Here is a 288,358-nt window from a genome sequence, read left to right as displayed (position 1 = left end):
AGAAGTGAGGTGATGATTAGTGACCAGCAGTGTGGTTTCATGCCAAGAAAGAGCACCACAGATGTGATGTTTGCTCTGAGGGTGTTGATGGAGAAGTATAAAGAAGGCCAGAAGGAGTTGCATTGTGTCTTTGTGGATCTGGAGAAAGCATATGACAGGGTGACTGAGAGGAGTTGTGGTATTGTATGAGGAAGTCGGGAGTGGCAGAGAAGTACGTAAGAGTTGTACAGGATATGAACGAGGGAAGTGTGACAGTGGTGAGGTCTGCAGTAGAAGTGATGGATGCATTCAAGGTGGAGGTGGGATTACATCAGGGATCAGCTCTGAGCCCTTTCTTATTTGTAATAGTGATGGACAGGTTGACAGACGAGATTATAGGAGTCCCCATGGACTATGATGTTTGCTGATGACATTGTGATCTGTAGTGAGAGTAGGGAGCAGGTTGAGGAGACCCTGGGGAGATGGAGATCTGCTCTAGAGAGGAGAGGAAAGAAGGTCAGTAGGAACAGACAGAATACGTGTGTATTGGGATTGGGAGGTCAGTGGAATGATGAGGATGCAAGGAGTGGAATTGGCGAAGGTGGATGAGTTTAAAGACTTGGGATCAACAATACAGAGTAATGGGAAGTGTAAAAGAGAAGTGAAGAAGAGAGTGCAGGTAGGGTGGAATGGGTGGAGAACAGTGTCAGGAGTGATTTGTGACAGACGGGTATCAGCAAGAGTGAAAGGGAAGGTCTACAGGATGGTAGTGAGACAAGCTGTGTTATGTGGGTTGGAGACAGTGGCACTGACCAGAAAGCAGGAGTCAGAGCTGAAAATGGCAGACTTAAAGATGTTAAGATTTGCATTGGATGTGACGAAGATAAACAGGATTAGAGGGTCAGCTCAGGCCGGACAGTTGGGAGACAAAGTCAGAGAAGTGAGATTGTGTTGGTTTGGACATGTGTAGAGGAGAGATGCTGGGTATATTGGGAGAAGGATATTAAGGATAGAGCTGTCAGGTAAGAGGAAAAGAGGAAGGTCGGAGAGAAGGTTTATGGATGTGGTGAGAGAGGACATGCAGGTGATAGGTGTAACAGAACAAGATGCAGAGGACAGAAATATATGGAAAAAGATGTTCCACTGTGGCAACCCCTAACGGGAACAGCCGAAAGAAGATAGAAGCATAAACCTATGCTGGCTGTTATTTAGTATCTTATTTTTATGTAAGTGTTTATTTCTTATTATAGTTTGCACAGCTTTGTGTGGCACAGATGTAATTAACAGAATCCATTTTATCTATGTTCTTGAAGATTGGATGATTTGCAACTTTCCAGTCCTCAGGTACTTCTCCTTTCTAAAGTGTCTGCTCAAATAAAGAACCCTTTATTTAGATCTCCAACAATAAATAACTATGAGTAGATGACATCAGATTTGTTTGTTCATAACCTTATTTTTAAAAGTGTAGTGTGGTGGGGAGTAGGACTTTAGGGACTTTGGGACTTTAGGGAAGCTTTAAGTTGTCACGCATGTACGTCAGTAGGTCACTCTCTGGACTCATCTGAGGTAGGTACTATCACCCTAGGTTGAGAGGGGGTGCTAGCACTAACCATTTCTCACCATGATTATTATTTTGGATAATCCAGGTGAATAGGATGGATGAGCTTGTTGGTCCAAATGATTTGTTCTCATCACAGTTGTTCTAAGGCTCTCCATCTAAAATCTTCCATTAGTAGAAGGCTGAGACACTAGTGTGTCCCCTATTTGGAAAGCAAGAGACCCTGGACCATGTTCTCAGCTGCTACCCTATTGCACTTGGGGAAGGGGAGCTACCACTGGTGCCACAACCAAGCGTTGAAGAAAAAGAAAAGCCAGTACCATCTACCCTGCCATCTCCTAGCACAGAAACCACCATCCAGTGTAACCGTATACTGCATAAGCTTCATTAAGGCAGGGGAGAACCCAGAACCATGGTCAAAAGCATCACAAGGACTCCTTGGGAGAGCATCAGACTGGCAATTAAATTTAAGAGACAACTTAAGTTCCCAGAGTGTCAGCAGTACCATACTTAGGCTAGATATGGTGCTGCTGTCAGAAGCCACAGGGCCAGTGATTTTGGTAATGGTTCCTGTACCCTGGGAAGAACACGTAGAGGGGACCTTTGACAGGAAAGGAACAAAGTGTCATGGCTTAGTAGAAAAATACAGCAGGAAGAAATAACTTGAACAGTGCCAGGCAATTGAAATGGGATGTAGGGGGTTCCCTCATTAAGGAAATCACTCTGTGGGGTATCATGAGGCATTCAAGATAAAAGCCATTAGAATTACCACAGAGGGCCTCAAGGTGGCCATGGTTTAGGAGGACAATTGCTACTTAGACGCGTGTCAGGGCTTGATCAGCTCCATCTGGGTCACCTGTGGGCAAGGGTGTTTGTTCTGCCTACTGTTCAAGTTAAATGTGTTTTTGGTGACTACAGTGGACAGTCCTGTTATTGAACTTAAAACCAGCAAGTACAGTGCATTCAGAAAGACTTCAGACCCCTTCACTTTCTGCACACTTTAAGAGGTTGTAAATTTCATTGTAAATGAAGAAATTAGTTATTTTTGTCCATCAATCTACACTCAATAACCTATAAAGGCAAAGTGAAAGTCTGTTTTCAGAAAGATCTGCAAATCTCTCTATTTTAAAAGAAAATCTAGTCCCTCCCTCCTCTCAACCATTTCAGGCCCACGCCTGCAGTCCTCTCACCTCTCATTCGTGTGAATGCTTTTGTCAGACACAGTTCCTGCGCTCTTAGCTCTTATAAATTTTTACGTTTTCCTCACTTTAAGTTCCCAATTAAAGAAGACTTATTATGTCCAAATCTTATTAAAGACTTTCATCCTGAAGGGTTATCAACAGAAGAAATGAGTACACAGGCAATCCTAGCACCGAGAAACAATGAAGTCAAACGAATTAACGTGAAAATTGTCAATCAGTTACACATCAAAATGGTTAGATGCATATCAATAGGCTATGCTGAAAAAGTTGGTGGTGATGGTGCGGAAGATGAAAACATCAATTTACAATATCACAAGAATATCTACAACTGTTAACACCGTCGGGTCTTCAACCACACAAATTACTATTGAAAGAAGGACGTATCGTAATGTTATTGCGTAATTTATGTATGAGTGATGGATTATGCAATTGGACAAGATTAGTTGTATTCAAAATTGGTGAAATAATTTTGACATATAAAATTTTAACAGGTGACAAGAAAATTAATGTAGTATATTAGACAACAAAAGAGATCTTGATATGCCATTCATATTAAAACGCTTACAGTTCACACACAACCTGTTTACAGACCCATATTGTTTTGAACAACTCATTAGCAACTTCAAAAGACTTTGTTGGACAGTTATCTTATCCAAAGATCTTGACCATACATTGTTCTACTCTCTTGTTAAATGAACCCTAGCCTGAAGGAATCTATTAATTTTTTACATTTAAGATGTCTCACTTAAAGGTTTACCAATGTTGTTTTCTGTCCTAGTGTGTATATAAACACAGGGAACTCCAGTCTCTGTATGACATCTCGCCTGAAGAAGGGGCCTGAGTTGCCTCGAAAGTTTACATATTGTAATCTTTTTAGTTAGCCAATAAAAGCTCTCAATTTGCTTGACTTTTCTCTACATTCATAATGGCTAACATGATACAACACCCTAGTACTAAAGTTTTCCGTTTGAATAGCTTTTGCTATGACAATTAACAAATCACAGGGACAAGCACTGGAAAAAGTTGGGTTTTATTTTTTAGAGAGAAAGAAACGATATTCACTCACGGGCAGTTATACATTGTGTTTTCACAGTGAAAGTCCAAACACGGAATCAAAATTCAATGCGATATTGAAGAAAAGTTAAATTCCAAATATTGTTTTTACTGAAGTTTTATAGTAAAAGTATACGTTTAAAAAGTATCTGCATGTTAATTTCAAAGCCAAACAGAATGAAACCGTATAATGCAACAAATACCTCTAACGGAACATGAAACATAATTTTCTTTCAGTTTATTACATTTTACTATTTTTTAGTATGGTTAATTACTCACTGTAATGTAAAATAGTTTGTTCTATTATATTATATTGTATTATATGTAACAATTCCCATGAAAATATCAATCTGTTTAAATTGTACATCCGCATTCCCATACAAGTGGGCAAGTGGCAGAGCTGTGAAGTGGCTAGTGTGTAGCGCCTGCCTGGGGTTGGCGAGTGAAGTGATCAGGGGGCAGAGCCCCCTAGTTTATTACAAATCAAAAACTGAAATCTCTCCTTCAAAGAAGTATTCAGCACTTTGGCAGCAATTCCAGTTTTGAGTTGTCACGCATGCTTGTCAGTTGATCACTCCCTGGGCTCATCTGAGGTATAAACTACTACCCCTGGTGGAAGAGGGCACTAGCACTAACCATATCCTCTTCTACTCTCTCCACAGTACCAAAAAGGTGCCCAGTGAAGGAATTTGAATCCACCCCTTCCAGCCCCCCAGCTGTATATTCCAATATCACACTGTAAAAAGAGCACACCGCAGGACGGAGCTCCTATCACAGTAACTGAATGAGGCATCTCAAGCCTTACAGCAGATATTCTTGGTTTCTGTTAGCTTTTTCTGTTACTTTTCTCGCACTGCAGAGTGTGTGTGTGTGGTTTTTTTTTTTTGATTAATTGAGATGACTGGGTTTGTGCCCCAGCATTTCTTCTTGTTCTTCATTTGACCACTGAGTCTTTTTGGAAAGTCTCCACAAGCTTTCAACACCAGGATTTGGGCAGCTTATCCCATCCTTCCTGGCAGAGCCTCTCAAGCCCCATTAGATTCAATGGGAAGTGTCAGTAAACTGCCATCTTCAGATCTCTCTACTCATCCTCTATGGGATTTAAGTCTTGGTTTTGTATGGGAACTCAAGTACAATCAGAGACCTGTCCTGAGTCCACTTCAATGTTCTCTGGGCTGTATGCTTCAGGACATTGTCATACTGAAAGGTGAACTGTAACCTAAGTCTTTGGTGTTGTGCACTCTGGAAAAGTGTTCTTCATGGACCCTTCTATATTGGGTTGCATTCATCCTTCCCATGTCTCACAGTCCCTGCACCTCCATAACATGATGCTGCTACCATCATGCTTCACTGTAGTGATGATAAGGCTGGTGATGAGCTGTGCTTGGTCTTCATCATACACAGTGCTGCCCAATCGTATTATGTGATATCATCTACTGTTGAATTCTGCTCTGTACTTGTAATATTTTTATTGCACTATTATACTGCATTGAGGATCACTTGTGTTCTGTTCTGTGTATTGTATTTATTGACCCCCTTTAATTGACACCCACTGCACGCCCAATGTACCTGGAAAGGGGTCTCTCTTTGAACTGTCTTTCCCAAGGGTTCTTCCATTTTTTCCCTACAAGGGTTTTTTTTTGGGAGTTTTTTCTTGTCTTCTTAGAGAGTCAAGGCTGGGGAGCTGTCTAGCGGCAGGACCTGTTAAAGCCCATTGCTGCACTCCTTGTGTGATTTTGGGTTATATGAAAATAAATTGTATTGTATTGTAATTGTATAAAAGAGTTAAATTTTTGTTTCATCGAACCAGAGAATTTTTCTACTCATGCTCAAAAAATTCTTCAAATGCTGTCATATGTGTTTTACTCAAGAGTGACTTCATTTGGCAACTTTACTGTAAAAGCTAGATTGATGTTGTGCTTCTGAGATAATTGTCCTTCCAACAGGTTCTTCCATCTCAGCAGAGGACTTGTGAAGCTCTGTTAGAGTAACCATTGAGTCTTTGATCACCTCCCTTACCAAGGCCCTTCTTGCTCGGTTATTCAGTTTGGCCAACTCTAGGGAGAAACATCTTCCATTTCAAAAATATTGTGGCCTCTGTGCATGTGAGAACACTCCAAGCTTCTGAAACAGTTTTACAACCCTTGCTCTGATCTGTGCCTCACCCCAGTTTGATTGTGAAAGTCTACATGGAGTTCTTTGGACTTCATGGCTTGGTTATTGTTCTGATATGCAGTGTGAATTGTGGGGCCTTCTATACCCAGGTACACATGTGTCTTTCTAAATTGATGCACAGTCAATTCCATTGGCCAAAGCTGGACTCTCAAAGAGAGTTAAAGCATACAGGAGAAACCTGGAAAAAATGGGTAGTCCCACCCGTAAAAGGTCTGAAGTCTTCTCAGGAATGAGAGGTTTCCATTTTTTCCATCCATATATCCATCCATCCCCTTCCGCTTATCCAAGATCGGGTCGTGGGGGCAGCAGCTTGAGCAGAGATGCCCAGACTTCCCTCTCCCCGGTCACATGTTCTAGCTCTTCCAGGGGAATCCCAAGATATTCCCTGGCCAGCCGGGAGACATAGTCCCTCAAGCGTGTCCTGGGTATTCCCTGGGGCCTCCTCCCGGTTGGACATGCCCGGAACACCTCACCAGGGAGGCGTCCAGGAGGCAACCTGATCAGATGCCCAAGCCACCTCATCTGACTCCTCTCGATGCGGAGGAGCAGCGGCTCTACTCTGAGCCCCTCCCGGATGACTGAGCTTCTCCCCTTATCTTTAAGGGAAAGCCCAGACACCCTGCGGAGGAAACTCATTTTAGCCGCTTGTATTTGCGATCTAGTTCCTTTGGTCACTACCCATAGCTCATGACCATACGTGAGGGTAGGAACATAGATTGACCAGTAAATTGAGAACTTTGCCTTACGGCTCAGCTCCTTTTTCACCATAACAGACCAATGCAGAGCCTGCATCACTGCGGACGCCGCACCGATCCGCCTGTCGATCTCCTGCTCCATTCTTCCCTCACTCGTGAACAAGACCCCAAGATACTTGAACTCCTCCACTTGAGGCAGGATCTCGCTCCCAACCCTGAGGGGGCACTCCACCCTTTTCCGGCTGAGGACCATGGTCTCGGATTTGGAGGTGCTGATTCCCATCCCAGCCGCTTCACACTCAGCTGCGAACCGATCCATTTTTTGATTTTTAAAAAATTTGCAAACCTTTCTGCAAACGTGTTTCCACTTTGTCATTATGGGTTATTGAGTGTAAGGTGGTGGGCAAAAAATGGAAAACTTATCCACTTAAAATCAAATCTACAAGACAATAAAGTGTGCAGAATGTACAGGGTTAGAAGGCTTTCTCAATCCACTGTAGATCAGGCATTTTTCATGGTGAAATCGTGGTGTCAGAGCTCCGTAAAATCCACCGGAAGTCTTGATTATTGTATTTCAGAAAGTAAGTAATGGCCATACGTCCGATTAATTTTTTACATTTTTCTAGTTGTATTTAGAAGATTATTTTGCAGTTTACAACTTTTAAAGAATTTCTTATGGATAATTTTTAAAGGTCAGAATTGTAAAGTTTCTGTTGTGCTGTGAGATGTACACCAATTATTGTATAACCAGTAATGGCGTACTGCACAATAACGTGTAGTGACTACACTTGACTTGAGCATTCATAGTTTTCAGACTCTTTCTCTGTCTCTGTTTAGCATTTGTTTGCTCAGAGGTTGATGTGCTTGCCACTTCCTGAGCAGTTCTTCTTTTCTCCACCCTAATGGCCTGCTGCTTCTATTCTTTTGTTGGCATCTTTTCGCGTTAAAACTGATTAAGTCAGTGTTTGTGTTGCAATTACTTAGTACATTTTCTTTCATTTTTCACTTAAGCTGGCACTTAACTCTTCAATCTGCCTCAAGAATGATTAGCAAAGGTCGTAGGGAATGAGAATGGCGCCCATACGCATGCACCGCACGGCCACCCTACTGCGTGCTGCCGAGAGTTGATTCTACAATAAAATAAAATAAAAATAAAAAGACTAATAAAAATCATCACCCCGAAAGCGGATAGTAGAAGTTACGTAGTATATGTGTACCAAATTTCAAGTCAATAGGTGAAACGGTTTGCGAGCTTCAGGTGATTTAAAATCCTGGACAAACAAACGAACAGCCACAGTAGTGTATTATATAAGAAGATCTTTTCCTTTTGTTGTTTCACTATGATTCATAATTCTACCTGTGACGCTCTTACCTGACAGTCATTCAGTCAGGTCAGGTCAGGTTGGGGAGCATGCACTGGTACAGCATATTGTCACACCCACCATATGACGAAACACCTCAGGATCCCATTTGACAACCCCCCCCGGCAGACCCATGGTCCAGTCCTACCTTATCTAAATGAACATCTATCTGCTGCAGCCAGGTGTTATGTGGGTATCCTGGGTATCATGGTCTGGAACCCCTGCAGATTTTATTTTTTCTCTGCAGCTGTCTGAAGTTTTTTTTTGTTTTTTCTGTCTTCCCTGGCCACCGGACCTTACTCTTATTCTGTGTTAATTAGTGTTGTCTTATTTTAATTCTTACTTTGTCTTTCATTTCTCTTTTCTTCATCATCTAAAGCATTTTGAGCTACATTATTTGTATGAAAATATGCTATATAAATAAATGTTGTTGTTTGTTTTTGTTATCCCCTTGACCTGGTCCAGCTGCTCAGGTTATCAACAATGAGGATTATGAGAGCTAGATCACCCTCAGGGAAACACACCACATGGCCATAGTGCCATAACAGACACTCCCTCACAATGCAGGTAATGTCTCATTCAACACTCTGAAAGCAACACAAACCAGTGGTACCCAAGGATTTTCCGGAGAGACACACATGAAGGAGTTCAGTTTTCGTCTCAGGTCACTGGATAGCGTCCATGTCTCGCAACCATATAGCAAGACAGGAAGCACCAGGACTCTAAAGACTTGGACCTTGCCTTCTGCATATATATTGGGAGCGCCACACACCCCTTTCCAGTGACCTAATGGCCCCCCCATGCTCTCTCAATCCGTCTACTGACTTCATAGGAAGAGTCACCAGAGACATGAATGTCACTGCCGAGGTAAGTAAACCTCTTGACAAGGTCGACACTCTCACCACAGACAGACACACTGCCTCACAAGTCCAGACACTCAGACTCCTCACTCAGTCTCTCGAGCGCCCCGATCAGAGCCTCCATTGACTCCACAAAGATCACAACATCGTCAACAAAGTCAAGATCTGTGAATCTTTCTTCAGCAACAAATGCCCCACGACCTTGCCCAACACCCAGTCCATGACAGCATTGAACAGAGTAGGAGCAGAACACACCACCCTTGACAAATCCCAGAATCAACTGAGAAAAACACAGAGGTCTTACCTCCACTCTGCACAGCACTCACAGTACCAGTGTACAAGCCGGCCACTGATATCCAGAAACTTTGGGGGGATCCTGCAAAGTCTCAGGATGCCCCACAGGGCAGCTTGATGAACTTAGTTGAATGCATTATGAAAATCAAAAAAGGATGCAAAGAAACTCTGCCGATATTTGTGTTTGCACAATGAGAACCATCAGTGCCAGGATGCAGTCGATGGTAGACTTCCTAGGTGTAAAACCAGACTGTTTCAGTCACTGGTAGGTGAGCAAGTGATCACGGATCCTATTGAGGACGACCCTAGCAAGGACCTTTCCTGGCACGGAGAGCAGTGTTATCCCCCTGTGGTTGCTGCTATCCAGGGGCCTCATGCATAACGCCGTGCGTAGAATTTGCACTATAACATGATGCTACATAAATCCCGGTCAGCGTGAAAAGTAACGCTCGTGCACGCGCCTTATGTCCTGCCCAACTCCTCCCAGAATTGCGCCTCTTTGAATATTCAAATCAATATAAATCACTTTTAAGCTCAGCCTTCTGTGAAAAGACAATGGGGGAAAATATAAGAATTTCAGCGAATACCAAGTGGAGGAAAAGGAAAAACATACTATTTGTTTAATTAAACCGTGGTATAATCAACAAAAGGAAGTTGATCAAGTGACATAGCGTGTTGGAGAAACTTGAAAGCTCAGATATCAAAGTCGCGGTGAAAAGGCGAGTCGTAGCCCACCGTCTGAGTGTCATATGAAAGCTTATTAGGGTACAGAGAAAAAAAAGGCACACAATGGGGAAAAAAGCACGAAATGTCAACTTCAATCTCGAAATTTCCACTTTAATCATGTAGTTTATTTTGTCATTAAAGTAGAACATCAGAAACTTCATCTTTAAATCGTTTAATTTACTAGTTTCTCAAATATCATCGTAACTAAAGTAGTACGTTAACTGCTTTGTATTGTATGTGTTTTTCTATGTGGTCTATGTGTGTGAATCACTACGTGCTTCTTAAACCGGCTCTCTTCCTCCAACTGGACACAGAGTCCATTACATTCGTGATATTACAGCTCTCTGAATAACTAAAATACTGAGATGTATACGTGATATCATTTTCATGATGATAGGAATGAAAGCATGTTATTAAACATGGGTTTCACTGTGTAGTGATTGTGCACGACCTTCGATGAAATTATTTATTGCAGCAGTACTCATGGGTGGCTCTAGGCTTGTGGCGGCTCTGGGCAGAGGAAGAATCGGTGGCTCCTTTGCCCACCAATGTCAATATGGTATCTTATGCATGGTGGATGGCCATGTCCGTTGCGGACACTGCATAGCCGCCTTGTGCTCATGACACAAGTGTTTAACTTTTGTCGAAATTTGCCGCTCCGTTTTTAGCTGTGTCGTTATTTTCTCTTTCTGTTTTATATTTAGTATATATTGGCGTAGCCGCCCCTGCAGTCCTTGCTTTTCTTTCTATAAGTAACCGATCGCCACACAATCAGCTCTGTAATAGACGTTAAGCCATCTGTAAGCTTAGTGCGCCGATTCTTCAAAACGTTTAAGGAACATTGAACTATCTTCGTAGTACATGTTTAATTATTCTATCCTACACACCAGTCCCAGTGAAGAATATAGATTATTTAAATGAAGTTAAAGTTTTACCTGTATAATATAATAAACATATTTTGCTGCATTTCATCTTAAAAAGGATATTGTCATCATATGTAAATACGCGCTTTATAAATTGACTCAGGTTGTGTAATATTATAACAGTAGTGCAAGTTTACAGTGAGGTAACTGTACTTATAAGTACAGACAGTTCTACATGGAGCAATTGATTGAGTGCGTTTATAGTTCTTGGGATGAAACTGTTTCTGAACCGCGAGGTCCATACAGGAAAGGCTTTGAAACGTTTTGCTGTGGCTCAGGTTGCGTGAAAATAAGAAGTCAGGAAAATAAGGAGTAACCACACAGGAACAGTAGCACTGCTTTGACGCAGGGTGCCGCCAGTCTGCAAAACTGAGCGGAGAACTTGCGTACGACAAGGTATGAGGTACCGTGGAAAAGTGCATGGCTTTACGCCAAGTGTAGGTTTTATACATCGCGATTTGAACGTGGAAAAGTTCTTATGCAACATTTCTGTGCGTAAGCACCGTTTATACATGAGGCCCCAGGAGATCACCCTTCCCTTTCCAGATAGGGATGACAAGTCCCGTTTTCCAGTCAGTTTACAGCCATCTACCAAATGGAAGCAAAGATTGCTTGCAATTCCAGGAGGACAGCCTTACCACCAGCCTGGAGAAGTTCACTCTGGATACCACAGATCCCTGCAGCCTTCCCTACCCTCAGCTGGTTTACCACCTGTGCAATCTCAGTGAGACTGGGGGCTTCACAGCTAATTGGAGGATCAGCCTCAAGAACTGTAAATCCAGAGATATCCAACATCCTAGCTGGTGTACCACATCCAGTGGAATGCAAACGTTTGGGCACTCTTTCTTAAAATGTTTGTTTACTGTGAATAGTCAAATGAGCAGAAGATGAACTGGTCACTGAAAGGCATAAAGTTAAAGATGACACAGTTCTTTAAAATGTTTAGCAAGATTACATTTTTATTTCCTTCAAAGGTTCAAAAACAAAAAAAATTAAAAGGGCCTGAAGCAAAAATTTTGACAGTCAGTACTTAGTAAGACCCCCTTTTGCGAGTATCCCAGCTTTTAAACACCTTTCGTAGCCGTCTAAGAGTCTTTCATTTCTTATTTGGGGTATACTTCAGAGTGATGTTTTTAGATGGGTGCAGAATTGGCTCAAACACAGGAAGCAGAGGGTGATGGTACGAGGAACCTCATCAGAACTGGCCGATGTTAAGAGTGGTGACCAGCAGGGGTCAGTGCTAGGGCCGCTGCTATTTTAAATATATATAAATGATTTAGATAGGAATATAAGTAACAAGCTGGTTAAGTTTGCAGATGATACCAAGATAGGTGGATTAGCAGATAATTTGAAATCCGTTATATCATCACAGAAGGACTTGGACAGCAGACAGGCTTGGGCAGATTTGTGGACGATGAAATTTAATGTCAGTAAATGTAAAGAAATACACATAAGAAGCAAAAATGTTAGGTTTGAATACACAATGGGAGGTCTGAAAATCGAGAGTCCATCTCATGAGAAGGATTTAGGAGTCATAGTGGGCTCTAAGCTATTGACTTCCCGACAGTGTTCAGAAGCCATTAAGAAGACTAACAGGTGATGTCAGGTTATATAGCATGATCTCTGGAGTATAAGTCACAGGAGGTTCTGCTCAAGCTTTATAACACACTGGTGAGGCCTCATCTGGTGTCCTGTGTGCAGTTTGGGTCTCCAGGCTACAACAAGGACATAGCAGCACCAGAAAATGTCCAGAGAAGAGCTACAAGGCTGATTCAGGACTACAGGGGGTGAATTATGAGGAAAGATTAAAAGAGCTGAGCCTTTACAGTTTAAGCAAAAGAAGATTAAGAGGTGACATGATTGAAGTGTTTAAAATTATGAAGTGAATTAGTGCAGTGGCTGCGGTGGGTTGGCACCCTGCCCGGGATTGGTTCCTGCCTTGTGCCCTGTGTTGGCTGGGATTGGCTCCAGCAGACCCCCGTGACCCTGTATTCGGATTCAGCGGGTTAGAAAATGGATGGATGGATGGATTAGTGCAGTGGATCGAGACTGTTATTTTAAAATGAGTTCATCAAGAACACGGGGACACAGTTGGAAACTTGTGAAGGGGAAATTTCGCACAAACATTAGGAAGTTTTTCTTTACACAAAGAATGATAGACACTTGGAATAAGTGACCAAGTAGTGTGGTAGACAGTAGGACGTTAGGAACTTTCAGTACTCAACTTGATGTTTTTTGGAAGAAATAAGTGGACAGGAGTGGCGAGCTTTGTTGGGCTGAATGAGCTGTTCTTGTCTAGAGTGTCCTAATGTTTGTCCATTCTTCCTTTCAAAAGATTCTGCAAGATTCTTGGGCCATCTTGCCTGCACTGCTCCTTTGAGATCTCTCCACAGATTGTCAATGATGTTTAGGTGTGGTGTGAGGTGTGTTTCAGATCATTATCTTGTGGTAGGACTCATCCTGTTTTTAACTTTAACTTTTTTTACAGATGGTGTGATATTTGCTTCCAGAATTTGCTAGTATTTATTTGAATCCATTCTTCCCTCTACCAATGACATGTTCCCTGTGCTGATGGATACAACACAAGCCTAAAGCCTTTTCAATCCAACCCCATGCGTCATAGTCGTGTTCTCTTCCTGGAATTCAGCCCAGTTTTTTTTCCAAACATAGCTTTGCACATTTTGGCCCGAAAGTTCTATTTTGACTTCATTAGTCCACAGGACTTGTTTCCAAAATGTATCAGGCTTGTTCATTTGCAAACTTCAGGCACTGAATTTTGTGGTGAGGATGCAGGAAAGGTTTTTTTCTGCTGACTCTACCATGAGGGTCATATTTGTTGAGATGTTGCTGCACAGTAGAACAGTGGACCACCACTCCAGCGTCTGCTGAATCTTCTTGAAGGTCTTTTGCCGTCAAATGGAGGTTGTTAGTTTCTATTCTAGCAATTCAACAAGCAGTTCTTTCAGAAAGTTTTCTTGATATTCCGAGACCTCATCTTGACCTCCACTGTTCCTGTTAACTGCCATTACTTAATAACATTATGAACTCAGCAAACAGCGACCTGAAAACACTCTACTATCTTTTTGATGCCTTCTCCTGCTTTGTGAGAGTCGATGGTTTTATTTTTCAGAATTATAAGCAACTGATTAGAGGAGCACATGGCTTCTGATAGTTGAGATGAGGTTTGAGGAGTCTGAGAGCTTAGACAGCTTTGACATCTGCATCACCTGGGGTGAACTGTGAACAAGCCATAGTCAAGACAAACTAATGAAGGTCTGAGACCACCTTGGGAAATGTTACTGGGGTGCCCAAACATTTGCATGGTGCTCCTGTCCAGTTATATAAAACAAAAACAATACACTAATCTTGCATAAAATGCTGAAAAGAAATATGTCATCTTGAACACTTTTGGTGATCCGCTCATCTTATACAGTGATTTTCAGATTTATCTATACATCTATCTAGTATAATGCCTTTCTTAATGCTCACTTAATTATTCACAGTGACAGACATGTTAAGCAAGGGGGCCCAAACTTTGCCATTGTATGTAATTGTAAACAGACCCAGGTGTCTACACAGACACAGACAAACACACACAGAGTACAGAAAGCACCAAAGAGCTCTCTGACCCCCCAGACCATCACTAAGGTGTTAACATTTACTATCAAATGTGTTTAATCAAAAGCGTATTGTTTCACTTTCTGATATTATGTCATAATTGAACTCACTTAATCTAACTCAGGGTCACAGGGGCCAGAGCCATTTCTGATGAAACTGGGTACAAGGCAGGAAGCAGCCATGGATGAGGTGCCAGTCCCTCACCGGGTCAACTGGCAAAAAGAAAGCCAAAGTAGAACTGTTAATCAATCTAATGTACTTCTTATTTTTTTACTGGATTAAAGCTGTAATAATAGGAGAAAAGCCCACACAGTTAGACTGAGATTGCAAAACGCATGCAGAGTGCAGTCAGGTGTAAGATTTGAACCCAGTCACTGATTAAAAAAAAAAAAAAAAAATCAGGCAAAGAAATAAATAGAAGGAAATTAAATAATGGAAGCCAACACCGGAGGCCTGGAAAGGAGCGCCAGTCTGCCACCTCGTGGTCACTTTCATCATTTCCATTTGACTTGTTTGATTTCAGACGTGGTGCTTAAGTTCAGTCCTGGCGCCTCCTGTGGCTGCCGCTTTTCTGTTTCAAACAATTCAGCTTAAAACTGAACTCCTGTGTTAATTAAACAAACTGCTATGTCCCAGTGTGTGTATCTTACTTTCAAAACTGGGTTTGCTAAATTGTAATAGGTGTTCAGCAAACAATTATATATGTTACATTGGGTTACATTTTGACTTAGCTTAGATAAAAAGATTTTTACATTTTTCATCACCATCATCATCATCATTTAATTTTATGTATACAGATGTTTTTGATATTTAACCCTTTATTTCCCTATGACCTCACCAGTGGGCCTAATCCTTTAGTAACTGCAGTGATTTTACTCCACTTCTTGTTGATGTCAGTATATCAGGATGAAGTTAAGGAAGTAAAAATCCACATAAAAATGACAAATTAACTGGAAAACAACCAAAGAAAATGAAGCACTTCTAAATTTCTTATGAATGTTAACCTGACATACTGAGAAACGGATAGATATGAAAGGCATTATACTAGATAGATGTATAGATAAATGTGAAAATCACTATATAAGATACACAGAATGATATGTATGAAAGGCACTATATAATGCATAGATAGATAGGTAGGCACTATATAATGGACTAGCAAAATACCCGCGCCTCGCAGCGGAGAAGTAGTGTGTTAAAGAAGTACACACACATATACATACACATCTATCTATCTATCTATCTATCTATCTATCTATCTATCTATCTATCTATCTATCTATCTATCTATCTATCTATCTATCTACACACACATATACATACACATCTATCTATCTATCTATCTATCTATCTATCTATCTATCTATCTATCTATCTATCTATCTACACACACATATACATACACATCTATCTATCTATCTATCTATCTATCTATATACACACACATATGCATACACATCTATCTATCTATCTATCTATCTATCTATCTATCTATCTATCTATCTATCTATATATATCTACATATATACAAACACATATACATACACATCTATCTATCTATCTATCTATCTATCTATCTATCTATTATATATATATATATATATATATATATATATATATATATATATATATATATATATATATCTCCTTTGGGGTGTGAGCAGCTGTTGCTGCCAGAATCCATCGAGGAAGAAAAATTAAAAACATTATTTGTACAAAATCTTAATTTATCTATCCATTCCTAAATGATTAAATGGGCAGGCTATTTCGTATCAGTGCAATACGCTGCTTGTTAAAACGGATGACTCCTGCTGTTACATGTACTTAGTGCTGCGTGGATATTATGAACTATCGTATCTGTTCAAGTTCTATTTAAATTTTAAATATAAGTAATTTTTATTTGGTCGACAGAATTATGTTTAGTAGGAATGTAAGTTAAATTTAGTCATCATTGCATACATTTTTCTTCACCATAGAAATTTAAAGACTAAATTCAACTTTCATTCCTACCAAAGATATTTCTGGCGACTAAATAGAACCTACTTATATCCAAATTCGAGCTATTGAGCTATCGCCTGCCTGCCTGAATAAGTCACCCTCGCTTCTCTCTTACTTTTTTACCGTTCATTTAAACATGTCTAGTGGCGGAAAAATTATAAAATGGAAGGAGGATTGCACTGAGTATAGCTTTACCAAAACAATTATTGATGGCGAATAAAGTATCCATTATTCATAAAGTTTAAATTGGTGATCTGTATTTCTGCGTTAACCTCATATTTTTTCATACTTCTTCTCAAACCAAGGGGGTGCGAGGGTAAAATGAATCGGGAAGCGCTGATATATATATTGAATATACTGAAATAGTTTAATTGTCAAATAATGCAAACAGTACGCGGCACATGTTTCACCCTAATTCTGGGCTCATCAGGTAGTACACATTCACTGCACCTCCTCTTGGGAATCGAACCTCGGATGTCAGTGCCAGGGTGTGTGGTTCGTTTATTTGATAGATTTGATAGTATGTAGATCAGGGTGTGTATATATATATATATATATATATATATATATATATATATATATATTGTCACGCACGCTAATAGGAGACCGCGACGGACCTTAAAACGCTCGAAGACATTCGCGGCAGGGAGTGGCGGGGTACTAACCTTTCTCCTTTGCTTTCTTCCAGGAAAAAAGACGCTCCGCCATCATAAGCCTTCCTGCAGTACGCTTACTTCCGCCCTTCCTCCGCCATCTTTCCTGACGTCATCAGTCCCATCCTCCCTCACGGTTCCTTCCCAGCATTCCTCCACTACCGCTCCTCCGTTATAAAATGGCCGACGCCTAGAATGGCGTCGCGCATATGAACTGTTTTGTTTATATAATTTTGACCAGATTTGATTGTGGAGTTGTCTACAATATACGGGGCCGGAAACCCCAAACCTTTATGTTGTCTCTTAAGTCTTTTACAATATATATATATATATATATATTACTTTTGAGAATGCAACGTATAGTTTTGTCCAGGAGGAAAGCAATGTTGCCTCAAATCAATGGCAACCTTTTGTAGGGTGTGTCCGTGAGACTTATTAATTGTCATCGCGAAGCAGAGCCTTACTGGAAATCTGAGGCATTTCAATTGAAATGGGAGATCAGATGGTATAATGGTGATGCCAGCAATACATTCAGAGTGTGGCGCTCTGCTGTTTTTTTGTGTAGCTGCCTTCACACAGCCTCTCCACTGCTTTATAAACGAATGCCATATAAGGCCATCGTTTCTCCTTGCTTCGCGGTTCTGTACTGTTTTATTGTTCATTTATTACGATTCTTATAGTTATTGTGTAGCTATTCGAGACTTACTTTACTGTTCAGGTACCCATTTCCTTTATTTAATCCACGGCTTGTACGTTATTTTTTGCTTGTTTATTACAATTATATAGATATTTATTGATTCCCTTCTTTAGCTGACTGCCAGCTCATATAAGACGCTCTGCTGGTTTTTTGTGAAACAGCCTTTACACAGCTTCTCCGCTCTTTTATAAAGGAACGACATATAAAGCCATCACCTTGTCAATTGTGTAATGCGTTTTTTGAACAGGTTTGATGCATGGAAGTGATTACTCGTACTGCGTTCAGTAAGTTCACGTGAGCTGCTCTCTTGTGTGATGTTGCGATGTCCACGGCTTAATTTAATGTTAGCTAAGACCCGGCACTTAAAAGTTTCTGGCTGCACTCTGGTTGAAATATGACGAAGCTGCGCGAGCTCACTCTTGAGAATGCAGCGTATAGTTGTCCAGGAGAAAAGCAATCTTGCCTGAAATCAATGGCAGGGTCTGTCCCTGAGACTTATTACTTGTCATCGCGCAGCAGAGCCTTACTGGAAATTGGAGGCATCTGAATTGAAATGGGAGATCAGAGGGTATAAAGGGGATGCGAGGAATACATTGAGTGTGGAGAAACTCTAGAGACAGCGGGTATATTAACTTGTGAATTTTTCTGTGAGTATTTGGTGGCAGCGTGACGAAGTTGCTTCCGCAAGACCGCGTTAGCCGTGGAGCTCAGCTCAGAGTGAAATGAGGTGAATGGGAGGGGAGATGATGACGTGACTCCCCACCCGCCTTAACTGTCAATCCCCCCACAAACACAGTCTCTCAGAATTTGCGTAAGCACAGCCCCTCACCAGCAATGTGAACTTAGTTACAAAGTGATCAAAACTCTCGTTTATATCCTGCGTCCTGTCATTAAACTTGTACCCCGCATTAGCCGTGGGCATGACAAACACCAGCGGCAGCCTGTCTATGAACTTAATTTAAACTTTAGGTTTACACTGTGCTTTGTTTCCAAAGTAGCAGCTCTCATGAATATGGTTGTATGTGTCATTCGCTCGCTTCTTATTGTTTCGCTGCCTTCTCAATTATATAATGCATGTTTTCTTCAGCGCTTTTTGGAGCTCTTCCTTGTTTTCTACGTACTGCATTGACAGTCAGTTCACGTGATTACGTGGGAGGAGTGATGATGTCACACGAAACTCCGCCCCCCCATAGCCATCGAGCTCAACTCCATTACAGTATATGGAGAAAAATAGATTCCAGTTATGACCATTACACGTAGAATTTCAAAATGAAATCTGCTTAACTTTTGTAAGTAAGCTGTAAGGAATGAGCCTGCCAAATTTCAGCCTTCTACCTACACAGGAAGTTGGAGAATTAGTGATGAGTGAGTCAGTGAGTGAGTGAGTGAGTGAGGGCTTTGCCTCTAATTAGTATAGATAGATACAGTAGATATGAGAGACACTATATAACAATTAGATATGAAAGTCACTATGTAGCAGATGGCTAGGTAGGTACATGTGAACGCACTATATAATAGATAGACAGATGCCAGGAAGCACCTCTTCACACATAAGATAAGAGAGTCAAAGCTGAAACCTTGACAACTTTCTAAAGGAATCTGGATGAAATATTACGGCATTTTAGGTGTCAAGTAAAAGACATCTTGTTATCTCAGCCAGTCCGTCTTTTCAGCTCCCAGCCTCCATAAAGCTCAGCTCGCTCTCACTCACACCTTGGGGTGGTGATGGATGACCAGTTGTCCTTCACTGAGCAGACTGTAGCTCATGCAGATGTACGCTGTATCAGATCAGACCATATTTGATGCAGCCCAGCTCCTGGCCCAGGATTTGGTTCTGTCATGTCTGAACTACTGCAACCCTCTGCTGGCAGGAGTAATGGCATTTGTCACCAAGCTGTTGCAGATGTTTCAAAATTCAGCGGCATTTCTGATGTTCAACCAGCCGAGACGGGCACATGACACTCCTCTCTTTACTGTCACTCCACTGTCTCCCTTCAGCAGCACATATTAAATTCAAATCATTGATGCTCACCTACAGAGTAGTCAGGGGGTAAGCACACATGTATATGTAGACACATGTGAGGTCCTCTGCTCATTTTTGCTCATGCAGGTCTATTAATGAATGGTCCTCTACGTGGCATGAAATCTCAACCCAGTCTCTTTCCATGTGCAGGTCCACCTCCATCTGAACTCCTGACTCCTTCAATGTGTTTAAGAAGCTTTGAAAGACTCGCATCTTTTGTGAATGTCTGTCTATGTGAATTTCCCCTTGGGATTAATAAAGTATCTATCTAACTGATAATGGCTCTGATGTAAGCTATAAACGAGTAACTAGTCTTGTGTTGTTCTGTGTGCTTTAAAGCCTTTCACTTATGTTCAATCGCTTCAGATCAGTCCCCAACTGATGTTTACTCGATTATGCTGACCTCAATTTGAATAAAATACGTCTGCAAAGTGAGTAAATGTAAATGGCTTGACAGTTGGCAGGGCTGTCCAAGTGCAAAATGCAGCAAACTCATCAAGGAGCACCACACTGCCACCCTGAGGACACATTAAAACACTTGAGAAGCCAGTCAAGCTATGGCAATGAAGGAGTTGGAAGCAACACGTACCAAATTATTACTTTATTCTCTCCTTCACTGTTGTATTGGACTTTAATTGAACTTTCTGCAACAAAGTTCACTCATCTTTTGGAGTTAATTTGTGATTCCTTCCTTTGATGCAGAGTGTGTGTGTGTGCGGTCCTTACACATTTGCATACAACTGTACAGAAGCTGCTGGTACCTTCAGTTGTTTAAAAATTGCTCCTAACCAGACTTGTGGATGTCCACCATTTTTCTTGGCCGAGTAGTTTGGATTTTTCCCCAAAGGCAATAAGGCACTGGCCTAAAGGTAGACCCTTAAATACAACCACAGGTGCACTTCCAATTAACTCACGTAAAACAAATAAATGGTCCTTCAGAGGTCATGCCATCAGTTTCTTCTTAGACATTCAATTTGGTGAATGTCGACTTGTAACACTCAAAAAAAAATTCTGATCTAGTAAATGACTAAAATAAAATTGCTCTCTTAACCATTATTGGGACATTACACTTATGGAAATAAGGCAATAGCCTAACTGACTTAATACTGGGAATGTATGCTGAAGTGAAACATACGGGCAGATCAAGCCTCAAGATGCTTTTAAACCTTTTTTCTGATTGAGTCAAGCAAAACGACACTAATTTGTCTAATATGGAGGCTTTTTCAGCAACTCAGGCCCAGTCTTCAGGCCAGATGGAATACAGAAACTGGAGTTCCCTGTGTTTATATACATATTAGGACAAAAAACATTGGAAAACCTTTAAGCGAGACATCTTAAAATGTAAAAAATTAATAGAAGAATCATTTAGCAAGAGAGGAGAATGCATTGTCAGGAAAAAGTTCTCATGCTTGGAAAACAGCGACATCTAGTGGATTATAGAAATCATAGCAGCCATGAGCTGAACAGCACTCAGGTACTCTACTAACCACCTCACAGGTGCACAAAAACATGAAAAGCCCCAGAACACTGTGTGCTCATTTTGATCTTATGCTAATCATGTTATCATTTGTGCTAAATATGTAAATTTGCTACCATTGTGATTATATTTGTAGCACAAACCGTGTGTCAGTGGCTTCTCCATCTTCAAATGACTTTTAAGTTGCTTGCTAATCTTACTTAGGCCCACTTGCTGCTGCCACAGAAGTTGGAATTGTTTCAAGATGTTGGCAAACTTGTGGTTTTCAAAACAGCCCCTCTATAGCTGGCACCAAACTGTTCATTTGTATGATGGAATGCCATCTAATACTGCTGGCAGATCATGCCCAGACTGATGCAGCCAAACAGTGCTGTAAACGACAAATGCACCAGTGCTCACAACCATTGAGACGCTACCACATATAAGCCACCAAGGATCATAATTATATAAACAACTTCAATTTTGGCTGTGAGGAATATTAAAAATTAATATTTTCCATTATTACTTGAGGAATAATTGCCCTATGGGGCAAAGAGAATCATCAGTGTTAATGAAACGTGCTTGTGGATCTGAGCAAACATGAGAAAGTTTAGAGAGTGTGCCTGCAGTAGGATAGAGTGTTAAAGTCCCATGCTCTACTATTCAATACTGGTATTTCACATGTCATTATTTTCAGACTAAAGCAAGCCCCTCCGGCATCCAACCCCCAATTGCGCCTTAACTGGACCTTCAGCTAACTAAATCACCCAAATACAAAACATTGGTGTTATGAATAGATTAAAATAAATAAAATCTAGTTTGTTCCTGCGAGTTTACTCAAAAGTAAAAGCCATCACCTTCATTTTGCTTTATAACTTAAAAACGGAATAAGAATCTAAAAATCGAATATCACATTAAAAGTTAGATAAAATCTGAAAAAGGATACCAAACATATGTAGGTTTTAAAATAAGCCCGATTTAAAGCATAGCAAAAAGTCACAAAATCGTTGCACTTTTAGGCTTAGGATTGATTAGTAGATAACAGGTTCCATACTTCCGTTTTACAGGATTTTCTCAGCTACACAAACAAACAATGTGAAGAGATTTTTCTTAATGTTAAGTCAGTCGGGGAGAGATTTTAAAACAGCCAAAAGCCTCAAAATGGTGATGAGACCACTCAAGGCTCTAGACGGACAGGATGGTGAGCAGTAAACATCCTGTATGAGCTCCTTTGTCTCTTAGATGTTTAAGGACAGGTTTTCAGGTGGAAACAGGACATGTGCCTGCCACTCAGCATAGGAGACCAATAGGTGGAGCAGGTGACCAGCTTTAAGTTTCTAGGGACCCACATCAGGAGTAACCTAAAAATGGAGTACAAACACCACTGCTGCAGTGAAGGCGGCCCAGCGAAGATTGCACTTCCTCAGGATACGGAGGAAACACCATACCACTGCCACCTTGAAGACTTGTCGTTGCTCAATTGAGGGCTTACTGACGTACTCCCATCCTGGCATGGTCTGGAAACTGTTCAGAGGCAGACAGGGCAGCCCACCAGAGGGTGGTTGACACAGCACACAAAAAAAATCATAGGACTCTCCCTCCCATCTGTGAAAACAGCTACAGGTCACACTGTTACAGCAAGGCCAGTAGAATCACCTGCGACAATATTCACCCTTTCACATTGATACCCTCTAGAAGGCGCTACAGGGCCCTGAAGTGCTGTACCAAGAGATTTAGGAACAGCTTTTACCCCTCAGTTGTCCAAGTACTTCATTCTCTGCCCTCTTTCCCATTGTCCCTACTTTCAACCATGTCAATAGTCTTGGACTTGTTTTCATGTGTGCAATTAATGAAATGCACTTTTACTTTTTACAAACCCAGTTTATTTGTGTATGTGTGAGGAGTTGTGCGAGTGACGAAAGCATCTCTGGGAGAGACGTTTTAAATTTCATTGTTTTGTTCACAATGCAATGACAATAAGATATTCTATTCTAAATAGCATCTTTAAAACATTATGGAGCAGTTACAAGAAAATAAAGGAATTATGCTGCTATTATCTCGAGGGGCTAGTGCAGTTTTTTAAAAAAGCAAGGAATTTCACTAAAAAACCTATCACGGTCAAAAACAGAAATCACAACCAAGTCAAATTCTCCATACCATTTTTATTTTGTATGAAAAACTCTAAACATACATTCATAAAAATGTACTTAAGTGCATTATTGGAAACTGCCAAAATTTGGATCATGATTTTACTGCACACAAGACACAGTAGGTCGTCTAGAGGAAGTCATAAGGCAAGGTCCCCTGCACCTATTAGGTGCCCAAGATCCTAAATCTATTTAGCCTTCAACAGAAAATAGGATCAGAGCCGACTATACGCTAAACAATTTGTTCCTCTCAGAAGTATGATCTTCGGCTACAGTACTTGACAGAGACGGGTAGCTTTTTTACTGTTTGGAGAAGAATTCTTTACTTTTCTGGACATCGGGCTTGATCGTGTCACTTCCTGGTTTCCATCCTGCTGGGCACACTAAAACGATAAGAAAAATTTATTTAGTAACACCTTATCTGTCATACATTAGAAACACCACAGAGACAGTGACAACCATACAAATGAATGGTGTCACAGAGCAAGCGTGGGCAGCACAGTACCTCCCCCTAGATGCTAAATGGCAGCCCCCATGGGTTGCAGTGGTGCCTCAGACTCCCACAGGGCTTCATAGGAGCCGCCAGGGGGTTCTGCAGCTGTTCTGGAGCCTGTGTGGGCGGTTCTTCCGCCACACTCTGAAATGAGACAACGAGCACCTGGAGCATTTCTGGGTGAATTACATAAGGGGCCAGCAGAGACTACTCTGAGCCAGAGTCGGGTGGAAGGTGGATTAAGCTTGCCGAGGAGTGGAGGAGTTATTTATATGCCGTGCTATTGTGCCTGTGGGAAACGGGGAAGGGGTTTCTCCCACGTGATGAGGGGGAGGGGGAAAAAAAAAAAAAGTGTTTGTAAGTGTGCCTCCTCTGTCTGATTAGGTGTTGGTATAGCAGCATCTATTGGCACAATGGTCAATTACGGAAATTTAAAAAAATGGACCAGTATTTGTTAACAAGGTGAAGTACAAATTCAACATAACTGCTACGCCCCAAACAGCAGCTGTACTTTCCTGTTAAGACCGCTTCCTGTGTTTGGCCAAGTGGTGGAATGTAGTACCTTTTTAAATAAAATTTGTTAACATGCAGAAGATGAAATTTATGATTTGAAGCTGAACTGGTTTACATTTTTTCTGTGTCATTCGGATATTGAAGGTGCATTCAAATGAGGGAATACATCGGCTTTTTTGGTATGGAACGGAATTCTGAACTAACATTATGGAATAGCTTAATTTGGTCAAGGTTTAACAATTAGTCTTTGATCTATTTAAGGTTTGGCATGGTTTTGCTTTTCTACAAAAAGAATTGAATAATGAAGTAGTACATTTGTATATTAATTTACTGGTCGTTTAGAACAAGGAGCCTTGACTGAGCACTCACAAAGTGGGTGTGACTAGTAGATATGAAATATAATTTGGCAAATACTCTATCTAGGTTTTCATTATGACAATGACAAGCTGAGAGTCCCCACAACTTAGAAATGAGCGACCGAGAGGATAAAAAAATCACCTTAAAATCGCTGCCGTTACAAAAGTCCAGGATATCTGCTTATGGTATTACTTATCACTGCTATTCTGCCTGTGGTTTCTTGCCTGGACATTAAAAGTTCATTATTAGTTAAACATGAGTGGAGGTGTGGGGAGATGTCCTCAGTAAGGTCTGTGTGTAGTGCATTTTTGGGAAGATGACACTATACAAGCAAGAGTGTACTTAAGTGGCAGAAGTGCCAACTGTGTAGTGGCCATGGTATGGCTGGCAATTCTAGAGTTCTATAATTCAGAGAGTACAAGTTCACAAGTGGCAAAGAATCCAAGGGTTATGGTTAAGTGTGAAAAGCAAAGCATTTTCCATAACATTACACAGGATATTTAACTAAATTAAGGTGAACCAGAGTGAGAAAATGTGTGCTACATTTAACCAAAAAAGCACAAAAAAAAAAAAAGCTGGTAAGGTAATTGGAAGGGAATAATTCCTTTTTTTTTTTTTTTTTTAATTCCGCATACATGCAACTGTGTTAGCTTTACGAATATTTAAAAACAGGTTATAAAATTTAAATATTTTAACATGCCCCAGACCCCCCCCATAACTATTGTGTACACTAAACCTAGCCTTTAGGCAGAGGTTTCAATACTACCCAGAACACACTATTCTGGACAATTCTACAATAGATGAAAAGCTTATATGGTACTCACCCAGGTGAGACATTGATGTGTTAGAACAAAAATATGAAAAGGTACCCCAGAACTATAAAAATTACTGGCACCAAAAGATTTAAGAACAAAAACAAACACTATGTAAAAAAAAATTAGGGCTGGGCAATGAGCAATTTATTAAAAAAAAAAAAAAAAAAAGAGTCTGATTTGCTGAATCAAGTAGGCATGGTTGATCCCAAAGCATTTTTCATAATTTGTTAACACAACTAAAACCTCATTACGTAATCGTACAATTCTGGTGGAAAAAACCTGCAATATTCTTCTTGTTAAAACTGTTGAGTTAAACAAAAATGGCTTCACCTTTCATGCAGTGAATTCATTTTCAAACATTGCTACCGTAATCTCGTGTTTGAAATTGAATATGAATCATCTTTGAGTTAGAGCAGCAGATCACCACCAAGTATTCAAAGTTCATCTGAGGGCAGGCTTGAGACTGGACACTTTTGTTCACAAAATGGCCAAACCTTGGCCTGGTAGAATTAGTTTAAGTTTGCAGGTTTATAGAAATTTGGCCTCTACTTAATAAAATCTGTGTGGACAATCTGACTTGACTCTTCTGAAATTACCTACATATAAAATTTGCCAACACCTCATTGGGAGAGCTGTGGTGACGGTCTGCTGGAAAATTGTCATGAAGGTTTCATTCCCAACACTCACAAAATGGAAAATTAAGTCAGATTATAAAAAAAAAGCATACAGCAGGACTTAAGTGGGAAGCAAGAGATTTGGCTAAAACTTGTATTGGTTTGTGTGTTGGGGAAAAATGACAGCCATAACAAGCAAAATCTATGTGGAATAAGTGTCTTCCCTAATGCCTTTGTCACAATGAGATGTTCAACTAGAAGAGACAGACATTGTGATGAACAACAAAAAGGCAGTATCTTAATAGTCAAAGACCAATTACCAAGTAGACAGACATTCTTGTCCATTCCCAAATGTTGCAACTGACCTTTTTGGTCATGCAAAACATTACCGATTTAATGGAATCAGCCAAGAATTAAACATTTCCCCAAGAACTCACAATTATTGGCACCCTGATATCAGCATACTGTGTAGACTTCCATGGCAAGGATCACAATGAACCTTCTAAAACACACAAATGGAATCTTAAAGCTTTCTCTCTCCTCCCCCTACATAATTTCTCACAATCTTGCATATATTGCTCTGCAGATATTAAATTGACCTCTTTCTGCTCCAAGTGAAAATCTACTTTAAATCGAGGATGTGAGGGCCACTGCAAAATATGTACATGGTTTTGTAAATTCTGAATGATTGTCTCGCAGCCAAATTTCAGTTCTCCAAAAGAGAAAGATTGCTTATTAAAAGTGAAGGATTCTGTGGACTTACAAACCCAGGGCCTCAGACAGAAAATTTCCAAGATGAATCATCACTTTCTATATTAGATACAAGAAGCTAACACTCCTTTTTAAATCTAACTCTGTATTATGGATAGCCATAAAAAGTTGACCGATTGACTCACTTATGAACCAAAAAACAAAACACACCTTAAATTTGTCAGGATGGTGGATCTAAGGTAGGTCTCCACTAAACAACCATTGATAAAATCAATATTTAGGGGTTAACCCCCCCAATGGAAAAAAAAACAAAAAAAAAAAACAAAAACAAAACAAAAAGCAGAGAGCAAGCGCATCAGTATAAACAAGTCCACCACCAGCTACTCCACTGCAGTGTACATTTGCATCTATGGGCTTCAAAAGGGACCTCCATCCCCGATGCCACCCGACTAAAAATATGAATATAATGTACATTCTGCAGATGTGAATATGTGTAAATGGGGACCACTCGATGAAAAACCACAAGAAATGTTGTACTTGAGTTGACAAACAAATCAAAATCTTAATCTAATAGGTACTCATTTCACATTATTCCTACTAAATTACCGGTTTCCACTCAACAGTTCCCACTTTCCTGTAAAATTGTTTTGCAATAACCATCAACAAAAGCCATGTCACAAGGAAAAGCCGTAATTGATTTCATGTAGGAATTTTTTACTCATAGGTGCTTTTATAAAGCATGTTCAAGAATATGCAGCTCCAGTGACTTATTCGAGATACAATTGGTTACATTCGTTTTTTTACATGGGAACAGACATTGAAGCGATTTCCTTATTGTCAGTGTCAGTAGCAGGATTTGAATCAACAACCACAAGGTTTGAAATCAAGGTCCAAAACCTTAAACCACTATACCACACTGCTGGCCAATATTAGCTCTTGGTAAACAAAAATTGTACAGAATTGTACTCATTTACATAATACTTCTGATATGCAGTCATAAAAGTTTGGCAACCCCTCTCAGCCTGCATAATTTACTTTCAACAAAAAAAAAAAAAAAAAAAAAGGGGGATAACAGTGGTATGTCTTTCATTTCCTAGGAACATCTGAGAACTGGGGTGTTTTGCCCAGATTTTTAGTGAAGCAGTATTTAGCTGTATGAAATTAAATCAAATGTGAAAAACCAGCTGTGCAAAAATGTGGGTTCCCTTAATTTTGCAGATTTGAATGCCTGTCACTGCTCAATACTGATTACTTGGTTGGATTAGCTTGTTATGCCTTGAACTTCATAGACAGGTGTGTCCAATAATGAGAAAAGGTATTTATGGTAGTCAACTGCAAGTTGTGCCTCCCTTTGACTCTCCTCTGAAGAGAGACAGACAGCATGGGATACTCAAAGCAACTCTCAAAAGATCTGAAAACAAAGATTGTTCAGTCTCATGGTTTAGGGGAAGGCTACAAAAGGCTCAGAGAGGTTTAAACTGTCAGGAATGGAATCAGGAAATTGAAGGCCACAGGTACAGTTGCCGTTAAACCCAGCAGGTCTGGCAGGCCAAGAAAAATACAGGAGCGGCTTATGAGCAGGATTGTGAGAATGGTGACAATCCACAGATCACCTCCGAAGACCTGCAAGAACATCTTGCTGCAGATGGTGTATCTGTACATCGTTCTACAATTCAGCGCAATTTGCACAGAGAACATCTGTATGGCAGGGTGAGGAGAAAGAAGCCCTTTCTACACTCACACCACAAACAGTCACTTGTGGTATGCAAATACTCATTTAGATAAGCCAGATTCATTTTGGAACAAAGTGCTTGGGACTGATGGTACAAAAATGGAGTTATCTGGTCAGAACAAAAAGTGCCTTGCATGGCAGAAAAAAAACACAGCATTCCAAGAAAAACACCTGCTACCTACTGTCAAATTTGGTTCCATTATGCTGTGGGGCTGTGCAGCTAAGTTCAGGGACTGGGGCCCTTGTTAAAGTCAAGGGTCAGATGAATTCAACAAATTCTTCAGACTAATGTTCAAGCATCAGTCACAAAGTTGAAGATCCGCAGGGGTTGGATATTCCAACAACACAATGACCCAAAACACAGTTTGAAATCTACAAAAGGCATTCACGCAGAGGGAGAAGTACAATGTTCTGAAATGGCCGTCACTGTCCCCTGACTTGATCATCATCAAAAATCTATGGGATGATTTGAAGCAGGCTATCCATGCTCGGCAGCCATCACATTTGAACTGGAGAGATTTTGTATAGAAGAATGGTCAAATATACCTCCATCCAGAAATTCCAAGGCTATAGGAGGACTGCGTCTAGAGGCTGTTATATTTGCAAAAGGAGGCTCAACTAAGTATTGATGTAATCTCTGTTAGAGTGCCCACATTTATGCACCGGTCTAATTTTGTTATGATGCATATTGCATATTTTCTGTTAATCCAATAAACTTAATGTCACTGCTGAAATACTGTTTCCATAAGGCATGTCATATTAAAAGGAAGTTGCTACTTTAAAAGCTCAGCCAATTAAAAATCCAAAGCATTAAGAGGGGCTCCCAAACCTTTTAATATGACTGTACCTGATTAACTGACAAAACAGTGGGTCTCAATATATAAAATTTGAACATGTACTGTACATTCTCCAACCCAACTGCTTGCATTTCTTATATTTTGTATTAAGGCTTTTTGATAACCCTTCCAAACAACTTTCCCGCAGGTAAAAAGGGTAAAATGAACATGCATTGTTGATCAGGTATGTTTATTACTTAGCATGGGTTTACATGTATAAAAGCACCATTGCCACTTTTGTAGATGCAGGAACAGTTTTATAAAAAGGTAAATAGTAAATTTTTTCTGGGTATTAAATTTTGGACTGGATTCATTAAACAAATAAAAAAAAAAAAAAAGTGCCAATAACTGACTTTCACTTTTGAGAAAAGAAAAGTTGCAATACATTGATTTCAAAGTTAGGGAAAACAAAGTAATTTTCAGTAAGCAAATATGAACTTTTACTTTGAAGTCTGTGTTTCAAATGGTTGCTTTATTTTTATCAAGGGTGCCAATAATTTCAGAGGACTATTTCAGATAGTGATTGTGTTTTGTTTTCATCATTTCTTTTACTAGCACCAACCTTCTCTTGGTAGTTGCTTTGTATTGTAATCTGGTTTTGCTCAGTTAAGCTCCTTGTGATGGTCCTTTCTGTAAGGGGCTCTATATAAAATAAAGATTGTCTGACAGTATATTAAGTGTACCATGTCAATATGACAAATGACATTTTTTCCAGATCCCACTGGCAATTTTAACATTTTCTGCACAAAAGCACTAACAGGAGACTACTAGCCAGAAATCTAGTTGTAACAAGGCAGAGTTAAGATTTGCTAATGGACTTAGAAGAATAGGGATTTAAAGTCACTACGTAACATCAGAAAACCTACACTACTTTTTCCTTTAAGGATGATTATGGCTTATTTCTACAATGGATGAGTCTTTAAGGTACTCTGCTGCAATGAAACTCTTATCCCTCACTTGCTGGTCTTAGCCATCATCATAAATTGTGAAACAGTACAAAGTGCACACAAATTTATATATAAAAAAAACCCACAACCACCTTTAAAGCACTCTAGTGTTCAGATTCCATAAATCACTACATCAGTATTGGGTCATCTGAGGCCAGCTTACCTTCTCCATGCTTGTCGGTGAACTGAAATGCCTGAACTAGCCGCAGAGTCTCATCAACTGAACGCCCCACAGGTAGGTCATTGATTGTAATCTGACGCAGGATTCCCTTATCATCAATAATAAACAGCCCTCTACAATAAACCAAAAAAAAAATAAATACACTTTATGGTTCTAATTTTACTAATTCAGATTTAAACAATAAAAACCCACACCTCAAGGTGGCAAAACAGTCAAAACAGACCATGCTTCATGTAAAATTGCATTAGGCAATAAAAATTACAAGAATTGTTTTACACGAATCAAACATTATGTGGAATGATAGAATGAAAGCAGAAAGTGGCCACTGCAATCCAAAGTAGTGATTTTTCACTTTATGGGACCAATGACCTGAGGTGAAGTATTTTACCTTTAACTTTCATAGGTTAATAAAAATGTAACATTGGTAAAATAGAAGGCCATGCACGATAGGCGACAAGCCCTTAGTTACAGTGTTGCCTTACCACTACCCTTCAGCCCACTTGCATTTTGGTTAACACCATTGTTATGTAAAGTTATTTAAAAAGGTAAGCCTAAAACAATAAAAAGACTTAAGGAATGTACAATTTATGATTAATCCCATTACACAAACCTAAAAATCAATTAACTGTTTCAAAATAACACTCAGTGAGAGCTACAATATAGAATTACAGGCATGCCAAGATCACTTATGCAGAAGGAATATATATTCAAAGCATAAGTATTGAAGGTAGAGACTTTCCATGTTTGTATTTACAGTCAAATTTGAATTAAATATGTACACTAGTACGGTAAATTAATTTACAGCAAGTTTCTGCACAACTTACCACACTAGCCAGGATGCCAATAACATGCAATTTTATTTTTACATTTTTAAACTCGCTCATTACAACTTGATACTGAAGAGCAAAACAAGTTAAATATTTAGCACACAGAATTTTATAATTGCCAACAGATAATTAAAATCCTGTAATGTCTTATAGCCAAGACTCAGACCCAAGAACAATGCAGATATTCTAGTCACAAGGCAGTCAGTTACGTTTGCATACTTAATACTGCATGATTATTCATAAGAAACAAAATGCATGCAAGGGGCAAACTGCTATCTCAAACACCTTGTGGGGGTTTAGTTCATGACCCTGTCAATTTACTGATCAGCTCTACATTCCCATCCTTATGGCCAATGACTGAAAAAAAGAAAAAACTACTACAAGTACAAAACAAATGAAATGGAGTTCATTCACAGGACCACTTGTCTCACTCTCGAACAGTGGAAGAAGCAGCCCAACAAGGCAGGACGTCCGAGTAGAACCGCTGCCTCTCCAGACTGAGGAGGCAGTTAAGGTGGTTTGGGCTTCAAGTCAGGAAACTCTTATTGCACCTTCTATGGAAGGTGTACCGTCGCTATAGAAGGTCAAGTAGGATGGGGCAAGACCAGATCATGCTGGAGGTACTTTGACATCAACAAGAGAAAGCTACAGAAGGTTGGTTAAACCAAGACTCCTAGCTAGATAGGACCTAGTATGGGGGTAGGGAGGTGGGAACAGAGACCAATTAAGGTCTACAGAGGTCTAACCAATATCTTGTGGTAGAGTGTACCAGCTCAGTGCTAAGAGTAGGGGCATGCAGTGACTGAATGCACAAGTCTAAGCCTCCCCACCATTTACATTTGTTGCATAACTAAAAAGAGGTTAAACGAGTAACTCCATTTAAGGTACACCCTTCTGCTTTAGGCAATGAATGTCATAGAACTCAATTAAGACAGAGAAGCAAATGCTTCCGTCATGCAGAAAGGTGTGTCTAGAAAGGTGCAAAGTGTTGACTGGGGCTGCTAAAATAATGCCAAAAATTTCCAAAACAATTAAAGACAAGGGTGTGTTTGGGACTACATAAGCAGTCATTTCCATTTAAAAATTACAAAACAAGGATGTTTGGTTGTAGCAATGGGCATTAAGTTTACCAGAATACAAAAGCAGGAAGTCAGACACAGATTTAAAAAAAAAAAGTGGGTAGGAGAAGGATTAAAACCATACTTTTATTCAATACTTCTGTAAACTAGTGGTGCTGCCTCTCAGGAAGGTGGTTTCACATCTTGGGTCCTCCCTGCATGGAGAGTGCTTAGAAATAGTGAGACAAGTGCTATAAAAATGTAAGGAATAACTAAAACTGCTTAACATACCTCCGTGTAAAAGGAAAGGAGGTTTGTTAAAAAAAAAAAAACAAAACAAAAATCCCCACTCCAACTTTCATAATTTCTGGCACAACACAATCCCAAAATAAGGAGATAATCAAACCACCATTTACCCATTTGACTCATTAGGGCTTTAAATATTTAGCCCAATCAATTTTACGTGCAACTAATAAGAACTAATGACAGTCCATTTAAAAGGCTACCCATTGATAGAGGATTTCATTAGAAGTCAACTCTACTCCGAAATATCAAATGACTTTAGAGCCTGAGTCAGTAGCACATCTTACCGGAAAGCGATGCCTTCATCCTCCTTCAATACACCGTAGTCCTTTGAAATGGTGCGTAGGGTGTCTGCAACCAGGGGAATATTCATCTGGCCAAGCCCACCTTGTTTGCGTGGGGAGTTGATCCTTTTAATAAAAAAAAACACACACTAGTTTGAAATAGTGGTGCAGTGGTTAACTTATTGATTCAAATCTCACATGTGGTCTTCCACCACTGAGATTTTAAAAACAGACTGCAAAACAGCTGGAAGGGTCAAAAAGCTGGCAACTATAGAAACCGTTCAGAATTATATATTCCTAGGCAAAACCTTAACATAATCCGATTATGTGAATATTTCTCCATCGATCGCACACACACAAAAAAAATCCCCGCGTTGCGCAGCAACAAAGTACTGCTTTTAAAATTTTAAGAAAAGAAAACTTTTAAACCGAGGGAAAACATACCAATAACTATTTGTTAAGGATCTCTTTGTATACCACAGTGTTAGTTCAGCACTCCGGTTGTAATATGACCGAGCTGTGCGAGCTTACTCTTGAGAATGAAATGTATAGTTGTCTAGGAGAAAAGAAATCTTGCCTCAAATCAATGGCAACCTTTTGTAGTTCTGCGCTATTTTTTGTTCGCTTATTACGATTATAGTTATTTATTGATTTGCTTCTTTAGCCGACTGCCTGCTCATAAGGCGCTCCGCTGTTTTTTTGTGAAGCAGCCTTTACAAAGCTTCTCCGCGGTTTTATAAATGAATGACATATAAGGCCATCCTTTTTCCTTGCTTTGCCAAGGAAGCAGCCTTTTTATTTAATCCACGGGTTCTCCGCTGTTTTGTTCGTGTATTACAATTGTTATAGTTCTCTTTGTATAGCACGTTGTCAGTTCAGCACTCCGGTTGTAATATGACCAAGCTGTGCGAGCTTACTCTTGAGAATGCAACGTATAGTTGTCCAGGAGAAAAGCAGTCTTGCCTCAAATCAATGGCAACCTTTTGTAGGGTCTGTCCCTGAGACTTATCACCGGTCTTTGCTAAGCAGAACCTTACTGGAAATTGCAGGCATTTGAATTGAAATGGGAGATCAGAGGGTATAACGGGGATGCAAGGAATGCATTGAGTGTGGAGAAACTCTCCAGACAGCGTGTGTATTAACTTGTGGATTATTCCGTGAGTATCTGGTGGCAGCATGATGAAGTTGCTTCCGCAAGACCACGTTAGCTGTGGAGCTCAGCTCGGAGCATATTCTTTTCCTACCTTGTCAATTGTGTAATGCGTTTTATGAACAGGTTTGATTCATGGAAGTGATAACTCTTACTGCGTTTAGTCAGTTCACGCAAGCTGCTCTCGTGTGATGTTGCGATGTCCACGGCTTTAAATGTTAGCGAAGACCCAGCACTTAAGTTTCTCACTACAGCAATTTTAACTCCATTCGTCATAGGCAGGACAAACGGCAGCGGGAGTGTGTCTATAAACTAAATTTAAACTTACGGTTTACAGCGTGCTTTGTTTCCGCAGTAGCTGCACTTAATATGCTTGTATGCGGTTTTTCTTCAGCGCTCTTTGGGAGCTCTTCCTTGTTTTCTACGTACTGCGTTCACAGTCAGTTCACGTGATGACATGGGAGGCGTGATGATGGGACACGCAACACCACCTCCCACGGCCATCGAGCTGCAGTCTATTAAAGTATATGGATAAAAATAGGTTCCAGTTATGACCATTACGCGTAGAATTTCAAAATGAAACCTGCCCAGCTTTTGTAAGTTGTAAGGAATGAGGCTGCCAAATTGTTGGAGAATTAGTGATGAGTGAGTCAGTGAGGGCTTTGCCTTTTATTAGTATAGAAGATTAGGAAGCTAACAAGTAGTAATTCATCCTACAAGCTGTATAAAGTTAAGAAAGATAGAACCAAAGCATTATCACATGATCCAAGGTACACTATTTCTTAGACAAGGCTAATGGAAATCTTTTGTTCTATCATACCAATTTATATAAGTGAACACATACACTGCCTGGCCAAAAAAAGGTCGCCACCTGGATTTAACTAAGCAAATAGGTACAAGCCTCTTCTTAAAACCACCATGTCGAAAGACATCTCATGGTCGTGGAAAAGATGTTAGTCTATTTGAGAAGGGTCAAATCATTGGCATGCATCAAGCAGAGAACACGACTAAGGAGATTGCAGAAACTACTAAAATTGGGTTAAGAACTGTCCAACGCATTATTAAAAACTGGAAGGATAGTGGGGACACATTATCTTCGAGGAAGAAATGTGGCCGGAAAAAAATCCTAAAATGATCGTGATCTGCAATCACTTAAACGTTTGGTGAAATCAAATCGAAGAAACACAACAGTAGAACTCAGGTCTATGTTTAATAGTGAAAGAAAGAGCATTTCCACACGCACAATGCAAAGGGAACTCAAGGGATTAGGACTCAACAGCTGTGTAGCCATAAGAAAACCACTAATCAGTGAGGCAAACCGGAAAAAAGGCTTCAATTTGCTAGGGAGCATAAAGATTGGACTCTGGAGAAATGGAAGGTCATGTGGTCTGACAAATCCAGATTTACCCTGTTCCAGAGTGATGCACCCATCATGCCTACTGTACAAGCCTGTGGGGGCAGTGCTATGATCTTTGGTTGCTGCAGTTGGTCAGGTCTAGGCTCAGAAACAGTATGTGCTTTAAGAATGAGGTCAGCCGACTACCTAAATATACTGAATGACCAAGTTATTCCATCAATGGATTTTTTTTCTTCCCTGATGGCACAGGCATATTCCAAAATGACAATGCCAGGATTCATTGGGCTCAAATTGTAAAAGAGTGGTTCAGGGAGCATGAGACATTTTCACACATGGATTGGCCACCAGAGTCCAGACCTTAACGCTATTGAGAATCTTTGGGGGATGTGCTGGAGAAGGCTTTGCGCAGCAGTCAGACTCTACCATCATCAATGCAAGATCTTGGTGAAAAATTAATGCAACGCTGGATGGAACTAAATCTTGCGACATTGCAGAAGCTTACTGAAACAATGCCACAGCGAATACGTGCCGTAATCAAAGCTAAAGGCGGTCCAACGAAATAGTGACTTTATTTGGTGGCGACTTTTTTTGGCCAGGCAGTGTATATACCACTTGTACACATTTACTGGGTTGATAGACCGCTGCAATTGCTAAATACACTAATTTAAATCGCTGGTTTTGCATTACATTGCAGTGTTGCCACAAAATACATTACAAATTTATCCTACGTACAGTATATAGGTTTCCTTGATGCTTTTCCAAGGTCTATCAATTCAAGCAATTAATGTGTTGTACAATGGTTTACTTAGCAAAGGGCTACCCATATGCTTTCTAGAGTGAATTATACCCCGATCTTGTTTGCATTTTCTGTGAAATCCTTTTAAAGTCCTTGTTCAAGGAATGCTTACACAGTCTTGACAGTGCACAAATTAAAATTATAAAAGCACAAACCTGGATCAATAGTTAGTCAACATTTGACCGTAAAATATGGATATTATACATAAGGAAACAGCTGGTCCCCTAGCAAAAGTACCATGGGCAGGGAGAGAGCCTCACACATCATTTTGACTGAACAGCGTAAAAGTTGATCGAAGGTCAATACATTATTTTAGCAGCAGGACATTGGTGTAAAGTTTCATATGTCTTTCTTACCATGCCAAATGGCAGAAGTGAGAATCGACAGAAGCACCAATCACTTCACAGTTGATCTTCTTGAACTCATCTGCACGATCACTATATGCAATGATTTCAGTTGGGCAGACAAACGTGAAATCCAGAGGGTAAAAGAAGAACACAACATATTTTCCTGCAAGATGACAAAGTCAAAATATGAACAACAGTAACAATTTGACAATTCTGTAGTGAGAGCTAGTTCACTGTTAAACATTGAATATTTTAGACAAAATTAAAATATGAAAGGTGGCAGTAAATAAAACAAAGTATAAATAAATGCAATTAGGTTTGTTGCTTTTTTAAAGTAATCCTTAAACCATTTTATTTATTATTTCAGGGACACCACACATTCAAAATATGGCTTTGAAATGAAAAATGGTCTTTCACTCAGCTGTGATTTGGCTCGGACACATACTATTTAACTGCTGAGGACTCAGAGTGCACATAAAATCAATTACATTTATTGGCAGACACATTTAGATGCAGACTTCTGACAGGATGAAATTAATGAATTTTAGCAGATGTACATACCCACAACTATAAGCATGCACTTTGCACATGGCCTTTGAGACACAAGACTACTAAGACAAGCTAAGCTGTGACTGCACACCCTCTCTGCTGATAATCAAAACAGCACTTGCTAGAGCCTACCACATTGTGCTTTCAAAGGTAACAATTTCAAATTTTGATATCTCTTGCTGTATGTATACCTTTAGTGCCTTTTCATGGCATTCTGTTACATCTGGGACCTCTCCTGACCAGAACTCCCTCTAGTGAGCATGTTTTCAGACTCACTTCAAGGCATCTTGCTGGCCTCCTTATACTTTCAATCTCTGATGGCATCCCTCAGCATGCATCATACACCTTTATTTCAGTGTCTCACACTTAATTGCATCAAAGCCAAACTGACCAATTACACTAACCAAATTGACCAATCAGGTTGCTCAAAGGAAACAGACACACACCCACACCTCTTCAGGTTTTATTATATAGTCAATTTTTACAATATATTTAATTGCTAATTTAATTTTTGCCCGAGATATTTTTCCATAGCTAACCACCACATTAACTAATACATCCTAGTCATGTTTCTGCAAAAATCATACAAATGCAGAAAATGTACTTCATGTTACTGTTTAAGTGGAAGTTTAAGGACACTTTACTTATAACAGAACACTAATAAAAAAAATACATAACCTCTTTTTATATTATGTTGGTTCTTCAATTAAGCAATTCATGCCTTAGGTTTTGCACACATTTGATTTCCATTATAGCAAGAGCCACAAACCACTGGAGATGAGAGAGTGGAATGTAAATAACTGAGCAAATTTTTACCTGCTCAGTCTATTTGGTTTATGCATCCTACCTTTTTAGTTCAATCCAAAATAGGTAAGGCATAGATATTTCAAATAAAAGCAATGTTGCTAATTGTGACAAGGCATGTTTTTCTACATCAGAAGAATCAGTTATAACCCTACTTACTGGTTTTAATGCACAAAACAATGATTGATAAGTTGCATAACAGAAAAAGTTTAGGGAAATTCATTTTTGAATAAAAACCTCAGAATAGATATGCACAGCACTTTTTCTGCTAAGGCTATGCTCAGAAATACAGAAGGGTAATGCTAGTATTGGTAAGGGTGATTGGATTTGCCCCCTTCTTCCAGATTTAATCCTGCAGAAAGAATGGTCAAACACTTTTAAAAACACAGTAAAATGACAGGTCTGACACAGGAATCATGTACTTGTGAGAGATCTGGAAGAAGGTGGTTGTATAACTCTACGCTGTTGTGGATCCGATTGAGACTTTGGGGTAATTAATAGGATTAACCTCAAAGTACTGGAATTTTGCCTGCATATCGGAAATCTACTCCCAAACCAGAAAATTGCACTAATTACGACTTTTTTTCCTTTAATATTTTATGAGAGAGATACTGTTATAGATATATACACACACACATTTTAGCCAACATACAAGTACATGCATGTCATTCACTGTTTTGTACTTTTTAAAAAAAACCAACCCCACCACACGCATTACTATAATGTTTTACCGCACAAAAAAAAAAAAATCAAGATTAAAGTGACCACTTATGGGTGAAAGCTGTCATTACCGTAGTGGATTCAGCTTTTTGTTGCAGCTTATTAAATCATTGTAAACAGATTTTTTTACCAAAAACTGAAAAATGCCTTTGCCTTAAAACTTGTATTTGTTCCTTCTGGGTGGTCCAAGATTTTGCTTAGTGAGCATAAACAAAAAGAATAGAGTTTTTGAAGATCTTTGAGAATGCCTGTTAACCGTCTTGTTGCATCAATCAGCAGAAACAGAAATCAAATTTAAAAAAAAAAAAACTATTTTAATTTAAGCTGCACATAGACAAATGTTGAAAAGGGTCTTAATGGATGCAAGATTGAAAATGACCATATACAGTAACTGATTTTACTTTATATTCACTGAATAGACAAGAAAGCTGCCATTTAGTTGCAAGGGATATCGGTTTTATGTTTTAACATGCAACAGAAACAGCCTCACTCAAGCACCATTTTGAAAGAAAAAGTAAGCAGCCTTTAATAGTATGCGGAAAAGGGGACAAACAAAAGGAATGGTAACTGTTCATGAAAAAGCATTTTAATTATCTTACACAGCATTTAATTGATACCCGGAGACAATTATTGCAGCAGAAATCCTGAAAAGGACCCACTTTAATATTGTTTAAATGGAGACAGTTATCTTTAATGCTACGGGTTGGGAATTAAATTCTGGCCTGGCATTACAAAATAGTGTTTTGGGAGCTGGTCACTGTCTGCCACAACAGTTTTTCAACTTTGGAAAAGTACAACCATATATTTGATCGACCACTATCTATATTATACATCCTACATACAGTACATATTGTAGGTGTAATCTCCAATAGCTACCATGCTTCAAAATAAGTCTTCATGGTTTGTCCTTTAAAATCCCAAGTATTGCATTGCACTTCAATTTAGTATACCGACACAGGTCTCTCTGCCTACTAGCCATACATAAAAGGATAACTTATTCAGATTTACTGCTTACAGTGAGCAAATTTTTATATCTACAAAAACTGCACAATTCATCTCTAGTACAGATCCAAATAGCAGTACATATAAACTGTGGAAACTTATTTCAAAAGAGAGACACTACAAGAATTTCTAACCTGCCAATATGATGACATTATAGGGCAGGGTCCTGTCATGTGTCAGTCACTTAAGTTGTTTAAGACCGGTCTTAGCGATGCTAAAAGAACTACTGAAGAATCCACACAGCTCATATAAAAATACCCAGATCTGAAAGCGCCAGTTTTTGAATATCAAATTCATTGAAACAGGAGAGAAAGCCAGCATTACACGGGGCACCTTAAAGATTGAGGATTCTTGATCGGAAAAAAAGTCTGAAATTAGTTCAAGAATTTTACTTAAAAGCTACATTGATCTAGTAATAAGGACATGACAACCTTAATTTTTTACTTACTTAAATTTCCAGGTACAGATCAAATCATACATTTCATATCATATATAGCAAATACATTTTATTTTTTTGCTGGCCAGGAAAAACTTTCATGCAACATCTTGTTTAACAGATTTCATTAACTGTAATGTGAAGAAACTTTTTGACCAAAAATGGCAGCTGAAGATAACGTGATGCAAAAAACAAAAAACCCCACTTAATGCTGCACCGATATTTTCACCAAGTCTTGGGAACCTTGCAACAGGCTGTTCGTTTTGTTAGACTAAAAGAAAGTGACAGCCTATGACATTTCCAGTCTTGGACAGTCTCTGAAAGACATCATAGAGGTAAACCCGAGTCAGTGCTCCACATGGGTCATTGAGTCATATGCACATACTGTACTGTTACAGCAGGGGTGCCCAACTCCAGCCCTGGAGGGCCGCAGGTTTTCATTCTAACCCTTTCCTAATTAGTGACCCTTTTTGCTGCTAATGAACTTATTTTGAATTCATTTTATTTGACTTGCTCTTGAAGACTCAATTTTTTTTTCCTTATTTAGCAGTCAAACAATAATGAAATACAAAAATGAGCCAAATCAGGACCAGCAAACTGACCATCTTACAATATCTGAAAAGGAAAGGTGAAGGTCTCAGGAATGCTGATCTGCACTTAGAAAAAAGAAAATCCACAATTTCAGAAATGTCTGCTATTGCACAATGAACAGCAACAAGCCATGGAATTAAAGAATAGGTTTAATGACAAGACTCTGCGCCTCATTAGGCAACTGATTGGAGTGAAATTGGTTGAAGTTTGAGGCCCTGACTTAGTTGGTCTTCTGTTGGCTGACTCACTTCACATTTCACTTCTGTTTGGATGCCACTTAAGGAAAAAAAATGAAGCAATTCAGAGGAATGATGAACTAATTCTGGGAAACATTCCTTAAAAGCCAAAATTAAAATGAATTCAAAATAAGTTAATTAGCAGCAAAAACAGATCACTAATTAAGGGTTAGAATGAAAACCTGCAGCCACTGCAGCCCTACATGACTGGAGTTGGACACCCCTGTGTTAGAGTTTCATAGCGCTTCTGTTTGGTTTTGCAATGAACAAATAGTAGAGGGGGGCACTCCAATTAACATTTACTTAGTTATATCAGTGTAACTCAGGAGTGTCAAATTCAATTGCATGCTTTTAGCTATAAGCTGACATCATGGGCAGAAGCATCTACAAAAGCAAGGTTAAAAAAAAATTGAAGTTCAAGTTTAACAATTGTGCTACAAAGTTACAATGTATAAAATAACAGAATAAGCAGGCTCACGATGCAAAAAGAGATCTATAAGCTTATTGGTTCTAACAATACACATCTCTCCATTTACCTTTTAATCTGCTTATCCTGTTCAGAGGTTTATGAAAATTTCCCTTATTGTGGTTTCAATTTAGTAAACTAATTTAAACAGTATAGCAGACTTAATGAATCACAAGACCTTTTCTCTCAAGAATTTGATGACATTTTTTCAAAATTAGGACCTCAATCATGTAATATACTGGAGTAGGGTATTATGTTTTAGTTTTTTCATCTTTTATAACCAATTATGATTTCCAGGGCAAGAAAGCATTTTTATCCAGCTCGTAAGTGTGGATAGCCCTGGAAGAAACTGAACAGCTTGAGTTTACACAATAGTCTTTTTGTTGTGGTTTAATTACATATTAGCACAGTGCACCAATTATTTCGCTCTATTAACTTTAAGCCAAACTTTACCTCTGTAATCTGAGAGCTGAATGTCTTTGAATTGTTTATCGGGCATAACTGCTGTGGCCTTAAAGTCTGGGGCAGGTTTGCCAATGTGAGCGTTGCCAGCAGACATCTTGGAATATGCTGCAAAATTAAAAACAAAAATGTTAGTTCGTATGCATAGTAGAATACATTTCAACGTATCAAATTTGTGAAGGTATCTTCACGATGAGAAAACAAAAGGTGGTACCAAGCATCTTTACAAGTTGAAGAGTGTTAAAAGGATCATCTTTTCACAATGAAAGGTCAATTCCAATCCATGAATGTTTAAAACATACAAGTTTTTACTGTTGGGAGTCAGAGTGCCCACCATGTGTAAGGACATGAAAGATGTTACACATGTAAATCAAAGCAGTTCCTTTAAGGACTGCTGGTATGATATGTAGAAGCTTTTGTTTTGCTCAGCAATGCGATTCAATTGGAGACTACTCTGAAACAGATTCTTCATTTTGACAGTACAAAATATTTTACACAAAAGATCACTATCAATATTCCCCATCAATTAGACTGAGTGCCTCCTACAGTAATCACAAAGTGCCAGACAGAAAACCGAGCATGTATACTGCCACCACCAATGCCCAGGGGTATGCAGAGCTGAAATTAGTTATTTTGAGCAAGATTATACACGGATACACAAAATATATACAATTCTAAAACAGTAAGGTATGTCTACTTTTGTATATACCACCATAAAGGTTCTTCAGTGCTCACCTAATTCACAGACATGTGAAGTTTTTAGCATATAGAATATTAAGAATCTGCACAAGACCATATTAAAAGACATCTTTCTCTGCCTACAGGTATTCAGAAACTCACCTAAACACTGCTGTTCATTGGCCACTGTATTACCTCTTCCAAATAGAGCCACTTGATGCCCCTTAAGCTTTTACAGATGGGCATTAATCATTGGCACATTATATTCCTATTGTGGCAGACAGAAGGTGAGAAACTGAAGGACACTGCTAATCTCTCAAAGTACCTTCATGAGAGCCAGAGATTCAAGCAAAATTGAATTTGCAGTAAAACAGACTTGTGTTGTACAATAAAAAAGCAAAATACACACCATTGACACAGGAAAGGAGTTTAGTCCCCATCTACAAGTGCTTTTCTGCACTAACTTTGCATATATTCCTAGAATTGTGTTTAAATAAACTTCTATAATGAGAAAATAATTCCTATCATGTATTATGTTAGCAAGACCCTTGATTAGCAATATACGGCGATAATCATGAGGATTCTACTCCTAAAGTAGTGTCAGCGATGGAAACAATACCCTGTACTTTTCTCAACATTGCATAGCACATGAAGAAACAAAAGTACAATTATCAGGTAACAGCAAGGGCCAGATTTAATGCATTGTCCTGTGGAGAACATGAATGTGCACAATAGTATGCATTTTGTGCATCTTCATGCACAAAATATGCAACATGTCACATTTTTAACCAAACTATGGTACTATGTGGAGATGTGAACAGCAGCAATTAAAAATAACTTTGTACTGGTGTGCTGCAGAGAAGAGTGACAGTATGTCAGAGGCTTTATGGAGCAATACTTAATTGGTCCCCCCCCCATAAAAAGAGCCGTTAGAAACCATTGTTTGTGTGAAATCATATGCAAAACTAATGGACTTTAATTTTACAAAGCTGTACTAAAATAAAGGAAAACTCATTCATCACTAGCTCTTGCTGAAAGTATTTGCTCTTCCTTATTTGAACTTCAACAAATGGCATGGATAACAGTCAGCCACAGTCCTGTGCATAGATTATAAAAGGATACAAACTACCTGAGGTTTATAATGAAGTCCAAGACCTTTAACCCACTGGACCCTACGTAACCAATGGTTCCCCCAAACTAATACATAATTTAGGTCTGTCAAATACAGTGTTGAAATCTGTTGGGCCTAATCTTATTTACAAGCTGTGATATGCATTAATCCAGCATCAAAATTCTACAGTATTGCAACACTATTAGTTAAATAAATGGACATTTTCATGTAGTGTAACAGTACTACACCATAAAAGCAGGTTGCAGCGGAATATGAATTTTCCTTTGTTTGAAACAAGTACGCTCAATAAACTTACCATATTTAGTATTAGTTTTAATATATTTACACAATTACATGTAGTCATTTAATATTAAAAACAATTTTTTGTAATTCGGTGTCCTGTGATATAAAATAATGTCAACCTCATCAAGATATGAGTGAAATACTGGTGGATAAATTGTTACTGCATCCTTTGCAAATTATCCTAGACTAGTTATATATGAAGTTAAACATTTCTTGTTAATGCTCAATACATTTCCTTTGTTTCTTTTCAACTGAAATCAAAAGCTGTATGGAATAATAAACCACCAGCTAATTAAAAAGCACAAAATTAAGCACCTTTATTTTATACCAGATTTCCTCTGCTTTCCTGTTCAAGCGGATAGAAAAGGAAATACCTATTTAGATTAACAAAAAGGATGAGACAACCCCCTTCAATGTCTGAATGAGGAAACCATTGTCTAATTTTAGCTTAGTGGTTAATGTTAAACTACCAGACAAATTTAAATAAAACCTGGCAGGTTAAAGAACTCCTCGAAGTTAAACTGACTTACTTTCTAGAAAAAGAACAATTACCTACAGATGTCCCCTATACTGATAAAATGCTCTGCACAATTTCTTACCTTACTTACAGTGCAATTTTTTTTGTTTGGCCTTTGATATAGTAGAAACACCTGCACATTATATTGCCTGTACCTTGTACCGAGACCTGTTTTTTACTTTGCCTTCTTTACATTCTAACCACCATTTTAAGCATATTGCTATATATTGCAACTATTGTGGAACAGCCTGCGAAGTAAAAATTTAGGTGTAAGCAAGTGTAAAAGGTCACTGCAAGCAAAGTTTAGTTAATTAATGCTAGGTACAGTGCAAATGGTCATTAAAGATGAACTATGGACACAAAAGGTTCAAGGTCTAAACTTGCAGGTATTGCGCATAAGTTATCTTGAACAATCTCTTGCATCTTAAGGGGACCTATGAAGCAACAGGTTTCAATTAGATAAAGACCTTCATAAATTTCCACTGATAAAAAACTGAACATTTAAGTGCTGCTGCAAATTTGTTTTCTTGATCAATATTGCAGTAGACCCAAGCCTGCCTTTGTAGTATTAGACGCAAGGTAATGGGATATAGGGTCTAACAAGGAGTAGTCATTTTTGTGTGTGTATTTTATATATATATTATCACATACACATGCCATAACATTAAAACCACTGGCAGGTGGTGAAGTGAACAACATTAATCTCATTTCAATGGCACCTGTCAGACTGCAAATAAACAGTTAGTCCTTGAAGGTGATGTGTTGGAAACAGAGGAAAGGAAGAAAAAAAAAAAAAAAAGTCAGGATCTGAACGAGTTTGACATCTGCCACATTGTGACGACTGGGTCACAGCATCCAATACAGCAGGTCTTGGTGTGTTCAATTGGCAGTGAATTTCCCCTTGGGATTAACAAAGTATCTATCAGCACCTGCTAAAAGTGGTCCAACGATGGATGGCCACTGAACTGGTAAAAGCATAATGGACACTCATGGTTCACTGATGCGTGCGAGGAGCGAAGATTAGCATATTCTGACCAATCCTTAGATGATCTACTGTAGCACAAATTACTTAAACCTAATGGTGGCCATCAGAGGAACATGTTAGAACATACAGTGCATCGTACTTCTGCATATAGGGGGCTGTGTAGCCACAGACCAGTTACAGTGACCATGCGGACACCTGCCCACCACTGAAAGCACCTACAATAGAGAAGCAAGTGTCAGAACAAGACCATGGCGCAATGGAAGGTGGTTGATTGGGCTGATGATTCATAACCTTTTAGACGATGTGGATGGTCGGGTCCATGTGCAACATTTACTTGGAGGAAGAAATGGAAGTAGGATGCCCTATGAAAAGGTGGCAAGCTGGGCAATGTTTTGGTGGTAAATCTTGGGTGCTTGCAATTATGGGGATATTACTTTGACATGCTACACCTACCAAAAAAAAAATATTTAATGCAGACCAAAACAAGCCTGCTCCATGGTGGCCCAACCTTACAACTTAAAAGGACTTCAAATGATTTGCTGCTAACATCTTGGTGTCGGATACCACATGACCCCTTCAGAGGTCTTGTGGAGTCCATGCCTCAACAGGTCAGAGCGGTTTTGGCGGCATTAGGAGGACCTACACAATATTTAGGCGTTTTTAATTTGTGACTGATCAATGTGTAAATAAAACAAAAAACTACTACTTAAGACTAATCTGGAAATGTCAGGATCTTTCCACTATCAATTGCTATATCTCTCCTCTTGCTTTATAAATAATATCCCTGTACTTAAGACGACATTGGCAAGTCTGTGGTGGCAGAATTGATTTTAAAGAATTCGCTATTAACTTGTTTCATTAACATGGTCTACAGTATATTTAGACTAGATGCTAGTTCATTTGCAATCTCCTTCCAGACTTAACATTTTCCAGTGATTTTTCCACATAAACCAAAACACCATTATTGTTAATTTGTTTGCTTTGAGAAGGTCCATGATAGTTTATTCACTCTAAAAACTTCATGAATAGTTAAAGGATGACAAATATTTCAAGATAATGTAAACTTGACAATGACCCTACAGAACCTATGAAATATTTCTGACGTTTAAGTGTTATGGGCAGGAATCTAACTGAAGTTTAATGTGAACACCACAACTAAGCTCAAACTGATTAAGTTTTATAGATAATACCAAGATAAGTGGATTGGCAGACAATCTAGAATCCATTGAATCAGAGAGGGATTTGAACAGCATACATGCTTGGGCAGATTTGTGACAGATGAAGTTAAAGGTCAGTAAATGTAAAGTATTGCATGTAGGAAGTAAAAATGGGAGAGTTGAATACACAACGGGAAGTCAAAAAAAAAAAAAAAACAAACAAACAAAAGTGCACCTTATGAGAAGGATTTAGGAATCGTAGTGGACTCTATGCCATCAACTTCCCCGACAGTGTTCAGAAGCCATTAAGAAGGCTAGCAGAATGTCAGGTTATACAGCACAATGTGTGGAGTACAAGTCACAGGAGGTTCTTCTCAAGCTTTATAACACACTGGTGAGGCCTCATCTGGAGTTGTGTGTGCAGTTTTGGTCTCCAGGCTACAAAAAGGACATAGCCTAGTTGCTCTTCTCTGGACCTTTTCTTGTGCTACTGATTCAGGGGATAAGTTATGAAGAAAGATTAAAAGTGCTGAGCCTTTTCAGTGTAAGCAAAAGATTAAGAGGAGATATGATTGAAGTATTTAAAATTATGAAGGGAATTAGTCCAGTGGATTGAGGATTTTTTTTTTTTTTAATATATAAAAGAGTTCATTAACAATACAGGGACAGTTGGTTAACTTGTCATGGGTAAATATCACACAAACATTAGGAAGTTGTGTTTTTTTTTTTAAAAACGCAGAGAACCATAGACACTTTGAATAAGCTACCAAGAAGCGTGGTAAACAGTAGAACTTTAGGGACTTTCAAAAGTAAACAAAAAAAAAAAAAAAAAGTGTGTGGAAAGTACTGGTGGGCTGAATGGCCTGTTCTCATCTAGAATGTTCTAACCATAGTATTAGTACTGGGAGCCTTTCAAAGTAGCCATTGTACATATTTCATAATCTACAGTATCTAGTTCTTTAACACTGTTAGAAGTGCTTTCAGAATGTAAAGAGTTGCAAGGACTGACAGCCCAGTCCTTCACATGATATATTCAAAAAGGTATATTTAGCACTGCTTGCCCTCCTAACAGCCATGTCCAGAAGTCATATCCTTCCTGTGTCCAAAGGACACCAACATGAACACAGGAAAAATGAAATTTCCAGTTAATTTTGTGAAGAATAGTCAGACACCTTGAGGCAGCACTGCAAATCCACCCATGACATCTACAGTAAGACTCTGAACATTATATGTAATAAGGCATAACTTTAATGTATTAATATACACACACTCTAAAGTATTCTGTGCAACACTGTTCATAAAATAGAATGCCTAATAGAGGATTGATCCTTCAACTCTACACTTCCAGCATCACCACACCTTAAAGCTAGGAAAATAAATTTGACAAACTAGTAATCCATGTCTTATTGTATCAGAAAAATAGGTTGAGTCAAAAATGGGAAACACACCAGATTGGGACGACAACAACAATGGTCCATTAATCAGTATCTGAACAGTGTGTGTTATTAATGCAAAGTAGTAATTAGATATTACTTCTGTTGATCTTAACAAATCTGTTAAACATCCTAATCATAAAAGCTTCTTAAAGGAATTCTCAACCCAAAAATGTTATGTAACCCATGCAGTTTGTAGGGCTGGTTGAGAAAAACTAAGCTCGTTTTATTTCCTTTTTGCATAATAAAAAAAAAAAAAAATTGTCAATACAAGCTAATGGTGACTCATGCTGTACAACAGCATCCAAAGTGATAAACATCCCTGGGAGAGAAAAAAAAAAACCATTGTGTGTCATATAAACCACATCAGTTATCAAGTCATATGCTCAAAACATGCATCTTTTATTAAATTACTGTTAAAAGGTTCAAGAAAATTTAGATCATAAAAAGTGCAAGTCACATGGCAGTTTTTGGTCAGCCTCTCCCTCATTGGTCAAGAGTCTTCATTCAGTTCAAAAACTCAATCCCACGTGACTGTTTTTGATGTGCACAACTTTTCTGCAAAATTATTAAATGTCTGGAAAAACAGGCATTTCTCATTTTTTAGGTATACAACTGGATAACTGACATGTGAATTAAACATGATTTCACCCCCCATGGTTTTTTCTCATGTTAAACTGCTGTTGTACAGCATTGACTCATTAATATTGACTCATATTAATCTTATTGCCACCTTGCATGAAAATGAGATTTTTCTCAGGCGTCACTGCAAAGTACATAGGGTAACTTTTTTGGGGGCTTATTAAAATTTTATTGGTGAAAAACTTTGCACTTACTAGAAAGCTTTCATGTGATATCAAAGGAAAAGTGATCAAACAAGTATCTAGACTTGTGCATATACAGGTGACAAGATAATAACCCTACACACACTGGAAGCTGTTGTGGAAAAAGAGGGAAGCAAAATTGGATGCTATCATGAAAAATACCCTCCATCTCCTGCAGGATGCACTCTCTGAGCACTTTTAGCTACAAGTTAATTCCACCACAGTGTGCTAAAAAGTGCCTCTGGGGATCTTTTTTGCCCACTGCAATCAGGCAACTCAATTCTTGCTCCCAAAGCCTCAAGCTAAATTCTTAGAAATATGCTACGCTGAGGTTGCAAAAAAAAAAAAAACTTAATTACACATGCACCTATTGATTGCATTTGTCCTTCTGAATCCGTTTGATATGCATCTAAAATTTCCCCATTGGGATTACAGTTTAGTCCAATATACTGTTAAGACAAATGCAGAAAACAGACAAGTTTAACTTTCACAATTTTCTTTGTAAAACATTCAATGAAACAGTGCATTAATGCAGAAACACTCCCACCAATTTATGACTCAATATACACTAAATAACGAGACTGGAGTAACAGATGTGCCTCTTGCAACTGAAGCAAATTTATTTTACCAGTTTCTCATGACAGAAGAGTGCCCAGCAAAGGCAAACACTACAGTTTCCTAAAAAGCGTCTACTAATCTATAGTTGCTGATAAAGAGTTGGAACTTGAACTCTATTGACTTTTGATAATGCATTTCAAATGCAAGTAGTTTGGATTATAGCTTTTAGTCCTTTGAAAAAAGATCAGTAGGCCCTACGCTCTATATTATAAACTGAAAATATGCCCCAAAGATTCCCTAGGTCAAGTACAGTTCACATTGGAGTATTTTTTTCCATAAAGTGTCAGGAATGGGAACACAACTGAACAAGTGGAAAAAGGGTAGGGGTTACTCCTCCAGTCTTTGTCCTAATTCCATCTGGCAAAGTGTACCATAGAATCCAAACTAGTTCTACCAGTTTCTCAAAAGTTGATTCTACCTTAGGCTATCTGCACTTTGCATTACCCCTACAATCTGATCCTAATACTCTATATACAGTGCATCTGTTACTACCGCTACAGTATTTGCATGCATTTCAAGTTATTACTTTTGTATGTCTACTGTATTCGTATACTGCAGTATAGAGCATAGTATTTTCTTTTGTGTAAAAAGGTATAACATGGTCCTAGGAATATTTCCTGCAACTGCATGTTGCAATACTGTGTACAGCTGGTATGTCAAAAATAAATAAATCAATTATGGCAATTCAGAGTTCCAATTAAATACCATTAACTTATTTAATACATTTACTTATCAGGCCACCATAGAGTGGCAAAAAGATAAAGCAAGAATTTCACAGTACTATGTACATGTGACAAGGCTACCGTTAAACTCACTGTGCCATTTTGATTTAAGCATTAGAATAACTTGCTGGGAGAACAAAGCTGCTTTTGTCAAATAATACCTTCAGTTTTCTTAACCTCCACTAAGATTACCAAGTATCAAATTTCCATGGGCACACCACCTTCGATGTGTAGCAAGCTCAGTGAATCACCAAAACTTACAAACTTCACACTTTACTTTTAGCAGCGACTTTAAAGGTTACCCTCTGCACTCCCAAACGGAGTTAAGTTGCAATGGTTTTAGATTGAAGCCACCGCCTGCCGCCTTCATGCAAAAACCGAACAAATTTACGTTCTCACTACAAAAAACTGGATACATAAACGAACCCAACACCGAGCACGTTAACAGATCTCCGTGTAAAAACTACAACGATGCAAACTCTTTTCTGTGGATGCGCCCCAAAACAACAACAATCGGGAAACATAAGAACTACATTATGCGTATATGCAACAAACAACGGAGAGATTAAACTACCAAAGCTTTTTTTTTTTTAAGTGACCACCTCCTGAACCTCTCTACAACTGGTCCTGTCACAATATTTCGGCTTACGGCTATTTGGTATTTGTATGTTATAACACCGCCACAGGTAAGAGAAAAAACCTTAATCTTTTTTTACATTCGTTTATTTACAAAGCAAAAACGAGAAAAAGTTGACATTCACTTTTGAAACATTACTTCTGCCAAGATTTAATTTCTTGAAGTAGAACACCGAAAGGGTCATCGCCGTTGAGCAAGCGCTACCCGAGTTGAGTAGTGGGGTTATAACACGAGTATCTATTGTTTTACATAATCTTAACAGTAAAAACCTTAATCACTCCGAGCTTGGAGGAAAAAAAAAGTACTAAGTGAACATTGGTCAGTGTGGTGTTGGGGCTGATGCTGTTAACTTAAAACTCCCGAGGTGCGGGTTCAAATTCCACAACTAACGCTGTATGACCCTGAGTAAGACACTTCACCTGCCTGTGCTCCAATCCGAAAATCAAAAGAAATGCAACAGTGTTCCAAATAAAAATACAGTTTAGAAAACTTAATGCATTTACCTATACTATTTTAATCAGATCATACGTTTAGACTAAATCAACTGCTCTTTCCTCATCACTCCAGCTCACTACAGACACCGCAGGGTTCTGGGTTCAAAGTACGGCCGTCTATCTGTATACTACTGTGTTGCAAAACGTGCTTACGCGGGTTTTCTCCGGTTTCCTACCACACCAACATGGGCGGTTCAGTCCGGACTTGGGATCGTTCTCCGAATAGCCAGCTTAACTGCTCACTGCATCGAAATAAACGGCAATTAAGCAAACGAACATGAAATAGAGAAGAGAAACTACAGGGCGGGTTGGAAAAACACCACAGAAACAAACATCACGAAATTTGGAAATAAAAAGTAAAAACATGAAAGCCGCAACAGCCAGGGTATGAAGGAGTTCTTAAACAACCACAGGTGAAACTTGACTGGGAAAGAGGCAAACCACACAGACACATTTGAAACAAAATTAGTCCACCACTCGACAGCTTCCAATTTCAAATTCGCATCAAGTATGACAAACCCAAATATTGGCTCAAAGAAAAAAAGGGAAAAAACATATAGAAGATCGTTGCCTATAAGAGAATTTGCAAGCACCTTTTGGCAAACCCTCCAAACCAAATCAGTGAGTCGCCCCGCTTATTTCTGTTATCCACATCGGCTGCCGCAAGCTACACGAGACGTGCGCGTGAACGAGATGGAGCAGAAGCATAAGAACTCGCTCAGCCGATTGGTTTAACGTCTTTCTAGTTTGCATAAGCTAACCTTCCTAAAATAATTTTAGCGGTTATTTACATGAAATTACTTACTGCTTAAATCAGGCGAAGGACGGAGAGACGCTATAGCTATTCACACAACCCTCAGCTTTGAACTGGCGCTGATACAGAAAGTAGGTACACGCAGAAGCACCGTTTTATAATCCCTCAAAGTATCGCGATGACACGCCTTGCCTTAGTCAACGAAGAGGTTTTGTGCTGCGCGCTCCCTATTGCTTTGACAGCATGACATTGCAGAATTCCGCCTGCCTCATAGTGTGGGAAGCTTCTGCCTACAAGTAAAACCTAAAAATGTAAAATCTTCCAGCGTGATTAGTTTTACATGTCATAAGTGGCTAGGCTATTTAAATTCTGATGCCCCGTTGATATCGCGTTGCATGTTTGTCTTCTTCCACTTGTGTCTTAAATATGAACGTTGGCAGCATGACACCGCGACCATGGATCTAAAGTTGCCCCTTGCCCACAAAGTCTAAGCAAGTTTACATCAACTGCAATGTGTCAAAAACCATTGTGACAACAAACCTTATGCTTTCCAAGGCAAAGAAGTGAAATATTCTTCAATGGTCAAGTCAATTAGCTGACCTCAACCGAACTGGACATGCATTTCACTTAAATGAAGAAAGAACTAAAGGCAGAAACTGCAGCAGTAAAGGCCTGGCAAAGCATCACTAGGGTAGAAACCCAGCACTTGGAGAAGGCCATGGATTCCAGTCTTCAGGTAGTCATTGACTGCAAATGATTTTCAACCAAGTACTGAAAATCATTGTTATTTTCATGATTATGTTAAGTTTGTCCAAATACTTTGGAGCCCCTAAAAATGTGTGGGACAGTGTATAAAAATGGCTGTCTTTTCTAAACAGCTCATACAATGATTTTGTCAAATGTCTTAAATTAAAACTGTAGTCTACACTTGAATCAAATCTTGACTGCTTCATTTCAAATCCATTGTGGAGACACACAGAACCAAAATTATGAAAATTGTATTACTGTCCAAATTTCATACAGACATAACTGTATGAATTTATATTCAAAGAGTTTCTATAAAAAGCCAAATTTCATCCTGGGGCCAATTTAAGTGTGTTCTATCTATCTATCTATCTATCTATCTATCTATCTATCTATCTATCTATCTATCTATCTATCTATCTATCTATCTATCTGTTATGTAAGCTCATATTGATTTTTGTATTACTTAATCATTATTATTCTTTAATGTAATTTGTTTTTTCTTGTAACTATTTCTTTGACATCTTATAAAGCATTTTGAGCTACATTATGTATATAAAAATGTGCTATAGAAAAAATATTGTTGTCTCTTTTATCATTAGAATGTCTAAACAAAGAGCTCCTTGTTTTTAACATGCCAATGGTTAAATGGTATCCAGTGAAAGAGTCTAATTCACCATGACTGTGTTAAGTATCAGTTTTATTTGCTGTGTCTCACTCTCTCACTCCCTCTTGTGTTGTCTACATTATGTGCATGAACATGTGCTATATAAATATATCCCATGATCCAACACCTGTTACACAACCTTTTCCTCTACTAAAAGCTCAAATGTCTTCTGCTTTCTAAAATGAAACATTCTAATTTCCTTTTTTAGGTTCTTAGTCTGGGCGGCACGGTGGCGCAGTGGTAGCACTGCTGCCTCCCTGCGTGGAGTTTGAATGTTCTCCCCGTGTCTGCGTGGGTTTCCTCCCACATGCAGGTTAGGTGGATTGGCGATTCTAAATTGGCCCTAGTGTGTGCTTGGTGTGTGGGTGTGTTTGTGTGTGTCCTGTGGTGGGTTGGCACCCTGCCCAGGATTGGTTCATGCCCTGTGTTGGCTGGGATTGGCTCCAACAGACCCCTGTGTTCGGATTCAGCGGGTTGGAAAATGGATGGATGGGTTCTTAGTCTGCCATTTTAGACAGATGGGATTGTTAACATTTTTCTAAGAAATTTGTGAGCCAGAAAATTGTGGCTGCACACAATGCCTCAAGCTAAAATTACAGTTTTGCTATGATTCAAAACATCTGAGCAAGAGACACAATAAGACAAATTAAATTTACAGTGACTTATGTTTAATACATAGCACCTGGAAATAGTTAACCCCTTCCCCAAACACTTTGTCATGTTGTAAACAGTAGGGTGGCATCTTATACCCCCAAAACCCAGAGATAACTGATCAGGACATATACTGTATACTGGTCTAAAATATCCTTTTTTTATTTGGCACAGTACTTTTAACACAAGTCTAAAAGCACCCCAGATGGCGGCATCAATACAGAAATGCAAACTAGAAGAAGAATATAATAGCCCTTCCATCATTGTCTTTTCCCCTCCCAATTTCAACTTGCTCCAAAGGCTCCATTTTCAGACCGGACCAAAATTTTTAAAGTTGACCATTCTACCCTCTGTGGTATGCAGTGTTTCTGGGCTGAGCAATTGCTGTGCCAGGATGTGATTTAGCCAGTGGGAATGGACTTCCTTGTAAACTTGTAAAAAAAAAAAAAAAATCATGGAAGGACACAATACATGATTTTCTCGGAAGACAATTTAACATCCTGCGAGAGACACTCTAACGTCATGTAAGACAAGGCAGTGAGACAAAAGGCCAGCTGCTGTACAGGCTTTTAAATGATCAACACACAGCGCAACAAGCAGAACATGCAACTCGGCAGCAGCAGGAGAAAGTGATCAGACCGGCTAGCGGCAGAGACGCGAAGTGGCTGGAGAGTAGCGTGCCCAGGGGAAGGGGCAAGGCCCCCTAGGATATATAGATGTTGGAAAACACCCTTACTATTCAAAGGCTCAAAAAGGGTGTATGCTTCAAAACAATGCCCTAACTTACTCTTAAGCCCAGGTGTGGCCCAAAATAGCAGACCTCGCCACCATTGGCAGCCTGGCCCTAAACTCAAGAGGTGGGTTTACAGTTTGCACAGCAGTCCAAAAGGGGGCAAAGGCACTGAAGGAAGGGATAAGTCCCTATCTGCCTCAAGTAGATTGTTTAAAATTTTAAAATGTATTGAGAAATTTAAAAGAACTTAAAAGAAGCCAAGTGAGGTGCCAAAAAAATGAAACCGAACTAATTTAACAATAAAAAATAATACCTTAAATTAAGGACAGACGTTAAAACCAGGGGATCCACAGATCAAAACGAAAAGCATAAACTACATGATAGGGGTAAAACTCAATGCTGAATAGTGTAAATAGGGCACATAAACATGGCCAAAAGTGGTATGAGGCCTCCAAACGACCCATGAACCAGGCCAGGAAGTTCACTATCCTGTCCATAAAAGACTCGCATTAAGTCAGCCAATCCCCAACTACCAACTGCAGGCGTTAGACTAGACAGGACCCAAAAATGATAGACCCAAAAATATCAAAATGTCTCAAAAGGGGGAGAGAGACTGTTAACTCTGTCTTGTTGAGAGACATCTCAAAAATAATGTTTATAAATGAAGATATTTATTGAAAAAAAAAAAATGTAACAAAACGGCAAAAATAAGTCAAAAATGCATTTGAATAAGAAGGCAATCCAAGGTTAACTAGTCCACGAATCCACAATCCATTAGCAAAATCTAATGACAGAAGCAAAATAAATCCAATTAACCAAAAATCAAAAAACAACAATACTAACAATAAACTTATACACACTCTCAATGATCCAATGCAGAATCTCTCTTTATAACACAAATATAAAGCCAGAAGGAGGACCTAACAGCAGGGATGTCAAGGTGGCTCCACCTTCTGGGACTTCATTCACAAAGTATAAGGAATGGATGCTATTTTAAAAGGACAGTACATAATTAGCCAAAATTAAACAAAGCTAATAGGAATAACATAAAAAACATGAAAAATAAAAATTCAGATTTAGCACAAACAATAATAAAACAGAAAATAAATACAAGACAAACAAAAAACACTGGTTGTAATATGACACTGAAGCAGCAGTAATACCTGCACACACACGCACACACACACACACATATTTTTACGTTTTTATGTCACTTTTTTGTCGTGATTTAAATCAGGCTTATTTTAAATCCTATATATATATATATATATATATATATATATATATATATATATATATATATATATATATATATATATATATATATATATATATGTTTGATGTTGTTAAATTTTCAGATTTTTATTCCATTTTTAAATTATAAACTAAAAAATATCAAGAACTCATGTCCCGCAAGATGAGACTTTGTGCCAAGAGATTTAACCACGCCTGGGGCCAGAAATAAAAGACAAAGAGTAGATGACAGAGACAGCTGCTGTACAGGCTTTTAAATGTTCGAAGCGCAGTGCAAGATGTAGATCAAGCGAGGCGGCAGCAGCAGTAATCAAGCTGCTGATTGAGCAGAGGAGGAAAAAAGCTGTATTTGTTTCCCATTGTATCACCATTTATGAGGGGGTTTCGGAGGAGTGACCACGTCTCCTTGGGGTGTGTTCAGTCCCCCTCTTCACAACATGAGTGTCAGAGATGCAAAGGGTCTGGCGCATAGCGCAGAAAAGGGGTGTTGCCGAACGATACAAGCAGGGGGTAAGCCCCATAGTATATATATATATATATATATATATATATATATATATATATATATATATATAAATATATTGTGGACCACCAGGGCATACTGCTCCCTATACCCCAACACTGATAGGCTAAGACACAAGTTTAACACAGCAAACATTTCATTCTTCAGTGGGGAAGCATTTTCTTTTTGTCCTCACTTCACAGCACAGTACAGCATAGTACACAAGCACAAACAATATGATGCACAGTCCTTTCTCACTCTTCTCCTGATGCCTCCACCCCTTCACAAAACGTTTGTCCTTCACCTCCTGAACCTGGCTCATTGCTGTGAGGCTGGAAAGTCCTCTTATAGTGGATAACCTGGATGTGTTTCTGTTCTTCCATCCACGTGGTCTGTAGGCACTTCCGGGTTTGGCGGAATCCCCATGCCATATGGCTCTTCCATTTTTACAGCAGCCCCTGGCAGCACCCACGGTACCCAGCAGGGCTGAGATGAAGAACTCTAAGTCCCACAGTGCCCTGTGGGAATCCGGTGCACCGCTGCAATCAAGGGGAGCTTCCATCTAGCATTCTGAAGGAAGCAGTGCCCAGCAGAGGCTGCCTTCCCCCATCCTTCCACTTTTTGGGCGTACCGGCCGGGTATGTATATACAGTCATATGAAAAAGGTTGGGAACCCCTCTTAATTCTTTCGATTTTTGTTTGAGCTTTCAAAGTAGCAACTTCCTTTTAATATATGACATGCCTCATGGAAAGAGTAGTATTTCAGCAATGACATTAAGTTTATTGGATTAATAGAAAATATTCAATATGTATCATAACAAAATTAGACAGGTGCATAAATGTGGGCACCCCAACAGAGATATTACATCAATACTTAGTTGAGCCTCTTTTTGCAAATATAAAAGCCTCTAGACTCCTCCTATAGCGTTTGATGAGTGTCTGGATTGTGGATGGAGGTATTTTTAACCATTCTTTCATACAAGATCTCTCTAGTTCAGTCCAATTTGAGGGCTGCCAAGCAACGACAGTCTGCTTCAAATCATCCCATATATTTTCGATGATATTCAAGTCAGGGGACTGTGACGGGCATTCCAGAACATTGTACTTCTCCCTCTGAATGCCTTTGTAGATTTCAAACTGTGTTTAGGGTCATTGTGTTGTTGGAATATCCAACCCCTATGTAATTCAACTTTGTGCCTGATGCTTGAACATTATCATGAAGATTTTGTTGATATTGGGTTGAATTCATCCGACCCTCAACTTTAACAAGGGCCCCAGTCCGTGAACTAGCCACACAGTCCCACAGCATGATGGAACCTCCACCAAATTTGACAGTAGGTAGCAGGTGTTTTTCTTGGAATGCGGTGTTCTTTTTCCGCCATGCAAAGCGCTTTTTGTTCTGACCAAATAACTCCATTTTTGTCTCATCAGTGCAAAGAACTTTGTTCCACAATGAATCTGGCTTGTCTAAACGAGCATTTGCATATAACAAGCAATTCTGTTTGTGGCATGAGTGCAGAAAGGGCTTCTTTCTCATCACCCTGCCATACAGATGTTCTTTGTGCAATTTGCGCTGAATTGTAGAACGATGTACAGATACACCATCTGCAGCAAGATGTTCTTGCATGTCTTTGGAGGTGATCTGTGGGTTGTCTGTAACCATTCTCACAATCCTGCGCATATGCAGCTCCTGTATTTTTCTTGGCCTGCCAGACCTGGGTTTAACAGCAACTGTGCCTGTGGCCTTCCATTTCCTGATTACATTCCTTACAGTTGAAACTGACAGTTTAACCCTCAGAGATAGATTTTTGTAGCCTTCTCCTAAACTATGATATTGAGCAACCTTTGTTTTCGGATCTTTTGAGAGTTGCTTTGAGGATCCAATGCTGTCTGTCACTCTTCAGAGGAGAGTCAAAGGGAAGCACAACTTGCAATTGACCACCTTAAATACCTTTTCTCATGATTGGACACACCTGTCTATGAAGTTCAAGGCTTAACGACCTAATCCAACCAATTTGGTGTTTCAAGTAATCAGTATTGAGCAGTTACATGCATTCAAATCAGCAAAATTACAAGGGGACCCAAATTTTTGCACAGCCAGTTTTTCACATTTGATTTAATTTCATACAACTAAACACTGCTTCACTAAAAATCTTTGTTTGGATAACACCCCCAGTACTCAGATGTTTCTAAGAAATGAAACACATGCCACTGTTATCTTTTTTGTTGAAAGTAGAGTAAATTATTATGCAGGCTGAGAGGGGTTCCCAAACTTTTTCATATGACTGTATACATACACTGCTGGGTGTGATTCACAAGCAACATTAGGTGGCTCCACACTTTAAGGCACCACATAAAGAGACCAGGGCAGAAAATAAAGAAACCTATCACATTTATTAACATAATACAAATAATCACAGTCACTAATACACACAGCATAAAGTAAAACAAAGAAAGAACAAAATGATGACCATAATTAATAACATAACATACAAAAATATCTAAAACAAACAAAAAAAAAAAAAAAAAAAAAACAAATCAAAAAGACTCAACAAAAAGAAGACACCTGAGTTGGGGATAAAACCCTCACTAAATCATGACACCTTGTGATTTAGCCAATGGTAAAGACTATCTACTAGATCTTGGCAACATGTTTGTTTAAGATATCTAGAAATGTATTTAAAATATCTTGGAATGCTTCTGAACATATTTTAAGATATCTGGAAATGTATTTGAAATTCACTGAAACTTATTTCAAGATATATTGAATTGTATTTCAGATACTTGAAAGGTATTTAAGATTTTTCAACATTTAATGCATATTATTTCAGGATTTCAGGAGATGTATCTGATATATTTTAAAAAGCACTTCAGATGCCTTGAAATAGATGTATTTTCAGATAGCTGTAATACTTTTGGATTTATTTTAAATATATTTTCGGGCATATTAAAATGCATTTTCAGTTAAATGTTAATTCAGTATGCCATAACCCACCTTATACAGAACATTGAGTTTGTTATTAGTAATGGTGTTCGCTCAGTGTGAAGCTGGATGGATGGCTATCATCCAAGAAAAAAACAGGAAACTACATGAAAGAAGAATGACTCCTTAAAAAAATGACCTCTCCCATGATTCCTTAGGAAAGCAATTCAGCCATTTGCCAGTGCATCCTCTGACCCTATGTAAGAGGCAAAGAAGCTAGGCCTCTGGAGACTGTGAAAGCCAGCCCCGGACACAGACAGACAGACACCTCCATGTCTTCACAAGCACACATTTATTCACAAAGTTCTCACACACAGCATACAGCGCCCCTTCACCAATCACACTCTTGAGTCCTTCTACAGGTCCTTTACCGCCTCCACTCCTTTCCACCGAGCTCTGTCCTCTTCCTCCCAACTGCAGCCATCAAATGGAGGGAGGTGGACCCTGTAATATTCACCCGGACATGCTCCAGGTGCCTCCAAAGCATGCTGGGTGTCCCTGGTCTTCTTCCCCCAGCACTTTCGGGTGTGGCAGAAGTGCTGAGGACCAAGGGCTCCTAAGACACCTGGGCACCCCCTGGTGGTGACCACAGGCCCCCATAGATTTGAGCTTCCATGCTCCTTTCCCGTGGTCCCCAAAGCCACCAGGGTGGTCGCCCCATCGTGGTCTGGAGGAGGCGTAATCCCTCTTCCAGTCCTTCCAGATGTCCCGGCTGGGTACCACCCCCAGCCACTCGCCACAAGGCATTTTTTGCTTTAATTTGAAATGTACTTAATAAGAAAGTCATGATGCAGTTTCCTGCAAAAGTATTCAAATCCTGTAATAAAATATTCTTAAATTGAATAATTTTACTTAAAACATTGAAGGTCAAAATATTTTTAAATTGAACATTGCTTTATGTTACAAAAATGTCTTAAGAAAAAAAGAAAATATATTTTTGAACACCAATTTTCAAATAGTGCTAGGAAGTTGACTTTTTCATTGCATGACATATACCTTATCCTCCTTGAGTCACTCCCATGTTACTTTACCATTGTGTATAGGATCACTGTCACGCTGAAAGCTGAACGTTCGTACCGAGTTGGCACTATGAACTATAGACATAAAGTGGCACTGCTCATCACTTGTCCAATACAGTCATCACAGTGAAGCATGGCGGTGGCAGCATCATGCTGTGGGGATGTTTTTCAGCTGCAGGGACAGGAAGACTGGTTGCCATCCAGGGAAAGATGAATGCGGCCAAGTACAGAGATATCCTGGGCAAAAACCTTCTCCAGAGTGCTAAGGACCTCAGACTGGGCCGAAGGTTTACCTTCCAACAAGACAATGACCCTAAGCACACAGCTAAAATAACGAAGCAGTGGCTTCACAACAAGTCTGTGACTGTTCTTGAATGGCCCAGCCAGAGCCCTGACTTAAACCCAATTGAGCATCTCTGGAAAGACCTAAAAATGGCTGTCCACCAATGTTTACCATCCAACCTGACAGAATTGGAGAGGATCTGCAAGGAGGAATGGCAGAGGATCCCCAAATCCAGGTGTGAAAAACTTGTTGCATCTTTCCCAAGAAGACTCATGGCTGTATTAGCTCAAAAGGGTGCTTCTACTAAATACTGAGCAAAGGGTCTGAATACTTAGGACCATGTGACTTTTCAGTTTTTCTTTTTTTAATAAATCTGCAACAATTTCAATTTTTTTTTTTTTGTCTGTCAATATGGGGTGCTGTGTGTACATTAATGAGGAAAAAAATTAATTTAAATGATTTTAGCAAATGGCTGCAATATAACAAAGAGTGAAAAATTGAAGGGGGTCTGAATACTTTCCGTACCCACTGTATATAGGTAGACGCCGCATTCACTGTGTCGCCCAGTTGACACGTTACATCATCACATCCACCATATTGCGAGTGGCAAAAGTGCCATTTAAAACTAATACAGGTAGATGTAGAAATGGGGTTTTCTGATGAAAAAACAATATGGTTTAAAACAGTATCATTTACATACAACATAGTTTGGCGAATTGCTTAAATGAAATTATTTATATCCATTTATATAGGGTGGTTCAGGTCTAATTATGCAATTTTCATTACGCTATAACTTATTAAGTTTATTACATAGTGTAAAAGGCGCTATATAGCGCCCGACCCGGCACAGACCACGCAGAGGCAACGTGTACAAAAACACACAGGTTTTATTTTCTTCAGCCGTGGGCACACGCCTTCCCCGTGTCCCACAGGCCCAACACAGTCCCAAACACAGTCCCCAAAGCACAAACTCACAATTCTCCACCACTCCTCCCAGGCAAGCTTCGTCTCCTTCTTCCTCCCAACTCTGGCTCTCTGAGTGGTGGTGGCTGGGGCCTTTTATAGCCCACCCGGAAGCATTCCAGGTGATTAACCACCTGGTCCTAATTGAACTTCCGGGTGGGGCTGAAAACTCGTCCAGCCAGGCTGTGGGAAGCAGGCAGCTCCCCCTAGCGGCCATGCTGGGCCCCAACCAAGCTGTGGAGGACTCCATCTCCCATGGAGCCCTGCGGGCGGTTGGGGAATCATCGTCGGCCAGGGAGGCTGCCACCAAGCGTCCCGGGGGAGGTATTGGACTGCCCATGGCGACTCCCCCGGAACAGAAGCAGCAGGGGCGTCCCTGCCGGGCATGGGACCCGGCTGTCCGTCACACTTCCCCACCCTCAGATGAGGCTTGTGGGGCTCATCGGCCTGCCCCGCGAGGGCCGGTCCTCTCCAGGACAGGGAGTCGGCATCCTTGGCTTCATGGCTGCGCCCTGTAAAACATAATGAACAGGTCTGGGGTGCTGCCCGACGTCCCTGCCACTCGGACGTCCTCCTTGGACAACACCTCCAGACATGACCAGCGTGACCACAGGAATAACACAACCGACCCCCTCCAGCTCGACCCTTGCGGAACGGAAGCAGGCAGGAAACTCCTGCCCCTTTGCCCACTCCGGGAGGGCTTGTGAGGTGTTAAGCCCCTCCGCAGTGTAGCCCTCCCGTACTGTCGCACTGACGGGCTTACGCTGCACCTTGTCAGGAGTCCCCACCTCTTTGTCCGGGTCCTCCTCTTCCTCTGGGGTGCAGTGACGGTCTGGGTCCCCTTATGGGAAGAAGGGAGACCCTGTGCCGCCTGCACCCCTTTAGACGACCGAGACCGGTGCAGGCAGAGGGGACGGGTTGTTTGGCAGCCAACAACCACCAGCTGCCTCTCCACACGTTCCTCTGCCACCGTGATCGGTCCACACGGCGGCGTCTTGTGTAGTGGGCGGGCGACCTGGCAAGCAGCACTGATCATATCCGCAGCCGCTGCGCTCCGCCCCTTTCCTCTACGGCCCAGGCTGCACCTACCTGAACGCTGTGTCCTGCAGGCAGGAGGTTGACGCCCCCTCTCCAGCCATTTAACAACGGCCGCCATCGGGCGCCGATCTTCCAGTCCAAGTCCTCCTTCGCCTCCTGCAGGACCTGAAAAACCTTAACTAAGGACTGCAGAGGAAGGAGAACATGTTTCAACTCCTCTACAGCCCAAGAAAAGTTAATGCGTTCGGTCGGCGCTGGACTTGAAGTCCCCTTGTTTCCTCCCACCGACCGCGAGCCAACAAGACCCTGCGGACCCTCCGCAGGTCCGCTTGGGAGTCCGAGAGGCTCGGGGAGAAGGTCCGTCACCCCGCCTGCGAACTGTCCTCGGCGGGCGGCTGACACACTCCCCTTTACCTGTTTGGAGAGGAGCTCCTGCTCCTCTAGCTGAGTCACCGCGATCGGGAAACTCCTCCGGGTTCTCCTCCTCCGGCTGACTGGCCGGCCCGAAGGGAAGACACAGCCCAGCCTCGCTCTCCCCGTCGCTCTCTGCGCCGTCACGCCACGAACAGAGGCCATCTGCCCACCAACAGGTGGTTCGTCCCTCGGGGTCCAGGAGGTAGGCTGACGCAAACGCGGAAAACCCTTCCGTGGCCCTTCCCTCTTGAGCCCGTCACCTACCTCCGGTTGTGACCCGTGGAGCGGGCCGGCATGCCGGCGTCTGGAGGCTGGGTTCTGTGTCCGCCCGGCTTTCTTTTTCCCCATGGCGCGGTGCCTGTAGGTGTTTTTTTTTTTTTTTGCGGCCTCAGTTGCGCTGTGCTGTGCTGTGCTGCGCTGGCTGGCTTGCTTGCAGCTGCGAGCGCGTTCTCTCAGCGCTGTGCTGCGCGTGTTCGCCGTCAAGTCGCAGGCGCGTGCCTCGCGCTTCGGCCTCGGTGGCGCGTTCTCGTCGGGGGCGTGCCCTGCTGCAGTCCAAAGGCCGCCTCAGCGCTGTACTCACAATAGAGCACGCCTCTGCCTCGGGGCCTTCGCCGGCACTGCGGGTGCGGTGTGCGCTCCTGCGCTGAGCTACACGTGCCCCAGGTGTTGTGCCGGGCCGTTACACACAATTTTTATGCAGGTCCCGGTCCAAATGGACGGCCCGGAATCCTGCCGACTACGCCACTGTGAAAGCTGGCCCCGGCACAGACAGACGGACATCAATTTGTCACCCATCACACTGTTTATTTACACTATTTACAAATACAGAAGTCCAGTGCACACTCCACGAACCCCAGTGCCTCTTGCACTGATTCCCCCAAAGTCCAGGGCCCACAGTCTCTTTGCCTTCCTGGCCGCCTCCCGTCCTCTCTCTCCAGTTCAGTCTTTCTGCCTCCCGACTTCCACCACCGACTGGAGGGAGGCGGCCCTTTATGGGGAGCGGATGGGCTCCAGCTGCTTCCCGGCACTTAACAGCGCCACACCCCTGTGTGGCGGAAGTGCCGGCCGTGCACCCGAAGCCATCTGTGTCTCGGTCGTCTTCCCCGGCACTTCCTGGTGTGGCGGAAGTGCCGGGCTCCCGGAATAAACAGGCACTGGGGCGCCGCCTGGCGGTGGCCACGGGTCCCTACAAGGCTGGGCTTCCAAGCCCTGTACCCGAGGCCCCCTGTCTAACCAGGACGGACGCCCCCACTCGCTCTGGAGGAGGCACACGCCTCCTCCGGTCCTCCAAGGCGTCCCGGCCGGGCTCCATCCCCGGCCGAGGGCCACACGGGACGAACCGGCATCGGGGCGCCGCCTGGCGGTAACCACGGGCCCCTACAGGGTAGGGCTTCCATGCCCTCGACCCGTGGCTCCCAATAGAACCAGGACGGACGCCCCCTCGCGGTCTGGAGGAGGCACAAGCCCTCCTCACGTCCTCCTGGGCGTCCCGGCCGGGCTCCAGCCCCGGCCGGCGGCCACAATAGAAAATCACCCGAAAAATCCTGGACCATCGAGAAGTGTCCAAACTGACGACATGAAGAATCGTCTTCGCACCGAACGGGAATCGTCCCCGCATAAATCAAAGTCATCCAGACGATCTGTATATGCATAATTAGATCTGGACCACCCTGTACACTAATAATGAAATGAAAACTTGAGCAATGTCTGAAAGTCAAAATAGTAAGTCTGCAACTGGCAGTCTGGTCTTTCTTTTAACAGTGAAATGATATACTCAATGACAAAAATAAACAATTTTATTGTATGCAAATTGGCTTAATAATTTCTAAAAACATTTCACTCATTCCTCTCTCAATCTCTCTCTCTCACACACACACAATGTGGTTACTTAAATATATACATGATAGTATCTAAAACCCTTGAAACAGAACTGTCTTACATAGCTTTTTCCGTGTGTTGCCACTCTGTAATTTGACAGTCGACATTAGGGCAAGCTATCAGTGTATCTTTGATCAGTCAGTTTGTTCGGGCTGGGATTTTTTCAGATGATGTGTTTTTTCTCAAGGAGCACATTGAGGAAACACAGTCTGAAATTGACAACCATCATTTTATGCTCATGTCTTTAGTTGTGTCTGTTTTCCACCAACTAAGGCCGCACCATATTGCCAGACTGAATACTCTCAACTGTCATATAACACGCTCAGCTACTTTGACCACCTTGACTCTACTCTCAGAAGGAATCATCAAAAGTCCTTTGTTTTTTAATACGAGCAAGTGGTAGCTTTGATCATATGATGCCGCTACAGGATTTTTTGGACCAATTAATAATCACTGTGGCCGACAACCATAAGCAACAATTTGATCATGATGATGGGGAGTTACTTAAAAGGCCTCTATTTATTATGCATTGTTATTTATTTATGGTATTGATTAACTATAACACCTTTTACCTAGTTTATATCATGATTAAGGGATACAAATAAAAGCTTAGAAAGAACACTTCAAATGGATGAATACCTTTGCAATGTATGTGGATGTGGGAGATTAAGATGGAGAGACTCTCTCAGATAATTGTAGGCTTTGGGACCATGTAGGTGGAGGCTGAGGGCAAACTCTTTCTGGTCTTTTGTATACTCATGGCTATGTTTTGACAGGAGATGCATTGGAAGATCTAAAATTCAGTTAGCAAAGACAAATTAGAAAGTCCCCTTGAAATAATAATTAGGATGTTTTAAGGAATTTTACACTTAAGTACATACCATTTTCTCCATATTTTGTGTTTTATTTCTATTTTACCTGAATATAAATCTAGCCTCTTCTTCTGCTCTTCATTAATGAGGTTGTTCTCCCTCAAATTTTGCAGAAGACCAAGCACTGTGTTCTTTACTCTCCTTTCTCGATCCTTAGCATTTTTCTTCTCTCTCTCCATGCTCTCCACCCTAGACAAGGTTTCATTGAGTCTAGCCCTTAGATTTTCAAGAGATGTAGGCAGCGTGTAGGAGTGGTCCTAGTAGACACAAGGAGTCAAGTTTATATCACATCAGTCAATTCATAGTTAGTACAATGTCCTGTCTGCTGGTCTGCATTTGTAATCACATCACCCCTCATTTCCACTGTGAGTACTGCATGCGTGCGTGCGTGTATCTGATTCAACAGCAGCATGTTTCAACCTATATGCATGTGTATGCATTAGTTTATCAGAAAAGCACGATGGGGGTAGGGGGTTGTGTTAAAAGATGTTTGAAAAGGACCTTAATACTCACAACACTGGGATCAGGCAGAGCTTCAGTCTCTTGGACAGGCAAAGAACAGTCTACTGATAGTCTCTCCTGTACACTCACTGAAGTCAGTGTGGTCCTGGTTGCCACTGGCTAATGTGAAAGAAAATAAAATGCTTAAAAACATGAACAGAGTTAGGTATGTCACAGCATAATGCTATGGAATACATCAATGACTCCTTTAAAAAACGGACTTTTCACTGACACTCTAATCCTTATAACCTAACTACACACCTACCCTTTGGAGATGAGTTGGAAACCTGAACACAGAAGGAAGAGCTCCATTTCTGATTCTCATAGTCTGACCTGTGCAATCAAAATCCTCCTGTCTGAAGTCCTCACTGCTGAGCCTGGATGTGTCATTGGCGCTGAAACCTTCCCGTCTATGGGCTACCTCCAACTGATTCCTGAGGTGGATTTCTTTGGGAAACCTTCAAAGTTTGAGAAATGTTAACATCTAACAACAATCTACATAGTTAGTGACTAAATAAGTTTAGCCAAAACGTTATTTGGAGGCTCACTTGAGCAGATGAATGCATAGCATTGCTATCTTAGCCTGGCGTAGCTAAAGTTACAAATATAAAAAGAGATTTTACAATGGCCAAATATAACCAAAACAACTGTTCAGCCTTACCTATGAAATGTAATCCCCCCAGGATCTGGTTTGGAGCGTACAGCTGTTTGTACAATCCCAAACAGCACATGCGTGAGGCATCTTTATCCATTACTTCACTCCACAGCAGTGCCACTCGCAATATGGCGGCGACGTTGACGTACGATGCTGCTGGTCATGCGGCGTCTAGTAGTTCTATGTCTATTCTATGAACGCGTAATAACAATATCTACTCAACAGAGTCTCCAGAAAGGGATTGCGGGTGGGGTTTATGTCACGCGAAGCTTCCTGCGACCGCAATGCATGATGGTCATTGAAGTCCGTTTCTTTTGTACTGGGGAAGGAGTTAGCCGGCGAGTTTAAGGGTTACACTGGCAAAATTCACTGCCTGTTTCAATTGGCTTTACTGGCTCGAGTACTGTTCGCACCTATTCTAAATTCTACATCCATTCTTCTTTACTTTAACATATATCAAGAAAAAAATAGCGGAAACGGAAACATCATTCAAAAACTGGACTCGGGGGTTTTGTGTTATTACAAGTAACGAATTCAGACGACAGTAAAGGGGAACGGATCAGCAGAAAGGTAAAAGAGCAAAATTGCCCGAGCTCGGGGTGCTTTGTTTCTGAGGGTGGAATGGGTAACTGGGTGCTGCTGGCAACAGCGAATACGTCAGGGCTCATATACTGTACTCAGAGATTCACTATTGATTTAATTATTCAAAAAAATTTGGAAGACGATTCAGTTATGGATAGCCCAAGACTTTCCTTTCTCTTTTTGGTAAAGTACGCACTCGCATATAACCTCACTCAACATAAGGCGATTACACAGCATAAAAACAATAAAAAATAATAATAAAGTTTATTTATATAGCACCTTTCATACATTTACAATGCAACACAAAGTGCTTCACAAATAAAAAAAAAAATACAAGTAATGATAATAGAATAAGATAAAAATAGTAACGGCCAATGAAAATAAGAGTACAATTATTTAGAATTGAAATAAAAATATGTTTTAGTTTTATTTTAAAGCTCGTAACATAAGATATATTGAATGGTAATGTGTTCCAGAACTTTGGAACATAAAAATAAAATGGGTTGTTTCACCAAAATTTTTTTTTTTTTTTTCGTGTTTAGCTCTGGGAACAATAAACATCAGGGACATATTCATTTAAGGTTTTCAACAATTAAGATGGCGCAATACTATTAAATGCCTTAAAAATCAGTAATAAAATTTTACAATCAACTTTGTTAAACAGGCAACCAGTGCAGAGATGACAATGCAGGTGTAATGTGTTCCCTCTTTCTGGTATGTGTCAGTATTCTTGCTTGAAAAATAGGCATTGTGGATTAGCTGTAGCTGTTCTGTTACTTACTTAGTTACTACGTAAACAAGGCATTAGAAATTGCAAGGCAAGAAGGGTACTGAGTTGCCTCGAAAGCTTGTACAGTATATTGTAATCTTTTTAGTTAGGCAATAAAAGATGTAATTTTGCTTGACTTCTCACTACACTCATACTGGCTACACGGTACAACACCCAAGTATTAGGGTACATAGGACTAAATTGTTGATTTCCAACGTGGGGTGCAATTTGATTTTTTAGGGGGGCAATTCGAGAATTTAGGTACGTTAAACAATTTATAAAATGAAAAAACAGCAATTCACTGTTAAAAATGATAGAAAAAAACAAACAAATGATTTTTATTTTTTACAGAGACATTTATATATTTATATAAACACTAGCAGAATACCTGCGCTTCGCAGCGGAGAAGTAGTGTGCTAAAGAAGTTATGAAAAAGAAAAGGAAAAATTTTAAAAATAACGTAACATGATTGTTAATGTAATTGTTTTGTCATTGATATGAGTGTTGCTGTCATATATAAACTGCTCAAAAAAATTAAAGGAACACTTTGAAAACACATCAGATCTCAATGGGAAAAAGAAATCCTCCTGAATATCTATACTGATATAGACTTGGTAATGTGTTAGGAACGAAAGGATGCCACATCGTTTGATGGAAATGAAAATGATCAACCTACAGAGCCCTGAATTCAAAGACGCCCCAAAAATCAGAGTGAAAAAATGATGTGGCAGGCTAGTCCATTTTGCCAAAATTGAATTGCAGCAACTCCAAATTGTACGCAGCACTTTGTATGGCCCCTGTGTTCTTGTATACATGCCTGACAACATCGGTGCATGCTTCTAATGAGATGACAGATGGTGTTGTGGGGATCTCCTCCCAGATCTGGACCAGGGCATCACTGAGCTCCTGGACAGTCTGAGGTGCAACCTGGTGGCATTGGATGGACCAAAACATAATGTCCCAGAGGTGTTCTATTGGATTTAGGTCATGAAAGTGTGGTGGCCAGTCAATGGTATCAATTCCTTCATCCTCCAGGAACTGCCTGCATACTCTTACCACATGAGGCCAGGAATTGTCGTGCACCAGGAGCCACTGTACCAGCATAGGGTCTGACAATGGGTCCAAGGATTCCATCCTGATACCTAATGGCAGCCAAGGTGCCTTTGTCAAGCCTGTAGCGGTCTGTGTGACCCTCCATGGATATGCCTCCCCAGACAATCATTAACCCACCACCAAACTGCTCATGCTGAATGATGTTACAGGCAGCATAATGTTCTCCATGGCTTCTCCAGACCCTTTCACTTCTGTCACGTGCTCAGAGTGAACCTGCTCTCATCTGTAAAAAGCACAGGGCACCAGTGGTGCATCTGCCAATTCTGGTATTCTATGGCGAATGCCAATCGAGCTGCATGCTGCTGGGCAGTGAGCTCAGGGCCCATTAGAGGACATGGGGCCCTTGGGTCACCCTCATGAAGTCTTTCTGGTTGTTTGGTCAGAGACATTCACACCAGTGGGCTGCTGGAGGTCATTTTGTAGGGCTCTGGCAGTGCTCATCCTGTTCCTCCTTGCCCAAAGGAGCAGATACTGGTCCTGCTGATGGGTTATGGACCTTCTATGGCCCTCTCCAGCTCTCCTACAGTAACTGCTTGTCTCCTAGAATCTCCTCCATGCCCTTGAGACTGTGCAGGGAGACACAGCAAACCTTCTGGCAATGACACATATTGATGTGCCATCCTGGAGAAGTTGGACTACCTGTGCAACCTCTGGAGGGTCCAGGTATCGCCTCATGCTACCAGTAGTGACACTGACTGTAGCCAAATGCAAAACTAGTGAAGAAACAGTCAGAAAAGATGAGGAGGGAAAAATGTCAGTGGCCTCCACCTGTTAAACCATTCCTGTTTTGGGGGTCATCTCATTGTTGCCCCTCTAGTGCATCTGTTGTTAATTTCATTAACACCACAACAGCTGAAACTGATTAACAACCCCCTCTGCTACTTAACTGACCAGATTAATATCCCATAAGTTTCATTGACTTTATGCTATACTCTGATTAAAAAGTGTTCCTTTAATTCTTTTGAGCAGTATATTTATATATATATATATATATATATATATTTATATTTATATATAGCAAAATACCCGCTTGGTAGCGGATAAGTAAAAGAAAAGGAAACATTTTAATGATAACGTAACATGATTGACAATGTAATTGTTTTGTCATTGTCATGAGTGCTACTGGCATATATATATATATATATATATATATATATATATATACATGTGTACATATATACTCACACACATATACTATGGGGTGCCAAACAGGCAAATACATTGATTTTCTGAATATATAAAGTCGTCGTCAGAATATATAAAGTCAAAGCTTGAATATATAAGGTCATTCCCGAATATATAAAGTCAAAAGTTGAATATATAAAGTCATCGCTGGTATATATAAAGTCAAAACCTGAATATATAAAGTCAACGTGGGAATATATAAAGTCAGCGCTGGAATATATAAAGTCAAAACCTGAATATATAAAGTCAGCGTCGGAATTTATAATGTCATTCCTGATTATATAAAGTCAACATCGGAGTATATAAACTCATTCCTGAATATATAAAGTCAAAATATGTTGATTGAAACGACTGAACTAAGTTAACAAAAACGTATTCAGAAAAATAAATTTAAAAAACACTGTTCGGTTAATGTTTTGAAAATGATGCATGTGCCCTGCCCAGGATTGGTTCCTGCCTTGCGCCCAGTGTTGGCTGGGATTGGCTCCAGCAGACCCCCGTGACCCTGTGGTCAGATTCAACGGGTTGGGAAATGAATGGATATTCCAGCGCTGACTTTGTATATTTCGACGCTGACTTTATATATTTAAGTTTTGACCTTATATAATCCAGCGCTTACTTTATATATTCCGAAATATTCCAATGCCGTCTTTATATACTCAGGTTTTGACTTTATATATTTGGGAATGACTTTATATATTCAAGTTTTGACTTTATATACACCGACGCTGACTTTATATATTCAAGTTTTGACTTTATTTATTCCGACAGTGTCTTTATATGATCAAGTTTGACTTTATATATTCGGGAATGACTTTATATATACAAGTTTTGACTTTATATAGTTAAATTTAGTCATCATTGCATAACTTTTTCTTTACCATAGAAATTTAAAGACTAAATTCAACTTCCATTCCTACCAAAGATATTTCTGGCGACTAAATAGAACCTACTTATATCCAAATTCGAGCTATTGAGCTGTCGCCTGCCTGCCTGAATAAGTCACTCTCACTTCGCTCTTACTTTTTTACCGTTCATGTAATCATGGTTAGTGGCGGAAAAATTATAAAATGGAAGGAGGATTACACGGAGTATGGCTTTACCAAAACAATTATTGATGGTGAATCGATTATTCATAAAGCTTCAATTGGTGATCTGTTTTTCTGTGTTAACCTCATATTTTTTCATACTTCTTCTCAAACCAAGGGGGTGCGAGGGTAAAATGAATCAGGAAGCACTGATCAATGTAATCGGTGTACCAGGAAATCATGCATTGACAGAAGTTCCCCTTTGCTTGGAATGCAAAGTGTGATTAAATGCATTAATTTTTAATGCGTTATGGAGCACATGCATCGAAGCTTCTCAACTGCGCTTGTGCTAAGAAAAGGAAACATTTTAAAAATAACGTAACACTATTGTCAATGTAACCTTTTGTAAGTAGTGCCTGGAGGATTCAGTGTGGAGAAACTCTAGAGACAGCGTGTGTATTAACTTAGATTTAACTGTAGATTTTTCTGTGAGTATTTGGTGGCAGCGTCACAAAGTCGCTTCCATAACACTGCGTTAGCTGCGGAGCTCAGCTCAGAGCGAAATGAGGTGAATGGGAGGGGAGATGATGACGTGACTCCCCAACCCGCTTTAACTGTCAACCCCCCACAAACACAGTCTGTCAGAATTTGCATAAGCACAGCCCTTCACCTGCAATTTTAACTTAGTTACAAAGTGATCAAAACTCTCGTTTATATCCTGCATCCTCTCATTAAACTTGTATCCCGCATTACCCGTGGGCATGACAAACGCCAGCGGCAGCCTGTCTATGAACTTAATTTAAACTTTAGGTTTACACTGTTTTGTTTCCGAAGTAGCAGCACTCATGAATATGGTTGTATATGTCAATCACTCGCTTCTTATTGTTTCGCTGCCTTCTCAATTATATAATGCATGTTTTCGTGCATTATTGCGTTGACAGTCAGTTCACGTGATTACGTGGGAGACGTGATGATGTCACATGAAACTCCGCTTACCATGGCTTTCCAGCTCAACTCCATTACAGTATATGGAGAAAAATAGCGTCCAGTTATGACCATTACGCGTAGAATCTCGAAATGAAACCTGCCCAACTTTTGTAAGGAAGCTGTAAGGATTGAGCCTGCCAAATTTCAGCCTTCCACCCACACGGGAAGTTGGAGAATTAATGATGAGTCAGTGAGTGAGTGAGGGCTTTGCCTTCTATTAGTATAGATAGAAGGGATGGTGAAGAACCCTTTAATGATTTTACAACTGGCTTGGGTTTTTCTAGTTAGAAATTGTTTTTACCATTAAAATAATATGAATTGTAACAATGATTATAAAATTTTGCAATATAACAAAAATATAAAATGATCAAAATATTACAGAAAAATCTGTCATTAAAGTTACTTTATATTTATGAATATCACGTCTCTTAAGTTTTGAAAACTGTATTTTCATATTACTTCATATTATATATATATTTTTTTAACAATTTCTTAGTGGGTTTCCTCCCACAGTCCAAAGACATGCAGGTTTAGGTGCATTGGCAATCCTAAATTGTCCCTAGTGTGTTGGTGTGTGTGTGTGTGTGCCCTGAGGTGGGCTGGCGCCCTGCCCGTGATTTGTTCCTGCCTTGCGCCCTGTGTTGGCTGGGATTGGCTCCAGCAGACCCCTGTGACCCTGTAATAGGATATAGTGGGTTGGAAAATGACTGACTGATTGACAATTGGTCACTTTGTGTCTTCTTCCACCACTCCACCATGAGTGTCACTCACCTTCTCCTGATTCTGACTTCCCTGTGCAGCTAAGGTAGCATCTTTTTAGCTGGACTTGGGGAGAACTTCCTGGGTCAAAGCAGTGCACATCGGAAGCACTGCCAGGCCATGCAAAATTGTACCAAAGTAGGGACAGCATTCCCCTACAGCTCCTTCTGGTGGTGCTGAAGTACCCCAACAAGGCTGTCTGTCAGGACTAATATGTCCTATGGGATTACAAATGGGAGTTCAACCATAGGAATGTTGCCTCTATGTGTACAGGGGGAACACATGGCTCCAGGAAGCAGCCTCCCTCTGTCCTTGAATTATGGCCAGGATGCCTGTCCATCCACATCCTTCTGTTATGGGTTCCTGGTTCAGTGGGGAATTAACCGTGATCTCCATCAAGATGCCATGATATTCAAAATAATCATCCCTAAAGCATGTTATTATTTATTCCTTGTTATTATTGTAAAGAAGCACCAGGGTTCAGTATCATTTGCATCTTTCATTGGCTGAGGAGTTAATTTTGTTTTGTCATTTCAGTTTGGTTGGATGCTTACCAGTACCACGTTTGTGAAGTCGTCTGCTGAGTTAATATAAGAAATATAAAAATTTTGGTTTTACTCATATAAATGAATGAAGTGCCTAGTGCCATAATATAATGTTAGTGCTTGTGATAATGGAGAGCATTTGAAATCAAGAACTGATTCCTTTCCAAATGGAGAAATATAAAAGCATACTAATTCTACCTAGATGTGTATCTGCCTCAAAAGCATTCCCTAATGCAATGCATTAGTCACAGTGAACTGTCTCACAATTAATTCAGTCCTCTGTCTGGACACACATCTAATCATATTTAAAAATATCTAGCCTACCCTGTTGAAAGTCAGCAAACAGTAAATTTCATGGATGAATGTGAATGAAGAAGTGTTGGTATTATGGTGATAGGCACAGCATAGCAAGGAAAGAATACAAACTCTGAATCTATGCTTGTGTGTGCAGCAAAGAATGAAGAGAGGAGATCTTGAAGTTCAACTTGAAATATATTAGTAAATTATACCATCCATCTATCCTTATATACCACTTTATATTTAGACACATGTCAGATACATTTAAAAAAATACATTTTATTTGTATGAATCGGTTTCTGATATTACATATAGCTTTTTGTGTAAATTATACAGTCCTTGCAGGAAGCTAGACTTTTGAAAATGTGCTTTCCTCGGCACATTTACAGGAAATTAGCTGATATTCAGTTTTGTTTTTTTTATCTTTACTCCAAGTTTCCTGTTTTTTTGTGTGTGTAAAGTATTTCTAAGGAAATTGTGGAAGAAAAAATTCGCACACACTTCTACCCTCATCTCTGTTGACAAGAAAGCCATTATTGGTCTTTCTCTCACAGGCTGGAGATTGCATATTGTGCAATGACTTAGATATGTCTTGCTGCGGGTAGAATGTCTTTATTATTTTTTTAGTGGCATAAGCAATTCTGTCTTTTTAAAATTTTAACTGTTAAGAGGTTGAACAGGCTTATTTCATTCTGATTTGGCAGAGGAGTAACTTAAGTAGGTGAGTGAATATTTAAATGTGTTTTCACTTGTGTAGAATTGTGCTACTGAAAGTATGTACGTTTTTGTGATTTCTCATCCTTCTGCCACTTTTTGCTTCTCTTGTCACATTTGGTTCCATTTTTTATAACTTCGACAGCAAAATCCCTCCTGGGTATGATGTTAATCTGCATCCAGCCCTGCATGTAGGCCTTCCAACCTGCGGGGGAAAAACCTAGGGGTGGGTGGCAGAATTGGCACTCCAGCCACCATAGAAAACCTCCCGTTGTTCCATTTCATCTGAACTAGTGTGGTGTTGAGGTGTCACCCGCTGCATGGCTGCACTCGGGTAATCTGGGATCTGGAGTTGGTTTGTCATGTGGTGGGTCCGGCAATGCGGCAGTATCAGCGCCTGCTCCTAACCTGTCTGTCTCTTTATTCACTAGAGTTACATTGGGTTTCCATACACCAGTGAGTATTTGGTGCTCTCACCCTTTAAATGCAACACTTAAATCAAACACTCAGGGCCAACTTCACCAAGATTCTCACACAATGTGGCAGGACTTGTTTCCCTTTCCACCTGTATCAGTCCGTGCTCCTAACTCTCTCTCTCTCTCTCTCTCTCTCTCTCTATCTATCTATCTATCTATCTATCTATCTATCTATCTATCTATCTATCTATCTATCTATCTATCTATCACTCTCTCTCTGTCAACAGCAAAATGTGACATTGATGGATTATGATTTCTACCAGAATTTGCTGCCTTCATAGACAGCAATGAGAAAGCTGTAGGGGAAAAATCAAAATAAAAAAAATGTAAAAAACTATTTGAGGTTGCATCTTATGGAATTAATACTGACAAAAAGCATTTGGGAAATGTGGTTTAAAGGATACATTAGGTATTTTTTAACTTGAAAGTTATTTCTTTACAGTCATGATATATATTCATTTCTGTTCTAATGTAAAGCATTTTTAATGGATACATTTAAAATAAAGAAAAACACCTAACTTGCTATTACCAAATACATCAGCTTTTCTAGCCAGGAGTGTTATTGAATTTTGATCAACATCTTGAGATTGTGTGCATATTGCTATACAGTGTATCCAAAAACAACATTTAGATGATTTAGCCATTTTGAAAGCAGACTGGCTGTGTACTTCACTCTGCTGATCATCTACCTCCATAGCAGGGCTTTGTTTTCAATTAGTCTGCAAGCGCTCTTATTGATGTTATTGAATGTTGATGCCTAGATATGGACAGCTGTTCTTTTGACAATTAGACAGTAATTACTGAAGAAATGTAACACTTACAGACTTTCAGTATGTGTGATAAAAATGCTTAAAAGTTGGTTTACAATTGTTATGAATCACAACTCAGGGCTACATCATCATATTAGTGGCTGAACTAAAGGTCTACCAGGAATTTGAACAGTTTTTCTTACTAAGTACAATAGAAGTACTCGATTAAAAAGCTTTGTCCTTAGTTCTTTTATTACCATATCCTCAAACAATAATTGGTTTGTCATGCTTTGGACTATTGTATAATCTGGCATTTTCATTTCCTCATTATTTTAGCATGCATACACATGCCACACTACAGAAAATGCATAAGGCTGAGTGTTGGTTGGCGATTTGTTGGTTTAAAACATAACACAGGATGTAATACATGAAAAGTAGGAGCTGTTGAGGAAAATAAGTTTGATCTCAGTGTGGTTCTTTGTGCATTTATGTATTTAAAGATCTTCTGTAAAAAGCCAGATCTCACCCCAGGGACAAGTAAAGTATCATATCTTACCCTATCATATCTTATATCATATCATAATTGTCGATAAACTACTGTGTCTGTATGTGATTCAGCTTATGTGCCAGCATTTGCTTATAAAAATATGATTTGAGTACACAGTAGAAGAAAGTAATATGATTTGTGTAAGCATGTTCCATTAGTGCTGGTGGGTGTTATGAATCACAGCAGATGTGTACTCAAATCAGATGATTTCAGGATTTGCTGACAGATATGCTGATATACCAGACACTTTCCACACTTTTTTGCAGAGCATCATTTGCTACAAGCCATGGCAGAATGTAACCTATCCCCATTGTTCAATTTTAAATGCCAGAACAGGCTATTAATTTTTGTAATAAAAAAAAAAACAGTTCACTGACAGACTTGCCCATCTCATTTTTCTACCCAAGTTTTTAAGTCAGTTAATTGACCAATGTATACAACCAAGTCAAATGCAGAGTCATCTAAAAAAAAAATGTTTTTCACATTTTTTTAAATCTATATTTTCCTGAAATATTTTTTTGTCTTAGCTTTGATGTGTTTCTAATGCAGTAACAATTCTGTTAACTGCCAACAGTGACATCACTAGAATTTCATCCTAGGTTGGGGGAATTACAATATGTAGGGACAGGAACATGAATGTTTAATTAAGCTAAAACTTGAATTTTAATGATTTTTTCATTTGATAGGCAGATGGCCTTTTTGAATGGTCACTGCCCATCACTGGCAATCAATCAATCAATCAACTTTATTTAAAGTGCAGAATTGCCATGAGGCATGATCCCAATATACTGTACAAAGTAATAATAATAATTTAAGCATTCAATGAATTTTTCAAAGATGATAAGCCTGGCTGAATTCTAAGTCCCATTGTAATGAAGAGGAGTAAAGGTAGGTTTATTCTTGATGTAAAAATATTGACTGAATTTGCTTCTCTTACACATAATGGCAGGCTGTTCCACAGATAAGGTACACTGTAGACAAATGCTCTGTGGCCAACTGATTTTTTTCTTAACTGAAGGAATGGCCAGAAGACTCTCATTACACGAGCGAAGAGGATATACCAGAGTGTATATTGTAATTAGCTCAGCTAAGTAAGGTGGTGCATGTCCATGCAACACCTAGTATGTTAAATAAAAGAACTTTAAAATTAGTTCTTGCTTGTACTGGTAACCAGTGAAGTGAAACTAGAATTCATGTTATGTGCTCAATTTTTTTTTTTATTTTTGTCAAGATTCTAGCTGCAGCATTCTGAACAAATTGAAGACTTCTAGTAGCACAACTCGGAAGACCTGAGAAAAGGGCATTACAATAATTAAGTGTAGTAGAAACAATTGCATATATTAATGTTTCAGCCCATCATGAAAAGATAGAATAGAATGGATTCTTGTAATATTATTAAGGTGATAAAATGCTGTCTTGCCCAATCATAATTAAGTCCAAGACTGTTTCTGATAATCATCCATCCATCATCCAACCTGCGATATCCTAACAGAGGGTCACGGGGAGGGTGTCTGCTGGAGCCAATCCCAGCCAACACAGGGCGCAAGGCAGGAACAAATCCCGGGCAAGGCGCCAACCCACCGCAGGGCACACACACCCACACACCAGGAACAATTTAGGATCACCAATGCACCTAACCTGCATGTCTTTGGACTGTGGGGGGAAACCAGAGCACCCAGAGGAAACCCACGCAGACACGAGGAGAACATGCAAACTCCATGCAGGGTGGACCTGGGAAGCAAACCTAGGTCTTCCTGATAATCAACTGGCTGAAATTGAGAATCAGTTTAAATATATATATATATATATATTTTTTTTTTTTGTATTTTCTGGTGTTGTAAAAAACCAAATATTTTCATACCAATCACAGTTTTCTGACTTAGTTTGAAAGATTTAAGGTATCCTTACAATTTAAGGCAGGATGATCTGTTAAACAAGACTGCAAGCTTGTCAATATGTTTAATAAATGACAGATTCAGTGTTTACTTCCAAACCATGTCTTTTTCAAATATGAATTAAATATCTTGTTTAAAACAGTTTTTTTTTTTTTTTACCATTAATAAAAATAAATTGTAATGTTACAATACATGCATTTTGGCAGAGGTCACCATTTATGAAGCCTGAAAAATCCCACACAATTTAGCTTAATTAAGTGGCATAATACCACTACATTTCCAATGCAAAAACAAGCCTTTCATTATTGCCACTTGTATCCCATTATGGAATTAGTTTAAAATAAAAATGCACATTTTGTGCATGCTTTGAGAGTGCAGTGATGAGACATTCAACAGTCCGTTGCAAATATTTTGTCTTATAGAATCAAGCATTTGAGTGAGCTGAAATGATGATGAGATTATTAGCTATTTAATAAAGTGGTATACATAGCAGCGATAAAGAAAGAAAATCTTTGCATTCGCCCTCCTGTTAGTATGAATATTATGAACATAATTACAGTTGCCTCCATCCATTTTCTAACCTATGTACCCAATTCATAATCACTGGGAGCTTGTGCCTATCCCAACTACTCTGGAGACAGGATTGAGCCTGGGATGGGTTGCCAAACTTGGGGTGCAGAGCTGCACATCAATTTACAGTGATTACAAAATGAGCAGCTCCATATGTTCATTCCAAAATATTTTTTTAGTTAGTGTTTGCAAACTTTCAATGTCGGTTAGACATTTGTGTGGTCTTTTATACATTTTGTTTTGGTGAAACATGTCTCTGCAAGCCAGAGTGTATTGGTTTCCTTACTTTGTAAGGCATTCTTAATATATTTTGGGACTTTTATAATACTTTTGAAGCTTAAATACCTTTTAGGCCCATGTAGGCCGAAGACAATAAAGTATTGGCACCAGAATGCCTCAGGTAATGCCTTTTCTGCCAAACTTGTTAGTAGGGTACTTTTTGTTTTTAGAAACATCTCTTGAATAGTCTGATAATCTGTTTCTCATGCTGTTAGGGAGAGGAAATTAAAAGTTTAGTTTGATAACCTGAAATCTGCCCTATCTTTCCACTTAAACTATGGTTGCACAAAATATCGAAGTCAAAGAAATGTAGCAAATAAATCAATGAATTGTAAAGACTTAGAGAGAAACTCATACACCAACACAGAAATACAATTTTTGATATACATATCTCGCATGACCAGGAAGTTTGTGGCAGAAATGATGTCACACACCTTCAGTCAAGTACACTAGCAACAGTATGTTAACCAAGCCACAAAATGGCTGCACACATAAGAAACAACACAATGACAAAAAAATCGTGAAATATTTCTTACCTCTTGAAAGACAAGACAAATAAAAAATTCCAAGCACAAAAGTATTTTCTATATATATATCAAAATTATACACATGTGACAAAAAGGTATCAAAAAACAAGTGAAATACAATCAGAAATAAAAATAATAAAAAGTGCATATCATAAATGTTAAGCATGTGTTAATTATATGTACAAATGTTAAAGACTGCTTTGAGCTTGTTTTATTTAACATTGCCTCCAGTAACAAATTTGAACTTTCTCATTCAGCTCTATGTGTAATTCTTGGCTATAAATAAAGTTGACTGACTACATTATCTAAGTAAATTAATTGTGGGCATACCTGCTGTGACATCTTGTCATGCTATATATCCTGTTGTTCTTACCATGAAAGCTTTCAGAGCTATTTATGTCTAGGTGTGATTAACTAGTTCAGATAGACTCTTTTGGTTATCATCTATATGTCTGTGTACTGACAGTTAAATGGTGAAATATTAAAAAAAAATGAGAGTGTGATTCAGGAGAAACAGAGGGTGGAGTGGTGGCTCTGAGGCTAAGGATCTGTCCTAGTGTCCAGAAGGTTGCCCTGTCACTGCCAAAAGAGATCCTACTCTGCTGGGCCCTTGAGCAAGACCCTTAACCTGTAATTGCTCCAGGGGCGCTGTACAATGGCTGACCCTGTGCTCTGACCCCAAGGAGTATGCAAAAACTAACAAATTACTAATACAAGAAATTGTATACGGCTAAATAAAAGAACAAATAAAAAGTACAGAGTCAAAGGGGCAAACAAAAAAGTCAAGACCAGAAGAGAAAATGAGAGAGAGAAATCAAAGCCAAATCACACACCAAAAAACAGAACCTGTTTCTAGAACCAGTATTTAAAATGAAAAGAATTGAAAGTCTTCAAGTTTTATTTAATCTTGGATACAAAATGCGCATGGAGATAACCTCTTAGCTCTTTACCAATTGAAAAGTGGTGACGAACACCCCAAGCAACCATGACCAGCATCATGATGTCAGAATCCAAAAAATGGTGCTAACCATTATCAAAACAAAAATGTGTCCAAAAAGATGTTGAATAAAAGTCTGCAATCAAGAAAATGACCACAGAATTAAATTTCCTGAGTAGAAAATCCCCTGGAAATGACACCTAAATGTTTTGTATGGCTTAAGTAAAGCCCAGAAAAAAATTAAAACGAATCTCCATTCATAACAGTCAGCCTGTCTTCTGAAAGTGATATTTGAAGAGACTTTCTGTTTATGTCATGTAGACAGTAATCACGTTAGCTGATCCCTTTTAAATTATGTTTTTCTTAGGTAAACATGTCAGGAACATCTGATTGTGCAGTTCTCAACACTGGGCGGAAGATGCCTCTGATTGGTCTTGGTACTTGGAAGAGCGAGCCTGGCAAGGTATGAGGTTACAGTGCTGCTTCAGCATTTTTATTCATGGGCTTTTGTTTTATTTTTGCATTACCTTGTGATCTTCAACCTGAAGAAGGAAGGAAAAGCCGCACATTCTTGTGGTAGAATCCTCTTATGCAGGTGTTTCTTTGTAGAGAAATCTGAACCCTGAAATGTGGGGAAAAGTGTATATTTATGTTGGCTTCTGCTTTCTAGTTCTTACCATTGTTTTAAGTTCCTATTTTTTTAGTATTCACTGACTGTAGCATATAAATTAGAATTTTGCCCATCTTCTTATATAATGATATGATTGATATGGCAGAGTGGTGGCTCTGAGGCTAGGGATCTGCACTGGCAATTGGAAGGTTGCCGGTTCGAATCCTGTAAATGCCAATAGGGACTCTGCTCTGTTGGGCCCTTGAGCAAGGCCATTAACCTGCAATTGCTGAGTACTTTGAGTACTGAGAAAAGCGCTATATAAATGCAAAGAATTATTAATTATAATTATAATATACTACCATGGCTGTTCGTTTGTCTGTCCAGGATTTTAAATCACATGTAGCTCGCAAACCGTTTGACCTATTGACCTGAAATTTGGTGCACATATACTACGTGACCTCTACTATCTGCTTTCGGGGTGATGATTGACCTCCAAGGTTATTCCTCTTTTTATTTTTATTTTATTTTATTGTAGAATCAACTCTCAGCAGTAGGGCGGCCATGCAGTGCATGCGTACGGGCGCCGTTCTTATCCCTCCCACCTTCGCCATCACTTCCTCTACCTCTTCATATCTTAAATCATTCTTGAGACAGATTGAACACTTAAGTGCCCGCTTAAGTGGAAAATTAAGTAAAATGTAGTAAGTAATTGCAACACAAATGCTGACTTAATCAGTTTTAGTTAACGCGAGAAGATGCAGACGTAAGAAGAGAAGAAGCGGGCCGCTCAGGAAGCAGCAAGTGCATCAACGTCTGAGCAAACAAATGCTAAAAGTACAGAGAAAGAGGATGAAAACTAGGAATGCTCAAGTCAAGTGTAACGTGCAGTGCACTGTCACTGGTAGACTTTAATGGTGCTTCACAGAGAATAGTATACTATATTTACTACTTTTTGCTGTAATTGTGTTATTGTACAAGTGAAGAGTTGAGATCAAACAGTTGGTTTCAGACAAGAAAACATTATTTCTTATAGTCTGAGGGTCCTTTAGATGCCTTTTTGTAAACTCCAAGTGGGCTTTAATGTGTCTTTTCAAATATGTACCAGCCATTGTAGTATTTTTGGGATTGTTTATAGGTGTATTTTTATTTTAAACATTTTTCTTATGTCATTGGTTTTATTTTAGCAATTACAGTAGCTTTTCAGTTAGACTAGACTTGTGGAAGCTTTTTTTTTTTAAAATTATGTCTTATTTTGATTACTTACAGGATGCTCTGTGGAGGTATCATGTGATCAGTTTATTTGTGCTGATGACATCACACGACGTTATCTATGAAAATTCAGCATTTGCTTCACTCTTTATCCCTGGGTGGATAAAACAAAAATGAGTCTTGGGAAGAACTCTAGTATAGTTGCCTGTTTTTCAAAGAAAGCTCTTAGTGCCAGATTTTTTAATTTGTTTTGTTTAGCCCTTGACTTTGATTTTTGATTATCCTTTTGATTGTGGTGCATGGTTCTCCCATTTTCAATCTCTGCTCTGCATTTTTAACCAGGATTTTTGGTGAATTTTGCATCTCCTGGTCCTTTTTTGCTTCACAATAATTCAGAGACATTGTTCTCATTGCAACCATCACTGGTAAGGAACAGTGCTGCAGACTTAGTTACTGTTTTTAATCACATGTCACAGAATACAACTGGCAGGACATCTAGTAAGCGACTCGGTCATCAGGTGGCCATTTAGATGAGCGGTAGAAACTGCTCCTTGTAACTCAACCAACCCAACCTCAGGGAGTACAGCTGCTGTCAGAGGAATGGTATTTAACATTTTATTTTATTCTGGGCTACATTTTTCTAACTTAATTCTTTAGGGTGGATTTATGTTTTAAACATCAGGTTTTTCCAGGGGAAAGTTATTTTCTTAATTTAAAGTCACTTTTTGGTACTTGAAGTTTGGCACTGGTCTGTCCCAAAAGAAAGTCTTCATTTTCTGGACCTGTTCCGACATAAAAAATAAGTACTTTGGACTTGCCCTTCCATCTAGTCATAACAGATGATGCATAGGAGTTAGTTTAGCAAAGGCACAATTAGCAGGAGGAAGAAAGGACAATGGAATGGTGAAATAAATAGGGTGTGTAAGAAAGGGAGTTTGTTTTTGTTATTATAGTGGTGAAAAAAGGACTAAACAGACCCTTTAACCAACAAGAAGACAATACTGTCTAGATTTGTTATATATTTGTTTGGTGCTTTGTTGCACCCTCTGTTTGCTTTTATTACTTACCTGGCTCTGTTACCCAGCTTCAGGCAGTAAATTTCTTTAAGACAATGGGAATCGGTTATACTGCTGTTAATCTGATGTATCAAAAATACTATGTGTGTAGGCCAGCCCAGGACACAGACAGACAGACACCTAAATGTCCACAAAAAGCACACGTTTATTCTGTACAATGTCCACACAGCACACAGTGCCCCTGCGTCACACACCCTCTTCAAGGGCCTTCCAATGGTCCTGCACCGCCTCCACTCCTCTTCCCCGAGCTCTGTCCTCTTCCTCCCAAATCCAGCTGTCAACTAGAGGGAGGCGGCCCCTTTTATTCTCACCCGGATGTGCTCCAGGTGATCCCTGATTGACTTGAGCACCTGGAAACCCTCCGGGTGTCCCCAGTATTCCCTCCACCAGCACCTCCGAGTGTGGCGGAAGTGCTGATGTCCGAGGCCGCACAATTTTCCAGACGCCCCCTGGCAGTGGCCACGGGCCCTTATAGGGTTGAGCTTCTATGCTCAAACCCCGTGGCACCCTTACAATGCGGGGCGGTTGTCCTCTCATGGTCCTGGGAAGGTACAGTCCCTCTCCTGGTCTGTCCAGGCATGGTGACTGGGCACAACCCCCAGCTGACCACCACATATGTAACTATGTGAACTTTTTTGTACACAATATTTTTTATTTTTTGTCAGGGACTAATTTTACTAGTTCACTGGAGCACCTCTTCAACATGCTACATACTACCAATGAGTCAAACAATCGTGCTGTAAATTAAGTCTTGCTTTTCGAAAGTGACTATTCTTGGCTTTTGTTGATTGTCATTAGAAAACACTGTTTTTACAAGAAACTGTATTGTTTTGAATTCTAAAAAGGTAATTAGTAGGAACAATGGGAATTTGGGGTATAATTTTGCCCAGTTGAACATCCTATAAAAATGACACTTTCATTCTTCTTTAAATGTAATCCTGTTATCTGTAGTCTTGTACTGTTACAAAGTTTTGGAGGATTTGGATCAAAAGCAATATACACTGAATTGTGGTTTACTTTAACTTATGACTTATATAGCATTGACATTTACAAGCTGCTTATTTACTGGGGACATGCAATAAATTGAATGTTTTATGCAGAAAAGACCAGGTGAAAAGAAATATTATGGTGAAATCTGTACAATTTCCCAGTTGAACCAAATTACTGGCGTTGCTCAGTTTAGTCAGTGTCTTGCTCCTTCTGGCATTTTGTTAATACTCTTACACTATATATTAGCTGAGCAGGTTGTGGATCGGAGAGCTGTGCTACAATAACATCTTTGGGGTTAGCGGCCCATTAAAAAGCACTGTAGTATCCACTTCCTCTGTGTTCTGTTCATGGGTTACTCCTTTACTTAGCTGAGCAAGCATTAAAACTCACAAAGGAATGCTGTCGCTCCCGGCTTGTGTTGGACTTGGGGCTTGAAGTGTTTCTGCTTTGCAAACCTGAGTGTAGTGATGCATCACGGTACAGGGATACACACCAGTTCTCTGAAATATTGCATGTATTTCACCACCAAGAGCCTGTCATCCCTACCCTGTTGTACAAAGTATATGTACTGTATATCAGTGAGACAACCCCCTCCAAATTTGTATATATTTTTACTGCGCTATGCGGAGTAAGAAGAAACAGATAGATTAGGGAGTACTGCATGTACCCAAGAAGGCAACTTGGTAAACACATCTACTTTGAGCTTTGTGAAACATTAGTGCCACCCCTTCTCTTTTAGTCACAACCTTCATTTGCAGTCCTGCGTCTCCATGCAATTCCTTCACTTCCTCCAGTGCTAAGCAAAGGAAAGGATGTGGTGTATTTGTAAACTGTTATTACCGGCAAATAATCAGAATGTGATTCAGACCCATGAATGTAATACTCAGATATTAACACTATCAAGTAAGCGAACCAGTCATTGTGTCTTTGCCTCAGGCGCTGACATCCAAGGTTCTCCCCATAAGGGGAGAGCAAAGGTACGTACACATGGCGAACCCCAATTAGGGCAAAACGTGTAGCGTGCTCTTTGCATTATTTGGCATGTACTGTATCACATATCTATGAACTGAGGGGAGGAGGCAGATGTTTGCCGACCGGCTGACCAACCACAAGAGTTACTTGGTAGGTAATCATCCAGATAATCAGATTGTGATTCACACCTATGAATATAATACTCCACCTTGTCAAGTAAGCAAACCAACCGCTGTGGCCCAACGTCAGAGGCTTCACCTCAGGTGCTAATGTCCGAGGTTCGATCCCCGTAAAGGGAAGCAAAGGTAATCTGACAAGCCTCAATTAGGGCGAAACACATGTCGTGTACTCTTTATATTATGTATCATGTATATAGATAAAGATAACCTTGTTTTGTAACTTTTGCAACTTTGGCATATTCTGGGTTGGGTAATGCTGTAAAAGCACTGCATATAGTTCACACTCTACATTTGCAAAGAAAAGTTTCTAGCTTAATTTATTTTTGTTATTTATTTACAAGGAAAACTAACTATAGTACCTTTGACAACAAATGTAAAGACATTTTTGTGTAACCATTAACCTTTAGTCACTTCTAGTTACAGAGAATCAGAGTTTTTCAGTCCTGCTATGATTATATGGCTGACGTTTCTTGTAATAAATGTGTTTGTTATTAAGAGTAGTATAAATGAAAAACCAACATATTTGAATACATTGTCAAAAGCATTTAAATATAATTTAGTCTATGGGAATGTTTTTGGAAAAAAAAACTCGGTAACACAATCTAATATACCACTAAAATGTGTCCACTTAATTAATATAGAATGTGACCAATTAAATATTTAGCTTCAAACAAATACATGCTTGTAAAAATGAGAAGTGGTCAAACATGTTTTTTTCCTAACAGCCAGCTGCATTTCACACACTCCGTTTCCTGTCACCATTAGCTTAAACCCCTGTGGGAGGTGAAGTTTATCTGTAGCCATTCTCTGGATTTTGGAGCAATGCCCACTCACAAAATCTACCATTCATGGTTGCTAATGCTGTGCTTGTCGCACAAAAATGTAATTATAGAACAGTATTCTGAACAAGTGTTTACATCCATATTAAGTCTTAGCATAGTTTACATTTAAATTTTATTTTTTTATTTAACTTATCGGAACACTAGAGTTTATTGTAATTGAGTAAACATCACCCTGGGATACCATATAGCAACAAATGTTACAGGACAAGGTTACAAAATTGATCTCTGTATGTGAAGAGCTCAGTATAATACAATACATGCTAGTTAGACTTCCTTGGTTACAAAACCCTATCAGGTATCATCAGTTACAAAGAAATTAACCAATTGTGAGCCATCAGATGCTTCCTAAACACATAGAGGGAGTCAGAAGTTCAAATGGAGGTGGGCAGCTCATTGCATCAGCTTGTAACTACACATAGAAATAGCCTGAATTGAGATTTGAGGTGGCATCACCAGATGCCGTTAATCAACAGACCTGAGTGGATGAGAAGGACCCTAGGTCTTCACAAGTGCCTCTGTATATTTTTAGGTGCTGATCTGTTGACAACTCTGTAGGCAGGCATCATCAAGGATTTGAACTTAACAGTACTGCCACAAGGATCCATTGTAGTGATGTGAAAAGAGAAGTGACGTGCCTGCCTTGGCTAGTTGAACACCAGATGTTCTGCTGCATTTTGAACACCTGCCACATGCCGGAACTTCTACCAGTAAACTGTTACCATGGCCTAGATATGACAAGATCGAAGAATATATCTCCCAGATGGCCTGGGAATGCCTTGTGATCCTACAGTATGATTTGGCAAATGTGGCAGGATAAAGGGACGTATTGGCCAAACTGCTAAGACTGTTGCCCCCCTGCAACAGTCTCATATAAGTGGTGTAAAATAAAATTGGAATTTGAGGTTTTTGCCCATCAATCTAAACACAAGTACTTTGTAGAAACCCCTTTTAGCAAAAATTATAATTTCAGGTGTTACTGGGTATGTCTCTACAAGCTTTAATGACCTGGATTTGGACAGATTATTCTATTCTTCCTAGCAAATACTCTCCATCTTTATAGAATTGGACCTAAACTTCATGTTCTGTGTAGTTTAGGTTTGGCCTTTGGATTGGCCATTCAAAGACAGGCAGAGAGTTTTCCTGAAACTATTGTAGCATTGCCTTGGCTATACACTTCTGATCGCTGCCATACTGAAAGCCAAACTTCAACCCAGTCTGAAGTGGCATGGACTCGGGAGCAGATTTTCCTGTCTATATTTGGCTGCATTCATCCTACCCTCAATTCTGACAAGTCTCTCTGTCCTTAACCACTGATACACACACCCATACCATGATGCTGCCATCATCATGCTTCACTGTAGGAACTATATTAAGCAGATGATGAACAATGCCTAATCTTCTCTAGACAAAGTTATTATGTCCAAAGAGTTCAAATTATGTCTCATCAAACCAGTGAATGTTTTTCCTTATACTCTTAGAATCCTTTAAACTGTCATATGCCTTTTCCTGTAGAGTAGCTTCTGTCTAGCCACTCTACCTTAAATGCTTAATTGACTTAGTGCTGCTAAGATGGATATCTTTCCAACAGGTTCTCTTTTCTGAGCAAAGGACTTCTGAGGAACTGCTAGAGTGACCATTGTGTTCTTGGTCATAGTTCTACAATTAATCATTGGACAGATATTGTTGGTTTCCATTTGCAGTCAATAGTTTCTACTTTGTTTTATTATGTAATTTAACAAATCTATATCTTTATATATGCTAGTTCCCACTGTGTGGATTAACTCCTTCCTCAGTAGCTGTTAGTAGATGACTGGATGGCATGCTGTTGCACCAACATTATTTTTTGCGAAGGAACGCATTTTTTTTCCCCACATATCACTACTACTTACATGCTTATCAACACCCACGTGTAACTCGGAATTTTCTGAGATGCTGCCTGCTTCATAGAGAGTTCATAATTATCCTCTAGGCTCACTTTCATGCAGTACAGTGTGAACCCAATATGTTCACTCATGATGCTGACGACACTTGCTCTTCAGTACTGTGAAATGGCAGGATTAAAACAACTAAAGTCATAAAAGACACCCTGGAAACACAACAGTTCCCTTACAACACAATAACACCCGACAGCATACAAAATGGAAATAATGTCAATCATATTTTACCTGCAAAAAAAGCTTGAAAATCACAAAGCAATCTGTGAAAATTTACTATACAAGTGTGAATGGGCTCTTAGAGTTCAGCAGTCTGTACGACATTATAGTATGTTTGAAAGGATTGCAATCAGTGTTAGTTTATGGAGGCTTTGTTTAATAAGTCTTAGTTTATGGAAGCTTTGTTTTATAATAATAAAAAAAAAGATAATAGTTCAGGTGTCTTGATTGCTGTCTAATTAGTTTTAGTTTTATGACATGCTGTCTGAGCCACATAGTTCAGTTTTTAATTAATTTAAATATCTGTTTATTCATTAAAATAATCTTCATATGGTGTATTTCTATCACCATGCAGTTATCAGTATCAATTAGTCAGTTTTATTTAACACCTTCCATAGTAATTTAAACATTAAAATCCTATTCTGATGGGGTAAGCTTTTAGGACTTATGTATGTAAAGTCACTGTTATCACACATTGTTCTTAACCTTTACAGTGGATTCACAAGTTTTAAGATGTACTTGGAAAAATGACAGAGAAAGATCTGCCTTCTATGGTCACACAATGTTGTCACCTCAAAACAGTCGCATGTGTTGTAGCTACGTAATTACAGGTAGTCCCCAGGTTACGGACATCCGACCTACAACATATGAACGGGGTCGCAGCCGCTCCGTCATCTTCGGCCTGGGGACGCTGCAAGCGGTGGCTGGATGGAGGCTGGAGGGGGCGATTTTGCTGATCGCCCAGTGTAGTGTCCCTTGGGGTGCCCGCCCACCACACATGGCTACCCCGTTCATTCTCGGTGGACGGCTGGTAATGCTGCAAGCGGTGATCCGGTTGTGGCTGAACGGAGGCCATTGAGGTTGAACGGGGCAGCATTGTAGTGTGCCTCGGATGGCTGCGTGTTGAATGGGGGCGGTAGTGCTGTGGACACTGCAGGCAACATACTGTAGTGGAGGTGATTAACAACTCCTCGCTGCCCCGATTCATTCTCAATAGCAAGCCTGCTTGTACTGTTACTCACATAGCAGGAAGTTGTCTCTTGTTAGTACAGGGTGGTGCAGATCTAATTATGCAAATCCAGATCGTGTGGGTGACTTTGATTTATGCGGGGACGATTCCAGCTTGGTCTGAAGGCGATTCTTCATGTCGTCAGTTCACACACTTCTCAATGGTCCGGGATTTTACGGGTGATTTTCTATGTAATAAACTGAATAAGTTATAGCCTAATAAAAATTGCATAATTAGATTTGGACCACCTTATACATCAGACTTGCTGACGTCTGGTGCCTTCCTGCTGTGATAACATATACAGTGCCGTGCAGAAGACCTCATCTTAACCTTTTGTCTTCACCCTTTAAGAATGTCTCTGAAACACAAATCTGATGCAAGTGCTGGTGATACAGTAAAGAAGAGAAAAACCATCACCATGGAAAATAAAATAGAAATAATAAAAAGGTCAGAAAGCGATGAAACTCATTCATCATTCATTGGCAGAGCACTTGGTTATAGTCGGTCAACAATAGCATTTATTAAAATAATGTGTCTGTTCCGACTTACATACAAATTCAACTTAAGTACAAACCTACAGTCCCTATCTCGTATGTAACCCGGGGACTGCTTGTATTGTCTTATATTGGTTTGGGTTAACTAGCATTAAGTAGTGCATAACCCTTCAGTTTGGGAGAGCATATTTAAAGGAAGAAATGTCCTTCTGTCACAGAGTCTTTTAGTGACTGGACAAAATGTTGAATGTATCAAATATTAGAAATTAAAGTACTGTACATGGGCTCAATTAGGAACAACAAACAAAGTGGTTTGGACCATTTGTAGCTAGATACTGTATAGATGGTCTAATTGGGTTGTTTATCTAATGATGCCATAGGAACACGCTGACTTGACCTTAGCAGTATAAATCATTTTGAATTAGATTGATGTGGGTCAAAGATAAGTTCCTCCACTGCCTCCATTGTTTTTTCTAAAAAAACCTGTGAAGTTCTGGGAGAAATGCTGTTTTTACAGGAAATTAAAGAATTTTACTGAAATTGAACTAGATTAACCAGGGATTTTTTTTTTTTTTTACAGACTTTTTATAGAAGGTAAAAGTCTCTGTAATATTTACTGAGATGTGAACATGCAGTATGTAAAATGATTCGGATGGGACTAAATTTACAAGGATCCTCTTGTAATAATTACTTTACCCTACTTCCTGGTGTAACACTAATCCTTTCCGAGATTTAGTATGATTTTAAAAAAGTGATAATTTGGAGACAATATGACGTTTGTAGAATAAGAGTAGGTAAATATAAACTGAAAAGGGAAAACATAAGGTAATGAAAAAACAACAATATAAATACATTTATGGCTTTACTTATATTTATAATATTTTATTATTTATATTTACAAAGGTATAAATAATATAAATAATTCCCTCGCAGAGTTGGGAAAATAATTGGAATATATATAAATGGTTATGAAAGTGCACTAGTGATGTGATGTTTAATCTCCAGTCAGGCAATTTGAGCTGCACAGGTGCCTGGCTGTTTATGCAGGTCTTTTGTTTTATCTTCTTGATGTTTTTTTGCCTCTTTTTTTAATTTCCTGAATGCTTACCTTGCATTTGATAGACCAATCTCTCATCTCCAACAGATGAATGTAGTTTGTTTATACAAGTCTGAGGGCTCTTAAGGGCCACAGCCATGGAAACAAGATGAAAAGCTTGATAAGTGGATGAAGCTGCCGACATCAAGATTTCATTAAACTTGAGCCCCAGTTACAGATTTTTTTCACTGGTATTATTTTATTTGTTCCTTTAAATTTACATAGGAGTGATATAATCAAGCCTTCTTTTTTATTCCTTTTTTATGAAAATCTCCTTGGTGTGTGTGTATTCCTTTTTAGATTCAGTTCATTTTCACTCATTGTTCAATAATTGACACACTAGACTCAAACCACACCGTTATTGAAAATGCATATTCAGATCTACGGCACATCAAAAGCATGCACAAAATCCTTTTTCATTATCTAAAAGGCTTCAACACCTGGAAATTACTTTCTGCATCTGCTTATTTGACCTGAAGAGCCTGTCTACATTTTTTTTTCCTGTCAGTTCTGCAAATGCAGTATAAATTCTTCATTTAAACACAAGTAAAAGACTAATGAAATAGCAAAGAAGGTATAATTAAAGTTGGGAAAAATGATGATGATTGCCATCTCATTTTGAAGTAAGCATTTCAGATGGATAGGCAAAAGATCTTAAAATTAATTGTATTGATGTGTATGGTAAAATGATTATATAGTTGGGTCTCCAAGTGTATTTCTGTTTTGTATAATAAAAGATGGATTATCTCTGCAATGAGATAGATTTTATTTATATTGTGATAGATAGAAAGACACAGATAGATAGATAAGTCATGTGAAAAAGTACATACATCCCATGGATATTTTTGACTTTTTCAATATATTTGAACAGGCAAACAGTAGATCTTCATGTAAGCAGTGCCTACAGATAAAGGCAATATACTTCATTAAATGACACATACAATTGATGTGGTGTATTCTTTTTCAAAACCTAAATTAGCAAAAATGCAATTTTGTTACATGGAAAAATTAAGTCCACCCCTCCATTTATTACCACTTAAATCCATAAAATTAGAATCAGGTGTTCCAGATTAGGTGCCATAAATTATAGCCTCTTTAAATCAGACAAGGGTTCACCTGCTTACTTCCTAAATAATAGATATGGATTTTTCTTCCTTTTTTTTTTTTTTTTACTATTGATGTGTACAGTGTCATCATGCCAAGATCAAAAATGCTATCTAAGGCTCTCAGAAAGAAGACTGTAGATGCCTTGGAGCCTGGCAAAGGATTTAAAAAGATCATCAAATTGTTTGAACAATCATTTCACTGTAAGTAAAATCATCTACAAGAGGTGTTGATTTCAAACTACTGCTAATTTGTCTAGGACTGACTGGCCTAGCAAATTCAGCCCAAGAGATGACCATTTGATACAAAGAGAAACCTGCAAGAACCGCAGAATTTCATTGTAGGATCTGAAGGTAACTTAGAAAAGTTGGTGTCAATGTGCATAAATCTATAATTGGAAAGAGACTGCACAAATTTGACCACCATGTGACATGTGCCAGAAAAAGCCTTTCCTGTCCAAAAACAATATTAGAGCAGGACTACAGATTCCTATTGCGTAATGTACTCTGAATAACTGAATCAAATGTAGGATTGTTTGGACCCAGTATCAGTAGACATTTTGGTGCATACTGAAAGCAGCATTGTAGGAGAATAAGCTCCTGCCAACTGCATAGGGGGCAGATTGTAGTCATTGAGTCATTATATCAAAGTATGCTCAAGGAGAATGTGACACCATCTGCCTGAAATTTGAAGTTGAACCAGAAAAGGACTTTTCAACATTATCATAATCTGAAGCACACTAGCAGATCCACCAAGGAATGGCTCAAAAAAGAAGAAATGGAGTGTTATGGAGTGGCCTAGTCAAAGCCCTAATTTGAATCCCATTGAAATGTTGTGCAGGACATGTAAGAAAACCCACAACGTGGAATTGAAAGAATTTTGCATGGAGCAGTGGTCAGAGACTGCTAGGGCAGTTCTGCAAAACACTTACAAGAAGTTATATTTTTAAAGGGGGCAATACCAGCTTCAGAGTCCAAGGGTTGACTTACTTTTTCCCTAGTAGACTCTTGTATCTCTTAATATTTTTGTTGAATAAATGATTGCATAGGCAAATTGTGTTTTTGTTTTTTTTTTCCAGTACATCATCTTAATCTGTAGGCACTGTTTGCATGAGCATCTACTTTTTACCTGTTCAAATGCAGTATGTTGAAAAAGTCAAGTTTCCATGGAGCGTACTTAATTTGTCACATGACTGTATGTTATCATGACATACAGTATATGATGGCAAATGTTTCGTTATGGGAAAATGGTTCCAGGGATATGAACATAAGTAGGCAAAGAATCAGAGAGAAGAGGTCCAATACTTCTATTTTATTTACTTAATCAACTATAATAATCAAACACATATAATGCAGACATACAAAACAAAACAATACTTACAGACATACAAAAAGACATAGAGCCATCATCCCAGACCAGTAGACTGAGGGGGCCCGCTTGTCAGTCTTGTCAAAGGACCAACCCATTTTGCCTTTCATTTACGGGCGGTGCGCTGTCCCCACGGTTGAGCCTCCAAAGAAACTGAGGGCGGAACCTTCCCTTATATACTAATTGAGCGTCCTTGCCCAAAGCGGCTTACGTGTAAGCAGTGTATACAGAAGTGATTAGTTTCAGCACACACACCTTTCCACGGACGCGGTGTTGTTTTGCACTTGGTCCTGATGATGACGACACCTGGTACCAGGAGGCACACAAAAATAAGAATTGCGTGAGTGAAGCCCCTTGAAGTGAAAAACAAGTCAGCATGACCCTCTGGCCATATTCCCAGTACTTTTCCTTCTTGAAGCTGGTTTTTGCGCTGAGCGACCAACGCCCATCTGCTCTCTTGATCCCCCCCTCTCTTTAGAAAAATCCTTCCATTACATTCGGCCCCTCGCTCAGCACAAACCCAGCACTCTTGCCCTTCTTGTTCTGATTGCAATTTTTCGTAAAGCACAAAATACATAACAGTTAAATATAGTCATTAAAGCAATAATAATAACACAATTGTCCATAATAAATGCTTTTTCTTCGCTTGGAGAAATATTTTTCCAGTGAAATTACAATTTTTCTTCAACCCAGGTACTTTGCTCACGTAGAGGGTCACCTCCCTGGGGAGCGGTTACTAGCACTTCACCCAAGGAGTTTCTTCTGATTTGGTATTTCATCATCCACATTGTCATTAAGAAAAGAATAAGAATCTTTAACTGAAGGTGTCCATGGTTCAAGAAATTGGGTGCACACCTGTTTGACAGCAACTCTAGTAATAACTAATTAGGAAACTAGTAACAAGCAACAACGTACTATTAAGAGAGTAATTTCTGCTTCACTAACATGAACCCCCATAATACCCAGGTTCAAATAAAGTTAATACTAATTAATATTATTGGTGATGATACAGATGGCATAAATATTTATCTTAAATAACTCAAAAGTTCTCAGTTTTAGGTTGCCACCGCTGTGCACAATGATAATCGGAGATAAAGTCCTTACACACCTCACCATGCTCACATCTTAATACACTCATTCATAAAATTGCCCAAATATACACCCAGCTGTGGTCTCAACCTTGAGCCACCTTTATCACATTAATTCAGCCATCTTGTGGACAGTAGGTGTCAATCCTCCCTTCGGAAGATGTCAGCACTACTTCCAAAATGCAAATCACTGGGTCATTTTTGAGGTCACATTTATTTCAATTTCAATTTCAAGGGTTGTACCCAAGCTTATTCATATCTTCAGAGATCTTCAAACTTCATTTGGGCTTTTTAATTCACGGACCTCACACTCTGTATGTATAGGACACTCCATCTCCTATGGGCCAAATTATTACTTCATTTCACTGATTTCCATAACATATACTCATCAAGCCATGATGTTAATCATTTGACCTGTATCACCATCAACATGCTAGCCTAAACTGTTTTATCCTCTTCTAAAAGCTATAGATGTCCTGACCTATAGTATGTGTCCCTTATCCCCAAAGTACTAGTCATGTGTGTCATCCCATATGCTTACTATTATTCTTTTCAATTAATTAAATGTACCTAAATGTAAAGTTCTACATTATTTGCTATAACACTACAATCAATAACCTAGAATATCTAAACTGGACTGACCCTGACTAGTAATAGTGCATTGTCCCTTCAATGACAATCACTTAACAATCTCTAATAGATCCCTTATGTTAGATTAGATTCAATTCTGATTAACTTTACAAATAACCAAATCATTGGTCCTTAAAGGTGACTTATTATCTCATACAAAATATCAGAAGGCATATCAAAACATTTATCTAAAAATACAAATTATATAGTATTCCCATTAATACAAACATTCATTAAATACATATTATTTGGGAATCCCTATATTCTGCTTTGTCTACAAATAATTAGCTTTCCCTTCTATATCTTTCACAGTTCAAATACTTTTAACCCAAAAGATGTTGCCATTTGTCAAACAAGTGGACAGTCAAAGCAGGCTCCAGCAAGAACATTGAGCCCTGCAGAGTAAAAGTGTGACAGATTTTCTTCTCTAATAAGGACCAAAGCAGGTGTTGGGGTCCAACATCCCAAGCAAAAAGGACCCAAGTAGGCAGATGTCATCTATGATTCGAATCCACGATGATCTTTTGGGCTCAAACATCACCAGCATAGTTGAGCTCTTGGCAGCAGGTATCCATGATGTCTGGAACTGGAATCGAAGTGCGTTGTCCAGTAGTCAGCTGATCGATGGCCTGATTCATGACTTGATTCCCTCTTTGGTATGGCTGGGTTCTCCTTGGAGTCAGATAATTAGTTTATCTGCAGACCTTTATCACAGCCCAATCTCTGGTTCAACTTCAAATGCTGTCATCTACGATGCACTAGGAAAAACAGCTTTCACCTGCAGATGTAAAGACTTAAAACGCTCATTTAAATAGTCAGCATATTAATTCTTCATCGGTAGCTACTTATGGATCCAAAAAACAATATGTCATAAGATGTCAGATCTGTTTCGTTGGGGGTACCCCTATTAAAAATATTGCTAGCAGTGAAACAAATGGTCAGTTCAATCCAGTCTGTGCTTGTCTGAGTCAATTTGTCTTTAAACAGTCAGAGTAAAAATTTAGATTGATAAGCACAAAGTTCAAGTCCTCCTTTATAGCTGTTTCCAGTTTGGCTGTGGTTGCAATTTCCACTCAATTAAAAAAAAAACATGTCCCAAGTCATTATTAAAATAAAGTCAATCAATGTATTACAAATGGAAAAGTACTCAATAATAAATCATTACAAAAATTGGTCCCAATAATATTGACATAATATTCAAATTATCTGCATTTGTTCCAAGATTTAAACTGGTTTCAAAATGTAAAATTTAAACAAAATTAAACATAACATATCAAGCAGAGTCAAGAAAGAAATCCACAATCTAGACGGGTAAATTCTCAATCTTTTCCTTGGTGACATTGAATAACAAAAGGTTAGGCTCCACACTTCTTCCCCATGTATCTAATCACAAACCATTGTTCAGTTATGCAAAGTCCTAAAACATTTTTCTTTTTACACAAGGTGTTCATTTTAAAGTTTCTATACATGTATAAAAGTGAGCCTTCCATTAGTTTTGTTGTGATCCCAGTATTCCACTGTATTTCACACAAACATGTCAATATTACACACAAAGGAAATGAGGAAAGAAATCAATATATCAAAATGCCCTATAATGCAAAATGTGTCTTTATTTATTTACTCTAAGAAATTTGCACATTTCTACCCATATTTAGAATGAAGAACCCACTTGTTTATCAGGTAAACTAAGAAAATACTTCAAATCTACTTCAATTATATACACTGATTTTCTTTTCCCCATAACCTTCTGTCAAAGACAGTTGATCTTGCACATTCTTTCATTGTTATCTTCCAGATGTTTTATTACACGTTTTCAGAATGTTGACTCCAAAGAGTACAGTCTGTTTTCCTCTTAGTTAACCCTCCTTATTCCCTTTCTTTCACTTACAGTTTGGCATTGGCTGTTTTTATACTGCCACATGCCATTCTTCATACCATTGTCGCATTTGACCATCACCAAACAAATGCACACCATATTGTCACTTACACTTACCTTCATTACCACATACAAGTAACCCTCACATTATAGCAGCTTTCCTTGTGCTCTGCCTCTCAATATACAGTAAATTTTGTTTTCTAAGCAGCACTAATCAACATAGGCTTTGAAAGGAGTATTACCAATAACCTGCTTCATTTTGGTAAAAGAATGTCTCCTTCAATCGAAATTTACTCATTTTAATTAAAATCCTCCCTTTTATCAGAGTCTGGCCAGTACTCAAATAAAAGGGGTGCTCATATAATATGCTTAATCTGGAGACCTTTCTACACCACCTGTTCAAATCTTTTTTTAATTTAGAATTAAGAGCTCTTTTAATTTCAACATTTACATTCACAATAATACCAATTATTTAATTCTTGCAAACAACACATATTTTTACACATTCTTTTAAGCACACTGAAACCTATTTAACATACACACACATAGGGATCCCTCTAATACACTATATAACATACACAAAATCACCCAAAACCATTGTTTTAACACATTCAACTTTACCTCAGTTTTGTTACTTATTATCACTTATTACTAAAAGTGATTGCATTCTTCATTTTATCAAATGTTACTCATACTCACATTTATTTTAACCCATATTTACTCAGAGCTCTGGACGTTTATATGCACACGGCAGCTTCAGCAAATCATAGTTGAACTACATTACCCAGAAGTCTCCATGTTTTTGCTTTCTTACTCCCAAACACACGTACGCACCCACAGAACAAACAACAGGCACGCTCACACATTTTAGCACAAACATATTTACACACACACAGAGAACAATTAATGCTCAGGCATACACATAGTATACAGGCACACACATTGAATAAGTTCAGCACAGACATATTCATATACACAAACATTAGCGAGCGCCAGGTACCTTTGATGTTAAATACAGTGCACTTTTTCTTTTTCGCGCATTATATTCTTCTCAACGCTTGTTATTCTTTTTGGTGCTATCCTCCTACATTTTTCTGAAGGCTGCTTTACTTATCAGACTATAATATAAAACAGCCTCTCATGACGTTAACGGATGTTAACTCTAACACGATTCTACTCAGCTCGAAACGGCGCTGGTTTCTAGATCAAGGAGACTCCATTGGCGAAATGACTCGGCGACAACGAGGAATTGCTTCCGTGGCGATCCATTCCTGCGACAATTAGGGCAAATCCAACTATCAAGAAATCACGCGGTTCGATACTACAGCAAGACGGCACTCTCGTCAAAAAGACTAAACTGTCATTGAGAATATTAACTCAAAACAAACAACATGTAAGCTTCAACATAAATCACAAATAAACTCGAATCATGGCATAAGTGCTAACTACTGCGCCACCACACACTTTAACACTGAGCGATCGTTGCTTAATCTATATGGCATTCTCTTTATACATTGCTACGTGTACTGCTAGCTGCTCGCAAATTTTTAGCCAGGTATTTATCTTGGCTATGCATAAGGCTGCCTTTTCCGTCATCCTCGCCCGCTGTACCGCGCAATAATACAGCTACCTGGGATTCGGCCATCGAGGCCCGCCCTAACGCACCCACCAAGTCCATTTGCATTTTCTTAAGCGCGGCTAGTACATTCACTGGTGTTGGGGGGCCTAAACTTTGCCAATATTGTGCTAATCCCCCCCCACATCTCAATTCTCTGGCGCAGTCTTCCCACACCGTTTCCTCCCAACCGGGAAGAGGTAAAGGAGCTGCCTCAGGGTCTTTATTCTTCTTCTTAAACATCTCTGATTTCTTTTTGCCTCACTCAATAGTTCAATATTTTACCAGATTCCCCAAAATCCTGCAAGTGACGCCAAAATATTTTGTTATGGGAAAATGGTTCCAGGGATATGAACATAAGTAGGCAAAGAATCAGAGAGAAGAGGTCCAATACTTCTATTTTATTTACTTAATCAACTATAATAATCAAACACATATAATGCAGACATACAAAACAAAACAATACTTACAGACATACAAAAGACATAGAGCCATCATCCCAGACCAGTAGACTGAGGGGGCCCGCTTGTCAGTCTTGTCAAAGGACCAACCCATTTTGCCTTTCATTTACCGGGCGGTGCGCGCTGTCCCCACGGTTGAGCCTCCAAAGAAACTGAGGGCGGAACCTTCCCTTATATACTAATTGAGCGTCCTTGCCCAAAGCGGCTTACGTGTAAGCAGTGTATACAGAAGTGATTAGTTTCAGCACACACACCTTTCCACGGGACGCGGTGTTGTTTTGCACTTGGTCCTGATGATGACGACACCTGGTACCAGGAGGCACACAAAAATAAGAATTGCGTAGTGAAGCCCCTTGAAGTGAAAAACAAGTCAGCATGACCCTCTGGCCATATTCCCAGTACTTTTCCTTCTTGAAGCTGGTTTTTGCGCTGAGCGACCAACGCCCATCTGCTCTCTTGATCCCCCCCTCTCTTTAGAAAAATCCTTCCATTACAGCAAATATCACATTTTTCTGCTTGAGTATATGACTTAGCAATAAAAATACAGATTGTAACCTGTAAGCTTTTGAACACATTGAAATAGTTGAAATCTTTTGCTAGTAGTGATTTAGCACGGTTCAAGACACTGACTTTAATGTTAAGTAATCTTGCCTGTGTTCGAATGATTTAATTAACATTTATTTCAGTAGCAGTACCTCTTGGGGATGCATTAGTTGTTCGGCAGTGTTACAATTTTGGCCAGTTTGTTAATTTTTTGACAATAGCATCATGCTTACAAGATTTGATACGGGCAAGAAATTATTATTAATGAAGAAATAATTCTTGACTAATTATGATGTACTGGTGAGAAAAAGTGATATTCTCTTGAATTTGAATATAAAAATCTCCATGGATACAATAGATTGTTATCTGCAATGTATTGTTTTTGTTGTAGTTTTAGATATTACAGTTGCTGTATTTGAGGACCTATCCAAGTCTGGATTTAAAACACAATTAAAATCTGTAACCATTATTATTTTATGAATGCTCATATTAGGAAGTAGATGGGTTGGGAGAGCATGGGGATTCATGAGGTCACTGGAAAAGGGGTGTGTGGCACCCCCAATATATTTGCAGTAGGACAAAGTCTTTAGAGTGCTGGCACTTTCTGTTTTGCTATATGGTTGCAAGACATGGACGTTATCCAGTGACCTAAGACAAAGACTGGACTCCTTTGGTACTGTGCCTCTTCGGGGAAACCTTGGGTACTGCTGGTTTGACTTTGTGTTGAATGAGTGGTTGTTCATGGAGACCCAAATGAGGCACATTACCTGCATTGTGAAGGAGAGTCAGTTATGGCACTACGGCCATGTGGCACAGTTCTCTGAGGGTGATCCGGTTTGCAGAATCCACATTGTTGAGGACCCCAGTGAGTGGACCTGGCTAAAGGGGAATGCCCATGTAACACCTGGCTGCGGCAGATGGATGGTCATTTCTGGAGGGTGGCACTGAACCGCGTGTCTTCCTGGGGAATTGCCAACGAGCTGTTTCATCGTGTGGTGGGTGCAGCAACGTGCTGTACCAGTACATGTGCCCCAACCTAACCAGACCAGATAGTAGGATCCAGTGGAAATACATTTTGCATAAAATAGATGCATATATATTTACCAGAATTACTTTAGACTTGAATAAGTTCCCCACAATCATGACATAGCACCCTTCAGGATCGAATACTACATGTGCGACGTACAGTTATTCTTAAGATCACAAAATGTCCCCTAAGACTTACAAGCAATATATCTATGATCACTCATTGATCTTGGCAAGCTGCAGTGTCAAAGGCCTCAATCATGACCTGAAAAGAAAGAAAGAAATGTTTTTTCCTATCTCATAGGTAAAAAAGCAAAGAGCCAGTGTTTTTACAGGAGACTCGCCCAACAAGTAAGGACCAGTTTCAACTGATAATAGACTGAATTAGCCAAACCATTAATTTTAGCTATAATAAGAAAACCAGATTTGTTGACATTTTAATCCATAAAACAGTCATACTTGTAATTTGTTAATTATTTTGCTTTTCATAAATTTGTTTCTGCTATTTTTGTTGTGGGAAATTGGAGGGTTCATGTGGCACGGGATAATAAATAATACAGGGCCATTTTTTGTTAATAATTTAACCACAAGTTAATATATTTTTATTATTGTTTATTTTTGAAATTGCCACTTTATTGTTTTATAGCTTCAACAATGTGCAACTACTGTATATGCTAACTGACACTGTATTGTTGCTACACACTGAGTCACAGACAACACTATGCTCCACATTACAGATTCTTTGCTTTATTACCCCATGATATATCCGTACAGCTTCTGAGATTTTGGATCCAACAGTCAAACAACTGAACCCTCATGGGTGAATGCCTTTTGAGTTTTGATTCACTGCATTACTCATTTTGGCTTCAATAACAAGGTGTAACCCTACTGCTATGTGTTTGATCTTAAATCCTATAAGCCTTCGCCCACAGGAAGGAACGCCATAAACTGACTAAACAAAGCAACTGGAGGATGGGTTTACCTGAGCACTTTCATTAGACACTGGCCCAGGAAGGCACAGATAACCTAATTCTGTAAGTCTAAAGTATGGGTGTTTATGGTTGCTTTTGAATCGGTGGCCATACTGTATTATGATGCCCCATTTGTGTGTGTTTTGTGGTAAGAATGGTATAAAGTTGGTTATCTTGCCTTTACCTCTATTTCTCACCACCTGACCTTTAAGAGAACACCATGATGAAGGCAGCTCTACAGTATGTAGGCAGCCATATTGACACAGGCACATGGCCTGTTTCAATAGTCCATTCAAACGCCATGTAGTAGCAAAGACCAAGCTAGACTGAAGATTAGCTGAGAGTCGCTTATGGACTTAAGATGAACTGCTACTTAGGAAGTAAGGGTATAGTTTGCTAATATTCATGTAGTATTCTGGTTCTTCAATATTTTGAACATTTTTATCAACAATAAATAATTAAATAAATTAAATATGTAACTTAACTCCTGTTTATTTACTTGGTCTAATTGCCTTAGGTTACAGGTGTAGAAGGGAAGAGGGGAGGAAGTGGTAAAGTACCTGACCACAGAGTGACATGAAACACACACAGTCGGTTGTAAGTTTTACCACTAAACAAACTTTAATCCTGCCCTGTCCTTAGTATTTGTGGCAAAATTTTCATGCACCATAGAAATTGAGCATCTAAATGCGGCCCTTGTTGCAGGCCCAGCAACTCCAATCTTCTGCCTGCAGATCAACTACAGTCTCCTTTCTAAGCCAGCCCTATGTTTATATTAATTAGCGGAGCTGCATCTTTCCCGTATAATTAATTAGCTGCAGGTTGATAACATTGATTCTTTACGATAGTAATCTGCAGATAATATTAGTTCAGTCAGTTCAGATTTATATATGCTTACATAATTGCTTTCTTCTTCCATCCATTTCCAGAGATGTAATTTTTTTTTGTACTTTTATTGTTGATTTACTTAAAGCAGCAGGAGAAGGGTGCTACTGTATGAGTTGCCCGCACACATACGAATGCACCCTTTTCTTGTTATTATATTGATGGTAAAAGTGGCTGCAAACGAGTAAAAGAGAAATTTGTACAAAATTTACAAGTTGGTGTAACTGCTGTCAAGACAAAATTCAAACAGTAAGCTATTGTTTTTCATAGGTTAATTTGCACATAATGCTTCTCTATTTTAATAGAGACAAGTTTAAGGATTTGCCAGTACTTATCAAAGGGAGATTTTGAAATTTTTGAAGAGATAGCTGAACAAAAATTGAATTGTCTTAACAAATTTCTTTAAAGAATAAGTGTGCACAATTTTAACAAAATCAGACCACTGAAGGCCAAGCTGTTTTATGTTGATAGACAAAGAGAAGGACAGAAATTCTATCACAGTAGGTGCTTGTTGCATTATATGCACGTGCACCTAAAAGGAGACAAAGTAAACAGAATGTAAGGTAATTAGTAAGCAAAAGAAAAGCAGAATTATCGTAAACAGTAACCCTCAAAAAAAAAAACACAGAAAAGAACAGGATATAAACATCTTGCATTTCAACAAAAAGATCAGGAAAAAGCCATAACATGACAACATAAACCGCACAATCATGCTCACCAGGCATACACACGAGCCTCACAGCAGGTACAGTCCTACTAGCCAATGCAGTGACGCAAACAAATACAGGAAACAGCAGACAAGTGTCAGCAGCATGCAGTGATGTACAAAACTGAATAATTAAACCTCACAGCAACAACAGTAAACATAAGTCCTGCACATCAGAGAATAAAGCCATGACCTGTGGGATTACCACAGGTATGAAAAAATGAATAAAAGACACTCATAAGGATTAAATGACAAGTGGACCCTAAAGACATGTGCTGAATCCATGCCATACAATGTAATATTAAAAGCAAACTGCTAGACAAAAGAGTATCATTCACTGTCTGATTAATTCAGCATTCACATTTGATTGTAAACATATAGGTAGTGATAATAGTAAATCAATCCATCTGCTTTTGATCAATAATTATGTCTTATATGGAGATCAGTTCTTATTTTCTCTTCATTGGGTTTCTTTTTATTTTTCCTACTGCTAGGTAAAAGAGGCCGTCCGCTCTGCCCTGGAGGTTGGTTATCGTCACATCGACTGTGCCGCAGTATATGGAAACGAGACAGAAATTGGGGAGGCTTTTAAAGAGCTTTTGGGATGCGACAAGGTGAGCTGCATTTGTAAATCCACCATGAATGGGTTAAATGGAATAATCTGTCATCTGCTGGAACCTGTTTTTAAAAACATTTTCAAACTCTATGTGTCACTGTAGACCAGATCAAAGTGTTCCAAAATGCTATCAAAAATATAATTTTTTGATTCAAAAAGTGCAATGGAGACTTTACAAAAGAAGATAAAAGGGCCTAGGCCTAACTAAACAGGTTTGACTCTCATTCAGTCAGTTCATCCATTTGCTAACCAATCAAAACAATAGCGTCTCAAGCACCCAAAATTTCCTGTATTCATGCCCAAACTCTCTCTGACCTTCTCCACACTCTTGTAACAGAACTTCAGTTGAACCTTTGCCCATAATTTGCTTTCCAACTCCAAGCTGTGTAAGCCAATTTTTTCCTGAAAACATGTTTGGGATCTCAAGTGCCCTCTAGTGGTCCTGAAACCGTCTCCTCCAGAGAGCCCTCTGGTGGTCCAAAGTGTTCCTGCATCTGTTAAGGCCATGTCACATATGACAACTTTTTCAATGATTTTCATTCGTAGCCTTCATTAACATAAGCTTAGCACATTGGAGGCAGTTGGTGACATGCCGCCGTGAAGGACAGTCGCATAGTGTGACATACACAGAGTCACTTCAACTACTCCATGGCTCGCTCTGAAAAGATCAAACAGTTTTGAATATGTTTTTAATCTTAGGCTCTGAGTACATGAAATTTTCACCTGGAAGTGCAATGCATATCACAAGGTGAGTTTCCCTAACACTGAAATGCTTGGGACCAGAAGGATTCTGGATATTTTCAGATTTCTGGTATATTTACATATTTATAATGAGATATATTAGGGACAACTTGGTCAAGCTGCGAAATGTTGCCAAGCCAGCTAAATGATGACTCGTGGGTATAATAATTCATGTCACTGAGCAGTTTTTATATTGTGCATTGATCTGACAAATGTATTAAAGCTCAAAAGTAATGAATATGATGCACAGACTGTTTTTTAGTTCCCTTTTAAGGGGGCCAGTGCTGCATATTTGCACAGAATAACTTTTTTTTTGGTTTTTCGTCGCTTTATATTGACTAACTATTGTAATTTCTTAGGGAACTGGCAGACATGTGAAGAATATCTCATTCAGCCTTCACTCCATCATGCTCAATGTGGTAGAAGTCATTAATTGACTGATAAGGGACTACATTCAGTTTTTGCATGGTGTGGATATACATAAATAAAATATAACACGTTTTTGCCAATATAAAAATGCCATTTGCAGCAATATTTAGTTTTCCTATTGTTATCGGAGCAATTTACTGAACTCATATTGTCATAAGGGTTCCTTATAAGAATGAAACTGGTTTTGTTAACCATAAGCAATGACATTCCATTAACACACGTCATCTGCAATTTTAACTGTGCTGTGCAGCACTTTTGAACTGCCATGCAGGAGTGTGACGATGTGGGTTCTGGCTCCACGCTCCCTTTGACCGTCGATAATGTTACCGAGTGAGCTAGTCAATGGAGGCAAATTGAGCATCTGAGCAAGGGGATGGTTAAAAGTGAAAACAGTGCTTTTATTAAAAACAGTCAACAAAATAAACAGTGTTCATAAATAGTGCAGTCCATTCAATAAATAAATAATCCATTAAAAGAACACGTGGAGGTTAAAACAACTAGAAAAAAAACACAATCCTGTAAAACCAGAGGTTAAAATCTTCTCTAGGAAGCAGTCTTTAAAAACAACAACAAATCCGGTGCATCGTTTGTTAGCGTTTCTGTTAGCGTCTCACCTGCTTATCCCGTTTGGGCTTAGCAGCAGGCAAGACACTCTCTGCAGCTGCCCTCCTACAACACACGCGAGACTGGAGACCTCCCGATCCCTGGCTCCGGTATGGCACTCATCCCAGTCCCCGAGACTTGATTACCCCAATAGCCAGGACGCACACATTGGGGACTCCACCACCAAGCCTCCCGACTTCCGCTGCCTTTCCACGGCCTTCTGCGGCTCGTCGCTTTCCTCTAGGCACTCCCGCTACCTGCTCACTCAGCGGGAGCAACATCAACTCAAACGTCTGGGTGTTGGCCTAACACCCAGCTTCCTCGCAGCTGCCCACGAGCGCTCGATTGCGCGCTAACCACACTCACGCACCGCCTGCTTCCTCGCTCCCTGTAACCTCCGTCCTCATCTCCTTTTTCCTCTCTCCATTTTTTTTTTACACCGAACGTTTCTTTCTCCCCCCCAACCGACTTGCGCTTTTTTTTTTTATATCGTGAGGGGCCATCACAGCTGTAGCATTAGCCACGGGAGCAATCACGAATGTGGGCAGTTCCTCACCTGTGCACACGGTGAGAAACGCCCACATCGACGACTGCCCCGCGGCTCGCTACAACATCGCCTCACGAAGCCGCCTCGGGTGCGGTGATTATTTATTTAAAATGAATGGCCTTTTCTCAACGAGCTGTGGACCCATAACACCACAAGGAGTTAATGTGTTGCTTCACGTGGGGCAAAGCTTGTCGACTGTTTTTCGTTGGTGGTGCTTGATGCTTCACAGGGTACACCCAATCATCAATCCTGTGTTATTTCCTTGTGCCAATCAACGCTTCATGGTAACCAACCCCAACTCCACCCAGCCTGTTAGATCATAAATCGTGTGTCATTGCTTCTTTGCACTCTAAACTGATGTGGAATTGCTCACTTGTGGCATCATGTCGGTGCTGAAAAAGTTTTGGATTTTGGAATTTCAGATTAGGGATAATGAATCTGTAATGCAGTTAGCGGGAATAAGGAACACATGTGTTTTGGACCTCACAAACCAAAGAGAAGCTTGTCTCTTTGATGTCTTGTGTTTTATGTGCCACAACAGAATGGAAAGTAGAAGAAAAAATGGCAGAGATTACGGCTGAACTTGCCATACCTGTTAACCTTTTTATACAGCACCTGTTCTGTCAGGCAAGGTTTTATTGGCTGCCACAAAAGGGGTACAGCATGATTGTGCTGGAAAGATAGCACACAGTTGGAAAATTTGATGTGGTCAGTGATTTTCAGTCATGAAAATTCCAATGGACCAGTGACGAGATCAGCAATCTAACATACACAATAACTAGAAGTTGTGCTAAACAGCCAGGTATATTTGTTGATGCTAGTAGCACTGCCTGTCTTTCAAACATTCCCAACTTCTTTTACATGAACAACCCTATACTGTTACTTGGTCATACAGTCATGTGAAAACATTAGGACACCCTTTGAAAGCATGTGGTTTTTTGTAACATTTTTAATAAATGGTTATTTCATCTCCGTTTCAACAATACAGAGAGATTAAAGTAATCCAACTAAACAAAGAAAACTGAAGAAAAGTCTTTTCAAGATCTTCTGTAAATGTCATTCTACAAAAATGCCTATTCTAACTGAGGAAAAAGATAGGACACCCTTGCCCCTAATAGCGAGTGTTACCTCCTTTGGCTGAAATAACTGCAGTGAGACGGTTCTTGTAGCCATCTACCAGTCTTCGACATCGGTCTGAGGAAATTTTACCCCACTCCTCAATGCAGAACTTTTTCAGCTGTGAGATGTTTGAGGGGTTTCTTGCACGTACAGCCCTTTTCAAGTCACCCCACAGCATCTCAAAGGGATTCAAATCTGGACTTTGACTTGGCCATTCCAGGACTCTCCATTTCTTCTTTTTCAGCCAATCTTTGGTTGATTTACTAGTATGTTTTGGGTCATTGTCATGTTGCATGGTCCAGTTCCGCTTCAGCTTTAATTTTCTAACTGATGGTCTCACATGTTCTTCAAGCACCTTCTGATACACAGTAGAATTCATCGTGGATTCTATGATGGTGAGCTGACCAGGTCCTGCTGCAGCAAAGCAGCCCCAAACCATGACACTTCCACCTCCATGCTTCACAGTTGGTATGAGGTTCTTTTCTTGGAATGCTGTGTTTGGTTTACGCCAAACATGTCCTCTGCTGTTGTGTCCAAATAATTCAATTTTGGACTCATCTGTCCAAAGAACATTATTCCAGAAGTCCTGGTCTTTGTCAACTTTATCTCTGGCAAATGTCAGTCTGGCCTCGATGTTTCTCTTGGAAAGCAAAGGTTTCCTCCTTGCACACCTCCCATGCAAGTTAAACTTGTACAGTCTCTTTCTGATTGTAGAGGCATGTACTTCTACATCAACAGTAGCCAGAGCCTGCTGTAGTTCTCGAGATGACACTTTAGGGTTTTTGGAGACCTCTTTTAGCATCTTGCGGTCTGCTCTTGGGGTGAACTTGCTGGGGCGACCAGTCCTGGGCATGTTGGCAGTTGTTTTGAAAGCCCTCCACTTGTAGACTATCTTCCGGACAGTGGAATGGCTGATTTCAAAATCTTTTGAGATCTTTTTAAATCCCTTCCCAGACTCATAGGCTGCTACAATCTTTTTCTGAAGTCCTCTGACAGCTCTTTTGTTCTCACCATGGTGCTCACTCTCACTTCAACAGTCAGGAGCACACCAAACTAAATGTCTGAGGTTTAAATAGGGCAAGCCTCATTCAACATGCAGAGTAACGATCTACTAATTATGTGCACCTGGTGTGATATACCTGTGTGAGATCTGAGCCAATTTAAGAGGGAATACATGTGAGGGTGTCCTATCTTTTTCCTCAGTTAGAATAGGCATTTTTGTAGAATGACATTTACAGAAGATCTTGAAAAGACTTTTCTTCAGTTTTCTTTGTTTAGTTGGATTACTTTAATCTCTCTGTATTGTTGAAACGGAGATGAAATAACCATTTATTAAAAATGTTACAAAAAACCACATGCTTTCAAAGGGTGTCCTAATGTTTTCACATGACTGTAGTCTTGCAGTCTTATAAACACTTTTGTGCCCACAGAATAAATGTTTTCAAGGCACTCCCAACTTTTGAGAAATATAGTCAGCTAATAGCCACTGACTCACACGCCCAATCATTTGTGCTCTTCCTACTCTAAATCCAGAAGACAGCTATCCCCCTAACAGATGTCAGTTACTATTAACATAGTACTCTTTAAAATGCAGTACCATGGCAGGTTTTCATCCAGTTTATTCCACCTACTAATTATGGCATAATTTTGGCAGCCCAGCACATTGTCACACAGTCTAACCACTAAAGTGAAATTATGAAGCAAAAAGTCATACCATGTATTTCACATAAGATGTGTAATGAACCCTTAACAATAAAGGCATATCTTGTAATTGTTAGGGATGAATACTATTTTTTTTTCCTGAATACATTTTTTTCTGAGTTTTATTTATGGTTTACATTTTGTTTGGAATAATAAAATACACTTTGGGTTGGTTGAATGCTTTGTGTTTTTTTTAAGTTTATTTAACATCTTGTTTTACAAAACAGCAGTTGTTGTTGTTATGTATGCCACAATTTTGAACCGTGCTGCTGGTTTCTGGGGAAATATCATCAGGTATTTTACTTCCTGATGCCACACCCAAGACACGTTATTAGCCAGCGTATTGGACACGTCATCACCCAAGTTAGTGGATAAGAAAGAATTTCTGTGTGTATCTCTAGTTAACTCTTTGGTATTTAGACTCCTGTGCTTCTCCTATAGACTTTGATTTTGAATTACATTTTGGCTTTGATGCTTAGTTTGTTCTGGACCTTCATTTTCAATCATCATCTGTTATTGACTACAATTTTGACTCATCCATTTTCTGATCGTTTACACTGCTCTCAACCCCTCTTCGGTTGGGCATAACACATAACAACCATTAATATCAATCTGGCACCTTTCAATTCTATGGATGTGCATTAATGAGATTTCATTAACAATTAGCAAACCTCAAACAGCATTTTAACACTTTACAAGGCTATTTCCACACCACTATGTTTCCATTTAAAAACGCAGTCATGAGTCACCATTTTCACTTTTTTCTACACAAACCTGTTGTTTTTAACCCCAAAAACTAAGACATTTGAAAACATCTCTAAACCCATATGTGAATGAATGAAAATGTATACTCTAACCTTGCTGTGATTGGTTTGTTCCTATTTCATAGCTCTTCCTGACTGGATCCAACTCATTACAATGTCTCATTCCCTAATTGGTCACCGCTCATGAAGAAATCCATATTCCAACATTGCAGTCATAGAAAATTTTCTTTCAATGGCACTTGCTGTGTTGCTTACCTGTATGTATCTGAATTGTGTTTTGTACAGTGTGAATGCTGCATATATGTGCAAAAGGCAAATCATTTACTAGCACTGCTCTCATTAACAAATCCACCTCATCCTCTGTTGAAACAAAACAATTTTTTGTTATTTGTATTCACCATTGCACAATTCACAATTTAGTATGGGTGGTGATACTTTTGTGAACAATGTGAAAGCGCTAGTGTGTATAGAGATTGTTCTCATTTTTACAGTTTTTCTCAAACCCTTTGGTGCATTTATCAGATCAGAATTGAAATTCTCAAAACTACTTGTTCGAACTCCATATCTACTTATTAGCTGTGCACATCATAACAGCAAATTCCCATTGTTTTGAACAAATAGCAAATGCTTTGTACATCCATGCAATTGATTGTGTACAGTTGTCTGCTGTTTTTTATGTTCTCATTTGCTTTTGTCAACTCAGTCAAAATGCGTTATGGTTGTTCTCTGTTAATTAGTCCTTCCACTCAAAACATCTACTCATTAGTTCATTGCTTTAGTTATTCTGTGTAAAATGATGAACTAGTTGTCATAATCTGTCTAGCATATGTATTTATTTATTTGGCATATCTGAAATTTATAACAGTATTGAGTAATTGGTCTCAGGCATTAGCTGAAACAATGATCAACCAATTTTCTACAATTGTTCAGAGGTGAATTCCATGAACCTTCAATTTTACTGTAGCATATATATATATATATATATATATATATATATATATATATATATATATATATATATATATATACACACAGTGGAACCTCGGTTTGCGAGTAACTTGGTTTATGAGTGTTTTGCAAGACAAACTAAAATTTTTAATAAATTTTGACTTGATAAACGAGCGAGGTCTTGCAATACGAGTAGTATGGATACACTTTGTCTGCTGAGCGTCATGTGATCACAACTGAGCTGATGGTTCTTCTCTTTCTCTCGCGCATGCACGCGTTATGTGTCTGTCTCTCTCTCTCTCTCTCTCCTCTTGTGGGCAATCGTTTCCTATTCTTTATCTGAGTCTGCGTGCCTCATTTATAAAGTCAATATCCGTAAGAGGGTATACTGTTTACTACAGCATTGTGACTGTGTGTGTGTGTGCGTGCATGCTGTGAAGTGCGAGTCCCCATCTTGCGCCCCAAAACACGAAGCTGAATCTCAGTACTTTTACAACACCAGCTTTATTCAGTTTGAAACAGCAACAGCGCAGTTATTTATTGTAGCAGGATCTGCCACTCTCCTATGCACAGACACAGCAGTCAGACAGGGTCTTTGCCAAGCAGTAGTGTGCCCTGCATATTTATAATGTTCCTTGTATCACCCATTGACGGCAGGCGCATATAGCATGTCCATGATCTTTTTGGATACGCTTTTACGGCGAACTGCTACAGCGCTGGGAGACTGCGATTGCTTTGGGACACTCTTTTGCATGTCGTCCCGTTGGGTGGAATCCCACAAGAGTTTAGAAACTCACACCAGCCATGATTCTTTTCAAAGGTAAATTGCAGGTTAATTTGTTTTATGTATTTTTACTTTATAGTTTGTATTAATCATTATTATATGAATAGTTTTGGGTTGTGGAACGAATCATTTGAGTTTCCATTTTTTTTTTATGGGGAAATTCACTTTGATATACAAGTGCTTTGGACTGCGAGCATGTTTCCCGAACGAATTATGCTCGCAAACCGAGGTTCCACTGTGTGTGTGTGTGTGTGTGTGTGTGTGTGTGTGTGTGTGTGTGTGTGTGTGTATATATATCCTACATGATAATGGACCAACCACAAGCTATTGAACAGGCACAACAGCCTGGAAGAAGACAAGTTAGAATGCAGGGTGGAAGAGTAAGGAGACAAAATATAGGTAGAGGAAGGAAGAGGAGGCCGCGTACAGAGGGTTGTTCCTGATGAAATAAGGGCCACCATATTTTTTTGCTTACTGTAAGTTACAGTAAACAGTACAACTTTATTTATTTCTGCATAGTACACTAAACTAAGTAAAATCTGAACAGGTCTGCATGAATTTGATGAAATATGTTGTCCAAAATACTGTAAACAAAATAACATTTTACAGTACAGTATGTACTATAATTATGTTTTTTTTTCCTGTTGGTGTATAGCGTATAATGGATCTGGACTTGATGGAATCACTTCATAATTTCATATATGTTGATCAGGCCAGCTTCAATCTGGCTAAAGGCAGAAGGTGTGGAAGCAATCTCATTGGTCACAGAGCTACTGTTGATATTCCAGGCCAGCAGTGTGGAAATATCACCATATCTGCAGCCATCTCTGACAACGGTGTGCATACTCATATTCACCTTGTAGGCCAGTACAACACACAACATCTTTTTAGACATCCTGTACAAAGATCTTATACCTGAATACGAGAGGGGTCTAATCTAGAATGATCTCCCAAAATATGTGATCATTTGGGATAATGTGAGTTTCCATTGCTCACATACCATCAGAGAGTGGTTTACTAATCATGACAAGATGATCATGGAATTTCTCCCACCCTATTCTCCCCTTCCTTAATCCAATTGAATACCCAGTTGAGCTTGTTGGATGCTATGAATGCAACATGTGAACAGATAAATATGAACTTCTGCAGAGGATGGATCCGTCATCCAAGAAGGTATTTTCCACGCTGTATTGCTAGAGTGAATATCCACTGTGATGTGGATAAAAATCTGTGGCCTAACAGACAAGAGCGTCAGGATGTGTAAAAAACGTATGGCTATGCTCACATTACCGTGTTCTATGGAGTGTTTCCTCTGTTCATTTGCACTTTTTCCTTTATGCAATTTGCTGCTGTAAATGGCATTCTTTTCTTTATAACTATGTTACTGTGGCAAATATCTGTACAATACAGTAAAGAACAGTATAGAAAATACTGTATTTTATCCAGTCTCTGGCAATCAATCCCCTCAGTACTGTTTGTACTTTGTAACTTACCAAAACTACTTCTACTATGTTTTACTATAGCGTTGAAACTGAAGACATTGAAAAAATGTTAGTCACTTGTGCTTTTTCAAAGAATATCTCAAAAATCCTACTTACAGTATATCCAGTCTCTTGCAATCAATCCATGAACAGTAAACACAGTAATTTGAAACTTTGTAGTATAGAAATTGTTATACCACACAGAAAATATGTTGACTTATGGATTTTCAGACAGTATTACCAAAATCCTTGTCAACATTTTCAATACAGATCAAACAATTATATTGAAAACATGTTCACACATTTTGACCTTCTTGTTCATAGGGAGTGGTGCAAGGATTTGTAATTCTGATGGTACTGAGAGTTTCACTGGCACAAATATTTTCTTTGGGGGCATAGACTAAGTATTTTGAGAAAGTTACTTGCTTTTGCAGGTAATACACTGTGTTTTGATGTTTGCACATATTGTTCTGAGAAGTGCACATACTGTTGTGCAAACGTAAATTATGTGTCAAGAAATGCACCAAAGCAAATTGAGAAAAACTGTAAATAAAAAGGTAGCAGTGTGGACAGAAAGAAAGAAAGAAAGAAAGAAAGAGAAATTGTGTTTATTTTTGAGGTCTTAGTAGATTTTTTTTCTTGTTCCCCAGGCAATTAAGCGGGAAGATGTGTTTGTGACTTCCAAGTTATGGAACACCCATCACCATCCAGAAGATGTGGAACCTGCTCTTCTGAAGACTCTGAAAGACCTGCAGTTGGATTATTTAGACCTGTACCTCATTCACTGGCCATACGCCTTTCAGTATGTTATAACTAACATATAGTTGGAGTTATATAATTAAGTCACTTTTGAGCTGCCTACATGTTTTTCTGTTTCTCTGCTTGAATATATTTTCTCTAATCTGTATAGGAGTGGTCCCACACCACAGAATAAGTATAAGGGTTTTATTATTTATTATTTGAACGAGAAGGTGACCAGCAAGAAAGACAGCTAAATCATAAAATCTTCTTATATAATTCTTCTAAAAGTACATTTTTTAACAAATGATGATAAAATCACTAAGTAATTAATTGTGCTAAAAGATGCCTTTTCTCATTTTAAATCTAGCTTGTTCATAGTGGGTTGGACCCTTTAATAAAAAGAACAGAATACAGTCCCAATTTTTAATATATATGCCAGAAAAATACATACTGGATGCATTTGATGAGTAGACATTGTGACAGATAGGGGGCGCTCTCGCTCCCTTGAACCCCTGTCCACGACTCCAGACACCAGGTAAAAGTCCAAATGTTGACTTTATTAAATTGCCACAGTGCACAAAGCACCCTCTCCTCCACTATTCTCATACACAAATCACCAATAACAATAATACAATCCTCCACTCCCAGATGCGTTGCCACCCTTTCACCCAGCTCAGATCGCCGTCTGGGAGCTCCCACAGTCCTTTTATATATCCTGACCTGGAAGTGTTCTCAATCCCCAGTCCATGTGATCTTGTATCACTTCCAGGTCAGGTAAAAACTCCTTTTCTTCACCCCGGAAGCACATCATTCCCCTTGTCCATGTGTGCTTCTGGGGCATAAGGAAAATACCCGTTGTTCCTCCCTACAGCGTCTCCTAGTGGCCCCCACGGTATCCAGCAGGGTTGCGTATAAAAACTGCAATGTCCATGATGCCCTGCTGGTCTTCGGGGAACCTCCATACTGCAGGGAGGGCTCCACCTGGCGGCTTGAGGGTATTGGCCGGGATAAACAGCTGGCCATACACCACAACATACATTTTGAGTTTAAATATTCTGCCATTATTGTCAATTAATTTTTGTAAGATCTGTGTTCCATGTTCTTCCATTAGTTTTTGTTTGATTAAATTGAGATTGAATTGTGTATTCTATAATCAGCAGTTATTTTTAATTTATTGTAGGTTTACCTTGAATGAATAATTAACTTGTTGACTACTATGGTGAAAATAAGTAAATTTGTTCCAGATGCAAATGTAAAATGTGGGTGCTATTTTAACATATTAATTAAATGGATTTTGTTGTGGAGCAAAACTCACAATAAAAACATTTTTTCATCTTAAAAAAATCTATTTGAGTTACCTCTTAGATGGCACATCCAGAAAAATTCTTGGTGCATGCCAGTTGCGTGATAACTCAGCCAGGTCTATCAAGTCATATCTTGCATAATTTGTTGCAACTGAATGTTGCAGTTTTCATTTTTTTCTGTGATGAGACTGAAAGTGAACTTTGCTTTTTTTCTTCAAGACAGTTGACTTTGCCTTAAGTTTTGAATTTGATGAAAGACTGGTTAACATATTTTGGTAACGGCCTTGGCATAAACTCTTAATGGTATCTCATTTCCTGATCCCTGTCATAAAATATCTTTACTTTCTAGAGCTTCATCAGTAGAGTATGATAATTTTTCACGGAAGATCAGCTATTTACAGTGGTTATAAAAAAGAATCCCTCCTTCAAAATATTCACATTTTGTTGTCTTGCAGCCTAAAATGAAGACACACAAAAATACAGCTGTATTTACTCTGCAACTTATAACAGCCAAATGAAAGATGTAATAGCCACAATTCAGGAAAAAAAACAAAAAAAAAAACAGAATCACTGAGATAGTTAAAGGATCGCCCGCATGTGTCAGTACTTTGTGGAACCCCCTTTTGCTTTTATTACAGCCATGAGTCTCTTGAAATTCTCCTCTACTGTTCATATTTGCCCACTTTTCTTTACAGAACTGTTTAAGCTCATTCAAACTGGATGGTGACCTTTGGTGGACTGCAGTCTTCATGTCATTCCACAGATTTTTGATAGGGTTTAAATCTGGTCTCTGACTGGGCAACACAAGGACATTCACCTTTTTCTCTTTCAGCCACTGTGTGGTCAACTTTGCTGTGGGCTTGAGGTCATTGTCATATTGTAAGGTGAACCTTCTTCCTATTGACAACTTTCTGGCAGAGGGCAGAAGGTTTTTCTCAAGAGTTTGATGGTATTTTGTTCCATCCATTTTCCTTCTGTTTTAACAAGTGCCCCAAACCTGCTGCAAAGAAACACCTCCACAACAGGATGCTACCACCTGCAAGCTTTACTGTAGGTCTAGGGGAGATTTCCGCTTCTTGATTGTGGAATTCACTGTGCTCCTATGGATTGATGAAGCCTTTGTGATTTTTTTTTGTATGCATCTTCTGCCTGTGCACAACTGTATCCCTGAAATCTTTTGACACTGCCTTGCCACCCATAGTTAAGTGTTTGCATTCACTGGAATGCTCTAGGAATAGCTGAACAAATCAGAATGATTACAGTTGATTGCCAGTGGAAGCCAATTAGCTTGGTGTGCAATGGAGAACATGATTAGTTACACCTGACTGAGTTTACAAGTATTTTATGGGGGCAGTGATTCTTTAATCATCTCAGTGATTCTGTTTTTTATTTTTTTTTCTAAACTGTTGCTATTATATCTTTCACTTGGCTGTTATAAGTTGCATTGAGGAAGTACAGCTGGAGAATTTTTTTGTGTGTCTGCATTTTGGGCTGTAAAGCAACAAAATGTTAATAGTTTGATGTAGTGGTGGTGGTAGGGTGGTAATTCTTTTCTATACCCACTGTATGTAAGTGAAGCATTCATGCTGGTAGGGAATTTTGTCATCATTGGTTTTCACTTCCTTCATTAGCACTTACCCTTTCCTTTATATTATAATATTATTATAAGTTTTATCTGTTTTGTGACATTTCTAAGCAGAGCTTGCATCACACAGCATGACACAACAAGATTTCTAGTTAGGGTGTAAGTCCGATTTGACAACTGCAGTTGCTGAATTTCATTGCCTCAGAGGGCACCAAGCTACAAATAATAATCAGGTGAGGTGACTGATACACCCCTGATTACATTTTGCCTGAATAAGGGACCTTAGCTGCCTTGAAAGCTTGCATATTGTAATCTGTTAAGTTAGTCCATAAAAGGTGTCATTTTGCTTGACTTCTGATTATAAAAATACAATGCAAAAACGTACGATAGTGAATACTTTTTTATGCACTGTGTATCCCTGTAGGTCTCTAGTGTGCTATACTGTAATGGAAAAGAGCAATACCAGTCTGGTCTTAAATTGTGAGATTATATATATTATGTAATCTCCAGACCAAATCACACCATCACAGTGTGTCTGTCATCCCATATTGGGATGACTCCAACACAGACAGATCTTCTTTAAACTTGTGTTGGTGCATTTACAGTAGACAGATTAGCAGTCTGGTTGGGAAAAATGTACTTCAGTCCAGATTAGAGTGCAAGTGTAAAAGCGCCTTCAGTGAACTGTTCAAAAACATGGAAGCTGATGTTAATTACATTTTCCAAAATATTTGTAAACAGGAACCATGGTGTGCATATTACATACCTTGTTACTCATGGGTGGTAGTCTCTGCAGGTGTAGCAGAACCTGCTGAGCAAAATTATCCAGTATAATTAAATGACATGAAATGAACCACAGGACGTGCTGTAAATATCTGGCATGTTGCTGTGTTCTTTAAAAGCAAAATAAGAGAGAACAACTTCCTTGTAATATTCATTGCAGTGTATACATAAATGGCTAATACACATTTTTTGTTGATCAAGAATTGCCCAAGTACAACCCGTCTCAAACATGGGACTATGTATTGGATATAACACTTCGTAAAGTGAAGAGATACGTAATTGAATTATCCTATCTCCTGTATCTGTTTCTATTGGGATTGCCTCTTGCTGCCTCCAGACAAAAATTCAAATAACAAAATCTAGAAAATGGATCAATATGTTAGCATGGAGTGAACAAGTGAACCCTACAGAGTTTTTAGTATGCAGTGAGTTTGGCAACATTTCTGAAATGTTTGGGAACTCTGCAGAGCTCTGTGAAATGCATCAAGTTCAAAGGAATGGAGGGACTGAACTAGATTTGAGTGGATTAGAATGGTGCAATGGTGTTTTAATTGACCCCAGGGGCTAGGGAAGCATCAGCTAACTATGTGGACCGATTATTGTGAGCAAAAATGTGATATGAGCTGTGAGATAGCAGTGCTAACCAATACACCACCCTGCCTTAACCAACAATAAAAAAAGATTATCTATCTATCTATCTATCTATCTATCTATCTATCTATCTATCTATCTATCTATCTATCTATCTATCTATCTATCTATCTATCTATCTATCTATCTATCTATCTATCTATCTATCTATCTATCTATCTATCTATCTATCTATCTATCTATCTATCTATCTATCTATCTATCTATCTATCTATCTATCTATCTATCTAGTTACAGAGTTCCAATCTTGGGGCACATTATAGTTGCGAGAAGAGTCAGAGCCATGGAATTGGCTGATTCCATAGTTTAATGTTACAGGAATTTCTTGTTTCTTTCTAATCTCTTTGCAGGTGCTTTACTCTTTTTTTCTTCCATGAAGAAGATAGAAACATCTTGTAAACTGTAATAACTCTTTTGATATTATAATTATTTTCTTAGGCAGTTGGAGGGCTAACTCTAATTAGGCCTGTTTTGGATTATAGTTGGAGCACCTGCCTAATTATGTATGTATTTTATTTTTTATTAAATGTATGGGTAGATGACAGGAGTGCTGATCAGGTTGTGGCATCATGCATGCCCATTGCAGATTTCAGTGATCTTACAGTATTCATTTTAACTGATGAAATTGTTTTGGACAATATACTCCCTGGCCACCACTGTCTACAATTTAAAGCATCCATCCATTATCCAACCCGCTATATCCTAACTACAGGGTCCCAGCCAACACAGGGTGCAAGGCAGGAAACAAATCCCAGGCAGGGCACACACACACACACCAAGCACACACTAGGGACAATTTAGGATCGCCAATCCACCTAAACCTGCATGTTTTTGGACTGTTTGGAGGAAACCGGAGGAAGCGAACCTGGGTCTCCTAACTGCGAGGCAGCAGCGCTACCACTGCGCCACTGTGCCGCCCCAGTTTAAAGCAATAACAAGAAATGTACATATTTATGCTATGTTGAAATAATTTCCAAAATAAATGGCAGATGAAAATGTTAATATTGTTTATTATGTTCTCTGTAATTTGATAGTGAGATCACATCTGGAGTTTTGTCTATATTTCTAGACCATGACATACAAACACACGTTTGCACAAAATGCTAATTTATAAAATCTACAAATGTACGATGTTCTCCTCCTTTTTTGGAAGTTCTGCAGTGTTTTTCTTTTTTATTAATGAAATGAGACATGATTAAAATATTTCTATATTTTTATTGTGTTAAAGGCGAGGGGATGTCTTCTTCCCAAAGAGCGAGGATGGTTCAGTAATTTATGATTTTACTGATTATAAAGAGACCTGGAAGGCTATGGAGAAGCTTGTTGAAAAGGGACTTGTGAGAGATATTGGTCTGTCAAATTTCAACAGCCGCCAGATTGATGACATTATCAGCATTGCTAAGGTCAAGCCTGCCGTTTTACAGGTAAGGTGGTACTAGGTGGCAGGGCATTGAAAGTTGATTATTGTTTATTTGTTATTGAAGTTGTATTTATTTATTTATTTTACTATTTACAAAATATTAAATTTGACAAGGGGTATTCAAACTTGCGTTGGAATGTGCATATGCAGTAGATTCAGAAAGTATCTGCACACTTTATTTCATTGTAGATTTAATTTGAAATGGATAGATTGGGAATTTTTGCACATTCATCTAAACTATATCCATAATCTATATCAGTAACCTATAATGACAAAGTGACAGCATGTTTACAGAAAAGTTTTGAAAATTTATTAAAAATCAACCTTCAAAAGCTTCTGTTCCACGGCATAATTACAAAATCTCTGCAATATTTAATAATGTAGATTCATATTTAATATTTAAAAAATTGTAAATTGTCATTTGAGAATTAATTAGTGACTTAAAGAAAGTCATTGTAAACATCCCAACGTCTTAGGAGTATTATTACTGAACTTCTGGTTAAGTATTACATTTGTGAATGTAATTTGTGGTAGGGAGGCCGAAAGCATTTTTCAGTCTACTTATAATTAGTTTTACAAGGATGCTTTGTTTTAACTCAGTGCAGGACATTCTATGGGTCAACATTCCCAGGAAGGGACAAGTAAATCTGTAAAACTGGCCAGTTATTCTGAAATGAGAGAGTAATCTGGCTAGAGATGGAATGGGGCTGTGTTGAAAAAAGAAATGTAAATGTAGAGAGTCGGCTTATTCAACTGGTCGTTGGAGAATCGAGTTGTGGTTGAATAGGATTGGGATGAAGGTGTTCTGTTTGTCTAGGAGGTACATTAAGGAAGATAAAAATAGGAGTAACAAAGAAACCCTCCCTTTGCCATTTTCAGTCCTGAGAAGACCATCTTTTGGCGGCCATGCTACTTGGCCCTATGCTGACAATGAATTAGCTAAGAAGGGAATCGAGTGTAACCACAAATTTATACACCACCTGAAACTGCACATCTATCATTATTAGGTTGTATAGCTTGCAAAGCTGCATTCTGTTTGTTTTTGTGTGGCACTAATTATAATAAAACTTGTTATCTATAATCAAGTGTGTAACTTTTCTCCAGCCTCCACCATGTCTTGTTGCCTGGGTTTGTAGAATGTAATAGAAAGGAGGAAGTGCTGAACTGCAGTACCTGACAGTGTAGTAAGCGTATGGGATTTGAGGCATTCTTAAATGGTCTACATAATAAAGGGTATAAAATGGAGTAGAGGGTCACGATAGGACTCTATCACAACAAAACAGTGCAAATAATATGTTTTCTGTGTATAGTGCCCAGATTGTTCCTTGAAAGTCTTGTATAGTCTGATTATTTAGTTTAAATTCACATCTCGTCAGTCAGGCTTTGTGCCATTCATGTTATTACAATTAATTCTAACATTTAAACAATAGCTTACTATTTCCCTCTAGGATATTAAAGTCTACCTAACCTACTTTATTTGGATGTATTTTAACATGAGCACCAATTATTTTAAATGACTAAAATTCATGTGGTGGTGTACAGTGGTCATTGAACAGAGTGAACTTGTCTTAGACTTGTGAATCCAGAATAGAAAAATGTAACAAGCAAATCTTACACATTTAATCTGTTGCCAATGTCACACTTAAAGAGAAAAGGTTTAAATCTTAGTTTACAAATGCAGTTTTTGAAATTCCTTTTACCAATATTACAGTCATATGAAAAATTTTGGGAACCCCTCTCAGCCTGCATAATAATTTACTCTACTTTCAACAAAAAAGATAACAGTGGTATGTCTCATTTCCTAGGAACATCTGAGTATTGGGGTGTTTTCCGAACAAAGATTTTTAGTGAAGCAGTATTTGGTTGTATGAAATTACATCAAATGTGAAAAACTGACTGTGCAAAAATGTGGGTCCCCTTGTAATTTTGCTGATTTTAATGCATTTAACTGCTCGATACCGATTACTTGCAACACCAAATTGGTTGGATTAGCTTGTTAAGCCTTGAACTTCATAGAAATATGTGTCATGGAATCCTCAATGCAACTCTCAAAAGATCTGAAAACAAAGGTTGTTCAGTTTCATGGTTTAGGGTAAGGCTATAAAAAGCTGTCTCAGATGTTTAAACTGTCAGTTTCAACTGTAAGGAATGTAATCAGGAAATGGAAGTCCACAGGCACAGTTGCTGTTAAACCAACTCAGCAGGTCTGGCAGGCCAAGAAAAATACAGGAGTGGCATATGCGCAGGATTGTGAGAATGGTTACAGAGAACCCACAGATCACCTCCAAAGACCTGCAAGAACATCTTGCTGCAAATGGTGTATCTGTACATTGTTCTACAATTCGGCACAATTTGCACAAAGAACATCTGTATGGCAGGGTGATGAGAAAGAAGCCCTTTCTGTACTCACGCCACAAACAGAGTTGCTTGTTGTATGCAAATGCTCATTTAGACAAGCCAGATTCATTTTGGAACAAAGTGCTTTGGACTGATGAGACAAAAATTTAGTTATTTGGTCAGAACAAAAAGCGCTTTGCATGGCGGAAGAAGAACACCGCATTCTAAGTAAAACACCTGATACCTACTGTCAAATTTGGTGGAGGTTCCATCATGCTGTGGAGCTGTATGGCTAGTTCAGGGACTTATGTGGCCCTTGTTAAGGTCGAGGGTCAGATGAATTCAAACCAATATCAACAAATTCTTCAAGATAATGTTCAAGCATCAGTCACAAAGTTGAAGTTACACAGGGGTTGGATATTGCAACAAGACAATGACCCAAAACACTGTTCGAAATCTACAAAGGCATTCATGCAGAAAGAGAAGTACAATGTTCTGGAAAGGCCGTCACAGTCCCCTGACTTGAATATCATCGAAAATCTGTGGGATGATTTGAAGCAGGCTATCCATGCTCAGCAGCCATCAAATTGAACTGAACTGGAGAGATTTTTGTATAGAAGAATGGTCAAAAATACCTCCATCCAGAATCCAGACACTCATCAAAGACTATAGAAGGCATCTAGAGGCTGTTATATTTGCAAAGGGAGGCTCAACTTAGTATTGATGTAATATCTCTGTTGGAGTGCCCAAATTTATGCACCTGTCTAATTTTGTTATGATGCATATTGCATATTTTCTGTTAATCCAATAAACTTAATCGCACTGCTGAAATCCTACTGTGTCCATAAGGCATGTCATATACTGTATTAAAAGGAAGTTGCTACTTTGAAAGCTCAGCCAATGATAAACAAAAATCCAAAGAATTAAGAGGGGTTCCCAAACTTTTTCATATGACTGTATTTCCAAACATACATGTCCATCAGTTTCTTCCTTGTTTTTTTTTATTTTTTAATTCTGTCCCTTTGCATTTTTCCATTGTTGACCTTGAAGGCAGCAAAATCAAATAAGAAAAGGTGAGCTGTCAGCTCTGTCTGTCACATTTTGCTTCCCTTTCTTTTGACACTTGCAGCAGTAAAATGTGATTGAACAGCAAACAATGACAGAACACCAGCCTTTGATCACTGTATACAGGGTAAAAATGTTTAACCCTTCCAAAACTGTTTTTACTTGTTTTCGCCAGCAGTTGCCTCAGGATTTGCAACTCAATTTAATGGCTTTGTTTGTATGAACACTGTATCAGAAAGAGATACAGTCAGTCAAAAAGTTTTGGACTCAGTATAAGAAACCAGAATGGACATATTTGATAAATTACAAATATGCAATTGGCTTGCACTTAAGGATCACTGTCTGCTGTTAAATTAAAGTTCAAATCTTAGAGCCATTCAAATGTTGATACAGGGAAATAAATGTAAGTGTCCAGTAGTGCACAATCAGTGTAAAACTGTTACTGTTTAGCAGACTGTGATTTAACATCTTCTTCTACAGGTTGAATGCCATCCTTATCTTGCACAAAATGAGCTACTGGAACACTGCCGTGACAGACAGCTAATCATGACTGCTTACAGCCCGCTTGGTTCTCCAGACAGAGCATGGAAACATCCTGAGGAGCCTGTTTTGCTAGAGGAGGCATCTATCAAGATGCTGGCTGAAAAGTATGGCAAAACTCCAGCACAGATTATCCTTAGGTGAATATTTTAAATCTTTTGGTATGTCTTCTTTAACAGATAGATACTCCCCCAAGAGGAGATAATCTGTCCGTCCGTCTGACTGTCAATCTATCTGTCTGTCTGTCCTTCTGCACAGAATGAAAATATTGCTTTACCTCTGCAAGATCAGCCATCTTCCAGTTCTGCAACTCTAAACAAAACTCAGGCATAACAGACTTCTATGTATGATAAACCAGTGAGTTAGTCGTACTAAATAAGTGCATTGATCGATGTTTGCCATGGTAAACACATTAGCAGCACAGTGATCCAGTGGATAGTGCTGCTGTCCAGTGACTTAATTTTTCTCTATAACCCAGTGTCTATACTTATTCCAGCACTGCTCAGTGGAGCATGCCCAATGATGGGAGTTGTTCTTTTTAGACTTAGCATATACAGTAATCAACAGGGGGAGCTTCCGAGTTCCACTACTCGTTAAAAAGTTTTAGAACACCTCAGATTTTCCAGTTTTTCTTCAAATTTAATCAGTTGAAATGCAATGAATGACCAAAAACAGTGAAAAGGTAAGCAGTAAACTGGCAGAGGTTTAAATTTCCAGTTTAGGTTAGAAAAAACTGAAAAACAAAGGAAATTTCAGAATATTATAAATGGGCCTTCTTCAGGGAACAACTAACAGATTACAACCTACAGATGTTCTGCAGCAGTTAAAGTAAATTAAGCCTTGAAGTTTAAGCAAACAATTTTCACAGGTCTCTCAACTTCTGTTGATTACATAAAAACCCTCAGTCTGTTGTAAAGCGTAGTTGGAACAGACCACACCCTCTACCCTAGAAATTTGTAAATTCCAGTTATAATAGCAAGGAAAAAGCAATTAAGAAATGAAAAGAGACAGAGCATTATTGCCCTTAGAGTGTAGGCCATTCATTTAGAGAAATTGCAAAAAAAAAAATCCAAGTGTTGGTGAGTACAGTGTTCTACATAATCTAAAAGCAATTAGAGACTGGAAGAAACTCTGACAGGAAGAGATGTGGCTGAAGAAAAGTCACAACCCAACCAGAAGACAAGTTTCTGAGGGTCAGCAGCTTGCATGATCACGGTTGCCTCAAGGAACAAGAGCTTCATGCACAGCTTAACAGTGGTTGAAAAAAAAAACAAGTCTCGGTGCCCCTGTGAAGAGGAGACTTTGTGCTGCAGGTTTGAAAGGGTGAGAGGCAGTAAGAAAGCAATTCCTTAAAGGACAAAATATGGCCTTAAAATACTGTCTGTGGACTACTGCAGACTGGAAGAAAGTTGTATGTACTAAAGAATCAACATTTAAAATCTTCGGTTCATCACGCAGGGTGTTTGTACACCATCAAGTAGGTGAAAGGATGGCTCTTCAGTGTGTGACACTATCAAACAATGGAAGAAGTGTGATGGTCTAGGGTTCTTTTGCTGGAGGCAGAGTTGGAGACTTGCACAGAGTGACTGGCATTTGGATTGAAAAGGGTTACCACAATTTGGCTTTTATATCAGCAAAAATTGGTACTTTGATAAATCAAAAATTTTAATACAATTTTGTACACTAAAAAATTCCTTGACTCATTTTTTATTTGCCATTGTTTTTTTGTTCTTTGCCAGTATAATATTGTCAAAGTAGTACTTCAGATGGTGTAGTAACGCTGTCTATTTCAACTCTGCTTTAAGATAGACAGAAGGTTTTTAAATAATCAACAGAGGTTGTGGCCCACGTGCAAATTGTTTGCTTCAATTTGCAAGGCTTGATTTAGTTTTCTTGCTGCAGAACATCTGTAGGTTGTAACCTATTAGTTGTTCCCTGAACAGTTTTTGCTAACATAAACTTTAAATTTTTAACATAAACTTTAAATTTAAACCTCTGACAGTTTACTGATTACTTTTCACCATTTTAGATTATCCATTGTATTTCAACAGATTTTAAAAAATGAGGACAAAACTTGATAATTTTAAAAACTGAGGTGTTCTAGAACTTTTGACCGGTAATGTATGCTAAAGCTCAGAATAAACTGCAATTAAACCAAAAATATTAAAAATTAGTAACATATTGAGAAATCAACAAATACAATACTGAGGGAAAACAAATTAGCAGAAGAATAGACAAAAATAAACAGCTAACTGCCCCACTGGGCCTAACTAAACAATAACTTATCCCCTGCCTATCAGATGGAATTACTAAAGATCATAACCAACCAATCTTCATTATCACACTTCACTTTCTCCTACTAGTTGAACATTTGTCTACCTTCTACCCACCTGCAAGTTTATTGGACTGTTGAGATAGATGCATCTTTATACACTAAGGCTGAGATTTCTTCCAGATTAACCCCAGGAATTTCTTCAGTGCTCCTGTTTGCTGTATAATTGTTCTGAAGCCATCAACGTAGAGCTCCCTCTGGCAGCCCCAGAACTTCTCGGTTTCCAGGCTCTGCCCACTGCTTCAAGGGCCAGATAACTTATTTAGTCAACTGCCCATTATACTGAATAGGGGAAGGCCACATATAACATATTGAAAATTGCTGCTGCTGTTTTATTGAATTACAATTTTCCCATAACCTACTGTCCACTGCTATCTTTCTGTTATTTTAGCAACGTCAGGTAGTGACAGTACCACTTAAGATGCCATTTGTAATTTAATAATGCCAATGGACAGTATTGCATGATGGGCCAAGAATAGAACTTTACAAAAAAGTTTGAAAAAGTTGTTTAACTTGCCTCCATTTAAATTGTTAAAAAATAAAAAATAAGTAAAAAAACAACCGGCAGAAACTAACACTGAGCCCCATTTCTAAAGTGACATTAACACATGGAGATTGGGGGAAACCTTCTAACCTACTTGCACACAGAGCCTCTAATTTACATCACATAATCTGACTGTAGCCTGTTTTGTAGTAACATTTCTCTCAACCGTAACTGCGAAAACATGGTCATTCAGCCCAACATAGCTCACCAATACTATTTGCATAAGTTTTCTAAAATAACATCTAGTAGAGTTTTTAAAATTTTTGAATTACTACTAGTCACTTATTTCATGTGTCTGTGGTTCCCTTTCTAACAGGTACAAATCTACCCTTAACACGTTTCCAACTACAGTAAGTCCCCAAGTTCTTGGTGAAGAACTTAATTTAAAGTAATAACTGAGATTCACCCTACTAATTAATTTTCATAATTTATAAACGGTCTATAACCTGAGTTTAAATACAGTACTTGGGATCAACAGTACAGAGTAACAGGGATTGTGGAAGAGAGGTGAAAAAGAGAGTGCACAAAGGGTAGAATGGGTGGAGAAGAGTGTCAGGAGTGATTTGTGACAGACGGGTATCAGCAGAAGTGAAAGGGAAGGTCTATAGGACAGTAGTGAGACCAGCTATGTTATATGGGTTGGACTGGAGACGGTGGCACTGACAAAAAAACAGGAGACAGAGCTGGAGGTGGCAGAGTTAAAGATGCTAAGATTTGCATTATATACTGTGTGACAGATAGGGGGCCGTGTCGCTCCCTTGAACCCTTGTCCAATACGTCAGACACCAGATAAAAGTCCAAAAGTAGACTTTATTCAAATTGCACAGTGCACAAAGCATCCTCCTTTCCACAATACTCATTAAATTAATCACAAATACTACAGTAATACACTCCACCATTCCCAGACGCATTGCCACCCTTCCACCCAGCTCAGCTCGCCATCTGGGAGCTCCCACAATCCTTTTATATTCCCTGACCCAGAAGTGTTCCAATCCCCAGTCCATGTGATCTACTATCACTTCCGGGTCAGATAAAAAGTAATTTTCTTCACACCAGAAGCACATCATTCCCCTTGTCCATGTGACTCAGACATACTTCCGGAGCGTAGGGTAAATAACCGTCGTTCCTCCCTGCAGCGTCATCTAGTGGCCCCCACGGTATCTTCGGGGCACCTCCATAAACTTTGTTATCACTTTGTACGTGCCTCTGTGTCAGTCTGTGCTGGGTTGGGCGCTTGTATAGCGCCTTTCACAACTGGTAATGGATATTGTAGTCTGAGCATGTCCATTGCACTCTGTTAGCTTGTGCACTTAGCTGCTTCGCACACCGTTTAAATAGTCATGGGTAGAAGCGTACACAAAATAAATTTCTAGAGGCAAATGTTCAGGCGATCGCATTATTCCACTTCCTGGCTGAAATAATCTGTCTCAATATTTCAGAAATTGCTAACTGTTGATAAGCTAAACGTACAGTGCTATACTCAACAACACATTTTTGAGAGCAGTAGAGTAACTTGTTAAAAGTAACACGTTACACACTCCGGTTACTTTTTTAGAGTAACAAGTAACCTAATGCAATATGTATCTTACTGAAGTAAAAGTACCTGCCTTATTATTACTCCAGCAGCACTGGGTGTAAGCCAAGATGCACGCTAAGCAGAAAAGAGTGTGCTGCCTGCACTTCGGTAACAAATAGCTATTAATAAGAAAGTAAAGTAATAATAAAGTAAAATAAAAAATGGCCCTAGCATTGATCCCTGGTGGACACCACTTTTATCATCGCCTAATTCTGAAAAGTTCCTGCCATTTAAGACACTTTTACAGCCATCTACACAATGCACTTGAAATTCAAGCTTGTTTCAGTTTGATTACTTACCTCTCGTGGTATCTATCAAAAGAATTTTGTGTACAATCACATCATATACACCTTACTGGTTATATGCGATTCTTGGTTCCTCATAGAAAAGCAAAAAATGAAATTTGATCTCCCCTGTGTGAACCCCTGCTGACTGCTCACTGGCACTCTAGCCCTTGACATTTGATTTTTAATCTTTTTATTAATAATTACTTTGTAGAAGCAAAGCTCTCAATTTACCAGTTGATCTACGTCCCTACTCTCACCTATGGTCATGACCTTTGGGTAATGAACAAAAGAATGAGATTACAGATACAAGCAGTCTAACCGAGCTTTCTCAGCAGAGTGGTTGAGCTTTTCCTTAGAGACAGATTAAGAAGTGCAGAAATCCGGGAGGGCTCAGAGTAAAGACATCAATAGGAGCCAATTATGGTGGTTCGGATATCTGATATGAATGCCTTCTGGACACCTCCCTGTGGAGATTTTACAGGCACAACCAGCTGGGATGAGACCCTTCGGGAAAACTCAGGGCTTGCTGGGAGGATTATATCTCCCAGGTGGCCTAGGAACGCCTTGGGATCCCACAGTATGATTTGGCAGTTATAGCTGGGGAAAGGGACATATGGGCTTTACTGCTAAAACTGTTGCCTCCATGACCTGGCTTTGGATAAATGGTGGAAAAAGTAGGAAGGAATGAATGAATGATTGAATATTAATAATTGTTTCCACCAGTTTACCACTGGTGCACATTAAGATTACAGGACTGTAGCTTCTTACTTCAGTCCTATAACCTTTTTTGGTACATTCAAATGTAATGTGAAAAGCACCTACTATGGTGTTAATGTCCATCTATCTATACTGGATTCAGAAAGTTTTCAGACCCCTTCCCTTTCAGCATACTTTGTATTGTAGATTTAATTTTTCATAAATACATGCACTGTTTTTGCTCGTCAGTCTGGATTCAATAGTTCATAATGACAATGTGAAAACGTGTTTTCAAAAAGGTTGGCAAATTTTATTAAAAACCAATAACTGAAATCTTCCCATTCATGCAAGTATTCAGACCATTACTTCCATATTTTGTATAAGCCTGTTCGACAGCAATTCCACCGCTTATTCCACATGAAACAGCCTGGCTCCAAATGGACCAATTTTGTATCAAATATACAAACTGATCAGTGCAATACAGCAAATGAAATGCACCTCTAAAAGATACACAAAATAAGAAAATAAGCTAAATTTTGTTAAAAGCTTGCTGCCTCACTTTCCATTGTCTGTAGTTTCAGTGGGCAATCATAAAATCTTGATGCTTCCTGTTAAATTATTGGAGTTCCCTTCTGTTGACAGGTGGCAGACACAGCGCGGAGTAGTGACCATTCCCAAGAGTGTCACTCCATCACGGATACTACAGAACATCCAGGTGAGGCCTTGGAATTAAAGAAATAAAAAGGATTTTTTTTTTTCAATTTTTTTCTTGTATTAAGCCATGTAAAACCATAATAACAGTTAATAATAATTCTTCACATTTATATAATGTTTTTCTCACAACTCAAAGCGCTTTTCATAGTGAATGGAGCCAACACTAATTTGTAGCATCCACCTGGATGATGCAGCAGCAGCCATTATTGAGCCAGTACTCTGACTACACGAGTTATTAGGTGTTGAAGTGGTGACAGAGATAGCCAGCTAGAGACAGGGCATGATTAGGGGGCCAGAATGACTATGGAGGACAGTTTAGCCAGGACATTGGGATACAACCTGCTCTTAATGAAGGATACCCAGGGATCTTTTATGACCACAATGAGTCAGGACTTCATTTTTAGGTCTCATCCAAAGGACAGCGTCATTTTTAGAGCACAGTGTCCCCGTCACTGCACCGGGGCTTTGGGATCCACATTCAATCCACAGGGTAAGCGACACCAACACCTCTTCCAGCAGCAGTCCAGGCTTTTTCCTAGATGGTTTCCCTTCCAAGTACTGGCTGGGTGCAAATACGACAATCTTCTGAAGTGAATGTGTTATCAATGTGGTTTATGAAATCTCAGTTTCAAGGCTAACTGTGACTGTACTAAAAGGAAAGTTGATATTGTTTAATCATTCAGACATTAATAATACATGCTTTACAGTAAGGTCAGCATTGTTCAAGTTATTGCACTTAATGCCACGTGTTAACCAACTCAGGATCACAGATTAGGACCCAAGTGCAGCCATGCAACAGGTGACACCTCAGCACCACGCTAGTTCAGATGGAACGGAACCAATGTGAGGTTTTTTATGGAGGCTGGAGTGCCAATTCTGCCACCAACCCCCAGGTTTTTCCGCCAGGTTGGAGGGCCTACTACATGAAGGGCTGGATGCAGATTAACGTCATACCCAGGACGGAGCAATTGCAGGTCAAGGGTCCAATGAAATAGAGTCACTTTTGGCATTTACAGGATTACCTTCTGATTGCCACGTGTACAGAGAAAAAAAATTGTTACTTGTATAAATACAAAGTTGTATCCTTAACGGCTGAGACTGCCCTTTTATTAAACTTGTTAATTCGATGGGCTTCTCTTGAAGTGATGTTTCCAGCCCAGCACACCACATTGGCCATCAGAGAATTATAGAAGATGTGAAGGATGTCACTTTCCACATTAAAGACACGCATTAAAGACTCCTAAGGAAAAACACCCTGCTCTGCACTAATCAAACATGTCATTAATGTGTATCCACAAGTACTTGTACAAGTGGACCACCTCTACATCCTTTCCCTTAATAGTAACCAGACATAGAGGCTCTTTGGTGTAATGAAAGTCAATAACCACATCATTGGTTATGCTGAAATTAAGTTGCAGACAAGAAACAAGGTTCTCCACCTGACTCCTATGCTCTGTTTCATCCCTTTTATCAATACACCCCATAACTGTAAAAGCTTCTTTCATTTCTGGAATATTTGCACAGGTTGCGGCCTTAACACTATTGTAAATTTAATTTTATGGTTGCTGCTTGCTTATTTAGCCTTCTTACAGGTACTTTTAGTCACAATTGTCTATTTAACAAAAGTTTCCCTACTGACCTAAATGATTTCACGACTCTCTTAAGACAACTTAGCTTTTGGTTGACAAGTGTAAATTTTTTCTTTTCTTCTAAAATGCAGGTATTTGACTTTACTTTGTTAGACGATGAGATGAAAACAATGGCAAATATCAACAAAAACTGGCGGTATATAGTGCCCATGAAGACAGTAAGTAGTTTATCTCCTTGTATTATAAAGAATAAAGGAACCACTTGAGTGAAATCCACTATGTGCTTCTCTTTGATCTGTCTCCATCTAGTGCAGGGGTTCTCAACGTCGGTCCTGGGGACCCCCTGTCACTGCAGGTTTTTGTTCCAACCAGCTTCTGTTTTTAATTGAACTCCTGGGCTAATTAATTTAACTGATATTTCCCATGTTTTGTGTTTAAGGAACAATATATTAATTAGAAAACTAAGTTTGCTAAAATATATATATATTAAAATGTACCAAGCAGTTATATAGGAATAATGTATTTTTTTCTTTTTAACAGTATTTTCATCTTGATTTTCATTCTACGTTTCTAGGTGTTCTAATTGTTTAATTAATCCATTATTTACTAATTAGTGTTGTTTGCCTGGGTGTCTGCTCTGCTCGTTTTAAGTTTTCATTATTAAGATACAATGAAGGGGGAAAAACTGCACAGAGAAAGGGCAAAGTAAAATGAAATCAACAAAAGAGAGTTAAGCATTTAAATGTGTAGCAAAAGCAGAAATATTTATAAATGTCTTATAAATGTAAAAATTATGCTGATATGCTTTTTTTGAATGTCGAATAAAAGAAAAAAAAATACCAGCTAATTAAATGAGATCAGTGCTATCAGGTGTTGTCACTCATTAGGAATCTGGTTGGAACAAAAACCTGCATCCACAGGGGGTCCCCAGGACCGACGTTGAGCACCCCTGATAGTGGCTGTGTAGCATTATCAGCCAAACTGTATGAAGCAGCCACTGTCCTAATTCCTGCTGTTAATGGATCAGACTTCTTTCACCTTACTTTTAGTTGCTTTACCTTCATAACCCCTCCCTATTTTCTTTTTTCCTTAACTAGCTGGTAAATTATAAAGAAGATGCAAGGCTAGTGAACAGATTACCAGATAACTCCGTGGTCTCAGAGCAGTCCTGTGGGGGTCACCAGTTTTGTTCCAATTTAATTAGTTGCCAAATCTTGGTGTTAATGAAAACATGGTACTTAAATATATGGCTTGTTATCGCTCGCATTGTGCCACATCAGACATTTCCAAAACTGTTTATTGTCTTTTTTTTTTTATAAGATCGGTATCCAATATTATGCAGACTAGAGCAGATCAATATTTCTATTCAGATCTTTTGTGTTATGGACACATACAGTGGATTCAGAAAGTATTCACCCCCCTTCATTGTGTTTACATTTTCACAAAGACACAAGACCCTTTACCATGACACATGGAGTTTAGCTCAGATGAGTTTCACTCTATTGACCATCATTGAGATGTTTCTCCACCTTGCTTGCAGTACACCTGTGGTCAATTCAGTTGACTGCACCTGCTTAGGAAAGGTGCACAGCTGTCTATAGAACAGAGGTCTGCAGCCCATCGCTCACAAGCTACCGGTAGCTCGCCTCCCCTTTCCAAGTAGCTCGCTAAAGGGTTAATGAATCCTACATAAATTTGAAAACTTGATTGGTCAAATTAGGGGTGGGTGATCTTTCCAAAAAATCATATCACAATCCTTTTAACACAAAATCACGATCCACAATCTGAATTGCAATCTATCTTTTCTGTGTGGCATACACTTAAGAGAATATCCAGACTCAAACTCATCAAGACCTAAGTAACACTTTATTTTAAATTTCAAACAAAGTTGAGTTCAATTGTTCTCTCATTCGCTAGCTAAGCGGAGTTAAAGAACACGCCCCGAAGCTGGTGAGTGAGTGAGGAGGGTCCCGCCCCCTCCCCTCTGCCCGCTGCGTCTCACTTGGGTTCGCGCTAATAAATCGGTACCGCAAGTGAACTATGATAGATAGCGAAATGAGAGACGTCGCAAATTTAACCAGAATGTTCAAGCAAATTATAGAAAAAAACACGATCTAAATCTGTTAAGTAGTTCTCTCATGAAAAGCATACAGACAGACAGAGATTGGATTTTATATATTATATATTAGTAAATGGGCGGCACGGTGGTGCAGTGGGTAGCGCTGCTGCCTCGCAGTTAGGAGACCTGGTTTCGCTTCTCAGGTCCTCCCTGCGTGGAGTTTGCATGTTCTCCCCGTGTCTGTGTGGGTTTCCTCCGGGTGCTCAGGTTTCCTCCCACAGTCCAAAGACATGCAGGTTAGGTGCATTGACGATTCTAAATTGTCCCTAGTGTGTGTGTGTGTGTGTGTGTGTGTGTGTGCGCCCTGCGGTGGGCTGGCACCCTGCCTGGGGTTTGTTTCCTGCCTTGCGCCCTGTGTTGGCTGGAATTGGCTCCAGCAGACCCCCATGACACTGTAGTTTTGATATAGCGGGTTGGATAATGAATGGCTGGATATATTAGTAAACCTTCAAAATAATGTACAGTTAAAGTCTCAACAGCATTCTCAGCATTTCTGGAGCTTAGTAGAGCCAGATAACTATAAGAATCTTCCCCAAGCAGCTCTGACAATGTCTGTTTTGTTTGGGCCTCCATACCTCTGTGAGTCATGAAATCAAAGTTCAGAACAAGACTGACAGATGAACATTTAAATGACCTGAGAGAGACATGAGAGTGAACCTAAGTGGCTACCCTCCACCAGATAGATAGATAGATAGATGGATACTTTATTAATCCCAAGGGGAAATTCACATACTCCAGCAGCAGCATACTGATAAAAACAATATTAAATTAAAGAGTGATATAACAGACAATAACTTTGTATAATGTTAACGTTAACATCCCTGGGTGGAATTAAAGAGTTGCATAGTGAGGGGGAGGAACAATCTCCTCAGTCTGTCAGTGGAACAGGACAGTAACAGCAGTCTGTCGCTGAAGCTGCTCCTCTGTCTGGAGATGATACTGTTCATTGATTGCAATGGATTCAACATGATTGACAGGAGACTGCTCACTGCCCGTCACTCTGCCACAGATGTCAAACTGCCCAGCTCCATGCCTACAATAGAGCATGCCTTCCTCACCAGTTTGTCCAGGCATGAGGTATCCTTCTTCTTTATGCTGCCTCCCCAGCACACCACCGCGTAGAAGAGGGCACTCGCCACAACCGTCTGATAGAACATCTGCAGCATCTTATTGCAGATCTTGAAGGATGCCAGCCTTCTAAGGAAGTACAGTCGGCTCTGTCCTCTCTTGCACAGAGCATCAGTATTGGCAGTCCAGTCCAATTTATCATCCAGTTGCACTCCCAGGAATTTATAGGTCTGCACACAATCAACTCTGATGATCACAGGGTCCATGAGGGGCCTGGTCTTCCTAAAATCCACCACCAGCTCCTTGGTTTTGCTGGTGTTCAGTTATAGGTGGTACGTGGCAGGACTCAGAGTTGTATTGGAAGTCCGATGTATATAAGCCGAACAGGACTGGAGAAATTACAGTCCCCTGCGGCGTTCTTGTGTTGCTGACCACAATGTCAGACATATATACCTCTCTTGTTGACGCCAAGCAGTGCCAATCATCTGACTAACTAAAAAACACATCACACATACAACTGGATATGAGAATAAAGTGACAGAGTGACATGTGACAAAATGACAAATGAATAAGTAATATCTGTGTATTTGTAATTGAATTATTTTGTTTTGACAGCATTCATGTTATAATTTAATAGTGTGAGATACACTACAAAATGCACTTGCAGGTGAACTAAATATTTTTTGTGATGTTTTAATGCAAAATGTGAGTTGTGGACACCAACATTTTGTAAATGTTAAGGCTAAACAAGATTATTCAGTTTGTTTGGGTTGAAGTAAGCTATAAGAATAAATGTTAGAAAACATGAGTAGCTCTCAGCCATTTTTATTTTGTAAAAGTAGCTTTCAGGGGCAAAAAGGTTGGAGACCCCAGCTATAGAAGGTCCCACAGATGACAAAAACCAAACTGTTTGGTTGAAGGAATTGCTTGCAGAGTAGAGAAATGATTTTGTTGAGGCACTGATCTGAGGAAAGCTACAAAAAATGTTTCCCTAAAGCACAGTGTTCTTCATAACTATTAAATGGAAGAAGTTAGGATCACTCATGACTCTTCCTAGAGCCAGCCACCGGGCCAAACTGAACAGTCGTGGGAGAAAAGCCATGGTAAGAGAGGTGGCCATGAATCTGCTGGTCTCTCTGTCTGAACTTCAGAGAAGCTGTGTGGAGGTTCCTCTGGACATTTTTACTATCACTGAAGCACTCTGGGCTGTGAGAAAGAGTGGCCAGGCATCACAAGAAAGCCCTCTTGGAGTTTCCAAAAAAGTACCTAATGAGTTAAGATTATTGTCATGTTTGGATGAAACCAGGCACCATTCATCACATATGTAATACCATTCCAACGTTTAAACATTGTGGTGGCAGCTTCAGTTACTAGGATACTAGATTGGGTTGAGAGAAAGCTGAATGGTGCAAACTACAGAGAAATATTTAATGAAAATCTGCATCAGAGTGCTCTGGATATCAGACTGGGCTGAAGGTTCACCTTCCAACCGCACAGACACCCTAAGCACAAAGCAAATTCAACACAAGAGTGGCTTAGGGACAACTATAGGAATGTCCTCAATTTTCCCAGCCCAACCCCAGACTTGAACCCAGTCTCTAAAGAGAGCCTGAAAATAGCTATCCACTTATAGTGTCCATCCAACCTGATAGAGCTTGAGAGGATCTGTAGAGAATGATGGTAAAAAGATCTCCAAATGATTGTTGTGTCATATTGTAGACAACTACAGGCCATAAACACTGGCAAAGGTGCTTTAACTAGGTACTGAGTAAAGGGTCTGAATATTTGTGTCAAATCCATTGTGAAGTAATGTCGTAGAACAATAAAATATGAAAAACCTCCAAGGGGGTGAATAGTTTCATGGGTGCTGTATGTACTCATTTACTAGCGTATTTTTCTTTTCTTGTTCTGTACAGTTATGATGTTTCCCTTCTTTCTTCATTTTTGAAGGATTATAAAGGAAGGTAAAAATTACATGTAGAAAAATAGAAATAACTGATTTTAATTTCATTCTAGGTGGATGGAAAGTCAGTCCCAAGGGATGCAGGGCATCCCTACTATCCATTTAGTGATCCCTATTGAAGTCGCCTTGGTGGCCTTTGCTATGCCTTGAGTCCATCAAAAGCTGCACCGATTCCTTCTCATTGCCTTATTCTGCTCAGTGGCTGCATCAGTCATTAAAACAGTTTTTCTTTTTTTGTTTGTGTTTTTTTGTGGTATTACATTTTATATCTTTGCTTCATTCGTGTTTCTTTTATGTTTTCATTTTGTTTTTTTCTTTTAAAGTGTACAGAAGCTGAAGGCGATTATCAACCGAACATTCTTAAAATAATCTTATAAAGTCATGTTATGGTTGTGGTCCTGTGCTCTACTGTTTGTGCCCATATTTCTAAGTTCACTAAAGAAAAAATGGGTCTTAAACTATAATTGCAGTGTAAACGTTTAAACATTATTTTTTAATGTTTATAACCTATAAGGAACACTTAAGAAATTATATCACAGAGCTCACCTTTTTGATCATCTCCATTCTTTGGAACTTTTTTTTCCCTACATGTTAGGTTAATTGGAAATTGTACATTTCCTCTGTTCTGGGGTACCATCCCATCCAAGAATACCTACTGCCTTGCACCTGATGCTGCTAGCATACTGTTTGTTCCTCAACACCTCTGTATTGAGTAAAATGGATTTGAGAGAATTTTATGTGTTAACATTTTAGCCAAAACACATCTAGAGTAGTGATGAGCAAACCCTGCTGAATTTGCTTCACCTCGAGTTTGACAGAAATGTTGGTGAATGTTGGCAAACTCCCCAAAATGCATTGAAGTCAGTTGAGATGGAGAAAGTGAACTAGTTTTGAGTGTACTGTAATGGTGCAATGGTCGTTTAAGTGTCCTTGAGGGCTTGTGAAATGCCTGCCAACTGTTTTGGACTGATTATTGTGGTCATATATGTGATCTGATATGTGAGGCAGCAGTGCTAACCACTTCATCACCGTGTCTCCCTGGGATAAAATTATACTCCAAGTCCACAAAACTCAGATTTCTTTATCTGTCCCTGTGTCTCCTGTTCATCTATAACTATTACCCACAGAGCCAGTGATGCAAGAAATCACCATTGTATACTCACTGGGCTGTTCTTGTCATTACTCAATCTGCACTTACATAGCAGGGAGCATAACACAATTATTCCAGCAGTGAAGAAATGACCAACAATAAATCTCTTCAGAATAACAAAGTGTTTTTATTATTTCCTCATAATGGTCAGCTATTATACCCCCTTAACAGAAATTACTACATCTACAAATCCAGCTGGAGTAGTGATCAGGTACATGTGTATGCAGAGTAAATTATTATTCATGCGGCAACAAAACAGATTGGGCAGCGTCTTAAAGTAAGAGGTTAAGTACACTTGATGTAAACATACATTAACATTCTGACCATGCATAATGGAAATTGGGCAAGTAGTGCAGATTGGGTAGTAACATTGCAACCCAACATGGCTGCTACACCTCTGCAGTTTCATGCTGGCCTTGCAGAACATCAAGGGGCACTGGGAAAACAAATGTTCATTTTAGCTGGCCACATAATGAATTGTCAGGAAAAAATATGCCAAACAAGGTCACCAGAAGAACTAATCAATTCTCTATGAGCAACAGTTTGGTAAAATTCACAGATGAACACTAGTCTGAAATCACCTCTAGCTCTAACTCTACAGGATAGCCCAAGGCACTTTGTAATTCCTTTTTTAGTTTGTTCATCAAGTGGTCCAGGCTTGCCAGTTAACTGAGCTGCCAGCTATAAAAACATATCTTCCTTCAAAGTGCCAATCTATAAATTTCCTATACATTCCTTTTACTTTATCCAGGAATTTTGCAAAGATTTCAGCTTTATTCATAGGTGTCCATTTGTTTACTCCTCATGTGGTTTGTTTAGTTCAGCTCAATCTGTGCTGTCAAAGTAGTGCAGGTGTTTCTTTTCCTTCATGTTAATTGGACTAATCAATCATCATTTGCCATTTTCAGGCTGAAACTTAAATTTATTTTTTCTTTAAGAGATTTTTTCTCATATTACGCTAAGGCTTCCCTAGGATCTTCTCACCATAGAGACTTGCTGTATTATTTCATTGTGATTTCTTTATAAAATTGTAAACTTAATTAATATGAATTATTCGTGTATTACTTGCCATTTTGTCTCACCATTGTTGTAGTTGCATTGGTATGAAGTTTTCAAAATTCTGCTTTTTCGCCTTCCTTTATATACCAATTCAGGCAATAGTGTCAAATAACAGTTAAATAATTCCACAAGCCAAGTATCTTTGTTTTAGACGTTTTTGTAAAATCCAAATCAAAAACAGTTCACATCAAAATAAAGACAAAAAAATGATATTACAAAAAGGAAAAGTTCTTACATAAGGAAAGTTATGTTTAAGGTGTACAGGACATATCTTGTTTGTTTTTTCTGTCTTTCTCTATGGTCATAAAGTCATCCTTTCATATGTTTGTTTATAAAGTGGACAGAAAACTCTGTTGTTCTGTTTGTAAGCTAATCTAAGAGTTTATGCTTCTAGCAGAGACACTATTTCCTAACTGGATAAATTAGTCAGTCAGTCATTTTCTAACCCACTTAGTCCTGAACAGGATCACAGGGGTCTGCTAGAGCCAATCCCAGCTAGCATAAGGGTACAAGGCAGGAACAAACCTTGAACAATGTGCCAGCCCAACACAGGGCAAACATACACACCAACCACACACTAGGGCCAATATAGGATTGCAATACACTTAACCTGCATGTCTTTGGACTATTGTAGGAAACCGGAGCACCCAGAGAAAACCCATGTAGACGTGGGAAGAACATTTAAGCTCCATGCAGGGAGGACCCAGGACGCAAACCCTGGTCTCCTTACTGTGAAGCAGCAGTGCTATCACTGTGCCACCCTTTGGCTAAATTAACATCATATTGTTACAGAAAATAGCTGAGAAAATTCAATTACATGTTAGCTTACTGGGCTTAAAAGATTAGACCATTAACTAAGGTGACTAAGTGAAATGGATTTTCAGTTCAAATTAAGCAAAATCTGTTGTGAATTTTAACATTAACATTAACTTTGTAAGCTTGATACAGTCATCTAGACGGTAGGTCGGGTGGGCATTTACTGGAAATCACATTGTCTACCTGTGACAGCACTTAACCCCTGCCATCCACTTTGGTATGTCCTGGAGGTTGTCTGAATTTCTAAAAACAAAAATTGTTTTTGCATTTTGCATCACATTTGAATTGCTCTATTTTACAACTTCACGCTCCTTTGACTTACGAATTTCGGTTCTCGTTTGGGCTTTGGCATCTCTTTTGAATTAGTGCCTGTCTTCCTGACTACATCCTTTTCCCAGTCTTTTCCAATTTCTTACATTTTCAGTGTGGAAGGCAAATAAGAAATCAGGTGAAGAAAATTTGGGGTGCCAACTGGCCCACTCCGGTTGCTGAAAGTGTCCAAAAAACTGAACAAAAGTGGGTGCGTAGTGGCACAACAAAAAAATAGGTATAACGACTGTCTCTTTAGCCTCAGTGGCTTCGCAAAATAATCCACTCTGTTGAGTGGGTCTGTGTCTTGGGGCTTATTTATATGAGATGTAGTTCCACCAACTGAGATGCCATTTTCCAGGAGGCATGGCCTAATTGAGTGGGGAGTGACTGGTGTGCCCTCCGTGGGCAACTTCTCTGAGCTAAGGAGGAGAAAAGAGATGATATAGTTAGCATCAGCGCCCCCTGTTGTGTCAGTGGGTTATTGTATATTCAGTGCCTCGAAGGTGATCCTTGGGAAGACGATCCGTCACAACAGACTTGCTGGCAGTACATTTTGTCAATACAAAAATGCACAACATGTTTGATTTACTTTTTAAAGGAATTAAGCAAAGATGAATAAGCTTCACTAACTTTTCTTTTTAAACTGTAGATGCTTTATTTCAATTATCTACCAGTGGCCACAGAAGCATAACAATGTAGTGTCTGCTCCTGTCATTTGCACTCATGTTAACCGACACTATTTGAAACAAATGACTACTTCTAACTAAACTCCTTGTGTATTTAACTGGCCTTTGTTATTTTAATGGTGTAGTCAGAAAGTTAATTGAATGTAAATTTAAGTTTTTCCAAAGATTTCAATAAATAAAAGTCAGTTTTCATTTTTTCCTATGTTTTATAGACCTTGAACTCTAAATTATTTCCAAATAATGATGACTAAAAAGGAAGACACAGGCACAAAATGTTACTGTGATTATTTCAATAGCATTTTCATCTGTGAAATCATTGGCAGGTGACTCCTTAAATAACGACATTTCAAAACATGGTGCCTTCAGAAAGTGTTCAAACCCTTTCAGCTTCTGCATACTTTCCTGTGTTGTAGATTTAATTTGAAATCAATAAATTTGCCCGTTTTGCTCATCATTCTTCATTCAATAACCCAGAATGGCAAATTGAAAAACATGTTCTCAGAAAAGTTTGCAAATTTGTTCTGAATCAAAAGGTAAAATCTGTTATTCATATCAATATTCAGAGCCTTTGTTGTGGCACTCCACATTGAGCTCAGGTGCATCCTGTTTGCTTTAATTCTCCTTGAAATGATGACAGGACATCATTTTAGAAAGGCACATATGGACCTGTGAAATACCCCCAATTCACACTGCAGGTCAGAACAAAAACCAGGCCATGAAGTCCAAGGAACTGTCTCTAGACCCCCGCGTTCAAATGGAGGTGAGTCATAGAGGATCTAACCATTCTAAAGCTTTGAGTGTTTCAAGGGGCACCATGGCCTCAGAAATTGTGAAATGGAAGAAGTTTTGAACCACCAGGACTTTTCCTAGAGTTGGTCACCCCAAGCCGGGTAAAACAGGTGAGAGGGTCCTTAGTTAGAAAAGTGACTAAGAACCCAGACAGAGCTTTAGAAGTCCCCTGCTGAGATGGGAGAACCCGTTGGAAAAACAACCATCTCAGCAGCACTCCATCAATCAGGCATTTATAGTAGAGTGGCCTGCCCACTCAGAATTTACCAAATGACATTTAAAGGATGCTGAGGGAATGAGTCAAAAACTGAACTCTTTGGGCAGAACTCCAAGCACTATGTCTGGTGGAGAATAGGAACTGCTGATCACTTGCCTAGTACCATCTCTATAGTAAAGCTGTGGTTGGCAGCATTGTGCTATGGAGGTGCAGGGACAGGAAAAATAATGAGCATTAAGATAGGAATGAATGAAGCCAAATGTTGAAATGTCCTTGAAGAAAACCTGTTCCAGAGTGCAAATGATCTCCACGTAGGGTGATGGTTCGCCTTTCAGCATAGCAGTGAATCAAAACATACAGCCAAAACAACAGTGGAGGTGCTTCAAGTCTCTGAGTATCCTTGAGTGGCCCAGATGTAAACCCAATAAGACACATATGGAGAGACCTGAAGATGGCAGTTTACAGATGCTATCCGTCCAATCTAAGGGAGCTTGAGAGAATCTGTTAGGATGAATGAAATATACTGCCAAAATTCAGGTGTGCAAAGCTTATAGAGACTTACCCTATTAAGATTCGATGCTGGAATTGTTGCCAAAGGGGCATCAACAAAGTACTGCATTAAGGGTCTGGTAACTTGTATGAGGTTTCCATTTTCTGTTTTTTTTTTAATAAATTTGCAAACCTTTCTGTAAACATTTTCACTTTGTCACTATGAGTTACTGACTAACTGATGAACAGGATGCACCTGAGCACAATGTGGAGCATCACAGCGATGTATCTGAATACTTACAGAAAGGAGAGATTTCAGTTTTTGATTCTGAATAATTTTGCTAACTTTTCTGAAGCATGTTTTCAGTTTGTCATTATGGGTTGTTGTGTGAACAATGATGAGCAAAAATGTCACATTTATCCATTTCAAATTCAATCTACAGTGCAAGAAAGTGTGCATAAAGTGAAATATGGCTGTATACATCCTTAATCCACTGTATTTAGAAAATTGTTCTCCCTACAGCTCCTCCACTTTCAGGACCCTCCATTTTGAAAAAATATTGCCAATTTCTCCAGGAGCCCCAATCATCAAAATATTAAATGGAAATTAGCAAACAGACTATACCTGACTCCTAAAAGGACTCCTAGAAGAGCTTCTGCTTTAATTATCATACTATTGCTCATTAAACGTTCCTTCAAATATTTTGAGGCGGCCCATCTTTTGCAGCTTTTTGGTCTAAAGTTGCTGTATTTATGTCTACTGTCCTTTATGAGGATATATTGTGCCTCTATTAACTCAGATATCTTTATTACTAGACTTAACCAACCTTGGTTATATGCAATAAAAGCCATCTTCCCTTGGAACAATATCTGCCAAATCATCTTTGGCACCCTGTTGGAAATTACCAGACTCTCCTTCTCTTAATTCTTGGAAGACATATTTTCTTAGACTGACCCAATGAGAGCTCCTAGCACAGAGAATTAATGGGCATCTGGGACCAGTGCTGCCATGTTGCATGAACTGATAGTCATAGTCCAACACCAAATATCTGGTCATCCATGTTGAAAGGTGAACCCCGTGTTCCAAATGATGTGTAGACTTCTGGCCCTGTAATGCCTCTTCTGTTCTTCTTAAGCAGATCAGGCATCTTGATCCTCACACCATAAACTTACACTTAAAATGCAGGTTGAGGGTGAAGGTAGGAGGACATCAGAGGAGTTTTTATTTTCCTTTATATACAATTTCAAATATTGTTTCATTTGAATAAATGTTATTGTATAGCATTATTTGATTGGTTCGCAATAAACACTTTCTAACAAAAACATAAATTAATAATTTTTATAAACATCATTGGTTGTGAACTGCTTTTGTTAAAACAAACTAATTAATAGGGCTTTATATTATATAGTGGCTTTTATAGTAAAAAAAAAGGTACTGAAAGCTCGATAGTTTAGTTAAACTCATCTTTTGGCCAATATCTCAAAACATGAAAGCGACCCCATTTGTAAACATTTTTATCTGTGGTATATTAATGCATAATACTGAAAGGATGACTGTGCAGTGCACTCAGTGGTTTAATTAGACTTTATTAGGACCAATTTAAATTAAAAAAGTAATTCCTCCATATGATATTTAGTTAATTGCAATTAAAAAATTACGACCATCAATGAGACACCTCTAGAATATCAGCTACCAACACCACCACCTTCTTCCAATGTCCAGTTCAAAAACACACACCACCCCTGCTACATCAATAACTCCCACCCACCACTTTAACTGGTGTGGCCAGTGAGGAGTCCACCTCTGGGCATCAGTATGGGCTGTCTGTAACTGATGGCCAAGTGGGGTGACAAGTAAGGAGGCTGAATGAACACAGGAAAGCCACAGGAGACCAGATGAAGTCAGTCCTAAAGGTCTTAATAATATTTTATGTATCACTTTTCCCATGCTCAAGGTGCTTCTCATAAGTTCAGAAAGAACAACAGGACATATACAATATTGTATAGAAATAATATCCACATTAAACACTAAATACATGTAAATATAGGATATACAATGCATTAAAATAAAATTAAAGTCAATAAACCAGAACAAAATGTCAAACACCACAGGAAAACTCTGAAGCAATAACAATTTATGATACTGTATGGACCAACATTGCCCTCTGTCACATGTTTAGTTTGTCATTGACGGTCCAGAAAGTGTTTTGGAAAACATCCTGCAATTTTCCAGGTTCAACGAAAGATGCCACACATCTTGAAGACCTCGGAGAGACTGATCCTGGACTATATGAGTCCTCTTCTGAAAACCCCACTTAGATCCCTTGCATTTATCTATCTACTCAACAAGGCTCATTCTCACCTGGGTAGAGCTGGCAGCAAGGTGATGCTGATATTTTCTGATCTCTCCAGTGCCTTCAAATCCATCCATCCATCCTTGTTAAGGGGTAAACCAAGGAGTGTGCAAGTGGATGGGCCTGTGGAGTCCTGGATAATGGACTATCTGTCAGTCCTTTCCAAACTACATGTCCCATGGAACCTTGCAGAAGTCCAAACTGGGACCATACCAAACTGTCCGCCAAAACCAGTCTTTCTCAGTCCTTCCATCATATGATTGCCCCGAATGGGATAGGAACTTGGTGCCATCACAGCCGGGTGGCACCTCCATGTATGCAATCCTTCTATTATGGCCTCCTGGCTTGGCAAGGTATTGTTCTTCATCCCAGACGTGATGCATGGCCATCCATTACAGAATCTACAGGGTGTATTGTTGTTGGTATAAAGAAGGCCCAGTAGCGTTTCTTAACACATTTCTGCTAAATGATTTGCTGGCTGAAAGTAGTGTGTTAGTGTGTCAGAAATAGGATGTGCAGCTTTGTTCAAAACAGAACTGTTTTTTCTTCATTCTCTCATTTCCAGCTACTTCCAGTGAGTCAGAAGTGTGTACCAATACTAAGCCCCCTTTAATTAGCTTGTTGGTTTGGTGAAGCTCTGTTGAAGTAACATTATTGGCCCAACACACTACAGTGTAGAAAGTCACACTGACCATCACAGAGGTGTAAAATATGTGAAGGATATCACTACCCATATTACAGGAATATAAGAAAATCAACTCTGCTCTGCCTTTTCTTATATAGTTCCTCTGTGTTATGAGACCAATCCAACTTGTCATTGATGTCCCAAGAACTTGCATTAGTGGACCACCTCAACCTCCAATGACTGAATAGTAACTGGGAATAGAGGCTCTTTGGTGTGGCGAAAGTCAATAAGCAGTTCCTTGGTTTTGCAGATGTTAAGTTGCAGACAAAGTACCCCACCGGACTACTCTCTATTGTCTCATCCCTCTTATCAATACACCGCATAAAAGTTAGAATTATCAGTGAATTTCTTCATGTGACGTGACCCGGTGTTATATTTATAGCCTGATGTGTTCAGAATGACAAGAAATGGAGCCAGAACAGTTCCTTGTGATACTCCAGTGTTGCTCACATCCATAATGGATTGGCATTCCTTGACTCTCACAATCTGTGATCTGGCCAACAGATAGTCCATTATCCAGGACACCATAGGCTCAACCACATTGATACATGATACTGTCACTAGACACAGTGATAATATAGAATATTTACTATTTATTGCATTGGAGTTCTGACATACTGAATAATTATATGTGACAAATAAATCAAATCTGCATTTGATTTGATATTAGGTTCCTAGTGTGGGTGTGTTTTCCTCATCTAAATTCGCCATTTATAAGTGACTGTACCTGTTTCTGTTTCCCGCGATGTGATAGAGCCCCGTCCAGAGACAGTTCCCTTGTTGGGCTGAATCGCCTTCAGGCGATCCTCAGTTTAAATAAATAGAAAACGGATAAATGTCCACTTTTGCGCTAAACCTTTATATATATATATATATATATATATATATATATATATATATATATATATATATATATTCTGAATTAAAACTTTACATAGCAGGATTGAAGACTCTTTTAAGACCTCCGAAAAAGTCAGAAATATATCCGTAGAACTGAACACGACACGCACACACGGATGTGTAAGGCTAAAGTGAAAGGCAGCGAGCCGAACAAAATGCCGCGAGATCTCCGTGCTGCCCGACTGACTACTTACACTCAGTCCTGAAACTCCCGCCTGGGCCTTTAAATATTCTCCCGCCTTTTCTGTCAGGCGCTCTCTGCGTGGGTGAAAGGTTAACGGAAGTGAAGACTGACTTCTGTATTTAAAGGCGCCAAGGAAAACTGCGGGAGGCAGAACTGCCATCTTTTGGGGTGCCTGACGAGCTGGGTGATTCTGTTTTAATTTCTCTCCTTTTTTAAAATAAAAAAGTTTCAAAATAGTCACCTTTACACTACTTCAGTGAAAATGCCGGAAGAATCATCTACTGTAGCCTCTGGCACGAATACAACCACTGATGCACCGTCGTCCTCAACCTCATCTGAGCAGCCCGAAAGGTGGGTGCCCGTCAGTGGGTGCGATTTGAAGCTGGCTTGTGGGTATCTGTCTGTGCGGTTGGCAGCAGCGGAGTAAGGGGCGTTATGAGAGTGGAGATGTCTGATCAACGGCGCTCGATCTGTGTTTTGAATGTAAGCGAAAACATGGAAGCATGCGTGGGTTTTGTCTTCTTAAGGAGTGTAATAGCGTTACATTGTGCTGCGGTCGCTTTCTCTCTCTCTCGAGTCACGAATCTCGCCGCCGTCATTTTGGGTTGGAAGCTCCATTTCGAGGGGGGCGCGGACTTCTTCGAGTTTTTAAACTACAACTATTTGTAATGGTTTTGTATTTGGCTACTGGTTCATACGGTGTTTTATAGTGAAAAAGAAACTGTTGTGGAGCTTTTTTCTTTTTCAGCTATGACTTAGTCCCCCATAGACGGATTTGCCTGTGAGAAGAGCACACGTGTGCTGGAGGCGAGCTGGAATAGCGCGCGCCGTAGGGTTGCAGCCAAACAAAAGGGCACGTGGCGCGCGAGGTATTCTGCCGGCGCTGCCGATGAACTTCAGGAGCGCGAGAACGTCACTTAATTTAAAAGAAAACGACAAATTTCTAATGGGAAGGGTCCCTCGGTTTCAAAACATTAATCACTGGTATATGGACAGCTAATATCTATTTGATTATTGTTGCTGTTTCTTTTAAGGCAAAATACCATTTATTAAGTATGCAAACCTACACAGTATTCTTAAACGTATCTTTCATCTGTTAATGGGATTTTTTTCCTTGCTATTCGATGTGTATTGCTTTGTGCGCAGTGTAGTCTTTATGCAAGCTCTAGTTTTAATGGTTTACATGATTACACTTTTTACGAATCGACTTTATATGAGATAGAGTTGCACATCGTCCTAGTAAGGTTCCTACTTAGCGTCCAGTGCTGTCAATATGTGCTTATAATTAATGTTAGATCTTTAACGGTTATCCCCTTCCGTATGGATGGCTAATTGTATAAGTACGCGAAACCGTCATTTATTCCATATATATGTTTTTTTATTGCACTGAGGTATCTAGTTTCACAGCTCAGTATTTAATTTAGCAGAGGTTGTGGTATCAACCTCTGAGGTGTCCCCAAATTTTAGGCTAGCTTTTTTGTCTTGATCCTCAATACGGCGCTGTTCTATGTGATGTACTTGAACTTGTCCAAAACTGATTAATTTTTGCAGTAAGATAAGAATTTTGATTACACTAACCTACAGCTAAAATCTGTTATTTTAATACTGTAGTGTACATGGCACTTTTTACCCTGGGGATGGGGGGATTTTTCCACAGAAGCTGGATTCATAACATAACCCACACAAATCTGAAAAGTTCTAACTTGGTTAAAGATAAAAGCACAGTCCTAGTGAGGCACTATAAAGACCTCTTGCAGTAAATGTAGAAGAGCCCCAGTTGTGTTTCTTCACATACTTCTGCCGAGTTAAGTCATTGGCTGAAAATACTCAATTTTCAAAAAGGTACTATTGAGTTGAGGTAAGAGGGGCTTAGTGAGCTTTGTTCCGTTATAAAAATGGATGTGATTGAAAGTACTGAAGTCCTGTCAACCACAGACACAATTTGTGCTTATGCCTGTGATGGTGTGCTTTACTTTTTTTGTGTGTGGGTGAAGGCTTAATATTTGTAAAGTTCCTAGAAAACTGACTTGTAAAAGGTTTTCCAAAGGTCCACTTCCAAACCCCAACATTGCTAAGAAAGAATACAACAATAGTTGCTGCATAAACTAGTTTCTGCACAGCAAAGCACAGGGTTTTATGTATCGCTTGCCCCCTACAAGAATTTCAGGTTTTAAAATGAGCTAGTTGGTATACCGTGGAAGTGTAAGATGGCAAAGGTTAAACATGACTAGTTTAACTTCAGCCATCATGACTGAACAGTTCATCTGTATTAACTAGTTTTCAGAAGGGAATTATGCAGTCTTACTTGCTCACAATTTCAAGAAGGTATTCATTTTGCACATTTGCCTTGTGCTCTCTGATTTGTACATCAGTCATTTTTTTTTTCTTCCAGCATTGCTTCAGTGTTTTGTTGTTTAAACCTCTTACACAAAGCCCAAACGTTTTTTTTTTTTTTTTCCAAATGGGTAAACTAGTGACAAAGTTTGCAAGTGGCAAACATTCTGAACAATTTAATGGTGTTAAAATGTTGTATAAACTTAAAGTACAAGTCAGCTTAAGGTAACAGGGTTGTGTGTGTGTGAGGGGGGGAAAGGTTGGAATAATTGCTTTAATAGCAGTTTTTCCAGGGTAATGAAGTAGTATAATAGTACTTCATTACATACTGAAGACTCCCAGTGGTTTTGTACAAATTGATTCTATTACTTTTTGGGATTGTGTAACCTTTTTCTTTTTCTCTCCTCTTGCAGTGCCAATGTGGATGTTCTTGAGAATGCCAAAAAATTGTTGGGAACTGGAAATAAGCATATGGTGATGGGCAACATCCCTGCAGCAGTATCAGTCTTCCAGGAAGCCTGTGGAATGTTGTAAGTAAATGAGGAAGGCCTCTGTTTGGTGTGGTGGGTGTCATGTATATTGCAATTGTCCCTATAACATTGCAAAATGGAATTAAATAGTCTGACTTTTCAATTTTTTCAGGTTTTTTTTTTTTTTTCTCTAAACCCCCTTTTATACCAGAATGCTGCCATTTTGCAAAAAATCCGGAGAACAGACTAAATGACAAATTGATAAACTTAACATTTTCAGACCAAAATTGTTTCAATATGAAGTTTATGATGTATCTTGCATGATTAGCTCATTTCCTGTTCTTGAAGCAGTATATTGGTCCTGAACACTGGATTAAAAAGAAAAACCTAGGTTTAAGTTGCAGCTGTCTGTGTGGACACAAATAGATTTGTCATTAATATCAAAACTATTGAACTTTTTTCTGTATGGATGCAAGCTTGTGCAGTGAAAGATGGTATTGGGCTAATCACTGTTTTCTAGGGTGCTATAATTCCAATATTGGAGTAGACATGTTTCAAATCGCGTGAAATGCAGTTTGAGTAGAACATGCACAGCACTGATTATCAATACAAATAATTGGAGCACTTATTCTGGGATGTTTTTGCACTTGATTTTTCATTCACTTTAATTGCAATAATTTGTCTGAGTGGCTTTTCTTCTGTTTAGTCAATTGTAAAAGAGGAGCATATATCTAAATATTTCTGTTCTACTTGTTCAGGGCAAAGAAATATGGTGACACTGCAGATGAATGTGCTGAGGCATTCTTCCTTTGTGGAAAAGCACTCTTGGATCTGGCAAGGTGAGGATTTATATTTTATAGAGACGTTAAATTAGTGAAAATAAGAAAGTTTGTAAATGTCCTTTGTAGATGTAAACAAGATTTATAAATTTCCCCGTTGCTTCCAGAATGGAGAATGGAGTCCTTGGAAATGCACTTCAGGGTGTACCAGAAGAAGAAGATGGCGTGGAAGATGAAACCGAAAAAGATGGCAAATTTGAAAGTACAGAAAACCTGGATGGTGAGTAGTTTGTTCAGAATGCATGCATGCTTCATCTGATGCTTATCTATTTTTCAACTCTTAACTGGCAGAGTGCTTGATTTGAACTCTAGATAGCATGACCTTTTAAGGCTTTGGTTGCTGCTTTGCAACCCTTCCACTTCTCTCCATTTTCCCTGTAAGGCTGAGGTTTAACATTGTGGTGGGTGGCACCAGATCACTCAAGAAATCTAGTCATATGGATTGCTTAATTCGTGGTCTTGTACTTATGTCGCCTGGTCTGTATAGAAAATACAAGGAAAGTGCTGCGGGACCAGGTCTATGATGCCATGGCAGAGAAAGAGAAGAAAGAAGGTGACGTGACAGAGGGGGCTGACACAACGAAAGGAGGGACTGACACAGTGACAGAGTGCAAACTAAATAAAGACCAACCTGAAGAGAAATCTGAGCCTTTGAAGACTGAACAACCCCCCACTGCAGTAAAGGAAGAAACTGAAGCAAAGGTATCTTCAAAAGAAGCTGAGGCGACGGAGAATGAGAAAGAAGTATCTTCAACAAATGTGGAACCTGCAGCTGACTCTACAAATGAAGGTGATGCTCCTCCTGCAGAGGAAAAAGTATCTCCAAAGAAAGAAGAGCCTTCCAGTGAACAGAAGCAAGAGGAGATGGCTATAGAAGAGAGCAAAAAGGAGATAGAAAGTGAAGATAAAGAGAATGAGGACCCTTTGAAAAATGGGGAAGTGTCAGAAGGAAAAGAAGCTGAAGAAAATGAAGATGCCGATGAAGCAGAAGCCATGGAAGAGGGTGAAGGTAAACTGGGAGAGGGGCTACCAAGGGTTTTTCTTTGTGGGGTGATTTTCTTTTCTTAATGACCTAAATCATTGGAAGATGGTGGGGAAGTTTCTTAAGCATTGCACCTTTTTCTGCAGAACACTTTGCAAATGCTGCACTGCTCTCTAACATTTCTTTTAAGATGTTAGCCACTGATAATATGCTCAGCAGTGGAGGCTTTTAGTTTAAAGAAACACTAAATGCTGAAGTAGTCCTAGCACCAAGTTTGTGGTGTGCTCTTTTTTTTTTTTTTTAAAATGTTTTATACCTGTTCAAGAGAATTGGAAATTTAGCTGCAGTTAAGCAAATGCCTGAGGAGTTTAGTCTTCCTATCTGGCTCTGATAAGGACCAAGTATATTTGGTGTCTGGTTCATTTCTGAAGTAATGAGTCTTTTTGCTTTTTAAAGATGCTGAAGAGGATGAAGTGGAGGAAGAGGATAATGCTGAAGATGAAAATACAGAGGATAAGGTGAGCTTCTAGCTCTAACTATCTCACTAGTTAAAGTGGTCAAACCCAATATACAGTTATAGCCAAAAGGTTTTGAGACAAGTATTGGGTTTTAAAGTTTGCTGCTTCAGTGTTTTTTGGATCTTTTTGTCAAGCTTTAAAAACAAATGCTTGTCATTCTCAAAACATTTGGCCACAGCTATACAGAATACTGTAACGTTAAGCACACCAATTATGAATTTCGCAAAAGTTTAAGTCTTTTTGGCAGCTCTTTTGATATTGGATGCTGTTCGGCATGTGTGCATGCAGCATATACTGCACAAGTGTAATTTTCAAATGTATTTTGCTTAAGGACCATTGTTCAGCTGGAGAAAAATGTAAATGGAGTATTGGATGTTAATTCTTAATGCATAGATACTCTTGTTGGGGTGGAGGGAGGAATGGCTGATCACAAGCCCAAACTGACCATTTGGAGTGTGTGTCTGTTCATGGATAACCAATGTTCCCAGTTTTAACGGGATTTAAAACTACTTTTAGGAAAGTGAAGAGGAGGAGGTTGGGAACCTACAGCTGGCTTGGGAAATGCTTGAGATTGCCAAAGTCATCTATAAAAGGTATGGAAGACTGGAATAGAATAAATCTGTAAACTGCAGGACGTTCTTCCAGAGTATTAATTGCCACTGAACTTGTCCAGTGCCCTTGTGGATTGTTTGTGTCACCATAATTCAAAATGGTTATAGTACTGGGATAAGTAATACTGTTATGCCACAAGTCATTCTAATCACTAAAATTGTTTCTGAAAAAATGTTGGAACTAAACAAGATTGATTTTTTTGAATAAGTTGCTATCCGATTCAAGAAATCCCCTATTAGTGCAGCACTTGTCTGGGACTGAAGTTTTGTATTGTGCATGTTCTAAAGGATGACACTGCTTCAGGTGGTACAAAAGATAAGTAGTATTACCGGACTATGGAAACATGCTTTCAACACAATTTGCAGTGTACTCTACTCTGGTTCTTGTTAGACTTTAAACAATCTCTTCACGCTACCCTTTTAACAATATCCTAGTCTTTGACCCTTGGGCCATGCCCATTGGAGTTTTTTTTTTTTTTCTCTCTCCCTCCCGTTAACATTTTTTCTGTTGCCATTTTCTCTTAACTTCCACTCCTAAAATGCTGGCGTTTTGTGTCTGGTGCAAACAAAAATTCCTGCCACCTGACTGGCTTGGCATGGCACAATTGTCATCGCTGGCTTTGCATGTCTTTCAAAACATGGATTTAATGGGCTATTGTAACTTTTGTCGATCATGTGTCAACTTTTCCCCAATAGAAACATTTTGCTATTTATAGTTTTATTGCTCAGCCTGAACTTTAAGTGATGGAAGTTTAGAAACTTCATGCTCTAAAGGCAATACCCAAGGTGCTACCAGGTTTCAGATTAGTGAGTTGTATTGTAGTTAGCATTTTAGTAACTGCTAGAGATATTGGAAGACCTTAACTGCACTAACTTAAACTGATCCAGTCACACACACTTTGTATTTTCAGTAAAACAAAGTGCACAAATTACTTTGAAGGACACAAACATGGTATATAAAAATCAAGGTACATGTAAATGGTTTACAGCAATGGTTATACAGCAGTGCATCAACACTTGTCAATCTGCTGCAAGCATGTCTGGAAATCCTTTGCGGTAAGAATATCTGTCCGCAGTATTTGTGTGTGGGTTTTTTATATAAAAACCTCACGATTTTTTGCCCCTTATTCTGGAGTTGGATCCATAAATAGATTTGTGCATGGTTTGAAAGCACAATGTGACTGGCCAGATGTGCGTTAATTTTCTATTGTAGAGTTGCAAATTTGTTCGTTGAAACGATGGAGACTTGGTATACTATACTATCCCAATGAAGAAACGGAGGTTTAATGATCATTCTCCATTTATGATGAGCAAAATCTTTAGATATCTGTTCAAGCATCTTTTTCTAACCTGCGTATGATTGTGGGGTCACAATTACACACGACTATGGAATGTGAGAGGAAATGGAACACTACTGCAATGGTTGTAAGGAGAAATTGAGGCAAGTTTCAAACTAAGTGGCTGTTTGTGACCAAAATGAGCAGCTCATTTCATTACTGGTGCAGATAACCCAATTTGTTTACATGCTTTGAAGTACAAAGTATTTCTCCCTATTAATGACTTGTTCTGTATTTAAATGTATCCTTTGTAGAGATGCACAGTCAGCAGGGCAGGCAAAAATTGCCTGTTTCATCGCCCAATATGAAAACCCAATGTGTCCTTTTGCTTTTAAAGACAAATCCATATACATGCAACACCTAAATTTGAAAGACCTAGTAAAAGCACACATGGCATATGAATAGTCCTCATCATCCAACCCACTATCCTAACACAGGGTCCTGTTTGGGGGTCTGCTGGAGCCAATCCCAGCCAACACAGGGTGCAAGGCAGGAGCAAATCCCTGGGCAGGCCACGCGTACACACAAAGGGACAATTTAGGATCTCCAATGCACCTAACCTGTGTCTTTTTTGGACTGTGGGAGGAAACCCGTACAGACACTGGGAGAACATGCAAACTTCACACAGGTAGGACCCGGAAAGCAAACCCAGGCCTTCTTACTGTGAGGCAGCAGCGCTACCACTGTGCTGCCGTGCCGCCCGGCATACGAATAGTTAAGCTAAATTAACTGGACTGACATTACAAAATTGTGGATTTGTACCAAGGCTGAGTAATAACCAAATGTCGCCTTTCATCCAAGACCCTTTAACAAAGGCAGTTGTACATCAGTTATTTCACAAGTGTTGTCTTAAATTGAATTGCCCGAAGCTTCTTGTAAAACTGACAAATGTCAGGAAATGCTATAATCCTAATTAGATGACTGTCAAACCCAGTTTTTCAAGCATAAATTCCAGATACTTTCACTAATTTTAACAATTCACTAATTCAACAGTACTAATTTAACCATTTTTAGTATTAGTTTTTCCAACCCACTTACTAAAGGGAAAAATACTAGAATAGATTTACAATAACCACTTGGTAAATCTGGCAGTCCATGATCGCATTCTTTATAGATGCTCTTGTTTGAGGGTAATATCTGTGTCTATAGCACATTAAAATTCAGGCCCTTAATAGTATTTTGATACCAATACAAGTTTGCTTAAATGACTGGGTAGCTACACGAAGACTACACCTGTATTAATCCAATTACCGTTAGTATTATGTTCTACTACAGAGTAGGTCTCTATGGTTTAATTGAGTAATGGAAGTACTTTTAACAACTGATTATGGTATCAAATAGGTATGGTATACATTTCACTCTTATTGGTTTCAAATTCTGGTACTGTCATGGCCATAAATGGCAAGAGATCAATTTTAAAGACATTGATCAAAAATAAGGGGTCTGCATTCTGGCAAGCTACAGTGGCCTACTTTGTCCTAATCATCAGAGAGGGAGGGAGTGTGTGTGTGTGTTGGGGGAGAGGTTAAAATCCAATGCCCCAATTAAACTTGAGTCATGTATTTTGTTTTTGGTGCTTTGTCCCTGTTTTTGTAATGGGCAAAATAGATGAAAAGATCAACCCTATTAGGCCTGTCTTCTAATGCTTGTTTAACTTGGTATCTTAAGTGAAAATTATGCACTTTCCTTGAATCTCTCTACATGATTGTCTAATAACTTCAGTTTCTATTACCCAATAAAACAAAATTGTTGCTTCCTCTTTGTTAGGAAAGAGTCTAAGGAGGATCAGTTACGGGCAGCACAGACCTACCTGAAGCTTGGTGAAGTTGGTTTGGAATCTGGTATGTGGGGTGTCCCAACTTTAGGAATTTGCTGCATTGGGAATTTAAATGTAATTTTCTAATGCTTTAGCTTTTATTCTGATCCCATTTTAACAGGCAATTATACCCAAGCTGCTGAGGATTTCCAGGAGTGTCTAACTCTTCAGAAGAAGCATTTGGAACCTCACAGTCGACTGCTTGCGGAGACATACTACCAGCTTGGCCTTGTGTCTGGTTATTCAGGGCAATATGATCTTGCCATTCAGTACTATAACCAATCTGTGGAGGTTATACAGAATCGACTTTGTAAGTAACCAGTATGAATTGCCCTGCTTAAGATGGCTACAATGAACAAACCATTTGTGAATGAGTTTTATTTTGACGGAGGGATGGTTGGAGTTCATATACACATCTTAGAGCTAATTTCTTGGTCTTAACACTTGGCATTACATGTCTTTTTAACTGCTTGACAGATGCTGGTTGAGTGGATTATAATTTTTAAATTGGCAGTATTTCTCCAGGAGGTTCAGTAGTTTGTATGAAAATGACTGGACCGTGAGAAATTTTCTGCAAATAGTGAGGAGTGACCATACAGGACTGGGTCGTGGAGTTCTTACACCACTAGTCCAGTCTTTATTTTTAAGTTTTGAAGATCTAAGAAGCCTGGTTGTGCACAGTTGCACTTCAGCAGTAGGGGGAGAATTAACCTGGCTAGTAAGGCGCTGGAGGAGAGCCTTTACTCTCTAGGAACTACACTTAGAAGTAGCATGATTTAACTTTACAGCTTGCTTGTTGCAGTTATTCCCATTTACCTTGCCTGTCTGCTCAAAGGTAGTAAGTGGTATTGGAGGTTTTTTGTTTGACTTTTGTTCTTGAGTTGAAATTCTATGCAAAATTAATCTTAACTGTGTTAAAGAAATACTCAAGTGCAATTTAAAAATAGCTGTAGAAAATGAATGCGATTTTAAGTGGTTGGCTTCTAAGACCTCATTAAATGCTGCCTATTTAAAACCAGTTACACATCGGGAAAAGAGATGGAGCAGTATTTGCCACAGTTTTTCATGAGTGGCTTAAAATGCTTTCCACTGACTCGGCTGCCATTAAACCAGAAATGGTGAGGATGACAATGGAAGTCATTTAAGTTTACTCTGGTTCAACTAGTTGCCCAATCTTTCGTCCACTGTCCTTGTAAAAAGCAGGTCTTGGTATTTCCAAAGTCACGAATATTAGATACTTCTGCAATTGTTTTCTGTATGCAAGGTAAAATTCAGTGGAAGTAAAGTTTAACAGGCTGTTTGCACCCATCTTCTATTTTATTTAATTTTTTTTTTTTTTTTTTGTCACTTTTAGTCTCTTGTAGGATGGTATCTTTTAAAGTTACATGGAGGATGATCGTTTTGGTTAGAGGCCATTAATAGGAATTAGCCAGAATATAATGCACAATGCAAGTATTGAGGGTCACGGAGGAATGAAAATGTACCTTGCAGGTGGCTACTGCAGCCTAACCCTGTACAGTGAGCAAAAATTCCCAATCAGAAGTTTGTTTTCTAATAGTTCTTTTCTAACCTGCATAAGTCTTAAATAGGTTTGTGGAGGTACTGTATCCTATTCTAGCCAGCATAGGGCGCAAGGCAGGAACAAAACCTGGACAGAATGCTGGGCAGTGTGTATTACCAGGCCAATTTAGTTCCATCAAACCTGCATGTCTTTGGACTGTCTGCAGAAACTGATGCAAACTCCATGCAGGAGGGACCTAGGACAAACTCTAGCCTCCTTGCTGCAAGGCTGCAGCACTGCCATTGTCCCACCCCAGTTTTATGGTGCCTTTTTATAATCCAATTTCCTTGGCATTTAGTTACTTCACCATCTCTAATTTAAGATATATTTTATAGTAGTAATTTTATTGTGCCATTTTTTTTTCCACCTTGTAAACTTCCTGTATGTGTGACAAAAGTAATAAAGAATTGGTGTCCTCCATTTTCCCCATCACAATTTTGGGAGTCTGGTACACTTTGTGGTTTGTAAAATGCTAAGCATAATTAAGGAAAAGCTGGGTGGGGGGTTAAAATAGTAAAGTTAATGGAGTGTTAACTTCTTGGAGCAGCACAACAGTCCAGCTCTACCTGCTTTCATTGCAACAAGTCAGGTGTTCCAAGAATTTTAAGTGTCATCCTTTTAGTGATAGTGTGCCCGTCAGTGCTTTTCTTGGCCATGTGCCTGAGGTGTACTACGCATGCAGCGTAAGTTTCAGGGCGATGGGTGTAGCTACATTAGCCTTAATGGTGGTTATTTGTATTCCTAAAACTTCCTTTTGTGGTTCCAATTTAAATTGCTTCATAAAGCCTTTATTCCTCCTTCAGCAATGCTGAAAGAAGTCCTTGACAAGGCTGAAAATGAAGACTCTGTGGCTGATGATAAGAAGGAAATGGAAGAGTTGAAAGTTCTTCTTCCAGAAATAAAAGAAAAAATTGAAGACGCCAAAGAAAGTAAAACCACTGGCCATGTGGCATCTGAAGCAATAAAGGAGACTATGGTAAGCAGTGCCTAATCATGATGGACCTCTATCACATACTCTGAAACTGTAGTTTGTTGGACAAGGACATGAAGGAATCTCCTTTTTCTAGATAAAAAAAAACAAAAAAAAAAAAACTAGCTCCGAATACCACTTCATTTAAAGTAGTTCACGGTCAATGCTTCCTCCACCCATATACTCCAGCTTTTTTGAAGGCAATGTACAGACTGTTTAGAAGTGTTATTTTTTTGCAGACTGGTGGTTCTACAAGTGCATTCTCTGGGGATTCTGGGACCACATCTACAGTAAGTGGGTTTTGTCTTGCTTTACTAGAACATGCATAGTTCTGAATAAATTGGCAGGGTCTGAAGTATCGCAATAGATGCATTTAAATTTGGACTGGGCAGATCATCCAACACCAACTCTTGTCTACCCCCCCTTACCGTAGACTCCAACAAATTCGAGTGAAGGGGCTTCATCAAAGGCTGTTTCGGATATTTCCCATCTTGTGCGGAAGAAGGTAGGAGTGTGTATTTAGGGGTTGGAAGGGGGTGGGTGGGTTAAAATGAGCTAGGTATAAAGAGAAGTAAACTAGAAAGCATGCATGTGTAAAGAGGCCAAGGTTGGTGCAGGTTGCCTGTGCCCTTCCTGTGTTGTGGTAAGAGTGCTCAAAGTGGCTTTAGGTTTGACTGGTGGCTGTCAATTAGGTGACTATTTTTGTCCCCCCTCCCCTTAACTTTTTTTTATCACTCTAGAGAAAAACTGAAGATGAGAGCCCAATAAAGGAAGCTAAAAAGTCCAAACCAGAGCCAGCAATAAATGGTGCAGAAGAGCCTGCCAGTAATGGCAATGGAGTTGAGAAAATGGAAGAGGAGGCGAGTTGTTTTGCAATGTTTTTAGTTTTAGCAGAAATTGGATAGTATAGCTTAAGCCGAACCACCTTATTTTTCACCCTAAAGCCACTCTGAGCATCTCAGTCAGTGGTAAAATTTACACTTCCGAATTGGCAAATTTAAAATTCAGTATTTAACTGGGTAAAGCTTTGTTTCTTGCTTTTTCAGTAGACAGTTTAGTTTATATATTAAAAAAAAAAAATGTATATATGTATCTCCACTAAACAGCAACAGCAAGAAATTTAATGTAAGAGAAATAGTATTGGGGGGGTTCAGCTTAACTGTTTGGCAGTTCCTTGCTTTGTCACTATTCTGGGATCTAAAATTTTTTTTTTTTTTTTTGTTTAGCCCTCCCAGTCTGCTGTCTCACTAGAGTCGTCTGCATGATTTCCATGAAGATGGCAGTTCTTGCCCACATCAACTAAGCACCCCTGTTCATTGCATTTGGTTTTTTGTACATACTTTCATGTTTTTTGTAAAATTGTAGTAAATTTCAATAAAGCTTATTTGTGAAAAGGGATTCTTTCAATATCCCACTTAAGGGATTTGCAGTTCTTCAGGATGCTCTCTGCATATGGAGTTTGAACTCAGACTTTGGTTCTGTGTCGGACGAACTCTTAGTCACCATTTTTAGTCCTTTTGCTAATTTTATTTGCTGAGAACTGAAAGGTTTCTCACTTACAAAACTGTTAGCGACAGTATACATTTAAGAGGGTTTTAAGATGTTAAAACTTGTTTTGAAAACAATCCATGTGGGGTGTGGTGTGTGTTTTTTTGTTTTTTTTTTTGCTTGCCTCTCTTCTCAACCTAAAGGTTAGAAATGGGGATTGTTAGATCTTTGACATTACCACAGTTTCTGTATTGGCCAAATGACCTTGACATGGCCGATAGTTGAAGAAAAATCCTTAAGTATGACTGCAGCACCATCTAACCTAACAACCCAAAATTGCTGGCAGTTTGTAGGTGTGGAGGTTTGTGGGACAACAAAACAAAAGGTTGCAGACTATTTTCAGTCCTTGTATCTCCTTGTTCTTGGCTTCAGACTGGTCATGTCACAATTGCCTTGCTGAGTCTGCAGCAGTTTCTGGTTTCTTTCTTAGTGTTTGGTAAACAAGCTGGAATAAAAAAAAAAAAACAAAACTATAAGTATACTAATAACTTGATAGATGAACACTTTCTATATATCCCCAAACTTAAACTGATAGGGTATGTGTATTTAGTCTTGAGTGTATACTGTTTTGAAATGTTTTGTGCTGCTGCATGTTTTATCCCCCTTCCTTGCACGTAGCAGATATTTGTCAAGAGTCCATTTTGGTGTGTTTTTTTTTTTTTTTTCCCCACTCCCCCCACCAAGAGCTCTTTTGGTACTCTATTGAACTCCTCATGCAATAACTTACTATCAAGTTATAATTAGGAAAACCAAATGTGCAATTCTGATAAGTGAACCTAGAGATCATTGGGAGGGGGTGTGGAGTGTATAAAGCTGGTTTGAGGGTAGGAGGACTGAAGTGCTTATTAATACTTTACTATATGCCCTTGCCACCTCTTCTGTCAAAGGAGATCCTTGAATGGACATCACTCCAACTCTTGTATATAATTCTTGGTGGCTTTATTTTGCATAGGCTTAATTTGATTGTTAGTTTGTGATCCAAATGCCACCACCCATGTATTGCTTTGACTAAAAGCCTATATTAGATCATGCATGAGCAATAAAGAGACGAGTGCTCAATTGGTATTCAGTCTGGAAACATTTCTGCTGTGATGGAGCTCTGCCAAAAGTGAGCTCTTGGGTCTCCCTTAAATACACCCCTCTTATGCCTTTTGGGTTTTTCGCCTGATTCATGGAGCTTTAGTAATGAGCACAATTTCACGAGACTACTCTGAATTCTGTATTTGTTGCTATACAACAGGCAGTGTTTGAATAATCCATTTTGTACATAATCTGTTGCAGGAGTTGTTTAAGCGGGGGTTTTGGCTAGCTGCTATTTGGCTGAAGAAAAGTGTTTGGTGTCTTGTAAGTTTTATTCTTTGACCTCCATAACTTTTTTTGCTTATGTTGCCAGTTTTGGTGTGTATTGATGTTGGGGTAGATATGAAAGAGTGTGCCATTTCTTATGCATAAGAAGTTTCACAAATGAATTTTTGCAAGACACAGCTCAGGTGTGACTAAGATTCTGGTTCATGCTGAAAAGTGCCAAATGTTCCCAGCATCACTGAAAACTCTTCCTTCATTATGCCTCATAAGAGCCGATGCTGCCAGCTGTCATTAAATGCACAGCACAACTTAATTTTCTTTTAGGTGATAGCTTTTATCACATCAGTCTGGCTTGTCACAACACTTGCCCTCTTGCAACCACTACAAAAGAGGAGATAAAATGAAGGGCACTCTGCACATGGTTGGTGATAAAATGGATCATTGGTTCATTTAAAAGTAGATGGTGGTATTTGGGTTTGTAGGCTGGCTCACTGCTCCACAGCCACAAAAGAGTGCTGCATTTTTATGGCTTGTGTAATACTGCATAGTACTGAGACATAGACTGCTTCTGCCATCTGAGATAAGGTTCCATAAATAAAGTGTATTTGATCAAAGTAAGTAAATGTAATCTGGACACTGTTTAACAACATATCAGTACAAAGGCAGTTCAGGGATGCATGTTGATTGTAAATAGACTTCGACATGGATGGTTACTTGGCAGTTTTGTTTGTTTTTATAAAACTTCAATGAGAATGTACCCAATATCTTGCATCAAGTTGTGGCGCTTCCTTTTGTCTGCTGCATTACTATTGCTTTCTGAAGCTAAGTTGTAATCGCTTACTCCCACTCTTAGCTGTGGGGCTATTATGATGTACCAAGACTGCTCTGGCAATTGAGGAGATGTCATTAATTAGTCATAAAAGCATGAACTTAACAAATGAGACCATTCAATCTAAGCTTGTTTATTTAGCTAGTAGCTAAATTATACCAAAATTTCAGATATTAAAGTTAACACGATTTCTGTTTGTGCTGAGGAGACATGTAAATCAGAATTATACAATTTTCTTTTTCGCATTGTTTTAAAATATTGGATCACATCCGATTTAATTCTGCTTTTTTGTAAGGGACTTTAGTCTTTAGGCTGATCAAAAGTGAAGAGATCTTTGAGAAATGGTCTTAGTTACAAATTGAAATAGCTGATCACATAAATGTTCATCCCCCTTCCAGTCAATATTTAGCAGATGGCAGCCATGACAGTCTTGAGTCCGAGTGCAGGTCCCTATTGGTTGTGACTTAAAAATGGCAGAGCCAACATCACAGAGATTGAGCAGACTTGCAAAGAATGAACTCCCTTCAAGTCTAGTCTCAGATTCTCTCTTGCTCTAGCATATTTACGGCTGTGCCATACTCCTTCCATTTCTTTATGACTGAATATCCAGTTCAGTGAATTACTTGGATATTTTCTTGTCTCCATCCCCTGCCTTGTGCGTTTCATGAAGCTGCTTGGAGTTTTCTTTTGCATTTGTTGTGTAAGTTAGGTGACCATGCTGGTTTGCCACAATTTGAATCTTCCACATACAATCAATTGAAACCCCAGACCAGTGATCTCCATTGAAATAATGATGTGACTTTTCAAACCAGCATTAGTGGTGATTAGAAAAGGTGATTAATACTTGTGCCATAAATTCTTTTGTGTTTTTATATTTGTAATTTTAAACCACTTTGCAGAGGTCTGTTTTAACTTTTTGACATTTAAAGTCTTTCTGCTTATCAATGGAAAAAAATTTGATTCAGTAATGTCTAACAAACATGAATCTTGAATAGTTTTAGATACTGTATAATAATTCTTCTTATTGACTGTTCGGTGTTCTCCCCAGAAATTTTTTCCAGCCGGGTGACAAGAAAAAGTAGTCGGGCGGGATGGGGAAATTTGGTGGTGGGGAAAATTAAATTTACACTATTTTTATTATTTTTCCAAAGCTCAATACGACTTCCTTTTTTTAAGGTTTGACACTTGTGCCAGAATAGTTTGTATTAAATTTAAGAAGTATCCAATTCAGAATCCTGCAACCCTAACAAAAAATTTTAAATAATTGTTATGACATAAACCAAGTCACAAGTACTGTCGGGAAGAAAAGTGAAAACAATGAAAAGTATAGGAAACCTAATAAAGAAAAATTTTAAAATATTCTTCAAAGCCAACTTGCATATGCAGAAGGTGTCTTCAGTTAAATATTTATTCTTATTTTCTTCCTAGAGGCCCAGTTGTCTGAAGCTTTCCTATAATCAAAGTCCCCAGGATCTGGGCCCTCCAAGGAGATCACTCATCATACGCTGTCGTAGTGACTGTACTGCAAAGTCATCAGACAGCCATCTAGTGTCACTGGCCATTTTCAGCTTAATCTGGGGAATGTTCAGAATATTTTGAATTTCCGTTAAACCAGCCATCCTAACTGAAGAATTTTGGAAGGAACAGAATATCTGCCTTACGATGTTCAGTTTTGTTAAATAAAGGTACAGCAGCTGCTGCTTGGGCACTTGCAAGGGCCAATCGGTGGTTTTACACAGTGGCAGTTGACCAAGAGTCCAGATGTTTTATCTCTAAGCAGTTTTGCCACATCTTTCTGTTTCCCAATCATAACTGCCGCTCCATCTGACCCTAATCCAACCAGATTAGCAGTTTTCAAGCCTAGAGTGTCCATAGTTTCAATCAGTGCATTGCTTATAGTCTCCGCTTTGCCGTCAATCATATTGCGGGTTGATACAAAACTAACTCTGACCTCTGTAGTGACCTGGCAAACATATTTAATGTAAATAATTGTTTTATATCTGAGATATCTGTGGTTTTGTCACAGAGAATACTGAAACTTTTCAGTGTGTATATTTTTTAGTATGTTTGATTTTATTTCTGATGCTAAGACATCCAGCAGCTCTTGCATTATTCTTTCAGAGTTGTAATGTGCATTGAGGTGTTGTGAAAAGGAACATCCCATTTCTTTGCAGTGCTTTCTTTTCGAATTCTTGTGTATGGCACGTTTACCCAAAGTAACCCCTCCTTGGGGGTGTGTTTGTTTGAGTATTTCATGCACAATGAGCACCACGTAACATTTTCCTTGACTATTAGCCAATCAAAATCTTTAAACCATTGTTTATGCCGGATAAGAGGTGGTTAGATTCATCAATTGGCAGGGTGTGTGCTGAACAGACTTCCCCTGATTGACCAGCCTCTGCAATATCCTTGTCTGAAATTGCCACATGAGGAGTTGATGCCGCACCTTCATTAGTTTGTGACGTCTCTTTTCTGAAATAATTGAGCAGTGTTGTTTTCTGAACACTTCTTTTGCTCATGTTGGTAAAACGTTTGAGAAAAAAATTAAAGTACCTATGAACAAGACTTTTGATTTTTCTCTCTCTCTCTCCTCCTCCTCAATTGGTATCACAACTTTCCAGACTGGATCTGATACAGATATATGTGACTTGAATCATTATTGCCTGGAAATTAACTCTTCCCTAGACTAGCTTTGCATCACTGTTTGCCTGACCACTGTAATATATGAATTGAAAATAGGCAAATTGGAAGAAAAAGTGGTGGAGTTAATGAACATTCGGGGGTGAATGAGGAAAATGGTGCTTTTTTCATGTGTGAATTTCTATGAGTCTTGCAGCCTCAAGTTGACCTAACTAATTAAACAGCGGTGTTGACATTCTGGAACTGTCACACTTCTGTTCTGCATGAAAACCCTCCACCTTGCTCCCACCAGTCTTGGTTATTCTTTCATGTTCACCAGTTTCAATGTACAGATGTGGCAGGGATAACTACACTTAAAATAAGAACTATGATTTTTGGGTTCTATTTCTCTCTTCCTTACCATCATGACCTATCAAATTTGTAGATGTCCTGCACTGAAGAACAACATAAAGTAGTGTGGTAGACGGCATTCTATTAGGTCACACCTGTCTGAATTTGTTGCTACTAATTTTTACACATCTGTACAACATACAAGATTGGTGTCTGAAACCGTTCGTATAAGATTTAGTCATTAGAAAGTTGAATAGTCAAACAAATTGGAATTAAGTAATTTTTAGTTGGAATGTGAATATTTCCAAGGTCTAGTCTAGTGGTTTCCAAGTTCATTCCCAGTGGCCCTGTGTGGCTGCAGGTTTTTGTTTCACTAAGTTTTGTAATTAGTCTGTCATTAACCCTTAATTTCCACCAGTATCCTTGAGTATGTGATTCACCATTAAGTTGAATGAATTCTGTTGGATCTACTTCATCAATGCCTTTGGGGGTTTTGAAGACTAGGATTAAAATGGTTTGAACTTTAATTCTCTGAATCTGTTGCAGTGAGATGTCCTTAAGTCCTGAGATGCACAAAGTTATTCTCCTCTACACACCATTATGTTTGACTCTTTTTTTTTTTTTTGTTGTTGTTGCAGCATGGTGACCAGAACTGCACACTGTACTCCAGATGTGGTCTCACTAGTCCATTATATAGTCTGAACATAATGTCCCTTTAATTATATTTAGTAGTATTTTATGATTTGTCTCACCAATCTAATTGTTTAGCTATCCTTTTTTATTTTCCTACTCTGCATTCAGAAAGTTTCTAATATATCTGCATTTAGAATAAATTCAGAAATGTGTTTTCTTTGATGGAGTTTGCATGTTAGCTCCGTGTCTGCGTGGGTTTCCGGGTACTCCTGTTTCCTCCACACAGTCCAAAGACATGCAGGTTAGGTGCATTGATGATCCTAAATTGTCCCTAGTGTGTGCTGGGTGTATGCGCGTGTGTGTGTGTGTGTGCCCTGCAGTGGGCTGGCGCCCTGCCCAAGGGTTTGTTTCCTGCCTTGCGCCCTGTCTTGGCTGGGATTGGCTCCAGCAGACCCCCGTGACCCTGTAGTTAGGATATAACGGGTTGGATGGATGGATAGAGATGTTGACAAAAACAACTGAAGAAATATTCCACTCCCTTTGTATACAGTCTTAATGCCAGCTGGATGTAGAATCCTTGGAAAAATCACAAGTTTATTTTTGGATCTCAAAGGTCACATGCATACTCATTCTACAGTTTGCCAACTTTTATCCTACCATGGGATATATACAGATGTGGACAAATTTTTTGGTCCCCTTGCAGCTCACTGAAAAAGTACCGCATGCCTCCCGTAAAGTAATGAAATGAAAAGCAGTTGTCCTCTGTAGACCTGCATGCCTTTGATATGTCATTGAGGAAAGAAAAGCAAGTGTGACAAGAGATCAAGAATTGCTTATTCTACAAAGATCTTCTGAAATGACCTGGACACATTTGTTGGGAGCCCTAGAAAGATCCTAAATAATTGGATTTGAGGGATTTTTCAAACTCACTATTTTCTTGAATTCATATCACAGATGTCTCCATCTACGCAATCAGTCATTCAGATGATTTAAATGGAGAAAAGTTGTCACTCTGCTGTTTGATGTAATTGAACTTGGACCAAAGAAATCAAAAGAGAATGTTGTCTGAAGAGATCAGAAAAAAATGATAGTTCAGCATATCAAAGGCAAACACTAAAAGACCATCTCCAAGCAGCTTGATGCTCTTGTGACAAGAGTTCCAAATACTATGAAGATGTTTAAGGTCCATGGTACTGTAGCCAACCACCCAGGATGTGGCATCAAGAGGAAAATCAACCCCAAATGAGCAGGATAGTGAGAATGGCAGACAAAATAAAAAAATGAGGACAATTTCCAAAGAGATACAAGCTGAACTTCAAGCTTAAAGTCCATTAGTGTCTGATTGCACCATCTGTCACTTTTTGAGTGACAGTGGGCTCAATGGAAAAAGACTTTGGAGGAATCCACTCTTGAAAGGAAAACATACAAAAGTTAGACTTGAATTTCCATATTGACAAGCCACAATCCTTCTGGATGAATGTCCTTTGGAAATATGTGACAAACTTTTTGGCAAGTCACATCAGCTCAATGTCCACAAATGAAAACATTAAGTTTTTTTTTAAAGCTCAGTTATGTTGGGTGCCTTGAGTCTGTGCTAGAAACAATGAAATCTCAAGACTATTGAGACATACTGGAGCCAAACATACTGCCCAGTGTCAGATAGCTCAGTCTCAGTCACGCACCATGGACCCTTCAACAGGATAATGAAGCAAAACACACAGCAAAAAGCACCCAAGAAGGACTGAGAACAAAACATTGGACTATTCTGAAGTGGCCTTATTTGAGTCCAGATTTGAATCCCATCAAACATCTATGGAAGAACTGAAACACGCAATCTGGAGAAGACCCTTTCACACCTGACACAGATGGAGCAGTTTGCACAGGACGAGTGGGTCAAATGACCTGTGGACAGGCGCTGCAGTCTCATGGAGAGCTGTGGGAATTGCTTGTGTGCAGTGACTGCAAACTCTAAAGGTTGTGCAACAAAATATTAAATTGAGGGTCCCATCATTTTTGTTCATTCCATTTTAATTGGTGTTATTATTTGAAATATTCTGTTGAATCAAACCTATTTTTGTTAAATACTGAATAAACAATGATGTTTGCCAGTTGCTTTTGTCAATTTCAAGCTATTTTAAAGACAATAGTGGATGGTTCTTTTTCTGTAAAGGTGTACCAACAAATTTGTGTCTGTACTTCCTTACTGGTGAGTACTGCCTGACTTCAAACAGCTAAACATAAAAGGTTCAGTACAGAATACCAGTGAGTAAGAACCCACTTTGTGGATTGGCTCTCTGACTTAAACTCATACAGCGAGGCTCCGGCCTAAGCTGTTACTTAGTGATGAACACGGCAGAGGGTCTGACTTTGAAGAATTTGCAGCCTTTCAGTATTAATTGTTATTTGTCATTCGGATACAGTTAAGTGAGCAAATGCCACAGAATAGGACAAATAAATAGAAAATGGCTTAAGAACTTAAGACTCGAGCAAAAATATGAATATCTGTAATGAATGTAAATCTTACACTACTGCTGTTATCTACATGCTGAATAAAGGAAGAAAATTAAGATGAGCTAATTGATCAGGAGATCGATCTGAGATAAAATAACTCACTGATTGTGAAACTGGTTGAAACAAACACCAGCCGCCACAGTGGGAGTACTAGGACTGAACTTGGCTCTAGGGTGACAGGAACTGAATTGTGTGCAAGGATGGCCTGGAACACCACACTACTGCAGCAGCAGCACCACATTCAAATCGGCTTTGGAAAAAAATGGAAGTAAAAGTGTTCTCAAAATAAACAATTTTACCTCCTTAAGTAGAATGCAGCAAAATTTAATTAAGTATCGGTGATTGGAATTGACAATGGCTGTTCACTCATGACAGGTGATAGAGCTGAGCAGTTTACCAAAGAAAAAGAAGGGAGAGAACTGCTAGAGTTGATAGAGAGAGAGACCACAAAGCGCACTTAAGAAATCGAGACTTTACTCAGTAAATCTCGGTCAAATAAGCCCCATTTTTCCAATCAAGGCTCAGTCAGTTCCATGTACAGTATGCAAAGTGTTTCTTGTTAAACTCCAAAAAGGCCTCAGCAATCCATGATTATGTGCACACATGTGAGATTTAAGCAGCCCTGTGAGCAGATTGTCAGTAATATCTGTTAAGTCCGGAAGGCCCAAAGGAAAGTCTGATACCGCAAGATCGGGAACCTGTGAAACTGATGGGATGTACTGTACTATGGGACAGCTTGAAGCAGTTGATCAAGGAAAAATAGTTGATCTATAATAACACAAAAAAATATGCTTGGTATAAAGAAAGCAAAAGAGGCAATCCAAAGCAGACCGATGTTGAAGTACATTATTGTTCTGAATTTGTGCATTGTATAATTAATTATTAGTGCCATTATTCAATTGTTTAAAAATTTGAATTCAGTTTTCAAACATTTGTCAGTTTGATTTTAAATGTACTTTATGTTTTTGAATGTCATACTTCAAACATCTAAAACAAGTATTCAATAGCAAAAATCTGCAGTATATGCAAGGACATAACATACTTCAAAATTACTAGAATATGCAGCACATTTAGCAACCAAAAGGAAAGCTGAAACTTCTGTCACTGGGATGAGGCTCCAATGTCACTTCTGCTTTTCCCTCATTAGAATGTCTAATTGTACAATACGACTGCTCTTGGTTATTTAAAAGGACTGACCCATGTATTGATGAATGAATGAATGGTTTGTAATTTATTTATTCAGTCTCTGATTAGCTCGGTGCTGCCCTTATTCTTGCAAGAATGCAGTCTATTGCAAATTTGACTGTGAATAATGTTGTCAGGTGTCATTGATATAACTATGGATAACTACATTTTACAGAGAAAACACTTCATAATTTATGCATTAAATTTAACTACAAACATTTTTATGAAACTCCTTGTCACAAGTACCAGACCAGTGCTGACAGTTTTTATAAGGAGTGTTTCTGCTTTACTGGCATTTCCTCAATTAAAAAACATTTTGTATTTTTAATATCTTACTAATATGGACAATCATAAAAATAATAAAGTGGTCAAGTCCATTTGATTATTGAGGTGTGCAATTGAATCTATTTAATATTCCTGCTCTTTATTAATTTACAATGTGCATACACATACTTTCATGACCTGCATCCAAAATGCCAAGGGGCTTTCTTTCTATTCATTGTTTCGACTAGTGGTGATTTAAAAGCTTTTCTTGTACTTGAGGGTAGAAGCACACCAGCGTTAATCCTAGAAGGTCCTGAAGTGTGACATTTTTTCTTGTACATTATAATAAGCACCTTTAAAATTGTCTATTTTATGACAATTAAAACTCTAGACTTTTCCTGGCTGTCCCATGTATGAGACAATAAAGGGATAACACGGTTATTTAGGGATAATACAGTCATTGCCCATAAAGTGTTTTGATATGCTTTCTACATTAAAATATAGCATTTATCTTAGAAGCACCACGAAAAGACTGCTGGAATGGTTAAGTAAAGGAACAAGAATGTACTAGGAGGGGGTTAAAGAAATTAACTTATGTCATGACCACAGTAAGACTTGGCTGTTGTCACGTGCACAGAAATTCCATAAAAGTGCAAGAGCTCAACTTAAAAGAGATATTGAGGAGAATAAGAATGTAGCAGATTGAGACTTTTATATCGGGTATGTAAGCTAGCTATGCTCTCTGTTGATAACATCTCATGTCTTTTAACCCAAAGTAAATATTCAGATGGTGTAAGCCAATAAACCAGTAAGAGTAAATGTCAGGTGGTGTGTAAGCAAATCATATTAATATATGTATTAATGTTATATTAATTCAGTTATCTATAAGTATTGAGTCTCTGCCCTTGCCACCCCTGTGCAGGGTACTATCCCTTGGCAGACAGCTGTAACAGGGTGCTCCCTCTTCATGAAGAGAAATCAAAGACACATGAACAAGCTTCCTCCTGACTGAAAGAGGTCCTAGATGAGGACAAAATTCTTTCCTTTAATATATTTTTATGTATTTCTTCAACACATAATACATGTGACCAACAGGGGGTGTGCCAGCTCCCCAAACACCCAATACCACAGGCACAAACACAAGTGCAGCAACACACACATTTATTTGGGCAGAAAAATGCTTCCCAAATCATTCCCCTCAGCAGCACAATACAAAAGAACAAAACGCACAGCACTTCTTCTTGTCTCTGTCTTCCTTCTGCCTCCACTCCTCCTCTAGAAAGCTTTGTCTCCTTCCTCCTGACTCTGACACCCGGAATGAAGGCGGGTGGCTCCCTTAATGCTGCACCTGGGAGTGCTCCAGTTGGCTTGTTAGCAAGGTCTGGGCTCATTCCCAGGTGTGGTGAAAGCCCAAAGTAGGGTTCTGCAGCTTCCACAGCTGCCCCAGGAGGCATCCCCACAATCCAACAACTCCAGCTCCCATGGAGCCCTGCGAGAATCCAAGCCACTGCTGCAACTCGGTGTGGGGCTGCCATCTTGCATCCCAGGGGAGATAGTGGCCTGTGTACATCTGCTTACCCCAGTCCTTCCACTACAATGGGCTCCTGGCCAGGCAGGAACACCAACCATCTATCACATACATCATACATCCCATCAGTTTCCTGCTTAAAGTCAAAGGGTCTCAATCTTAAAATAGTGCAGTCTCTTCTGTGGTTTCCGATCTTTAATAGATCAACAGTCTGCTCTTGGTGGTGCTTAAATCACATGAGTGCACACATAATCGTTGAGTTACCCGAGAAACTCTTTGCATTCTTGGAACTGAATGAGCCTCAATTGGAAAGTGAGGTGTATTCAAGTGAGGTTTTACTGGGCTGTCTTGATTTCTTAAGCACGCTTCATGGAATACCCCCCCCCCAAGCTAAGACATGACGCTTAAGGACCCTTCCCACCACAGAACATTTTTTCCAGAACCAGGGACATTTTTTAGAAATGCGGAGACTTTTGTAGCATTCCCACCACAAGACCTCAGCCCATTTTTAGTTTCTGGTACTTTTCTTTAGCTCCTGCACCAGGATATGTACTTTTTGTTCAATCAGGAATTGTGGGTGAGACTCAGGCGATGAATAGGGCTAAATGGCTGACCACAAGCACTGGTGCCATTTAATAAATCTGTTAGAAGGATGAAGAAATAATCTCTTTTGTGAAGTTGCGATCACTTTGAAGCAATAAGGCAGTGAACTTACGAACACGTCTTACTTCCCACTGCACCACCTTTCTTTGCACTTCACATATTTTGCATAAAGGTTACAGTTCCTGTTATGTGGTGGGAATGCAACACGTGATAGCGACCAGGGACTACATCATACAGTTCTTACAGTGGGAAAGTGCCTTTAGTTGTCTTCATGTTACCAGGCGTGACTTGCTCTAATCTTCTTTGGTGGAACCAAAACTGGCTCAGATAAGCATGGCGTCTCAATTTGAGCGAAACCTACTTACTAAGCACACATCGTGAAATATTCCACTTGAGTACATATACTCAAGGTTGTCATGGCTGCTAAACACTGAATTGGAGGAGATGAATACTTGTGTACAGTAATCAATTTTTTGTAGTTGTGTGTTTTTGTAATTAATTCAGAACATTTTTCAGAGATCTGTTTTCACTTTGTCATTAAAGATTCTTTTTCTGTTGATTCAGATTTCTGTAACAATAAAATGTGGAACTGAACACTGTATGTGTTGTCTTGGGTATTACTAACTGTGCCTGCAAAGTTGGATATCTTGAATAAAAGTAACTTTGTGTACAGCATACCTGCTTGAATTTGTTGGCAAGCTGCTGAGAGAACTCTGGTGTTGGCCTTCCTGCTGGGATTAGCTGAGACAAACTGGTGCCAAGCTGCTCCATGTTGTAGGAGTCCTTCTGGTCATCTGGCAGTGCAGTCTGGTCAATATCCTGCAGTAACATAAATGTGTTTGAGAAATATTAAGGACAGCCTGTGTCAAAAAGGAGTCTACATGGATTATTGAAGCTGTTAGAATGTCAGGTTATATAGCGGTGGGTGTGTGGAGTACTGTATCCAGCAGGGGGCGCTATCTCCTTTGTTGGAATAAATCCTTTTTGTAATTGTGGTGTGTTACATAGCCAGAATCTATATAGATATGGTATTAAAAGGCAATACTACTACCTCCGTAGTGATACGGTGGTAAGAAATCACATAGGAGAACTAACTTAGCTTTTTTTCATGATGGTTTACGCTGCATAACAGATGAAGGAAACCATGACAAGAACTCAGTTCGGGAGTGGGAACCTGATGTATAGAGTCTGCCATTTTCGTCGCTGCTTTGGAAGGATTTTCCAGATCGGATGATGTTATCTGCCATCTGTCTGTCGGCTTCAAAAGTGTGCCGGGCAACTTCGCAAGGCTTTTTACTCTTTCTTCATGTGCAGGCCCCTACTTCAGTGACTCATGCCATTCCAAACAAGGAAGAAAAGATACAGTTTCATGCTGACTTTGACACACAAAAATAGTATACAATGCCCATTTCTCAGTTGTCCCTGTCTTGTCTTGTCTTGTAATGCTTGCCTAGCAGTTCTAAATGATGAGCCCCTGTGTGCTAAATCTGGCTTTATTAGCTGAGCATGTGAGTAGAAAGAAAAGTAAATTTATAAAATGTTTGTACAGAGCACAGAGACATATTAAACATATACACTTATTACAAGTACAAGTTCAAAGAGGTTCCTTTTCAAGCTTCATAATGCACTGGTGAGGCCTCATCTGGAGTTCTGTGTGCAGTTTTGGTCTCCAGGCTACAAAAAAGGACATAGCAGCACTAGAAAAGGTCCAGAGATGAGCGACTAGGCTGATTCAGGGGCTACAGGGGATGAGTTATGAGGAAAGATGAAAATTAAAAGGAGACCTGGTCGAAGTGTTTAAAATAAAGAAGGAAATTAGACCGGTGGATTGAGACGGTGATTTTAAAATGAGTTCATCAAGAACACAGGGAGATAATCTTCTAATGTGAGACAAACCTGAGTATAATGGTGCAGGGTCTGATGCATCTGAAACTACTGGCTGCTAAAAAAGGAATGACTTTAGGATACAGAGATCTGGCAAAATGAGACTCGGGCATGAAAAATCAATAACACAGACAGACAGGATGAGACCAGACCACAAAATGTATGGGTGTTTTTTATGAGCATTAGAGCAATTGTGTTAAGAGTCCCCTTGGATTATGATGTTTGCTGATGACATTGTGATCTGTAGCAAGAGTAGGGAGCAGGTTGAGGAGACCCTGGAGAGTTGGAGATCTGTTCTAGAAAGGACAGGAATGAAGGCCAGCAGGACCACCAAGACAGAATATATGTGTGCAAATGTGAGGGAGGTCAGTGGATTGGTGAGGATGCAAGGAGTAGAGTTGGCGAAGGTGGGTGAGTTTAAATATTTGGGATCAACAGTACAGAGTAATGGGGATTGTGATAGAGAGGTGAAGAAGAGAGTGCAGGCAGGGTGGAGTGGGTGGAGAAGAGTGTCAGGAGTGATTTGTGACAGATGGTTATCAGCGAAGAGTGAAAGGGAAGGTCTACAGAACGGTAGTGAGACCAGCTATGTTATATGGGCTGGAGACGGTAGCACTGACCAGAAAGCAGGAGACAGAGCTGGAGGTGGCAGAGTTAAAGATGCTAAGATTTGCATTGGGTGTGACGAAGATGGACAGGATTAGAAATGAGGATATTAGAGGGTCAGCTCAAGTTGGACAGTTGGGAGATAAAGTCAGAGAGGCACGATTGTGCTGGTTTGGAAATGTGCAGAGGAGAGATGCTGGGTATATTGGGAAAAGGATGTTAAGAACTGCCCAAAAGGGCTCCGCAGCTCCTGCTGCAGTACCCCCTGGCAGCTCCTGCAGATCCCAACAGGGCTGCACCACACTCCAACTCCCATGAAGCCCTGGGGGTGTTCAAGGCACCGCTACAACCCAGAAGGGGTTGCCATCTAGCATCTCGGGGGAGGTAACACTCTGGCCACGCTTGCTCCCCCAGTCCTCCCAGAGTGGAGGTGTCCCTGCCAGGCAAGAGCCTTGGCTGCATGCTACACATGATATTATTTCCTTTATAAGGTACAATGAACTGTTGTCCCAATGCAGATCAGTACCTTCAACCGGAGAGGGTCTAGTTCTTCTTCACGTCTTCCATCTGATATCCGGATAAATACAGAAGCCCCCTTCAGAAGATGAATCTGGAACACACAATAAACCCTGGTTAAGTGATTGGCTGAATGGTGACAGCAGTTGCTGACTTCGTCACCTGAGTATGTCAATCTAAATGCCTAGAAATTGCTGGAGATGTCAAATTACACAATTGTGTGATGACTTTCCAGGACAGTTACACACTTCTAAAGTATAAAGTTCTGGATGCTGTTTTTGTGACAGCTAATAGCATGCTGCCTAATGGAGTCGGGTTTTCACTTATGGCAAGTTCAGCCCTAATTGCTGCCTTTTTTCATCTTTTCCATTCCATCATGGTATATAACACACCAGCTTCTCTTCTGTTTGCAAGGTCCAAACCACCTGCATTCCTTATTCCTCATCGCTGTGTTTAATGAATTATACTTCCAGATGAATACTCATTTAGTGTCAGCTCTCATCAGAGTCAACCCAATGCATTAGTGAACTAAGTAGCTAAAGTGGTGGGCCCCCATTTGCTCAGCCTCTCATGGAAAATGGGAAACATTGGGAATGGAAAGTTTACAAAAGGGGAAACCCCCTCCCCACACTTCGATCATGCTGATTGCTGGAAGGGAGATAAATATGCTTTTCGATTGTGTTCAACATTACAAAAGTGCACCTCGATTGCACTGATTACTCCAAGGGGAACTTTGTTGAATTTGGACTTTGCCCAAGCTTTATTTAGCACTGGGCCTCAACAAGTATAAAACAAAAGCCATCCCTATGACCTGAGTAACAGACTGGTTGTGCTGAGTCACTGGGTATGTTAGACCACACAATTGGAGATCACAGGAGCATGTCACAATCTCCACCAACTCGTTGAAATTAAGCAAATGTAGTCTGTGACTAAAAATTGCTGGAAAAATGTTAAGTTTGGTGCATTTTCATTAGAATTTTCCCTATGTCCAGGCTAAACCGCCCACCTTGGCCTAGTCATTCTGGCCCCCTAATCATCCCCTGTCTTTAATTGGCTATCTCTCTTACTCCTTCAGCACCTAACAGTTAATCAATGGTCATTGTACTGGCCCAAAAATGGCTGCTGTCACATCAGCTATGTGGATGCTACACATTAGTGCTGGTTGAAGTGGCTCCCCACTCACTAAGGTGCTTTGAATAATGAAAAAAGTGTTATATAAATGTAAAGAATTATTATTATTATTATTATTATTATTATTAGTAGTAGTAGTAGTAGTAGCAGTATTATTGTTAACGGTGTGGGACTGTTTTGTTTGCATGTACAGTATTAAGCCCGAATAATGCTTGAGACAGTATTTTGCTGCCATCTGGTGGATAAAATTACATCAGGCTGCAAAAAAAAAAAAAAAAATCGTAAATATGTATATATATGGTCTACCTGTCCATGATAGCTCATCAATATTCATGAGCGAGTCAGAGCCTTTAACCAATAAACAGACTGACATGTAAACAAGAAGCTTTAAAGCAGTTTTAGAACAAGCTGAAACTATACCATTATTTGAATCAAGCAGAAGTGGTAGCAATGTGAACTGTTCATCAGACACTGGCACAGGTGGTGAAAGTGATGCATATGGCACAGTATAACTGAAGTGCCATAATATGCCTGGTGAATTTAGTCATGATTGTGATCATGTGGAAGGACAGGAAAGACGTTAGCACATTTATTTACCTCAGTCACAGTACCAACAGACTGAAACGTTTTAAGGGATCATCTGTACATTCGTATTCTGCCTTGTGTCCTGGAGATCAATGAACAGCACTTTAAAAAATTATTCGAACCAGGGCCGAATTAAGGTGGGTGCTATTGATGCTGTAGCATTAGGCCTATTCCTGAAATAGGCCCAGATGAAAACAGACAAGCTTTCCGGAAGCTGAACAGTTTTCCTTTGCTATATTAACCTCAAAATAATTCTTAGAATGAAATTTGAAGTCTGACTTTCGGACTCCTAGACACAGCGTTACTTATTATACAGTTACTATTGTTCTTTGCGCTGTGACATAACTATAACGTCGTTGTGTTTATTGTTAACCAAAGATTTCAAGTTAATGCTATCAATTTTACGTTGAACAGTTTACTTTGTAATTTAGCTGCATTTTTTGCAATACCTTGGGGTTTCTTGCCACTTTATTATTGTTCGGTAAGTGCCACGTAGTAAATTTTTCACCTTGAAAGTTAGTTGTACAGTAAAAATCGACGGCTATTTAAATGGTTATCTGTAAAGGTAAAACTAAAAGCCGGAAAACGGGCCCGGTGTGGATGTTTAGAATTTTTCAAATCCTCGACAGGATTCTGGTCTATTATGAAATTTAAATCGTGGACAAATTTTTACCCTCAAGAGCCTGAACTGAGTCACTTTGACCCAATGTGTCTGGAAATTCATTTTTTCTTACTCTGTTTCATAAGAAATTTGCAAAATTTTGTGTATTTCATTGTTAGGTTTGCTGCATTAAGTGCAATTCTCAGACAATTGCTATTGAATGTTGATGTTACATAGTTTGATGTTAATCTTTAGTTGTTACGATACTACGTCGTTATTATTATTCATGTTCAATAAAGGCTGGCTGGTTGCGTTGCAAGCAATTAAGGCTCCTTGGTCGGTCTGAGTGTGCATGTACGGTGAGTGTCGAATGCACATACACCGATGCCAAGAAAAATAGGCCTTTTTTGCGCTGCAGCATCAGGCCCAATTTCATTTTAATCCGGCCCTGACTCAAACCTCTTCTCACATCAGCATATTTAAAAGTGTCATCAGAATTTACCATTTAGGTAAGACTGTAACCTTTTTTGCTTCACTGTCATTAGAACTAGAATCTATAATGCTGACATGAGCCTTTGCTGAAGATAAGTCTCTATTATAGCATGGCAAATTGGTTTCTTCTGTGTGCACTTTTCAGTCCGACAGCCCATTTTCAGCTCTCCTGCTTCCTCAAATACTGCTGAAGAGCTGCTGTCCTTCACTACTTGCAGTTCACCAGAGACACATAAACTCTGGGGTGATGGCGTAAGTGCGACTAGCGGTGGATGTCAAGGACAATGGCAAAGGGGGTAAAGGCGGGTGGGCATTACTGGGCAGTCTAACTGCAGGAATATTTCTTTGAAAAACAAAGAACAATTTTTTTTCATGCATCATAATTGATTTTGAGGTCCCGAACTGTAACTCTGGTTAGTCTGTGCAGAAGTCCATCGTGTGTGTAACGTCATCACTAGTGATTAGCAAACATTATTCAAGGGGGATTGACGTTGCCAGGAGTCTTCACACTGTACCCACCTTTATACTGTATATATACTGTATATATAAAAGGCAATGTGTGTATGTATGTATGTTGCAGCATCACATCCAAACGGCTGGAGCGATTTTCATGAAACTTGGTACACATGTTCCTCATTGGTCGACTAAAAATACTGTAGGGTGAAATCAGCCGTAACCCACCCTTTCAGGGTAAGGTGGGGGTTGATCTTGCGGCCTTGTATGCATGTTATCATCCAGTTAACACTCGGAACGACCACCAGAGGGCGAACTGGAGGCCACTGCCAGCATTCTTTACAGTATGTTTGAGCAGCACCATCGCGCCCCTGTTGCTTTTGAAATTAAATACAGTTGGCCGGTTCTGAGCATCAACTGGATGATAACATACATACAACACCGCAAGACAAGCACATTAGTGAGTCTACATCTGGAAGTGTGTGTGTCTGTCCGGCCTGGAAGTGAGACTTAGAGTCGGGGTGAGGGCTCCAGCTCCGAGGAGACACAAGCGAGGCCAGTACACTGGCAAAAGGAAACCTCCTAAGAAAGACAGGTGCTTATTTGCTAATGCACAAACGGTGCAAGCACTTCGGCAACATAAATCCTCCTAGCAGAGAGATGCCCAGAGTAGTTCTGACGATTTCAATACATTCTCGGATCCCACACAGTTAGTATATGCAGGCGACTGCCAGCATTCTTTATTTTTGAGCAGCACCGCGCCCCTGTTGCTTTTCAAATTAAATACAGTTGGCCGGTTCTGAGCATCAACTGGATGATAACATACATACAACACCGCAAGACAAGCACATTAGTGAGTCTTTATTCATCCATCCATTATCCAACCCGCTATATCCTAACTACATAGTCACGGGGGTCTGCTGGAGCCAATCCCAGCCAACACAAGGCGCAAGGCAGAAACAAACACTGGGCAGGGCGCCAGCACACCACAGAAAACCCACACAGACACAGGGAGAACATGCAAACTCCACGCAGGGAGGACCCGGGAACTGAACCCAGGTTTGTAGTTTGTTAATTTATTTTTATTTTTAAAGTTGTGGTTTTTTTTATTATGTTTTTCTCCAACAATTAAAAACATCTTTATTTTGCTCCCGGGCAATGCTAGGTATTTCAGCTAGTCTATATATATATATAAAAGTCAACGTGTGTGTATGTATGTTCCAGCATCACGTCCGAACGGCTGGAGCGATTTTCATGAAACTTGGTGCACATGTTCCTCATTGGTCGACTAAAAATACTGCAGGGTGAAATGAACCCTAACCCACCCCCTTCTGGGTAGGGTGGGGGTGATCTTACGGTGCATGTTATCATTCAGTTGACACTCGGAATGACCACCAGAGGGAGAACTGGAGGTGACTGCTAGCATTCTTTATGTTTGAGTGCCACCACCACACCCCTGTTGCTTCTGAAATTAAATAGTGTTGGCCGGTTCCGAGCGTCAACTGGATGATAACATACATACAAGACTGCAAGGCAAGCACATTAGTGAGACTTCATTGTTTGTTAATTTATTTTTTATTTTTAAGGTTGTCATCAGTCAATCATTATCCAACCCACAATATCCTAACACAGGGTCATGGGGGTCTTCTGGAGCCAATCCCAACCAACACAGGGCACAAGGCAGGAACAAATCCCGGGCAGGGTGCCAGCCCAACCTATGTCTTTGGACTGTGGGAGGAAACTTAAGCACCCTGAGGAAACCCACACAGACACAAGCAGAACATGCAAACTCCACACAGGGAGGACCTGGGAAGTGAACCCAGGTTTTTAAGGTTGTGTATTTTTTTAACTATATTTATCTCAAACAATTAAAAAAAAAACACTTTATTTTCCTCCCGGGCAACGCTGGGTATTTCAGCTAGTATGAAGTTAAAAGTTAACAAACAATATGAAAGTGTCAAAGAAGTAGTGTTATCTGACACAATTTTGTCTGGTCTCTCTCTCTGATAATGATAATTTTGAAAAACAAGGTTTAATTAAAGATATGTGTGATATAATTGTATTTTATGCCATACAGTATATTTGACCCCCCAGCCAGAAATTATCGAGACACACCCATATTAACTTACACCCCCAGTGTTGAAGTGCAGGGTTATCAATTCCTAGAAATATTTCCAGGCCAATGACAGTTGAAAACCAGCCTAAAGGTGCTGTGGACCAGCCCACTGAATGATGTAATTTTGACATTGTCAATGTCCGGCCTGGATCTCCATTGTAGTTTTGCCACTGTTGATGTCTTTCCCTTTAGAGTTTTGCCATTTGGGTGTCTGCACATACCCTCTGAAAATAGAACAAAACCCCAAATACTGCCAAATCAAATTTTTTTCCCTACACAGTGCTTTAAAAAAATCGCCCAATTTGGTGTGAAAACCACACATCTGGTATCCCTGCAGGAATCTAACCCATATGTAAGTGGAAGGATACCTGTACATATTGCAGCAGTGCTACTTAAAAGGACCTACATCTCCCAGGGGTATTATGCTATTGGACATCTTATAGGGATGCAGGGGCTACTAGGAAGAAGATTGAGCAGGCAGATCCATTAAAAAGGAACCTAAAAGACGCCAGGGGGGAATCACAATCACCTGTCTGTTTGCCAATATGCCTCATACACATAACTGGACTATGACTTGACCACCTTGGATTACAGTTTCTGTACGGATGTACGGATGCTCTCCTCTGCCTGCCTGTCCATGTGAGTTCCAGGGATGTGCGGTCATGGGAGGCAGGGCCTCACCTGTCATCATGAAAAGTAAAAACTAATTGTGATAATATAAAATAAATTTGTCCACTGGTCTGTGCTATTAATTTATTTTCTGTATGATTCCAATAATTTTGATCATTTTTATAGTCAAAATTGCAAAATTTGCACATTTCCTGTTCAGATACAGGGGTGAAATGCGAGGTGCGGTCTCCCCACTCACACTCTGGGTTGATGCATGCAATTGGCGCGTGCCTGTTGCTGTCTCTCTGTATGTCGCCAATATAATGTTTGCAGACATGTTTATTATACACCCTGACTTTAAACAGTTCGGCTAATATCTTTAAAGAATGTGTGTGATATATTTAGTCTTGCTGATCGGACATAAAACCTCAGTGAAAAGGCACAAGGTGAGGCAGAAAGTACCGTGCTGCCCTGACTATGGCGCATGTGAGCCCAACAGGTGCTCGTTGCTGTTCTTCTGTGCAGAGGCTCTGGGCACCGATAAGTAAGCGACATCAGAAAGTTGAGTGCACTGCAGTAGTCTGTTTATTTTTATTTTTTGTTCCGACTGACTGCCAAAATGGAAGATTAAGATTTTTAAAACTAAAGGAGGTACTTGTGTACTAAACGGACAGCACGGACGGCAGTTCCTACCCATTGTAGTGTTGGGCTCCATGGGGGAGGCACCCTGGTTGCTTAATTTTTGGAGTTTAAATTATTAGACTGACCTACTCCAACCACAAATACTAACCTTAAAGTTAATGGAGGTGGAGCATAATTGCCTAGAGGTCCCTAATGTTAATGTCCCCTTTGGGTGCCTAATGTTAAAAACGAAAATCCAATTTGAGTCACGATAATAGAAAAGCGTACCTTAAAGGAAAATAAGGAGGACTTTTATAAGAAAGATTTTTGTTGAGAAGATTAGGCGCACTGACTTCATTTACAAATATAAAGGTAAGACCATAAACGGTTTTCAATTATATAAAAAATGGATCAGACTAAGAAAAAAAAAAATGGCTGAAAATAATATCTCAGAGCTTATAACAAAATCTACTTCTTCCACATGCCAATTAAATCCAATACCTACAAGCTTTGTTAAGTCTTGTCTGTCACATATTTCCCCCATGATAACTACTATAATAAACTCTTCCCTTACTACAGGTACAGTTCCCCTCTCACTAAAAACAGCCTTAATTACTCCAATTCTTTAAAAACCTGGTTGAGACCCAAATATCCTTAACAATTATCGGCTTATTTCAAATGTTCCATTTATATCTAAAGTTCTCGAAAAGATAGTTGCCTCCCAACTCCAGTCCCATCTTTCAAAAAATAACCTTTTTGAACAGTTTCAATCTGGGTTTTGCCCTAAAAACGATCCAATATTTTAAAACTTAATTTTGACCTTACATAAAATATTCTTTTGTTTGTTTTTTTTTTTGTTATCCTTTTGTTGAACAGGCTGTATTAAAATTGATTAAAGCATCAGAATTAAAAGCTTTTAAAAACAACTAAATATTTCAATTGAGGTCAAAATTGAGTTCAGTTTTTTTGTACACCTTTCTATACTTTCATTTGGATTGAATGAGAATGAATTGTGGAATTGCAACGGCAAATTTAGAACACATGGAGGGTGAGGAGCAAATGTGCTCTCTCCGCTCTCTCTTGTTGCTATAAATGTAATATTCTTTCTTAGCCAAACATGCACCTTTGCTATGTGTGTGTAAAGAATGAGATATGAAACATAACCAGCAGTCAATGTGCATGCCACCAATTGAATAGTCAATAAGCCTCTCTTTGGGGTTCATATATTTGTAAATCTGACTCTGAAGGAGTCAGTGCCTCACCAGCCATGAACCTCACCGCACATCACTGGTGACCTCATATTGGTTGGCTGCATCTTCATCTGAGGTAACACTTCCAATTACCTCAAATTCCACACCACAACAGGAACCTGGTGGGATAAAACTTTGCTAGCAGAAAGCTGTTCACAGAGTGTTTCAATCACACATCCATCATCAACTGTCTTAGCATCCCCAAGACTACTACATAATTATGGTCAGCTAATGTACCCATCAATTTAAAAAAAATACACATGTGGAGTGGAATGCTGAATTACTGTTTGGGTCCTGACATCACACACGCACAAAGCAGGGTTGATACAGATCTATGATATTATGCTGGCCTGGCAAAGCATCATGGGGCACTGGAGAAAAATGTTCACATTAAGACAGCTACTGTACACTGTGAATTACCAGTAAAATATTTGGAGAATAAGGTCACTGAATATTCGCTACAAAAATCGTTTTCGCAAATTCTGCCAATTGACACTACTAATCAGCACTACCACCTTTTTTAATGAAGTGAGTGCATTCCCCTGCTTGCCCACTTCCAGGAGGCTCACCTGCTCTTTTCTCTTCAGGTCTTCCAGGACTGTTAAGCAGTCCCCTTGAGACAGGACCTTTAGAACCTCCTGAAAAAAAAGGAAAAACGTGTAAAACGCAACAAAAGCAACAGTGTGGGGTGAACAGGGGGTTAGGTTTGGTTGTAAGGAATGAGGAGAGAGACAGTGGAGAACTAATAAGTACAAGGAAAAGTAGAAGAATGCATGTAGGCATCCAAAAATAAGTTGAGGAGGGCACATCAATGCAAATACAATCATTTAGCATACTGCATATATCACCTTTATCAAAGTAAACTGTCAGAGAAAAACAAAATCTAAAATCTAGAAGATGAAGCTTAGAAAGGCAACACAGCTTGCCCAAGACCCCTACAGACCATAATTCACGCACCACTGAGGGAGAGCCCTGATACAGGGGCAGCTGGAACACTCCCGTATTACAATATTGCTGGCTGAAGACTGGCATGGCTGCCCAGGCCTGGCTGCCCAGAGTGTAGGTGGTCAGTACTTTGGTCCGTTGCTGCTGCTGCTGTGTGTTGGCTTTGTCCGGCTTATCGTTGCTGCTGGTTGACTCCTGACTAGCCACTGTGATCGCTTGGAGGTGCACAATCACTGTTAGGAATCGGTCATGGATCCTCTTAGGGAAGGACTGTGGAGAAAAGAAGAACAAAGCTTGTGTGAATCCTTCTGTGATCTGTGGGCTAAATGTTTGCACTTGATATCATAGTGGAATATTTTACCAATTGAGATATGCCAGGCTAACACTGTAGATCATTAAAAAAAAATCCTAAAAACTCACTTTTTAAATTTGGCTTTTTTTGCACCTACATTTTGGTTCTACCTTTAATAAACTAGATATGCACAGAATCATAATTGTTTTTAATGAATCTGCAATCTTTATCTTTATTTTTCTTGGTTTTCTTTTCTGGTTCTGCTGTAGTGGCATTCTGCCCCACCACCACCTGATCAAAGTCCTGTGCAGCCAGCTGTTATGTTTGAATGTCTGAATGAGCCTCAGGGCCAGTTTAAGACCTTTACAGGCCCTAAGCACCTAAAGGATTTTGGTGACCCCATAAATATCTAATTCAAAATGTAAAAAACTAGTCATCCCCCGCAGCTCTGTACATGTAGTAGTGAAACAGGATAAACTTTTAAAATCAATAAACAAAAAGGTATCGCTAGCTAAGCGGAGGTAAAGTACACTCCAAAATGCAGAGGTAGATCGACTCCCCACTCCTGACGTCACACTTCCCCGACCCCTCGGCCCGCAGCCTCTGTCTCAGATTAGCACGAATATGTTGCTCCTGCAAGCGAACTATGATTCTTAGCGCAATGAGAGAAGTTGCAAAATCAACCGGAATGTTCAAGCAAGTTCTAGAAAAAAACTCAATCTAAATCCGTTAAGTAGTTCTCTCGTTCACTAGCTAAGCGGATGTAAGATTCTCCCTGAGGCTGGCGCGTGAGTGAGGAGGGTCCCACCCCCCTCCCCTCAGCCCGCTGTGTCTCTTTTAGATTCGAGCAAATAAATTGGTACTGCAAGCGAACTTTGTTACTTAGCGCGATGAGAGAAGTCGCAAAATCAACTGGAATGTTCAAGCAAATTATAGAAAAAAAACAGATCTAAATCCATTAATTAGTTCTTTCATGAAAAGTGGACGGACAGACAGACAGACAGACAGACTTGGATTTTATATATATAGAGAGACAAGCAAAATACCCACGCTTTGCAGTGAAGAAGTAGTGTGTTAAAGAAGTTATGAAAAAGAAAAGGAAACATTTTAAAAATAACGTAACATGATTGTCAATGTAATTGTTGTAGGCTTATTTTAGTACTGAGAATGAATTTGATGATGTCAAGAATTCAATTTATGATTATAAATGTTGTGTATGAGAAATGCACATTTTTAGGATGTAAAGATCTCTATGTTAACGATGTTTGCAGTTCTGCCCTGGGGCTGTAAAATGACCAAGCTGTCTGCTAAACTTACTCTTGAGCATGTAATGTACAGTTGGCCATGTGAGAAGCAATCTTGGGTCAAGTCAATGCCAACCTTTTTTAAAGTCTGGGCCTGTGACTTATTTATTCTCATAGCGAAGCAGACCCTTACTGGAAACTGGAGGCGTTTGAATTGGCGCGAACAGCGGCCATGCAGAAAAAGGAAGGGGGACCAGGGGTGGCCCTTGTGAGTCTCTGCCGTGAAATAAATCGTCTGTTAACGGAAATACGGAATGAAACTGCCAAAAGGAGAGGTCAGTTCCAAAAGTTCCTTATGGCATAATGGTGAGAACCGCCAAAAAGAAGACATTATTTTCGAAAGTTCATTACGGGTCACACCGCAAAATGAAACATACTTAACGTTTGTAAGTACAGTGCAAAGGATGAACATGAGAAATTTGGGCTTCCGACGTATATTGGAAGTTGCAGAAATAGTGAGGAGGGGTTTCCCCTATCTATATATACAGTTTAGGGGGTACACCCATTTCCACCCCTTGGGTGTTGCAATAGGACATGAAACATACCGAACTTTTGTAAGTACAATGCAAGGAATGGGTATGCAAAATGTCAGCGTCCCACCAATATGGAAAGTGGGAGAATTAATGATGAGTCAGTGAGGGCTTTGCCTTTTATATGTATAGATAATAAACCATAAAATAAAATTTCATTTTTTTTCTGAATGAAACAAAACTTACAGTAAGATGGAAAATAATGCTTATTTTTGTATATTTCCACTTCATTTATATTTGAAAAGATTTCTCTCACTTTTTCTAATTGTAAAGTCTTTGATCAGATCCTCAAAACCAATCTTATGTAACACATCTGCTTCTATACTTAGTAGAGATAAGGCATCCAGCCTATCATGCAGCACAGTTGTTCTGCTGGTATTTTTAATTTAGTTCAACTAAGATAATGAATACTCAGCAAAACGATTTGTGACCATCAATATTTAAAATATAATTTAATATAATTAAATATAATTTAATATTACTCAATAATATCTTAAACAATTATTTTATAAAGTTCAACATGACTGGACGACTGAACTGGACAGCCATCATGACCAAGACAAGAACGATCACGTAAGCCTCAATGGATGTGGCAGCTACCAGATTCTAATTTTGTTCTATTCTCTTCTTCCACTCTTGGAATCAACACCAGACCTTCTGTCTGCTTAATAGTTAATGAAATAATGAGGGACCTGATCACACCTGGCTATGGAACAGTCAAATGTCCAAATACTGTTGAGCCCCTGGAAATGGAGAGCAGGGTCTATGCAGAAAAATGTAGGTCATTCCTAAGCAACTCATGCAATATTTTTTGTTAAATCCTAAATCTAAGCACGGTATTACACCTTAGGACCCATGTGCAAGCTATTCTGGGATGTGGGATTAAAACATTGAGGTTTATATAAATAACTGTTTCACAACAAGAAATACTTCAGTACCTTAAATCCATCCAACCAAGCCGGGCTGCTCTGATCGCTGTTAAAATCAAGTTTCTCCACAAACACTGGCCTGTCGTACTTTACCCCAGAAGCTCCCTGGTAGAATGCTGCAGGAGGGTTGAAGGAGATTAATGCCAAGGTAAATGCAGGCCATGGCAGGTTTTTGCCGCGGTCAACTGACACCTGAAATACAAAGCAAATGTGTTGAGTGTTCGACATGGTCTTCTGGCATTCACAATGAGGACAACAGTCATTTCCTCCACTGGAGCAACAGATGTGAGCTGCTCTAGTCCTAGAAGACTATACAACATGAAGTATATACAGAACAGATAACCATCCATGTCTACTAAGATCACAAACTAGGAAAGGTGGCTTTTATCTTCACACCATCCCAGCTAATCGAAACAGCAGTCAGAGTGAATTGCCTTCTCAGTAAACCTTGTCTGAGAAAATAAAATGTGATGGTAACCAAGAGAATGAGATATGACACACCTTCACTCCATAAGCTGTCAGGTAGCGGGAAATGAAGCTCAGGTTGAAGGACTGGGGTTTGCTGTCGATCAACCGATTCAACCGTTGGCTGATCCAGTCCAGCATGGCAGCATCTGTCTTCAGCTCTCCAGCACGGTTACCTGCCAGAAAGTAGACCATTTCTCTCACCAACACAACCGACCTGTGGGTGGAATGAGGTGGGCAGAGAATGGAGACAGAATATAATTTTTAATGGATTTGGCTCTATACATTAAGTGCATTCAGAAAGTATTCAGTTGTTTCATGTTTTTCACATTTTGTGATGTTGACGCAGACTTATCCTATGTCCCATATCAAGTAGCACTCAATAACCCAAAATGGCAAAGTGAAAACAGGATTATAGGATTTTTTTGGTAATTTGTTAAAAATAAAACTGAAATTTCACATGATTCAAGTATTCAGACCCTTTGCTATGGCACTTGAAATTTGTCTAAGATGCATCCCATTGTATTGATCATAATTGAGATGTTTGTATTTTGCCTGTGGTCACTTCAGTTGATTGGATTAATTAAGAAAGGAACTCATCTGTCTATAGGAGGTCTCACAGTTGAACAAAAAACAAGCAATGAGCTTGAAGAAATTTTCTGCAGAGCACAGAGATAGGATGATGTTGAGGGCACAGTCTGAGGAAGGCTACAACAAAAAATGTCTGTGACATTGAAAGTTCCAAAACACACAGAGGACTCCATAATTCTTAAATGGAAGAAGTTTTCCTAGAGCAGGTTGCTCAGCCAAACTGAGCAACTGAAGGAGAAAGGCCTTAAAATTTATTGATTACAGTCAGTGAGCCATAAAACGTCTGAATTGGCATCCATATGAATAATGTAAAGTTGAAAACACATAATTGTAAGGTACTGGAATAATATTTTATAAGGTTTTATAGGTTATTTTATAGGTGTGTGACTGCAGTTTAATCCTTGAATGCAAGGGGCTTTCACTAAACATTATTACATGCCTTGGGTCTTTAGAGACTCAGTATTTATATAAATATAATTAAAGCCACAAATAACTGTAACTGTCCAAACTTTTATTGAAACCTCTTCCTTGAACACTTTACTTCTTTTTAAAACCATTTTTTATTGGTAATTTACTTTATATGTTTAATAAATATAATATAATATAATATAATATAATATAATATAATATAATATAATATAATATAATATAATATAATATATCTACTTTCTATATATAAAATCCTAAGCATAAAAGTGCAACAATTTTGTGTGAAGTTTTTATGTCACTTTTTTTGTCACGCTTTAAATCGTGCTTATTTTAAAACCTACATACTGTATATATGTTTGGTATCATTCTTTTTAGAATTTAGCGAACTTTAATGTGATGTTGTTAGATTTTAAGATTCTTATTCTGTTTTTAAATTATAAGATAAAATATCAAGAACTCACATCCCGCGAGACGAGACTTTGTGCCAACAGATTTAACAACGCCTGGGGCCGGAAATAAAAGACAAAGAGTAGATGACAAAGACAACAGCTGTACAGGCTTTTAAATGTTTGAAGCACCACACGAGAAGCAGATCACGCTGATCGAGCAAAGAGGAGGTAAAAAAATATGTATTTCCCATTGTATCACCGTTTAAGAAGGAGTTTCGGAGGAGTAATCATGTCTCCTTGGGTGCGTTCAGCCCCCCTCTTCAAAACACAAGCGGCAGAGATGCGAAATGGCTGGTGTGTAGCGCAGACAAAGGGGGTTGGTGAGCGAAACGAGCAGGGGGTAAGCCCCCTAGTAATATAATATAATACAATCATAGTCTGATACTCAATTAAATGGATTAAAAATCAAACAAAATTGGGTTGAAAATTGGGGAGAAAGAGTATATAGGCGATTAAGGGCAGGTACTTATAAAATCAGTATTGCCAATAACTCTCAAGAGTAGATACTTGTGTCTCTGTTAAATCAAATGTAGTAATGTATATCTTTTTTATCATGTAATAAAATTTTTATATCAATAAAATAAAAATAAAAATATTAAAAAGCTTTATGACAGTCTATCCACCAGCAAATCTGCAAACTGAAATTCTTCATTATGTGAGTCCACAGCAATGCACTTGGCGATAAGTGTGGGATATGTCCTGTGGAAAGATGAAGTGTAAGTGGTGGTGTTGCACAGATAAAGGTGTGGACTGTGAGAGAAAGAGAGAGAGAGAGGGGGTGAATGGGGGGAGCTCAGCTGTTGTCACCAGAAAACTCTCCACTCATACAGCTGTGCTTGAAAGTTTGTGAACACTTTAGAATTTTCTATATTTCTGCATAAATATGACTTAAAACATCATCAGATTTTCACTTAAGTCCTAAAAGTAGATAAAGAGAAACCAATTAAACAAATGAGACAAAAATATTACAACTGGTCATTTATTTATTGAGGAAAATGATGGAATATTACATATTTGTGAGTGGCAAAAGTATGTGAACCTCACAGATGATCAGTTAGTTTGAAGGTGAAATTCGAGTCAGGTGTTTTCAATCAATGGGATGACAATCAGGTGTGAGTGGGCACTCTGTGTTATTTAAAGAACAGGATCTATCAAAGTCTGCTCTTCACAACACATGTTTGTGGAAGTGTATCATGGCACGAACAAAGGAGATTTCTAAGGACCTCAGTTGTTGATGCTCATCAGGCTGTTAAAGGTTACAAAACCATCTCTAAAGAGTTTGGACTCCACCAATCCACAGTCAGACAGATTGTGTACAAATGGAGGAAATTCAAGACCATTCTTACCCTCCCCAGGAGTAGTCGACCAACAAAGATCACTCCAAGAGCAAAGCACATGTGTAATAGTCGGCGAGGTCACAAAGGACCCCAGGGTAACTTCTAAGCAACTGAAGGCCTCTCTCACATTGGCTAATGTTCGTGTTCATGAGTCCACCATCAGGAGAATACTGAACAAAAATGGTGTGCATGGCAGGGTTGCAAGGAGAAAGACACTGCTCTCCAAAAAAAACATTGCAGCTCGTCTGCAGTTTGCTAAAGATCACGTGGACAAACCAGAAGGCTATTGGAAGAATGTTTTGTGGACGGATGAGACCAAAATAGAACTTTTTGATTTAATTGAAAAGCGTTATGTTTGAAGAAAGGAAAACACTGCATTCCAGCATAAGAACCTTATCCCATCTGTGAAACATGGTGGTGGCAGTATCATGGTTTGGGCCTGTTTTACTGCATCTGGGCCAGGACGGCTTGCCTTCATTGATGGAACAATAAATTCTGAATTATATCAGAGAATTATAATGGAAAATGTCAGGACATCAGTCTATGAACTGAATCTCAAGAGAAAGTGGGTCATACAGCAAGACAACGACTCTAAGCACACAAGTCGTTCTACCAAAGAATGGTTAAAGAAGAATAAAGTGAATGTTTTAGAATGGCCAAGTCAAAGTCCTGACCTTAATCCAATCGAAATGTTGTGGAAGGACCTGAAGCAAGCAGTTAATGTGAGGAAACCCATAAAATCCCAGAGTTGAAGCTGTTCTGTATGGAGGAAAGGGCTCAAATTCCTCCAAGCTGGTGTGCAGGAATGAGCAAAAGTTACCGGAAATATTTAGTTGCAGTTATTGCTGCAAAGGAGGGTCACACCAGATACTGAAAGCAAAGGTTCACATACTTTTGCCACTCACAAATATGTAATATTCAATCATTTTCCTTAATAAATAAATGACCAAGTATAATATTTTTGTCTCATTTGTTTAACTGGTTTCTCTTTATCTACTTTTAGGACTTGAGTGCAAATCTGATGATGTTTTAGGTCATATTTATGCAGAAATATAGAAAATTCTAAAGGGTTCACAAACTTTCAAGCACAACTGTAGTGCTCAGTGGTAGTCCCTTTATGCACAAGCATAGGAATCCTCCTATTAGCTTATGCTGTAATGAGACCACTTCTCAGTCATTTGTCATGAGTTTGTGGATGACCACCACTAGTTAACCATGGTGCAACACTGCAAGCTAAGATGCATTGTGGTGTGAGTCCTCAGCAAAACACACTTGGTGACGAGGGTTTGATTTGCGTGTGTAGTAAGGGTGAGGGCAAAGAGAGAGATCAGTTGACATCACCAGGAGTGTTCCGCTCGCAGTGTTCATAAGTAGTCTCTGCACAACCAAGGCTAAGACTTCTCCAATTAGTTTACGTGAGAAGTTGGCCACTTCTAAACCAGATGTTGTGGGTTTGCAGTTGACCAATGGCAGTTCACCACAGTGCAAATTTATGAAACGAAATCCTTTGTGAAGTGAATTCACAGAAGTATAGTTGGTGATGAAGGTGGGATTTGCACTGTGGATGGGTGTAGTAGTGGTGTTGCACAGATAAAGTTGGAGACTAAGAGAGAGAGGGAGAGAGAGCTCAGCTGATGTCACCAGGAAACTCTCCACTCACAGTGCTTAGAGTTCCTCCATGCACAAGCACAGGAGTCCTCCTATTAACTTATGCTGTAAGGAGACCACATCTCAGTCATTCGTCATATGTCTATGGATGATCACCAGCAGTTAACCATAGTGCAGCACAGCAAGCTAAGATGTTTTATAGTGTGAGCCCACAGCGATACACTTGGCAATGAGGGCTTGATTTGCATTGTGGAGAGATGGAGTGTAGTGCCAATAGTGTGTAGAAAGAGTGAGGGCAAAGAAAGAAATTAGGTGAAGTCAACAGGAAGAGTTCCATTCACAGTGTTCAGAAGCAATCTCTGCAAAACCAAGACTTGAAATTCTTTTAGCTCAAACAGTAAGGAGACTGCTTCTGATACAGATGTTACAGGGGTGTGGCTGACCACTGGCAGTTCACCATAGTGCAAATCTGTGAACTGAAATGTTTTTGTGGTGTGAGTCCACAGCAAAGCACTTTCACAGTACTCTCGATTCTGTTCAGCTGTCCACTTTGGTACCCTCAGACTACTGTATAGTGGGAAATTACTGAACAAGTGTGTCTGTCACTGTGCTGATGTGAGTTGCACTAGTTTACCTGTTCAACATGGCGCTATACAGGCAGGCCTCTCCTTTGGTGGGCTTTATGCTCTCTGAGAGGTAAACACCATCACTGTAGTCAGGTCTTGACTGGAAGAGGCCTACTGCACCCCAGTCTTCTTGGAGGATTTTACTTCTTGACAGTTGAGTCTTGAACAGTCGTACCAGCAGGGAAGCACAAGGGACAATCCTGTAGGACACAAGAGAATAGCTGAGCAGGGTGCAGATTGATGGCTTGGCAGAAGGCAGTATTGTGAAGGATGGCAAAATGGTACCTAGCTGTCGTGGTAAAGGAGTTGACAGTCAGGGGCTTGTCAGGATCAGGGCCGTTGTAGTAGAGACGCATCTGGTGAGCCCCCTCATTTAGGGAAATCTGTAGAAAAGGCAAAGGGGAATAAGAGCTTCTATGATTCAGTCGATTATACTACAAGCAAAATGTGCAAGACAAAACCGTGATTAATCACTCTGTGACTCACATAATAATAACAAGCTCAACATTTTATTTATTCAGTGGTTTTCCCACGCATCGTAATATTATTAATTATAGATTTCTTTAAAGATTTTGTGACTGGACCAAGAATAACTGCCCATTGATATAGCATATAGCCCACTGAGAAACTTTTCAAAATGATATAAAGAGCAGATTTTTATTCTACACAAATAATAATCTTCTTCTTCATTGTCTTTTCCCACTTCTCTGTGGGGCTGATGTGCTTGATCAAACTTATAAAGTACATACAGCCTGCGGTGGTCTGGTGCTCTGCCCGGGGTTTGTTTCCTGTCTTGCTCCCTGTGTTGGCTGGGATTGGCTCCAGCAGACCCCCATGACCCTGTAGTTAGGATATAGTGGGTTGGATAATGGATGGATGGATGTAAATACAGCTAACTCCTACACCTCCTTCCCAGTCAGACCCCTTTCCTTCAGATCTTCTTTTACTTTATCCATCCACCTTCACTTTGCCCTCCCTTGCTTTCTCTTCCCTCTGGACTTCCATTCCCATCCCTCTTTTGCCCTCTTGTTCCTTGTCTCTCCTCATCACATGTACATACCACTTCAACCGACTTTCCTGTGCTTTCATAGATACTGTATCCTTCCCACTTTTGTTGAACCTTTGAATGTCTTATTTCATATTCTGTCTTTTTTGCAGTTCCACACATCCATCTCAACATTCTCATTTCTGCCACATCTAGCTTTTTCTTCTGTGCTCCCTTTACTGCCCATATCTCAGCACCATTGCTGGTCTTAAAAACTTTAACTTTAACATACACCTTAATTCTTTTATCACACAATACTCCTTCTTCCAATTGTTCCATCCACAGTGCACTCTGCAGGTTTTCTCTGCATCTTGTTCTACATCTCAACCTACCACTGATCCTGGAGATAAACTTCACTCTTTTCAGCAACTCTCCCTGCATAATAACTTCTTCCTGGTCATCATTAAATTTCAGATATTCTGTCTTCTTCCAAAGCCCTCCTCCATTCTTCCAGCTTTTGCTCCACATTCTCTTTTCTGGTGCTACACAACACAATGTCATCAGCAAAAAGCTTGAAGCATGGGGGTAGGTCTTTTATTCCATGACTCGACACATCCATAACCAGACCAAAGAGGTAAGGACTTCAAGAAGATACCTAGTGCAGACCAGCTTGAACTTGGATCTTGTCTGCTACATCAACACTGCTTTTAACGCTAGTCCTTACTCCCTCATACATATCCTGGACAATCCTCACATACTTCTGTGGTCATCCTTTCTCTCTCATGCACCTCTGGACCTCCTGACATTGCACCTTCTCCAAATCAATGACCGCCATATGCAATCCTTTCTATTCTTCTTAATCATTTTCTATGTATTGTCTCAGTGCAAAGACTGCATTGGTTGTTACTCTCTCTGGCATAAAACCCCATTTCTCCTTCCCTAAGGTGGTCTCTACCATAAGCCTTCTCTCTATAACCTTTTCCGAAATTGTCATTGTGTCTGACATAAGCTTTATCCCTCTATACTTTCCATAGTCATGAATATTACCTTATATCAGGCTAATTTTAATAAATAAACACTTTTACTAATTCAAGGTTCAATTTTAATATTTAGTCATATTTACACAAGAAAACATTAACTGTGCTTCATCTGCTGGATTCAATAACAAGACAAGAGAGATTAAAAGAATACAAAGAAAATCTAAAATATTTACACCTTTTAATAAAGAGATTATTTGCTTACTATGTCTACCAGTTTGATATTGCATTTTACTTAAAAAGGTTACATGATACATATGAAACCTTCTACACTTCTGGATTTTTTCTGTCTCCTATATTCCTTATTAAAAAGATGTACAGCACTGAGAAGAAAGAATTTCCAGAGTGATTTGTGTGGGTTTTTGAAGCGCCTGTCCTCTCTGATTGGCTGAAGTTAAATTCTGCATGTGACAGCTGTCTGTCATCATTTGAGATGATTTTCAGCTACTTCACCATCACCTTCTGACACACACACTTACCAAATCATCTACGTCAGCCCCAATAACTTCAGCTACTGTATATGTTTGCTCATCTGCTGGAGCTTTTTTTTATTTTGTTTTTTTCTGACCACTAAACCAAACAATGAATCTGAAAGTGATGACAGACTAGATCACACTGTGATAGGAGGACAATATGAGGTCCTTGTCCTCTTTAAGTAGTCCGAGTTTAGGGTGGAGAAATAAGTGCTGATTGTATTTAGAGATGTTGCTTGTATTTATATTCCAATTAAGATTATTTTCTAGAGTAGTTCCTACGTATTAATATTTAGTGATTATTTCTACCTCCTCCCCAATAACAATGATTGGTGAACATGAAAATGTCAACCTCTCAAACTCAAATATTCTTTCTTTGGTCTTTTTGACATTCAGAGTAAGATGGTTCTTATTTCACCAATTTGCCAAACAGTCCACTTGATATAAATAATGACTTTCATCCTCCTTGCTGTGTTTTTATTTACTTTTCCTCTAAATATCTGAATTGGAACTTGTTTGCTTTGGATTGCCTTTGCATTACAGGCAATTCCATTTTGCTCTTTGTGCTTCACACAGCTTTCTTTTGTACCTCTGGGTGTTCTGTGGTAATAAATCTTTTATAATCATTATAACAATACTACAAGGTCCTTTGATGTCTAGCTGGGGTTTTTGATTGGTTTTCCCCCTCTATTGGGCATTTTGGAACCAATTGTAACTCTCTGGTGCTTTGAATTCCTACTTCATGACACAATATGTATGGGTGACATACTTTTCTCAACTACATTGGCTTGCCTTGACTCTGAAGAAGGGAAACTTTTCCGAAACGCATCAGCCAGATGGCTCAGTCAAGTGGGTAACCATCAAAAACTGGACATTACACCAGTGTTGAGACTCTGTGCAAATGAACTTTGCTTGTATGTTTTTTTCAGCAGACAAAGTCAATGTTATTTACTATTGTGATTTTTTCTAATTTGTATATTCTTATATACACTGTATATAGCACAGTCTGTTCCAAATCTGCTTTAAGACAGACAGAGGGTTTATAAGTAATGAACAGGAGATGGGACACCTTTGCAAATTGTTTGCTTCAACTTGCAAGGCTTGATTTATTTTAATTGCTGCAGAACATCTGTAGGTGTGAAGAAGGCCTATTTGTAATATTCTAAAATTTCCTTTTGTCGGTTTTTGCTGACCTAAACTATAAATTTAAACCTCTGGCAGTTTACTGCTTAAGCTTTCACCATGTTAGGCTATTCAATGTATTTCAGGTGATTAAATTTGAAGAAAAAGTGGAAAATCTCAGATGTTCTAAAACTTATGACAGGTAGTATATATATATATATATATATATACTATACTAGGGGGCTTTGTCCCCTGCTCGCTTTGCCTCCTCACTCCCAAGGGGGACGTGCTACACTCCAGTCACTTTGCGTCTCTGCCTCTCACGTTGTGAGGGGGGGAGGCTGAACACACGCTAAGAAGATGTGGATGGATCAGCTGCTGGCTTTCTGCTTCTGCTGCCGAGCTGTGTTTTCTGCTTGTCGTGTTACGCGTTGATCATTTAAAAGCTTGTACAGCAGCTGTCCTTTTGTCTCACTGCCTTGTCTCATGGGATGTCAAAGTGTCTTCCGTGATGATTACGTATCGACCCAAGATATTTTTTATTATAATAGAGAGATATATTGTGAAGACACTAAACGCAGCCCCAAGGAGATATGGTGCTCCTCTAAATCCCTTTTTTAAACAGTGATTCAACGGGCTTGCTGCTGCTGCTGCTTCCATGCCGTGTGATCTGTATCTTGCACGGGGCTTCAAACATTTAAAAGCCTGTACTGCAGCTGTCCTTTTGTCTCACTGCCTTGTCTATCTTCCCCTAGATATCCTCTGCTTTATTATTTATGCTTTATTATGCGGTTTCCGAGTAAAGTTTCTTCTTCTTGAAAACCCTGAATCAATCTGTGCAACTTTGTGACCCAGGTGTGAAAATATTTACAGATTATGTGACTTTTTAGGGGTCACACAATGAAACAGAAACAAACACTTTCTGGTTTAAGTCCAGTGCTCTTAGAACTGCAACACACTTCATGCAATTTTGACACTTAGCATTCAAAAAGGCAAATACTAAAGGAAGTTTATTACCACAAAAACAGAACCCTTGAAGAAAACTAGAGCAAAAGATAAAATCTGCAGCAACTGCAGGTTACTCCAACTTGTCAGTTGCTGTGTTGGGGTATTCCATTCATCAACACAAATATGTGGAGGGCAGCAAAGCATTCTAGCTGGGCATTACAAGGACCAACCAACCTGTAAACCTCCTGAGTCCACACTGGGCTGCTTGTCACATCCAGACTCTACAAAGAGATTGAGTGCTGCCCATCCGATGAGCACCAGCTTGAGAGAGAAACGGTCCACAGTGTACACCTGACAGAAAGAAATGGCTTTATCAGTCATTTACTTGTGATTTATTATATAACTTCGTATCTAAATAATTTGTGAGATTGTAATAAAGGGCACTGCAAATGCCGTACATCAAGCTTGTTGACCAAAATATACAGTGAAGTCAAACACTTATTTATTCTGTTCCCATACAAAACCTGTGCACACTTCTCAGGGATTCCCACTCACTGACTTCATGCAGCATGATTTACCATTTAGCATTTTTGCCTATCAGTCTACACCAGAGGTCTCAAACACGTCGCTTGCGAGCTACCACTAGCTTGCAACCCCTTTCCAAGTATCTCGCCAAAGGGTTAATCATAAATTAACCCTTAAATCATAAATCATAGGATCCTACATAAATTTGAAAACTTGATTAGTCAAATTAGGGGTGGGTGATTTTTTCAAAAAATCATATCACGATCCTTTTAACACAAAATCACGATCCACAATCTGAATTTCAATCTCTCTTTTCAATGTGGCATACATTTAAGAGAATATCTGGACTGAAACTCATCAAGACCTAAGTAACAGTTTATTTTAAATATCAAACCAAGTTGAATTCAATTGTTCTCTCGTTCGCTAGCTAACCGGAGTTAAGGAACATGCCCCGAAGCTGGCAAGTGAGTGAGAAAAGCTGCCTTTTTCTTGGATTCGCACAAATAAATCGATTAATGCAAGTGAACTATGATACACAGCGAAATGAGAGAAGTCGCAAAATCAACCAGAATGTTCAAGCAAATTATAGAAAAAACCCAATCTAAATCCGTTAAGTAGTTCTCTCGTGAAAAGTGGACAGACAGACAGACAGATAGAGAGACATTGGATTTTATATATTATATATTAGTAAACCTTCAAAATAATGGGCAGTTAAAGTCTCAACAGCATTTCTGGAGTTTAGCAGAGCCAGATAACTAGAAGAATCTTCACCAAGCAGCTTTGAAAATTTCTGTTTTGTTTGGGTCTCCATACCTCTGTGAGTCTGACATGAATGTCATGAAGTGAAAGTTCAGAACAAGACTGACAGACGAACATTTAAATGACTCCATGAGAGAGAACCGCAGTGGCTCCACTCCACCATACACCTCAGTGCCAGTCATCTGACTAACTAAAAAACACATCACATGTGCAGCTGGACATATGAATAAAGTGACACAGTGACATGTGACAAAATGACAAATGAATAAGGAATATCTGTGTATTTGGAATTGTATTGTTTTGTTTTGACAGCATTCATGTTTTAATTCAATAGTGTGAGATACACTAGAAAATGCATACAGACGTATAAAATGCACGTGCAGGTGAACTCAATATTTTTTGAGATGTTTTAATGCAAAATGTGAGTTGTGGACACCAACATTTTGTAAATGTTCAGCAAAACAAGTTTATTCAGTTTGTTTGGGTTGAAATAAGGTATGAGAATAAATGTTACAAAATATGAGTAGCTGTCAGACATTTTCATTTTGTAAGAGTAGCTCTCAGGGGAAAAAAGGTTGGAGACCCCTGGTCTACACTCTATAACCCATCATGACAAAATGAACATTTGTTTTCATAAAGGTTTGCAAATTTATTAAAAACCAAAAATTGAATTCTCTCATTCAAGAAGTCTTATGACCCTCAAGTTTGTGCTTTGTTCAAGCCTGTTTGGCAGCAGATCCAACTTTGAGTCTTCTTGGTAATAGTCCATATGCTTTACATACCATGATATAGAAAATGTATCCCATTCTCCCTTGCATGTCCTCTCAAGTATGTTAGATGCGATGGGAAGTGTTATTAAACTGCCATCTTCCTGTCTCTCCACACATGTTCTGTGGCTTTGACTGTGTCGGACACTCCGGGACACTCAGAGGCTTGTCCTGAAGCCACTCCATGATTGTCTTGACTGTATGCTTCAGGTCATTGTCATGCTGAAAGGTGAACTATTGCTCCAGTGTGAGTTGGCATGTACCCTGCAGCACATTTTCTTCAAGGACCTCTCTGTATTTGGCTACATTCATACTTCCCTCAATTCTGACCAGTGTGTCTTTTCCTGCCACTGAGAAGCACCCCCATAGCATGATGCTGCCACCACCATGCTCCACTGTAGGAATGGTATTACGCAGGTGATGAGCAGTGCTTGGTCTTCTACCTAAAAAGTTCAGTTTTTGTCTCATCAGACCAGAGAATCTTTTTTGTTATCCTCTCAAAGTCAGCTAAATGCCATTTGGCAAACTCCAGGCAGGCTGTCTAACGTCTTTTGATTAAGAGTGCCACTGAGATGACTGTCCTTCTGACTGGTTCTTCCATTTCAGCAGAGGACCTATGAAGCTCTGTCAGAGTGGCCATTAGGTTATTGATCATTTCCCTGAGTAAGGCCCTTCTTTCCCGGTTACTCATTTTAGCAGGATGGGCAATTCTAGGTAGAGTCCTGGTAGTTCCAAACTTTTTCAGTTTCACAGTTCTTGAGGCAACTGTGCACCTGCCCTAATCTACGCCTCACCACAATTTGATTATGGAGGTCTATGGAGAGCTTCTTAGACTTCATGACTTGACTTTTGTCCTGACATGTAGTGTGAATAGTGAGACCTTCTATACACAGGTACACATGGGCCCTTTCTAAATGATGTTCAGTCAATTCATTTTGCCACAGGTAGACTCACATTCTGAAAACATCTCAAGTTGAATTAAAGCGAGCAGGACCACCTGAGCACAATTTGGAGTTCCACAGCAAAAGATCTGGATACTTTTAGGAATAAGAGATTTCATTTTTTGTTTTTTATTAAATTTGCAAACCTTTCTGAAAACATGTTCACTTTGTCATACTAGGTTATTGAGTGTAGACTGATGGGTAAAAATGGCAAATTTATCCACTTAAAATGAAATCAACAACACAATAAAGTGTGCAAAAAGTGAAGGGGTCTGAATGCTTTCTTAATCCTTGCATTGGGTGTGATGAGGATGGACAGGATTAGAAATGAGGACATTAGAGGGTCGGCTCAGGTTAGACGGTTGGGAGTGTGACGATGTGGGTTCTGGCTCCACACTCCCTTTGATGTTGGAAGCACTTGAACCCAACACCGTCGATAATGTTGCCGAATGAGCTAGTCAATGGAGGCAAATTACTGAGCAAGGGGAAGGTAGAAAGTGCAAAAGTGCTTTTATTTAAAACAGTCAACAATAACAGTGTTCATAAATAGTGCAGGTCTTCACAATTCATTAAATAAATAATCCATAAAACGAACGTGGGGTAAAACCAATAAATAAACACAACAATCCTTTAAAAACGAAGGTTAAAATCTTCTCCTGGAAGCAGACTTTAAAACAAAAAAACAAATCCGGTGCTTTTCTGTATGCGTCTCACCTGCTTATCCCGTACGGGCTTAGCAGCAGGCAAGACGCTCTCTGCAGCTGCCCTCCTACTTCACACGCTCGAGACTGGAGACCTCCCGATCCCTGGCTTCGGTCTGGCACTCATCCCAGTCCCCGAGACTTGATTACCCCAATAGCCAGGTCGCTCATATTGGGGACTCCACCACCAAGCCTCCCGACTTCCGCTGCCTTTCCGCGGCCTTCTGCGGCTCGTCGCTTTCACCTTGTCACTCCCGCTACCAGATCGCTCAGCGGGAGCGACATCTACACAAACACCTGGGTGTCGGCCTAACACCCAGCTTCCTCACAGCTGCCTACGAGCGCTCGATCGCGCGCTCACCACACGCTCCGCGTGTCCGTCTCTCTCCTGCACCGCTTGCTTCCACGCTCCCTGTAACCTCCGTCCTCTCCTTTCCTTTCTCTCCGATCGATTCTCTCTCCGAACGTTTTTACCTTCCCGAACGTTTCTTTTTTCTCCTCCACACCGACTCGCGCTTCTTTTAAAAACGTGAGGGGCCATCACAGCTGCAGCATTAGCCACGGGAGCAATCACGAATGTGGGCAGTTCCTCACCTGTGCACACGGTGAGAAACGCCCACATCGACGACTGCCCGCGGCTCGCTAACAACGCCCCTCACGAAGCCGCCTCGGGTGCGGTGATTATTTATTTAAAATCAATGGCCTTTTCTCCACGAGCTGTGGACCCATAACACCACAGGGAGACAAAGTCAGAGAGGCGAGATTGTGTTGGTTTGGACATGTGTAGAGAAGAGAGGCTGGGTATATTGGGAGAAGGGTACTAAGGATAGAGCTGCCAGGCAAGAGGAAAAGAGGAAGGCCTAAGAGAAGGTTTATGGATGTGGTGAGAGGGGACATGCAGGTGTTGGGTGTGACAGAGAAAGATGACGAGGACAGAAAGAGATGAAAACAGATGATCCACTGTGGCAAGACCTAACGGGAGCAGCTGAAAGAAGATGAAGAAGATTTCAGACAGGTTTAGATTTTATTCACTGTTATTTGCAAATGTATTCCTTTTATTTAGTGCCACTGCTGTGCTTAGTGATCTTTTTGCTGCATGATGTCATCATTCTCGGCCCTGTATTAATGTTGCATTTTCTAAACCAGTAGGACTCGTAAGAAATAATCCCTTATAAGGGATTAAGAAAGTTAATAGAATTTTCATTTTTCACCGCCAGGGTCTCACCTTCAGAAGTAGGGTGGAAGATGGTGGCAGCGCTGGGTGCCTCAGTTCCACACGTTCATTGTAATGCGGCTCAAAGATGTTGCTGTTCAAGTCAATTCCTGTGGAAATGTCTGGACCAAACCTGTGAAGAAACAGAGAGTCACTGTCATCAGTGAGTGACACAACAGACAACAATCATGAGGAATGATGCTAATACACCCTAAGTGTGCTGGCCCCTATATGTAGCTGTCCCACTATTCAGGCACTTCTTAGGTCATGAAAACATGATGTGCTGACTATGCTCATCAATGTCCTAAGCATACAATGTGAATCTAGTCAAGGTCAGGGCTACAATTACAAAATGTTAACAAGTCTTCTGGCCAAGAGGCTGGCGTTTATCAGTCATGGATATAATAAAATTTCACTAAAAGAAACTAATTGTGGTTGACGATATAAGAGCAGAGTGGAGTTTGGCCCTGATGAAAAGGCAGTTTTGGGTTGCTGGACACCCCATCCTTGACAACCTTTATCTGAAGCCATATTTCCCTGAAAACTTGGGTTAAGTGGTTATTGACTAATCCAGTGATGGAAACAGAATTTGTGACTGGCTCTGGTTCCTTGTAGTTTTTCCCAAGATTTCAGAGGATGTGTTCCACAATCACTGGGCCACATTCATGGCTGCTGACAAAGCTGATTGGGTAAGAGCCAGGTAGTACATAACCATTGTGGGCAGCAGGGCAGTGAGTCAAGCCACAGCTTTGGCTGCTTGCAAAAGCATACATGATACATGATGGTTGATTCTGCTACCACTCAATAAAGCTTAGAGTTGCTACAAGGCTAGAACTCCTGCTGAGCTCCATACTGTTTTTGTCAGTACTAACTGCCAATCCATGGCTGGATTTAGGATTGGTGTATATAAAGGAGTGCTTTGGATGTCAATGGAGAGTATGTTGCATTCAACAGGACTGCAGGTTTGATTTCTGTGCCTTTTTGCTGTGATCTCCACTGGCACATATCCCCATCTGTGCCTATAATCATTAAAAATCTTCATCTTCTTGGTCCACACTATAGTTTCTCTTGCTCAGGTTTATGGGAGGTGGACCTGTTTGCTGTTTAATAATAATGTTAGACTTCTGGATGGATGGCATTCTTGGCTCATCTCTTAGTTCTGCTTCTCAAATTTTATCATCAGTATGAATCCAGCATGCAGTCTGTGACAGGACTTCCAATGGAGCCTCCAGCTACACATGCTCTGCCTGGAAGGGCCATTTCACTGTCCTTGTGCAAGATACCTCATCACTTTAATTTGTTGGAGACAGCAGACAGGCATTCATAATAGGAAAAATATATGGAATGATGGAATTCAGCTCCTCACAGGTGGTGAGGCTGGGAGCTATTCACTGGTCTGTGATTATTTACAATGGGGGATACAGAGAGAGGTGTTGCTTGCCTTCTAGGACAATAGATTGGAACACCAGTGTTCTACTATATATTTTATTTAGATTCCTGAATAAGAGCTTGGCTTATTTCTTTATAAAAAAAAAGCTTTGATGAAGTTGTAGGGGAAAGTGGGACACCAGCAGGAACACTGGAAATACAGCACTAGGAGTTTCACAAGGTCAAGCCCATCCCTTGAGATAACTCTCCAGTTGAATCTGAATACTTCAGAGCTGGGATTTAAAAGGACCTACATGACACTGATCAAAGAAGTTTGGAGTTGGTACAGGAGTAGTTTGGAAGAGTTCATTTGGCAGAAGAAAGAGTGGTTTTTGATGGAGGTTAAAGGAATCATGTTGAGTATAGTGTTAGTGAGAAAATGGACCAGACATACCACTGGTATTAACCTCCTTGAAGTCAACCCTGAGGATGACTCAGGCTCAGAATTCTATGTCAATATGTTTAAATCCAAGTTAGACTTTGGGTGATGCGTAATGATCCACTTTACAGTGTTAAGATGGAACTATTGAGACAGTAGTATGCTGCCCTCTAGTGGATGAAATAACATAATTCTGCAAAGAGTCATGAATATTTCTATATGCTCTGCCACTTTATGTTAACTCATCAAAATTCATGAGTGGGGTGGAGCCTTCAATCAAATATAAAAATAGAAAAAGAAAGGCTATAAAGTCAGTTTTAGAACAAACTGAAGCTGAACCACAGCTCAGATTGAACGATAATGATGGGAATGTGAATTGGCCATTGAACATTGACACAGACTATGAAGCCAACACCTCTTCAGTAGATTTCAAAGTTTCAGTGATGCTCATGTTTGGTGTTGGTTCCAAACTACTGCTGATAATCCTGCACCTAGCTGTTGTCCATTTAATCCCATTCTAAAAATGTATGTTGACCATGATAATCTGGACTGTTTACAATTTGTTGCTCATAGTCTGGTACAAAAAATAGTTGCAGAAATGAACTGCTATGTGGATCAGCGTCAGCAAAGTCATAGTTAATCATTTTCTTGTCACAGTCGCTGGCAGTCTGCTACTGCAGAGGACATTGGGGTGTTTTTCAGTCTATTGATACTGCAGGACACAGTGGGTAAGCTAGTCCAGAGATGGTACAGGTCCACAAACATTTGCAGACACCCATTTTTGGCAACGTTATGAGTAAGTTTTGTTTACCACTCATTATGAAATACCTGAATTTCAGTGTCTGCAGTGGGCTGGCGCCCTGCCCGGGGTTTGTTTCCTGCCTTGCGCCCTGTGTTGGCTGGGATTGGCTCCAGCAGACCCCCGTGACCCTGTAGTTAGGATATAGCGGGTTGGATAATAGATGGATAGATGGATGAATTTCAATATTAATGATGACTATGATGAAGCCAATCACCCAGCACAGAAACTGTACAGACTGTGGGTTGTGTATCAGGAGATCATCAAAAATATGCCAAAGGTGGATGTTCCTAATTGCGACATAAGTATTGACAAAAGTGTCATGGGTTACAAGGGAAGGCTGTCGTGGACACAGTACATCGCATCCAAACAGGCAAGATCTGGTATCAAGCTCTACATGTTGGATAAAGCAAACTGGGTACGTCTGAAAAATTGCTAAATAACATTTTGACATCTGATGACCAGTGGCTATATGCATTGGAGACTATTTCAAGACAGTCACCAAAAAACATGAAGTATGTGTGCTGAATTCCTATCAGAACAACAGTGGATACTAGACACTCCATTCATACTGCGATTACATTGGAGTTTACATGCTTCTGTTACACATAATGACAATTTTTTTGTGTTTTGGGGGTAAACATAACACAAATGAGTCTATGGGCAGCACAGAGTCACTTTAGTTTTGTTATATTTGTATACCTGTAATAAGGACCAGTCTTTGCTTATCCTTGGTTGCTATGTGGTTTCAGGGCCATCTTTAACATTAATTTTTTTGGTTGTCATCTTAATCCAAGGTCACAACATTTGAGATACAATTTTTAATACAACGGGTACTGACAGTTTATGTTTTATTTGTTTATCAAGTACACACCTGGCCCATCTGGAACCTGCTCCCACACACTTACTGATTGTAATTCCTGTCAAAGATGCGGCCTGTGACTCGGCTGATGGTCACAGCATCTGGCAGAAATCGAGCTCCATCAATGTAAAGGTCAATGCCATCCCCAGACACAAATGGCTCTGCTGGTGGATTCTCCCTCTGACGGTGAATGAAGGCCGCCTAGACAAAAAAAGTCTCATTCAGTTAAGAGAAGGATGGCACACCCTGTTTATAGTTGAGGGTCTCAGAGCTGTCACTCCTACCTCCTATTATAACTTTCTTCCTCCCATGGATGGTGACCGTCCACGTGACAGTACTAAAGATAATCCAGGTCTGTATTCCCCAAATATCTGGCACAATGCAACTCGGCCATTTGTGACAATACTATTTTATGGCAGGCTGTTATGAATATTATTCAGAATCTGTCAACTGCTGCTTGTGTTTGCTCCTTTAGCTACTAGAGGATTGGTGAATAGGAGTGTGTTAGATAGATAGATAGATAGATAGATAGATAGATAGATAGATAGATAGATAGATAGATAGATAGATAGATAGATACTTTATTAATCCCAAGGGGAAATTATGTTATGTTATTCATAGAAACCTGGTTTTCAAAATCCCATATAAACCCAGTTAAGGACTTTGCATGTCCATTGCACTCTGTTTGTCTGCTTAGCTTTACACGTGTTTTTAACAGTTATGGGCAGAAGTGTCTATCAAGATCAATATCCTGAGGCAAATGTTTGGGTGATTGCATTCTTCTTTCACCTGGCTAAAGTAATCTATCTCAATATTTGAGAAATCACAAAGTTTATGTCAATGAGCTGAACATATGGTGCTAAGTTCAACAGCACAGTCTCAGTAACGGTAATGCTTTGAAAGAAACATGGGTTATGTAGGGCAGCACTGTGGCGCAGTGGTAGCGCTGCTGCCTCGCAGTTAGGAGACCTGGGTTCGCTTCCTGGGTCCTCCCTGCATGGAATTTGCATTTTCTCCCCATGTCTGCGTGGGCTTCCTCCCCCAGTCCAAAGACATGCTGGTTAGGTGCATTGGCGATCCTAAATTGTCCCTAGTGTGTGCTTGGTGTGTGGGTGTGTGTGTGCCCTGTGGTGGGCTGGCACCCTGCCCATGGTTTGTTCCTGCCTTGCGCCCTGGGATTGGCTCCAGCAGACCCATGTGACCCTGTGTTAGGATATAGTGGGTTGGATAATGGATGGATGGGTTATGTACTTAATGACTTTTTAAAGTAAATAACCTATCGCAATTCTTATTTTACCGAAGTAAAAATAAATTTTTACCGCAGCAGCACTGGATGTAAGGCAGAAAGCACACATACAGATATGCGGGCCCTATGTTAAGGCATAAGGCATACATGAAGTGTTTTACCTGATTTCTGTGCAGCTGTCTCACCTGGGACATCTGAAACTCCAGACTGTTCTGGCATAACATCGCATAATAAGGCATATCCAATTACAGACGCCATTTGCACATCCAGATCAATGAACATAGATATGCTTTTTCCACTTCACAATGCTCTCACACTCTTCCAAGTGACAAACAATCTTCCTTTACTCCTTTACTGTTAAAATCATTCCTTATTTTTATTATTACGTATTTATTTATTTTTATTTCAGGCATGGTGTGCCTGATAGAGCTCACTGAATTTATAGCTTCGGTAACATGTTGCCATTCAGTTATCTACAGTTTACCGTGGCCTGGAAGTATTAAGTGGAAAATTCCAGAAATAATTGATTCCTAAGACTCAAATTGTGCACCTTCTGTGCAAATGTTTTCACCACTTTGGATACACAGCACTGTGCTCTGTGTGCAGCACACAGCAAAAACCCAGCACATTTTGGCTTTTTTAACGGGGGGCATCATCTGATTCTGACGTCATTTTCACTGATTTCATTTGAGAAAGAGACAGAAACCACAAGTATAATAATATATTTAATATTGGTAACTTCTTACAGTGCATAATTTATCAAATAAATGTTATAGATGAAAAATGACATAGGGTTCATTGTTATCCACGGGGGACTACTGTATTTACACTTGTTGGCAACGCCGTGCTTAGGCTACCAAATAAAAGTTCTTTGTGTTCCTCTACCTCAGAGACGAGAACGTCTCTCTTTCACTCTTCAGAGTTTTTGCATCTCTCTTATTGTTGCCATTATCTCACCTTATATGTAAATCTCTTACATTACATACAATATGTATGAGGCTGATTAGCATGCAACATATACGGTTGTTTCAGGGTGGCAACAAGGGCAGAGTTTGAGGCACTTTCACGTATGCACAGCTAAAAAATGGTTGTGGTTAATAAAGGGTGATTTGCATAAAAATGTTCTTATGCCAGGTTTCATAAATTGGATTTTTTTCTTGATGGGGGGCAAATGCATCTTCCTGGTTTTTGGCGTACGCATACTTTCACACTCCACACAAGGTTTTATAAATGAGACCCCAGGTCTGGAGACACATGATCTCAAAATCTAACCACTGACCAAAAAACATTTCAGGTACTTACGCTGGGCCACTCCTCAGAGATACTGCAGTTAATTGGAGATTCCGGTGGAAAAGGGAATTCAGGCCTCTGGCCGCTGAAAATATGAAGCCGCACTGTGGAGTTTCCGTATGGTTCAAATGCTTCCAGGAAGTGGTCATCAGGCTGCTAATAAAGAAAAGATCTGAAGATGAAAACTGTGCTGAGTGTCATTAAGGTCAAGGTCTACATTCCAGATACTCAAATGTTGCAGAACACCCAAATATGAGGGAGTCAATTGAGGCTGTGACTTCATGTTCTCCTGGTGGTGCAGGTAACATTAGAATTAATTTAGTACATTCAGAGATCTTCATAGGTGGAATACAATACAAGACATCTGAGATATTAAACAGGAGACAAGAATAGCCTGCAATTTTCAATTATAAAAGCACAGGGAAATTGCTAAAAGGCCTGTTTTAATCTGTATGATGTGTAGGAGCTGCCGACCATCTGTGAACATCTCCCTGCTGAGCTCAAAGAATTTTCTCTTAGCTCATTTGAATGATCTTTATATAAAATACTCTACCATGGCTGTCGGTTTGTCTGTCCAGGATTTTAAATCACCTGTAGCTTGCAAACTGTTTGACCGATTGTTTGGTACACATTTACTATGTGACGTCTACTATCCACTTTCAGGGTGATGATTGACCTTCAAGGTTATTCCTTTTTTATTTTATTTTATCGTAGAATCAATTCTTGGCTGCAGCCAGCAGGGGTGGCACATGTGTACGGGTGCCGTTCTCCTCCCTACCACCTTCACCGTCACTTCCCCTACCTCTTCATATCTTAAATCATTCTTGGGGCAGATTGAAGTCTTAAGTGCCAGCTTCAGTGAAAAATCAAAGAAAACGTACTAAGTAATTGCAACACAAACACTGACATAATCAGTTTTAAAGCGAAAAGATGCAGACGAAAGATGAGAAGAAGCATGCCGCTAGGGCGGAGAAAAGAAGAGTTGCTCAGGAAGAAGCAAGCGCATCAACCTCTGAGCAAACGAATGGTAAACGTACAGAGAAAGAGGATGAGAACTAGGACTGCTCAAATCAAGTGTATTCACTGCACGTTAACGTGTATACGCCGTTACCTATGTTCTTATAAAACAGAAGAATCATTGACTCTGTAGGAGGCTTGCAGTACAGCTGTCACCAAGTACTACATCATTAATAGTGGCCTACGTACAACTGCAAAGTTTCAACAACTGACACTGGTCTAATGTGGCTGTCTTTGGCTGAATTATCTGTTGGTAAAACTAAGAAAATTAACAAAACTGGCAAAATCACATGAGTTGTTGGTGTTTGGGGTGGGATTTAAGAGTCGCAGTGAATTAGTCAACATGTATATGAGAGAGAGATAGGGAAATTAGTGTTGGACAAGCAAACCTCCGCTTAAAGGACACCAATAATTTTCTCTAAAAGTCTTTGTACTAAAAGGATGGCATCATAGAGGTGTCATGCATAGTTACGCAATGATTCAAAGGCTTCAAGTCTGGACTTGTGCTGCCTCCTGGTATTACACTGATCAAAGAGATGCCTATCTAGTCCTGACAGCTACATGTAACAAGTGACAGCATAAGCTCGCTTGTTTTTGAAGTTCTCAATTGGAACAGCATTCTGTCTCAGCAAGATAGAAAAGAATTTTATGAAAAGGACCAGAAGATACAGACGTGGTGAAAATAACAAGCATTCAAAATACCAAAGAGTCTAGTCAATTCTAATCACTGGCCAAAAATCAAAATTCAAAAAAAATGAAACAAAGGATCTAAAAGCCAGTAAGTATGGGAACAAAAGTAAAAAGCAGTTAGTTTATCTAGTCTCTGATAGTGAGTTTATATGTAATGATTAAAACACTGATGGACATTAGGATGCCAGATGTGTTCTCCCAGATACTCAATGGAGAATCTTCATAGCAAAAGGAATCACTGTGCTGAGAACATAGCAGCACCTATGCAAAAACAGAATGATTGTTACAAATAATGAAAATAAAAAATACAAAAATGAATAATATTAGAAATGAATTCTACAGGGTAAACAACCCAGGAAAAGTTATACTGTAAATAATGTCACTAAAGACTCCAGAAAAGGAATAATACATTAACAGAAATCATAACGCACAATACAGCAGCCTTTCAGATAATTGCTGTCAAATGTGCCACCCTGATAAATGCCCATCGATAGATAGATAGATAGATAGATAGATAGATAGATAGATAGATAGATAGATAGATAGATAGATAGATAGATAGATAGATACATCTGTGTTGTATCAGTATACCAACTCCACGTCCACCCCTAAACAGAGACCAAGCATAGAGATTCAGCATCAATAAGCAGGTGTTTTTTTTTCTGATTTTGTGTTGCCAACAATTCTTTTTGCACCAAGAAAATCAATGTTCTCTAACTGACTCCTATGCTCTGTCTCTGTCTCATCCTACCTATCACTTTATGGAAACATCAAAGACAGATGCCCAGTTATGATGGAAATGAAGAATAAAAAAACCTGATGTGGCCATAGAAATAGTGCAGAGCTAAACAACTCACCAGTGCATTGAGGCTAATAGCAGGGGGTACTGGTACATGGTAGAGGAGTAACGAGTGGGTGCCACAGTTCCATACAACTTCCATCTTGTCCTTCAGTTGCATGTCTGCCAACAGACAGAAGTCAGAGAATACAGGTAAGGAAATCTTAAGAATGTTCCCCGTGAAATAGTAAGTGCAATCCATAAGCAGTCCCCACATTCAAGGGCATTCACTGTTAATTTCCAGAGCTGTGCAGGAAGTCTAACCAAAGGCATTCAACAAAAAAGACATGTTTCTCAAAACTCTTTGCTGCCTCACTAAATCTTCCACAAGTGAAGCCAATAAAAAATATGATAAACTCAGTTATGGTATGCAGGTATATTTTTATAATTTGAGAAGTTGGTTCTCAAATTGTGTGTTTGTGTGATGCCCAGGTTCACTCCGCTGGCATTTCTCCTTGAACCCAGGACATCACTGGTCATAAAACGAGAAGAACCTGAGAACAGCAAGAGTGGTGCAAAACAAGTGCATTATGTCAATTCTATTTTAACAATAAAGTGTAGTGCAAAATCTTCATAAATAAATAATCCATCTTTAAAATCCAGTGCTTTGTGAGGAAGTTAAAATCACCAAATACACAATTAATAAAAAATTCATCAAAAAGTCAAAAGTCATAGTTGTCTTTAAATTTTTTTGGCCAGTACTCTCTTACTCTCACACTCTCATCTCACCCTGCTGACTCATTTTTAGATATGCTCAGATGAGACCCTGGTGAAAACGATCCTCCGACTCCCCTCCCGGCCACCTTCCTTTGAAGTCCTCTAGGACAGGGGTCACCAACTCGGATCCTGGAGGACCACTGTGATGGCAGGTTTTCATTCTAGCCCTTTTCTTAATGAGTGACCTGTTTTTGATGCTAACTAACTTCTTTTGAACTAATTTTCATTGACTTGTTCTTGGAGACTCAGACACCTTAATTGTTTCTTTTTACTTAATTAGCAGCCAAACAATAATGAGATAAAAAATGAGCCAAAACAACTGGTGTCTGTCATACAATATCTGGAAATAAAGAATGATGAAAGTCTCAGGATCTGCTCAGGTCCCCAAAACATTTTAATAGTACTCTGAGAAAAGAGAAAATCAACCATTTCTGAAATGTTTGGTAATGCACCACGAGATCAGCAACAAAGCCACAAATTTAAACAACGGGTTTAATTAACAACAAGAATTGGCACCTCATTAAGCAGCTGGTTGGAATGAAATTGATTGAAGTTTGAGGCCCTCACTTAGTTGGCCTTCTGTTGGCCTCCTCACTTCATATTTTATTTCTGTTTGGGTGCCATTTAAGAAAGGAAATGAAGTAATTCAGAGGAACGATGAAGAAATTCAGGGGAACGAATCTTATAAAAGCAATTCGGTTAAAATGAATTCACAAGAAGTTAATTAGCAGCACAAACAGGGCACTCATTAATAAAAAGGGTTACAATGAAAACTATCAGCCATGGCGGTCCTCCAGGACTGGATTTGGCGACCCCTGCTCTAGGAAATGCTGAGCGAAACTCCGTGTTCCATATGCATCTGCATCCACCAGATCCCTAGGAGCCCCTTCTCGACTCTTGCCCTGATCACCATCCCTTGGATGTGCTGGTCATGATTTTGTCTTCCCTACTCCCATCTCAACATCTGTGGGATCCTTAGGAGCCCCATGATCATTCTTAGTCTCCCCTGCTCAGCTGGAGTGATCCAGTCCAACCCTGGACCATCTCTTACAGAGCTCCACTGCTATCTCTCGTCACTGGCTCCCCAGCCAATTCTGCTTCCTAACTTTTCTTCATCATAGTTCCTTGATTTGTTCCTCTCACTCTTCTGGTCTCTTATGTTTTCTTTTCCTGGCTCCTTTATGCTATTTTGGGTACATGTGCTTTAATTATGACCCCCGAACAGTAATGAAGAAACCGTCTAAACTGATTGCATTTGTACATGAATGCATGATCAGCCAGTTTCCTCATCAACACCCTGAGGCCACTGGGCTTCATTACCACACACATCTACACACTACTGAGAGTGCACTGTTTTTAAAAACAATAAACCCTGCACTGCCATGGACCCCTAACTTGCTTTATACCACAGTGTGTTCAGATCTGGTAAGTGCAGCTGAACATGGAAGGTCAGTTTAGAAAAATCAACACATGGTACTGATTTGTTAGGAACTGATGCGTTTTCATAGCTGTGTGCACATCTGGTAGGTCACAAGTAGATTATTACACAACACGGTATGTGTGGCCAGACCTAAGAGAAGGGAATGGATCTAGTTGGATTTGGTGAGTAACTGAGCATGTTCATCCAAACCTTCTGGGCTTTTCTGACCAGCTCAGGGAGGCAGAATCTGATCTGCTTGGTGGGGTTGAGTGTGGTGGGTAAGTTTTCATGTACTGGTTCCAGACAGCCATTTTGCCTGTTAAAGACCTCCATTGAACACTTAAGAGTGCTTTTTGCAAGTGTTTTAGATGGAGAACTCACATGGTTCAGCAGGTTGGGTCAGCTTGAGTAGGCCCCAGGCGACAACGTATTCCTCACAGTCACTTAATGTTGCTTTTTGGGGGGCAGCAGTTGCAGAGCTCTCACTTGGCCAGTAGTAGAACCTCACAAAAAGAATCATGTCTTTATGGGGTTCCAAGTCACTAAATGACATCTGAAGAGAAACAAAGGATTGAATGTCAGTATTGCTCAGTTATCCAGCCTTAAATGGGACAACCACACAGAAAATAATACTGGCTGTCAGGGGACCCTAAACAGAGCATAAAAATATACAAAGTACCAGATCATGAAGAAAAGCCACAGTGGGAAAGTAGAACAGCTGGAATCATTAGGGGGGAGGCCAGCTTCTCACCTTGGCCCTGCTTAAAAGAAAGTCCATTTACCTCCTGTTCTCCAAAGATGAAGTATCCCTGCTTAATTCCAGATTGCACAGGCAAAGTGGTCCACTCCAAGGCAGAATTCTTGGTAAAGACAACCTGGAAGAAGGACAGCAACATAACACTACAGCAAAGACAATTAGTAATTAGACATGACATTGGTCACTTTTAATTATATATGGCACCTTATACGACAAAAATTCAAGTGTTTCCCACCTGCTCTTTAATTACTTCATAGACCAACCCATGCTCTTTAATTTGTATACATTGATCAAAAAAGCAAAATGGGCACCTTTAGGATATGTCATTACACACATATCCAATGCCGCAATGACTTTAATCCATGTTTGTTGCAATGCTTATCATGATACATTGCCTATAAAAAGTCTTCAGCCCCTTGGAAATGTTCATACTTTATAATACAGCTTTGTTTTAGAGTGAATTATGTTTACCCCTAGAAAAACAAGCAAAAATGTTGAATTTATTTCAACAAGATTTTATTACTTGTAATAGAAACACATAAATACCAGAATCTCAACACAAATACAATAGGAAAGGTCTGTCTGGCGTCTACTGCTGTACTGATTAGGTACATGTCCTTCATGTGATGCGTCACCAACGCATAGCCTGCTGTCACAATCAGGACAGTAGAAGTGGGTTTCTTTGCATGTTTTTGTTATTTTTATATATATATATATATATATATATATATATATATATATATATATATATATATATATATATATATATATATATATATATATATATTCCATTGCTTGTGCATGAGAATTTGTAATGTCAGTACATGATCCATATGATTGATGCTGTTCATCGTGTTATTGTAGGCTACCGCAGTGCAAGGCATAGTGGCTTCCACATTTCCTCTGACATGAGAACTGACAGTTGCTGCATTGCAAACACTGTTTGGGGGGCTAACATCTTTGTTGTCCTTCCATTTGATTGCAATTGCTTTTTTTTCCATGCAGCTACTTGCACCACTGCGAACCTTTATGTGACCAAATTGATCAGGTAAATCATGGCAGTTCGGTAATACAGTGGCCTTACTCATCAGTTTCCCTATCCGTGTCAGTGTCTCATGACCTTTTCACATTGTCATCACTTTTGCTTGATTCAACTAATGGTTCAGTTTCAGAAGTTCGAAAATTTGCTTTGCAGCTTCTTATTTAAGCACTGTTGTGGTTTGGTTAAAAGCTCCACCCTAATCATGAATATTGATGAGTTACAATAGAGTGGCAAAATACATAGAAATATTTATGATTTTTTTTGCTGCATGATGTTATTTTATCCACTAGATGGCAACAGAATACTGTCCCAAGTAACACTGTACATTAGATTATAACAGCTTAACTGGAGAGACATTTGAGGTTAGCTGTTTTTACATAGAACTCCAAGGCTCAGAGATAACAACAAGGAGATTTATTTGGATTTTTAGCACTGATTAAAGACTCTTAAATGTCAAAGTGAAAACAGATAGCTACAAAGTGGTCTAAATTAATTACAAATATAAAAACACAAACTAATTCCAATACAACTCGGAATCCTACCACGTGCAAAAGTTTTCTGATGACACTGCTATCGTGGGCTGCATTCAGGAGTGGGCAGGAGGAGGAGTATAGAAAAAATCAAGGACTTTGTTAAATGGTGCGACTCAAACCACCTACAACTGAACACCAGCAAAACCAAGGAGCTGGTAGTGGATTTTAGGAGACCCTGACCCCTCATGGACCCCGTGATCACTGGAGATGACTGTGCAGAGGGTGCAGACCTATAAATACCTGGAAGTGCAGCTGGATGAAAAATTGGACTGGTCTGCCAATACTGATGCTCTGTGCAAGAGAGGACAGAGCCGACTATACTTCCTTAGAAGGCTGGTGTTCTTCAACATCTGCAATAAGATGCTGCAGATGTTCTATCAGACAGTTGTGGCAAGTGCTCTCTCCTACGTGGCGGTGTGCTGGGGAGGCAGCATAAAGAAGGAGGACGCCTCATGCCTGGACAAACTGGTGAGGAAGGCAGGCTCTATTGTTGGCATGGAGCTGGACAGTTTGACATCCATGGCAGAGCGACGGGCGCTGAGCTGACTCCTGTCAATCTTGGAGAATCCACTGCATCCACTGAACAGGATCATCTCCAGACAGAGGAGCAGCTTCAGCGACAGACTACTGTCACCGTCCTGCTCCACTGACAGACTGAGGAGATTGTTCCTCCCCCACACTATGCGACTCTTCAGTTCCACCTTTGGGGGGGACGTTAACATTATACAAAGTTATTGTCTGTTATATCTGCATTTTTATCACTCTTTAATATTGTTTTTTATCAGTATGCTGCTGCTGGAGATCAATAAATATCTCTATCTATCTATCTATCTATCTATCTATCTATCTATCTAATCAATGGAGTAAGTATTCATCCCTTTCCAATCAGTATTTAGTAGATGCACCTTGAGTCTCTATGCACAGGCCTTTCTTTCTCTCTCTTTCTATCAGCTTTCCAAATCTGGAAACTGTTAGTTTTTCTGCATTCCTCTTTTCACAGAACTCCTCAGACTCTCTCACATGTCATGGGGATCATGAGTGAGAAGCCTTTTTCAAGTCTATCCACAAATACTAGCCTGGATTAAGATTTGGACTGTGATATGGCCTCTCCAGGACATTAACATTGTTTTGAACGCATTCTTGTGTAGCTTTGACTCTGTCTATACGAAAATGGTATTAGACACTTAAAGAATTCAGAGTCCCAGAATATCTAAAAAATGCACACTGTTGTTACATCAAACTCCAGCAAGTCAGGAAAAGTCAAGCACGGCATCATTATAAAGAAAAGATTATTTCACAAAACGTGCTGTTCTTATTAAAAAGCTCCACTGAGCAAACGAGGCATTATAGAAGTTGCCTAGAAGGCAATCCCAAAGCAAACAAATCCCAATACACAAACCTCAAGAATGATTAAAGTGCAGCTGGAACTCGGCAATCAACAACTGGAGCACTTCCGGGTGAACTATAAAAGGGGCCAGCAGCCACCACTCCAGGAGCCAGAGTTGGGAGGTGGAGGACAAGGTTGCCTGGGAGGAGTGGTGGAGGAAGAAGAAGAGTGTGGTGTGTTTTATTTTGATTTATTTGGAATGCTTTTGGGACTGTGCTATGCCTGTGGGACACAGGGAAGAAAAATAAATCTGTTTTATTTTTATGTGTGCCTCCTTTTCTCTTTGTTCCTATAAAGCACCTTTCCACAACACCATGACTTATTACTACAGTATTTTATTAAGCTTACAGTTTAGCTTACTTTGCCTCTGTTTTTCAACATACTGCAAAAGTTTTGTTTCATTAAAATAATAGTTTAAAAAGTAAAACTTTGGTGTGCAAGTGTGCTCACCCACAAAGAATGAACATCTTTTGAATGTGGAGTTGCATTTAGCATTGTGGCTGCAGCTTTAAAGTGCTTTGGGGCTGTAATGTAGATTAATATTTAATATTTTGATAATTGCTTGTAAAATATCACTTTAATATTTAAAAGGAAGAAACAGCTTTCTGAAAGTAAGCTAGTGTAATGTTCTTCCTCTATAGTTTTAGGAATGTGATTACTGATAAAAAGAGCACCACTTCTGATGGGGAGGGAGAAAACTGACCAGAGAGGGCCAGTTTATGTCTTAATTACATGTATATCCTTTTTACGAAACTACCTGTATACATCCTTTGAAACAAGAGAAGATGCTGAACTAAGCAGACAAAATTGAAGGGATAGGGTTTGTGTCTGAGCTGCTTCCTTAGTGTGTCAAGGGCTACAGAGTGACAGTAAGTGGAGGCTGCAGGCTGTAGGCCCTTTCTTTATCTTACATTTTTCATCCTCAAAAGAGGCCAAGCCAGGTCAATTCAAAGGTAATGCCGGTGCAAAGACCAAGCCGGATCAGAACAACCAACAGAGAGCCACCCTGTAGCCGGTTATCAGGTTGTATTACTTTAACCAATGCTCAGATCTGAACTGTGCTTATATTTTCAGCATGTTATGTGTTATACATAATAAATAAATGTGAACATTTCTCTCTTTCCTATTGTGGTATTTTATCTTGTTGCTTGAGGTCACAGATGTAAACGGTAATGTAACATACTGTATGAGGGCTAATAGTAGATATTAGGGGTCATTTTGTTATGGTCTGTGTAATAAAGAGTATAAAAGGGAATAGGGTCAATCTAGGACCCTAACATGACAAACAATGCCAGATACAATTAACATAGTCATGAAATACACCCCAGAAATTTCAGATTTGATTTCTAAGATGAGTAAAGATGCGCAAACAAAATACTTTCTCCATGTGATAATGTAGCATTTCCTATGAAACTGCAATGTGTTAGTGTGTAACTTATTATTAAGTGTATATAATTTGTCAATTTGTTCATCTGTAAGGGTCATATATAAAATTGTATTCAATCTTTATTTATTCAGTGAAAGTTTATTTGTTTAATATTAAATTTCTTTTTGTGATTATCCAGGCCTTTAATGACCTCTTAGGCACAGCCATCAGCAGTGTGTCTGTCTGCGGAGAGAGTGCCGATCTCGTCGAGAGCTTTACTTACCTCAGCATTGACATTCATGTCTCTGGTGACTTTTCCTATGAAGTCAGTAGACAGATTGGGAGAGCATGAGGGGTCATGAGATTGCTGTAAAGGGGTGTGTGGCGATCCTGATATATATGCAAAAGGACAAAGGTCCAAGTCTTTAGAGTCGTGGTGCTTCCTGTCTTGCTATATGGTTGCGAGACATGGACGCTATCCAGTGACCTGAGGCGAAGACTGGACTCCTTTGGTACTGTGTCTCTCCAGAGAATTCTTGGGTACCGTTGGTTTGACTTTGTGTTGCTCATGGAGTCCCAAATGAGGCACATTACCTGTATTGTGAGGGAGCGTCAGTTACGGCACTATGGCCATGTGGCGCGTTTCCCTGAGGGTGATCCAGCTCATAAGATCCTCATTGTTGAGAACCCTAGTGGCTGGACAAGGCCAAGGAGTCACCCACGTAACACCTGGCTGCGGCAGATAGAGGGTCATTTCCGAAGGGTGGGACTGGACTGTGTGTCTGCCTGTGGGGTTGCCAGCAGGGTTCCTGAGTTGTTTCATCGTGTAGAGGGTGCGGCAACGCTCTGTACCAGTGCATGCTCCACAACTTGACTTGACTTGATTATTTATTGTAATTTTTTATGTTTTAACTTTATAAATGTAATAGTTGTTTATTAATGTTACTAAAAAATAATTGTAAAATTTAAATTTTCTGTGTTTTTCTTTTTTATTTTAATTGCCCACTGTTGGGTGTTTAAGCTGGGAGGTTAAAAGTTATCACAGCATGAATGAAGAGGTTCGGAAGAACGTGATGGGTACCTGTGTCTATAATATTTGTGCATGTAAAATGGGAAATATTTTTTTTTATTATTTTATTGATTTTATTAAAATCAAATAACATTCCATACAAATAACTCAAGTTTTACAAAAAAAAAAAAGGTTAGAAACAAATCAAAATCTAACCCTGAGAAAGAGAGTTAGGCTAGCAGAGTAAAACTTTAAGCTAGTAAAAATAAGTAAATAGATAAATTAATAAATGAATAAAGACAGATGGAGTAAAAGATGGGAGAGAACCAGGTTCCTTAATTTAAATGCTTATTCTAAGATGTTATTGATTAGATCCTGCTTTGGAAATAATAAATGTTCCAGTACTCAGCTGGTAGCTCTGCATTTACTGCTGCTTCTTATACCTTATCACAGAGGTTTCTCGTCCAAAGATCGAAAGGACAAACAGGACAAACTTTAAAATCAATAAACAAACAGCTGTCGCTAGCTAAGCGTAGGCAAGGAACACTCCAAAACGCAGATGTAGACCAACTCAACGTAGGCTTGAGCATACTCCTGACGTCACACTTTCCCCTCCCCTCGGCCTGCAGCCTCTGTCTCAGATTAGCAGAAATATATCGCTCCTGCAAGTAAACTTGACTGTGATGAGAGAATTGTGAAAATTAACCAGAATGTTCAAGCAAATTATTGAAAAATCCCCGATTTAAATCAGTTAAGTAGGTCTCTCGTTCGCTAGCTAAGCACAGGTAAGTTACGCCCCGAGGCTGGAGTATGAGTGAGGAGGGCCCCGAGCCCCTCCCCTCAGTCTGTTACATCTCTCTGGGATTCACACAAATAAATCGGTACAGTAAGCGAACTATGATACTTAGTGCGAAGAGAGAAGTCACAAAATCAACTGGAATGTTCAAGCAATTTAAAGATAAAAACCCAATCTGAATCCATTATGTAGTTCTCTTGTGTTAAGCAGACAGACATACAGAGAGAACATTTTATTTATTTATATATATATATATATATATATATATATATATATATATATATATACAGTGCATCCAGAAAGTATTCACAGCGCATCACTTTTTCCACATTTTGTTATGTTATGGCCTTATTCGAAAATGGACTAAATTCATTTTTTTCCTCAGAATTCTACACACAACACCCCATAATGACAATGTTGAAAAAACTTACTTGAGGTTTTTGCAAATTCATTAAAAATAAAAAAACTGAGAAATCACATGTACATAAGTATTCACAGCCTTTGCCATGAAGCTCAAAATTGAGCTCAAGTGCATCCTGTTTCCCCTGATCATCCTTGAGATGTTTCTGCAGCTTAATTGGAGTCCACCTGTGGTAAATTCAGTTGATTGGGCATGATTTGGAAAGGCACACACCTGTCTATAGAAGGACTCTTTTGATTTGAGACAGCTCGTTAATCAACCTACACATAAAGCAGGTCATACGTTAGACTTAGTTGATATAAAGCAGGTCATTCAGTCTATCAGACCATTTCCTTCTACTATTTGATATAGAAATAAAGATAGAAAACACTCATGAGAAACATTTTGTTAAAAAACGCTTCTTTGACTCATCAGCAGCTTTAAAACTTACAAACATTTTAAGCAATCAGTCCGTTTATAGTGCCAACTATAATAGCGAGGATAGTGTAAAGAGTAAAGTGGAAAACTTTAAATTCTAAAGTAAGAGCTGCTGTTGACATAGTTGCACCTGAAAAGACAGTTAAAAATCTTCTAGCATTGTTATTCCATGGAAGACCCAAAGAGTGTCTGATTGAAAAAGAACATGTCGTAGAACTGAGCATAAATGGAGGAAAACTAAACTAACTGTCCACTATGAGATATTGAAGGTTAAAATAACAGAATACAATAACACAGTCCGCCTTGAGAGGCGCTGCTATTTCTCTAATATTATAAATAACAATGCTAGTAATCCCAGAGTCTTATTTTCTACAATTGATCGTCTGTTAAACCCAGGTAACACAAAGGAATGCCCCCAGAATACTTCCAGTGAAACCTGTGAGAACATTGCTGTATTTTTCAATCAAAAACTTAATGATATTAGAGATAACATAGTATATCTCCCCAACACTGCAGAACCTCCAAAGCCCCGGTACTCTATTATAAAAAAAATTCAATTCTTTCACCAGGATAGATTTACCTGAATTATATATAATCTCTCAACTGAAACCCTCCACCTGCGTCCTTGACCCAATACCAACAAGGTTTTTCAAAGAAGTATCAGGCGTGCTAATTGACAATATTCTGAACATAGTTAATTCGTCATTAGATACGGGGGTCTTTCCAGACTGTCTTAAGACTGCTGTAGTTAAACCCCTGCTCAAGAAAAATAATCTTGACCCCTCTGCTTTGAAAATTTTAGACCCATCTCTAACCTGCCCTTCTTAAGTAAAATTCTAGAGAAGGCAGTCATTATGCAGTTAAATGACCACCTCAATAAACATGCTATTCTTGATAAATTTCAGTCAGGCTTCAGAACAAATCACAGCACAGAAACTGCACTTGTTAAAGTAGTAAATGACTTGCGGGTAAATGCAGACAGAGGCCATTTATCTGTTCTCATCCTCTTAGATCTGAGTGCTGCATTTGACACCATTGATCACAATATTCTTAGAAATCGCCTTAGTCAATGGGTGGGCCTCTCTGGCAGTGTCTTAAATTGGTTTGAATCCTACCTGGCAGGAGAAAATTCTTTGTTAGTTGTGGTAATCACATCTCAAAGACACATGATATCCATATGGTGTTCCACAAGGCTCTATCCTGGGTCCGCTGCTCTTCTCAATCTACATGCTTCCGTTAGGTCAGATTATCTCAGGTTACAACGTGAGTTACCACAGCTATGCTGATGACACACAGCTGTACTTATCAATAGCACCTGATGACTCCGACTCTTCGATTCACTAACACAATGTCTTACTGGTATTTCTGAATGGATGAATAGTAATTTTCTCAAACTAAATAAAGAGAAAACTGAAATTTTAGTAATTGGCAATAATGGATTCAATGAGGTTATCAGAAATAAACTTGATGCATTAGGATTAAAAGTTAAGGCGGAAGTAAAAAACTTAGGGGTAACTGTTGACTGTAATCTGAATTTTAAATGCATATTCATCAGACCACTAGGACAGCATTTTTCACTTAAGAAACATAGCAAAGTTAGACCTCTTATATCATTGAAAGATGCTGAGAAATTAATTCACGCTTTTGTTTTCAGTAGACTAGATTACTGTAACGCACTCCTCTCAGGACTACCCAAAAAGACATAAATCACTTGCAACGAGTGCAGAATGCAGCTGCTAGAATCCTAACTAGGAAAAGAAAATCCGAACACATTTCTCCAGTTTTGATGTCACTACACTGGTTACCTGTGTCATTCAGGATTGACTTTAAAATACTGCTTATGGTTTATAAAGCCTTAAATAATCTCGCTCCATCTTATATATCGGAATGCCTGACACCTTATATTCCAAATCGTAACCTTAGATACTCAAATGAGCGTCTCCTTAGAATTCCAAAAGCTAAACTTAAAAGAAGTGGTGAGGCGGCCTTCTGCTGTTATGCACCTAAAATCTGGAATAGCCTGCCAATAGGAATTCGCCAGGCTGATACAGTGGAGCACTTTAAAACACTGCTGAAAACACATTACTTTAACATGGCCTTTTATAACTTCACTTTAACTTAATACTGATACTCTGTATGTTCAATTCATCATAATAACTATTCATGGTGGCTCTAAAATCCGTACTGACTCCTCTCTCTTCTGTTTCTTTTTCCGGTTTCTTGTGGTGGCGGCCTGCGCCACCACCACCTACTCAAAGCATCATGATGCTGCAACATTGATGGACTGAAAGCCAGAAGTCTACGTGACCATCATCATCAGGTCCTTTCATGAAACCCTAAATACAAAGAGGACTGTTTGACTTATGTTAGGTAGATTGCCCAGAGGGACTGGGCGGTCTGGTCTGGAACCCCTACAGATTTTATTTTTTCTCCAGCCTTTGGAGTTTTTTTTTTTTTTTTTTATCCACCCTGGCCATCGGACCTTACTCTTATTCTATGTTAATTAATGTTGACTTATGTTTATTTTTTATTGTGTCTTCTATTTTTCTATTCATTTTGTAAAGCACTTTGAGCTACATTTTTTTTGTATGAATATGTGCTATATAAATAAATGTTGATTGATTGATTGATGTTAGGTAGATTGCCCAGAGGGTTCTGGGCGGTCTCCTGGTCTATTCCCTACCGATTTTATTTTTTTTCTCCAGCCTCTGGAGTTTTTTTTTTTGGTTTTTCTGTCCACCCTGGCCATCGGATCTTACTTATTCTATGTTAATTAATGTTGACTTATTTTTATTTTTATTGTGTCTTCTAATTTTTTATTCTTCATTTTGTAAAGCACTTTGAGCTACATTTTTTTGTATGAAAATGTGCTATATAAATAAATAAATGTTGTTATATGGCACCTGAAGGACTCTCAGACCATGAGAAACAAAATTCTCTGGTCTGATGAGACAAAGATTGAACTCTCTGGTGTGAATGCCAGGCGTCACGTTTGGGGGAAACCAGGCCCCGCTCATCAACAGGCCAATACCATCCCTACAGTGAAGCATGGTGGTGGCAGCATCATGCTGTGGGGATGGAACTGGGAGACTAGTCAGGATAAAGGGAAAGATGACGTCAGCAATGTACAGAGACATCCTGGATGAAAACCTGTTCCAGAGCGCTCTTGACCTCAGACTGGGGCAACAGTTCATCTTTCAGCAGGACAATGACCCTAAGCACACAGCCAAGATATCAAAGGAGTGGCTTCAGGACAACTCTGTGAATGTCCTTGAGTGGCCCAGCCAGAGCCCAGACTTGAATCCGATTTAACATCTCTGGAGAGATCCTAAAATGGCTGTGCACTGACGCTTCCCATCCAACCTGATGGAGCTTGAGAGGTGCTGCAAAGAGGAATGGGCGAAAGTGGCCAAGGATAGGTGTGCCAAGCTTGTAGATTCATATTCTAAAAGACTTGAGACTGTAATTGCTGCCAAAGGTGCATCGACAAAGTATTGAGCAAAGGCTGTGAATACTTATGTACATGGGATTTCTCAGTTTTTTTTATTTTTAATAAATTTGCAAAAACCTCAAGTAAACTTTTTTCATATTGTCATTATGGGGTGTTGTGTGTAGAATTCAGAGGAAAAAAATGAATTTAATCCATTTTGGAATAAGGCTGTAAAATAACAAAATGTGGAAAAATGATGCACTGTGAATACTTTCTGGATGCACTGTATATAATAATATATATTCATATATACTGTATATATATATATATATATGTATGTGTGTGTGTGTGTGTGTGTGTATAGGTATACACTGGTCAAAAACAACATAGAGAATACTGAATGTGTAAATTTTAATAATAAATTGTGAAAACTTCCAAGGGGGTAGAAATTTTTCCTACACAGTGTAGCTGTTAGAGTTGAGGATAGAAGTTTCCTTGACTAAAGACTTTCAAACTCCATGTTTTAAATTTTCACACATCAGTTTCCCCATACGCTTCCTGTATTAAGTCAATTAGAATATTGACTTGGTTTCCATAAGTGGTCATGCCAAAATAACAGCCATGAGACTGATTGATTTCAGCCTTTATTAACTACCACCCGTGGTGTCTGTTGAAGACAGGTAATAGAAATATTTACAAGTACAGATAAAATTCCATTACAACAAACTCCCAGGGACCTAAAAAATATTTTGTTGTAATGAGATTCTGTATTTGTTACTATAGTGCTTTCTTTAACTTGTGCCCAGGCGTTTGCAATCATTTCAATAGCTATATTCGCATTAATTTTAATCTCCTCCTGCCTACAAGTTATGCTGACCAGAATTTTTCTCAGCATTTCCTTGCAATAATACACTTTCAGGGTGCAAATGATGCCCAGATCCAATGGCTGAAGCGCTGCCATGCAAATGAGTGGGAGGAATTCAACGCGAACATTATCTGAATGTGGAAGCATATTCTGGGCAGTGCAGTTATCAATCAGGAGCCGAATAATCCTTTTCTTCTTCATATTGTGAGGTTTCTGAACTCTTTTGAGACACCCCCGCCATCCCCTCCCCCCCACCCTAAAGGGAACGATACGCTGAAGTGCATCCTAAAGCGTGATTGCAGTGTCTGTGGAAGATTGTTTGTCTGTTGCCGGGGCAAGGCAAAAACAGGCTCATATCGCTGCAGTGAAGAGACACAGAAGCAAATCATAAAAGATCATGGTTGCGCTATAAGTCCCTGTCTTGCACCCCAAAACACAATGTTGAGTCTCAATACTTTAGCAAAACCAGCTTTATTCAACTTGAAACAGGAACGGCACACTTATTTATTGTAGCATGATCTGCCACTCTCCTATACACAGACACAGCAGTCTGTGCTGCCCCCTAAGAACTTGAAAGTAAAAAATACTTTACCCGACCAGAGCGTTGATCATAGCCAGTTAGGCGCAGACTTCCCTCTCCCGGTGGTGCATCCTTTACACGATCAACTATAAAACCCAGCGCTGGATGCTCAGCCTGTTGAGTGAGCTCACTGTAAAAACAAGAACACAAAGAATAAAATATTTTTGTCATTTCATCATTTTGTCATTTTGAGATATCTCATAGTCCAGGTAAGAAATACAACAAAATCTTGCTATCCATGGATTTCATTCCTGCCAATTTGGTTAACCACTTTTATACAAATGTGACCCATTTCATGACACCCACAGTCTACTCGAACAGAAGAAAAAAATTCTGAGAGGTCTTTTGCACAGCAGAGCCAAAAGCTCCACTAAGGGAAGCAACAGTCTTTAGATTATTAGAACACTCTGGATGAAAACAGGCCATTCAACCTAACCAAGCCCACCAATCCTATCCACTTAATTCCTTCTGTCTACCACACTACTTGGTCACTTATGTCATGTGTGTATGGCTCTTTGTGTGAAAAAAACGTTATTTTAAAGTCACAGTCTCAATCCACTTTTTTAAATTTTTTTTAATTTTAAACGCTTCAATCATGTCTCCTCAATCTTCTTTTGCTTAAATGGAGAAGGCTCAGCTCCTTTAATCTTCCCTTATAATTCATCCCCTTGTAGTCCTGGAATCAGCCTAGCTGATCTTCTCTGGACTTTTACTAGTGCTGCTATTTTCTGCTTCTTTTACAGTCTGGAGACTAAAACTGCACCCAGTACTCCAGATGAGGCCTCACCAGTGTGTTATAAAGCTTCTGCACCACCTCCTCGGACTTGTAATCCACACGTCAAGGCGCTATGTAACCTGACATTCTCTTAGCCTTCTAAATGGCTTCTGAACACTGTCTGGCAGTTGACAGTGTAGAGTCCACTATGACTCTTAAATCCTTCTCATAAGGTATACTTTTGATGTTCAGACTTCCCATTATGTATTCAACCTCACATTTTTTTACTTCCTATGTGTAATTCTTTACATTTACTGACATTACATTTCATCTGCCACAAATCTGCCCATGTCTGTCTGCTGCCCAAGACCATCTGTGATGGTTCAACAGATGCTTGATTATCCGCCAATCCACCTCTTGGTATCAACCGCAAACTTAATCAGCTTGTTATTTACAGTGGTGTGAAAAACTATTTGCCCCCTTCCTGATTTCTTATTCTTTTGCATGTTTGTCACACAAAATGTTTCTGATCATCAAACACGTTTAACCATTAGTCAAATATAACACGAGTAAACACAAAATGCAGTTTTTAAATGATGGTTTTTATTATTTAGGGAGAAAAAAATCCAAACCTACATGGCCCTGTGTGAAAAAGTAATTGCCCCCTGAACCTAATAACTGGTTGGGCCACCCTTAGCAGCAATAACTGCAATCAAGCGTTTGCGATAACTTGCAATGAGTCTTTTACAGCGCTCTGGAGGAATTTTGGCCCACTCATCTTTGCAGAATTGTTGTAATTCAGCTTTATTTGAGGGTTTTCTAGCATGAACCGCCTTTTTAAGGTCATGCCATAGCATCTCAATTGGATTCAGGTCAGGACTTTGACAAGGCCACTCCAAAGTCTTCATTTTGTTTTTCTTCAGCCATTCAGAGGTGGATTTGCTGGTGTGTTTTGGGTCATTGTCCTGTTGCAGCACCCAAGATCGCGTCAGCTTGAGTTGACGAACAGATGGCCGGACATTCTCCTTCAGGATTTTTTAGTAGACAGTAGAATTCATGGTTCCATCTATCACAGTAAGCCTTCCAGGTCCTGAAGCAGCAAAACAACCCCAGACCATCACACTACCACCACCATATTTTACTGTTGGTATGATGTTCTTTTTCTGAAATGCTGTGTTCCTTTTACGCCAGATGTAACGGGACATTTGCCTTCCAAAAAGTTTAACTTTTGTCTCATCAGTCCACAAAATATTTGCCCAAAAGTCTTGGCAATCATTGAGATGTTTCTTAGCAAAATTGAGACGAGCCCTAATGTTCTTTTTGCTTAACAGTGGTTTGCGTCTTGGAAATCTGCCATGCAGGCCGTTTTTGCCCAGTCTCTTTCTTATGGTGGAGTCGTGAACACTGACCTTAATTGAGGCAAGTGAGGCCTGCAGTTCTTTAGACGTTGTCCTGGGGTCTTTTGTGACCTCTCGGATGAGTCGTCTCTGCGCTCTTGGGGTAATTTTGTATGCCGGCCACTCCTGGGAAGGTTCACCACTGTTCCATGTTTTTGCCATTTATGGATAATGGCTCTCACTGTGGTTCGCTGGAGTCCCAAAGCTTTAGAAATGGCTTTATAACCTTTACCAGACTGATAGATCTCAATTACTTCTGTTCTCATTTGTTCCTGAATTTCTTTTGATCTTGGAATGATGTCTAGCTTTTGAGGTGCTTTTGGTCTACTTCTCTGTGTCAGGCAGCTCCTATTGAAGTGATTTCTTGATTGAAACAGGTGTGGCAGTAATCAGGCCTGGGGGTGGCTACGGAAATTGAACTCAGGTGTGATACACCACAGTTAGGTTATTTTTTAACATGGGGGCAATTACTTTTTCACACAGGGCCATGTAGGCTTGGATTTTTTTCTCCTAAATAATAAAACCATCATTTAAAAACTGCATTTTGTGTTTACTTGTGTTATATTTGACTAATGGTTAAATGTGTTTGATGATCAGAAACATTTTGTGTGACAAACATGCAAAAGAATAAGAAATCAGGAAGGGGGCAAATTGTTTTTCACACCACTGTATATTCCTATCCAAATCATTTATATTTATTAAAAATAGTGGTACCCCCAGCACTGATGCTTGCTGGACACCACTCTTAACATCACCCAATTCTGTTAGGATTCCTTGTATCATCATCATTCTCTGCTTCCTGTGTCTAAAGAAATTTTGCACCCTTTTGCACACAACACACTGAACTCCCACTTCTTTTAGTCTGATGCCTGGCATCTTATGTGTCATCTTACCGAATGCTTTCTGAAAATCCAGATAAATAATATCATAATGCACCACTCTGATTGTATCCTTTTGATGTTTCCTCATAGAATGTCAGCAGGTTACCTCCCTTGTCTGAACCCATGCTGAGTGTTCAGTAAAACTTTTGTTTTTTCTGTCTTGTTCACATGGCTTCTCTTATGATAGCAAGTCTCCATGTTCTGATAATATTCTATGTGTTCTCAGTGTTCTATGCTGCTTTTCAGAAACACTACATTTCAACAATGGAAGTGAAGCATAGTGCTAATGCAAGTATCTTTTCCATGTGCTCCCAAGCGCAAATGCACTATGATAATCTTTAGCTGATTTTAGCTACGTGGAATTTAGTACTGCAACAGGTTACAAAAGTATTTAGCGAATGCTGAATAAGGTCCAGTGGAACCTAGCCCCATTTTTCTCATAGAATCAATGCTTCAATATGCTTCAATGTGTTGTACTCTTCTAATCTCTTGCTAATACCAACCGATTCTAGAAATTCTGTTGTGAAACCACTTGAACTTTGGTTGGGTTGGTGGAGCAGTTTTAATAAATCTTAAATAACTGCAGAGAAGGGCTGAAAGATGGATCAAAGGGTTCCTCGATTCTAATACAGTATGTCTCAAAGTCAAACAGAATACGTATCGACTGCAAGTCCACAGAACTCAACTGTGGACTTGCAAGCAGCTCCGCCAAATGAGCTCACTGAGCCCACCAGCACTGGTGCACTCAAAGGCACTGACCCAAAGCTCAGTACGGGGCTGTGGTCAAGCTGTCCTCCTGTTTCACTGTTTGTGCATCTGTTGGCATGGCATCTCATAGTCAAATATTGTTTGTTAGGAGGCGTAACTTTGTTGCTGGACTTGTTTTTGTAAACTTCATTTAATGGAGTTCATTGAGCAAGGCTATCTATAAAATAAAAACTAACTGACTCACGTTACCTTACTACTGTTCTTCATTGTGTGCTTTGTAAAGTGTTTGAAAGTTTGAAAGACACAATATAAAATACTTACTAATTTACAGAAGCAGCATGGTGGCATGGTGGTAACGCTGCTGCCTCACAGTAAGGAGACCTGGGTTCGCTTCCCAAGTCCTCCCTGTGTGGAGTTTGCATGTTCTCCCTGTGTCTGCGTGGGCTTCCTTCCACATTCCAAAGACATACAGGTTAGGTGCATTGGCGATCCTAAATTGTGCTTGATGTGTGTGTGTACCCTGCGGCAGTCTGGCACCCTGCCCGGGGTTGTTCCTGCCTTGTGCCCTGTGTTGGCTGGGATCAGCTCCAGCAGACCCCCGTTACCCTGTGTTAGGATATAGCAGGTTGGACAATGACTGACTGACTAATTTACAGTACAGTATATAAAAACTCTCATTATTGAATCTGAATTGTTTTATTGCCATTACATCCGTCCCTCATTTGCTTTTTACTATATTTCCTATGTTTTGTAGTTCACTTCTGTTTTTGTCCTCATAGTCAGTCTGTCAGTCAGTATCCAACCCGCTAAATCCTAACACAGGGTCACAGGGGTCTGCTGGAGCCAATTCCAGCCAACACAGGGTGGAATGCAGGAATAAATCCTGGGCAGGGTTCCAGCCCACTGCAGGGCACACACATACACCAGGGACAATTTAGGATTGCCAATGCACCTAACCTGCATGTCTTTGGACTGTGGGAGGAAACCCACGCAGACATGGGGAGAACATGCAAACTCCATGCAGAGAGGACTTAGGAAGCAAACCCAGGTCTCCTTACTGCGAGGCAGCAACGCTACCACTGCACCACCATGCTACCCTCTTTATAGTTCACCATATAAATTAAAGCTCTGCTTATTCCAAAGATCCAGAAGCATGCAATGGCAATACAATACATGAGAGAATTACACATCACACAGAATGGCAATTAAAATGTAACATATTGCAGTAAGTATGCAAACACGTAGCCATCAGCCATAAACATGGAACATGTAACAATTGGAGAATCCCAAGAACAAAGTGGAGGACAGCTGGTGGCACTGAAGTAGTAGTGTAGAAAATAAATTAATGGGGTCTCGTCACAAGTCAAGCAGATGAATGCAGACGATTTAACTGTTTCATTGTTGCCGTGTTTGCTGGTATGGCATCACACGCTAGAATACTGTCTGTTGGGAGGCAAACAGCTTGTTGCTGGGGTGTGTAAACAGGCCACATCTCAAATAAAATGTTAACGAGACTTTGCATTGTCAGGACTTGTTTTAGTAAATCAATGAGAATCACTGTGTTTTACTGTGTGTTTAATGTGGTGTAAGAATTTATGTATGTAACCATATAGTTTAATAATTAACTGTTACTAAATTACATCTGTAAAAATGTGAGCCTATACTGTAAGCACTTTGAACCTGTATTCTTTACGCAGCTAAAAAAAAAAATGAAAAAACATTCTGCTGATCTACACTAAGAATGGCGTCAGAGAGCAGGACATCTAGTTAGAACATTAGAACACTCTAGATGAAAACAGGCTATTCAGCCCAATAAAGCTCGCCAGTTTTCTTATTTCCTCCAAGAAAACATCAAGTCAAGTTTTGAAAGTCCCTAAGGTCTTCCTGTCTACCAAATTACTTGTTCGGTTAATTCCAAGTGTCTATCAATCTTTGTGTAAAGAAAAACGTCCTAACGTTTGTGCGAAATTTACCCTTCACAAGTTTCCAATGGTGTCCATGTGTTGTTGATCAACTAATTTTAAAGTCACCGTCTTGATCCACTGGACTAATTCCTATCATAATTTTAAACACTTCAATAAGGTCACCTGTTAATCTTCTTTTGCTTAAATTGTAAAGGCTCAGCTCTTTTAATATTTCCTCAAAACTCATCCCCTGTAGCCGTAGAATCAGCCTAGTCGCTCTTCTCTGGACTTTTTCTTGCACTGCTGTGTCCTTTTTTTAGCCTGGAGACCAAAACTGCACACAGGACTCCAGATGAGGCCTCAACAGTGTGTTATAAAGGTTGAGCAGAACCTTCTTGGACTTGTACTTCACATATTGTGCTATATAACCCGACATTCTGTTTGCCTTCTTAATGGCTTCTGAGTTGTAGCAGCTTAGGTTATTACAGGCAGCAAAAACAATATGGCCAAATATATACACTGCTCCAAAAAAAAAAAAAGGAACATTTAGTCATCCCAGTGTAACACCAAGTCATTTAAGCTTAAAGGCTATCAGTCTGTCCAGTTAGGAAGCAGAAGCAATTGTGAATAAACTTCATCTGCTTTGAGACAAGAGGTGCACTGGAGAGGCAACAGCAAGACAACCCCAAACAAGAAATGGTTTTGCAGGTGGTTACCACAGACAGCTCTTTCTTTATCATTCCTGACTGATTCTTCTTTGGTTTTGCATTCTGCTAGTGTCCTTGTCACTGCTGGTAGCATGAGGCGGTACCTGCAGCCGATTTAAGTTGCATGGGCAGTCCAGCTCCTCCAGGATGGCACTTCCATACGTGCCATTGCAAGAAGGTCATAAGAGCAAGGAGGAAACACCAGAGGACAGGCCATTACATGAGGATAGCTGGACATGGCCGAAGAAGGGAATGAACCCAGCAGCAGGACTCGTATCTGCTCCTTTGTGCGAGGAGGAGCAGGAGGAGCACTGCCAGAGCCCAACAAAATGACCTCCAGCTGGCTACTGGTGTGCATGTTTCTGACCAAACTGTGAACCTGTTCTCATCAGTGAAGTGAATGGGGTGCCAATTGCGTATTCTGTGGTGAATGTCAATCAAGCTGCACAATGATGGGTTGTGAGCAGGGCCGGACTGGGAAGCTTATTCAGGCTGGGAATCCCAAGTCTAACCCAGGCCACACAATAAACATCAGTTTTCTTGTACAGGCACAGACTCAAAAAACCAACAAATACCATTTTGTATGAATGAGGAGGCAGTAGGTTCAGCTTTTACACATACATTTCACTCTTAAATATTAGTCTCAAGACAACCTCTTTGTGGAACGACACTCATAAATAAATAAACCATGTAGTTCTTTAATATTTATATCAAAACAAATGTGAAAAAAGCACTGAACCACAAAAACCTGTCAGTGGAATCCCTAGTGCAGAGATTATGTTTGTGAGTCTGGAATCTCCACAGCCGAGCTGCTGTCCGTGTCTGGATGGCAATGCTGATACTCTTCCACAAAGTTAGAAGTGTTGGTCAAAAAAGACCACTTTGAATTTCTTCAATAGCCAAAAGACTCAAAAAATGTCTCAGTGCTACAGAATTCTGCCAAGCAATTTTTTAAAGAATGCACTCAGTAAACAAAAACCGATGAAACACTTTGTGTAACCTATTCAGTCCCTCTCTAATGAAATAAATGAAATAAAGAACAACAGGCTTGTTTAAAAACACAAATCACTCCACTCACATAAGTGTTTCATTAATAAAAAAATAAAAAAAAAAACATTTTGTGTAGCCTATTGAGTCAGTCATACATTAAAAATGTGACCATATGCTAAACTTCATTAAAATTTGAAACAAAAATAAAACAAATTAAATACACAGTAACAAATAGCAAAACCCATACAATATTTAAATATAATTTAAAGTATATTATAAACTTTTAAAATCTTCATGTATAACTTCAATTACAAAAGCACCAGATGTATGCACCTCTCGTTATTGCGCTCCTCTTAAACTGTTAGAGTGCGAGAAGAACGCAAACTGAAAACTTGACTTGAACAAAGACAAAAAACCATCCAACCAGAAACCAGAAAAGAGAACCTCCAACGGTAAACCAAAAGAATTTGTGCCCACTACAGAGCAATAACGCTTGCTCCTTTTCCAGCCTAAAAGTGCAACGATTTTATGTGACTTTTTATGTGACTTTTTTGTCACGCTTTAAATCAGGCTTATTTTAAAACCTACATATATATGTTTGATATCATTCTTTTCAGAATTTATCAAACTTTAATGTGATGTTGTTAGATTTTAAGATTCTTATTCCGATTTTAAATTAAAAACTAAAAAATATCAACAACTCATGTCCTGCGGCCAGAAATAAACAACAAAGAGTTGGACAGATGCTGTACAGGCTTTTAAATGTTCGAAGTGCCGTGGAAAATGCAGATCACGCGGCACTTCAGCAGTAGCAAGCAAGCAGCTGATCGAGCAAAGAGGAGGTAAAAAAAGACCTGTATTTGTTTCCCATTGTGTCACCGTTTAAGAAGGGGTTTCAGAGGAGCAACTGCATTTCCTTAGGGTGCGTTAAGCCCCTCTCTTCACAACATGAGCGGCAGAGACACGTGGCTTGCGCATTGCACAGGCTTGGGGTGTTGGCGAGCGAAGCGAGCAGGGGGGAACCCCCCAGTAACATTATATAATTTCACCAATAGATTGTTTCACTGGATGCTCTGAATGTCAGGCCAGGCCAGACAGTAGGCCACTGGGAAAGCTCCAGCTGATTGTAAACGTCAGATTGTGAGCACAGGTCCAACTAGAAGACATTAGGCTCTGAAGCTCAGCTAACTTGGTGTTAGACTGTGATGATTAATTGTTCCCTTAATTTTTTGGAGCACTGAATATTTTTGGCCATATTGTTTTTGGTACCTGTAATGACCTAAGCTGCTACAAATGGAGGCCCTGCTCTCTGACACCATTCTTAGTGCAGGTCAGCAGAATGGAATGAGGTAAAGACGTGTAAAATTTCCCAGAAAGCACAGGCAGACAGGGAGGTAGACTGTATCAGCTCAGCTCAATCAGATAATGCTTGTTTCTATACTAAATTATAACAAATTTTTATGCAAGCTCACCCGGAATCAATGTGGATTCTTTTTGCTGTCAGCCCTCGGAAAATTGTCTAACGACATGTTTAGGTTCTGGCACTTGAAAGCACAATCAAAAGGTAACAAGTTGATGAAGAATGACTTCTACTGAATGGACTGGACTTAATTAATACACGTTAAGAGACAATAGAGATTAGGTAACCATTGGTAGCTAGACTTACATTTCAAAAATGTCAACATAGTTCATGTTAAACATCATGTTAACTGACTGGTAAAGGATGTATAGACATTGGCCTAAAAAAGTCACACAACTTGAACCCAACAAAAGCAATCAAAATGAGATGCTTCACAGTGCTGCACAACATCCACATGCAACAGAAGTGCTATATAAAGGAGCCTGCCACTGTCCTCCTACAACAGGTAGTGCCAGTTCTCATAAGCTGAGACCCAACAGAACAAAAACATCTTATAAAAGAAATGAAGTCAATGAAAACTCACCAGCTCTTCATAAGATACAGACGTTGTGTCCATTCATTGACTGGTGCCATTATATTTCAAGGACATTGCTTTTCCTGTTATTTTCCCACAGTTAGATAAACCTCTAGTGCCAGGATCTGCCAGTGCTTTCATCCAGCAATCTACGTTACAGCAGCCTACTCCTTTATAGAGTTAGAAGAGTCACTGTTCAGCATTAGCTGTCCTTCATTCATTCTGAGGTGTTCTGCACCAACTTTAAGGGCCACAACTCCCATGGTGGAATGACTTGTTATCAAGCAGTTTGGACATTCACAGGTAAGCATTTTGCAGCCATCAGAGAGACAAACTGATGGATTCCATCCAAGCAAGACTCTGCTATTTTGATTTTTCTGCAGCGGGTGGTAGAGACATCATGCACAGTATGTAAGCATTGTCACATTGAGAAGCAGGGGGATGCAAGCAGCTGGAGCTCCCAAAACTGTGAGGTGAGGAGTGGCGGCGAATGGCAGGCCATTTAGAAGGGGAGTAGGTGCCAGCAAAAATGGAGAGCATATGTGACTGGGCACTGCAACCAACTCAAGAGGTGAGGAGGAGGAGAGCAGAATTCAGCTTTCAAACCTTACAAAAACACATTGGCATAACCTCAAATTTTTTTCTTTTAAAGTACATTAATCAAATATAATTTATATAAGATTAAATCAATCTTATGATTGCAGCACATGACCTTCATTGCAGAAGGTGTGATTTTAAAACTTTGACTCCATCATACCTTTCCCATATACATACTAAATATATTGCAAAATCGACTACAGCAATCGTGCTCAAAATCAACAGGCCTTTACCATTTCACAGTGGTAGTAGCTCTGACATGTTTCATTCACAAACATGGCTTGGTAACTTGGTCAAGTTGTATTCCGGGCTGATTAAAATAGGTAAATTAATTTTAAAGTCAAAGTAATTTTAACTCCATTCCAATCCATTTCTTATATGTATATTCAAATATCGCTGTGATATATGTAGAGAAAGAAAAAAGAGTTTCCCACAAGGCCAGACAAAGGCGGGTAGCAGTTAAGAAGCTAGACTTTACACAATAAGGCCATTATTTTTACTTCTGTTTTGAACAAGCATCCTTAAAAGACAAGTCACTCAAAATTTTGTCAAAGTTAGGTCCCCTGAAAGGTTATGTATAAAGTAAATCTCAATGGACTAAATCTTCTTCTTCTTTCAGCTGCTCTCATTAGGCATTGCCACAGAGGATCATCTTCTTCCATATCTTTCTGTCCTCGTCATCTTGCTCTGTCACACCCACCAACTGCATGTCCTCTCTAACCACATCCATAAACCTTTTCTTAGGCCTTCCTCTTGCTCGGCAGCTCTATTCTTAGCATCCTTCTCCCGATATATCCAGCATCTCTCCTCTGCACATGTTGAAAACCAATGCAATCTCGCCTCTCTGACTTTGTCTCCAAACCAACCCACCTGAGCCGACCCTCTAATGTACTCATTTTTAATCCTATCCATCCTCGACACACACAATGCAAATCTTAGCATCTTTAACTCTGCCACCTCCAGCTCTGTCTCCTGCTTTCTGGTCAGTGCCACCATCTCCAACCCATATAACATAGAGCTGGTCTAACTACCGTCCTGTAGACCTTCCCTGTCACTCTTGCTGATACCCGTCTGTCACAAATCACTCCTGACACTCTTCTCCACCCACTCCATCCTGCCTGCACTCTCTTCTTCACATCTCTTCCACAATCCCCGTTAATCTGTCCTGTTGATCCCAAGTATTTAAACTCATCCACCTCTACCAACTCTACGCCCTGCATCTTCACCACTCCACTAACCTCCCTCTTATTTACACACATGTATTCTGTCTTGTTCCTACTGACCTTCATTCCTCTCCTCTCTATTGCATATCTCCACCTATCCAGGGTCTCCTCCACCTGCTCCCTACTATCGCTACAGATCACAAAAATGTCATCAGCAAACATCACAGTACACGGGGACTCCAGTCTAATCCCGTCTGCCAACCTGTCCATAACCACTGCAAATAAGAAATGGCTCAGAGCCGATCCCTGATGTAATCCCACCACCACATTGAATGCATCCGTCACTCCTACTGCAGACCTCACCACTGATCTTAATGGAGTAAATACTAAGTCAAAATTCCTGAATCTCTATAACAAGCATATTTTTCACAAAGTGAATGGTGGGATTTAACCAAATGACCTCTAGGTGCCCACCCGAGCAATTTTTAATCATTACATTGAGGCTCTCCAACCTGTCTTGCTGGCTGATAGTTTCCTGATCCCACCATCGCACTAAATCAAATGCACATGTATGGCATGCATGGGTGGGCTTCCAGGTGGGGATGCAGCAAGATTCCTTGTCTGGGCAGGAGGCCAACAGTGCAAAGGCACAGAAAACTGAGAGAAGATCATCCTATATTAATCAGGAGACAAGCAGAAGACGTCATTGTGGCAGTGGGTACACTGGCATCCTGGCTGGGTTTGACTCAGGAACAGTACCTGGCCAGTAGGTCAGTATGGTGGAAGGAGAGGGTGAAACAACCTGGAAGGACTATGTGCTCCCCCAACACATTTGGAGGCAGCTACCTTGGGCAATGTTACTAGTATGGATACCCTCAAGAGACACTGTGTATTGTATTCCCATAGAACAGCCTTGTCGGGTTCTGTAGGGGCCGCCAGGGGGTGCTGCAGAGATTCCTCATTCCTACTTTATTAGACTTCCATTTGACACAGAAGTAATTCCATCAAGTTATGCCTTAGCATCGGAAATACTTCTGGGTCCAAGATAAAAGCTCAGCTTTGTCCAGGCAAGCTGGGCTCAAGTGGAAGAGTACAAAGACTGAAAGGAGAGAGGAAAATGAAGGAAAAGAATTGTGTTGGCTTTTGTCGCTTTTGAAACCTTTACATGAGGTATTTGGTTAAAATAAATCTTTTACTTACACCAGAACTGGTGTCTGTGAGGTTGTGTCTGAGGTTCCCGGGTTCTGCAATGCCCCCTGGTGGTTATATTGCATTAAATATACTGTCATCAACAAGCCATGAAAATGGCATAAGTGTCCTCGTTGAAAGATGAGATGTTGAAATGGTGTGTACAGCCACATTATTGACGTGTTATTGTACCAGGGATGAAGTTGAAATTTGCCACAACCACACCTGCTTAGCACATCAAAACTTACTGACAATATGAAACAGGAAAAGGGAGCAAAATTGTGTCTCATCTGGGAAAAACTACTGTACAACATTTTTATTTTTTTCTTGTTGAAATAGGTTAGGTCGGCGGTTCTCAACCTGTGGGGCGCACCCCCCGAAGTAACCAAAAAGGAGGCGCGAAGATGTGAAAAAAAGAAAACAAGAATCGAAAATATGAAAAATACATCTATTGAAACCAAAACAAATTAACTTAAACTACATCCTGATACTAGAAAAATAAATATAGAGTTAGGATAAATGTCGATAAAAGTTAAGTAGGTATAATAAAACGTAGCGGTGTATCGGCAGCAAAAAATATAGGAATAAATTTTATTAGGGTTTCCAATAAAACGTTAGGGGTGCGTGATTAAAACTGTTATGAAGACTCGGATCGCAAATACTTAAAGGTTGAGAAACGCTGCATTAGATAATTTATTATTATTAACTGTATTGTTATCTACCGATACATGAGAGTTAGGAGTAAGGAATGTTAACTCTACTAGAGCTTTTCTCTGTTTTTTTTTTTGCATAAAGTTTTAAGAAATTGAAGCTCAACTGTGCATGTGGAAACAGGGGTAAGGAGTACGTTAGTTAAGCCAATTAATGTTTTCTATGAACGACATGATGTTCTAAATTTTAATACATTCTTGTTAATCAGAAAGCCCTGTGCCACCACATCCAACCACAGGCCCATGAACGACTCCACAAGTGTCCTACAGCCGGAGCAGACACAAAGATATCAGCATTGCAAGTCTACAGGCAAGAGACTCCTTGGAACAAAGTGAAAAATCTGCAAAATCTGGTGACCAGGCTGAGAATCAAACGTATGTTCCTAGACGTCTGAGGCAGCAGTCCTAAGTATTACATCACAGAGCCACCAATAGATAAGTTGAAGGTTTATAATAAAAAGTCATTCCATCGGTCCATTTTGGAAACGTATATATTCCAATGCAAATCTGCATGTAGATGGAGCTTATCCTGGCAATGCTGAGCACAAAGGTGACACCACTCCATGGCAGCACTGTGACACCCCTGCACACCCTTCAATTATGCCCTTGCTGCATTTCCAAGCTTTTATAAAAGGGTGATTTTTTTTTTTTTTTAAGTAGTGCACCAGAGAGAGGGGAGGTCACCCACTCACCCTATTCAATCCCACATCTAACTAACTGGAGTCAATGCTGCATGGTGCACAATAATCCCAATTATTTTTTATCCTGTTTGCCAAGCTTTTTGAAACATATCTAGCAACTTTTTAAAGTGATAAAATAATCCTTTATGTGCAAATTCAATTATTGCTTTCATATAAAGAATCCCTTTGTTTAAAATCTGACCTGAGAGACCTGCTGTATTTCCTCCAAACAACACAATGATATTACTGGCGATTTGCTAAAGACACTTAAATCAGAGTTCTGACTATTTAAACACCTGGATGGGATTTAAAAGGCACAAAAGCTACTTAATCTGGCAATTCTGTCACAATTAAGACGAGTAAACATTGCGCAGAAGGTCATAATCTTAAGCATTCTCATTTTCCAACAGGATGAAAAAACAATACACGTAAAGAACATACGATTAATTCAAATAAAAACCAAAATACAGAACACTATACTAACCGATATGGTAAAAAAAAAAAGAAAGAAAAGCCCGAAAGTCCTTAAGGAGAGGGCTGCCATATGAATCCATAAAGAATAACTTTGGTATATTTTCGAGTGAAAGTCATTTTTTCACCATGATGGTATATATTAGTTTGGCACATAAAATTGTGCTCTAAAGTGAAGCTTTTTTAATAAATTTTAAAAATATGTTATCTGTTTGTGAAGCTTACAATGTGTGAAATACCCACCTTGATCAACTTAACACAGAGCTACTTGGAAAACTAATAAACAAGGCAAGCGAGATCTACTGGCCTAGCTGATAACAACATTCTACTCCTGTCCTATTGACTGATTCTGGGAATTTTTGGGTGTCCTATTGTGTAAAGTACCTTTTTATACTGACGTGCTTTAGAAGTACAGTCAGTCAGTCGTTGTCCAACCCGCTACATCCTAACTACAGGGTCACGGGGGTCTGCTGGAGCCAATCCCAGTCAGCACAGGGCACAAGGCAGGAACAAATCCCGGGCAGGACGCCAGCCCACTGCAGGGCGCACACACACATACCAAGCACAATTTAGGATCGCCAATGCACCTAACCTGCATGTTTTTGGACTGTGGGAGGAAACCCACGCAGACATGAGGAGAACATACAAACTCCAAGCAGGGAGGACACGGGAAGCGAACCCAGGTCTCCTTACTGCGAGGCAGCAGTGCTACCACTACGCCACCGTGCTGCCCCATTTGTGTATTGCATAGTGAAATAACATTTATATATGTACTAAATGTCTTATTTTGTTGTTTGCCTGAACCACACACACATACTCTCCTACCTATACAGTTGTTCTACTTCATGTGAATTTTTGGCATCTCAATAATAAAGCGATGTTCCTGCAATGGTTGGATTAGTTCCTGTGTTTTAACCGACACACCACAGCGACTACAGCAACTTCCTTTTCAATAATCAAGAAGATACTGCTGAAATGGTTAAGTAAAGAGACAGAGGGTTCTAGGTGGTGGTCAAAGAAACTGGCTGATGTCATGCACCATGTAAGACCTGACTGTTGTCACGTACACAGAAATTCCAAAACACTGTAAGAGCTGAACTTAAGAGATATTCAGAAGAACAAGAACGCAGTGAAATGAGACTTTTATTTAAGTATGTTTATTTGGGTATGTAAGCTAACAAACCAATCAGAGTAAATGTCAGATGGTATGTGAGGTAGTGAACCAATCAGAGTAAGTGTCAGGAGATATGTAAGCATTAATTCAGCATTGTTATGTAAATTCAGTGGTCTACAAATATGGGTCTCTTGCCTTTGCTCTGTGAATATTCCCTTAATAGACTTCTGTGTCAAGGTGCTCCCTCTTCATGTTCATAAAGAGAAATTAAAGACACGTGAACAAGCTTTTCTCCTGTCTGATTTCTGACTCAAAGACAAAATTACCTCCTTAATATATTTTCAGTTTATTTCTTTCACAAGCCCATTACATTCTGTTTTGTTATTTTACATCGCCTAGAGAGTGAGATTCACACTAAATGGTAAAGCAGTGAAAGAGCACATAGCAGTTTCATTGTACAAATTAATAATCAATCCATAAATATATTTTTCCACACAGGTGACATTTTTTTTGGGCTTTACAAAAATGCCAAAGTTATGAACGTTGTAGAATAGATGTCTGAAATACCCACCGTGATCAACTTAACACAGAGCTACTTGGAAGACTGATAAACAAGACTATAAGCAAGCGAAATCTACCTCCATATCTGATAACTACAATCTACTCCTGTCCTATTGACTGATTCTGGGAATTTTCGGGTGCCCTATTGTGTAAAGTACCTTTTTATACTGACGTGCTTTAGATGTACAGTTTTTGTATAATTGTTCACATATGTCAACAGTTTAATTAAAGGCGGATAAACTGATATGATGTGCGTCACACAAGGAGGATCTGATATAGAAGCAGTGTAGTTCAAATTACATGGCACACTCTCTCTGACATTCAGAGCAAACGCATTGGACAGTGCAATGCCTGACAGGTGATGGGCATTGAAACGGATGACTTAAGTGTGTTCATTTCTACAAAGTAAAGTACAGTCAGCAGCAAAAAAGGATCAAAAAGTTTATATTATTCATGGAATCATATGGCAGCCCTTCCAAAGGAAAAAGCTGGGACGGGGTGATGGTTAGAAGCAGCGGGCCGTCTCTCATTCTCACCTCTGGTTGGTTCTAAAATGCACTGCGCCACTCTCCACAGGGGGAGGGTCACTGTAATCAGAGTGGGGATGGAAGGAAAGGTAATGATTGCTCTGGGCATGAAGAGAGGAGTGGTGAACAGATGGGTTCTCTGCTCTGACAGCTGGAGGGCGAACAGTCACCTGTGAAAGGGGAAACAGGAAGTTAGTTCTGGCATTCATTAGGCTCCTGGTAAGCAAAAGACCGGAGGGCTGATGATTTAGTGAGGCAGAGTCTAACAGAGCATACATTAAAGCTATATTTATCTTATAAGCATGGCCAAAGCCCATTTTGTGCATCTGATCATTTTTTGATAGTAACAAATATAAAAATTTGCCGAAGGATGGAACCCTCCCGTAGATAAGGTATAGTATATTGTATGGCAAGCCAAATTAACATTTAGAGATATCTCAAAATTAATTTCAGATATCTTAAAATGTAATTTACTTTTTAAGATATCTGAAACTCTCTTTGAGATATCTTAAAATAATTTCCTTTATATTTTAAGATATCTGCAATACATTTTGAGATATCTCAAATGGATTTCAAGACATCTCAAATACATTTTCAGATATCTCAAAATAACTGCTTGCATTTCAAGATATCTTAATTAATTTTCAGACAGCTTAAATTGAACTATCATGCATTTTAAGGTATCTTAAATGCATTTCAAGATATCTCAAAACTATTTCCTGTAAAAATGCCTATTCTTTCAATGGGACTTCCTGTTTATTATAAGATATCTTAAAATGTATTTGGGATATCTGAAAGTGAACAGGAAGCTGTTATGGGATATCTGGAAATGTATTTCAGATATCTTAAATTGTATTGTAGGTAACTGAAAATACTTTTGAGATATCTTGAAATAATTAAGTGTCTTTTTAAAGATGTCTTAAAATGTATTTTAGATATCTTGAAATACAAGTTGAGATATCCAGAAATATATTGTAAGATATCTGAAATGGAGAAGAGACACATTTTAAGATATCATGAAATGACTTTTACATATCTAAAAATGTATTTTAGATATCTCAAACAACAGTGAATTTTAAGTTATCTAAAATGCTTTTTAAGATATCGTAGTTATATTTCGAGATATCCTAATATAATTTCCCACTCATTTTAAGATATCTTAAATTCATTTTGAGATATCTGAAATGCATTTTCAGATATCTTAAAATAACTTCCTGTGCATTTCAAGATATCTCAAATACATTTTGAGATATCTTAAAATGCACATGAACCTATTTCGAAATATCTCGAATTACATTTAACATATTTTGAAATGCATTTCAGATATCTCAAAATGTACAGCATATCATTTCAAGATATCTTGAAATCTATTTGAAAAAATTATAAAATGCTTTTTAGATATCTTAAATTCAATTTGAGATATCTCTAAATGATAATCTGGCTTGCCATAATATAGTGTCTGTTACAGTATATCAGGAGAGGACACATACCATTGGGGGATATTTGTATGCTGATGCATTGGCAGGATCCACACTTGCCAGTGTCTGCATGTCAGCGTCTCTGGCATTAACAATGCGTAGGTACAGTTCAGCATGGCCCACCTGTGGAAGACATAAAGGGGCATACTCACAGTAGCCTGACATTTAAGGAATAGCAATTTGAATCAATGGTATAGTGAAAACATCTGTAGGCACCCCTGAAATAGCAGAAGTTGGGCCCCTAACCATAAAAAATGTCCTTTCCTCTGAAGTCAGAAACTATTGAAATAGATGTTTTTTTCTGGAGACCACACTGTGCCTGACCAATTTGTTTCTCTATCTGCGGACACTCAAACATCTAACCCCATTCAGCCTGCGTCCACTCCAGACTGTGAAGCACTTGTAGACCGCCATCTTTCAGTTATGCCAGTAAAGAGCTCTCTGCACTCTGAATATTTTCTTCCAAACTCAGTAATAGGCACCGAGTCATTCATAATGTTTCAGGACAACACTGCAGTTTCTCCGTGTCTCCTTTAGGCTGAAAATGCACAAAATATTTATTTGTTTTCAAAAATGTATATGTATTTTAGTGGACTGGAGATGTTTAGATCTGATAAAGGGGGCCCTTTGGGTCTGGATGCTTCCCATCTTGTGGGATTGCTGAGACATCCTCTGCATCAGTGACAAGAATCTTTAATTGCAAAAATAAAAGACCCATTTGAACAACTCCATCATGAAGTTAAAATGTGCAAAACGCTCTCTAAATACTTAGAAGACTCTGTCAGGGTGCACCAAGGTGTTCATTTGGGAAACAAAATGTACAATTTGAAGAGGAGAGGTGAGTTATTGGACATACTCAAGCATGACATGTTTCAGTATGGTGGTGTCTAATGCTACATAAGGAATCCTCTACTCCACTGGAGTATCAGCCATCCAGTATATGAATGCATGACAATAAACTTGATTTGGCCCCTAAAACAAGGGGCCATCTAATACCACTGACAAGGTGCATCAGCCTGGAAATGACAGCCGTGCCTTGTCAGCTGCAGTATGTGTCGCCATTCCACATTCAAACGACCAGTCTCAGTACCACCTGCATAGAAGCCTATAAAAGGGACAAGCCTGACAAACTCACATGATGTTCATTTTAATGAGGTTAAGCAAGCTGTTTCCCTAAGGATAGTGAGTAACCCAAAAGAGCAATGAAAAGAGTGGATCCATTAGGTCTGGATTTGTAAGCACTTCTAAAGTACGTTTCCACAGTTTGGGAACATTATGAAGTGACTAAATCAGTCAGGAATGAGCCTGTGAGTTTTTATTTTAATTTTCATTGACAAGACAATCTCAAAGTGCTGTGAAGTTATAGTATAACTGTTTCTATATTTATACAGTCTTAAAGTGAACAGACTTGGTCAAGGTCACCCTATGAGGCACTGAATGGAAATGAATCACCATATCTAAGATGATGAGAAGTGCCATATAAAAAGAAAATAATCCAAAGTAGTTAGTCCAGTTTGTGGAAAATTTCTGAAAGGTGATTTAGCATATCTTGGGTCACTTATTTGGTGTTGGGGATTAAACCAAATTCTTAGCACAATCCCTTAAATGTTAGAGGCACAAAATAATTTGTATAATGAAGTCACAACAAAAAGCTCTGCCTCTAAGGAACATGTAGCACAAATGTGGAATAATAAATCAGTATTGAGCAAATGGAGAATATCCCAGCATCATTATGCATAAAACAGCAACCAGCCCAGAATGGAGTGCTTGACAACCACATTTACACCAAATGACACATGGTCTCCAAATAATCTAATACACATACACTACATGGCCAAATGTATGTGGACATCCCACAATTACTGAGTTTAGATGTTTCATTAACAACGGGTGCATGAAATCTGCACAAATCTATGCAATCTTAATTGACACCCTCCGGGCTGCCCTCAGGGCCAGCTCAAGGGTACTCCTAGACACTCCTAGACAGTGTTGTTTGCAAGTGCCCAAAAAAAGATAATTCAAAGAGAGCCCCTCTTTCAGATCAGTATTGTCAGACTAGCAGAAATCGACGAAGGAGATCATTGCCCTCACAATTGCATATGAAATCAATGAGCTTCCACTTTGGAGATTGGTGCTCTCATGATCACAAGTGCAATAAAAAATTAGGGTGGAGGGATCAGCATACATTTCTGGAATACAAGGTGGGTTGGTAGTTGGGGGGGCGTGGGGTTAGTGCTCAAGGAGTGGTTTTGATGTCTCCCCTGTGCCCCAGTCCGGTGTCTATTTAGCCTATGCCTAGAGCAGGCCCTGGTTGTATTGAAGAGCTCAATGTTTTTAAAAGTTGCACTGTCAAAGGATGCCACCTTTGCCAGAAGTCAATATGTGAAATTTCTTCTCCCTTAATTCTGCCCCCATCAGCTGTAAGTGACATTATTGTGAAGTGGAAGCATCAGGGAGCAACAACAGCTTAGCTGCAAAGTGGTAGACCACACAAAATCACATAGTGGGGCCGCCGAGTGCTAAAGCATGGAACAAACGATCTCTCCTCTGTGGCATCAGTTACAACAAAGTTCACAACCGCCTCTCAAAGCAACATCAGCATGAGAACTGTATCCAGGAGCGTCATGGAATGGCCTTCCATGATCGAGGAGCTGCAAACAAGCCTAAGATCACTAGGTGTGCTGCAAAACATTGGCCAACGGGGTGTTTAAATCATGCTGCCAATTGATTCTGTAGCTTTGGAAACGTGTTATGTGGAGTGATGAATCACACATCACTGTTTGGCAGGCTGAAGAATCATGTAGCTTTGGAAACGTGTTATGTGGAGTGATGAATCACACATCACTGTTTGGCAGGCTGAAGAATCAATCTGGATTTAGCCAATGCCAGGAGAACACTACCTTCTGGAATGCATAGTTCCTTCTGCAAAGTTTTGAGGAGTATGGATAATGGTCTGAGGCTGTATTTTTGATACTGTGGTAGACCCTTTGGTTCCAGTGAACAGCTTATAAAGACATTTTAATCTTTATAGCAAGAGCTTGAGGAAGGACCTCTTATGTTAAAACGTGACTGTTCCCCTATGCACAAAGCCAGATCCATGGAGGAACTCGAGTGCTATACACAAGGTCCTAACTTAATGAACACCTTTGGGATGGAGTGAAACATCGATTGCCAGCCAAGTCTTCTCATTCAACATCAGTATCTGACCTCACAAGTGCTCTTTTGGCAGAATGTGCACCCTCTAAAGTCTTGTTAAAAGAAGGATGGAGGCTGTTATGATGGCAACAGCAACTCCGTATCATATTAATGCCCATGACATTGGAATGTGATGTCCAACAAAGGCATATCAGTGTGATGTTCAGGTGTCCACAAGCTTTTGACCACATACTATATTTGTAATGTAGAGGGAAAAACTGGAATACTTGGAGAAAAGCCTATGCAAACACAGGGGAGTGGATTGTGCAAACTGTGTATACACAGTGACTGAGCTCAGGATTCAAATACAGCCCATTGAAGCAGTTCTACCAATTCTATCATCAATCTGCCTGTGATAAAATTAATAAACATCTTTATCTTCTCTTTCGGCTGCTCCCGTTAGGGGTCGCCACAGCAGATCATCTTCTTTCATAACTTTCTGTCCTCTGCATCTTGCTCTGTCACACCCATCACCTGCATGTCCTTTCTCACTACATCCATAAATCTATAAACTTCCTCTTTTCCTCTTCCCTGGCAGCTCTATCCTTAGCATCCTTCTCCCAATATATCCAGCAACTCTCCTCTGCACATGTCCAAACCAACGCAATCTCGCCTCTCTGACTTTGTCTCCCGACCGTCCAACTTGAGCTGACCCTGTAATGTCCTCATTTCTAATCCTGGCCATCCTTGTTACACCCAATACAAATCTCAGCATCTTTAACTCTGCCACCTTCAGCTCTGTCTCCTGCTAAAATAAAAAAAAATGACTTATACAGTAGGCGGCACGGTGGCGCAGTGGTAGCGCTGCTGCCTCGCAGTTAGGAGACCCGGGTTCTCTTCCCGGGTCCTCCCTGCGTGGAGTTTGCATGTTCTCCCGTGTCTGCGTGGGTTTCCTCCGGGCGCTCCAGTTTCCTCCCACAATCCAAAGACATGCAGGTTAGGTGGATTGGCGATTCTAAATTGGCCCTAGTGTGTGCTTGGTGTTTGTGTGTGTCCTACGGTGGGTTGGCACCCTGCCCAGGTTTGGTTCCTGCCTTGTGCCCTGTGTTGGCTGGGATTGGCTCCAGCAAACCCCCATGACCCTGTATTCGGATTCAGCGGGTTGGAAAATGGATGGATGGACTTATACAGTTTTATGCTTGCAGATTTCTTGCTGTTTCTTACCTGTGGCACTGAATTCAGCTGTCCAGTAGACAGAGATGGTCTCATTGGCAAGATGCGGAAAGGCACCTTCCAGAACCCACTGATTGCTTGGTTGTGCTGATCAAAGATATTAAACTTGGTCCAGCCACGAGAGACTAAGCGTTGAATCTCCTGTCCATAAGTGTCAAATCCTCCAGCTGCCTGCAGTTCTACCACCAGGGAAATAAGGGGAGATGGATGTACTCTGTAGAAGATGAGCAAAACTCAGATTATAGACCATGAAGCTTTTTGAAGCCTGCTCTTTTAAAAAGAATGCATTAAAAATGACCTGGGAATGGGCTGCTTGACAGACAATAATGCCATACTTCCTGGACTCCCTTCTGTTAGGAACTGCAGGGAGGAGCCCATCTTACAGTGCACCGTTGGCAGAGGGGCAGGCCTACTCATCTCATGCCCATTGCTGTGCAGCCCAACAACTAGCCTTACTAGGCGCAGGGTGCTCTCCAGGCCTGTCAGAAAATCATAGAACACCACAAATCCTGCACTGAAAAGAGAGAGAAAGAAAAAAGTGTTTGTGAAAAAAGATTAAGATAAAAATTGTTCCAGAAGAAAAAACATTATATCACCAAGGCAAAGAGCCAAGGTGGGACAGGGGACTGACTGGGTGAACATTGTTCATCCTGGTAAGTAAAGTAAAAAAAAAAAAAAAGACATGCATGTCAGTGGCTGCAGCACTTGGGTCTCCTCCTCTCTAAAGTGTCTGCCAGATACAGATTTCATTCTGCAGCATGAGCTTCAGGGACACAACTCAATGAACTCATTTGACCTGAATTGCACAGCTGTGAACCGAGATGACCTAAACTGCTTTGCACTTGACTGCCAGGCCGTGCACTTAGTGAACTTAAATGAACTGAAATGCCCCAAGATGAACTTGCCTGAACTGAGATGAACCGAATATAAAAGGGCGCAGCACAGCAGCCTACAGCAAAAGCAACCCCTCCCCCGATTGATGCCAGGCCCACGTGCGCGCGCACACACACACATTCCCCTCTTTATATGGAAGTTAAAGTGAAGAGAAACAAGTACAAGAGGCTGACATTCACATACAGCACGCATACTGGAAAGAGGATATTCTGAGACTCTGAAGTTTGATGTGATAAATTTAACTTCTATTTCCCGTTATTATGTTAACATGAGGAAAATGCTAAATGTGTCCGACTTTTAGGTTAGAAGAGTTCCTTGTGTATTTGTTAGATCAATGCTTTTGGAGCTGCAAATAAGGCAATGGGAATGCTAGTGTGGCAAAAACAAAGTAAAATAAAAGCAAAAGTTAAAGAAACACAAGCTAGCATATATAGTTTTCATTGTGGGTGGCAGGGTGACACTGTGGTTATTATTATTTATTTAAGCAACGTCTTTATCCAAGGTAACTTACAAAGCAAGTTTTAATACATTGTCACACACGCACGATTAGGAGACAGCTAAAAGTAATTCCATGCCTGACCAGGGGGCGGCGAAGTGCACTGATTCTCTCTCTCAATTCCTTACAGACCATTCTCGGGAAATCCCGCCCGGTTCAGGGGCAGCCAATGATGTCACTTCCAGTTCCAGCACTGCCAACGACATCACTTCTGGTTCCGGCCCTGATGACATCACTTCCTCTACTTGCATTTAAAGTTCGTCATTTTAAGGAAGCAAGTCGGTTCTGTTCTGGACTCATACCTGTGAACATGTCTGTTCAATTTAACCAATTTTGCAGCCGGGAAACATTATATGGGTGGCTGCCCCAAACCTTTTCAATGACTCTTTGTCGTTCTTGTGACAACATACAAGAATGATTAGAAGGTGCAAGCATGAAAATCAACAAAGAACAAGATAGAAAAAATGAACAAGAGGGAGTAGTACTACTACTGTATAATTATACCTGCAACTAGACTAAGACACTCCTCTATCTACTAAACTCTTTGTCAGTACAACTGCAGCCATCCTGTAAGAAGAGACACTAAGCAGGTTAAAAATGTTTAAAGTAAAGGTGAATTTTCAAAACACGCTTAAACTTGAGGAAACTGGGTGCAGTTGGAATAGCCAAAGGGAGATCATTCCACAGCCTTGGAGCAAGAATAGAAAAACATTGTCCAGTCTTGGCAAATCTAGAAAGAGGAGGGATGGTCATCAGATAGGCAGAGGCTGAACTGAGTCACCTTGAAGGGACATATGGAGAGACCAAAGTCTAAAGTGATACTGTGGAACAGGACCTTCCAGGGAACTTTACATCAAGAGGAGAGTTTTCAACTGAATCCTTACAGCAGCAGGAATCCAGTGAAATGACAGATGCAGAAGAGCAGTAGAGCACCAGCTAAATGGATGCATTCTGGAGGAGCTGGAGACATCGGATAGCAATTGAAGAAAGCCCTACCAGCAGAGAGTCGACAGAACCAGTGTCTGAACAAGGAGTTGTTTTGTATAATTGGCAAGGAATGGTTGAATCCCCTGAATATGATGAAGAAAGAAACAACTTGACTGGGTTATGTACAAATCCATGATGAGATTTCTATGATTGATGGCGAAAGAGTGACAGGTTCAAGAACAAGGTTGAAAGACAAATCTAAGGAATGAAAATCCGAAGGTAAGTGCAAGATATCTGACTTTGAATGCTTGTTTAAGGTGATAACCATTCATTCATGATGAGATGCCTGGGAAACAGCTGAAGATTTAGGCTGAAACCTATGGGACCTTAGGAGGGAAATGAGAGGAAAATATGTGCATCATTAACTTAGAGGTGGTAGAAGAAGCCTGGAGAAGAAATAATATAGCCTAATATAGTGAATGTAGAAAGAAAATAGAAGTAGATCTGATGCTAATCCTTGAGGTACACCAGTGGAGAGTTTCTTTGGAGAAGACAAAGAGGTGGACCAGGAGACAAAAAATTATAAATCTGACAGGTAAGATTTAAAACAGTCCAAAGCACAGCGATGAATCCTGAGTACATTAACTGTATCAAAAGCCTGATAAAAGGTCAAAAAGGATAAGGCCTTAGGAGTGAGGAGCAGCTCAAGCAGATCTAAGAGCATTTGTGACTGAAAGTGGTGCAGTCTCATCAGAGTAACTCTTGCAGAATTCAGATTGAAACAGATCTAGTAAATTGTTGTCAAAGAGAACAGAGAAGAGCCATCTGTGGACTATGTGTTCTGGAGTCTTGGGCAGAAATGGTAGAATGTAGACAGTATAGCAATTCTTAATGGCAGATGGGTTGAAAGAGAGTTAGTTTCTTGAGAAAAGGGATCACGTGAAACATCTTGAAATCAGTATGAAGAGACCAGAGATCAGTAAGGCATTCAAAAGAAAAGAGGTGTTGGGTATCAAGGAGGGAGAGATGAACTAAAATAGTGTTCAGTTCAGGTGGTAGATCTGTGGTTACAGAGCAGGTCATCTATGTACGTCGGAGGATTGCCTTCAGGGTTCACCCGAGGTACGTAATACCACCCCAGGGTGAGAGGGAGTGCTTTTGACAACATTGTTGTCTCCTTCTTTATTCACAGTGTTGAGAAGATGCCCCTTGATGGGAAATGACTCTGCCTCTTCCTTTCAAAGTGCCATAAAGCCTAACCATAATGCAAGGAGGCATCACTTAGTGATCTGGGCGAATCGCCAGATGGAGCTTCAGCAAACCTAGGAGATATTTCAAGAAAGCCCTATTGTGAGCAGCCAGGAGTGGATACACCCTGTCTGGAACCCTTTTTGTTTATTTTGGTGGCCAACTTTTAAGGTGTTTATTATATTAAATGGGGACGACCGGTTTGTTTGCATGCTTTTTCTGCTTGCACATCCACAGTCAGAAATGTCAGAGACATTTTCGGGAGAGAAGGATTAAAGAGAAGAATAACTCAGAGGTGAGCCACGGGATGTTTTAGTAGTTTTGAACTGTTTTTGGATGTTAGTGACATTGAAAGTGAAGGAGGAAGCACAATCATTAGGTTTAGATGGATGATCATTCTAGAGAAGAACGAGGTCTTATGACATACTTCAAGGTAGAGAAGAGGTGGAAAGCATTTCCTTCAGATAGAGCAATGATTATCACTTCTACTTCACAGATTTTGTTTACTGGGTTTGAATCAAATTTTGTAACACACATGGTGCAAAACATTATTGTGAGAAAGAATAATAACATGGAGGTGATAATGTTAGACAAGAATGGCAGTGAGGGGCAAAGCAATGTCACATTCAGACTGTCAAATGGACAAGCTACCTAAATTTACAAGTGTACCATCTAAAAGTCTGGAGATAGTATTTTACATGAGAGAGGACCTGATGGTGAGTGTGAGAGATTTATGCCAATTTTGTGAATGGGAGGTATAAACGATCTTTTAGCAAAAAGAAAAACTAAACCCAGATATCAAAGTCAGAGAGAATGAAGCAGAAGTCCAAAACTGGGGATCAAAGATATTTCAACAGACATAAAATGTGATCAAAACTTCAGAGTCAAGGAACAAGATCTAGAAAATAATCAAAAAGAAAGTCTTTAGAATAGAGATTCAAGGGATAATCCGTCAAACTCGGATAATGCATGGTCACTTAGCCTGACTTTTATATCCTATCTGTGAACATGTTCCCAGCAACTGGAGGCCACATCATAGCAATGAGATCTACAAAATGGTGGCATGGTATGATACATCCTTTAATACTATATCCCACTAGCTCATTATGGAACGATTGGCTACCATCGGAGTCTATGCTACTGCGTATCAGTGGTTTGCGTTATATATCACTGATAGAACACACTTTGTTTAAATACAGAACTACAGAGTACCACAGGATTCAATATCAGGGCCATTCTTCTTTATTATTTACTTTCTTCCTCTTGGTAATATCTTTTGTCACTACAATATTCATTTCATCATTATGCTGATGATATTCAGCACTCTATGTCCACTAAGTCTACTACCATCCATCCCATACCCTTACTGCATGTCTTGATGATAGTAACATATGAGTGACAATCAACTATATCAAACTTAACAGAAGTAAAATTGAGGTACTTCTAATTAGATCTAAACTGGCACTGGCAAAGACATGCAGCTTTGATCTTTCCATATGTGGACATATCAAGATGTGTTCTTCATTTTAACAGTATTTATAGATATAGGTGATATAACAAACATTATATCACCTACTGTATATCTACTGTAGACAGATAAAAAGAGACAAATGCAAATTTCACAAATGGAGAAAGTAACTGCACCCCTCCATTTATGACTAACTCAAACTTCAAACACGTGCACATGATTAGAACATCATTAGAGAGGATCTTGTCTTATGCTGTCTTATTTAAACCCCAGATATTTTAATTTAGTTTGCCCTTTGTTGATGAAGTGCGTGTTATCACCATGCCAAGATCATAAGAGCTCTGTGAGGCATCTAGAAGATTCTAGATGTCAAGGAGTACAGGAGGAAATTTCAAAACTATCTCCAAAGAACTGAAAATCCACCATTCCACTGTCTGGAAGATCTTATACAAGTAAAGATTTCAGACAACTACAAACTTGTCCAATCCAGGCCACCCTAGAAAGTTCAACCCAAAAGTAGAACATAAGATGCAGAGGGAAGTCTCCTTAAGAAGCCTAGAATTGAATTATAGGACTTTCATGCTCCTATAGCTCCTTAGCTCTTGCCACTGTTAATGTCAAAGTGCATGAGTCTGCCAATAGAAAGAGGTTGCACACACTTAGATCTACATGGTAGCTGTGCTAGGAGGAAACAAAAAGAACTCAGGGCAAGGCTAAAGTTTGCCCATGAACACCTAGGCAAAGACCAGGACTTCTGGAAAAAAGTGATCAGGACAGATTAGGCAAAGATGGAGTTATTTGGCCACAGTACCAGAAGACATGTTTGGTAAAAAAACACAGATAGCATTTGAACAGAAGAATTGTAAAGTATGGTAGTGCATATGTTCTGGTTTGAGGCTGCTTTTCTGTATTAGGGCCTGGGCTGCTCACCATCACAGAATCCACTAGGAATTCTTCATCATACCAGAGGGTACTTGAGCATAACATGAGAACATTTGTCAGAAGGTTGAAGCATAACCAAAGGTGGACCTGGCAATGTGACAATAACCCTAAAATACCAATAAATCCCACATAAATGGCTAAAAAGAAAGAAATGGATGTCTCTGGAATAGCCAATTCAAAGCCTGGATCCCATTGAGATGTTGTGAGATGGGGAGCAGGAATTTGAAACAGGCTGTGCACATAAGACACCCATCAAACATGTCACAGCTGAAAGAATTCTTCATGGAGCAGCAGGAAAAATGTTCTCCCACCTGAAGTCAGAGGAAACGCCTACTTGAGGGGTCAATACCAACTATTGCAGGCAAGGGGGTACTTACTTTTTCCACAGATGGATATAGCATATCAGTTCATTTCTTTCTTGAAGAAATTATTGCAAAGTAAAATTTTCTTTTTTTTTTTCCCCAATTACTTCATCTTTATCTAAAGATACAGTTTAAATGGAGATCGAATCTTGATACATCTATGTAAGTTAAAAAGTAAAAAAAAAACAAACATTTCATGGGGTCAACTTACTTTTTTATAAATGTGTCTATAAGGAACACCAGCATCAACCTAGAGCCAGATTTTTAGTCCAATTTCTTGAGAGTTTTAGCTAGTGTTCTCATGCACTTGTGATTTGTTGGTCAGTTTGGATTAAAGGATGTGACAAATAAATATGCGGAAAAACAAAAAGGAACCAAACTCAGATATCACACACAAGGTTCAGCCATGAAGTGGAGCAGAGACTAGTAGATATGTGGGAGCTCAGCTGCAGATTGATTGGGTTTTACACACCAGGACTGCAGGAAGTTAATATAGACTGGACTGAGGTGAATTCACTAGAAATCTTTAGAATGAGATTGAACAGAAACATAAAAATAAATATAAAATTGATGGTGAAAAGATATGTGGCTTCTGCTGCAGTCACTTAGTCTGAGTGAAGCTGGACTGAAGAAACCCTAAGTATAATATCTAAAATTGGTGAGGATTCACTTCAGTTTATAAAATGCATTTCACAAAGCAGCCCATCAAGAGATGCTCTATAAAGCACATGAGAGTCTAAAAGAAATATATCGGGTTAAAGTACTGAATTAAGGGTCTGAGCACTGGAGTGGCTTGGGACAGTTTATCTTGAGTGTCTTTGAGTGGTCCTGCCAAAGGCCAGACTTAAATCCTTTAGTTTTCCCTACCTGATTTGATGATGTATGATTGTACGTTGACATACATTGTACATGTAAATTTAACAGTGTACAGCCATCCGATTAATTGAACATTCAACCAAGTCTGATACCTTGTATATGAACCCCTTAAACAGGGTCTCAGGCTTGCTGAAAGAGCATTATATGAATTATGGACCTTCTATACACAGGTCCACATGTGCCTTTCAAAACAATGTCCAGTTGGCCACAGGAGGACTTCATTCAGGTTCTTGAGACATCTCAAGGAGAATTAAAGCAAACAGGGCCAACTGAGCACAGTTTGGAGTGCTGCAGCAGATGATCTGAATACTTCTAGGAAGGAGTGATTTAAGTTTTTGATTTTTTAATAAATTTGCAAACCTTTCTGAAAACATGTTTTCATTTTGTTGTTATGGGTTATTGAGTATAAATTGCTAGTCAAAAATGGTAAATGTAAAATTAAATCTACAACACAATAAAATTAGGCAGCACAGTGGCGCAGTGGTAGCACTGCTGCTCGTAGTAAGGAGACCCGGGTTCGCTTCCCAGGTCCTTCCTGCATATACTTTGCATGTTCTTCCTCCGGGTGCTCCGGTTTCCTCCCACAGTCCAAAGACATGCAGGTTAGGTGCATTAGTGATCCTAAATTGTGCTTGGTGTGTGTGTATGCGTGTGCCCCATGCAGGTTAGGTGGATTGGCGATTCTAAATTGGCCCTAGTGTGTGCTTGGTGTTTGTGTGTGTCCTGCGGTGGGTTGGCACCCTGCCCAGGATTGGTTCCTGCCTTGTGCCCTGTGTTGGCTGGGATTGGCTCCAGCAGACCCCCGTGAACCCTGTGTTAGGATATAGCAAGTTGGAAAATGACTGACTGACACAATAAAATTTGCAGAAAGTAAAGGGGTCTGAATATTTTTTAAGTGTATATTTTTGTGTTATTTTGGGCTTTTATATACATAGCTACAAATCTGGTGTTAACTTATTCATTTGTCTTAATATTAAAACATTCATTTAAGTTAAAGTCGGTACTTTCTTTGTTTTTGTGATGCTATCTGATTATGGTGAGTGTAGAAAAAGAACAGCAGATGATAAAAAAATGTGAGAAAATGTTAGTCACAAGGCTAGTTGAGATCCAAATACCAGAGAATCAAAATGAAACTGACCAATAGGATCAAAAGGAGGGGAAAACAAAGTCAAAGTCAAAAAATACCAAAGAGACGTCACAACCAGAATATCAAAACCTAATATTGGGGCCTTCTTAAAAATAAAGTGAACTTGTACCACAGAGCAGAGAGCTTTTTATGGTGCCGCATCCTGTTCTTGATAATTGCAGTCATGTGATCCATGACAATGGCATTGCATAAACACAGAAAATTAAGAGGGTAGGTAAGAGGAACATTTCAAGACAAATCACTAAACAAACATCAAAATTAAACAAACAAAAACCTCAAATAATAACAAAAATACAAAATTTTACTACACCTTCAGGGCAGTGGATTAAGTGCTTTTGAATTGTGAAGGTCAATTCTTTGACACTTTTAATTTTTTGCCTCTTAATATAATAAACACAAAGGCAATTAGAAGCAGATGGAAAATTGCTATAAACAGAAAAGAAGTGATGGAACTCACGCAGGGTCATACGGCGCTGGGCCCAGTGTATCTGCAGGATCCATGATGTGAGTGCCCATTAGTGGGGTCTGAGGCTTCATGCGATCCTGTAAAACACCATCAATATGATCCACCAATGTTCATTCCAACAGAACAACACTGTCATTTCATTCAATATTCATTTGGCATATACACAGTTATACACATAACAACTCACAGTGAAATGTCAACCTGATTTGCTTCTTAGATTATGCAAAACAGAGTAAGAGACCAGCAAAATAAAGAAATAGAAAAGCAAGTATAAGACTAAATAAAATAACTTTTACTTTAAATATAATATGGCTAATAGAAACAGCTACAATATCAATATGAATTAACAATATGCAATATACAAGGCGTAACATACAGTGGCAAAATGACATAATATTATGTAATTTATTATATTATGACATAAAATAAATACAAGCATTGTGCAGGGCAAAGGCATTATATAGTGTACAACAAAATGTCGAATAGCACAGGAGAACATGTGTAGACTGACTTTGAATTCCTAAATTTAATTATGTTAACCAGTAGTATGGCAGAACATCCATTTATTTTAATGTATATATAAATTAATTTATAAAATAAATGGATTGTTATACTTATCTAATTAAGTGAAATATATTGTTGACTAATACATCTCTCTATATAAATCAATAAAACAATGACACAGATAAGGCAGGAGTGTGATCAAATGGGACCAGTGTGTAGATAATGCTCAAATGATGTTTTGAGGCATTTCCAGATGGAGGAGGATAGAAGATCCTCCTGAGCCTCTCTGTTTTAGCCATAAAACTGTGAAATTGTTCACCTGATTTCAACAGACGGAACATTCAGTTACTGGGGTGGGAAGAGTCCTTAAATGATTTTGGCTGCTCTGATCCCACACAGCTTGGTGTAAATGACTTGTAGGAAGGTTACAGCAGATCTTATTCTGCACTCCATTGCTTGCATCACCCTTAGTAGGACTTTACAGCTTATGGAGAGCAGTTGCCAAGCCAGATTTTGATGTTCAGTGTCAAGATGCTTTCTACAGCGCCTGGGTAGAAAGCTTTTAGAATTGCTTTGGAGACCTCAATTTCCCCACTTGCCGCCGATGATACAGATACTCTCTTGCTTTTTGGACCTGAGCTTGTATATGTGGAGTCCTCAGAGATATGAATTCCAAGGTAACTGATGCTGTTCAGCCAGTCCTACCATTTTTGCTGCCCTAGGCAAATCTGGAAATGCATGTTACCCTGTCAATTATTTGACCCTATCTATGACATAAGAGTTTCCTAAATGTGGGATTATTGTTTTTTTACCCTTTGATATAGCTGTACCTATATAATATTTTGTTTGTAATCTGTTAATTTAAACAAATTATGAAATAATGAACTGTATTTGTTGTTCACATTCTTGTGTGCATTTTTGTGGACTAATGGCATACAATTAATGTGTTTTCAGGAAGTTCAAAAGTTTTGGTACATTATATCAAGGAAACCAACATATTACTACAGATATTAAGTAAATGAATATACATTTGTCCTAGCAATCTAAAACTGAGTATATTAAATTTTAAAAATGTATGAGCACAAATATAACTATATATATAAATAAATAAACAATAAACATAATAAATGAATTGCTGAATAATTTTACAAACACAATTCCGGCTTTAAAAACAGTGTAAACCACAATGACATGCTTAATTTACAGTATTTCTAACTATAAAAATTCAAATAACTGAAATTCAAAACTGCTTTTTTCTTGACTTCATCTTTGAGAAATTTGTAACAATTCATTTTAAATTAATTGTTTGGGCTTGTTCAGTCTCCACTGACAAGGCTGCTGATAATGAATCATAAGGGTACATTTCTCAAACGTTAGGAGCTTTTTCTATACACAAAGAATCAAAGGCACATGGATTAAGGGACCAAGTAGTGTGGGAGACAGTAGCACTTTAGGGACTTTCAAAACTCGACTTGATGTCATTTTGGAGAAATTCAGTGGATAGGACTAGCAAGCTTTGTAGGGTTGAATGGCCTGTTCTCATCCAGATTGCTCTAATGTTCTGAACAGAACACATATAATATATATAAACCACATATACTATTATGTATGTGGTTTATACACACAAATCACTACTACTTTATGTGATGAGATATTTCTACAATTATCACTAATTTTACAAATGATTTGCATTAATACTAATATAGAATAAATAATTGTAATATATAGTATTATAAAATGTGCATGATTTACACAAAATTAGATATGCGCTGCAGAGAGATAGCACTTACAAACTGATGTGGACCCTGACACCTGACATGTAACTCACCTGGGGCTAAGCAACCCACAGCACTGATTATTTATAGTCATGGGCATTTCAATCCACTTCACTGATTTGACTACCAATTTTGGAAAATTGATTCTTTTGATTTGTTAAGAACCTAGCGTTTTGATGATTGCATCACAAATATAAAATGTAATTTCTACATTATTTTGATATAAATATATATGTATTTATGTGTGTATATAAATATATATTATTGCTTGTTAATTTGTATTTATATTCATTACCTATAAATAAGCAATTCATTATATATTTAATATGATAATTCATATGTCGTTGCCCTGTTTCCTTAAACAAAGCACGGTAACACATTTAAGATGGATAATTAAAATGAAACATTTCATCACAGTATTACAAGTGGATGAAAATTTCATCACAAATCCGATGAAAGAGAATCATTAGACTGATTCTCAGGTAGTGACTCGTTCACAAACCAAATAAATCTGAAACATTAGACAGATTCTCGGGTTGTGATTTGTTTGTGAATCAAATGAATGAGAATCATTACAACGATTCTTAGGTAGTAACTCTTTCACAAATCAAATGAGTCATATGTATGAGTCAGGCGAATCATACACATGTGCTTTAAACATCTACCATCTGCATATGACTGTATTCCATGAGGGATACTGTGGGGGTTGCTAGGAGAGGATGTGGATCCGGAGCCCCTTATAAAGGCTATTCGGTCACAGTATAATAACAATGAGAGCTGGGTCCATATACTCAGAAAAACATCAGCACTGTTTCCAGTGGGTGTGGTGCTTTTTCTCCTGTCCTGTTTGTGATTTTCATGCACAGGATATCCAGGCACAGCTGGGAAAGAATGTGGGTCCAGTGGCCTCAGAATTGCGTCACTGCTTTTAGCAGATGACATGGTCCTGTGTGCTTTATCGGGCCACAAACTCCAGCATTCATTGGAATGGTTTGTGATCAAGTGTGAAACGGCAGGTATGAGAATTAGTACCCCCAAATCTGAGGCCGTAGCCCTCAGTATGAAAACGGTGGTCTGTGAGGTAAGTTAGTGTTTCAAGTGGAAGAGTTTAAATACCTTGGGGTCTTGTTCCCAAGTGAGGGAGAAATGGGATGATGAGATTGACAAACAGACTGAGGCAGTGAGCACAGTTATGAAGTCATTATACCAATCTGTAGTGGTGAAGAAGGAGCTGAGTCAGGAGACAAAGCTCTCCATTTACAAGTTGACTTACATCTCTATCCTCACCTACAGCAAGATCATGAGCTTTGTGTAATAACTGAAAGAATGAGATTGCAGGTACAAGCGGCCAAGATGAGCTTTCTCTTCAGGGCAGCTGTGCTCACCCTTATAGATAGGATGAGAAGCACAGAAATCCGGGAGAAACTTGGAGGTGAGCCACTGACCCTCTGCATTGAGATGAGCCAGTTGCAGTGGTTTGGATATCTGCTATGGATGCCTCCCTGTAGAGGTTTTATGGTCACGACCAGCAGGGAGGAGAATCCAGGGAACACTCAGTGCTCAATGAAAGGATTATATCTCCCAGATGGTCTGGGAATGCCATGGGATCCTACAGTATGACTTGATAAATGTGGCTGGGAAAAAGGATGTTTGGGCATCACTGTTAAAACTGTTGCCCCCGTGACACGGCTTTTGATAAGTAGTGGAAAATGAGTGAATGAATGACATTATGCAGGACACACATGAGCTTTAGCACTCCCTATGATTTGTTTGTACTCACAAATTGATTCATATGATTCAGTGGAAAGAATCCTTTAAAAATAACTAATTTTTGGTGAATCGCCCATTATTAGAAAAGGCCCATTTCAAGGGACAAGAAGTGCTGTGATTTTCCAGAAGGTGACAAGGCAGAGCAGCCTGTGTGGAGAGCACCTCTAGTTAGACTACAGCAGCTGAATGGAGAAGCCGGAGTACTACGTGCAGTGGAGTGGATGAGGAAGCAGGAGCTGGGAACCCTGATGTTTTATGTGTGGGAAAAGCAATTATGAAGTGATGCAACGAAAGAATGGCACAGTGAAAGGGACAACTCACATGTTTAGCTTCCCACTGTTTAGCAGTGTGTCTAATGTTTTGGGTGGCATTCCTCATGGCCCCTAACATTGCAAAGGTTTAGTGATATGCCCGTTCAGTGTTCTTATGTTAAACAACAAAGACACCTGGCTGACTGAGGCGTCAAACCTGCACATTGACTGTGGTGTGTCTGCTGCCTGTCTCTTTAGACCTGGTGATAGGCTTGATGGAAGTCGAACAGTTTTATTGTTGGAGTGCTTTGAAAGTCAGTTTGTTCTTTGACGAAAATGCCGCCAACCTCCAAATTTTGTAACCCAAGATGGCTGCCTAGTTCTTCTGTATGGTAGAGACAACCATAAACCCTTTAAAAAATAGTTCCATACTTGCAGAGCCAGGCAATACATTAGGTAATATAGGTGGCTGTCTAGGGCTCTTTGACTTGAGGAGAGCTGTTTATGAATGTTAATGGGCATGTGCTGTTGACAATAAAATGACACCATTTATGTAACTGAAGCAGTGGGCGCTCTGGAATCCAACCTGCCATGCTATGGACACTGAGGGATGTGTGATCCGGAGGTTTAAGGTCTAAAAATATTGAAATGTGGACTTTGGACAGGAAAGTGTAGCTTTTTTATAACCCAAGTGGCATATGTTCTGGAACTTTCTTCCAAATAACCAACAACAACATGTGCTATAGACACTAAGTGGAACTGTTTGGTAACTCAAGGGGCATGTGCCCTCCTCCCACCTAAGGCTCCTTATGGGCTACTGTGGACTGGCAGGAATGACTGCTGCTGTCTCCTGCTAAAATAGGGACTGTTCAACTAGACCAGGGGTCCTCAATCCCAGTCCTGGAGAGCCGCAGTGGCTGCAGGTTTTTGTTCTGACCTGGTTGCTTAATTAGAAAGCAATTCTTGCCAATAAAGCACTAACAAGCTATGAAATTAAATTAACTCTGCTATGTCAGGTCATTCTCATATCCTAGATTTTCTTTCCCTTTCTATCATGCAAATGATTTGAAGGCTAAAATGGATAAGTAATTCTCAGTCCTTCACTTTTTTCTCTTCATTTTTCTTCCAAGTATTTAATTAAACCCAATAGTGCAGATAAATACACACAGGTGTAAATTTAAATAAGCTAAACGGAGAAATGCTGCTCTCTCTTGTCATTTGCATGTTATTGATAATAAGGAGCAATTAAAATAGCTGTTTAAGACAAAATTAAGCAATAAGGGCTCAAAATCACTAAAGTGAAGCAGAAGTGTTACTTTAGCAATAAGTGCTTTTTATTAAGCAACTGGGTTGGAGCAAAAACCTGCAGCCACTGTGGCTCTCCAGGACCGTGATTGAGGACCCCTGACTAGACTGAAGACAAATGAAAGGAAAACATGAATATGTTCAGGATTTGCACCAGCTCTAGTTCCTTTTTTTCTCTTAATGATAAGTAACATATACCATCCTTCCCTTGATAAAGAACGGACTTACCGCTGGCTTGTGTACTCCAGGCAGGGCCGGGTACAGTGCTGGTGGAGGAGGCAAAGGAGGAGGTGGTGGAGGAGGTGGTGCTGCTTTCTCCTTTAAGGACTTTGTGCGTTCCATGTCCTGTTTCAGCTTCTCGATTTCTGTCTGCAAGCTGGCCATTTGCCACATGTGTTCACGCTGGAGATCTTGAATATCCAAACCACTGGACTCTGAAATTAGGTGCATTATTAAAAGACATAAGTAGTAAGCTCAGGGACATGTTCTGCTAAAGGCCTGTTGTCTACTGCCTGCTTTCATCTGAAATCTATTCTGCTCTGCTTCCCTGTCATGGAAGGAGCTGCAGTATACAGCCTTTAATTGAAACCATTCACTTAATGTGAGGCTAGTTTAAGATTGACATTTATTTAGAAGTCTTCATTCCCAACATCTTCAATCAAACCAACCTCACATGCAAAGATGTTTGATAAGACTTCCTTTGGGTTCTTTCATCTTTACAGTTTTTCATGTATTTAACTGAAAGCTGCTGGTAAACAACAAGTCAGTCCATCCATTCTATGGGCCTACTTTTTGAACTACAGAGTCACAGAGACCCAGAGTCTATCCAAGCGTCATGATGGGACAAGCCATATAGCAATCCGGGAAGAGATGCCAAATCATCAGAGAGAACACACACACTAACTAATATGGATAGTTGCATGATGTAGCTGGGAATTGACCTTATACACAAACCTTTGGAATGTGGGAGGAAATAGCTTAGAATGAAAGTAATTCAATAATGACCTGCACATTTGCAGTGATTATTTTTTGAGGTTGGCTGTATAGGTTTCCCTGTATACATGTGGAAACAGTGACTGAAAATAATGGAAATGGCAGGCTGTTACATTTACAAAAATGTATTTACTTTATATTACATGTATTGTTTAAGTTCCCCTTTTGAACATAACTCAATCATGTTTAATTTATTGAGTCTTGTGGGATGTATAAAAAACTAATTTCAATCATTTAGGCAGAAGTCAAAATAGTTCTGTTTAGTCCTCACCGGAAATTAATAAGTACCAAGCGGATTCATCGTCAGTGGAGTTTGGATAACTTGGCGGTAAAGCCATGTGACTTTCAAAGAAGCAACCGGTTATGGGTTTGAATTATTATCGCCGGTTAAGAGCAAAAGGTTAGAAAAATAAAAGTTAAAAAAAAAAAAACACATACACGAGAAATATTCAGATATTCATTTTAAATACTTAATCACACAGATTAAAGTTACTCTGTTTTGCGTTTTTCCTTGTATACTATTTTAATGTTTTTTCACTAACTACCGTCACAAGTCAGTAAACATACTATTAAGTTGTCTAGATTTACTCACTTAATACAGGTACGTTTACGTACTAAAAAAAACAAGTTCTGACTTTCGTTGCAGGTCAACAACTTTAGCATTGCTGTTCATTAATATTATCATAACATTGCTCAACTTCTATTACTATTATTATAGACAACTTAATCCATCCATCCATCCATTTTCTAACCCGCTGAATCTGAATACAGGGTCACGGGGGTCTGCTGGAGCCAATCCCAGCCAACACAGGGCACAAGGCAGGAACCAATCCCGGGCAGGGTGCCAACCCACCACAGGACACGCACAAACACACCCACACACCAAGCACACACTAGAGCCAATTTAGAATCGCCAATCCACCTAACCTGCATGTCTTCGGACTGTGGGAGGAAACCGGAGCGCCCAGAGGAAACCCACGCAGACACGGGGAGAGCATGCAAACTCCACGCAGGGAGGTCCCGGGAAGCGAACCCAGGTCTCCTAGCCGCCCCAGACAACTTAATAATACACCCAAATACAATACAATGAAGTTGTCAAATTTGATCATTTGAAAATTAAAAAAAAAAAAAAATATATATATATATATATACAGTACAGGCCAAAAGTTTGGACACACCTCCTCATTCAATGTGTTTTCTTTATTTTCATGACCATTTACATTGGTAGATTCTCACTGAAGGCATCAAAACTATGAATGAACACATGTGGAGTTATGTACTTAACAAAAAAAGGTGAAATAACTGAAAACATGTTTTATATTCTAGTTTCTTCAAAAATTTGCTCTGATTACTGCTTTGCACACTCTTGGCATTCTCTTGATGAGCTTCAACAGGTAGTCACCTTTCTAAGCAATGCAGAGGTTTTATTTGATGAACTGCCAAACCAAGAAACAATCATGTACGGAATTAAAGATTAAATTTTCAAGGAGAACCGTAGAAAGGCGGATCCGAAATGGCAGAAAATGTCAGTTTCCAGCAATCAGTTGCACTGACAGATGAGCCAGCGTTCAGTGTGGCTGAGGACGAAACTGTGGATATCAATGGTATTCTTATGTCAAGCTGTTGAATTGTAGACAGGACTTTTGATCATTGAATGAGTGTGAGAACCGGGTCTTCAATTTAGAAGTCCTGTCCTATGTGAAGGGGCTTCCTGTTTGAAGAATACTTTCATTTTCTGGGGTTATATATTTAATAATATTTTAGCCCATGGCACTGAGTGGACACAAATAAGGGCAAGATGTTTTCTGCCCTTGTCAGAAGACTGATAAAGCATGCCAATTTACAGGTAGGCACCTTGGCTTCATGGTAGGGATGGAATGAAGATAGTTATCTGGCCAGGAGGCCAGTAGGATGGAAGGACTCCCTGGGCAATGCCATCCCCGCAAGGAATGCTGGGAACTGGAGTCCTGTAGAGCAGCCTTGTCAAGTTCTGTGGTTGCTGCGGGGATACATGATTCCTACTTTGTGGAAGTACTCATGAGTCTAAAATGAAAGGGTACAATCAATCTCATCCAGGTTAGTTGAAGTGTTGTGTAGAGGATGGACAAAGCTCATAAGAAAGAAAGAAAGAAAGAAAGAAAGAAAGAAAGAAAGAAAGAAAGAAAGAAAGAATAGTGTTTGCGGTTATTAAAAAGACTTTTGTAAGGTAATTTATAACAATAAATTTTGTGTTTGCACCCAGGACTTGTGTCTGTGGGGTTGTGCCTGGGGTTTGCGGTGCTGCAACATCCCTACTTGTCACACTGTTCTCCATTAAAACATGAGATTCACATTTTTTCTTGCCCTTTACCACAAACTACAAGGGGAAAGTAACATAAAAAATATCATTTTTGGTTAGAGTATTTCTTTAAGTTAAAAAATATGATAATTTAATTTGTGATAGAGTAACTAAAAAAATTAAGATGCTCTAATGTTACAAATCAGTAAACTAAGTCATTGAACATTTAACCTTAATGTTAGATCAAGTATATATTTTCTAACTTCTATGGTGGTGGAGTTGGGTGTATAACACGCCCATAAAAAAAAAAAGAAAAACAAAAAAAACAAAAGCAAAGTAAGTAGTTTGAAGTCTGTGTTTATTTTATATAGTGCCTTTTAAAGACAACATCATGACAAGATGCTTTACAGATCACACTAGATTACAATAAGAGTTGCTTTTTATTCCTAGACGTGCTATTTTTGCCTGTTCTTAAGACCTGCTCTTTCATTCACATATGAAACATAGGTAAAGTGTCACTGGCAATCTTTATCTTTAGAATACCCAGTAAACCAGGGGGCAAAAAAGCTATCTTATACATACTGTATATGTTCAATTTAATAAACACATTATGGTGCTCTCAAGTTTTAAAAGTTCAAGCTATACTAGGTGTTTTCTAAAAATGAATGGAATTTGTAAATGAAGGGCTTGTAGCTTCGATTTTTGAAATGTTAGACTCTCCCTAACATTTTGCTTAATTATCTCAGTCCATGTGAAGTGGTTGCCATTTCACTAAACACAAAATGTCTCCTCATGTGCACTACCACAGAAGTGCTCAGTTTGGAGGATACCTGTGAGGAGGCTTTTCTACTTGAACCCCAGCTTTTAGTCTCCCACCATGCAGTATTGGCTTATGGGTGGCATTCCTACCCTCCTTGGCCTTGCGCTTCTCCCGCTGTAGATGCAGGCGCAGAAGTTCGTCCTCCAGGCGCTCGTTCTCCATCTGCACAGCAAGCAGCTCTGAGTCAATGCCCCGTGGATGAGGTTGTGACCCTGTGGTACAGAAAAAGTTGCGAATTCCTTGATTTTAATAATTTAATATTTATAGTACTCATAGTCTTTGTACAAATACTTTTAGTATGAAGCCCAGCTAGCAAGGCGCTGTCAGAGGCACTGTACACAGGACAAAGGAGGGAAAGAAGAAAACCCAAACAGAGAATTATAGACTACCTAGTCAGCATGAATTAACTGAGGCTGCCAGAGGGTCCTTGAAGCAATTTTTTTAAGAGCACAAGAGTATTTTAGGCAAAATGGCAATAAACAAGACGGTTCTGAGTATCCCCAACACAGAGGGGTCGGATATTATGTTTGCTTAAACTATATAACACGCGGGTAAGCCCACATCTAGAGTGTTTTGTGCATTTTTGCTCACCCCACCACACGAAAGACATAGCAGCACATAACAGCACTCAAAGCTGTGCAGAGGACAGGAACCAGTGTGGTGTAGTAGTTAAGCCTTTGGACTTCAAACCCTGAGGTTGTGAGTTGAAATCCTACTACTGACATTATGTGACCATGAGCAAGTCACTTGACCTGCCTGTGCTCCAACTGGAAAACCAAAAGAAATGTAACCAATTGTATCATAAATACAAATAAGTCACTGTTGTGATGTGAAATTTTGCAAACAAGTTGATAAATATATTGTATGTCTTTATTTGTAACTTAGACAAAGCAATGTAATATTAGACAGACAGACAGACAGACAGACAGACAGACAGACAGACAGACAGACAGACAGACAGACAGACAGACAGACAGACAGACAGATAGATAGATAGATACTTTATTAATCCTAATGGGAAATTCACATACTCCAGCAACAGCATACTAATAAAGAACAATATTAAATTAAAGAGTGATAAAAATGCAGGTATAACAGACAATAACTTTGTATAATGTTAGCATTTACTCCCCCAGGTGGAACTGAAGAGTCACATAGTGTGGGGGAGGAACGGTCTCCTCAGTCTGTCAGTGGAGCAGGACAGTGACAGCAGTCTGTCACTGAAGATGCTCTTCTGTCTGGAGATGATCCTGTTCAGTGGATGCAGTGGATTCTCCATGATTGACAGGAGTCTGCTCAGCGCCTGTCGCTCTGCACAGATGTCGAACTGTCCAGCTTCATGCCTAAATGCCTATTAGTGTTATTGATGATAACAGCAATGGTTTGATGGTTTAAGAACTCCTTCCCCCCTTTTAGGAATGAGTCTCTTTGTAATTTTACGACAGGGTTGGGGGAAGCTCCCCAAACAAGTTTGACCAATATTTCTCTGCTAAAGTCTCTCAGTCAACCCCCACAGGAAAGCCAGGCTGCCTAACTGCCAAGCTTTACCTTAACACCTGGTTTGGAGGGCAGGTGAGAAGGTTTTCTGTCCTCCCATTGGTCTAAAGTATGGCTGTTTGGAATTGGCTTACATCAGAAGCCTTTAAGTACCACGATGCCTTATTGGCTCTAGGGATTGGACAGAAAACCTATAAATTTGCTTTCTTTACCTCACCCTCTCTCTCTGACCAAGTGATGAAAGACCATCTCACACACACCATGAACTGAAAAAGACAACACAATGAAGAGCACAGCTTGGCAGCCATATTGAGACAGGCATGTGTCCTGTTCTGAGGAAATGTGACAACAAATGATGCCTTAACTAGAAACATTTTAAGTAACTAACAAGTTTGTGTGCCGCCTGAAACTACACATCACCATTTATCAGGTTGTATGGTTGCCAATATTCAAATGTACTTTGCATATTGTTATTATTTATGAATATTATCAATAATACATTATTTGAAGTGTAATTTAGATCCTGTTTGTCTTACACCTAATTGACTGAGGTTACACATGTAGAAGGGAAGATGAGGAGAAATTATATACTATAATACTTTATAAACAGTGGTGAGTCTGGGAGATTTGAGGCATTCTGACAAAGGCTACACATTAATAACATAAAAGGGGAAAAGTAGAGTAATATACTCCACCAAGACAAAACAGTCACCTTGGATAAAGGTGTCAGCCAAATAAGTAAATGTAAAAAGTACATCCCAGGACTTAAGGAAATGTATTGTGGCAGACTCAGGGAATCAAACCTGTTTAGCCTCGAGCAGAGGAGAATACATGACAACCTAATCCAGGTCTTCAAAATCCTCAATGGCAATGATAAAGTAGATCCAGCAGAATGCTTTCAATTTAAGGATGAATCACATACTCAAGGACATCAATGGAAATTAAGTGGAAGTGCATATAAAACTGATACCAGAAAGCACTTCATTATGCAAGCTTTCATATTTCATAGAAATTCAAGAATCATGGAGTCAGCGGTGGGATTTTCAACTCTAGCCAAGTGGTTTTTGATCATCCTCCAAAGCCACTCAGCCACACTGAATGCTAAAATGAATGGCATTTGCTGTTAAAGACCACTGGGTGAGTGATATGTACCTATCATTTTCTAATGTTAATGTGAGTTTACTTCACCCTTAGTCACCTTGTTCAGGTCTTTCCTCCATTTTGATGACTTGTCCTTGTTCAATGGAGCATTCAGGGTTAAATGGTAACAGAAAACAGTGTTGTTTCAATATGGGTTCAACAAAACTAAGAGAAACAGCTAAAGGGAAAGAGGCCTAGTCAAATAGCAAAAGTAAATAAATATATGGAAAAAAACAAGAAAAAAGTGATATAAAATGTGAAAGATGGTGGCCAAGTGCAGGGAAAATGATCAGCGCACAAGTCAGGGTGAAACAACACAAGGATGATAAAACATATGTGTTCCAAAGTCCAAAAAATGAAAGAAAATTCAAGAAATTTTAGGAATAAGTTAGTGATTGTGTGCTTATCAAGTGCAAGAAGACTGCGTGAATTTACAACACAATGTGACCCAAGTAACAGTAAAGTAATTGTTGTTGCCACAGTACTGAATATAAAGTGTAACCAGTAAAAAGGGACAGTCCATTACTTAAAAAGTGACCAGACAGTGTGAGAACTCACAGGTGTTGCTTTTGCAGCCACTTTCAAGAGAAGCAGGAGATAGTAGTCTAAAACATTTCTCAACCTTTTTGGTGACATGACTCACCTTTTCATATGTAAGTGACTTTGCGTAAATTGAGTGAGATTGTTAAAGTGAAGGTGGTGCTTGGTGAATTGAGTGTGATCATCAAAGTGGGGAAGTACTGCACACAATCATCAGAGCAGTAACACACTGCAACTGATTACCATTATAAACAACAGTAACCTCTGAACCAGTGGTTGAGAAAAACCTGATCTAAAACATAAATATTATGGATTATGTGAATTTCCCCTTGGGATAAATAAAGTATCTATCTATCTATCTATCTATCTGTCTATCTATCTATCTATCTATAGTTCAACCCAGATTTACACACAGACACCTACTCCGTTTCTTTTCCTTATATTCTGCTTTCTGTGTACTCCGTTCCAGACCTTGTGCCTCTGCTTGAAGTTCATGCATCTGGGCCAGGATGAGGGGATCATTTCCTCCACTTTGTAGATACACCAGTCGAAGGGCACTGAAACACAAGAGATCATCAAGTTATATAGCATGGAGTAATCAAGGATGGCCTTGGGCAACAGTTTCATCTGAGCAGCATACACGACAGGCTCCACCATTTTGGAGAAGTAGTGGTCACATATTCTCCAATATCGTTTACAGAATTACAAAGCTTTGACATCAGTGCAGTTTAAGGACATAAGGTTGGAATAGTTTTATTATGGCAGTTTCAGAATTGAAATTAAGGTCCTAGTATGTTTAGGACTTATTGTTAATGGTATTTGTGAGCCCAGTGCAGTTTTAGGACATAACAACAACAGTTATAGGATGGATGTTAAGTTTAGGGATTAGTATGCTTTACTTATCTATAGCATCTGATAACCCTGATGCTCTGGACTCCCTGACCCAATGTCTTACTTGCATTTTTAAATGGATAAGTAATATGTTTCTCAAGCCAAATACATAAAAAAATTGAAATCTTATTGATTGGAAAAATGGAAACAGTGAAGGTTTGAGAAATAAGCTTGATTCCTAAGCATTACAAGTCAAGGTGTAATTGTGGACTTTGACCTGAACTTTAAATTGCACATTAACCAGATTGCTAGATTTTAACTAGTATATATTTATCAGTTCAGCTCATAATCCATTTAAACCACCAGAATACAATGTTAAAGAAGTAATAAAACAAATGGTATAAAAGAGCCCCAGCAGCTTTTCTTGACACACTTTTGTAGAACAATTTGGGTAAAACTATATAGTAGTATATTTAATATATGATATTTCTACTTATTATGTTACATTGCTTGCTTTTCCTTTTTATTATACTTTATACTGTATGTTATACAGCTCAAACTACTACACATCCCATAGAAGATAATGGGTGGAGCACTGAGATCACCTCTGCTAATATGGCGTAGGAGTTTGCATCCAACTGAATTCCAATGAGGTTTTCCTGGCATACTCTGACATGGACTGTATGCTTAATGATTATTTAATACAAACTATGTATAAGATTATTTGTGCTGTGATTGATTGATGTTGTTGTGGCATTGAGGTGGCACTGTAAATGGAAAGATCTTTCCATAGTGTATTTCGTAACACTGAACCTGCTCCATTTGTGGAGACCCTTGGACATAGTGATACACTATTGAATTGAAAGATTTCTGCTGGATCAGCTTCATCAATGCAAAGTATTTTAAAGGCTTTAATGATTTTTTTTTTTTTTTTACTTCTGCACATTTCCAGTAATAAGAATGTCGTTTCAATGGATAGGCCCTTATATCCTTTTTCATTGTCTTCTACCTGTATTTATAATAAATGATCCTTTTTCCTATGTATAGAACTTTGGACCTTTCTGCATTAAACTGCACTTTCTAAGTGTTCACCCAGTTCTGAAGATCGCCCAGGACAAATAACCTAATCTACACTCAAGTGTGTGCACAAATTTAGATGCCAATTTGGACAATTAAAGTGGTTCTTACATAGTACCTGTTTTCATGCATTAAGCTGGGTAGACCTTATCAGTTCAGAGCCGTGTCTCTTCCTTTCACATTTTGGACATTTCCATTTCTCTTGCTAACTATTATTAGCCTCCCTGGGTAGAATTTGAAAGCTAAGAGTATCTTTGATATTTGACTGAGGTTATGTCCACATGACTACATTTTCATTTAAAAATTCTAATTTTTGCCTTTTGTCCACACTACACTGACATTTTTAATGCCTGATAATAGAGACTTTTCAAAATGCTCTCCAGAGCCATATGTGTCTGAAAACACAGGCACAGCGTTGCAATGTGGATAGGTGAAAACGTAGGCTTTTGAAATTTATTATTAAGTGTCCCTTTGCTGATTGGATCCTGCTGATTACAATATTTAATTTCCTGATTCGTCACCCAACAAGGAAGAAAATCCTTCCATTCAAACATGGAGGATGTAGAGGAGTTGCTTTCCATGGCGCTTATTGTGTTGCTTACATTTATGCATCTTAATTGTGTTTTTTCTCCAGTTTGAAATACATGTGCAAAAGGAAAATAATTTACTGGTCACTAACCTAATCAAGGACTTTGTTAAATGGTGCGACTCAAACCACCTACAACTGAACATAAGCAAAACCAAGGAGCTGGTGGTGGATTTTAGGAGGCCCAGGCCCCTCACGGACCCGCTGCATTTTTATCACTCTTTAATTTAATATTGTTTTTTATTAGTATGCTGCTGCTGGAGTATGTGAATTTCCCCTAGGGATTAATAAAGTATCTATTTATCAATCAATAATTTTTCTGACTGTTTTTTAATGACTGTCAGCATTACTTACTGTCTTTTCATGGATTTTTCTGCAGTTGCACACATGCCTATCGTCAACAAACGGCTGTGATATTAGTTTCGGTTGTTTTTGTGTGGATGGAGATCATTTCGTAACTGATGTGAAACTGCTAATGTGGACAGCGATTGCTATTGCGTAAAAATGCCATTTTGAAATTAAAAGACAGTAGTGTGGAAGTAGCCCTGTGACACCAGAGTGGAGCTGTTTTGCATAAATCATCGTGTTAAAATTGTGTTTAAGTGTCCATGAAGGGAAGAAAATTCACCCTAGGTAAATCACTTCTTACTTGGGAATCAAAAACAAAACCAGTTTTTCCGATGTCACCATGACCTGTCCCATTGCATTGCATTGTCTGCAGGTGTCAACTTACCTGATCTCAGAAGACAGGGTTCCATCTCTGATGGCGGTGGGCATCATGTTAAAAGACACATGCAGGTCCTTCCTCTCCATGGGGTTAGAAGGGTGTGAGCTGGTGGGGGCAACATGGTCAGCTTTAGTCCTATGGAAAAGAGTCAGCAAGTTAAAACAAACGTTGATCAAACAGCTCACAGTGGAGTAGTGGTAAGTACTAAGAGTTGTGGGCTTTCATGATCACTGGGGGCACCAAAATTGCACTTTTTGTAACACCAGAGCTGCCTAAAATGCATGTAGAGATTTCAATTATTCCCCAAGGATAACAGATGTACAGTACATTTACTATTATGCAATTAGCAACTGTATGACTTTTCATCAACCACAAGGTGGCAGCAAAAGTACATGTGAAGGATTAATCATCCCAACCAGCAAACGTGAGAGAGCTGCACTTTCATTAACCCTTAAACAGAAGAGAAGTGTGTATAGAGCTTCTAAATAACCATAGAGATAATAGAATTACTTATTAGGAAATTTATAACCCAACAGGGCATAAAGTATTACTGATTAAGGCAATATTAAACTGTGGAAGGAAGATTGTCATTTGGGCCAGGAAGGACTGGACAGGGCTGTAAAAGATAAGTTAGGTTTCTGTATGGTGGTGGGTGTCTCTCAAACCTCCTGTACAAACTATTTAGTTGATTAGGTAGGATTAGTCTCAGGTAGTTGATTTTCATTTATAATTAGTAATCTAATGTAGCCTACTCTGAAGAGAGAAACAGTCATCAATGGGAACTTTGTTTCTATTGGTACAGCTTAGCTATTAGCTAAACAAATGAGCCTGGTGGATTGAATGGTCTTCTGTTTTGTCAGATTTCTCATATTTCAGCTTGTTCTTTGTTCTAATCCCATCTTAATGTTATTTTAGACAATCTCAATGAAAAGGATGGAAAAGCCTATGTACGGGTGGCTTCAGAAAGTATTCAGACCCCTTCAGTTTTTTCACAATTTTTTATATTGTATCCTTATGCTTAAATCATTTCAATTCTTTTTTTCCTTATCAAACAACACTCGATACCTCAGAATAACTAAGCAAAACGAGATTTTATGACTTTGTGCAAATTTGTTAAAAATAAAAAATGAAATATTCGATTAACGAAAAAATATTGAGACTTTCTGCTATGACACTTGAAATCTGGCCCAGGGGCACCCCATTCTCTTGATTATCATTGAGATGTTTCTACTCCTCATCTTGAGTTCACCTCTAGTACAGTACACCTGTCCATAGAAGGTACCACAGGTGAACAAAACCCAAGCCATGAGGGTTTTCTCTTCTGTTCTTTTTCCGGTTTTCTGTGGTGGTGTTCTGCGCCACCACCACCACCACCTGATCAAAGCATCGTGATGTCCCTGCATTGAATGGATTAAAGGCCAGAAGTCCACATGACTGTTATCATCAAGTTCTTCCATAAGAACCCTGAATACAATGAGGACTATTGAGGTAATTTATTTTAGGTAGAATGCCTAGAGGGGGCTGGATGGTCTCGTGGCTTAGGAACCCCTGCAGATTTTATTTTTTCTCCATTTATTTTTGTTTTTCTGTCCTCTCTGGCCATTGGACCTTACTATTACAGTGATCCCTCGCTATATCGCGCTTCGACTTTCGCGGCTTCACTCCATCGCGGATTTTAAATGTAAGCATATCTAAATATATATCACGGATTTTTCGCTGGTTCGCGGATTTCTGCGGACAATGGGTCTTTTAATTTATGGTACATGCTTCCTCAGTTTGTTTGCCCAGTTGATTTCATACAAGGGACGCTATTGGCAGATGGCTGAGAAGCTACCCAATCAGAGCACGTATACGTATTAAATAAAACTCCTCAATGATATACGATATGCTTCCCGCGTGGTGTGTCGCACACTTCAAAGCTCTAACAGCCCGTATTGATTTTTCATTGTTTGCTTTTCTCTGTCTCTCTCACTCTCTCTGACATTCTCTGCTCCTGATGGAGGGGGTGTCAGCAGAGGGGCTGTTTGCTTAGAAGATATGGACGCTCCTGTAAAAAATGCTGAAAGACTACCTTCACATTGATCCCTTCATTGCGGCCGCTTTATCACGGGTGCTTCATATACTTAAAAGCCCAACAGCCCTATTGATTTTTGATTGTTTATTTTACTCTCTCTCTCTCTCTGACATTCTCTGCTCCTGACGGCACTCCTTTGAAGAGGAGGATATGTTTGCATTCTTTTAATTGTGAGAAAGAACTGTCATCTCTGTCTTGTCATGGAGCACAGTTTAAACTTTTGACTAAAGTGTGTTATTTCATGTCTAGAGGGCTCTAATAATGTTAAAAAATGTATTTAGAAGGTCGTAAGCAGGTTTTCTATGCTCTAACTGCGAAAATATTAGATTTATAAATAAAGAATACTACTTCGTGGAAATTCATTTATCTGTCTGGAGCGGATTAACCGCTATAAATGAAGGTTTGCTGTGTAACTGTGCGGAGAATATTTATAAACAGTGTGGGAGAGTTTCTAAGGGCTTAAAATATATAAAAATAACCATACAAACATATGGTTTCTACTTCGCGGATTTTCACCTATTTCTGGAACGCAACCCCTGCGATCGAGGAGGGATTACTGTACTCTATTTTAATTAGTGTTCCTTAATTCTACTTTCTTATTTATTTTGTCTTTTTTCTCTTTTTTCATTACGTAAAGCACTTTGAGCTACATCATTTCAATGAAAATGTGCTATATAAGTAAATGTTGTTGTTGCTGTTGAAAGAATTTACTGTAGAACTTGGAAACAGGATTATGTTAAAGCACAGATCTGGGGAAAGCTACAAGAAAATGTTTGCAGCATTCAGGTTCCCAAGGGCACGGTGTCCTCCATAATCTTTAAATGGAACAACTTTGGAATAACCACAAGTCTTCTTAGAACTGGCCAACTGGTGAAACTGAGCAATTGAGGGAGATGGACCAGGACAAGAAAGGTAACCAAGAATCCAGTAGTCACTCTGGCTGAGCTCCAGACAACCTTTATGGGGATGGCAGAAACTTCCAGACGGACAACCAGAACTGCAGCTCTCCACTGTTCTGGACTTTCTGACTGTTTCTGTTCTGAGTGGCCAGATGACACATTAAAGCACTTTTGGAGTTTGCAAAAAAAATAATAATAATAACCACGCACACCTAAAGGACTCTCATACTGTGAGTAATAAGATTCTCTGGTCTGATGAAACCAAGACAGAATTGTTTTGGCCCCAATTCTAAGTGGCAAATCTGGAGGAAACCAGACGCCACTCTTCCCCTATGTAAAACCATACTAATGGTGGTAGTGGTGGCGGTTTCCAGGACTGGGAAACTAGACAAGGTTGTGGGAAAGCTAAAAAGAGCAAAATACCCTAAATGAAAACCTGCTCAGAGCATTCTGAATCTCAGACTGGACTAAAGGTTCACAAAGCAAAGACAACACAGGAGTGTCTAACAAATGTTCTTGAGTGGCAGACATTTAAACCCAATCAAACATCTCTGGAGGGTCCTGAAAGTAGCTGTCCACTGATGGACTCAATCCAACCTGACAGAACTTGAGAATATTTGCAGAAAAGAATGGCGAAAATTCTCCATATCCAGCAATGTGAAGTTCTTGTGTCAAACGAAGATGACTCCAGGTTGGAGTCACTGTCAAAGTACTGAGGTAAGGGTCTAAAGACTTGTCTACATGTGAGATTTTTTTTCAAATTATCGTTACTACATTTTCAAAAATTCCTAAAATCCCAGCTTGTTTTGTCATTCCAGGGTACAGAGTGTTACTTTATGAGGGAAAAAATAAATTTAAAGATTTTAGCGTAAGGCTGCAACATACTAAAATGTGAAGGTGTCTGAATCACTATATATGACATTACTTTATTACTACTAGGGGGCATCAGAGATGCATGTTGCACTTTAAATGACCATATTGTAATTCTCCACAACAGCTGGTGAAGAGGTACACATGAGGCTTTTATTGACATGTAGGTGCCACCAAAAGGGCAGTCAGGGCATTTTATTAGCTAAAAAAAATACCACGGACTACCAGATATGAACATAGCACCTCTACTAATCCAAATACACCAACCAATTAGACCAATTTATAACCTTAACTCAAATCCATCCCCAAACACACCTCACTTCCTTATGGTAGTTAATGCATAAAATGCTTTTGATTACTCCTGAGGGATAGGAAGTGCACATACTGTATAACTCTGTAACCCCCAGGGGGCAGTGGAAGCACATGTAAAATGATCTGTAATTCCAAACAAAATCTATAGAGTTATTTGTGGGAGTAACCAGAAATGCTATATACTGGTTATATTTTAGCTATAGGTTTATGCTGATCCACACGCAGCAAAATATTATATTTTTGGTATTTGCTTATACAGTTAGAACTTTTGAAGCCAAAGCCCATTTGGCCCAGTGTAGGCAGAAGCCAGCCAGTTGAGTGGCCACTCAGGCTGCAGAGGAGTGAATCTTTTCTGGGCGTGCTGGGTTCGGATTCTAGCCTGCTTTGAGGTAACATTTTGGAGACCTCACTCCACTTTGGCTCTTTTGTGTGTTGCATGAATAAAGTATACTCACGTAGCTTCGGCCTGAAGGGCCTCAATCTGCTGCCGCAGGTCATCTAAAGCTTGCTGATTGCGCTCTTCTTGTGCCCTCAGCTCCAGGAGAACACGCTCAATATGGGCAGCAGCCGAGTCTCGACTTGCCAACTCTGACAGCCTCCGTCTGATCTCTGAAAAGTGAGACGAGTCACAGTATCAGAACACACACCATAGGTAGAACAATGACCTTGAAAACTCGGATTAAGATTCACCATCTCTCTTTTGCTCCAGTTCCTGGTTGCGAGCTTGTATTTCAACCAAGTGTTGTTCGTGTGTGTCCACCATCTCCCGCACCTGTTCTTTGAGCTCCCATTCACGGTTCAAGGAATGAGTCAACTCAACCTAAAAATAGAGCCAGAACAGAGAATAGTGGGCTAGGCTGGCATGGAGTGTCACAGGAAGGACATGCATCAGAAGCACTGTACCTGTGGCTCCCACTGCACTGGCTTGGTTGACATGCTTTCCTGGATGGACATCCTGAGTCTGTGAAACTGAAACACATTCAATTAGTCATCAGGAAGCCAGACACGGAAATATCCCCTTCAGCAGGGTGGGCCATAGTTCTATGAGACAGCTGGTCTATGACAATGATGCTGCCAAAGCTCACCTCATCAGTAAGTCTTCTCAGAGCCCGACTTTCTGATGCCAGCACATCATGGCCATGAGAGTCTTGCTGTGGGCCCCTCAGCTTTTCATTTGCGGCTTCTGGCAATTGTGGGTCCCTCCTTGCCAATCTATCCCTTTGCTGTCGTAGCTGGAAAGACAAAAGTTATCAGCAATGCTGCAATCCCATGTGATTGAGGTTATTTTCCACAGGATGCTTTTAAAAACACACAAGCACCACATTTCAGGTGTACAAGCAAAAAGAAAAGATTTCTGAAAATACTGACTCCTTCACACTCTGTTTGGTCATACTTTACTCTTCCCTGATGGAATTCTGCTCATTACTATGTCTCATTCATTGATTGGTGACCCCTCATGGACGAAACACATATTCCAACATAGGAAGCATGGAATAGTTGAGTTCCATGGCCCTTTGTTGTGTTACTTATCTGTATGCATCTAAATTATGTTTGGTGGAAGTTTTAGAAATTGTGGTCAAGAGACTGCTCACACTGCATGATAGAGTTGCCAAGTATATGTGCTCTAACTGCACAAGCATGTTTAATCCAACAGACATCCCATGACGTGAGTGCTCATACACTACGTGTACAATGCACACCACTGTGATCACTGCACACTGAATTTCAAAAAATCTGCTGGCAACATCAGACAATTGGCTCATGAGACTATACACAACAAGAAAGCCAAATTACATTTTTGACATGACAGAAATTTTACCAATTGTGTGGCAATCAGATAACGCAAACCCCTCGCAATACTGCACATGAAACGAAAGGTAATGAAGCTGAACTTCCGGCAGACTCAGGAAATGAACTGCAAATTATGTTTAAAATCATTCCAAAATTTCACATTGTCTGCACAGTTAAAGATGTTTATGATGTGTGCATGCCCAGTGTAGGTAGACGATTATGTCATATGCATTTTTGGTCATTTATTACGGATGAAAAATACTTTCATAAACAATGCGAAAATGCTAGTGTGGATGGAGATCATTTGCGTTTACAAACACCGCTTTTAATTGAAAACATAGTACTGTGGACATAGCCTTAGAGTACGGTGTTGCTGTTTATATTTATTTAATAAACAAAGCCATTATTAGGATGAACCTGTGGCAGTTCAACATACCACCTAAGTGCATTTGTGTCGTGAAAAGTGACCATTCTGCATTATGCTGGTCAGACATCTAAGTTGGCGTGGCTTTTTGTTTGCCGATTGCATATTCATGTATGACGTGGTTTGTCTACTTAAGATAAGCATATCTTAACCTATTGTGCTCTCCATAGTTCATTTATAGCATACAGTGGTGTTAGAAAGTTTGTGAACCCTTTAGAATTTTCTTTATTTCTGCATTACTAGGACTTAAAAACATATTAATTTTTTCATCCATTCTAAAAAACTGATGAAGAGAACCAAATTGAAGAGAAGAGGTTAGAACATTTCTGCACCACTCTATTCCATAAGACCAGAGTAAGATTTCGTTGTCCAGCCAAAATTGGAGTACAGCCTGAAGTTGGACTTTTTCATTTTTCACAGTAAGTAGTTTTCATACTGGCGCATCCTGCTCTGACCTTCAAGGGGGAACCTCAACCCCTTAATCTCTGATCTCCAATGTAATATATGAATATATGGAATGTATGAATATCATTGCGTTTGAAACTAGAAGGGGAATCATCACTCCTCCCATCCGCTCTCAATTCTAATGTTCGAATATCATTCCGATCGAAAGTCCTAGGCGAGGAAATCAATTGATTACGACAATGTGCAAAATTTGGCACACAGTGGCAAGAGAACCAAGAATGCGACAAAAAACAGAGAGTACCGACACTTATTGTATTTGTTTCCACTACAGGCACTGCAACACTAAAGGGACTCCAACATAGTATGGGGTAATTTTTTCACCGGTAAAAAACTGTACCCCAGACTCAGAAAACATGGGGCACATTGAACTCGGTCAAATCTAGAGAGGACTGTGGCATATCTAACACAGTGGTAAAAAAACTGAGCTAGGCCACAGCTCAGCGGGTGTTAATGGTGTCTACCAAGTGTCTTGTCAAACCCACCCGGGTGTGGACTGTCCTGACCCCATCAGATTGAGGACGCATCTGCCTGCAGTCCAAAACTTTCACCAGAACAAAATGTAGCGTATTTGATAGAGGCACTGGTGAATGAAGTGTTTTTGACCATGTACAGTATGTGTGTTAGTGATCCTGCACAAATGTAGACCCATACCTGCACCTTCTTATGATCTTATACGGTGCCTATCAAAGCTCACATACTATCCCAATGTCCCTTATATGACTTCTAGTTGGAAGGGGATGCCAAACTTTATGGCCATAGTTGCTGATCTAGCACCTTGAGGATACCAGATTGGTTGACTAGGAATCACTTGAATGACAAATTTCCTGATGGTATGTGCTATAGAAGGGTGCTATATAATAGAAAAAGTTGTCTATATAGTGCTTTTCATACTTTACACTACAAAGTAACAATTTAGTAACATCAGGGCTCACTTCTTACTTGGTCTATGATTTGAGTTAAGCCGGTGACACATTTTATGATGTCTGGTTCAAGGGGATGTCAAATTTGATGACTAAATTGCCAATCTCATTTCATTAAGGATGCCAGATTAGACAACTAGGAATTACAGGGCATGACAAATTCTAACATGGTGTATGCTTTAGAAAGGTTGTTTCAGGGTGCCTTTCCTACTTTACACTATTAAGTAAGAATTTAACAAAATCAAAGATTACCACTAACTTGCCGTATGATGAAAGTTAAGCCAGTGGCACTTTACGAGACAGAGAGGATGTCAGACTAGATAACTGGATCTTGTTGCCTTGTGGATTCCATCATAAGAAAGTGAGGCATGGTTGGGAATGGATTGAGTTAAGGTTACAAAGAGGTCTACTTGGATAAGGGAAAGAGGGGTCCTTTCATCGGATTGGCTGGCTCAGCACTGTTTCAGCCGTGAAATGGCCAAATGAGGGAGGCAGTTTGATGAATGAGGTCTCCAGGACTCTAAACAAATCCAAATCATATTATGTGATATCATCTACTGTTAAATTCTGCTATGTACTTCTAATATTATTATTTGTATACTGTATTGAGGATTTGTTCTGTGTATTGTATTGTATTGACTCCCTTCTTTTTGACACCCACTGCACGCCCAACCTACCTGAAAAAGGGTCTCTCTTTGAACTGCCTTTCCCAAGGTTTCTTCCATTTTTTCCCAACTGTTTTTTTTTGGGAGTTTTTCCTTGTCTTCTTAGAGAGTCAAGGCTGGGGGGTTGACAAGAGGCAGGGCCTGTTAAAGCCCATTGCGGCACTCCTTGTGTGATTTTCGACTATACAAATTTTTTTTTTTTATTGTATTGTATAAGGTGTTTGGATTGTTAGAAGTGCTCTGTGCATTTTTGGTGACCCATAGGGGTTCTATGAGGTAATAAAATGTTTTATGTGCACTTTTGGTGGCACCTACAGGATGAAAAAAACCTTATATGCACCACCAGAGCAAATAGTGGTAGAGAATTACAATAGGGGTAATTTAAAGTGCAACATGCATCTCTGCCCCTTAGTGGTTATAAAAAAATGTTATGTAATTATTTTTTCGTGGAGGGTTAAAAAATTTCTACTTTTAGTAGATGGAGTTATTGAAAGCTGTACAAGTATTAGAATCTGAGTCATATAATTTGTCATCCCCCGTGATTCAAACTCATGTAATCAGACATCCACAAGCGCCAAGATCAGAAACACAGTCATCAAGTTTGACATGCACACCAAATACAAGTCATGTAATGTGATGCCAGCAGCTCAGATCATACAACAAATCAGTGGTGAGCCCTGATTTTGTTAAATTGATACTCTGTAGTGTTAACTGTGAAGGGCACTACATAAACAACCTTTTACTCTATGAAGCACCTTTCTGTCACACACACCATTTTACATATTTCAGGCCTTACAGAAATAAATTCCTTTACACCTTTATTTGTACAATTGCAGCACTAAGTTAAGGGGCTCGCTCATATGTGGGGAAAACTGGAGTTTTTGTCTTGATGTTTTATATAGTGCCTTCCACTGTGTGCAGTATGTGTAGAATCATTACATAATTTACTTTGAAGTATGAGCACTAGCAGTTTATATAATTAGAGTCAGATAAGGAGTCATAGATGACTATCAAACTTGTTACCCTGTGATTCTATATAGTCACCTTCACATTATGCACCACTGTACTGTAAATTACATGTTTCCATATCTTTCCAACTTGAACTGGATACTTCTTGCACATGTTGCTGCTGGAGAAGCTCCATTTCCATTCTTAGCATGTGCTCCCTGTGTGATCCTGATTGATTTCTCTAGTCTGCACTTACATTGTGACAGTGATTGATTATAATATGGTAGTTGCTCTGTCACATTTTAAGACTACTTATTTCCACATGTGAAGAACTAACTGAGTGGATGACTTCTGGTGCTAGTGTTCACCTTATGGAAACAATTATTTAGTGTGCCTGAAAAACGTTTGCTTGCTTTGGACAAAACTCCTAAAAGGTACTATATGGCAAAAACAATAATTAAGTGATCTTTCTAGATTAACACTCATTGTCTCAATGGCACCCCCTACCGTAATCGTCATTCTGTATTCAACACATCACAATTTGCTTTTCCTGTATGCACTATGACACCTTTTATTGGCTAACTAAAAAGATTACAATATGCAAGCTTTCGAGGCAACTCGGGCCCCTTCTTCAGGCAAGCTGAGTTGCCTCGAAAGCTTGCATATTGTAATCTTTTTAGCTAGCCAATAAAAGGTGTCATTTTGCTTGGCTTTTCTCTACATTCATAATGGCTAACACGGTACAACAACCTAGTACTGTATGCACTATATAATGGTGTACTCCAATGTATTCCCCTTGTTACCCGCTACTGCGCTGTGCAACTTTAGAAACTAGTTACCGTGATGAAGTCGGGGGTCGTCGTTCTTTTCCGCTCTCTCCAGCTCCACTCATCTCGCCGTCGGCCCTTCTCGTTCCAGGACTCTCCAAGCCGCAGTTTCAAAACTGTCGGGTCGCCGATGTCGCTGCCGATGCAGAACTTCTCTCGGTGTTTGTCCAGGAGGCTCAGAGACCGGAACGTCATGCTGCAGTTGCTGCAGCGGAACGCGCCCAAGTCCGCCAGGTCAGTCATTCTGGGCACCACGAAGACTCGACTCAGGAAAAGCTAGTCATGAGAGCGTCACCTATGGATTCAGTCTGTCATAAAAGGGGTTGAAGTCCCTATGAGAAAGCAGAACACCCTACCTGACAGCGATTCCGTTCAAACCCCTGTGCGAACACGAATTGATTTTTTAGTCTCTTAAAACTGAAGACATCAGATGTAATCCGGAAAAGCGTCCTGTGCAGTGGCCCATCAGCCCACCTTTTGATTTCAGAGTGGAGGGGCGAGAACTCGCGCTCAGGCGTGTGCACGTATGCGGCGAATATTTAACGCCAGACTAGACTTACGTTTGACACCGGCGTTCTGAGCAAAAAAGTTCGGTGAATTCGGTAGAATTTTGAGTTGTTCAGCAGTCTGCAGTCTCACTCTTGGGAGTCTTGGCGTCGCCGCCTGTTGCTCGGATACAAAGCGGCGCCCTGCATCATGGCGCGCAGGCGCACCAAGGGAGGGCGACTGTAGACGTTAGTGCATAATTCAATTCGACTTCACAGTTGACAGATTGAAAGCATTCAATGATACAGCGTGTAGCTACACCAACCACTGGAAAAACCACCTCAGGATCAAAATTAGGGTTGATTCAATTTATTTGCAATATGAAGTAATGAAATCCAGCTGTACAATTCATTCTGAAGTTGGTTTGTAAATTTAATTGAACAGTAGCTCAAAGTGCTTTACATATTAAAGAATAGAAAAATGAAAGACACAATTATAAAACAAAATAAATCAACATTAATTAACATCGAATAAGAGTAAGGTTCAATGGCCAGGGGGGACAGAAAAAACAAAAAAACTCCAGACGGCTGGAGAAAAAATAAAATCTGTAGGGATTCCAGACCATGAGACCGCCCAGTCCCCTCTGGGCATTCTACCTAACATAAATGAAACAGTCCTCTTTGGATTTAGGATTCTCACGGAAGGGCTTGATGATGATGATGGTCACGTAGACTTCTTCCTTTTAATCCATCCATCATTGTTGGAGCATCATGAAGCTTTGAGTAGGTGGTGGTGGCGCAGGCCACCACCACAAAGAAACCGGAAAAAGAAACAGAAAAGAGAGTAGGGGTCAGTACCGATTTTAGAGCCACCATGAATAGTTATTATGATGAATTGAACATACAGAGTATCAGGATTAAGTTAAATTAAAATTAAAATGAAGTTATAAAAAGGCCATGTTAAAGTAATGTGTTTTCAGCAGTGTTTTAAAGTGCTCTACTGTATCAGCCTGGTGAATTCCTATTGGCAGGCTATTCCAGATTTTAGGTGCATAGCAGCAGAAATCCGCCTCACCACTTCTTTTAAGTTTTGTTCTTGGAATTCTAAGGAGACACTCATTTGAGGATCTGAGGTTACGATTTGGAATATAAGGTGTCAGACATTCCGATATATAAGATGGGGCGAGATTATTTAAGGCTTTATAAACCATAAGCAGAATTTTAAAGTCAATTCTGAATGACACAGGTAACCAGCAGGTCGATGGATGGAACAAACAATACTAAATTAGGTTGACACTACAACATTTGATATACCACAGGTTACATGTCTTATGCCAGTTGGAGCACAGGCAGGTAAAATGTCTTGATGGTCACCCAGTCTCAGAAGGATTTGAACCCCAAAACCTTGCGCTTTGAAGTCTAAAGCCTTGACCACTACCCCACACTATCTGCCTACATTGAGAAATTATAAAGTGCTCAGCATAAATGAGTACACCCCCTTTAAAAAGTACGAATTTAATCAGTAGCTCAATGAACAAAAGAACAATTTCCATAATTTTCACAAGGCGGAGTTTTATTGAACACTTGTTTAAATCCATAACATAAAATTAAGGTTAATAATATAACTTAGATCAAAAAATCTTCAGTTTTACTCTAATTGGTTGAAGCAAAAATGAATACACCCCACAACAAAAACTACTACATCTAGTATTTTGTATGACCACTGTGATTTTTAAGGACAGCACCAAGTCTTCTAGGCATGGAATGAACAAGTTGGCGACATATTGCAACATCTGTTGTTTTCCATTCTTCAAGAATAACCTCTTTTAGAGCCTGGATGCTGGATGGAGAGTGATGCTCAACTTGTCGCTTCAGAATTCCCCACAGGTGTTCAATTGGGTTCAAATCAGGAGACATACTTGGCCATTCAATCACCTTCACCCTGTTCTTCAGAAATGCAACAGTAGCTTTAGATGTGTGTTTTGGATCATTCTCGTGTTGGAAAAGTGCACGACCACCAAGTGCACACAGTGATGGCAGCATCTTCTCCTTCAGTATAGAGCAGTACATTGTTGAGTTCATGATACCATCAATGAAATGCAGCTCTCCAACACCAGCAGCACTCATGCAGCCCCACATAAGGACACTGCCACCACCATGTTTCACTGTAGGCACCATGCATTTTTCTTTGAAATCCTCACCTTTACGACGCCATACAGTTTTGAAACCATTAGTTCCAAAAACAGTAATCTTTGTCTCATCACTCCAGAGTATAGAGTCCCAGTAGTCCATTTTTTTCAGCATGGGCCCTAGCAAATTCTAGGCATGCTTTTTTTGCGCATGGGCTTTAGGAGAAGCTTCCTTCGTGGACGATACCCATGCATGCCATTCCTCTGCAGTGTGCGCCGTATGGTGTCACGGGAAATGGTCACTCCAGTTTGGCTTGCTACTGCTTTAGCTAACTGCAGTGAACTTGCATGGCAATTTTCTTCAACCCTTCTCATCAGAAGACGCTCCTGTCGAGATGTTAACTTCCGTGGACAGCCTGAACCTCTCTGTAAGATGGTTGCACTTCCATCTTTCTTAAATGTTTGGATCACTTTTGCTACAGTATTTTGACTGATATGTAAAGCTTTGCTGATCTTCTTGTAGCCCTCACCTTTTATGTGTAAAATAATGATTTCCTTTCTCAGATTTTTTTGACATTTCTCTTCCATGTGGAGCCATTGCTGACAGCATGAAATGGGAAGGGCTTTTCTTTGTTAAGTAATGCCCTTTTATAGTCACCTGTCTGCTGGACACCTCGAATCATTAGACTCACCTGTGGCTGAATGCCTGGTCATTAGAATTTTGTAGTCTTAAGTGTGGCTTTTCTCCTAAGACTATAATTGGGGTGTACTCATTTTTGCAACATGGGCTTGAATGAATTTGTTAGGCAAATCACTTTTTCGTGATGCAATTTAACAAATTTTGTTTGCAATCAATGGCCCACATTTGTAGTACAGTATCTCATAGAAAATGTTGATACTGAAATGAAAGTAAAGGTTTTCTGACAAATGTAGTGGGATGTACTCATTTATGCTGAGCACTGTATATAATACAAGTGAATTTCAAAGTCATCTATGGAGTTGTCTGACAGCGTTTGCTTTTTCAGGATTGTTCTTTTATTTGCTGCTCGGGGAGATGAGGTAAAAATGGTATGCCCTGTTATAAGATTAGGATAAACCTCGGGGCAGGGTATTCTACTTAGAAGAAACACACCCATTGGCACACCCCAGAATAAAATATTGTGTAATGAATGGCGACTCTGAACAATTTGTTATTTTTGAGCCTCAGAGTGGTGGTTCTGTGGCTAGGGATCTGCATCTGCAATCAGAAGGTTGCTGATTTGAATCCCATAAACACCAGAAGTGACTCCACTCCATTGGGCTCTTAACTTGCAATTGCTTCATCCTGGGTATGACATTAATCTGCATCCAGCAGCTTGCAGGGAAAACTTGGGACATAGTGGCAGGTTTGGCACTCCAGCCATGTAAAAAAACCTCACACTGTTTCAGAGTGGTGCTGAGGTGTCACCTGCTGCACTTGGATCTGAATCCAGGTGGTTTGTTACCCTCAACCTCTCTTTTCAGTGAAGCATATGAATCGATACAGTGGAGCTAAACAGGAGTGGTAAAGCACGTGGGTATCGTGAGTGACGTTGTCAGTTTTGTTTGTTTCTCGGAAGATGGTAGATGATTAACATGCATGCGCAAATAATGCCTAACTCAAGAGTTTCAATTCACTTGAGATTCTTTTTAAGTTTAAACAGTACCAATATCAGTGAACGAAAACTGTCACTTATGATTCTCTTATTCACTGCACAAGTACAATTCAATAACAACATGTTTAGATTATTATTAGTTTGGTTTTTTTACAATTCGTCAGTACAGAGCGCTTTGAGCACAGGATTGGCACTGTATAAACAAAATGTATTATTGTTATTATTTTAGACCTGGTAAAGTTAACATGTTAAATTTTGTTGCATCCATGGCTGAGCTTGGGTCCTAATTAGGGATCCTGAGAAGATATGTCATGTGGTGGGTGCAGCAACATGCTGTATCAATGCATGCTCCGAAACTCTTCCTCAGGGCCAGCAATGAGGCAATCATCTCATTCTGGTGTTCATTTCCTTGATTTATACATACAGACATAGAAGCAGGAGAGTTTGGCCTTAGGGATGTTGTCCTGATGCAGTGCTAGAGAAAAGTTGGGAAGATAGAAATTGCGCTCTTTTTTTTTCATTTCACGTTTCTGTAGGAAGATCAAATCCGTATCATACCAGCTCAGTGCTAAACAAGTTATCTCTGAGTGGTGCTAAAATCTAAATAAGTCTCTAGTACCTCTGTGTTAAATTAGCCAGTCTGCCAACCAGCTAACAGTGCCGACTGCCCTAATACAATAACACAATTCTACGAAATAGAAGTGTAATGATTATCCCTACCCATTTTTTCCATTTTGCAGTTATCTTCGCTAATTTTTGCAGTTGTACATCTGGGCCTTCCTCTTCTTTTTCTGTCCTGGTTATTTTCAGTTTGCCCCCTTTTCTCATGACAGTAATAAAAACCTTTGTATGATATCTTCAGTTCCTTGGAAATCTGACACATGGAATAGTATTCATTCTGCAGAAGAACAATAGACTGACATGTTTCTCGAAAAAGTTGTTTCATTTTGAGCATTTTTGATCTTGGAACTGAACTTTATGAATGCCAGGACCTTGCAACCCAAGTGAACAGAATCACGGGTTTCAGAGGTGCTAATGCAATTCCAAAGGTTTCTCCAATAACCAATTAGCATGTAAACACGACTAATTAAGGAAAAGCTAAGAGAGTTGACCATTAGGATACTGAGGGAATGGCTGCTGAAAATGGGGCTTTGCAGACATACAGTATGTGAATAACAGCCATTCTACAAACTAGTAATGACTGATCATTTGTTATACAGTGCCTTTCACATCTATCTATCTATCTATCTATCTATCTATCTATCTATCTATCTATCTATCTATCTATCTATCTATCTATCTATCTATCTTTTTAATCCACACAATCCAAGTCCACTAAAAAGAAATTATATTTCAGTTTCCTGACAACCTTTAGTAGTAGTAGTTTATTTATATAGCGCCCTTCACAGACAAGAAGTCACAGAGCGCTGAACAGCAAATACAGAATAAATACAAACAGTTGAAGGAAAAACATAAACAAAAGCAATAAAAAAAAAAAAAAATAAATAACTGAAACTATTTAGCACTAATTAAAAGCTTGCTTAAAAAGAAATGTTTTTAGTTGTTTTTTAAAAGAATCAACAGACTCGACTCCACGCAGACAACAAGGCAGGCTGTTCCATAGTCTTGGTGCCACAGACTGAAAGGCACGATCCCCACGGGTTTTTAGCCGAGTGCGTGGGACAACTAAAAGGCCCTGTTGACCAGATCTTAGAGTCCGGCAAGCTGTATGGCATTGGAGCAGGCTGGTTAGGTACTCAGGGGCCTGTCCATGCAAAGCTCTGAAAGTGAGTACCAAAATTTTAAAATGAATTCTATAAAACACTGGGAGCCAGTGCAGTGTGTACAGAATGGGAGTGATATGATCACTCCAGCTAGCACGAGTTAGAAGCCTGGCAGCTGCATTTTGAACTAACTGGAGGCGTGACAGAGAGGACTTGCTCAAACCTGTAAAGAGAGCATTACAGTAATCAAGCCGTGAAGAAATAACAGAATGAACAAGCATCTCCAA

At 39.5% G+C, this 288,358-nt stretch overlaps 5 protein-coding genes across 9 annotated transcripts; 2 read left to right on the top strand and 3 right to left on the bottom strand.

Moving 5' to 3' along the window:
• Positions 1-23,413: 23,413 nt before the first annotated feature.
• LOC120514629 (peroxiredoxin-1) lies at positions 23,414-52,416 on the bottom strand. The gene is made up of 6 exons (XM_039735124.1): positions 52,290-52,416; positions 41,997-42,113; positions 36,749-36,902; positions 33,093-33,215; positions 30,600-30,730; positions 23,414-23,801 (listed from the first exon to the last, which is right to left on the bottom strand). Exons 2-6 carry the CDS (start codon positions 42,100-42,102, stop codon positions 23,719-23,721), a joined length of 597 nt encoding a protein of 198 aa, XP_039591058.1. The 5' UTR covers positions 42,103-42,113; positions 52,290-52,416; the 3' UTR covers positions 23,414-23,718.
• Positions 52,417-65,954: 13,538 nt separating this feature from the next.
• Positions 65,955-67,432, bottom strand: LOC120514641 (THAP domain-containing protein 6-like). The gene is made up of 4 exons (XM_039735135.1): positions 67,402-67,432; positions 67,006-67,198; positions 66,753-66,860; positions 65,955-66,496 (listed from the first exon to the last, which is right to left on the bottom strand). The coding sequence occupies exons 2-4, from the start codon at positions 67,063-67,065 to the stop codon at positions 66,221-66,223; spliced, it is 444 nt and encodes a 147-aa protein (XP_039591069.1). The 5' UTR covers positions 67,066-67,198; positions 67,402-67,432; the 3' UTR covers positions 65,955-66,220.
• A 273-nt stretch (positions 67,433-67,705) lies between these two features.
• Positions 67,706-137,542, top strand: akr1a1b (aldo-keto reductase family 1, member A1b (aldehyde reductase)). Of its 2 annotated transcripts, none has more exons than XM_039735122.1 (9): positions 67,706-67,965; positions 81,722-81,817; positions 104,755-104,874; positions 114,644-114,795; positions 120,286-120,481; positions 124,360-124,559; positions 130,497-130,569; positions 132,289-132,375; positions 137,361-137,542. In XM_039735122.1, the coding sequence occupies exons 2-9, from the start codon at positions 81,728-81,730 to the stop codon at positions 137,424-137,426; spliced, it is 984 nt and encodes a 327-aa protein (XP_039591056.1). In that variant the 5' UTR covers positions 67,706-67,965; positions 81,722-81,727; the 3' UTR covers positions 137,427-137,542. The 2 variants fall into 2 exon arrangements, with proteins under 2 accessions (XP_039591056.1, XP_039591057.1); XM_039735123.1 differs by lacking the exon at positions 67,706-67,965 and adding an exon at positions 75,193-75,381.
• A 9,511-nt stretch (positions 137,543-147,053) lies between these two features.
• LOC120514624 (nuclear autoantigenic sperm protein (histone-binding)) lies at positions 147,054-159,784 on the top strand. 3 transcript variants are annotated; one of them, XM_039735109.1, is made up of 14 exons: positions 147,055-147,299; positions 149,696-149,812; positions 150,511-150,591; positions 150,699-150,811; positions 151,079-151,600; positions 152,030-152,091; positions 152,608-152,684; positions 155,807-155,880; positions 155,977-156,165; positions 158,220-158,392; positions 158,626-158,676; positions 158,820-158,891; positions 159,127-159,246; positions 159,613-159,784. In XM_039735109.1, the coding sequence occupies exons 1-14, from the start codon at positions 147,211-147,213 to the stop codon at positions 159,649-159,651; spliced, it is 1,779 nt and encodes a 592-aa protein (XP_039591043.1). In that variant the 5' UTR covers positions 147,055-147,210; the 3' UTR covers positions 159,652-159,784. The 3 variants fall into 3 exon arrangements, with proteins under 3 accessions (XP_039591044.1, XP_039591043.1, XP_039591045.1); XM_039735110.1 differs by lacking the exon at positions 159,127-159,246 and having other exon boundaries at positions 147,054-147,299; XM_039735111.1 differs by lacking the exon at positions 151,079-151,600.
• A 249-nt stretch (positions 159,785-160,033) lies between these two features.
• LOC120514622 lies at positions 160,034-282,899 on the bottom strand. 2 transcript variants are annotated; one of them, XM_039735107.1, is made up of 31 exons: positions 282,112-282,899; positions 277,145-277,291; positions 276,963-277,028; positions 276,750-276,879; positions 276,515-276,668; positions 271,911-272,039; positions 269,107-269,240; positions 265,596-265,718; positions 261,644-261,849; positions 255,802-255,887; positions 247,283-247,498; positions 246,976-247,198; positions 242,629-242,739; positions 241,148-241,308; positions 224,904-225,021; positions 213,071-213,163; positions 212,670-212,841; positions 210,171-210,274; positions 207,619-207,762; positions 205,117-205,271; positions 201,615-201,735; positions 196,931-197,047; positions 192,417-192,514; positions 192,140-192,331; positions 187,128-187,308; positions 186,636-186,818; positions 183,584-183,841; positions 183,196-183,264; positions 174,779-174,862; positions 172,441-172,581; positions 160,034-160,379 (listed from the first exon to the last, which is right to left on the bottom strand). In XM_039735107.1, exons 1-31 carry the CDS (start codon positions 282,340-282,342, stop codon positions 160,317-160,319), a joined length of 4,410 nt encoding a protein of 1,469 aa, XP_039591041.1. In that variant the 5' UTR covers positions 282,343-282,899; the 3' UTR covers positions 160,034-160,316. The 2 variants fall into 2 exon arrangements, with proteins under 2 accessions (XP_039591041.1, XP_039591042.1); XM_039735108.1 differs by having other exon boundaries at positions 207,619-207,759.
• Between the last annotated feature and the right edge of the window lie 5,459 nt (positions 282,900-288,358).

Source organism: Polypterus senegalus, chromosome 14, assembly GCF_016835505.1.
Source record: "Polypterus senegalus isolate Bchr_013 chromosome 14, ASM1683550v1, whole genome shotgun sequence".
Taxonomy (NCBI): domain Eukaryota; kingdom Metazoa; phylum Chordata; class Cladistia; order Polypteriformes; family Polypteridae; genus Polypterus; species Polypterus senegalus.
Note: the sequence above shows the minus strand (reverse complement) of the source record. Positions and strands in the feature narration are given on the sequence as shown.

What these genes read in the sequence shown, in the direction of transcription:
- LOC120514629 (XM_039735124.1), bottom strand. Translation starts at nt 42,102, where the DNA reads ATGTCTGCTGGCAACGCTCACATTGGCAAACCTGCCCCAGACTTTAAG. An exon ending in GATGAAGGCATCGCTTTCCG is followed by an intron (nt 30,731 to 33,092) that starts GTAAGATGTGCT and finishes GGTTTATTGTAG; the next exon opens with AGGGCTGTTTATTATTGATG. An exon ending in CACCGACAAGCATGGAGAAG is followed by an intron (nt 23,802 to 30,599) that starts GTAAGCTGGCCT and finishes TTATCGTTTTAG; the next exon opens with TGTGCCCAGCAGGATGGAAA.
- LOC120514641 (XM_039735135.1), bottom strand. Translation starts at nt 67,065, where the DNA reads ATGAGAATCAGAAATGGAGCTCTTCCTTCTGTGTTCAGGTTTCCAACT. An exon ending in TTCCAACTCATCTCCAAAGG is followed by an intron (nt 66,861 to 67,005) that starts GTAGGTGTGTAG and finishes CTTTCACATTAG; the next exon opens with CCAGTGGCAACCAGGACCAC. An exon ending in CTCTGCCTGATCCCAGTGTT is followed by an intron (nt 66,497 to 66,752) that starts GTGAGTATTAAG and finishes TGTGTCTACTAG; the next exon opens with GACCACTCCTACACGCTGCC.
- akr1a1b (XM_039735122.1), top strand. Translation starts at nt 81,728, where the DNA reads ATGTCAGGAACATCTGATTGTGCAGTTCTCAACACTGGGCGGAAGATG. An exon ending in AGCTTTTGGGATGCGACAAG is followed by an intron (nt 104,875 to 114,643) that starts GTGAGCTGCATT and finishes CTTGTTCCCCAG; the next exon opens with GCAATTAAGCGGGAAGATGT. An exon ending in TCAAGCCTGCCGTTTTACAG is followed by an intron (nt 120,482 to 124,359) that starts GTAAGGTGGTAC and finishes CTTCTTCTACAG; the next exon opens with GTTGAATGCCATCCTTATCT.
- LOC120514624 (XM_039735109.1), top strand. Translation starts at nt 147,211, where the DNA reads ATGCCGGAAGAATCATCTACTGTAGCCTCTGGCACGAATACAACCACT. An exon ending in AGCCATGGAAGAGGGTGAAG is followed by an intron (nt 151,601 to 152,029) that starts GTAAACTGGGAG and finishes TGCTTTTTAAAG; the next exon opens with ATGCTGAAGAGGATGAAGTG. An exon ending in CCCATCTTGTGCGGAAGAAG is followed by an intron (nt 158,892 to 159,126) that starts GTAGGAGTGTGT and finishes TTATCACTCTAG; the next exon opens with AGAAAAACTGAAGATGAGAG.
- LOC120514622 (XM_039735107.1), bottom strand. Translation starts at nt 282,342, where the DNA reads ATGACTGACCTGGCGGACTTGGGCGCGTTCCGCTGCAGCAACTGCAGC. An exon ending in GCCCTTCAGGCCGAAGCTAC is followed by an intron (nt 272,040 to 276,514) that starts GTGAGTATACTT and finishes TCTTTTCCATAG; the next exon opens with GACTAAAGCTGACCATGTTG. An exon ending in ATGATCAACGCTCTGGTCGG is followed by an intron (nt 213,164 to 224,903) that starts GTAAAGTATTTT and finishes TCCTTCTTCCAG; the next exon opens with GTTGTCTTTACCAAGAATTC.